Source organism: Crinia signifera, chromosome 4 (assembly GCF_055691185.1).
Source record: "Crinia signifera chromosome 4, ASM5569118v1, whole genome shotgun sequence".
NCBI lineage: Eukaryota > Metazoa > Chordata > Amphibia > Anura > Myobatrachidae > Crinia > Crinia signifera.
The window spans coordinates 213,447,698-213,736,055 of NC_139220.1; the positions used below are offsets into that span (position 1 = coordinate 213,447,698).

General features: G+C 42.9%; 1 protein-coding gene and 1 pseudogene across 1 annotated transcript; both read left to right on the top strand.

The window, feature by feature from the left end:
* Positions 1–8,897: 8,897 nt before the first annotated feature.
* On the top strand, positions 8,898–153,708 carry LOC146073029 (dual oxidase 1-like). The gene is made up of 33 exons (XM_083180204.1): positions 8,898–9,036; positions 14,833–14,913; positions 15,985–16,068; positions 16,976–17,140; positions 20,850–21,037; positions 24,458–24,659; positions 27,533–27,699; positions 29,061–29,121; positions 33,270–33,363; positions 43,707–43,797; positions 54,347–54,449; positions 55,445–55,617; positions 61,965–62,137; positions 86,810–86,928; positions 94,973–95,110; positions 97,406–97,522; positions 100,537–100,739; positions 104,963–105,136; positions 106,194–106,419; positions 114,508–114,601; positions 119,465–119,640; positions 120,513–120,585; positions 122,464–122,648; positions 128,403–128,633; positions 128,859–128,958; positions 130,563–130,612; positions 132,574–132,701; positions 134,107–134,260; positions 139,003–139,235; positions 140,567–140,725; positions 142,375–142,530; positions 146,166–146,294; positions 153,059–153,708. Exons 1-33 carry the CDS (start codon positions 8,898–8,900, stop codon positions 153,179–153,181), a joined length of 4,689 nt encoding a protein of 1,562 aa, XP_083036330.1. The 3' UTR covers positions 153,182–153,708.
* Positions 153,709–191,727: 38,019 nt separating this feature from the next.
* On the top strand, positions 191,728–191,876 carry LOC146076253 (U1 spliceosomal RNA; annotated as a pseudogene).
* Positions 191,877–288,358: the final 96,482 nt, after the last annotated feature.

The window sequence follows — 288,358 nt, forward strand, 5'->3', positions numbered from 1 at the left end:
CCTTGCATACAGTATATTAGTATCAAGAGTATGGACTGTTATATAATTATACACATATTCTACCCCCTTTCTCATGCATGTTTACAATAGGCAGCCTGAATTATTACTAATCTACTGTTTCTTATATAGCGCCAGGGCCGGCGCCACCACTAGGCAGCCTTAGGCATTTGTCTAGGGCGCCAGACACTGGATGGTGACATGGGAGCAACTCCTCCCCCCCTTACTTGGAGCCATGTGAGTGGTGCCCCACACCAATCCCCCCCCCCCCCATCTCAGCGGCGGTGGCCACTTCAAGCTCCCCTCCCCCTCTACTCAGCAGCGGCGGCCGCATCCCCCCTCCCTGACTCGGCAGCATTGTTGTTCCCTCCCCCCGGACTTTGCAGTGGCGGCCGCCGCTTCAAGCTCCCCCCCCCTACTCGGAATGGAGGCTCCCCCCCTCTGCTCGGCAGCAGCGGTCGCATCCCTCTCCCTGGACTCGGGGTTAGCAGGCAGTGAGATTATTTATAGACTGTGCATGCATACGGCCCATAGTACACATGTGCGAGGCTGTCCTGCAATGAAATACTGCTATTTTTTTTTCTTGCTGGCCAGGTGCAAGGTGATTGACAGGAAGCTTGAGTTTGTAGGGGGTAACCAATCATTTTCTAGGAGTGTCCGGGAAAACGCAGGTCTGCCAAGGCATTTTAGTGGATGTCATGTCACGCCAGCTCCGTCCCAGAACAGCCTGTTTCTGTCGCAGCAGTTGTGCATCCTGGGCTATGCACAGACTAAAGACATCTACATAAAATTCATTAGATAGTGAGCTGCTTGTGAATAGATTTGCAGCTATTTGCAGGCCAGTGATATTTTCGCAAGTCGTGCACCTCAATTCACAGGCTTCCATGGGGTGAGATTTCACTCTGGCAGGGTATTGAATACTTAATCGCAGGGCTCCAAAAATGAGCAGCCCAGCGATCAGGTCTGAATAAGACCCTATGTCCCTGTTCTTAAATTGCTGGGAAGAATGGCATCATATACCCCATTCACACCAGCCTTTTTTCCCTGATTGGCCCCGGAAACAACCCAGGTGTACTACTGGTGTGAATGGGTCCTGGGCCAAAATCCCAGGAGCAGTGCCCCAGCATTACAACCCTGCTAGCTACCAAGGTTGCTCCCGGGATCTTCCCAAGGCATGGGTAACCAGGTCCAGTGACCAGGGTCCCGTTCAAAGTTTGGAGGAGGCAGCACTGGAAGCTCCAAGCGCTGCCTCCTCCCCATCTGTTGGTGATGCACAATAATCCGCGTTACACGTTGAGCATGCACACGGCAAATGCCGGGGTCACTCCTGGAATGGACCGTCATTTGCGGTGTCAATAGGGTATTTGTAAAGCCTCCATGTTTGTCTATTTTCCAGTGAAATCACTGATTTACAATTTGCCAATTAAAAAAATATATATAACCAAAGTTATATCAATCTGTAGTTTGCAAAACTATGAGGTGGTTATATGACAGGAGATACAGCACAAACTGCATGCACATGGATCTGTCTGAGACAGTCATAATTACTAAGAATATAGTACTGTGTTTTCCTAGAATTCAGTTACTGAGGCACATCGTGTATTGAGATTAGTAGAAAATTAGAAATATATATTTATTGCTGCTTTACATTTGCCACCTCTAATAAAACCTTGGGTAGTACTGCACTGACAAGCTATAATTGCACAGACATTATCCCTGAAACCCTCTGTGATCAGCCGGTTCCCAGACACTTCAGTCTGTATGTAACTACAGTCAGTGACGTTTGTCAATCAGTCCACTTTATAGTTTTATTTTTTTAATACTTGATTAAAGTGCTATTCTGGTCTGCTGCACAATGAGTACACTTCCACAGTATCATTCCCCACTCCCAATTAATATTACAAGTCTGCCATCAATAAAGATGTTTCATGAATCTTGCATTCTACTAGGAAGCTATTCAGTTATCCCTACTACTATTACCCAAACAATAACCTAACACGTATATGTAGGGATTCAGTATGCTTGATCTGTGGGTGGGATGTTGGTGTTCTAAAGACAACGGGCATCCCATTAAACAATATCCCAACAGGGGCTGGGTAAGTATACTTCCCCTCTTCCCATAACCTCTATACCTGCAGCCTAACCCTTTCCATTATTGCTTAACCCTAATTCTCCAGCGGCAGCCTAACCCTCCCCACTGGTGCTTAAACTAAACTTCCCACCCTGGCCTCCTTACGATCGAGGTGCCGTCTGGTTTGAATGCCAGTTGTTGGGTGTCTGGTGTTAACATCTTCAGACTTCACTGATAACGGTGTTGTGGCTACCTACCGGATGGCATTTCTGCACTTGTATTTCGACTTCTGGCATCCCGATCGCCATCATAACTGTATTCCTTATGTTGAATGTACTGGCCAATCCACAGGATTATGTATCCATTTAAGAATCAACAGAGATCAAACTAATTTAAAAAATCAAATAAAATAGAGAAAAAAAACAAGATCACTTACATCTGTTTTGCTGCTGTCTCCAACCCTGTCCCTTCCCATGAATGCAATCCTATCCTATTGGGGGTGGGGTGATTTTTGTGTGGACACCTGATAGCAGCCCTACTTATAGTGAGTGCTAGGCTGATATAGCCAAGGCTGATCAGATTCTAAGTGATCAGTTCAAAGTGATATTACAATAGTTATATCGAAGCTGGAGTTATACAGGAGTTAAACAGAAGGGAAACATCAGACGAACAATGGAGACTATCCTGTCAGCTAACTCTTCTGCTAAGGACCGCATTCATCTACCTACTTGCTCTGTATACCCTTCTGACTATATCATCCACTCGCGCGTCTGGACCACCTTGCTCCATTATTGCTACAAAGATCATCTGCTGCTCCCTGAAACATGTGAAATATAATTTTATTGACCTTACCACTTTCTTAATACTGCCTTGTATGCCACTGTAGTATTCTCTTAAATTTTATTCCTGTTATCCCGCACCGCGTGTTGCGCCTCTGCTGTGCATAGCCTGACAGCAGCGGCCTACACTGTGTGCTCCATGTCCGTGTCCCCCATCAGGATACATCTAGCATATATCTGTACGTGTCCTATATCTGTACTGTTTTACCTGTTTACCTGTCTACCCATCTGGCTGGTGCAATCACCATGTGGCGCCGCTGAATGGCTGCCTGGGTGCTGCATAGCTCAGTAAATATATATTCCCCATGTCCATGTTCCCCATCAGGATACATCTAGTATATATATCAGTACTGTTACTGGCTACCTATCTGGCTGGTGCAATCACCACGTGGCGCCGCTGAATGGCTGCCTGGGTGCTGCATAGCTCAGTAAATATATGTTCCCCATGTCCATGTTCCCCATCAGGATACATCTAGTATATATATATCAGTACTGTTACTGGCTACCTATCTGGCTGGTGCAATCACCATGTGGCGCCGCTGATTGGCTGCCTGGGTGCTGCATAGCTCAGTAAATATATGTTCCCGTGTCTGTGTCGCTCAATAGAGTACATCTAGTATATATCTGTATGTGTCCTATATCTGTACTGTCTTACCTGTCTACCCTTCTGGCTGGTGCAATCACCATGTGGCGCCGACGAATGGCTGCCTGGGTGCTGTACAGCTCAGTAAATATGTTGTCCATGTCCCTCATTAGAATGCATCTAGTGCATATCTGTATGTGTGATGTATATCTGTACTGCCATTGTTGCCCGTTTTGACAACCCTTTGTATTACAGTATGTGCATTATTTTTAATGTCTGTAAAGCGCCTTGAGTCCTGTTGGAGAAAGTGCGCTATATAAATAAAACTTACTTACTTACAATGGTGGGATTGCAGGACCCATCCTGCACATGTGCAGAACAGGTCCTGGGCATGTGCAATTTGTCTGATTATCAGGAAAATGCCATTTGGAATTTTGGAATTTATGCCATTTAACTAAAGGTGCAATATAACTAAATAATATTATTAATAATAATAATAATAATAATAATAATAATAATATAATGACCCAGTTTTTGTTTAAAAATAACACAAAAAAAGGAAAATTATAAAAGGAGATCAAACTTTACATAAGCAGTACCCTAAGCTCTCTGTATTTATCACAAATACATTTTAACATGCCATAAAAAGAACCTGGATAAAACAAAAAGCTACTTGCAATATAAAAAATTCCACTACAGGCGCATTCCAAACTATGGCAGCAGCCTCTATAAAACACCTTGGGAACCTTCTATTATAATGGTAATCTGCTGGTTACTCACTTATATACAGTCTAGCATGCAATCAGGGCCGTCTTAATGGCATTGTAGGCCCTAGGAAAAAGCAATGCACTGGGGCCCCTACTTAAGGAAAATAATGATTACTTCCTGCGGTGTCTCTCTACCTGCTATCAGCCATCCAGCAATTAGCAGCTTACAGCTAGTAAATATTTGACTGCAGGCCATTAGAGAATGCTGCCCGGCAGTTCTGATTTTGTGTAATTCACAACCAAAGCAGCTAGGAAATAATCTCTAATAGCCTCACAAGAAACTCAGGAGGCACCAGCAAAGCCCTGCTCAAAGTCCCCTAGAATTGTGGGGCCATAGGGCAGCTGCCCAGTAAGCCCACGCGTTAAGATGGCCCTACATGGAACAAACAGAAAGTTTAACAGAACAGTGCCAATGTTTTTTATGCCTTAGAGGCAGTGCTCGAAGTGGAAATTTAAAGTGGGGGTATGGAAAAACAAAGGATCTAGTTATGCACTCCGGGAAAGTGGGTGTGGTCACTGAAAAGGGGGTGTGTCTTCAAGTGTAGCGTACCACACCACATACCCTTTATACACACTAGTAGGGCCCCTTATACTATCTAATACTAGTGCCCCTAACACATTGTGCTACACGGTATGAGCCAAAATCCAAGGACAAAGTGACAGGGAGAGTGACAGCAGAGATAGAGTGACAGTGGGAACACAGAGAGAGTGACAGCTGGGACACAGAGAGAGCCACATATGAATATTTGGCATCAGGGTGTGTGGCATAGGTATATTGAGCATCACGTTGTGTGGCAAATGTATAATGGGCATCACGGTGTGTGGCATATGTATAATGAGCCCATTATACATATGCCACACACCGTGATGCCCAATATACATATGCCATACACCGTGGTGCTCATTACACAAATGCCACACACCCTGATGGCCATTATACATATGCCTCACACCGTGATGCTCCATTATACATATGCCACACACCATGTTGCTCATTACACAAATGCCGCACACCGTGATGCTCCATTATACATATGCCGTACACCGTGATGCCCATTATACATATGCCATACACCGTGATGCTCCATTATACATATGCCGCACACAGTGATGCTCATTATAAATGTGCCGCACACCGTGATACTCATTACACATATGCCATATGAAGAACAACATTCTTTTGCCAATGCCATTTTATTATGCTGTACTTAGCCGAGAACACAGAATCCAAGCTCATTACCCATGCAGTGGAAATTAGGACATAAGTTGTATTACCTTGGAGATGCATAAACCCATTGAGCTTTGAAAAAAACATCTACTGTAAAGAGTATCAACATTACTACAATAAGAAGCATTATAAGAAGACATAACATACACGTTATTGGCATGTCACATGTCGCATGTGGCAGCTGGCTGGGCATAGGGGCAATGTAACCTGCCAATGCAGTAGCGCACGCAGGGGGGGTTCTGAGTACCCAGAAACCCCCCAGGAGTCTAAGGGTCTGAGGCTGAAAGCTGAAGGTCTCCTCTTTCCATGGGTATACGAATTTTAAAAATCGGCCCTTGGGAACCGGAGATATCTGACTTCAAATCAGTGGTCCCCATCCAAGCCTATTTATTGCTCTTCCCAGTCAGATATTTCAGGTTCTGTCTGACTTAGAGATTTTCTGAGGGTATATTCCAAAAGCTGGGACTCTCCCCCTTTGAGGGACATTAGTAGCTTGTCTCTAATTTTCCCAAAACCAGAGATATCGGCCTTCCAGCAGCTGGTTACTGCTCCAGCTCCACACACCTGGTATGTAGTTTTATATTCTCGTTGGCAGATTGCTCTGCCTCCTGAACTCTGATCCCCTAGTCCCCAATACCATTTGGTAAGTGGGATTCTCTAGTTTTTAATTCCATTAAAATCTAAGAAATCTATTTACGGAAACTGGAGATATCTGCAGTCAAGCAAGCTGTCCTCCCACCAGAAAATGATTAATAATAATAAACCCACTCCACTATACACCCCTCCTCTGCATATTAAACATCCTCTACCACCCTGGAAGTTATGTATCAGGGCCCATTCATTCAGTCCAATGCCCCCTTCTCCCACCTCATCTCCCACCATCTGTGCAGTAAAGGGGGAAATTAGTGGAAATTACTGATCCAGGCCCTACATGCTGAGCGGTTGATATAATACCCCCTACCACACGCGGGACATCAAAGCTTTCCCCACCCCTACCGCTGGAGGATCTGTAGGGGCCCCAATACATTGCTATGCCCAGGGGTCTACACTGCTGTTGACGCCCCTGTATGTATACATAGTGTTCCTTTTAGCACCCGCCATATTTGAAAACCCATGCAGTTCCTCTTCCCTGCCTGGGGTGTCGCTGTCTGCTGTAGTGCTTCTAGCACAGTGTGGTCTGTATATCAGCACTGATATGCAAACCAGACCTGTGCTAGAACACCAGAACAGACAGTGACACCCCAGGCAGGGAAGAGGAACTGCATGGGTTTTCAATTATAGCGGGTGCTAGAATGAACATTAATTATTATTATTATTATTATTATTATTATTATTATTATTATTATTATGTATATACATTTGGTCTATCTATAATACTTTAACTGACCCGGCATATACTGGATCACCTAAGTGTCCATCTCCGTGCTTTGCTCCGCCCCTCTGGAAACCCCCTGCAATGCATATAAATCATATCCATTGGCAGGTTACATTGCCCCTATGCGCAGCCAGCCAGCTGGCACATGCCATTCGCCCAGTGTTGCCTCCAGCTCCATCATATCATATGATGGAGCTGGTGGCAACACTGGGCGAATGGCATGTGCCAGCTGGCTGGCTGGGCATAGGGGCAGTGGTTACCTTGCTGATGATGGTGGTGGTTAGGTTGCAGTTCAGGCTCCGCTCTGGCCTGTGCAGGGCGTGGTTATGGCAGGCAAGGAGAGTGGGCCGCGGCTGGCTGCTGCTGGGGGTGAGGCGGCGGCGGAGGGGATGAGTGTCGGATGGCTGGACCAGCCAGGTGATGCCAAAGCCTGGCAGCAAAGAGTCTGGAGAGGAGCCGGGCTCCGGGGCTCGAGTCTGGCTGCTGCTAGACAACTCCGGGGATCAGGGGAAGGCTGCAGCTCTGACACGCGCTGGCTCAGGCTGCCAGATGCTGTGTGAAGCAGACCTGGCTCCCCCTTGTGGATGAGAGGAGAAGCCAGGTTCTGCACCGCAGCAAATATATATATTTTTTAAATCAGTGCTTGAAGGAAGTGCCGGTATGCTATACCGTTGCATACCGGCCCACTTTGAGCACTGCTTAGAAGTCTGTGCTCCTATTACAATACAACTTTTTATAGTCTGTGCCCCTATTGTAATAGGGGCACAGACTTCCAAGGTATAAAAACATTGGCACTGCATCACAGTTCTGTTAAACTTTTTGTTTGTTTTATGCAGGGCCATCTTAACGTGTGGGCTTACTGGGCATGAAGTGAATGTATATTCTATCTGGGATAAAACCTGGAGCGACTGCAATTGTACAGTATGTGTGGCAGGCTTGATGCATGAAGAAGTTTGGGATACACATATTGTGGTGTAGGTCCATCAGGGAAACCTACCATGTGCTGTCTAGTAAAAATGACAATCTTGATTACAGAACAAAATATTTATGAGAGCAGGAGGTATATATAGCACATGTAGAGACAGCATATGTATAGCGGCATATCTGAAAACACCTTACAATTCAAGACAGCTGATGACACACAGACACTGATACAAAGACAGTCACTGTCTTTGTCACATCCTGTGGTGCCAATTTACTACACCATTCCCAACATGTATAAAAATCTGGTGCTACCACCTGGCAGGCAAATCATATAGGACAGAAACTCTCTGTATTATAAAATTGCACAATTCCTAGATTATCATCTACAGCCACTCGTCCAATCCCCAGGACACCTATTTGAAAGGTACAGTACCACCTGAAAGGTACCACCAACTTCATCAATGTTCTATGTCAACATACAGACTTACTTAAGGATAGCCTACTCTGTACTATGGGGATGTGGTCATTTGATCTACAGCATGATGGTCGACAGTCACTAGATCAACGCCATTAGGGCGACATGGGAAAATGTCAACATGGGTCTAGGTCGATTTGGGAAAAGATCGACATGGTTCTAGGTTGAAACAACATTAGTTTGACAGGTCGTTAGTTCTACAAGTCATTAGTTCAACACTGTCTAGGTCAACAATCAAAAGGTCGACATGGGGTTTTTCACTGTTTTTTGAGCTGACATGTGCCGACAGGTGGTATTTCATGCCCTACCATCCACTAGTGCATGGTGGGAAAATAAAAGAGTGTGCCCAACACATTGCGAGTGCAACGAGCGATGCAAGGGGATGCGGCGCACTTTAAACTGTGTCCATGTCGACTGTGTTGACAATTAGGTAAAAAAACTGGGAAAAACCCCATGTCGACCTTTTTACTGATGACCTAAACACTGTCGAACTAATGACCTGTTGAACTAACAGCCTTTCCACCTAGAACCATGTCGACCTTTTCCCATGTCGACCTAGACCCATGTTGACCGTTTCCCATGTCGACATAATGACTGTCGACCATCATGCTGTGGACCAAATGATTCCAACCCGTACTATGGCTGTAACATCCTTATCCACTAATATCCTCCATGATGAAGGAATCAAGACCACTGAATCCCTGCTTAGGAGATCTGGAAACTATAAAGGACCGCACATTGACTTCTTCTTGTCTTTATTAAATCTCACATTAATAAGTAATTATTTCAAGTACGAGGGAAAATAGTTTTTGCAGCGCATGGGCTGTGCTATGGGCTCTTACATAGTCACAGCCTTCACCAATGCATACATGCACATTGGCAGGTATTCAATGCGGCCGGCGAGCGGGTTAAACAGCGAGGATTGCAGAAAACCAGCAATCCTCGCTGTTTAACCCCCTCGCCGGCCGCTCGCTCTATTTAATGTTCTGGGGAAATCCTCGCTGTCACAGGACAGCGAGAATTCCCCAAAACAGCGAGACCCGCGGCTTAAGCAGAAAACTCGCTGTATTTAGCTGCGAGTCTCGCTGGTTCAAGGGCCGTATACGCCAATTCTCCCTCACTCAAAAAACGGAGCGAGGGGAAATTGGCGTATGAGGGGGCTGTGTTGAATACTGACAGAGTGAGCGGTGACAGTGAGCAGGAATCTCTGCTCGCTGTCGCCGCTCGCCCACAGCATTGAATAACCCCCATAGTTGAAGATCAGATTTTCATCGCTGAACTAGCGTTCAAAGATAAATATACTGTAGGTCACCAGATACATCAATGACCTCTTCCTTCTATGGAGTGATATCTTGAAAGACCTAATTGCCAGAATAAGTGCTATGGACTCTACCATCAAGATTATGTTTGAAATCAGTCCTCTTCTTGCCAGCAGCCAACATCCAAAACGTTGTATAAAAGGCTTACGGTATTCACAATTCTGCAGGATACATAGAATTTAGATGACATTGAACAAACAAAGGAAGACATGGAAATCATGTTGCAACAGTTATATATGATATACAGGAACTATACAAAGCCAAACACAAAGCACTTGCTATCCCCAAAGAACAACTCCTTGCCAAAGTGGACAAACAAAAAAATATTAACAACAAAATTCGTACAACACTATAATCCTCAATCAGGGCACAATAACAGAACTGCAAAGGACCTTTTAAAAAATACTGCCCACAGATCCAGAACGCCCTTTCGCATCAACAACCTCAATACTGGCAAGTTTCTCGAGAGGTAAAAACCTCACAGACCTATTGGTCAAACAGGACATTACCAAAATAACCAAAATTGCACCACCTGCGGTTACTTGGAGACAGGCAGTGATTTTCTTCATCCACATACTGGCATCAATAAACCTATCAAACAATTCTAACCTGCAACAGTTGGTTCGTGGTATACTTCATCAAATGCCCCTGTGGTATCATGTACATAGGTAAAACCAATGTCACCATCAAAGAACGAATGACCATTGAACCTCCATCAGGCAGGGTTTAGATGGAAAGGTTCAGGACCAGCCTGTAGCGCTGCACTTCAAAACAGCTAGACACAATTTCGCATCCCTACAATACAAGATCATCGATCAGGTTGCCCCTGACATCCAGGGGCCGAATCTGGATAAACAACTTCTGCAAATAGAAGCAAGATCAATCCATCGGCTGAAAACCTTGCCCCCAATGGCCTCAATGAAAACTTTATTTTGCACTGTTACCTATACGTACCTCATGGTACTATTTCTACATGATTCCTTTACAAATGCCTTTCTTCAATTCGGATACTACCTGCAAGTAGTTGACCACTACACATTACCATATGATCACAGAGATGACAGGATCACATATATGCCTCATCTGTTTTGTCAAATTGGCATCTCAGACCTGATGATCCAGTATAACAATCTGTCAGACATCAAGACTTTATTACCTTATTTGGACTATATTAAACCAATGTATTCTATGACTGGAATGGTACTTGGATTTGTCCTGCATCATGAATGATACTTCTGGGTATACTGTACATAAGTTACAATATACAATATATAAGTTGCAATGTTTCTGTCTTCCACTTTGTGCAATTACTTTCTGTATTAACAGGACGTTTACGTTAACCATGTATCTACTAACTTATTATGCTTAGTTTCTGGTTGTATTAGATGTCTTCATGTCTTTTTCTCGCTATTGAAGCTAGTTCATTTACTTTTTACTGTTGTTGCCACTTGGATAATCACTGTTGCGGCACTGGTGATGATGTCATACCCCTCCCTGGGCAGCAAAACTGCACAAGGAGGACCTGCACTGAGTTACTTTATATGTGTGTACATGATCACTGTGGGTCATGCAGCCCCCCTGTGTGAACGCCTTCGGTGGGTATCACACTTGCAGAGGCGTTTGCAAGGGTATGGGAGTGAGGGAGCATGCAGGGGGTGGCATCAGGGGAACGTCCAGCATTTTATGGGTGTCCCATGATACTGGGAGTTCCCCTGGGAAGGCAGGTGGGCCGATTCCTGCCAGGGGCGGGCGACTAACATCACATGACATCAGCACCTGTCCCCTCTTATGTGGACATCGATGGGAATAAAAGTCCATTTAGACTGACTTTTATTTTCTAAGAGGAGAGAAATCATTCGATAGTCGACGACCATGAAATGATTTCTCTCCCCTTCGGCCGCATGCAAGGGGATATGTTTGCTCTCATCTCCTCAAATGATACTAAGGGGATTCGGTGGTGGGGGGTGGATATTCAGCCGGGAGGGTGGGCAGCGTTTCAGGGTTCTCTAATCAGCTGCCTAGCAAGCCTTGCTGGATTATATCCTGATGAAAGTTTAAAAATAAACTGAAACCTTGATAGATTTATGGGGTCCAGCGCCTAATTTTTATTTACTTAAAAGACCTTGTGAGTGCCGCTGTCTCCATTACATATAAATATATCTCTAATATATTATAACCATGTATGGTGCATCAGGGGGCTGTGGCAACTTACACTAAAATTGTTTACCTGGAACTTGAATTTTCACTCACAACAGGTGCCGAGGAATGATTCAGGCGTAGCTTTGTTTGGGGCGCCCCCCCTCCCCGTCCGTCCGGCCCCCCGTGCCCCCTCCCCCATTGCCGCATGCTTACCTGTCCGCGCGTACCAGCTCCCCTCCTGGCTTCAATAAATTCTATGCAGACGGACCATGATAAAATGGCCGCCCCCATACCGCAGACAGTTTCAGAGAACAGTCTGCTTTATGGGGCGGCCATTTTATCGTGGTCCGTCTCCATAGCATTGATTGAAGCCAGGAGGGGAGCTGGGACAAGCGGACAGGTAAGCATGCGGGGGATGGGGGGCGGGGGGATTACTATAGCACCGCAGCCCCCCCGGCACCCCCATATGCACAGCGCCCCCCCCCCGCGACCGCGAGGGCTGCGGTGCTATAGTTATGCCACTGCAGAGAGGTAAGGAAAGTGAGACCACACGGACGGTAGTTCAAAAGGTGCCTTTGTAGAAAGCTTGTTTACTGTATTTGAAAGAAGATGTTAACTTTTGACATTTTGGCAACTGCAGGTTACAATATATTATTGATGAATATGCAAAGATCAACAGTATTACAATTCACTTCAAGGAGTTTAGTACAAAAGCTCATAAAGGCTTCTATGCATCAGGAGTCAATTTTACATCATGAATAAGGCACTGCAATAAATCACAGTAATAACTACTTCGGCTCAGCATATCATCTCTTAGTACACTACACATCAGATATTTCTTCTCAATATCACTGGGCATCTAATAGTCACGTTGTCTAATAATATAATGACACCAATGCTCACATTTGCATACTTAATAGGTATGTTCCTAGTGAATGAATAGAGCTAAATGATTCCAAGAAAAGGATCCAGTGATAATAACAAGTCCTTTGAATCTTCACTGATCAGCACAAAAAAGGAAAAAGGGACCATCAATAAACTTGAAATACTGTATAACTGGTTCCTTGGGCACAATATAATTAGATATTAAAGCAATTTCTAGTTCCAACCAACATGGGGGGGGGGGGGGTGCAAGAATAATGTGCAAGCGCCCAAAAGGGACTGGGTGTGTTGAAGAGATACTTTTGAGGAAGGGGGCAAAACTCTACAGAACTACTTATCTCGATACCTGGAATTTACAGAAAAGAGCATCAAGAGTTTATGTCACAGAAATTCCAACATTAAACAAAAGTGCTCACATGCTAAACAAAAGCTTGCCCCCAGAGATAGTGAAAACTCCAGACTCCATTGAATGTAGCAATGTAGTATGTATGTCAGTTGTTAGTTGTATTTCTTGAGTTTCTTGGTAGTAGGTGAACCTTGTTAAAGACAATCAAGAGTATTCAATGATTTCTTTCTCCATAAGCAGCGAATCCTGTTTAGGATAATCCTGTAACGGAGGGCTGCAGCATTCACTGCCAGCCCTCCCTGTCATCCTATTCAATGCAGCAGGAGCTCGCTGCCCCTGCTGACGAATTTTAACCCCTGCGGCGAATGTCGCAGGAAGCCGGGGGATGGAGGCAGGCAGGGAGATGTAAGCCTCCATGCCTGCCCCAGAATATTTGTTGGGGAAAAGGAGGGCTTAAGGGGACTCAGGCAGCAGAAGCTGCCCCCCCCCCCCCCCCCCCCTGATAGCTGGCAGGGTACAGGGATAGGGAGCCTCTCCACTGTTCCCACTCTTAAGAAGCCAGGACTAGTGTGCAGTGAATAAATGAAAAATTTAATCTATACATGAATAAAAATAGCATGCCCCTTCACAGAAAAGAAAATCTGATTTTTTACACCCTTAAAAGATCACACTCCAGTTCTCCTAAAAAAAGATGACAAATGCAAAACGGTGAAACATGGCGTAAATCACTGGAGAAAGCAGTTCTCCATTTGAGCATTGAATACACTCTTGGCGAATTTGACAAAAAACCCCATTGAAAACCACCGGCGAATTGCGGCGAATCGCACACAGCGAATTGACAGATATTCACTGTTCATTTTCAGCGAATTGTCTCCATTGAATAGGGCGTATTGTTTTTTATGAGAGAAAATTCGCCGTTACCCCGGCGAATTGCCAGATTTGCTGTAAAATACGGCGAATCTGAGGCATTGAATACTGGCCAATAAATAGAAGGGAAATTTCTAAATAATAAATATACAGGCTGGGTATCCCTTATCCAAATATCCGTTATCCAAATTATTCCGAAAACCATAGTCTCCAAAATTTAATTACATTTTTTATTTTTTGCTAAAAACCTACTGGCTACATATGTAACTGGCACTACTGGGGAAATGATATGTAACTGGTACTGAATATGTACAAGGACATGATTGCTTGGCATTTAAATTCAGTGTCCTCGATTGTACACAAACTTTGTTTCATAGTTTAAAACATTGTTTCATGCACAAATAAAATATATTTATGTGTATTTCATGGGGTTGATGTGCTTATACAACGTAAATGCAAGATACAGGTTGAGTATCCCGTATCCGAGTAGCAATTATCCAAATTATTCCGAAAACCATACATTCCAGAAAGTGAAATTTTTTTTTTTTTTTTTTGCTAAAAACTCACTGAGGACATATGTAACAGCACTACTGGGGACATGATATGTAACTGGCACTATATATGTGCAAGAAAATGATTGCTTGGCCTTCAAAATCAATATCTGAGATAGTACACACATTTTGTTTCATGTTTTGAAACCTTGTTTTTTGAACAAATATAATATATTTGTGTGTATTTTATGTGGTAATAAAATATATGTGTGTGTATTTTATGTGTTTATACAGCAAACATGCAAGATACTTCAAAATACATCATTTAAATATTAAAATATTCCGAATTACGGAATAATCCGTTATCCAAAATTCTTCTGGTCCCGAGCATTTTGGATACGGGATACTCAACCTGTAATATAAAGAGTAAATGGAAGTTCATAGTTCATTTTCCATCAGATGTGCACTGCATTACTTGCATTACTGAACACATTTTTAAATCACATTTTATATTTCTTTTTATTTTCAGTTTATTTAAATATTGAAATGAAGCCAAAGCTTGAGCTGATATATATTTTGCTTGTTCATGCAGCATTTTGGACTCTTACATGTAAGTGTATAATTTCTAATGGATTCATAGATTTTATAAATATTGGAATAATTTATTGTAAATTAAACAATTACATTATGACCAGCCATGGTATGACACACTAACTACATCATACTGTAAGTAAAGTCTGTAGTCCACCCTCAAACTAAAGTTAGACTTATTGCCCAGAGATATGCCTTAGCGTTGGTAATATTGTTAGTATACAGAGACGTTACCAAATCTAGAATGTTGTAGCTTCCAAAAGGTTGATGATGAGCATGTCTCTATACTGTGCATATAAACTTTTATAAACTGTAATAGCATGTTAGGACCAGGCATCAGGCAGACCCTACAGGGCCATTCCAAACAGGTCCACCAGAAGCCAAAAAAGTTTCTTCCCTCAAGCGGTTCACCTGCTGACACCTGAACTCCTGAACATCTCACTGTCTAGTCACCCCATATCCCGCTGTGCAACCATGTAATATCTTTCTGTATGACCTGTCTATATTGTATACTGTTTACCTGTTTACTTGTTGCCCTCCTGCCTGTTGCACAGCAAACCTAAAATAAATTCCTATTATACGCAAGTATACCTGGCCAATAAATTCTGATTATACAAAATTTTAGACAGTTTTTCTCTGATGTTGGGCCTCGACTATACCTTCCAACTGACCCAATTATAGTGGGACAGTCCCACTATTTGGAAACTGTCCCGCTGTCCCTCCCGCAGTTGGCAATGTCCCACATGCAGGGGTGGGGGCAGTAGGTGTGAACCGGAGATCACAGAGCAGCACTGAAGCATTTTGGGGGTCGTGGCGCTAGCCAATTGCTCTTCTACCCAAAGCCCCACCCACATGATGGGAAACGACGCCCCCTTTCTGCCCAGCCCCCTTCGGCGCAGCAGGTCCAGATGTGTATGTTTCAAATGTCTTCTACAGTAACTGTGAAGATCAATGCTAAATTGTTTTACAGTAATGCAAATGTTGTGGTTTTAAAATTGTCATATAATGTTAATAAAGTTGATCTACTGTAGCAAACCAATGTTATTGATAATAACAATCAAGAAAATGCCTCTTTGTAATTTTTTTGTAGGTGCACAAAATAATATCAACTGGGAAATTCAGCGCTATGATGGGTGGTATAACAATCTTGTTCATCATAAAAGAGGATCGACAGGTACACCAAATTATTACAAAAACATGTGTACTGTACAATATTATTTAAAACATTTCAAAGTACTATATGTGTTGGGATGGGAAACCTTTGGAACTCCAGCTGTTGTTTAACCCCCTATACCAGCATGTCCTGCAACAGATTTAGCATGGCCAAATAGCAGTGGATGTGTAGTTCAACAACAGCTGTAGCGCTCCCTATCCCTAATCCAGTTTGGGGAAAAAGGTTTATTCATACCCAATATTTATTGTAAAAACCTATATTTGTCATTACCAGCATATATGATGAATAGAGAAAAATGTTAATATGTGAGAGCTGGGCCAGGACACCAGAGGTGGATTTAGACCTAATGGGGCACTGGTCAAAATTCCAGATTGCGGCCATCCTCCCTCCAACAATCCAGAGCACTACATTTTTTATGCTGAATGCAGCCAGCATGGATAGAGTATCTTGGCCTGTGCACAATCTACTGATAAATGCTCAACTGCATAAACATCAGCATTGTGTACAAATCTGAATCAGGCCCAAGTCTTTTTGAAGCTGGCATAATACCTGTATCACATTTAAAGTAAACTGATTGCATACAGTGGATGATTTTTTTATCCTATCAAAGAACATCAAAGGGGCTTTGAAAGTGTGGGCAGGTGCATGTGATGTCATAATATCATGTGATAGTCGCACAATGCTTCTCTGGAAAGATTTTGAAAGGCCAGGTTATCTTTATGGGGTCCCTTGGGAACTGCTGGGCCATAGGCAGGTGCCTAATTTGCCTTGTGGAAATACACCTCTGCATCACAGGGTACATTTTTTCCCTGCTCTGGCCTTGGCTATGTCTCACAGAGTGATTTCTCTGTGGACACAACACTTATTGTTCCATATTTATGTTTTGGATTATTATTTCTATTTTTAGGTTCTAGACTTCTGCGTCTCTTGCCGTGCGCTTATTCTGATGGGGTATATCAAGCGGTGCAGGAACCACACCTTCCCAACCCACGGAAAATCAGCAATGTTGCTATGAAAGGTGACTCAGGACAATCCTCACTACAGAATCGGACAGTCCTGGGTGTCTTTTTTGGTAGGAAAACCTGATTAAAACTGAAACTTGTACTACATATAACCATAAAGCAGTGTTCTCAGGAAGAACATTTCTATTTAAACACAAACATGCACACACACATGAACACATACACACACAGAGTGACATCACAAGGGGGTGACCGTGTAGCCCAGGTGTCATCTGCTGAGGGGGGGGCATAATAATGCCAGCTCCTGCTTAGTGACAGGAGCCAGGTGCTGTATGTAACATTACATGCAGCAGCCAGCTCCTGTCAAGGTGTAGGAGCCGAAACTGCATCCTACACTATCACGAGATGCATCGCCCGGATTGACAAACACAGGGGTGACAAACCCAGGGGTCAGCTGGAGTGACAAACACAGGGGTCAGGCTATGAGGCCATGCCCCTCCTGATGAGAACATGCATTTGGTATTTGGGGTTCTTTTAACCACCCAGACACCGAGCAGAGAGAACTGAAGTAGTGGTATATTTTTCACTGCACACAGGAATAGATAATACACAGCAACACAATTCATTTATTAGATGACATTTGTAAAATAACTCTCCCTTAAAGAGTACAACTGCATTACAGTTCTCTTTATATACCAACCCATCACCCATTTGCATAATGAAATGTATTAACAATTTGGTTCATATTAAGTTCGCCTCAGGATAATTTGGATTATGGGGCTGGTGTGTGTGTGTGTGGGGGGGGGGGTCACCCCTGTATATATATCTCTGCTCCCTACCATCTTTATTGACGCGCCCTGGTGAGCGGTAGGGTGCTAAAAACTCAGCAATATCATTCAGTGATGTCACCATGTCTTCCCTGCTGAACGCGCAGTCTTTTGACCATATGTTAAATTGAGCTCCATGTACAGATAAAGAGGGTCGTTAACAACCCATGGGAGCACGCGTCGTTCCTCATTTGTAGCACACATACGGGCCAATGTGTTCAAGGATATAGCCCAGAACGGCCAAAATTAGCAATATTGTTCAATAAACCTTTAAGGGCCAGATGTATCATTCTTCAAAAAATTATGAAGTGGAGAGTGATAAACAGCCAGCCAATCAGCTACTACCTGTCCCTTTTCAAACACATCCTGTAACATTGCAGTTAGGAGCTGATTGGCTGGTTGTTTATCACTCTCCATTTTATCACTTTTTAAAGCTTGATACATCTGGCCTTAAGAGAGTTTTTACCCATTCCTCTGATTGATCAGTTACATGCTTTCAGCTACAGTAGGCTGCTGGGGAAAAAATACACTGTAGGTAGGACACAAATTTTCTGTGTATAACACTGACCCTTTTGCCAGAGTTGGCCTGGAGGCTTACCATATGTTTGCTAATCTTTATATTTGACTGTGATTTGACTACTAGATATTGACTACATGTAGTCAAGATCTAGTCAAGTAATGGTGTTGCAACATCCTCACTCAGGGAACACACACGGAGCAATCCGTGCTTAACTTCTAAGCGACCTGGTGAGATTGTTTCGAAAATGGGCTAAAATCGCCCAGTGTGTTTGCTTCTAAAGATCTATGAATTATCTCCTCCCATGTACTTTTTCCAAATGTTATTGTTAATGGCCCTTGGTGTGCTAAGGAAAGTCCTCTTTTGTGTATCTTTCCAGTTACAACAGCCCCTCCCTTTCAGCACCTGAGGGGTATTACTAATTTGTATGTTAAAGCTGGTTGCACAAGAGTACATTAGTTCATTTGTATTCTTTAGTCACATTGCTATTGTCTAACATGACTATTTTAATTATTTTTTGGGTGTGTTTTTCTTATTGAAAATAATGATACAATCAAGAAAATATTTTATGATGTCTTCCAGCAACAAGTGAGGACAGAGATTAAATGAGAAGTAGAGCATAATAGCCTAAATGTCCTACAGTAACTCAATTTCAAGACCAAGCTCTAAAATAATTAAACCCCCAGAGAATTAATTAAACAGGGATATTTTCCTTCAGTTAGGTTTAACAGACTTATAACTGATTTTGTATAATTTGCCTACATTATGCCAATTTATATTTCTGTATAATTATTAATCTTACTGTGCTTATTAAACAGTAGTGACATAAAGTTACATAGTTACCGTATTTATCGGCGTATAACACGCACAGGCGTATAACACGCATCTTCATTTTAAAAGGGAAATTTCAGGAAAAAAAGTTAAATTTCTAAATAAAAACTTTGAAGCAAAATAAGGACCGGCAGCCATCTTTGACACTGGCAGCCAGCCTCCTCGCATAAGTACAGGCTGGACGCTGCACAGAATACCGGTAAATATGATAGTGTGGTAGCGCTGGAGCGGGTGCCTTCGGGGGGGCGGGCGGCAGGACTCTGCACATGATGTGCTGGTGTGGCGCTGGAGCGGGTGCCTTCGGAGGGGTGGGCGGCAGGACGCTGCACATGATGTGCTGGTGTGGCGCTGGAGCGGGTGCATGCGGCGGGACAGGCGGCTGGACGCTGCACAGCGTCCGGCTGCCTGTCCCTCTGCATGTGCCCGCTCCAGTGTTGCACCAGCGTATTTATTGTGTGCGGCGTCCTGCCGCCTGTCCCTCTGGGGATGCCCGCTCCGGCGCTCCCTCACGCTGCAGAGGCTCAGCATGGTTAACATGCTATATCGGCGTATAACACGCATATATCGGCGTATAACACGCATATATCATTTGCCCCCTATTTTCAGGGGGAAAAAGTGCGTGTTATACGCCGATAAATACGGTACATAGTTACATAGTAGGTAAGGCTGAAAAAAGACTTGCGTCCATCTAGTTCAACCTGGTATAGATATCCATTGCTGATTTGGTAGGTTCTGGTATTTTACAGACAAATTATATTTCTTATTTGTACCCATGGATGTTTTTCTCCAGTAAATGTTTGTCCAACTTTGCCTTGAACGCATTTAATGAGCCAGACGTTACCACCTCTCTGGGAAGAGAGTTCCAGAGTTTGACTGTTCTGACCGTAAAGAAATTCTTTCTACTAGCTGAATGAAATCTTTTTTCTTCTAATCTATACTCATGCCCTCGCGTCCTAGATTCCTTTCTAGTAGAAAAGAGGGTGCGTGACAGTTCCTTATATTGGCCCTTGATATACTTGTACATGTTGAGCATGTCCCCCCTTAAACGTCTCTTTTCTAATGTAAATAGTCCCAAATTGCTTAATCTCTCCCCATAGTTTAAATTCTCCATTCCCCTAATAAGCTTTGTTGCTCGCCTTTGGACTTTTTCTAATTCTATGATGTCCTTTTTATAGTGTGGGGCCCAGAACTGTACTCCGTACTCTAGGTGAGGTCTCACCAATGCTTTATATAGTGGCATAATTACCCTCGAGTCCCTAGTTTCCATTCCCCTCTTAATACTATGTTTGATCTATATAAATAATATTAATAATAAAAAACAGCCTGCATTGATATGCTGGCCATACATTAGGATGACCAGCATCCGAATTGTCTCACGTTTTCCCTTGAACTCCCTGGCAGTCCCGAATTTACTCCGGCAGCATAACCCTAACTGCCCCCCAGCCTAACTTTATTCTCCCCCTAGTGCCTAAAATTAACTTACTGTCCTTATTCTGACTGTGGGGATACCAATGGGAGTATTTTGACTGTTACATCCTGACCACTGGCATACTGAATTCATACTGTTTATATATTATACAAATACCGTATATAAACCAAAGAATATGTATATGTTGATACATCAGTAATATTCTTGTTTTACAGGGTATCATGTAATGTCTGAGATTTTTGACATAGAGGATCTGGGATGTCCAATTGAGTATTTAAATATTGAAGTACCAGCTGGAGATGAGATTTTTGATCCAGACAGCACTGGGAAATCAGTTCTTCCATACAGAAGAAGTAAATGGTATAAAAATAGTGGGAGTAGTCCAAATAATCCCCGGAACCAGGTAAAATGAATACACCAGGGTCTTGCTGAGAAACGGAAAATGTGGCTGTGTTTTCAATACAAGATATTCTTCAAAACTATTTTTTTTCAGTAAATATTGCAAATCCAGATTTAAAAAAGAATGCATTAAATGTTATGTACCCTTCAGCATAAGCATATTTCTGATGCTATTTTTCAAACTTTATGTCCTTTGGGTTTGATTCTGATTTGGGAATAAAGTAAGAAGGCACACTTAGGTATCTGCATCTCTGTGAAACCATGTTGCACTGCAGGTGCGTCAAATTGAAATTATGCTAAGAGATAAAGGGCAGTATTCAATGCTCCCGATTCACCGTTTTTTTGTTTGTTTTTTTCGGCGAATCGGGCTGTTTTCACTCCTTGCGGTGAATCTTTTTCACAGAAAATCTGATTCACCCTATTCAGTGTTCACTGTTCGCCGAAAGCAGACAGTGAATGCCAGCCAGTTCTCCGTTTCATGCTCGCTGCAATTCGCTGTTGTTTTTCAATGGGTTTTTCAATGTGATTCACTGTGATTCGCTGTGAATGTATTCAATGCTCTGATGGCGAATTTCTTTCAATATGATTTTCGCCGTGTGTCACCGTTTAGCAATCGACATCTTTTTAAGGTGAAAGAACCACAAATGCTGAGTAAGCAATGAGAGAGCATAAACCCCTGATGGGTTCCCCAGGTTACACTTGGAAGGTCAGCTGATATGTAAATAAGGATGGGCATAAGGCCTATCAGAGCAGTGGGAGGGTTATAGACGGGGTAAGAAAAGTCACATGCTATCATGTGAAGCTTCCTCCGTCCGGAAAGCCCCACCCACCCTTCCCTATTTTTCTTTCTCTTAGGCGGCGGTAAAGAACGGTCATCCTTGTAAGATCTTGATGTGTGTGTGTAGATAGTGGGGTGTCGCTCTCCCCTGACATCTATGGTCATCGGCCATGCTTCCGCCCGGGAAGTGGTCACCACTAGCACGAGTGGATGACCGGGGAGAGTGATCACCAGCGATGGTGTGTATGGTAACATCTTTAAACCCCACTTTCCTATAGTGACCGTTCTTTGGTGCCGCCACCATTATATATATAGTTTAGTTCATTGTCAAATAAATTTGACATTCTTATTAAAACGCCAGCACTTGTGTCTGTGTCTTTTTTATTAGATAAGTTAGTTGTTAAGGTTTAAGTTGAAGTTATGGTGAAGTTGAAAAGTGTGGACCTGGGAATACCCAATGCGGAGTTTACTGGAAAGTGATCTTTTAAAATAAAGGGGTTTTTTTGTGTGTCAAAAAATCAGTAATTTTATTCTGTGAAGGGGAATGCTATTTGGATTCATTTGCTTGCAGCAAATGAATATATATTTACATTTTTTTTTAATTTATTTTTTTACACAGTATGCCAGAAGGGGGCGGGGAGCCGCTCATTACATGTTCACTACACTCTGGTCCTGCTCATTACATATGCACGAGCGGGACCAGCATGGCGGCTCCCTCCACCATATCCCCTGCCAGCTCTCCGGGGGGGGGGGGGGCAGCTTCTTCTGCCTGTGTCCTTGGGAGCCCTCCTTCTCCCCCACAATGTCTGGCGCAGGCAGGGAGGCTTCCATCTCCCTGCCTTGTGCCGTCCCCTTGGCTCCCTGCGGCATTCGCCGGGAGGGTTCAAAATCACCATCAAGGCCCCTGCGGCGTTGAATGGGGGAGAGGGAGGGCTGGCAGCGAATGCTCCAGCCCTCCGGAATGCGGCGAATGTGCAGTGAATCCTAAACATAGCGATTAATATAATTGAATACTGCCCATAGAGGGATGTGTCATAACTCAATCTAAATGACAGTGTAAACATAAAGCATTACCCTGAATGCAAAGGAATGTATATATTTGTACCTTTGCATTGCAACATCGTTTGTACATATACATAGTTACTTGCACTTTCTCATCTATTACCAAATCAGAATCAGGCCCCTTTTTCTTAGAGGATCTATTCAAGCACTTCTAGCAGCTCAGGAAGGCACATTATAATAATTACCCCCTTCCTCTGATTGCATCTTGACCAGAGAAGTATGGTTAAAAAAACGAGTAGGTACAGTAGGTATGAATTAACTTTTTCTGCAGGTCTACATTGACTTTACATACCTCAGCGCAGACTTAGGATATTATTCTTTAATATATGATTACTTTACAGTATTTGTTACCTTGTTTTACAGTATACTAGTTTTTAGAGGAAGTCTAATTTTTACTGCAATTTGTTCATGTTGTATTTACTTTTGCTAATTGATATGTGCCAGTCAGCTCCTTTTTATTTTAAGTGTTGACACAGTCTATAATGTATATTGGGTTTGCCAACTGTTATCACAGGAAAATCTAAATACCTGTAGATATTATTTTCAAAACTGACACGAGTGACTGTATTGTAGAGAATTTATACTGTAACTTGTGTTCAATGTTATTGACTACATCTTAATAAATATAATAAACTATAATAAATAAGGCAAATAACACTGATTAGTTTACTGTATGCATAGATTTATTAAGAGGAGGAGCTCAGCATAAAAGGCTCAAACAAAGGTTCCATACACAACACACAATGCAACATCCACTTCAAATGAAAGTATTTCATATTTAATTAACCCTTTAAGTGCCAACGTTGCTGTGAGAGATGTGCAAAAACTTACTGGAAACTTACTGTTTCCAGTAAGTTTTTAACACATTCTTTAACATATCCATTATGCCCTATCTGCTAGATGTTATGCAGTGCTTCCATACACGCTGCTTTATCGTATTTACATGATGTTTGGTGTACTAATTATGCGTGTCAGCAAGCTGACCAATCATAGGCTGCATTACACAGCTGTACTAGCTAATGTGGCTGGGGGTGTATATAAGGGAGCTTGGCATTATGTGTCAGTGTTACTTTGTCTTCTCTGGTGTACCTTTGGATTTACCCTGTGTGTCTTGACAAAGGCCCCATGTGGGTCGAAACGTTGACTATCATGTGTGACTATTAAAATTGGCTGACTTTTGCTGCTATGGTGAGTGCCCTCGCTTTTTATTAAGCACTTGGAATATAATATGGTCCTGACATTTGGATGTGAGTGCGGAGCCTCCTGGCTATATATATATATATATATATATATATATATATATATATATATATATATACACACACATATATACAGGGAATCCAAGTATATGCGCAAAAGTCCAATTAGAACGATATCTGTCCGTGGAAAGATGAATCAACATGTAGTGCTGCTAGTTTTTTCGAAAAGGGGCTCACCAATGCCTCAGAATAGGATACATGCAGAAAAAGTACAAGAAAAGCGCATATATATATATATATATATATATATATATATATATATATATATATATATATATATACAAACTGTTATTGGTATTGTGCTCTTAGCCTTTGTGGTTTTCAGATAAACTCAGCAACAGCATGGATGGATGGCAGCTACATATACGGCCATTGCCACTCCTGGTGTGATGCTTTGAGAAGTTTCTCTGGTGGGAAATTGCAATCTGGCTCAGATCCATTATTTCCAAAAGAAGCAGATGACAGTGTCAATATGTGGAGACCACTTCACCATTCTCAAGAGAATAAAGGATATGGGGGCCTTTATGGTAAGTTGATGTTTACTTAAGATCTCTCTGGTTTAAATTGCATAGCATACCATTAAAGTACATTCTGATTGTTATCACTTCTTTATAAATTGGCATACCTTCATTACAGCCTTAAAAGAAGGCATGCATTGCCTGATGTTAAAATATTGTGCTGAGGGATCTCTCACTTTTTTTAAAGAAAGTCCATGGTGACAATTTACACAAGTCCTCTATCCAAATCAGCTTCTAATTCAGATACTGTATGTATAAACATCAGAGGTGGTAGACACAAATACAGTAGTACAATTTAAACATGCTTGGGATAAGCATATTGATATCCTTACAAAAAAATAAGGATCAAATTTGGTTTGAGGTAACATGTTTTAAAAAAGGGGCAGACTAGATGGGCCAAGTGGTTCTTATCTGCCATCAAATTCTACGTTTCTATGTTTCTACAGTAACTGTGACAGTTTGCATACAAGTCTGATGGTGTAGGGTTGTAGGGTCTGTGCAAATTCTATGCATGTACAAAATCTGTCTTGTGAAATCTCATGCAGCCATTTGTCAGCTGCAGCCATAGGTGCCGATTTATGTTTTTGCTGGAGGGTGCTCAAGCCAAAAATAGGAGGAGTGGCTTCATGGGGAAGGGGTGTGGCCACAAAATAATAACAATTTATATTACGGAGCACAGTTGTCTCCAATATTCAAATTACGACTACAGTTACAAATACATAAATGCCCCCACAGTGCAGGTACATAAATGCCCCCACAGTGCAGGTACATAAATGCCCCCACAATGCAGGTACATAAATGCCCCCACAGTGCAGGTACATAAATGACCCCACAGTGCAGGTACATAAATGCCCCCACAATGCAGGTACATAAATGCCCCCATAGTGCAGGTACATAAATGCCCCCACAGTGCAGGTACTCCGTGGACAGAATACACTCTTCCCGGCATACTGTTTCCCAGGTGGCGGGTCAGGCGATGTGAGTGCTGCAGCCGCAAACTAGCAAGTTAATATGGTGGCCCAACAGCGGGACTCGGGCCCGTGGGTGCTCATCAATTTCCGTGGGTGCTCGGGCCCTTGAGCACCCACAGAATCGGCACCGATGACTGCAGCATGATTGACGTACTGCAGCGTTAGAGACGTTGAGCAGCAGAGAGGTAGCATGGAGCCATGGCACCTGGAGAAAGCTCATGTCACAGCACCCCCCTTCTATGTGCCCTCCCTCATGGCATCTTAGTACCACTCAATGCCCCCAGGAGTGCCATTTATACACATTTATACAAAGATTTGGGTGAGTTATTTAGTTTCTGTGCAGGGAAAATACTGACTGCTTTATTTTTACACTGCAATATAGATATCAGTTTGAAGTAGAACCCCACCCAAATCTAACTCTCTCTGCACATGTTACATCTGCCCCCCTTGCACATGGCTTTTTCCATTTGAGAAGGAATTTGCCTTTGCAAGTGAACCAGAATAAGGGTCAATGCTGCTGATAGTGCTGCTTAGACACATAATGCCGCTGGTAGTGCAACTGACATACATAATGCCCCCAGTAGTGCCACTTGTTCCTAATGCCTCCAGTAGAGACCTGCACATAATGCCCCAATAGTGACAAGCACATAATGCCCCCAGTAATGCCGTGCACATAAGGCCCCCAGTAGTGACTTGCAAATAATGCCTGAAGTAGTGCCTCGCTCATACTGCCCCGAGTAGTGCCTCTCATATAATGCCACCAGTAATGCCTCACGCATTATGCCCCCAGTAATACCTCACACATTATGCTCACTGCCCACTAGCCAGCTCTGGCTGGGCTGCTGTGGTAGAGCGACAGGGAGAGACTTCTGCTCTGGTAGAGAGTGGAGACTAGAGGAACCAGCCGCTGATGCAGGGCACCCTCTACAGGTGTTTGCTCCTGGAGCTCGTGCTCCATTGGAACCACTCTCCCAACATCACCCTTCTAAACAAGGCCATCATCTCTATTCTGAAAGCATGTGGGGTCCCCAATCTGTGTCACGGATCTGACAGCCAGCCTGAGGCTTCAGCTGAGTCAGGCTAAACTGTGCTTAAAAGCATTTCAGCGCTGCGTCCCCAGACGCAGCCAATGAATCTTACAAATGCATGCAGGAGGTGTCTATCACTGACAGACATCTCTGACAGACACCTTTATACATATAGTGGTAGATGCTCAATTAGTTCAGTAATACCACTCAGGTGCATGAGAGAGGGGTTAATACTGAGTTACTAATATTTATTAACTCTATAGTATCTCACTGGTGTGCCGCACTGGGCTTTCCAGCTTATGATAGTTTTTGGGGTGCCGCATCCTGCACCTAGATATAGCGCGGGGGACCCCCAATATACAGAGAAGCCTTGACGATGGCTTGGGGGCATATCATACACCTGCGTAGGTATATGTAACCAATATCTCTGAATTCTATTATCATGTAGTGTTCAAGATTGGTTACTAATGCCATTCAGTGAGGTGAGGGAAACAATGTCTTTTTTTACTTACATTTGTAGCTATGCAATTCCATACAAACATGAATTGTGCATGTTTATGTGGATTGCACAATTACCCCAAAGGAAATATTACAAATATAGTCTGCATGCTTCCATTTTAGCCCCTCATTTCCTATTCCACCTCACTGCTTTTAGTAGGGCAGTAAAACTCTTGTCTCAAAAATCTTTGTATACTGTATGGGACTCAACTTGTATTAGAAATACCAGTGATGACTACTGTAGAATACAATTATTGGAGCACATAAAATTGACAAATCTTCAGTATAATAAGTTAATGAATACTGAAGACTAAATTCCTGTCAAATACAAAATGTATAATTCTAAAGAATAAACTTTTTCAATTGTAATTAATTAACTTTTTAGGATTTGGCCATTCTAGAGCCAATGAAAATCCATTTCTTCAAGCAGAGAGTATTGTTTGGTTTCGATACCATAATTACCTAGCTGATGAATTTGCCAGAAAGCATCCACAATGGTCAGATGAAGACTTGTTTCACCATGCTAGGAAATGGGTGATCGCCACATTCCAGGTAATCACACTAATAAATGGGCCTATTAGCGATCATATGAAGTTTGGGTGGTTTGTCCATTGCACTTGCCAGCAATCATGTGGGAATGGCAAGCTTTGGCATAACAATAGCAATATTTGCTGCCTTCTGTTAATGCAACCATCCATATGGCTTCATGCATGTGGCCTCTGCAGTGCCATTCGTACGGAGGCATTACCATAAAGCAAGTCTCGCAGAAAATGCCGTAAGCCTGACTTAGAATCAGTCTTATAATGAGATTAACAGTGATATCTAGCGTGCTACTGAAAATAATATAGTCTAGCTAAAACATATAGGGCAAGATTCACCAAACTGAAAATGCGGTAAAAACCCCGTGTTCGGGGTTTTTACCGCATTTTCATATGCAGCAAAGCCCCACCACCCGGGCTTCACTGCGGGGGGTTACGCCAGTCCTAGATGGTGTAACCCCATGGAAGCCTATGGGCTTCCCTTTGCGCCCCCCGCCGTCCCGCGCGCCCCCCGCCGATCTGCGACGCACCCCCCCTCACCTGTGTCCGGGCAGCCTCCTGCTGTGCTGCCCGGACCAGTGACCTCTCGGAAGAGGTGCAGGGAGGAGGAAACGGAGCCCTTACATCCGTGTAAGGGTGCAGGCAGGGAGGGGCAGGACATCGCCGGCCATCGCATTTGAGTTAATAATCGCATATGTTAGTGCATATGCGATTATTAACAATTTGAATGCCGGCTATGTGCAGCGGGGGCTATTAGTGAATCCCGCCCATAATCTTAATAATGATACTATATACTGTAACAACTGCATTCCATTTATTAACATCAGAAAAAAAGTTCCAGTAGATAAAATTAAAAAGTTGCTGAAAATGTATGATTAAAAAACACATACATATATTATATAACTGTGGGACTGGATATACTAAACCTTATTGAATGATAATCAATTATTTATTAACAGTTTCTTTTATAGCGCACATATACTCTACAGCACTTTACAGAAATTATTTGAACAGTCACATGAGTTAGTGCCCCAGTGGAGCTTACAATCTATATTCCCTACCACATGTACATGTGCACACATTCATGCTAGGGTTAATTTTGTTGGGATCCAAGTAAATCCAGTATATTTTGGATTGCAGGAGGAAACCGGAGTACCCGTAGTAAACCTCGGGGAAAATATACAAACTCCATCCATGCGGCCCATAATGTAGACTGATATAAAATACCAGTCAATCAGATCCTAGCTGCCATGTTACAGGCTGTGTTTGAAAAAATGGCAGGAACTGATTAGTTGCTTGGTTGGTTTAATACATCTGCCCTGTCTGTATATTTCTACTGTTATTTAACAGTTTTGTTTTTCTTTCTTTCTTTAGAATATTGTAATGTATGAATGGTTACCTGTGTTTTTCCAAAAAGAAGTACTTCATTATAAGGGTAAGTGATGGGGATGAATTGTAAAACAGGACTTACAGTAGGTGTCTCCAGGCCAGTGGTGTAACTATCTAAATTGCGCCCCCCCCCCCACCCCCCACCGAAAACTTAGGTAGTCCCCCAGTAAAGTTAGCAACCCCCCCCCCCCACTGCCCATGCCCCCCCCCCCCCCTGTGCCTTACCCTCCGCTCGCTGTGCCAGGGACCTGCAGATTTTGTCTGCAGTCAGTCCCGGCTCCACACCTGGTTTCTGCTGGTATGAAAACGGACCATCACTAAATGTCCGCTCCCATACAGCAGACAGTTTCAGAGAACTGTCTGCTGTATGGGGGCGGATCTTTTATGATGGACCATTTTCATTTCAGCAGAAGCCTGGAGAGGTGCCGGGACCGCTGCGCAGACGGGTAAACCTGCGGGTCCCGGCTGCAGCACAGCAGCATTACAATAGCCCCGCAGACCCCCGGCGCCCGCACTTACACAGCACCCCCGTGACCGCGGGGTCATCAGGACTATTGTTACCCCACCGCTCCAGGCACTCTTCCAGATCCTCCTGCACTGTAGGACTGCCTGCCAGCCGAATATAGGACCCTGACGCACACACAAGCCTGTCACCGTTCGTTTGCATCTGAAAACACTAATATTGTTTACTGATTCATATAGTATTGTTTTCTTGTTTTTCACTCTCTTAACCTGACCACTGGTCTGTGTGTACAGTATACAGCACAGTAAATTAACAGTTTTCTTAGTATACTGTTAGGGTACTTGGATGCACTTATACAGTACAGTGAGCCCAATTGAAGACAGCATCTGCGAATACAGCTGGATAACACTTGCTGGTTAAACACCAACCCACCCCAGAGAAGGAGGCTGGCGTGAATGTAAATGAAAGGCTGATACAGCAATTCAGTCACTTTGGCTGGGGGAAGTCACTACAGAAAAAGCACAAGTACAGGTTGAGTATCCCGTATCCGAATATCCGTTATCCAAATTATTCCGAAAACCATACATTCCAGAAAGTGAACAAAAAATTTTTTTTTTGCTAAAACCTTACTGGGGACATCTGTAACAGCACTAATGAGGGAATGATATGTAACTGGCACTATATATGTGCAAGACAGTGATTGCTTGGCATTTAAATTCAGTGCCTGAGATTGTACACAAACTTTGTTTCATGTTTTGAAACCTTGTTTTATGCACAAATAAAATATATATGTGTATATTTCATGTGTTTGATGTATATGTACAACATAAATGCAAGATACCTCAAGATACATCAATAAATACGAAGAAATAATCCGTTATCCAAAATTCTCCTGGTCCCGAGCATTTTGGATAAGGGATACTCAACCTGTACTGTACGTTAAAGAGTTCCGTACTACAGTATGCTGTAGATTGTGTGTATTGAGATGCTCAGAAAGTTAGTTATGGAAACAGTTTTTTTGTGTGTGCATAGTTATATCAAATATAAGTTTCATAAATATTTCATTAAAAAAACAACAATAAGAAACAATTTCACTCTAAGGTTAGTACAGGTCGAGTATCCCGTATCCGAATATCCGTTATCCGAATTATTCCGAAATACGGACATTCCAGAAAGTGAAAATTTTTTTTTTTTTTGCTAAAAACTCACTGGGGACATATGTAACAGCATCACTGGGGACATGATGTGTAACTGGCACTATATATGTGCAAGACAATGATTGCTTGGCATTCAAATTCAGTGCTGAGATAGTACACACATTTTGTTTCACGTTTTGAAACCTTGTTTTTTGAACAATTAAAATATGTTTGTGTGAATTTCATGTGGTAATAAAATATATTTGTGTGTATATTATGTGCTTATACAGCATAAATGCAAGATACTTCAAAATACATCATTGAAATATTAAAATATTCCGAAATACGGAATAATCCGTTATCCAAAATTCTCCTGGTCCCGAGCATTTTGGATACGGGATACTCAACCTGTATTCAATGCCGGGGGGGGGGCTGCCTGCTTGCTGTCACCGCTCACCCGGTCGGTATTCAACTGACCCCCTGCATATGCTGATTCCCCCTTGCTTTGTTTCTGGAGTGAGGGGGTATTGGCGTATGCGGCTGCAGAAGCAGCGAGACCCGCGGCTATATGCAGCAGGCTCCCTGCATAAGCCGTGGGTCTCGCTGTTTGGGGGAATCCTTGCTGACCTGTGACAGCGAGGATTACCCGGAACGTAGAATAAGGTGAGCGGCCAGTGAGGTGTTTAAACAGTGAGGATCGCTTGTTTTCTGCGATCCCTGCCGTTTAACTCGCTCGCCGTTCGCTCATCCCCGCATTGAATACTACCCCAAGAATCTAACCTGTGTATTTAAGCATGGAGAGCAGCACAGTTATCCACTAGCCTACGACATCTTGAAATTCTCATGAGTCAATGTTAGGAGTGATCCCTTGCCATCATTTAGTCTTATGCCAGGGCCGAAACTAGGTCTTTCGGTGCCCGGGGCAGGCAGTCATTTTGGTCGCCCCACTCCCCAGGTTTTGAAAAGACTTGCCGGACGCTGATTGGATCCGGCAAGTCTTTTCAAAATCATCAGCGCAGTATCAGCAGTATGCTGCTTATTAATAAGTTCAACTAGGGATTTCCCCAGTCCTCTCAGCTACATAGAGCCAGTGGGTAACAAAGGGGTTAAATAAACTCAGTCTGTCCCCTGCTGCCTTCCTCTTCTGTTTTCTCTTAGGTGATGGAATGTCTCCTAATTGGTCAAGTCTTGGCTACACTGTCCATATTGGGTGGATCTCCCTGTCCAGACAGGGAGAATAGAATGGCCTCCCGGAAGGGTCAAAGGGGGTTGAAAGGGACTCACCTTTAGGTCCCTCTGCTCCTCCAGGTTGCTGCCACTCTGCTGCCGCCTCACGGGACCACTGGCCCTCTGCCTCCTGCTGCCAGGCTCCCTCTCCTGGCTTGGGTGCTCCTGAAGGAAGGGAGCGCGACTCTCTGCCCCGTCACTGACCTCTCTTCCCCCGTGTGGCTGCTCCCGCTTCCCTTGGTGCTACCGCGAGGCTCCCTGACTCCTTCGCGTCCTGTCTCCTCTGCCAGCTATCACAGGCGCCCGGCTGTCACCCCCGGCGCGCCACTTCAACCTCCGGCTCCACCGCGTCAGGCTTCTTCTCCCCGGCTCTACTTGCTTCAAGTGCCGCCTCTGGTGCTTCGTGATCCCGCTCCACTATTCGGCCACCATCATTTCTCTCCTCCCCGGCGGTCACCTACTCCTTCCTCTCTCTCCCGCTCACACCGCGGCCAATCAGGGACGGGGGTCTCATGCTCCCTGAACATGTACAGGAGCTGGGTCCCCCGCTGAGGCTGTTAACCCCTGACTGCCCCAATCACAAGGGAGGGGTTTGGGCTCTCCTCTCTCAGTCCACATATATCACACCCACTGCTGCCGCTGCACAATAGCGCCCCCCCCAGCCCCCCCCCCCTAGTTACGGCCCTGCTTATGCTGTATCGGCTATGGGAAGATTGCTGCAACATGTTCGTTTGTGTTTACAGTATATACAGTATGCTATTTTTATTAACTGATTTGCCTAGGGGACCCAGACGTACACACAAGCCTAATGTCAATAGACTGTTGCTTTAAACTTTTCTTTTGCATCTGAATACACTCATTTTATTTAATGATTTAGAGTATTGATTTTTTTTATCCCTCCACCTGACCACTGGTCTGTGTGTACAGTCTACAGCATAGTAAAATTACAGTTGTCACGGTATACTGTTAGAGGACTTGGACACACACATACAGTACAGTAAGCCCAATGGAAGATAGCTGGTAAACGCCCACCTACCCCCTTTCCCCCTCCCCCCTCCACTGGGAGACTGCTATTTTCACAGAGAAGGAGGTATGTAAATGAAGGGCTGATACAGCACTTTTATCGCTTTGGCTGGGGCAAAGAGGACTTTGTTGTAAAATTTTACTACTGTATTTCATAGTCCTCCTTTGGGTTTGCATGCCTGTAGGGCATACATTCCGGGATGCACAACATTTTTTTTATTTTGGATCAAGTGTCCTTTAAAATTACCTTAATTATCTGTAGCAATCTTACCCATGATTCCCTTTGTTGACTTAACCCCCAAATATAAATGCATTTTTATCTACCTGCTAATTTCTTGTTCAAAGGATATAATCAACATGTGGACTCGAGTCTTACCAATGAATTTCAAGTTGTTCTACAATACATATCATCTTTAGTGCCATCAGGTATTTATGCCAGGTAATTAATTATATTTCTAAAATAATTATACTCAGGTTATATTTAAGGCCAATGTAGAATGGAATACAGCCTCACACTTCCACATAACAATAGGATCATAATCGTGAGGGTGATCATGCACTGAGCTGGCAAAGCGATTGGCCTTAAATTATAATTAATAAAATTATATAATATTTCTCACAAAACATGCAATTCTTCTACTTTTACATATACATAGGGAGATATTGGAGCTGATTGTGTAAGGAGTATATACAAGTGCGTGGCACTGGCCACACCCACATAGCACTCATTACACCCACATGGCACTGGCCACACCCATGTAGTGCTGGTCGCACTTCCTTTGCTTCTTATTATTGACCCTTGGTTGTTTTCATTCCCAGGCCCTTGTGTAATTTCTTTCTGATGCCTCTATTCCCCTCCTCACATCGTGTCAGTGCCCCTGTGAAATGGATCTATTTTTTTACAGTTTCTTATACAATGTATCTCCTGATATACTCTGTGCTGCTAGGGGACCTTGCTACTGCCACTATATAACTCTCAGTGTGTGGGTTTGTGCTGCCTCCATTCCCTCCTCACATCATGTCACTGTACCTGTCACACGCAGTCCTGTCCTCACTGACATACTGTATCATGCATCATACAGTACATCATATTATGGTGTAAATTGCTCCCGGCATTCCAGAGTTATGCTGTATTTTGAAATAATCTATGCTGATGCCTCACCCCTAGGGGTGCTAGGGGTGTCTTACCCCCACAATGTTTGTTCCTATATAGTAAGCAATATGTGTACCAAGTTAGGTGTAAATTGCTCCAGCCATTCCAGAGTTACGATGTTTGCTGGAATACTCTGTGCTACTGCTTCATTCCTAGGGGTGCGTTACCCCCAAAGTGTTTGTTCCCAGATTGTAAGTCAGATGTTTACCAAGTTTGTTGTAAATTTCACCAGCCATTCCAGAATTATGCTGTCTCCGGATATACTCTGTGCTACTGTCCCACCCCTCGGAGTGCTAGGGAGGTGTTACCCCCACAGTGTTTGTTCCCAGATTGTAAATCATATGTGTTTGATTGTATATATACATTCAGACATCCATTTTTTGGTACCTAAGGAGAAGCAACCTGCAATGTTTCAGCAATTCACAAATACAGTCTAGCAGGGAGAGCTGGCAACTTTTGGCCTGTGGCGTGGATAAACCTGGACAGGAGTGGTATAATTACAGTTAATCCCAATCCGATAATATCTTCTTAAACAAACCTTGTATAATTTATATGGGAGTTGCTACTCTGAAACCCATTAACAGAATAGTATTATGTTCTTATTGGGGCACTTCGTTTGGTACTTGTTTCCTAGCACGGCCACAATCGTGAGTAATCGTGTCCCTTACTTAAGGGACACGATTACCCACGATGGACCCGATTTCTTTTGAAATCAGGTCCATTTTGCCGGCTAGGATAAAATATCGGGGGCATCGCGTCGGTCGGGACCATTATCATTGGTCCCGACGCGACCGACGCGATGCCCCCGATATTTCCATAGACTTCAATGTTAAAAAATATTTTAACATTGAAATCTTGTCGGGAAAGGTAAAATATCGGGGGCATCGCGTCGGTCGGGACCATTAACATTGGTCCCGACGCGATGCGACGCGATGCCCCCGATTTTTGCATAGGATTCAATGTTAAAAAAATTTTTAACATTGAAATGGTGTAAAAATGTCAAAAAATGTGAAATGGGTCCATATGACCCATTTCACATTATAGATGTCCCCGTCGTCACCCCACGATAGACGCCAACCCGAAGCGTGGCCAGCGCAGCGAGCCCGCGAGGGGCGGCGGTACGCGTCCTCCGACCTTTTCATGCCCTACTATCCACTAGGGCGTGGAGTGAGAATAGAATAGTGTGGCGAGCGCAGCGAGCCACCGAGCCCGAAGCGTGGCGAGCGCAGCGAGCCCCGCGAGGGGACGCGGATACCTTCACAGTTATACGCGTCCCCTTGCGGGCTTCACAGGTGTCCGTGGCGACGCGGATACCTGTGAAGCCCGCGAAGGGACGCGTTTACCTGTGAAGGTATCCGCGTCCCCTCGCGGGGCTCGCTGCGCTCGCCACGCTTCGGGCTCGGTGGCTCGCTGCGCTCGCCACACTATTCTATTCTCACTCCACGCCCTAGTGGATAGTAGGGCATGAAAAGGTCGGAGGACGCGTACCGCCGCCCCTCGCGGGCTCGCTGCGCTCGCCACGCTTCGGGTATGCGTCTATCGTGGGCTGCTGTTTACGCGCTTCAATTTGGGGGGGTTGGGAATTTTTTTCATTGAATCCAATGTAAAATTGGGTCCCAGGGACCCAATTTACATTGGATTCAATGAAAAAAATCAGGTCAAAAATCGGTCGGTCGCGTCGATCGCATCGCATGCGACCAAATCGCATGCGATGCGATCGACCCGATTTTTTTCAGCACGACCACCCCGATCTTAATCGGTGTGGCCGTGCTAGGAAACAAGTACCCTTCGTTTCGGCAGCGATTTATAAAAGCATAACTTTTAGTCAGATAAATAAAATTACTAAAGATATTTTGGTACTTGTTTAGTTTCACGGCGGCAGCGCTTGTCGCTCTAGCTATGAATCTTGGCAGCTTGCCAAACTGCCTTACTTCTCTAAGCTACGTTATCAACGTAGCACCTGTTTGAATCCTGGCAGCTCGCCAGCTGCCTTACTTCTGTAATCTACATTATCAGCATCCTACGCTGACTCCACGGCAGCCCAGCGCTGCTATTCCTAAGCTACTGTCAAGCCTAGTGAGTGTCTCTCACAGGGGGCCAGATGTATCAAGCTTCAAAAAGTGATAAAATAGAGAGTGATAAACAGCCAGCCAATCTGCTCTCAACTGTCATGTCACAGACTGGGTTTGAAAAATAAAAGATAGGAGTTGATTGGCTGGTTGTTTATCACTCACCATTTTTATCACTTTCGAAGATTGATACATCTGGCCCACAGTGTTGGCGCCCGCATGATATCCTCTCTTCTGTGGAGAGGGGATCATGCTAGGCTGCCATGGAGTCAGCGTAGGACACTGATAACATAGATTACAGAAGAAAGGCAGCCGGCGAGCTGCCAGGATTCAAACAGGCGCTACGCTGATAACGAAGCTTAAGGCAGTCTGGCAAGCTGCCAAGATTCATAGCTAGAGCAGCACACGCTGCCGCCGTGAAACTAAACAAGTACCCTTATTTTTTATTCTTTAGTTAATATATGTAAACCAATGCACAGTATCAGAGTGAACATCAGAAATATTAATTGTTCCCATAGTGAAATACACATGTAGACCAATATATCCATTTCAGCTACAGTAGTAGAATATAACAGCTGTAACATGGAAAGGTCATAAGCTCAATAGCGTAGATCAGGGCTGGGCAACACCGGCCCTCCAGATGTTAATGAACTACACATCCCAGGATGCCTTGCATCAGTTTCAGCATGGCCACATAGCAAAACTAATGCAAAGCATCCTGGGATGTGTAGTTCATTAACATCTGGAGGGCCGGTGTTGCCCAGCCCTGGCGTAGATGTAGAGCATAGTGAGGCAGAATATAATAAATCTGTCACAAAATACCGGTTTACTGAGGAGAAATATTGTCCAAAACTTCTGTATCCCAAGTTAGAGTTAGCAGCTGTACTATAAACACTAGGGTTATAGCTAGCACTTAGTGCAGGGGTCGGGAACCAATGGCTCGCGAGCCAGGTGTGGCTCTTTTGATGATTGCATATGGCTCGCAGACTGCCTGATTTTTTATCCCCTTTCTATGAGGATACGCAGCTGACATCGGGGGAATGGATTGAGCCGTCAGCGCGGCGGGGGGGGGGGGGGGATGTGGGTGGAAGAGCTGATACGCCGCAGTGTGTACTGTAGGCTCTTCCAGCTACATCCCACACCCGCCGTGCTGACAGGCTGCCCGCCGCGCTGATAGGCTCCCCACCTCTGCTGACACGTGGGGAATCACTGCGCGCCACACGGGTGCTGGAGGCTTTTGGACACTGACGGTGAGTGTAACTTACAGCAGTAAGTTTGTGCTGGGGCATTCTGTGCACTTCTATTATACTGCTGGGGGCATTATGTGTGGTATACTGCTGGGGGCATTATGTGTGGTATACTGCTGGGGGCATTATGTGTGGTATACTGCTGGGGGCATCATGTGTGGTATACTGCTGGGGGCATTATGTGTGGTATATTGCTGGGGGCATTCTGTGCACTTCTATTATACTGCTGGGGGCATTATGTGTGTGTTATACTGCTGGGGGCATTATCTGTGGTATACTGCTGGGGGCATTATGTGTGTGTTATACTGCTGGGGGCATTATGTGTGGTATACTGCTGGGGGCATTATGTGTGGTATACTGCTGGGGGCATTATGTGGGGTATACTGCTGGAGGCATTATGTGTGTTATACTGCTGGGGGCATTATCTGTGTTCCTGCTGGGGGCATTATGTGTGGTATACTGCTGGGGGCATTATGTGTGGTATACTGCTGGGGGCATTATGTGGGGTATACTGCTGGAGGCATTATGTGTGTTATACTGCTGGGGGCATTATGTGTGGTATACTGCTGGGGGCATTATGTGTGGTATACTGCTGGGGGCATCATGTGTGGTATACTGCTGGGGGCATTATGTGTGGTATACTGCTGGGGGCATTCTGTGCACTTCTATTATACTGCTGGGGGCATTATGTGTGTGTTATACTGCTGGGGGCATTATGTGTGGTATACTGCTGGGGGCATTATGTGGGGTATACTGCTGGGGGCATTATGTGTGTTATACTGCTCGCATTAATGGTGAGTATTATAACAACATTATTTAAAAGAATAAATTCAGAGGCGTTTTATACTGACATTTAGTTGAATTCACTTTTAAAATATATTATATGGCTCTCACTGAAATAAATTTCCAAATATTTTGCTTTCATGGCTCTCTTAGTCAAAAAGGTTCCTGACCCCTGACTTAGTGGATCCCATAGAAAAATCTTAAAAGTCCCCCCATACACTGGTACTGACGGTAACAAAAAATCCACATTTTCCCCCACATGAAAAAGTCCCTCAGCAGCCAACTTTGATGCAGTGCAAATAATGTCTTACTGCTGCTCATCCTATCAGCACCACACAGTCCAACTCCAGTCATTAGATACCTTGGGCTAGAAGGAACAGTGGGGCCGATTCAGACCCATTTGCAGCCTGAGCGATTATTGAACAAACGTGCATGTGCAGGGGTCCTTTCGATGAAAGCCAGCAATGGCGTTTCATCATTGGCTGTTGGAAGAGAGGACTTCTGACCATAGGTGCCGATTTATGTTTTTGCTGGTGGGTGCTCAAGCCAAAAACATAGGGGAGTGGCTTCATGGTGAAGGGGCGTGGCCACAAAATAATACCAATTTATATTACGCAGCACAGTTGGCTCTTTGCTCAAATATTTAGATCTTTGCTAACGTGAATTACTATGAGGTAGATAGATAGATAGATAGATAGATAGATAGTGAAAATGCAATGTAACCCTCATAATGCAATAGGTAGCAAAGCAGCATTTATAGCATAAATGATGCAGACGAGGCAGAGGCAATGAGGTAGAGTCATGAGAATGGGATGAGGTAGCATGCATGAGACCCCATGTATAATGGAGGAAGGAGGGGGGAGGCATTATACATTGCATACAGTGATCATCTCATATGTAAAATAGTCACCTTGAAATCTTATCGCCGATCCCCGGGTTGCGGATGTCTTATCGTCCTGAGATGGAAGAAGTTGCTCGGCTGCCGCCCAGCATGATCTCCCCATTCAAGGTGCTGGGTCTGTGGGCAAGGGCTCCCTGCAGAGAGGGGGCTGCAGGTGCAGGGATGATCGCTAGGGCTCCAGGCAGAGCGCACACAGCAGCAAGGACGCAGGCTGCAGGATGCCTTTTAGTAGGGGCTGGGGTGGCTGTCATAGATGTGGCCACCGCTCAGCACTCTCGCCCAGCCCAACTCACGCACCTCCCGCCGCCGCTGCTAGCCCCTCCGCGGCCATTTGAAATATGGCTCCAGTTCATGAGCCAATCGGAGCACACGTCCCTGCAGCCAATCACAGTGGCTGCAGGAACACGAGTTCTGATTGGCTGGCGGCCGGAGCTACATTTCAATCAGTCGCTGACTAGGCTTGGGGAAGCTTGTGCTGCAGCACAGTGCGCTGAGCGCTCTGTATAACAATGAGCACCGGGGGCAAGGGCGTAACTACCATAGGTGCAAGGGGTGCAGCTGCTATGGGGCCCAGAGCTGAAGGGGGCCCTTCTTCACTGTCTAAGTAATATGTTTTACATACATGTATCACCATCAGTTGCTAAATAGGGGGCCCTTACAAACTTTTGCTATGGGGCCTACGAATATCTAGTTACGCCACTGACCGGGGGGAAGGGTGGCCAGCGGGTGCTCATGCATTTCCACAGGTGCTCCAGCCCTGGAGCATCCACAGAATTGGCGTATATGCTTCTGACATCAGCGTAGGCCCCAATCAGCCAGGATTCTCAGACAAAGCTCACACATCAAGGGGGGGGGGGGGGTTAATGATTCAACGGTGGCTGAATACAAGTGGATTTGCCAGTTTTTCACAGCTGCGATGCCATTCACAGCTGTGCAGAGGGTTGGGTTTTCACTCTGGTGGTGCTTTCACAGACTGCATCATTGCACATCCTGGAAAAGGGTGTGGAGACAGCAGAAACAGAGTGTGCAGCCAATGTACTGGAAGGGCCCAGTGGCCTCATGGAATTGATCATCTGCTCAGCATTCCATGTGTCAGTCGTGTTCCTTCTCTGGCCATCCAGGTCACTCGGGATTGGGCTGTTAGGTTACTCAAGAAATAACATGCAAATTAGAGCACTATTGGAAGCAGAACCCTCCTTGTGTGATAGACTGCTGCTACTGTAGGAACTAACCCTCCAAAACATTCAAAAGGCAAAACAAAAACAAAGAAGCACTGTTTACCTTGCAGGAAAATATATATTTTATTCATACATACCATTACAAAAAAAATATTGCAAAGACAGTGTAAAGGGGCCCATACACAGTGCGAGGGTGCCGCACTCATGCGGGCATCCCATCGCACAGCACATAAAGTCTGTGCAGCCCGTGCTTTTTGAACTAGCTTCAGAACACATTGCGTTGTATGCAAATCACATGCAAATTGCATGCAATGCTATCTGGTTCAAAATAAAGGGAAATATTGTACCGTGTATGGGCACCTTCACTCTGAAAATTACACTAATTACACTTCTAGTATATTTTAAAACATGCTTGATAGATATTTTTTTATAACTTTTTTTGTTGTAAAATTTCACATTATTTTAATATCACATAAATGTAATACAGGGCAATTGGAAGAAAATTTGTGACATTTTCATCCAAGCCCTCATATTCACATTCTAGATCGCATTTCCATACTGTGCGTAGACACACAGGCTGTGTGAAAAAAACAACAACAATACAAGCACCCAGCCACTGGTGATTCGTAATCTTGTGAGGGCAGCCGGTCATCGGATCCTGTTCTCCTCCTGTAATCTCCGGTGCAGTAAAGTGGTGCTAAAAACTCAATTTTCAGCAGCAGCGGTCAAAGCAGAGCACAGTATGTGATGACTTGCTGCCCTCCTAGATCACAAATACTGGCCTGCAGGTAAGAATAATCAAATGGGGAGTGTTGCTGGGGAAACCTAGTGGGGCATGTGCATAAATAAACTCAGATTTGCAGAGATAGAGCTTTCTTGTGAGTGCTGTAGCTGCATGCAATAATTGATACATCAGTGCAGTGTACTTAAATACTGCAGTACAGATTAGAGAATAGGTATCACATTGCATCACATTACATCCACATATAAGGTGTGAATTGTGATAAATATGCCTTATAGGGCGTATACACAGTTCGATCTTGTCTATTTTTCTATTCTTCTTATATAAGCAAAATCGAATCGAAACCAAACGGAACTGCTTTCAATTTTAATTTGATCCCAATGAGCAACCCCGCGCCATCTAAACCGCATAGAAAAATAAACTGTTTAGGCAAGACTATATACTGCAGATGTGTACTATATAGACTACATGGAATGTGTACACGGCACTGCGTGATTCAAATCCTATTCCATCAGGATCAAATCAGGATCGAATAGAAAATACATTGCACCTTGTGTACACCTCTTTACTGTTCAACCATAATGACTGCCTTTAGTATAAGTCATTAGTAAAGCAACTTAATCAGAAACTTTGTGCGTTATCCGAATGACTCACAAACAATGTCGAGGTCAACAGCCGATAGGTCAACGCTAAAAGGTCGACACACATTTTGTTGACATTGACAAAAGGTCTATATGCACTTGGTTGACATTGACATGTCGACACAAGCAATAGGTCGTTGTGGCAATGGTCAACAAATGAAAAGATTGACATGAGTTTTTCAAGATTTTTTCCATTTTTGGACTTTTTCATGCTTCAGTGTCGATTTTGTGTATGTTGACCTTTTGTCATCGTCAAAATAGTGCATTTCGAACTTGTGTCCATGTCGACCTTGGTTCTGGCTGACTTCAAGTCTACATTTCACCTGTTTTTAATCAGCCATAGAAACGATGTAATTCATGAGTGTCCTGGCTTAAAGGGATGGCATGGTAAGCCTAACTATTCATATAGTAGATCACATGGAATCAAAGTCCCTTATTTGTATAGGAAAATGTGATAATCATATAACAGTGGTAGATAATAACAGTTGTAGAGTCTTTGTTGACGGACAAAATGGGAATTTCCCTGATCAAACAATTTGTAAACTTGATCGGTAACTGTTCATTTGAAATCCCATATGTATCAGTAATATAGTATCTTTAGAATTGGTGCCTTAATGAAAATAAATCTACCCTAGCTTTTGACTAATTCCGTAAATTTTAAATAGTCTGGCAATATTTCACCAACCAGTATTCAATCATGGGCGCTTCCATCAATTTTTTAGTCCATTTTTGCCGATTCCATTTCCCTTTTTGGGACAAATCAAATGGGAGAAATCAGGTGCAAAAACAGACAAAAAACGTCCACGAATTCACCAAAATCACGTCTATTTGCTGCAAAATCGACAATCCACACGGTTTTGGTTGATGCTGGATTTTTCACCTGGGTGTAAAGTCAGCATTGGGATTAAATAGAGCAAGTCAAATCCCCTCCAAAGAAAAAAAAACGGGCAAGAAATTGTACATTTTTCACCTGGCAAAAATATCATCCTGGATTGAATACCCCCCTATGGCTCTCCAGCATAACCCCCCCCCCTGCAGCTGTACAGCCTGATACTCACCTTTGTGACTTCCTTCAGTACCAAACCCCTCTTCATCTCCACAGAACCAAACCCTCTGCATTTGACCAGCATAACATCCTCTGCATCTTTCCAGTGCGATCTTCCTTTATCTCTGAAGTGTCATCCTCCTTGTGTCTCTTCAACATTCCCTAGCACCTCTTCAGTTCCACCCCACTTGTCTCTACAGCCCAATCCACCCTTTGGATATGTAGTATAATAAAAAATGTACCAACCCAAGGGCAAATTCAACCCTATCTCCTAGCACAACACAGTCCATCTATGCAAACATAGAACAGAGATGATATTTTGCCTCTCTGAAGAACGCCCACCAGTATATTGTTCCTGATTTGCACAAAATTCTGCTACAACTTTTCTCTTTTATGGGGGTCATTCTGGTTGACTTGCGGGGCAACTAAAAGCCACCCACCACTCACACAAATGCCCACCCGCCACTCGCTCACCAACTTTACCCGCAAGCATGCAAATGGGTGTTTAGCATAAACATCCATTTGTAACCTTGTGTGCAGGGCCAAAATCATTCGATGGTCACTGACCATTGAATGATTTCTACAGACCACGCAAATATAAGTCAGTGGAGACTGACTTATATATGTGGCCATTTGGCCGAAGACAGTGCGAGCGTCTTACGTCAAGTGACCTCAGCCACCTACCCTCGGCATCACATCTGAATTACCATGGGAACGCCCAGCATTTTCATGGGGATGCCATAAAACGCTGGGCGTTTACATTGGTGCAACCCATGCCCGCCACCCCACAGCCCCCGCACTGCTCTGTGTGACCGGGTCAACAAATAATCAATTCCCCGCCTCCATTCACCCAAAGAGCCTGCACATGCGCGTAAATGTTTATACGCACACACACAAACATTGCTCACCTGTGCGAACGAACAGGGCAGCAAACGTGTATGTGTATGTCATATGAAATGAGATCAGTATTTTCAGTCTTACTAATCAGAATATTTTCATGTCATCCTTTTAATTTCCTTCTAGAAACAAAATGTGCCATTTTCAAAATGTTACTGACTCATTTGGTGGCTCATGGCCAGCCTACCGCTTGTGTGACAACTACTGGAGACGACAGGTAAGATGTAATGTTTACTTTTAGGTATGATTAATATGAATCTTGTTCTGTCTTGCAAGAATCAATGACAAGCTTGATTTTTGTTGAGACTTTACAGCTTTCATTACACAGCTGAAATATTATGGGAGGGTAGATAATGAGGAATAACTGTTGCATCATAGAGTGTAATGGTGTGTACACACTTGTACAATGTGCATGAGATTTTGACTATATAGTCAAAATTGCATCGGGACAATGTGCACTCCCGAATCGCAGGAAGAAAGTCTTGGCTGCATAGACTATATAGTGCAGATATGCACTATATAGTCAAAATTGTATGCAGATCGCATGCTGCCATGCGATGCGATCCTGATGCGATCTGATCGCATCGGGATCGCATCGCAAGCCAAATAGATAGTGTGTACACACCATAACACTTTATTATAGCTGTTGAGCAGCACCGTGCTTTTCCTAAGCATGAAAGACACAAATTACACTTGTGCTGGGCTTGCAACATTGTTAACCATTTTAATATTTTAATATTTTGAAATATCCACAAAATTGTTGATTTTTTTGTATTAGTAAACTATTTAAGTAATATAAATAAACACGATTCTATAATTTCCAAAATAAATATGTTGAGTTGTTAATAAAATGATACTTAATGAAGTGTAAATAGCTAATGTTTATGCAATTTACCAAAAAAAAAAAAAACTATTATTTTGAGGACATATTTTGTAAATTATTTTATTCAGTTTAAAAAAAAAAAAAGTGTTCATTTTTTTTTTGTTTTCAGATTGTATTATGTCTTCATGGGCCCAAGGTACTTAAGTCAGAGGGGGACCTCTTGTCAGCTCTGCTCACCTGGCTTTGCCTGCTATGTGCCCCCCCCCCCATTCCCCCACATCCATAAGGCAGTTGTAGTGTAGGTCCTAACGGCACTCCTGCACTTAGAGAGGAAAATAGATAATTCCCAGGTACCCTCTCTGCGGGACTGAGGCGGCAGTGAGGAAGTTGCATCTTATTATTATTATATGGCACCACAAGGATTTTATAGTGACTAATAATACATAAATGAGCAAAAACAATAGAACAAACAAATAACAAAATACATGATACAACCCCCCCCCCCCCCAAAAAAAAAAAACAACAACTAAGAAATAAGACCACCAAGTTTGAGGCAATTATATAAAAATTAAGGAGGGTAATCAATCCCGGGTCACGACTGTCGATCAGTCCCGACAGCTGTGACCCTGGCCCGTTTTCATTTTTCTCTAATGCATATCGCCAGGTGGGATTCAATGTCCCGCCTGCCGATCTGCGAAAATGGGGCGTGTCCGCGTAAACGGCCGTGGATTGTCGAGATTCGGCCGTGATCGCGACATTTCTGTATATTTACATATGTATTTCCCATAATTAATGTATATATATATAATTGGTCCAACCTTGTGGCCTTACTTCTTTTAATTTGCAAATAACAAAATACAGTACAATCCCACTTAAGACAAGTACATGGTAAATAAACACAGTGGCATTAGGGGACAGGACACTGAAGCACATGAGGAGAGAGGGCCCTGCTTGTTAGAGCTTACATTCTTAAGGGGAGAGGCAGACAGGAGTTCAAGACCCTTAAGAAAAATTAGTTTCCACAAGAAAGCTATGAAGGGATGACGAGAAGAAGCAATAAAAACTGATTGAGCGGTGACAGATAGAAAGAGAAATTCAGACAGTAGGAAAGGTTTGGCATGTGGAGAAGCTTAACCGGGATACATAGTAAGCAATAATGGGGCAGATGTATTAAGCACAGAGAAGAGATAAACTGGAGATAATGTGACGATAAAGTAAAAGGAGATAAAGCACAAGCCAATCAACTCTCAACTGTCATATTCAAACACAGTTCATTGGCTGGTGTTTTATCTATTTTCACTTTATCTCTTCTCTAGGCTTAATACATCTGCCTCAATTGGAATAATGCAAAGCACTTCAGCTACTTTAGTGGCCCAACAACAATAAAATAAGAGGGGCAGGACAGAGATGGGTAGAATGGTAGTACTTCACTAGATTGGGATATCTACAGGATGTCACTTTCAGAGTGACAGCGTTATAGAATCTGCATACTGACATCAGGGATCCTACCCACCTAAAGTCAGAATTACTTTTTTTGCAGGTGTTTAAGAGATTTAGGGACTGATTCAGACCTCATCTAAAAATGTGAAGATGACTGTGAGTGGTTAGCAGCTGCCTAGACAGACTGAAAACCCATCCGGTGTAAATCTGCAAGTGGATTGCGAAAATTTTGCAATCTCCTATCCTGTCACACATCTATGTGCAATTCACTCACTGCTGAATGATTTAGCCAGTCTGTTAAAATGTGAGAAAGTCTTTGCGACAGGGACATGCTGATCGAGGCCAGTGCTGATGTCACAGACCCTCCCTTAAAACACTGTCGGCATGCATGCGTTTTTTTCCACCCCCAAATGCCAACCTCCTGTCCGTCAAATTGCGAAGGATTGCGATTAGATATTTCACAATTTCTTTTTACTCAGTCATGCATGCTGCTGTCCGCATACATGCTAAGTCTTTCTAGAATTGGATGGATTGTGTGTATGCCCAACAGCAATCAGGTCTGAATTAGTCTTGGAAATCAAAACTTTGTGCATGGTCAAGAGATGATGCATTTAAACAAGTCTAAGGAGGTTTGCATTGCACAGTTGTGAGTACTTACCTAATTATGGGGGTGATTCAACAATGCTTGGTAAGCAGCTGACATTCGCTGCGCGCCGCTGAATCCTCTTGGTACTATGCAAAGGGATGTGTTCGCTAACAATTCCCTTGCATGCATTCGCTAGCAGGAGAAATCATTCAATGGTCGCCAACCATCAAATGGTTTCTCCTGCCTTTGCAATTGAAAATCTGTCTCAACTGACTTTTATTTAGGAGCACTAGACTGAAGACGGGTTGATGTCCTATGACGTCAGCCACCCATCCCCAGCAGGCATTGGCCCGCCTGCGTTCCCATGGGAATGCCGAGTGTTTTGATGGGGAGGCCCATAAAACACGGAGCATTTGCATAGGCGAGCCCCGGTTGCGTCGCAGTCCGTCCCTGTCCCTCCCCGTAACGAACGGCCTGGTGAGTGTGTTCCAAATGGTGTTAAATTAGACCTTATTCCCGTCCTCTTCTCCAGTAGATTCCGTGGAGAATGTATTGTTTACATTCTCGGCTCTTCCGCCAAACTTCTGGATTGGCCTGCCCCGGCTCCTGATTGGCTGGGGGTGGGACTAGGAATGTAGGCAATGTATACATTCTCTGTTGATTTCGGTCTGCTTGTACTCATGTCAGTTTTTTTTATCTGTCCTGGATGTAGTTCCACAACATTCCACAATAGTTTTTTCTATTCTTATAGTTCCACAACATTCCACAATAGTTTTTTTCTACTATTTTACACTTAAATCAACAGCCTGCTGCCCACTTACCTGGGGCATCGGGGACAGCTCTGGGCTTTAGCCCATGCTGGGGTAGTTCTCGAGGGTTCTCCCCCAGGGTTCCAGCCCAGGCTGAACAGTTCGGGGGGTTAATGCTTTGGCCACGGGAACTAGTGTAAATAGTTTCCCCTGGCTCTGGCATTATCCTGCTGACTGTTTGGGCCTGGTGCCAGTTCTAAAAATCATCCTTCTGACTGTTTGGGCCCGATGCCAGTTCTAAAAACGCCGTTCTTTAAAATTATTTATTTATTCTTTTTTTACACTTAACAGCATTGCACAGATCACACTGATAGCACCTGAGACACCGCCCTACCGAATACCCGCCCTCCCCCACCACCAATTCCCTTGGATACTCTGCAGGGGGAAATGTAAAAAAAATATATTCCCTCGCATGCCTCTATTGCAGGAGAAGTCATTCAATGGTTGCCGACCATCAAATGCTTTCTCCTGCTGCTTTCGCAACAAAAGTCAGTGAAAACTGACTTTTATTTGCGTGCGGGTGGCTGAAGACAGGGCAGGCAGCTGACGTACAGTGACATCAGCCGTCTGCCCCAGACAGGCATCGGTTTGCCCATATACCATGGGGACGCTCATAAAATGCTAGGCATTCCCATGGGTGAGCCCTATTCCCTACTCCTGCCGCTATCTGCCCTCGGCCTGCCCTGATGTTTGCGAACAGCTCAGCGACTATGCAAGTCTCAAAACCCATTCTGAAAGGGGGGCTGCACATGTACATAATACATCATGCACATGCACAGTCCTTGAAACATCGGGACAGGCTGAACTTGCATTATTGCTACAGAACCAAAATCATCCTATATTACCTAGGGGATTGAATGTATCACTTGCATATAGGCCAAGATGGCCAAGATGGTGATTTAAATGGTAAACATCATACTGTATATCATTATTCTTAATGAAGATAATTGAACTCCATATATTAAATTAACTATACAGTATACATACTGACTGAGAGCGCAATAAAGAATACCAATCACAATTATACATTTATACAAAAATACGTTTATTCAATCTATATAAGAGAGACACAATAGTGCACTGGCATCCAACACAAGCATTATTTTATCAAATAATTTCTTGACTATTTCACTTCCTTTCCTCTCATAGTTTTGCTGTTTGTATGAGCCTTTTAGAATAACTAATAAAAGTTCAGTTGTACATCTACTGTTTGGTGCACCACACTACAAATCTCTCTCATGCTACATTCACTCATTTATTTATGTGGTTGCACACCCCAGTTTATAACTATACTTCTTTGTATTGAGTTCATACAGTATAAGAAAAGATGAATAGGGGGTCTCTTTCTCATGATCTGTGCTATAGACAGTATCCTGTGCAATTGACATTCCCCACAACTTGCCACAGGCTATGTGGATGCTGAAGACAAGCGTTAGATTATTTTATAAGTCCCTTCGATATATATTCAGTCACCGCTGCTGGCCTTTTGACATTCGAGTGGGAGAACACAAGAACTAACACCAAGCAGTTTTGATGTAAACAGTATTCTAACTTTATTAAAGCTCTTTTGTCTTCTTATACATAAAACAACATACTTGCAACACACAAAGGTTGATGTATGGTGTGCAATTATCAGCAGCTGGCAAAGGGTGGTCAATCCCCTAAATAATGTAGAAGTAGAAGTAGATAGGTCAGAGCTGGCTGTATGACAAAGATCAGATGGTTCCCAATGACAAAATTATATTTATTAACTATAATCATATATAATATGAAAAGCAATAAAAATTACTGATAAAAATGTAAACGCAATTTATAAAAATCAGAGAAAATTGTTGCTAGTGTCACATCTGTGACTTCAGTTGTGATATATATGTATAATAAAAGTTACATACTGATAAAACTGGGTATAGATTGTGGACATACAATATTACTATTTGGGTGATCCACTGATGATTAGAAGTATTTTAGAAATAATGGTTTAGTACCTTTAATTTTTGCAGATGGGTCAGAGTGTTCCCAATCAGTTGGCTCTGTGCTGGCAAGAGCTCAAGGTCATCGACCATCGAAGGATTTCTTCAGCGCTCACAGATCAGAGACACCTCTATGCAGGGCCAGATTAACAATGGGCATGATGGAGCTACAGCTCCAGGCCCACTCTTCAAATAGGCCCATTTTGTAGCTGAGGGCCAGGGATTTCCAAGGAGCCCAGCCCCGCGCTGCTAGCCCCCCGTGAACCAGAGATACTGCCAGGCAAACCTGGAACATTTTCCCCATAGGATAACATGGGATCCAATAATTCTGACCTCCACCCGGTTCCAAGGGCTGCCAGTTCCCCCTCTGGCATCAAAAAAGCTCGAGGTTGATCTCAGTTAAACCCAAATCGCTGGGCCTTCAATCTGATACCTGGTCCATATGGGTTCATTGGTTGTAGAGATATTGCTGGTAAACCAATTTTTTTTTTTCATTTCTGAAATGTCATTTCATGGCTGTTAATGTTGTTTGAGGACAGATTTCTCTGGAACCAAATGGCCAGTTTCACGGGACCAAAATCACTCGAAGCCTACATGTAAATAGGTCATTTGGTTCCGAAGATATACTGTAGCTGGTTGTTTAAAGAGGGCGGGGGTTGTTTTCTCTCCCCCTCACACCAGAAAATGCAGAGACTAGGCTGGTGTAAAAGGGGCCAGTCTGGGAATGTCCCTGCATGATCCTGGGACCATATTCCTGGGTAAGTCCCTGCATTTTGTGGTATGAAAGGGGTATTATTTCAAATAGCCGGGACATGCAGTGCTCTAAATACAGCACGGCAGCCCCCTGCTCTCTGCCCGGCTGTCAATGGCTGTCATTTCTGCCCGGCGGCAGCTGTCCCCCAGTTACTGTGAGCATGTATTCCCCCTTGGCAATGAGCATGTAATCCCACATGGCAATGAGCATGGAACCCCTGGAAATGAGCATGGAACCCCTGGCAATGAACATGGAACCCCTGGCAATGAATTAAGCAACACTTATGTAGCATCATTTTAATAGGCATTATGGTGTTTGGCATTATACGTAATGGAGATTATGGTGTGAGGCTTAACATGTAATGGGCATTATGGTATAAATCTTTAATACGTGCCTTTGGTGCGCAATTCCCCTGTGTATGAAGCATATTGTGCATTATTGCTCAATACTATGGCCCTCCAGCTATTGTGAAACTACAAGTCCCATCATGCATTGCCACAGTTTTGCTATTATGGAATGCTAAAACTATGTCAAGGCATGCTGGGACGTGTAGTTTCACAACAGCTGGAGGGCCACTGTTTGGACATGCCTGGTATAGTGTGTATTTTGGCTCAATCCATGTGGAAAATGTGAATTTTGCCTTAATCTGTGTGGCATAACGTGAATTTGACTCAATCTGTCTGCCACAGTGTGAATTTTGGATCAATCAGTGTGAATTTTGGCTCATTCCATGTGGCATAATGTGTAAGAGGCAAGTACAGTATAAAGGGGGTTACTTTTGTAACCCTCTTATACGGAATGCCACCTCACCCCGCAAGTATCTAAGGACATCGGCATCCTGCGGGAGCACCTTTGGAGGGCACTCTCCATATATCTCCCTGCATTTTTCATATGCCAGCCCTCTGCCTTTTCCAGGCATATATAATTAGTTGAAAGTATTTACACATATACAGACACATTTATGAGCAGACCACCCAACCAGAACACTGGTCACGCTACATTATTAGGTGCTGGCCACAACCCCTATTATTGCGCATAATAGGCCCTTGATCATTTTCAGTTCCAGGCCCGTTTAGACCTTAATCTGGCTCTGCCTCTATGGTGTCTCAGACCTGCAAGCGCCCTCTGCCGGGAAGAAGATGGGCAGCTGACGTTAGCTGCCTGCCCTTGCACCCATGTCATCAGGGAATTACCATGGGAAAGCCCATGAAAGGCTGGGTGTTCCAATAGGCAAATTCCCCACCCCACGCCCCTGCCCAGACTTCTGTGTGTGAGTGCTGTGGGCACTCACATACAGTGGCTGCACATGCGCATAAAAACATATGCTGAAGACAAGCGTTATATTCTTTTATTAGTCCATTTGATATTTTCAGTCACCGCTGCTGGACTTTTGAGTCATGAACACAATAAGCCCCATTGTTATCTAAGACATTATAGTGTTATAGTGCTATTATGTGTTTTTCACTTTAAATTTATGGTTTTGTGGTTTATCTATTCTTCCTTCAATACTTAAACAAAGTAATACTTAAGTTCAGAGACATTACAAAAATAGACCGCAAACATATACACAAACACATACAGTACACTCAATCATTCATAGGCTGGTCCACAAGGTTGTAAAAATCTTTAAAATAATCACTATAAGGAAGTATTGTATACATTTTTCACCATCCAGTCAAGAATTAGATAATAATACTTATACTTTAACAGAAAATAATTATAGAAAATATAGTTATGTGTCTTAACAGCATGCAATGCTAGAACTTCCATCTCAAATCTCTCTTTAAGCCCACCAATATTTATGTATCAGATGATATCATTAAGACTCATTAGAAGATCTATTGAACAATAACCTTAACATAACACTTAACGTTATTGCCAGAAAAAAAGAAGCCCACCATTAGTAGAGTTGCACAAGATATAAATATGACTAATTATTGGTTAAGTGGTACGGGTGAAACTAAAGATTAACTGACTGTTACAGCCCATTGGGCAGATCGGGTGTATTTCCTTCAGTATCAGCGGCAGTATCTACTGCACAATACCAGCTCAAGTATTGTATCACTGGCTTCACTAATGAGCATTCTTTTGCAAATCTATTGAAAAAAACACTGGGATGTGACAATAAAATGTTTTCTCCACTTTGACTCTCCCTAGGATTTCTCACTTCCGATAATGCCAGTAACATTGTTTGAGTATTAGGAGAGAGTGAATTTGAACACATTCCATGTTTTGAACACACAAAAAACCGGATGGTTCAGAGTTTCCAAAAAAAAAATATATGAGAGGTGCATGCAGGGGATGGTGTTTGTATCCTAAAAACATTTCTAGACATTTTTGGAATTCAGCAACTATGTGTTAAAGATTATACTGCAATTGCCATGCCACCAACTGAAGCAATAGGCAGTAACCAGGTGGAATTTTATCCTCTATATGCTATATAGTCTGCAGATGGGACTAACAGCACAGGGCAAGCGGTCTATCTCACCGGGTCCCTCCCCGCAACATGCCTACAAAAATTGGCGGACTCATCACTAAAGTGCAAGTGAAGCACTCGTACATGACTGGCAGCCCCTGGTTGCGCAGCCTAGCTGTGAAGCCAGACACAGGCTGGCCTTGTTTAAAGTCAAAGCAACTGCATGTGTTGTTACTCAGCCACCGTGGCCCTCACCTGGAGTAGCTTGGACATACCTGCATTTTCTGGACCACTCCCACAGAACTATTCAGGCCCACCCCCGAACAGGCAAGGTCGACAGTCAAAAAGGGGGTTTTCACTTTTTGGTCCTGAATGTTGACACAGCTGACATAGACACTGCTGCACTCGCCATGCTTTGGGCACCGTGCCTGGCTACGTTCGGCACACTATTTATTCTCCCTCCATGCCTAATGGATGGTATGGCATGAAATACCGCCTGTTGGCACTTGTCGGCTAAAAGAATGTGAAAAACCCCATGTCGACCCTTTGTCTGACGACCTTGCCCATGTTGACCTAATGCTTGTGTCACCCTAATGACCCTGTCGACCTAAGCCCATGTCCACCTTCTGAGGTGTCAACCTTGGCTAATGTTGACCTTCAGTGGTTGACCCAATGCATGTCAACCTTAGTGATAATGACCGTATAGCCAGTAAGCCAGCCTCCTAATGTTCATCAGTGCAGGATGGCCTGATTGGTGTTTGCAGCCCTGCAGTGCAATGATTTTGTTTTCACAATTTCAAATAATTTTATGAGGTCAACAATTATTTTAGTTATTTAAAGAATGGTTCAGCATTGTCTCTTCCTTTTAAGAATAGTGAAAGTGGCTGGTGTGGGTAGAGACATTCTCATGAACTTTTATCGATGCACTATCGAGAGTGTTCTTATATTTGGAATCATTTCATGGTTTGGGAATTGTACTTCACGGGAGAAAGGGGGGGGGGGGTAGAACATCTTGTCAGGACTACAAGCAAAATTGTAGGGGTACTGTTACTTAGTGCGTGTCAACTGTGTGAGAACATAGTACTAAAGAAAGCCCACAGTATTATGCAAGACCCTAGTCACCTACATTGGGGGCTCTTTGTTAAATTACCATCTAATAAAAGGTTGAGAAAACTAATGTCTCACACTAATGGATTGCATGACTTTTTTTTCCCCATCAGCAATTCATATTTTGAACTATAATTAATGTCTTGGCTCATAGCAGAATAGATTTTTTTAGCAATATGGTGTTGTATCTGTATTTCATTTAACTTGTTTAATGAAAATAAAGCTCTTTGATTTAAATATATATTTTTTTGGCTTCCTTGCTACATTATTTGGCAGTTTTATTGCTCTGTATAGTCCAGTGATTGTCAGTATATCATTGCACATTTACTATAGTTTGCCATTTATCTATCATGTATTACTGTTATTTTTTATTTACCCTTTAATTACGGTGTTGTAGAAAGTTTGTGGTGGCATAAACATACAGGCAGATAACAATAATAATACTAATAATACTCATAATAATAATAATAATAATAATAATAATAATAATAATAATTAGAGACACAAAATGAAAATATTTGAAAACTACAATACTGTTTAAGGACATGTTTTATTATTGTATTTCACTCTGCAATAAAAACAACTTTGAAAAAAAAAAAAAAAATAAAAAAAAAAAAAATGAAATAGTTTATGTTTAAACTTTTGAAGATTAATTTGTTGCCATTATTTTGGATTATTTGGATTCCTTCATCTTATTTGAAAACAAAAAAATAATGAGTCTATAATACGAGCAATCACTTTTCTTGGATTACCTAATTACACTTATATATGTAATGATCCTGAATAACATACAGTATCTTTCAAAATATTGGGTTATCACGTACAGTAGATCAAAATCGATCTTTTTTCATTCTTTTGCAGAATCCAAACATAAAGACCCCAGAAGATGTTGATGCTTTGCTTCTTGGAATGGCTTCCCAAATTGCTGAGAAAGAAGATAATGTTGTGGTTGAAGATTTAAGAGGTACAACTCTGCATAATTCCTTTGTTGAGTTGAGTTTTCAGCCTTATTCGATTCCGATTCGATCCCACTGCACGTTTCCATTTGGTGTAAATTGAACAGTAAGACAAGACAAAATTTGACTAAAGTCAAATGCATTTTTCACAATGGCAACACACCTTAAGAGTCTTAAGGTGTGTACACACAATTTGATTTGCTTTAGATTACATTTTTCGATTTGATTTTCCATTAGATATGGCAAAAGATTTTTCCATTAAATTTGGCATTAGATCTGTACTTTTGTATTCGATTCAATATCGATCACAGTGTACACATTTGATCTACTAGATTGTATTTGATAGAGTCTTGCCTGCACAGTCTAATTTCCTGTTCAATTTAGACAAAGCGGGAGCACGCATCACATCAAATACAAATCGAACGCATCTAAAAACCATTCGATTTCGATTCGATTTTGATTCGAGAAGAAAAATGGAATTGAAAACATGTCAAAATCGAATTGTGTGTTTACACCCCATTACTGTATATTTACTTTACCTCTGGGAGATCTGAAAAAAGAAGGTCAAGATGGGAGGGGCAAGGATGTAACACCACACATTGTTATTCAATGAATTAAGCTGTGAAAGAAAGAGCCATGTTCACGATTCACAGAGAATCATGTCATGATATCTTGTACGCAAAATCTGAAAGCTTGGTCACTGAAGATCTACTCCAAATTTGTGAGTCTACCCAGAAATTAGCAGAGAGAAGGCAAGTATGTGTTACTGAGAGCCGCCTTACAGGAGTAAGGTGTCCTTCAGCACAAATTACTATACAATTTAAATGGCCTATTAGAAAAAATGTAATAAGCCCATTATAATTAAAGTCTAGAGGGATTCACAGTGATTTTAGTGTTATAAAAGTCTGGGTACAGTATGTCTACTAAAAAGTAAGAAAAAAATGACAGTCATTTTTAAATACATTTGGATGGCATTGTTTTCAATCATCATTTTAAATGGCAGATTATTGGTATGGATCCCTGAAATACTCCCTAGCTGACTACATTTCCTTCAGCATCCAACGAGGACGAGACTTTGGGCTTTGTAGCTATAACAATGCAAGGGAATACTTCGGATTTAAACCTTTTACAAGCTGGCATGACATTAATCCAGAGCTCTATCAGAAGAACACACAGGTCAGTCATTTCAAAGAATATCTCACACAATGTTAATGTCACGTATGACTTTATGATAGTCTGTCTTTATAAAATAAAACATAAATGTATTCTTTGATCTTCAGTAATATTCAATATGTTTTCATTTGAAAATGAGCTTTTTCTCTATTGAGAAAGCCGTATTAGCGAAAAACAAAGCCACAGATAAAAATTCTGTGTTTTTTTCCATGAAACAGGCATTCCGCGGCACTTCGGGGGTGATACAATCTCGCAATGGGAGATTATATTGGGGGAAATTACCGAATAGGATACCCCTATTAAAGTGATACAATTAACTTCAGTAATCTTTACTGTGGGCCTGATTCAGACCTGTTCACTAAGCTGCGTATGTTCACAGCCTAGCAAACAGGCCACCTACCAGTCAACATACTGCCTGCATTTGGATGCGAGGGGATGTGTATGCTTACACATCTTCTCGCAAGTGGCTGCACAGGCGAAAAATCATTTGATGGTCGTTGACCATAGAATACCTTTTTTTTCCTGTTCACAAATAAGTCAGTCTAGACCAGCAGTCCTCAAACTATTTTGCTCTGGGAACCCATCAGACAATAAAAATAATGACAGGACCCCAGCAAGTTACTGCAGAAGGTCATCACGTCACATGGGTATTCAGCAGACAGCCCATACATGGCAGCATTGTGGAGGCACAGAGTGATGGGAGGAGTCTAAATTGCAGACAATTCAGCAGATCTATCAGACTCCCTGAATCACTGCTTGAGATTAGAAAAGTCATCAGCCTGATGGTCAGCAACATGGAGTCGCGACCCCATGCTGAGAAGGTCGGGACCCACTTTGGGTTCAGGACCCACAGTTTGAGAACCGCTGGTCTAGACTGTCTTCTATTTCAGATGGAGATGAACGAAAAGTGGGCGGGCACTGACGTCAAGTGATGTCAGCTGCCCGCCCTGAGCAGGTATTAAACTGCCTGCATTTGCTGGGGAGCACCCAGCATTTTCATAGGACCACCCACCCATAAAATGATAGACATTTCCCTGCACCATTTAGATACTTAACATCATACTACATTGTCTACCTCATCCTCATAGGTGTGCGCACATTGAGTGTTAGAGGTGCACAGGCACCCCCTAATGCTGTGCCCCACCCTTATGAACACCTCTGCCACTAACAATACCAGCAATACACTTAACCAAAGACTTTTGCTTTTTAGAACTGTATTCCATTTAAAGAAGCGCCCATCAATCAATTATATGTGTGTTTTGCATTGTTAATTGTACTAGACCATTGTCATATAACTAAATACCTGCGTCATCCATATATGTTTATGACTATATTTGCATGTACTGTTACACAGAGTAATTAGAAGATTAAAACTGAAATAGGCAGGAGATTTGGGTGTGGCTGAGAGATTTTTTATATTGTAGTGCGTGCCAATAGATGATGGTAGACACGCCTGATTGGCGGTGTTAGACACGCCCAATAGGTGGAGCTATGCACACTCCTTTGATGGTGCACCCCCTAATAAAATGTGCTGCGCACGCCTATGCTCATCCTACTTCAAACTTTCACAGCCTTATGTATATTTTTATCATATTCCCTATTGGGGGGGTGATAGTGGCTGCCCATAAGAAAAATGGCCACTAAAAGGAGGGCTGCTGCGCATTTTTGAAGTGAACGCAGCAGCATCCATGTAGGTTTTAACTATTTAAAACAAACATTTGCATGATCTTTTACTGAGGGGCACTCTGGTGGCTTAACATTATGGGCCTGATTCTGATTGACACTCTCCCCTGCGCAGTCACACAGGGGAGCGATGTTTACCGACTGCACAACAATAATCTTGCCTAGGGCATGAAATTGGATAAGGCAGGCTCTGCATAAATATATAGATATCCCACATTAAAAGTATACTGAATTATGGCAATCCTTGTAAATATCCACTCACATTGTGAGTGGAAAATTAAGTGGCCACATGCTGGCTTAGTCACATGCACCAACAGTAAATGCAAACTCTCTGCCCATTGAAATTAAATTGTCATGCATTGTAAATTTGTATTTCAATTTGTATTTCCATAAATTACCTTAATTAATTCCTATTCATTAATTTTATTAATTTCTGACGTAATCCAGATCAGGTTATAGACAACATGTAAATTGTTTTATGTTGTAGATACACTGTAGTTAAGCAATTATGAACAACCACTCTGAAGATGGTTAAATCAAAAAGGTACCGTAATTATTATATTTCTTTATTTATAGTTTCTTATATAATGCAGCATATTTGCTTGTGCTTTACAATTGTAAACAGGGATAAAACAAACTGGGTAGTAACAAACTGAGGTAGGAGGGCCCTGCTTGCAATCTTTGGATAGTCCATTGATTGGCAAAGTTATAAATCATGATATTTCTTAGCTTTTAAATCACAGGGATGTATGGTATTGGTTTTGGAAGACTGATTTTTGGCATGCATAAGGTTGTTTTAAATATATATTTTTTAATAGTAACTAAATTCTAGTATCCTATTGTCTGCGTAATGGTTAAGGAGGTTGACCATAAAACAAAGCCATGAAACATTACCTGCATTAAGTTTCTCATGGCCTTGTTTTATGGTCATCTTCCTTTATTGTTCCCCAGGCAGGTACCATTTCAATTGTTGATACATTCTTTGACTGGGTTATTCTGTCTTAATATAGTCAAGGCCAATCAAGATCACATTGTCAGCTCAATTTGCCTCAGTTATTCTGTGACCAATGCTGAATAAAAATGTATGCAATCTCTATAAGAAATACTAATAGCAAAAAGTGCTGCAATAGCATATACTGTATGCTGCAGCTCATGGATAGTGGACAACGTGCAAACATACCGGAAAACTATGCTTAAAGAGCCTGTCTAGCTCCACATATAAGTATGTCTATGCTTAAATGCGTGTTATTGCAAGCTAATTCTACATAACATTAATAACAATATATTTTGGGAAGTTATGCAAGTATTGATACTGTCTGCAACCTGTGATTTTCTTAGTGGCACCACTGGCAGAATCTGTAGAATCCCTCATATTAGGAATATAATTGTTACCAACAGCCTGCACTCTAGTAGCCTGACTCCTTTGTGTTCTCTGTGTGCAGCCTCAGCTGCTGCATAATTAGCACTTTAGCTTTATGTGTCTGTCTTACCAGCTGCAGTGAGTCTGCTCTTTAGGAGGCTTGCCTCTCCTGGCTGTCATGATTGGGAGGCTCTTCCTTTATTACCAATCCTGCCCCTGTCCCGATGCTGGTTATACCCTGACTAACCCTATATACTGGTGAACTCCTGTCACTCCTGGTTCCTAGTGGTTATTTGTGATCATTCCTTAATACTTATGTATATGCCTGTTTGTTCCTGATAACCACTGAGGAGTCCTGTGTACCCACTGTTACTCTTTGCAGTAACCTAGCACAAGCCATGTGTCATGTTAGTCAGGGGCGGATTTAGGGATGAGGGCGCCCTTAGGCACAACAATAATGTTTACTAAGTAGGACAGTTTATAGGGGCAGTATCTGCATGTCCTATCCATTTACACTCTATTTAAGGTGGAATATGGTACAGTACAGTGGATATTTTGCAGTTATTGGTACATTTTGGGATGACAGTACTATCACAGGCATCCAAGTGCCGCCCCCAAACATGTGCCGCCCCTAGGCACGTGCCTCACGTGCCTAATGGGAAATTCGGCTCTGATGTTAGTATACAGCTAGTATCTACTCCATTAAAGCTTCTGTTTGGGTGCTTGTGTATATACTGTAGCCGTATCCTGTCTGTGCTTGCTCTTATAGAGCTTTCATTCTTTGTTAGTGTGTATATACTTGTGTTTTTGTGTCAGTTCTGTACCATCTACGTCACTATTAGCAACTGTTCCATTACTGGATCCTGCTGCCGGTCTGCCTGTGTGAGCCGGAGCTACAGAATACCATTTGTGTCACTATTAGCGACTACATCTGCATTAAAATTCTGTCTGTAACCAGCGCCGCTCAGCAGCCTCGTCCTGTCTATTTGTGTGTTTGCTTGTACCAGTGCGTTTCCACAATCCGGTCCTGTCTGTCCAATTGCACTGAAACATAGACTCTAGCAGCAACTGTGACGCTAATACCTCAGCCATTGCGGTTCGCTATCTAGTAAATCCTTCACTAACATCTCCAGTACAGTGTTGCTAGTGTGTCCCATCTGCCAGTTGTAAGAGTTCAGTTAAGCTGCCACCCCAGTAGAGTGAAATTAATGTGCTTGCAGTGTGAATATATATATATATATATATATATATATATATATATATATGTACAGCTACAAATCTATTTGCAGCCAAGACTATCGTAACAGGCTAATCAATGACTCTTTTTTACACTGGGCGCAAGTCATCGCAGGCTCAGAGTAGACAGACTTACTTGGTGGTGCAATAGAAAAAGGCATTTCTGGCCTGAAGCTTAAGTCACGCCCCCTCCGCTAAAATGCTCAGACACACCTAGCATTTTCATGGACACTTCCAGTGTTTTCCTAGGTGAGCCTGCATTTCCCTTAGCACTCCCACTAATCGACTGCTTTTGACCCCCAGACACCTACTTCCTTTCAATCACTTTGCGAATGGCTTACGAATAGAAGAAATATCAGGATTTCATTGCAGGACAGCTGAGCATATGAGTACTTTGGGCCATACCTACTGTATGTGCAGTCTGTCGATAATCGGCCGCCATGCGAATTTGTGGCTATGCCATAGGTTTGAAATGCCCCCAATGTCCTAATGTCATTTGCCAAGTCACACTCCATTGTATACTAATACATGTTTGCAACACAGGTTCCCCAAAAATTCCTATTTGCGCAGAAACGTTTTACCCAGTATGTGATGGAATGCACAATTACTTGCTGATTCAGTAGTGCTAACAATATGTGCATTAACAGCTGTTTATATCTAACCAGTATACATACTGTAATACAGGGTTAGCCAATAAGAAGTTACCCACTTCAGAGGGCACTGGAAGGCATTATATAGCTCCGAATGTGACATCATTTTAACCCCACGTTATTCTAATGAACCCTTATTGATTTGTTAAATTTACTGTGAATTTAAAAAAATGTTGTTTAACAAATCAAAAGGACATCATTTGAATGGTCTGTGGTTACAATTGTGTTGCGTTTGGAGCTAGAGGAGGTCAGCTTTGCATGTCATCTAAACACCGCCCGCATGAGCGCCCACCCACCGCCCGCACCCACATTTCACCCGCACGCATGCGAATGGTTGTTTTGCATAAACATTCATTCGCAGCGTGCGTGCGGGGCAGAAATAATTTGATGGTCGCAGACCATTGAATGATTTTTCTACTGCTCACAAATCTTAGACACTCCCACGTGGGTTATATCTGCGACGCCCCTGTACGGGAAGACATTTTATTGGGCATAATAGGATATCTCAGTTCAAATCTTATCTAAAAATTATTTGTACACATAATATTTGACTTTTTACTTGATGTTTTCACCATGATATTTTGTTTTTGGATTGCCCATGTTATTGGCATCATTGTGTGCAACAATTTAAGGGCCTGATTCAGACCTGCTCGCTAAGCAGCGTTCTTTCGCTGCTTATCGAGCGTGTAAACACCACCTGCGGAACCCCCGTCCCCTCAATGCCCGAATCCCCTCGGTAGTATGCGAGGGGATGTGTTCGCTAACCAAGCCCCTCACATGTGGTCCCCTGCAGGAGAAATCATTTGATGGTCACTCACCATCGAATGATTTCTCCGGCCTTCTGTAATAAAAGTCAGTCTCAACTGACTTTTATTACAGCCTCTATCCTCTGAAGACGGGTGGGTGCTGGCGTCATGTGGTGTCAGCTGCCCGCCCCGAGCAGGGAACGCCACACCTACGTTTCCAGGGGAACGTTCAGCATTTTCACATGGACACCCATAAAACGCTGGGCATTCCCTTCCAGCCAATCCCCCTGGGAACGCCTCAGCAATTGTGATACTCGCCAAAGGTGTTCACACAGGGGGTCCGCTCATGCGTAAATATGTGCATGGGCATGCACAGACCCCCCACCATCGGAACAGGGCCGAATTCAACCCCTTCTGAGTAAACCAGAATTAGGCCCTGTGACTCTTCTATATTATGTCATCTTAAACACTATTTCTTAAGCAACAGCACAAAGAACACACTTTGCACAATGCAGACACAGGCTTGTAAAATATCCCTGTCAGTGTTGGGCTTATATTTTATTCGTATAACTAATTATTTTTCTCAGTGCATGTTGATGGCAGCTTAAAAATAGTTTTGACCATATGAGAATTAAGTTGACATTGTTTCTAAATCATCTAAATCCTCTATTGCAGCTGTTTAATGATGTAGCCACATTGTATGGCAATGACATTAAAAAGCTTGAGCTTCTACCGGGTGTCATGTTGGAAAGTAGAGATCCTGGCAACCTTCTGACGGCCATTGCGTTGGACCAGTTCCAGCGGTTACGAGATGGAGACAGATTCTGGTTTGAAAATGCAAGAAATGGGTAAATATACAAAATATACAGAATGTTATTCTTTGTAACCACAGTTGTTTCATCGGTGCATATGTATATATTCTATCTTTTTCTTTCAATTTTTAGGGTTAAAACAAACAATTTAGGCAGAAATATATTTATACACTGTATATAAATATACATGCACTGTTTCTGTTTCAGTGCAGTAACAATAACGTAAATTAAATCATCAAAAGCATAACAAAAAGGTATCCCATATTTAACACATCAAATTCTTGGGTGTAGTATGGGGCTCCGACAGGGGGGATCCCGACAGTCAGTATCCCAACATCGGGATCCGACTGCTCGCTACGCTCAGCACAGGTTTTATTCTCCCTTCATGGGGGTCGTGGACCCCCGCAAGGGAGAATAGCCCCTGTGAATCGGGATTCCCCCTGTCGGATCACCGGCATTCGGAATCCCGACGTCGGGATACTGACTGTTGGGATCCCCACTGTCGGTGCGTCATCCGTCACCCAAATTCTTGTGGCTGTTTTTTGTCCCTTTTTCAAAGCCATTGTCTCAGGAAAGTTTCCTAGATTTCCCAGGGCCGGTGCAAGGCACCGGAGCGCCCCAGGCGAGTCGGGTGGGGGCGCCCCAGTGCCAGGGGGTGGGGGCGGGGTACCTCTTGCGCCGTCTGGGGAGCAGGCAGGGGGGTCAATGCTGGTGACTGACAGGAGCCTGCAGTGGTGTCCTTGCCGCGTGGGTACTATGTATAAAGCTGGCTGCGGCCAGGCTGAATCTCAGCCAATCAGCGTGAGGCCAGTGTTTTCAAACCCGGCAGCACTTCCCGCGCCGCAGCATAGCCCAGTGGATACCGCTAGTTCAGACTCCACTGCAGGCTCCTGTCAGAAGCCAGCATGGACCCCCCTGCCCACTCCCCAGATGGCGCAGCAGGTACCCCTTTTGCACGGGGACGAGGGGCGAACCGCCGGCCCTGAGTTTTCCACATAGAGATTAATAGAAGCAAATGTCATACTCCATTAATCCAGTCTACTCTGCTGCTAAACTATTCTAACACCATCCTATGAGAATTAATTACAGAAGATACAGTTTGCTCCAGTGCTAGGATAAATCAATCAATCAATCAATCAATGATTTAATACCAGATTCTCAACCCTGAGATCATATGGTTTCTAATGTCAACTCTATACTGTGTGTGTTTTTTCTAAATATGTTTCCATAAAAGGTTATAGGGGAAGTAAACCTCCTTAACCTATATTAGTAAGGAATTTCCATACGGTGACTACCTACTGTATCTAGCATAAAGTGTCTTTATTAGAAAAAAATGCAACAGTATATTAAGCCTATGGTAAGTGAGATGGAGATGCTTTATTTACATGCAGACAGCCACATCAGAAGTGTAGTATATGTGATTGTATGTAAAGCTTGGTTCATTTTCACCTGATGGTTTAATAGGCTGTGTCCTATTTTTAAACCTCAAGGATAAACAGATCTACAAGAGGAAGGTCTCTTGGAGTCAGGATGTCAGATCCCTCAACTGAAACTAGCTTCGTAAACCAGAGCCCTTATTCATATTTGATCGCAGTACAAATATGTTCTCAAAATGGAAAAAAAACATGTGCACTGCAGGTGGGGCAGATGTAACATGCAGAGAGAGTTAAATTTGGGTGGGGTGTGTTGAAACTGAAATCTAAATTGCAGTGTAAAAATAATACAGCCCATACAGGATCACACAAGCTGACACGGAAGGTGCAAAGCTGAATTTTTTGGAAAATGGGCTTTTATATTGGGAGGGAAACGGCCAAGGAGAGTTCCAGTGGGCAGTTGGTCGCGCCCCAAACCTACAGGGAGGGGTTGCTGAAGATGAGTTTGTTCGTTCGGTCACCTTCATTCACTAGTGATCTGATGGTGGGCGCATGGCCATGCACAGGCGCATTTCTGTGCATGTGCATACACCGGGTGCGTATGGGCACGGCAATCAGACTGTTCACCGGGTGCAAGCACCCAAGATAGCAGGCGAGGGACAGCGGCGGATAGGTGTGCCCATGGGAACGCCCATTTGTTTCATGGACGTTCTCATGAAAACACTGGCCATTCCCATGGTAATCTCCTGGTGACGTGGGTGCCGGGGGGGACGGGCAGCTGACATTATCGGATGTCAGCAGCCTGCCCACTTCCTCCCAAATGTCCACACACATCTAAGGTTACCTGAGATTCCTGTCTATTTGTAATATTTTTGCAATAATACTTTTAGGACTCTGGGAGGCACCACTAAACCTGACCCCTAAACTCTATTGCCTCTACCCGTGGCTTCACCTTTAACAGTGAAGGAGCATCGAACATAGAAGGAGCTGGTTATGCTGGTTTCAGCCCCGATGCCGCCAGGTCTTACGTGAGACAACGTGTCCACCGAGGTGGAGGCAATAACAAGAGCTATGATGCAATAATGCACAAGATGACACCGAGAAGATAATAAATGCAGGCAACCCCTGACTTATCTGGGTGATGGAAAATCCACAGGAAGTTCAGGAGTTATCAGGCTGACAGGCTGTAACTGGAACCTGGAACAAGCTGACTGCAGGGCAGCACTCGGCAGGCACATGAACACAGGGCTGTAGAGCCTGGGAACCAGGAACATTCTGCGGCACAAGACAGAACTATAACCTGTGTCTGTGCCCAACAGACGCCGGTCTTATATTTAACAACACCACCCCCTGCTTTGTGCGTCCGCTTGTCCAGGGCAGAAGTCTGGGCCGTTGCTTAGCAATGGACCCGACGCTTCCGCCCTGCCCATCCGGCAACCGAGGATGTCCACCCTCGTCTGAAAATGCGTGAATGAGGGAGAGGGTCATTAACAACACGCGGGAGCGCACATCCTTAGCGATGCAGAGTATACACATTGGATGATATTGTTCACAATATCATTCAGAAAGCCTTTTCTGAACGATATTGTGACCCAATGCAGTGGCCTATAGCTGCACAAGACAATCTGTTATCTCTCTCTCTCTCTCTCTCTCTCTCTTTCTCCTCTCTCTCTCTCTCTCTCTCTCTCTATATATATATATATATATATATATATATATATATAGACGCAGAATAAGGCGGCGGCACTCACTGGGGTTAAGGTGAAAAAAGTTGTATTCAAACACAAAAAAACAATGGTCACATCAGTTGCCCTGATGGGCAACTGATGTGACCATTGTTTGTTTGTGTTTGAATACAACTTTTTTTCACCTTAACCCCGTGAGTGCCGCCGCCTTATTCTGCGTCTATCTACAAAACTTGGAAGGCACCACGGAACTTTGCCTCAGCAAGCACGAGTGCCGACTGATACCTACATATATATATATATATATATATATATATATATATATATATATATAGAATCACACTCACCCCATCCACAGCAGCAAACGGAGCAAGATAAACGGATCAGCACTCAGTAATTGGTGAAGAAAGTAAAGTGTATTTACATTACACGCATGTTATAACAAACAGTGCAGACAGCTGTCCCAACAGCTGTTTCAACCAGGGTGTCCCGGTTTTCATCAGGGGTGACACTCAGTACATAGCAGGCAGTATATATACATGACAAAAGGGCACCAGTCCCTCCTTCAATTACCCTGTCAGCTGGTCCCAGGGGCAGGGTCAGCAGTGACTGACAGCTGTTCTCAGACAGCTGTGAGTTGTGAGTGTAACGACATGACTCTAACGCAGGTGTGGGTGTCAATTACTACTAATGTACTAAGTGAGCGGCTGCCAGTGCTCGTGAAAGTGAGGTGACACAGCTCCGATAGCAGCAACCTCAATAGATTGGATGGTGTGTGCGCTCAAGCGCACCAAATGTGTAGCACTCAAGCGTGTTGAATTGGGACCCTGTGTGAGAACTTGTACGAATATGCAGACAGTAACAACTGTGTGCAATAACCTTGAATCCCGGCAGATTGGTCAGGAGGTTAATTAGAGGGAGCAAATGCGGAGGGCACCATTAATTGCCTCTGTTGCTATGTGTGTTTGTTATTGCGTCCGTCAGTGATGCTGTAGGAACAACAAGAGCGAGATGGACGGGACTGGTCACCAAAATCGTGTCAGACAATAAATCTGTACAATATGGTGCATACACACCAGGCAATAAATGTATGCAATCTGTCAATAACATACTATTAACAACAAAAAAACATTGTGGTCAGCTACAAAGCATATGATGGCTAATGGCAGTGAATCAGCATGCGACCATGGCAGGTACATGCGGTGATGTATCCCTTAGGAGCACACTCTGGCGCCCAGAGCAACCAAATAGTATAACCACTGTACAGTAATTCTGTATGATTTGGTGCATACACACCAGGCAATAAATGTATGCAATCTGTCAATAACATACTGTAAACAACAGGAAAATCTTGTAGTCAGATACAAAGTGTATGACAGTGAGTTAGCATGCATCCAGGCAGGTGCATGCGGCGATGCATCCCATAGGAGCACACTCAGGCGCTGTTCGTGCGCCCAGAGCATCCAAATAGTATAACCACTGTACATTAATTCTATGTTACATCCGTCGCCCTCGGGCAGGTGCAGACAGCACTGCTCCCCATATATTAACACACTCAGGCGTTGTACGTTACAGAGAGAACTACAATGGATCCATCGTCTGAATTGCCTGGCTCCACTGGGACTCAATGAGGATTTTAAGATGGGATGCTTTCTTTGAACATCCCACGTCCCTTGAGTTACTATCTTTAAACCCCTGGGCGTACGTACAACGCCTGAGTGTGCTCCTATGGGATGCATCGCCGCATGCACCTGCCTGGATGCATGCTAACTCACTGTCATACACTTTGTATCTGACTACAAGATTTTCCTGTTGTTTACAGTATGTTATTGACAGATTGCATACATTTATTGCCTGGTGTGTATGCACCAAATCATACAGAATTACTGTACAGTGGTTATACTATTTGGTTGCTCTGGGCGCCAGAGTGTGCTCCTATGGGATACATCACCGCATGTACCTGCCATGGACGCATGCTGATTCACTGCCATTAGCCATCATATGCTTTGTAGCTGACCACAATGTTTTTTTGTTGTTAATAGTATGTTATTGACAGATTGCATACATTTATTGCCTGGTGTGTATGCACCATATTGTACAGATTTATTGTCTGACACGATTTTGGTGACCAGTCCCGTCCATCTCGCTCTTGTTGTTCCTACAGCATCACTGACGGCCGCAATAACAAACACACATAGCAACAGAGGCAATTAATGGTGCCCTCCGCATTTGCTCCCTCTAATTAACCTCCTGACCAATCTGCCGGGATTCAAGGTTATTGCACACAGTTGTTACTGTCTGCATATTCGTACAAGTTCTCACACAGGGTCCCAATTCAACACGCTTGAGTGCTACACATTTTGTGCGCTTGAGCGCACACACCCTCCAATCTATTGAGGTTGCTGCTATCGGAGCTGTGTCACCTCACTTTCACGAGCACTGGCAGCCGCTCACTTAGTACATTAGTAGTAATTGACACCCACACCTGCGTTAGAGTCATGTCGTTACACTCACAACTCACAGCTGTCTGAGAACAGCTGTCAGTCACTGCTGACCCTGCCCCTGGGACCAGCTGACAGGGTAATTGAAGGAGGGACTGGTGCCCTTTTGTCATGTATATATACTGCCTGCTATGTACTGAGTGTCACCCCTGATGAAAACCGGGACACCCTGGTTGAAACAGCTGTTGGGACAGCTGTCTGCACTGTTTGTTATAACATGCGTGTAATGTAAATACACTTTACTTTCTTCACCAATTACTGAGTGCTGATCCGTTTATCTTGCTCCGTTTGCTGCTGTGGATGGGGTGAGTGTGATTCTATAGTAACATTTCTGGACCCTGCACTGACTGAGCTCCCTACAAGTGAGTGCCATCTTGCCTTTTTTCATTATATATATATATATATATATATATATATATATACAGTGGTCGAAGTGGGGCGGTATACGGGGGTATGGCATACCCCCACTTTAATCTGAAGATAAAAAAAAAAGTTTTTTTTCCCCCTCAGGATGCTCTCTGATCACTCAGCAGCACATATTGTGCTTTTGTAATACCCCTGTACAACGGGGCAGTCTGGCAGGGGACGTTGATGGACAGTGGGGTGTCCGAAGGTGCGCACTATATTCACTCTTTACTTTTCCATACCCCCACTTCAAAATTTCCATACCCCCACTTCAAAATTTCCACTTCGACCACTGTATATATATATATATATATATATATATATACACACACACAGTATATATAATTCTAGGACACAGCATTGGATCACCTGCGACACCATCAACCGACTGCATGACACATAGGGGGTTATTCTGATTCATTCGGAAAGGCACAATAACTCTAATGTACAAAACCATATGCACTGCAGGTGGGGCTGATGTAACATGTGCAGACAGAGTTAGATTTGGGTGTGGGTGTACTTTTAACTGATATCTAAAAATTTACCAGTATTTACCCTGCACAGAAACAATAAATCACCCAAATCTAACTCTCTCTGCACATGTTACATCAGCCCCACCTGCAGTGCACATGGTTTTGTCCATTAGAGAGTGATTGTGCCTTTTTGAGTAAATCAGAATAACCCCCATAGGGTTGTGAAAGCTGACCACCACAAAGATCTGACAGAGATCCTGGCCTTGTCACTTTTCCATAATGGTGGCAGACTTACAATCATTGACAATCTGCGTCCAGTGTCACAGACCCGTATTGCACATGTGTAGTAAGCATAACTCCCAACATGACCCTCTCCAGGAGGGACACAATGCTCTGTTTCTGGACTTCCCTCTTATTTAATGATTGCTATCACCTGTGTTGAACATGTTAAATGATAAGAAAGGCGTTTCAACACAGGTGATGGCAATCATTAATGAAGAGGGAAATCCAGAAACAGAGCATTGTGTCTCTCCTGGAGAGGGTCATGTTGGGAGGTATGAGTAAGTATACTGTACTGTACATGCACAAAGCACTGGACATTTATACTTAGGGCTCAATTCAGACCTGATTGCATTGCTGTGAATTTGCATGGCAGCATCTATTAAGCCACCACTCTGCATCAGTGATATCCCATCTTGCGAATTGATCTGCTCGCTGTGAGAATGGATGTGAATGGGTGCCCATCTGTTCCCACTCTTGTAAATATGTCCAAAATCATTTGTAACATGCTCACCATCTAATTATTTTTATATAGGGCACAAGTCATCGTAGGCGCCATGTAGCCTGGGCTGAAGCTGACGTCACAAACCCTCCCCTAAGCTGGCTTGGCCCGCCTGCGCTTTCCCGACACTCCCAGCATTTTTCTAGGCTAACCTCGAGTTTTTCTTATCACTCTTACTAAACTGCCTGTTACACAACCCCCTCCCCATGCCCCCCCCCCCCCCCCACCCCGTATTGCCTACTTCCTGTCAATCACCTTGAGAATAGCTTACAAATAGAGAACATAGCTGGACTTGATTGCACTATGATGAATCTGGCCCTTAGGATTATGTGCAGCATCTCTTCCCACATCTGCATCAGACCTCAGCCTGCATGTCGCAATGCCTCATACACTATCAACAGGACATTGCTGTGGTAATGCAGGTCTCTAAAAATCAAATGAAGCCTGCTGTTTGCTCATATTACTAGAAAATGGATAGGATGCGAGAAAAAGGGGACCACAGTTGCTTAGTCTACTACTTAATACACATTTTTTACCAATTAATTTGTAGAAAAAGTAGTAACCTTTGGATTCATGCATTATAAAGGGACATCATATACCAGTATTTCAGTTCTTGCTTCACCTCTTCACCAAGGTGAAATGGAAGTAATGTATGAACATCTTGTTTGTGAGGGATGAAAACTCTCCGTACTTGTTTCCTATCTGGGCGCCCGCTAAGTTAATTGCGCACCATGCTATTCTCCGTAGAGAAATCGGATCGCATCGCATCGTACACATACACGATATTGAACGATGCGATGCGATCCGATTCGATTTCCCATAGGAAACAATGTGAAATGGATCAATTTACCCAAATCAGCATAGGGAAGAATGGTAAATGGCCCAGAAACCCCCAAAAAAACCACAGAGCAGTGGAATGTCCCCCCAAAAGTAGTTGACGCCACCCCGCCATCAACGTGAACCCGAAGCGTGGCGAGTGCAGCGAGCCCGCGAGGGGCGGCGGTACGCGTCCTCCGACCTTTTCATGCCCTACTATCCACTAGGGCGTGGAGTGAGAATAGAATAGTGTGGCGAGCGCAGCGAGCCACCGAGCCCGAAGCGTGGCGAGCGCAGCGGATACCTTCACAGGTAAACGCGTCCCTTCGCGGGCTTCCCAGGTGTCCGCGTCGCCATGGACACCTGGGAAGCCCACGAGGGGACGCGTATAACTGTGAAGGTATCCGCGTCCCCTCGCGGGGCTCGCTGCGCTCGCCACGCTTCGGGCTCGGTGGCTCGCTGCGCTCGCCACACTATTCTATTCTCACTCCATGCCCTAGTGGATAGTAGGGCATGAAAAGGTCGGAGGACGCGTACCGCTGCCCCTCGCGGGCTCGCTGCGCTCGCCACGCTTCGGGTTCACATTGATGGCGGGGTGGCGTCAACTACTTTTGGGGGGACATTTCAATGTTCAGGGGTGTTTTTGGCCCATTTACTATTGTTCCTATGATAATTTGGCTAAATTGAGCCATTTCACATTGTTTCCTATGGGAAATCGAATCGGATCGCATCGCATCGTTCAATATCGTGTATGTGTACGATGCGATGCGATCCGATTTCATTACGGTGCCGTACGTAGAAAACCTGGGCGCCCAGATAGGAAACAAGTACCAAACTCTCCCCTCTGGTGATCCCTGGCAGCCTGCGCAGTGCATTAGCCTAGTGCTGATCTACCATGTCTCTTCTACCTGCTGGCTCACTGGGAATGTGTGAGATTTTGCTAATATCACGAGATCTAACGTGCAGCCCATCCCTGCTGTTGTGAATGGTGAACGAAAATGCAGCTGTCGAAATCGATAGGAGGAGTTGAACAGTCAATGCATTCGATTGTTCATACATACCTATATGCCCTGCATATCACTGCGCCGTCTTGTAGATAGCAGCATGGATATAGGCACCTTGCACACAAAACATGGGGAGAAGAGGTATCAGCACACCTACTGCTTCTCCCCCATGAAAAGAATTCATACTTCTACCCCATAGTGTTCCCAGTACACTGAGAGTGGCAATGTATGCAGCTATGACTTGGCTAAGGTACAAATTTCGAAAAAAGCAAATATTACTACCTATGGCAGAGAGTCTAAAGCCTCATACACCCTTGGTGATGCCAGCAGGGAAGGGGGAGGGGAATGGGAGGAGCTGTAGCATGGCTTTCATTATGGAGGACCTCCATCATCAGTACAAGCAGGATGAAGGAGGAGGGTACTAACTATGCACGTTAACAATATTTAGTGTACACACTAGAAAATATAGTAAAAGAGTGATATATTTTACTACAGTATATCCTCTAGTGCAGTGTTTTTCAACCAGTGTGCCGTGGCACACTAGTGTGCCTTGAGCTGTTCTCAAGTGTGCCCCCACATCTAGAGATGCCCAAACCCATTTACAGCCACCACCAGTTCAAATGTCATTTACTGGTCTCTTCTTTTCATGTAAAGGGTCAATGTATTTATTTTTGTTATTTGTGGGGATCAGTGTGATTGTTTTTAATGTGGGGGCCAATAGGTTTTTTTTTTTTTCTGTGGTGGCCAATGTGTTTTGCCCTGTGGGGATCTTAGGGTGTGCCTTGGCAATTTTAAAGTCCTATTTAGTGTGCCGCGAGGTAAAAAGGTTGAAAATCACTGCTCTAGTGTGTATGGGGCTTTCCTCAGTCCAAGCATCTTGTTTGGCGACACAACTGTAGTTTAGTATTTTGAGTAGGACTCATCTGACAATTTTTGCAACCCAAAATTCAAGTTTCACACACACACACACACACACACACACACACATGGATTGTTATAATGACCCATTACAATGGGTCATTATAATCTGACCCATTGTCTCCTCATTAGTAATTAACCAATTAAGTCATAAAACAATTCAAAGGGTTTAAATTGTTCAATGTAATTAAATGTTATTAAACAATTAAGCCATCAAATTTATCAACACGGTTTATTTGATGTCCTAATTGCTCAATTAATTGAAATATTTGAAGACACACACACACACACACACACATATCAGGAGGAGGATATGGCATGCAATGTGGAGGGGGATGGAGGAGAAGAGGAGGATTGTGAGGGGGATGGAGGTTGTCACACATGCAAATCTAGGTATAGGCACATATGCAATCAATCACACTGAGCCACAGTTATATGAACAAACACACCCAATACTTAGGGGATCATGTGTAAATAGTGATAACATGGAGAGTAATAAAGTACCAGTCAATCAGCTTCTGTCATGTTATAGGCTGCGTCAAAATGACAGGAGCTGATTAGCTGGTACTCTCTCTCCACTTTATCACTCTCTGGATACATGCTAAATACACACACTTATACAAAAGTATGCATTACAGTGCAAATATCTACTTAGGGGTGCGTATACTCACATGCTCGTATACTTGCCAAACAATAAACAATAAAATACAATAAACACAAAGAGAGAACAATAAAGTATATAACATCAGATTTTTTTTCTTTAAACGATAGCCCCATAATCGGGGTTGATTTCTGCTTTACATCCATGCTGATCTGTGTAGGTTAGGTGATTCCTCTTGAGCTTCCCCTTGGCTAGATTGTGTATACACACAGAGGTTATTCTGTTTTACTCAGAAAGGCACAATCACTCTCTAATGGACAAAACCATGTGCACTACAGGTGGGGCTGATGTAACATGTGCAGAGAAAGTTAGATTTGGGTGGAGTTTTAGTTCAAACTGATTTCTATATTGCAGTATAAGAATAAAGCAGCCAGTATTTACCCTGCACAGAATCAATAAAACACCCAAATATAGCTCTCTTTGCACATATTACATCAGCCCTACCTGCAGTGCACATGGTTTTGTCCATCTAAGAAGGATTTTGAGAAATAGGGAAGGGGCAAAGGAAAAATGCCTAGGGCACAGGACTAATTTGACATTGGGTAAGAGGGCATTCTCCAGTCAACAGAATTAATTGTAAATATATATTATACAGTTGTGGAGGTGCTCCCAGGGAGTAGGTTAAGTATATGCAAAAAGAGGATATCCAAGAGAGGATATCAAAAAGTCTCCCGGGTGGGGCACAGCCCTCTACAAACAATATAATTACTATTAAGATTTAACTTTGTGATATCCTCTATATAAGCATGTTAGTACTGGTCCCCGATAAGGATGTATATATCTATGCATATGGTGGCTGGAGAGGAGAGCTTTTGTGAACAGTATTTGTGCGGACTGGGTATTGCCAGCCACAGCATGTGTCCCCTGCAATCACACAGAGACTGGCTGAGTGGCTGTAGCAGAGATTCTCTGGGTACACGGCATTAAGCACCCCCAGACTTAGACTGAACTGCTGTGCAGCCCCCTGGTACAATAAAGCTATCCGGAGCGTGGCAGGAGGGGAGGCCGGTAAAAGTCCACGAGCTGGAGGGCAGTTTACGGGGCACCTGGATAAAGAGGACAGTTAGATGTGTCGCAGAGATTATTGGAGCGGACAGGGAGAGTGACGGGGAGCAGAGAAGTACGGTCGGTAGAGAGGAGGAATCAGACTTACCCGGAATCCCGAAGCCTGGGCGGGTATAGCAGAGATTCACCGCGTCCCGACCGACAACAGCAGTGACGGAGCCAGCCTGAGTCAGACGGAGGCAACGAGGAAGTGCAAGGTGCATCATAGCGAAGGCGGAGCTGGAGGCGGTGCCGCCATAGCGCTCAGCCAGTAACGTGGTGAGTGTTCCACACACCCCCGGCCAGCCCGACTGTTCATATAGTGCATACGCGATGCCCTACACCCGCCTCCATATCAGTGACATCAGCTATAACACGGCTAAACCCGGCTTCATGGAAGTCAGGGGACGCCTGTAGAAATAATCCCAACACTAATTGTCATTGCTCCAGGAGTATACCGTGGAAATCCTCCCTATCATCCCCAATCAGCCTATAGTGTGTCTAGTGAAACAGTGGCTCCCTACACCTGCTGCTAACTTAACTACAGACCATATCACACGGCTAAACCCGGCTTTCTCGAAGTCAGGGGACGCCTTATAGCAACTCTGCAGCCCCAGCTGTCACGGAAGAATATAACTGTAACCAGTAGCCAGAGGCAAAACCCGGCAGTAACATTGCCAGGGGACTACTCTGTGAACCTAGCGGAATAGTGGAAAAGGAAGCTAGCGAAAGACTAGATAGTTAAAACCTACTGCCGTAGCAGAGAGAGAGACAGTGATAGACAATTTCCAGCTAATACTAAGGAAAGGAAATTACTTACCTGCAGGGATTTCCGGAATCTCAACTAAGACTTGTATTCATCAAGGACAGTGGCCACGGGGAGGGATACTGTATAGAGAGATAAAGCGCTTTTGGTTATATAGAGTAAGTGTTGAGTTATTGCGCAATAACATAAGAGTAATCAAATAAGTTTACTATTGTGCCTAGTACACTGTTGATAAATTAGAGTCATAGTAACAATTTAATAGGTCAGGAATTATTACATATTTAATGGTTCTAGGAAAATATTAGTATAGAATAAGAGTAAAGAATAGGAAAACAGGCACATATTGTTATCAAAACGGATGTTAATATTGTGTAACTGATATTGCGTTTATAGGAAAAGAAGCCAGAGATCGGAGAATTCAACTTATGTTCCAGTACAATAAAAGTGTTATTCTGGTGTTACTATTGTTATCCTAAATAAATGTTTAATGTTGATTACAATTCGGTTGTAATAAAACTGTTCGAATATATTGTGTGTTACGACCTTTCTACAGTGACTTATAGAGAAATAGTACTGATCGAAGTATAGAAAGGTCACATTTTGGCGTCACACGAACAGGATCGACAAGGAAAGGAAAGATGTCGGCTAGTGAACAAGAAGAAGGGACGGGAGTATCATCAAGCGCACAGACGGAGCCCATGGGGCCAGGAGCGAATCCCATCACCCTCCCATATTATTTCGGTGCTCCATGGCTCCCTATGTACTCTGGAGAGGAGGACGACAGAGATGGAAGTCTATTCCGAGATTTTAGAAAAAGGATAAAATCTACGTTCCAATTATACCGCCCAGGAGATCAACAACAGGTGGAAATCTTACTGGGGCAGTTGAAGGGGGCGGCGGAAAGAGAAGTTTCCGCTTGGCCGACCAAACAGAAACAAACCGCTGATCAAATCTTTGAGAAGTTGGCCGTAACTTTTGACACAAGTACCCCGCATGAACGCAAAAGCCGGTTCTATAATCGGAAGCAAAAAAAAGGAGAAACCCTAAGGGATTTTGCTCTCGCCTTACAGGAAGCATTGCGGGATGTCAAAGGGAAGAATTATGTAGAGGAAGATGAGGAAGATAATACAGCGCTAATAACTCAGTTCATTGAAGGAGTAAACAATGAGGGGATCAAAATCCAGCTGAAGATGCTGAGAATGCAGAACAATGAAAAGTCCTTTGAGGCCTTCAAGGGCATAGCCATCAAAGTATTGGGAAAAGTGCGACCGAAGGAAGTGGAGTTCCCCGAATTTCCAGGTTTCCAGGAAGTGGCGGGAGAAGAGGCTAGTCTTTTAGGGATGGAAACGGGGAAACGAAGACCCGCAGTGCCCCAAAGCGCTCAGGCCCCGTCTACCGATCCTACGCATATATTAAAGGGACAAGTCGAGGATCTTGCTGTAAGTGTGAATGAGATTAAGCGAGAGCTGCAGAAACTAAACCTGAGGAACAGTGGTCAGCTGTTTGAGCAAGAATGGCGTCCCAGTAATAGATCAGGACGAAATGATTGGAGGATGGCTCCATCGGGACGAGGGCGCCGTCCCACCGATCGATTCGACCCCCAAGGTCGTCCGATTTGCCGACGTTGTGGGCAGAGTGGCCATATCGAAAGAGTGTGTCGAAGTGAAGAAGGGTTAAACCCACAACCCCCGAGGATGGAGACCGATCCCCGGGGGCAGCAGTAACTCAAGGTCCTTCATCAGAAGAGTGGAGTGGCCACTACATTGGACATTGCCCGGTGGTACCCATCACTATCGGGGGGAAAGAAGTAGTGGCCTTATTAGATACAGGATCTCCTGTAACCACCATACAACGTGGGTTCTTCACACAACATTGAGGACCTACAGAAACTCTACCCACTCCTCCTACCTGGTTGCGACTTCTGGCCAGCAACGGACAAGATATTGACTGCATAGGTTATTGCGAAATGACTTTCCAAGTGGGCGTGGCTGCCATGCCCGCACAGGGGTGTATAATAACATCAGTTGAAGACCCACTGGTCCCGGCAATCATTGTGGGCATGAACATTCTGCATAATTGCCCAGAGGAGGTCATTACAGCTCTGAAATACGAAATCCCTCCCACTTCACCTTTAGTGCAGAGGGCCCTATATAAGACTATTAAGGTAATTCAAGGACAGCAGCGATTCGTAAATCCCAGTGGCCAAGCATCGAAGGTTAAGATTGCAGACCGGAAACCCATTGAATTACTCCCTAATTCGGAAATTATCATCTGGGGAAGAATAAAATGTGGAGTGCAAGGAAAACCCTATGATGCTTTAATAGAACCATGGGTGAAGACGTCAAGGCCGGATGTTGTCGTGGCCAGAGCATTGGTGACTGTGAGAGATGGCCGCGTACCAGTTCGGGTGATGAATCCCCATAATCACTCCATCACACTATATCGGAACCAAGCAATAGCGGTGCTGGTATGGACGCCGGGCACACATATACTGGATCCTTGTAAAGAAGAGTACCAAGGTTGCGCCATGGTGTCCGACGGGCGGGTAACTTCAACCGAACGAGAATGGTGGCAAGACATCAAGATCGGGGACGACGCGACGCCCGAAGAGCTGAAGCTGGGGGTCCTTTGAGTAGTATGCCAGCATGAGAAGACTTTTAGTCATAGTTCCTTAGATATCGGGAAAGTGGAAGACATTCAGCATAAGATCTTCACAGGGGATGCATTGCCCGTGAAACAAAGGTATAGACCACTGGCTCCTAGTCTGTATCAACCCGTGAGAGGGATGTTAGAAGAAATGGAAAACTCCGGGGTGATTCGCAAAAGTTACAGCCCCTGGGCATCGCCGATTGTACTAGTCAAGAAAAAGGATGGAACCCTCAGATTCTGCATAGATTATAGGAAATTAAATCAACTCACCCACCAGGATGCTTACCCCTTACCGAGGATAGAGGAGTCCCTCACGGCATTGAAACAAGCCACTTATTTCTCCACTTTAGACTTGACTAGTGGCTATTGGCAAGTTCAAGTCGACCCAGCCGATCAGGAAAAAAACGCATTCACCACACCCATGGGCCTCTACGAGTGGGAACGGATGCCGTTCGGACTCACTAACGCGCCTGCCACGTTTCAGCGAGTGATGGAGCACTGTCTGGGAGACAAAAATTTCCATATTGTTCTATTGTACCTTGATGACATCATAATCTACTCCCAGACATATCATGAACATTTAGAGCACCTGAGTGAGGTCTTTGAAAGATTAGCGACATATGGTCTAAAAGTGAAACCATCCAAATGCCATCTCTTAAAAACACAGGTGAAATATCTGGGACATATTGTCGGGTCGGAAGATGTCGGTGGTACAGGACTGGCCAATCCCTAAAAGCTTAACAGAAGTACGGCGGTTTTTAGGATTTGTCGGCTATTACCGCCGTTTTATCAAAGGATTCGCACAAATTGCTGCTCCACTCCACGAGACATTGAGAGGCGTCACTCGCCTAAACATGAGAAAGAATACGCCGGTTACGTGGACCGAATGCCAACAAAAGTCCTTTGAAACGCTAAAGAAACTGTTAATTGAAGCCCCGATCTTGTCATACCCGGATTATAGTCAGCCATTCCTGTTATACACCGATGCCAGTAATCAAGGGTTGGGTGCTGTCCTCGCTCAAAAGCAGCATGGAACCGAGAGGGTAATAGCATATGCGAGCCGCAGCCTCAAAAGGAGTGAGCGTAACGACACCAACTACAGTGCGTTTAAATTAGAGTTTCTCTCGTTGGTCTGGGCCGTGACCGAAAGGTTTAAACATTATTTGCTTGGACAGTCATTTATTGCATTTACGGACAACAACCCGTTAGCACATTTATCAAACGCCCAACTGGGAGCTGTAGAACAAAGGTGGGCCTCCCGGTTAGCTAACTTTGACTTTAAAATCAAGTATCGCAGTGGGCAGAGTAATCTGAACGCGGATGCCCTGTCTCGAATTCCATCCTCGACAATGGAGGAGGGGGTCAGCGACTAATGGGAAGAGGTGGAAATGCCCGCCTTTCAAGCCGCGTTTGATAGGACGGAAAATGAACGACCTATGACGCTAACTGGTAACCCAGCTCCACAATGCCTTATTTCGTCTGATAAGGAAGGGAACTGGCGCAAGATACAGACAAGTAACATGTTAATGTCCACCTTGAAACAGATACTACTTACCAACAAGGTGTTGAACAAGGAGGAAATACAGGCTTCCGATCCAGAACTGATTAAGCTACTTCGCCAACGGGAAAAATTGAGGATCCGGAAGGGACTCTTAATTAGGTGTGGCATACATCCGCGGACTCATTGTCCAGTCTCGCAAATTGTGGTACCTCGGGTGGAGACAGCTAGATTATTACAAGCGTATCACAACAACTCTGGCCATTTCGGAGTACAAAGAACCGAGAGCTTCGTGAGGAGATATTTCTATTGGGTTGGAATGAAAGCGGACATCGAGGCTTGGTGCGCCACATGTCCAAACTGTGCACAGAAGAATCCACCAACATCTCAGCAGAAGGCTCCACTGCACTCGATAGTCACCACCAGACCACTGGAGCTGGTGGCAATCGACCATGTGAAACTAGAACCCAGTAGATCAGGCTACCAGTATGCTATCACTATAATAGATCATTTTTCCAAGTTTGTGGTTGCGCTGCCTGTCAAGAATCTCACTGCTCAAGTAACTGCGGAAATCCTGTGGAGAGCATTCATCCGGCCTTACGGATTCCCAGACCAAATCTTAACTGACCAAGGGTCCGCCTTCGAGTCCGGAATATTCTATGAACTTTGTAAATTGTATGGCTGCAAGAAACTACGCACGATCGCTTATCACCCATAATGTAACGGACTCTGTGAACGAGCCAATCAGACCCTTATCCGAATGCTACGCGCAATCCCAACCCCTGAAAGGAAAGACTGGCCCACTCTATTACCCGAACTTACGTTTTTATATAATAACTCAGTGCATAGTTCCACGGTTTACACCCCCTTTTATTTACTCTTTGGAAGGGATGGGAGAGTACCCGCTGATTTGCAAATGGGCCTACCCACGGATGTGCTAACGGAAGAGGTCTTTCATAACTCATGGGTAGAGGAACATCGTCAAAGACTAGAACATGCTTATCAGATGGTGCAGCAAAACATGGATCACACTCGTCGGCGACAACAGGAGCATTATAATGAGTCGGCTAAAGCTGACATACTGCATGTCGGAGATTCAATCTGGAAGAGGAAGAATCAACGAGCATCCAAACTTGAACCCTTTTGGGAATCCGAAGTATACCGAATTGTGTCCATTCCATACCCGGACGTGGACACGTATGAAATTACCAAAGTGAATGGAGAAGGCTCCTGGCTAGTACACCGAAATCAATTTAAAAAATGTACGCCACCCCAAGTACCTGCAGACTTGTCGAAAGGAGAACAAAGGGTCACGTGCCATGCACCGGATTCTACATACGACCCTGCGAGTCAAGCCTGGAAATCTTTTGAGCAGATGCTGACTCTGTTTTGGCCTATGAATGGGACCCCGTCTCCCTACCAGGACTCCTCAGCCGGGGCTCAGGCCGGTTTGATTGAGGACGCTGTCTCTACTGGGCAGGATGCTAAGACGTCATACGTACTCGAAGAATGTGAAGAACCGCTCACGTCTGAGAACGCTATTTCGGAACTTAGGAGGTCTGTACGAAGCAACCGAGGAGTTACACCCCCTCGATACCGAGATTAAATTATAAGACTTCACTCCTGTTAGAGTGGTCGTTCAGTAATGTATATAAACTGTAATGTTGTTTGTTTTTAAGTGCATGAGGACATGCCAATTGTTAGAGGGGGAGAATGTGATATCCTCTATATAAGCATGTTAGTACTGGTCCCCGATAAGGATGTATATATCTATGCATATGGTGGCTGGAGAGGAGAGCTTTTGTGAACAGTATTTGTGCGGACTGGGTATTGCCAGCCACAGCATGTGTCCCCTGCAATCACACAGAGACTGGCTGAGTGGCTGTAGCAGAGATTCTCTGGGTACACGGCATTAAGCACCCCCAGACTTAGACTGAACTGCTGTGCAGCCCCCTGGTACAATAAAGCTATCCGGAGCGTGGCAGGAGAGGAGGCCGGTAAAAGTCCACGAGCTGGAGGGCAGTTTACGGGGCACCCGGATAAAGAGGACAGTTAGATGTGTCGCAGAGATTATTGGAGCGGACGGGGAGAGTGACGGGGAGCAGAGAGGTACGGTCGGTAGAGAGGAGGAATCAGACTTACCCGGAATCCCGAAGCCCGGGCGGGTATAGCAGAGATTCACCGCGTCCCGACCGACAACAGCAGTGACGGAGCCAGCCTGAGTCAGACGGAGGCAACGAGGAAGTGCAAGGTGCATCATAGCGAAGGCGGAGCTGGAGGCGGTGCCGCCATAGCGCTCAGCCAGTAACGTGGTGAGTGTTCCACACACCCCCGGCCAGCCCGACTGTTCATATAGTGCATACGCGATGCCCTACACCCGCCTCCATATCAGTGACATCAGCTATAACACGGCTAAACCCGGCTTCATGGAAGTCAGGGGACGCCTGTAGAAATAATCCCAACACTAATTGTCATTGCTCCAGGAGTATACCGTGGAAATCCTCCCTATCATCCCCAATCAGCCTATAGTGTGTCTAGTGAAACAGTGGCTCCCTACACCTGCTGCTAACTTAACTACAGACCATATCACACGGCTAAACCCGGCTTTCTCGAAGTCAGGGGACGCCTTATAGCAACTCTGCAGCCCCAGCTGTCACGGAAGAATATAACTGTAACCAGTAGCCAGAGGCAAAACCCGGCAGTAACATTGCCAGGGGACTCCTCTGTGAACCTAGCGGAATAGTGGAAAAGGAAGCTAGCGAAAGACTAGATAGTTAAAACCTACTGCCGTAGCAGAGAGAGAGACAGTGATAGACAATTTCCAGCTAATACTAAGGAAAGGAAATAACTTACCTGCAGGGATTTCCGGAATCTCAACTAAGACTTGTATTCATCAAGGACAGTGGCCACGGGGAGGGATACTGTATAGAGAGATAAAGCACTTTTGGTTATATAGAGTAAGTGTTGAGTTATTGCGCAATAACATAAGAGTAATCAAATAAGTATACTATTGTGCCTAGTACACTGTTGATAAATTAGAGTCATAGTAACAATTTAATAGGTCAGGAATTATTACATATTTAATGGTTCTAGGAAAATATTAGTATAGAATAAGAGTAAAGAATAGGAAAACAGGCACATATTGTTATCAAAACGGATGTTAATATTGTGTAACTGATATTGCGTTTATAGGAAAAGAAGCCAGAGATCGGAGAATTCAACTTATGTTCCAGTACAATAAAAGTGTTATTCTGGTGTTACTATTGTTATCCTAAATAAATGTTTAATGTTGATTACAATTCGGTTGTAATAAAACTGTTCGAATATATTGTGTGTTACGACCTTTCTACAGTGACTTATAGAGAAATAGTACTGATCGAAGTATAGAAAGGTCACAACTTTATTATTTAACAATTGATCCTTTGGGATCAAGACAAGACATTAAACAGAGACAAACAACATTTATACATAGATAGATTTGAGAAAGTGGTGAAATATAACTTTCTAAAGTGTCTGTGGATCTATAGAGGAACAATAATTGTAAATACTACCTCAAAAGATCCATAAAGAGTCTCTGAATTATATTCGAAATTATTTCAGACACAAAATGCCTTAAGTAGCCGTCAGATAATTAGTATCAAAGGAAAAAATAGCAAGTCACATAATATTGTTTCATAAATTACCCCTGTTAGTAGCAACAATGTCTTTCTCGCCTGCTACGTGTTAATGCTAGATTCAGCAAAAGGATAGTCTTCTATCTAGCTGCTTAGATGTTGGCTGAAGCTGTAAGTGTTTGACCAAAATAAAGGGATAGCAAGTGAGAGTTTAGTCTAATGGGCCCTACACACATAGCGATGTGTGCAGGGCTACCTAGCTATGCTAGGTCAGGCTGTGCTGCGCCGCTATCGCATAGCACACAGAGCTGACAGCCCACACACAGAGCGAGCTGTCAGCTCTGTGTGCTAAGCGAGCAGACAGCGCCAGTGTTCTCCAGTGGGAGAACCCTGCCAATGCCGAGATTGAGACACTGTCCATCAATCTCGGCCAGCGATAAAGACACGCGGGGACGCGCACTGCTGCCGATATAGCCCCCTCACATACACCGATGTGAGGGCATTTGCTAAGCGACTTTGCCAAACTAAGCAAAATCGCTTAGAAAATGCCTTAATATCGGCATGTGTGTAGGCCGTATAAGAATAAATTACTTGAGTTTGTAGTGCCAAGGGAGTGGCTGCTGCCTGTGCATGTGACAGAATTGTTAGTGAATGCACAGTTGAGCGGACCCCAAGAGCGTCACAAGTATGTAAATTAAAGATCCCCCAAAAATCTGAAGGCCTTCGGATTGGAACAATTACATCTGTGAATCCGGGGAGGAGACGCCACTAGAGAACTTCTGAAGAAGGAAAGTAACTGGACATTTAGGCTTTATTCAGTGACCCCCATGGGTCTCAACGAATTCATTAATTATGGAGTATTTCTAGAAACCTAACCATACATACCCATACATTCCATCAGGCTCCCCTTTGTGCATTCTATTTTATTCATTTCATCCTATTTATTTTACTTTATTTTATCACATTAGATTGAAGGAGTACATGCGTGTGTGGGTTCTTGTGCATACACATGCATGTGATCTCCTATCCCTCCTATCTGCCCCCGTCACTCCACCATAAATTATTACTTATCTAAAAATGTCTAACTACAGCGTTTGTAAATATAAAACATGCTAAGATCAGCCTTATAAATTGCTCAACTATTATCACTATAATTACTATCCACATTACTATTGTTACCATCATATTTATATTTATACCGCTTGTAATTCTTATTTGTATTTCCCAATTATTCATTCCCTAATATTCAGCGCTTTAACAAATCTCTTATTTTGTTACGTACCAAGCTATTTCATTCTGATAGATGTTACCTGTCTATGGACAGTTCCTCCCACTTCAACCATGCCCCCATTTAGGATTGGCCTGAGACCATTTAACAATGAGCGGCCAGGCACACCTGTACTCCGATTGAGAAAGCCCATTGTGAAACGTACGTCTCGGACTATAGGCCCCCGCTGTGCACAAATGGGCACCTACATGCCTCACCTGCCCGTCACCTAGGCTCCCAGCAACACGGTACCCTGCGATCCTGCTTATGCCCAGACCACAATCTGACTACAGGCTCCCGGCGCACTGGCTGATTACTCCCAGCGTCCACACAGCCAAATTGCTGACCCAGACCATATACATCTCAGACCGCACTGATTACAGACTCTCGCTCCCGGATTAGCTGATCGCTTACGGCGCACACACAGCCGGCTCCCGCTGACGCCTACCCTTTTATCGGGAAGCTCCACACTGGCGTCCGGCTTCCACGGAGCATAAGGCTGGTTTCACACACTCCGGCTGCTGCCGGACGGGAAATTACCGCACGGCTTAAAAGCCGTGCCGCCCCTACAGTGTGTGATGGACAGCTCTGTGTCCATTCACACTGGACGGTCACGGCGCGGCCGCCGGGTAGCAGCCGGATCTTACCACTGCAGTGTCTGGCTGCCGTGCCTTGGCCGTCCCGTTCTGCCCATTCAGTGTGGTGTGGAAGGCAATGGGCGCCTTCACACACCACGGAAATTACCGGATACTTATGCCCGCCCCCATGTGACGAGTAGGGCGGGCGTACACCCCGTCAGACTGGAAATGCCAGTCAAACTATTTGGACCCACCCCCATGTGACGAGGGGGCGGGGACACAGTATCTCCAAATCGGACCATGTGAAAGGTCCAGAAATCCGGCTAAAAGCCGGACAAAGTGGGTCCGGCTTTTTTCCGTCCGGTCAAAACCGGACTGTGTGAAACCAGCCTAAGACTTCAGTCCCTGAGATCTCTGGTCTGGCTATTTGCTGTCTCTCCTATCCCGACAGCCTGACCCTGCTGATGCCGACACGCTGACCGACAGTCCTGCATGACATACTGCCTGAGGTTCCAGTTAGTGAGTCCTTAAGCCCACTGTAGCATCTTTTTGACCATCCATTGCCATACTATCTAGCTAGTCTATTTATATCGTTAACACTATTCCTTTGAACTGTTTAACAGAAGCCTCCAAATTGACATACAACAATTTTTGTTTGGCACCATAGACCTAGCACTGATATATACTTCCGGTGAACTATTCAGCATATTGTTTAAAAACTTTTTTCTTACAGGACTATTTCAGTATTCTTGTTTGATCAGTAACTGGTACTACATATCACTGATATTACTATTACGTGTTTGAGCAATAAATGGTTCACTGCGATATATTCTAGGACATACCAATATATATTATATATATATAATATATAAATTGGGTACTACAGCCCTGCATTGATCTTATCACCTCTGTACATGAGCAAATGCTAGCTAAACGTGTACCAATCTATGCCACATCATTTACCAACTGAATATACATAAGGACCAGTAGCTTATTCTATTATTCTTTTATTGTCTGTTTGTTTATCTTATTCTTATCTTGGTATAAACTATCTCTGCACGGCATTCCAGGAGTGGATATCTGAATATCTGAACCAAACGTTTTCTTCCCTGCAATGCCATTTATTTGACAACAGGGATTAAACCAAGGAACTCTGATGACCACATGCCTCAGTGCATCTAATACTTCCTTCATTACCTCACTACCAGGGTGTTATCACTCAACCACTGTTCACTACAGTTGCCACTGTGCACAGCGGATAGCAGCATAAACCAGGGATTATAGTGAAGGAGTACTCTTTATCTATATCCATTCTGGGTTCTCTCATTCCCAGGGGCCCTTTAACTTGACTCTGCACTGTCCTACGTATAACAAAGCTAAATAGGTTACCCCTGGCAACAGCAGAAACCTCCTTTTCTCTAATTTACATCCTTGTGACGCTCTTGAGGTCTGCTCAACTGTGCATTCACTGACAATTCTGTCACATGCACAGGCAGCAGCCACTCCCTTGGCACTACAAACTCAAGCAATGTATTCTAAGACTAAACTCTCACTTGTTATCCCTTTATTTTGGTCAAACACTTACAGCTTCAGCCAACATCTAAGCAGCAAGATAGAAGACTATCCTTTTGCTGAATCTAGCATTAACACGTAGCAGGCGAGAAAGACTGTGTTGCTACTAACAGGGGTCATTTATGATACAATATTATGTGACTTGCTATTTTTTCCTTTGATACTAATTATCTGACGGCTACTTGAGGCATTTTGTGTCTGAAATAATTTTGAATATAATTCAGAGACTCTTTATGGATCTTTTGAGGTAGTACAGATGGGGCATAGCTCATCTTTGCAGGGGATGGCGATGGCGACGCCAGCCGCCATCCCACGCCAGCCGCCATCTGTATAGCGAGAAGGGGACGCGCGCACGAGAGGCGCGCGCGTCCAGCTTCCAGCGCTTCCCCCGGGTCACCGCCGGCTTGTCGGCGGTCACCCGGGGTCCCCGCCGCCTGCCCGCACCCCCCCTAATCCTGTCCGTCTCCCTGAAGCGGAGACGGACAGGGTTCCCGTCGCCCCGCCGACAGAGATTGAGACGCGCGTGAGACGCACGCGCGTCTCAGTCAGATGGCGAGCCGGGCTGCTGCGGCGGTGACGTTCTGGCAATTCGCCAGCAAGGAAGAGCGCTCGGCCCCATCTTATTGTTCCTCTATAGATCCACAGACACTTTAGAAAGTTATATTTCACCACTTTTTTAAATCTATCTATGTATAAATGTTGTTTGACTCTGTTTAATGTCTTGTCTTGATCCCAAAGGATCAATGTTTAAATAATAAAGTTAAATCTTAACAGTAATTATTTTGTTTATAGAGGGCTGTGCCCCACCCGGGAGACTTTTTGATATCCTCTCTTGGATATCCTCTAAGAAGGATTTTGTCAGAAAGAGTGAACTAGAATAACCCCCACAGTTTGGGAACCACTGCATTAGAGAGTGATTGTGGCTTTCCGAGTGAATCAGAATAATCCCCTTAGCGATTTGTGCTGAGCAATCTGTGCTAACCAGTACTCTTTATGCATGCCCATGGTACACAGACAGAATTACTAACATTTAGATGTTTCTGTAAATATTTTCTTTCAGACAATACAGAAGGTTAACATATAGTAATGTCTCTTTTTTATAGATTATTCAATGCAGACGAAATAGCAGAGATCAAGAATACTTCATTTCATGATGTCATTTTAGCAGTTACCTCTGCAGAAATTGGAAATATTCAACAGAAAGTATTCACTTTTCTTAACGGTGAGTCAGTACATAGAGTATAGTGAGAATTTGGAATAACACACCTACAGTATATACATACTTCCTACACATACTGTACTTTAAGTTTATGTATTATGTAACAGAGCCTGGCTCAAAATGAATGCCAATAGCATAGTTTCTAGCATTTTAAATACTAACAATAAATATTGTACCAGATTAAGGTGAAATAAAAATTACAGGGTCAGATCTTGAAAAACTGGCAGTGACCTTGGACACTAGGGAATGTTGCCTAAAGCACATGTGTTTATGTGATGTGGACATTGATTCAGATCTGATTGCTGCTGTGCACAGCTAGTGATTATTGATACACTGCGGATGGCCCATGGTACTCATGCGCAACACCCACACAAGGTGACTGACAGAAAGTAGGTGTCTGAGGGGTAGATTTATTAAGCTTGGTGAAGTGATAAAGTGTCTGGTTTTTATCACCAGCCAATCAGCTCCTACCTGTTATTTTTCAAACAAACCTGTAACTTCACAGATAGGAGCTGATTGGCTGCTGATAGAAACGAGCCACGTTATCACTTCACCGGGCTTAATAAATCTGCCCCTGAGGGTGGTAACTGGCCACTTAGTGGGAATGCTAAAAAAACAGCAGGCATGCCAGAAAAAATGCTAGGCATGCCTAGAAAAATGCAAGGATGCCAAAGCATTTTAGGCTTGGGTGTGTGACGTCAGCTCCAGGCCGTATATGCCGAGTAAGTCTCTGGCTATTCTTAGCTTGCAATGACTGGTGCACAGTGGGAAAAAAATCATTCCACTGTAAAGAAGCATTTTGGAATTTTTTTGCTTGCCTGCAAATTCTACGCTAGAATTTATTCGCAATGCAGGATTTCACTCTAGCGGGGTGGCTAATTCGATCAACAGCGATCAGGTCTGAATTACCCCTGGATCCTGGATATCCTGGATCTCTTGATAAGTAACAATGGGGACATTCTTACTAACATAACCATGAGGGAGACATTGGGGAACAGTGATCACAATATGATCACATTTGATTTAAATTTTAACAAAGATAATTATATTGTAGCAACGAGGTCCTTAATATTCAGAAAAACAAACTATGGTAAGTATATAAACTGGAATTATTTAGAGTTATGGATACTACTAAAAGGTGGCAAACTTTAAAAAAAATACTGCTGGAGGGCACTGGTAAATTTATTCCTAGGGTAAATAAAAGAACAAATATCAAAAGGAAACTGATGTGGCTAAACAGCAAAGTCAAATTTGAAATAGCTAAAAAAAGTAAGGCATTGAAAACATTTAAACAAGATGGGACACCCAAATCATTTCCGCATATAAAGAATGTAATAAGAAATGTAAAAATACTATCAAGATGGCTAAATTAGAGACTGAACATAAAATAGCCGCGGGTAGCAAATCTAATCCCAAAAAATTATAGTTATATAAACGGGAAATGGTTAAGGAAGGAAAATATTGGCCCACTAAAAAATAAGCAGGGTACCCTGGTAATAGAAGGAAAAGAGAAAGCAGAAATATTCAATTCATTTTTTGCTTCGGTATTTACAAGAAAGAATCTTCAGAAGATCTGTCACAGATTAAATGCTAGTCGCTAAACGACAGCCCCTGCATCCGGCAGTTACTGGTAACTGTACCCAGTGATGGAGGCACGGGCAGAGGCCCAGCACCCCACGGCACCCAGCAGCAGAGAAGAGGAGCAGCAGGATGATGGTGGTCAACAGAAGGAGTGGTGTGCAGTGCTACCAGTCCAATAGGGCACGTGAGTCGGCCAGTGTGGTCCTGTACAACAGTGCGACCTCTATAACCACAGAGGGCCGCAGCACCAACCACCTATACAGTAGATGGGCCACCAGCTCCCAGTCCAGGCAGCCATTTCCCCCTCCACAAGGCCCACAGAGTACATGTACCCAGTGGGGGAACAGCAGTGAGGGAAAGGTACCCCAACCCGGAAGTACAGTAAGCTTCTATACCAAAATAGACTACACAGTTACAGAGCACTCTCTTGTGGTCACAATTGAGATTGCATGTCATATGTTAGTTATTGAAAGGATTTATCTGGATACATCAGTGTCCGTTATCTCCCTCAGAGACCCCAACAACAGACCCATGACCCACACCAGAGAAACATTTGTTTTCAGACGCCCGTGCCTTGCCTGCAAGGACTAAAGTCCCAGCTAGACACCTTACCAAGGCACCTTTCCCTATACATTGTGTCACCACCCATTTGGGGGCCTCATCAAAATGGGCCCCACCGAACCCTGTGCACAGGTCAGACCATAGGGTCCGTATGCTCCAGGACTCTAAGTAGCCAGTGTATAGTTAGACCAGTTAATTTCATTAGGGTTACTGATACAGAATAGAAGGGGGGTTTTATACCTGCGCACTGAATCTATCTTCTTGATTTTTCTTATCTAGCAGCTGCACCTAAACGGGGGACTAATTCCGTTTGGTAAATGGACAAGGTACAAGGGTAGTTTGTGGTACTGCGCTCCGTTAATGAAAATTCTACAGGTTGTCTTAAAAGAATTGTAGTTCTTTATTTGTATACAATAGTAAAGTATATAGCAATTAACCTTTTCAATATAATTTCCTGACGCTGTAGACTGGAATATTGTATTCCTTCAAGGTTTACAATTGCTAATAGTGGATATGACACATGCATGATGTGTCTGAATCTCGTGTATTAATCTACAATGTAGGTAATTAATACATGAAAAAAGATGCAAGAAAAGAAGGAAACGAAAAGAATTGAAAAAAGCTAAAATTACACATCTAAATGGAAAAAAGGGGAAAAAAATCTACACAAGTGTGTCGTCAGTTATCTGTCCAATAAATTGGGCGGTATGTATACACTTATTGCATATGCATGCAATGGATTTCGGATTCCTCAAAGAAAATAAAATAAATGTTTGAACTCAGTCTGTGGCTGAGAAAACTGTCAAGCGGCGTCCCGCTATTTGTAATCCTCCTTCTGGTGTCAGTTTTTTAACGATCAATGCTGGTACCTGTATGGTCGGTTTTCGTGTTCGGTAGCGGCTTCTCGTCGGGAGGTGGCTTGGGATCACAGGGTCCCGGACTTGGGTGCTGCGCCCGTCTACTACGTGGCACCGGCAGATCCGTGTGTTACATGGCTGACCGGGCTGTAGTGAAGGCAGACGCTACTCCCTGTCTGGAGATGACGCGGCTCACCGTTGCTGGATGGGGATCCTTCACGGTGACCCCTCTGTCTCCTGTACAGGGCCCTGTATGACCGGCCTAGCTCCCCCTCCTCTATGATACTCACCACTGCCGGTACACTGGGTTCCCCTCAGTCTCACTCAGGTCTCCGTTGCGTAGCGGTGTGTGCACCCACCGGCCGCTTCGACGTGGGATTCTTCCAGGTGTTGCTCACTCAGCTCCTAGTAAGTATGGTTTTAACAATGGTGTGTACCCTCCAACGCGTTTCGGCTTATGCCTTCTTCTCCCTAGTAAACCTTGAAGGAATACAATATTCCAGTCCACAGCGTCAGGAAATTATATTGAAAAGGTTAATTGCTATAAACTTTACTCTTGTATACAAATAAAGAACTACAATTCTTTTAAGACTACCTGTAGAATTTTCATTAACGGAGCGCAGTACCACAAACTACCCTTGTACCTGGTACAGAATAGATCCTAGCTCATATATGCTTAATCGCCCAAGGTGCCTTATGAGTCAAAAGGTTTTTTAGCTTTAATGTGAGTTCCAATTGGGAAAATGAATTCTATAGTTTTATAATTGTCCTCCCACTTAAATAAAAGTGATGATGCTTTTTGTAATCAATTAGTATTACTCACACATCCGTCTCCAGAGTGGAAATGGGTAAAGAGATGAATGAAAGCATGAGCACGCAATGCAGATTCCATTGCAGACGATGATAAACCTATAGAATTAATTTTCCCATTTGGAACTCACATTAAAGCATAAAAACCTTTTGACATACGGCACCTTGGGCGATTAAGCATATATGAGCTAGGATCTATTCTGTACTTGTATCTTTTAAATAAGGCATTTTTATTTTTATTGATTTTATTAGTGTTTTGTGTTTATTGTGTATGTATATGTTTTATTGCATGCATGCAATTAATATTTAGTCTTTGAATATATTATTAAAGTGTTATTTTGTGTACATACAGCGCCTGACGGTTTTCTTCCTTTTGATCCCAAAATGAAGGTTTGCACCGGGACTGAGCATTTCAAAGTCCCGGTGCAAACCTTAATTTTGCAATGTGAAAGCAGCATTAGACCCATGCACAGTCAGACAGCAATCGCTTTACTGTGAAATACTCAAATTTGCATGCATCTCTGAATCCGGCCCAGATAACTTTGTGTTCAAAAATAAAAACTCAATGCTAACTTTAATACTGTGCTATTAAGCTCCACCTACTAAAAATATAAATTAAAGGATTACTCTGGGATTATGTTAGGTGTAGCTATAATCCTGGCTCCTCATGCTATGTAAACTTTGTGCATGTGATACATCTATAATAAAGGTGTCTTTTATCTTCAGTGTTACAAATCTTATTATCTAGGTTTTCAATCTAACTAACTCAGAAGTGCATATTGCTTGCTATATTATGTCTATTGTTACCTGATGTTGTTTATAGTCATGGAGGTGAATTACTATAGAAAGAAAAAAGAAAATATAATGGGGGAGTTGTGTAGGAAATGAAAAAAAAAACTGATTGCTGACAGGCCACACATAGAGGAGTGCCATGGTTAACCCTTTGAGAGCCAAGTGAATTTCTCAAAATAGGAGTGAAAGTTGCAGGGCAAGTGCTTTTATTCATCATAATGACCTGTAATGATTACCTTATATAGGAAATAGAATCTATTTTTCCGCAACATTTTTTATTTGAATTTATATAACAAATGTGAGCGGCGCTGGCATTTCTAGCAGATATTTTGCACATCTCTCAGAGAGATGTTGGCACTCAAAGGGTTAAATAAATGACGTTCCAGTGGGGATCCAAGTGCATCCTTTGGTATACGCAAAGTGCTTTGTTCGCACTTAAGAATCTATGCAACTAAAAAGTAATTGAAAAACAGAATTGAGGCACAGCCCCTTTTGTTGAATCATACAGCAATATTGCATTGTTTTGGAAAGTAGCTATGGTACTTGTGAGTTATCCGGGCGTCCGATTTTTTGATTGTATGCCTTAAGTTAAGGCATACAATCAGATGCGATGCGATGCGATATCGCATCGCATCGCATGCGACCATCGGATGCGATGACCCGGTTTTTCCATAGGAATCAATGTTAAAATGATTCCTATGGAAAAAGGGGTCCTTTTCATACCCCTACTATCCAAGTGGGCATGGAGTTGGATATAAACCTGTGGCGAGCGTAGCGAGCCACCGAGCCCGAAGCGTGGCGAGCGAAGCGAGCCCCGCGAGGGGACGGTATTCCGTGTCCCCTCGCGGGGCTCGCTACGCTCGCCACGCTTCGGGCTCGGTGGCTCGCTACGCTCGCCACAGGTTTATATCCAACTCCATGCCCACTTGGATAGTAGGGGTATGAAAAGGACCCTTTTTCCCATTGAATTCCATGTTAAAATGGACTCAGTCCATTTTAACATTGATTCCTATGGAAAAATCGGGTCATCGCATCGCATCGCATCGCATCGCATCCGATGGTCGCATGCGATGCGATGCGATGTCCCGATCCGACCCGATTTAAAAATCGGACGCCCGGATAACTCACAAGTACCGTAGCTATTACTAAAGAAACACACTGTACTGTAGAACGCTTAGTCATGACCCCACACCTACAGTGCGTGGGTAGTGCTCATTATCACAATCACCATATTTACAGGCATGTCAGGTGTTTTGTTGTTATGATGTATAACATATACAAAGGCAACCACACAGAAAGTTTTACTTACAAAGCTCTTTCTGCATTGATTAATGCATAAAAAAAATTGGTAAAAGTAGTCAGCAAGATTTAGCTCCTTCTGATAGGAAATACCCCTATGTGCTTCATAGTATGAAAACAAACATTGTTGACAGGGTTTCTAAATAAGCACTGAGAGTGTAGAGTCCTGGCACATTTTCTAATTGAGAATGGCATTTTACAATACACACATACCACTATAAAGAGAACATGTACCTCCGGGATGCATCCAAAGAGGAGGAGGCTCATGCGCAGTCTCTGTCTGGGCCCCATTCTTTTTTTTAGCTAGCAAGGCAATAGAGGCTGGGCACTAGGCAGGGCCAGCTCTACCATTAGGCAGCTTTAGGCAGCTGCCTAGGGCACCAGGATCTGGGGGGGGGGGGGGCACCACCAAGTCTGCAAATCAAAAAAATCAAGGATGTTTATGAGGATCCTTGTTGTACTTTATGCTGGTGGCGGCTGTGGAACTTCTAAGATCTCACCCCCATACTTTCCCTTGAGTCATACTTCCCTACTTTGCTGCCACCTCCTCCTTGTACTCTGTTGTGGGTGACAAAGGGAATCGTGCAGAGGGCCTCCAGGGAAATCAGGGGACTTTTGCCTAGGGTTCTGTGAAGCCTTACACTGGCCTTGGCACTAGGGTGCAGGGTGCCGGTCTCCTGGAAAATGGCACTGCAACCATTTTCACAGTGATTTTCCTATTGTGCATGATGCCAGAAAAATGGATGCATCACAGTGTTCCCGGTGTTTTCTGCTGCCGACATGGGACTCAAGTAATAAAAAATGTACAATGTGGGCCCTACTGTTCCCTAGGGGCCCATGTGCACCACACACACTGCACCCATTGTAGATTTGCCAGTGATCAACCTATAGATATTTCACTTATATTAAAAAAATGATGTCATATCGTGATGTCACATTACCCATAGATAGTTTTTTCTTTCTTTCCGGAACAAGCATTTTTGTGAGAATATTTAGTTTCTCTAACTTCAGATGTTGCCCATAGCAACCAATCAGATTCTCATAGAAAAATGATAGACCGATTCTGATCGATTCGTACGGCCAACATCGCTTAATTATAATCACTAAAATTCAAGGAATATATGTGCATATACAGTAAATCAGTAAAGCTCTTTAAATTTGACTTGGAAATCTGCCTCAAGACCAACTACAGTAGTGAATTGTGGAGAACCATAAAAAAAGTATAAATCACTTCTCTTGCATCCGAGAGGGATTACTTTGAGAGTAAACAATGAATGCCAATATTTGTCATGTCATGCAGAACCTCACAAAAATAGAACATAGTTAATGGTTTCTTTCCTAAGCAAAGAACAAAAACATGAGATAGATAAACTGATGAGTACAGTGGCGTAAGTTTGTCGCAGTTGCCCGGAGGCAAGATAAAAATTGGTGCCCCCCTCCCCTCCCAACACACACACACATCATCCTATATAAATATATGCATGTATGTATGTTATGGATATTATGTTTGGAATAAAGACATTTATGATCCTGCTATGAGGAGGAGACAGCCACAGAAGTGATATCAAAGGCTTTCAATTAACTTATTCAAACTCACAGGGGAGGAGAAGTGCCCCCTTGGGAGCAGGAGCCCGGCGGCAGTCGACTCCATTGCCTCCCAGAGTTCTGCCTCTGGATGAGTATATTCTTTCAATGCTGGACTCTTAACCTTTCAGTGCCAACATCTCTGTGAGAGATGTTCAAAATATCCAATGCCAGTGTCGCTCACATTTGGTATATATAAATTCAAATAAAAAAAATGTGGTGTAAAAAATATTAGATTTCCTATATAAGATAAACATTACAGGTCATTTTGATGAATAAATGTTTGCTTGGCAATATTTACCCCAATTTTGACAAATTCACTTGGCGCTCAAAGGGTTAAAAAGGCTGAGATTTTGTTAACTGTTTTGAAGTTTTGCATTTGCACAATACATAGAGCGTGATGTTTTAAACCTTGGCAACTCCTAACTGCCATGTTGCAGGCTGTGTGTTGGAAAATGTCAGGAGCTGATTGTTTCATGCTTTATCTCTCTCCAAACTTTGATACATCTCACCCATAGTAGCACACATTATATGTACATACTTGACTTCTGTTCCACTCGTAGGTGACCCGTGCCCTCAACCGGGACAAATCACTTCTGCGAATCTGCCTCCTTGTGTTCCTCTTGCTGTTATTGACTACTTTGAAGGCAGTCTGTTTGGATACAGTGCTATTATTGTGATTATTTGCTCTTTTCCACTAGGTTTGTATACTTTCCTTACAATAATTCTCCTCAAAAAAGTAATAACAATGTTGCCATATTTGTTACAAGGACAGTCACGTTCTTGCTTTACAGTATCTTTGTCCCAAAGATCTACCTGTGCATAGGTATGCAGTCAGTGGGTAGACTGCATACCTAAATGACGACACAAGCTTAAGATCAACATAGGCAACTACGACAGTCAAAAGGTTGAAATTAGTGGGCATAGAGTGGGGATTTAATAGTGTGCCGAGCACAGCGAGAGGACACGGTAGATATATACGGTGTCCATGTCCACGTAAGATTACATATACACCAAAGAATCATGAAAAAATCATGTCAACCTTTTGACTTTCGACCTTGCCTATGTCGGCCATAAGTGACCTTTTGGTAGTGTGGACCTAAGGTATGTCAACCTCTTTTCGGTGTCGACTTAGAAAGGTATTCAATGCCTTTAATATAGCAAGGGGGTTTGACAGCGAGGATCGTTTTTCCTTTACCGAAAAGAAGCCATCCTCACCGTAGAAAACTCCCTTCACCGTGGCATTGCATACCGCCCCTAGTCACTGTCGACCATTAGTGGTCGACCTACACATTGTCTATTATCTATAACGTAACCCTGTGAATAGAACCACATTAAAGTGCTACGTCTTAAATTATGTACAGTAGCAAACATTTCACCAATACCCCATTATGTATATAGAACTTTGCCCTTTTGTACTTCCTATTTCATTATGTATGGTTACTATTTTGTATTTTGCGGTAATTCATATGATGTTTTCTTTATGTGCATGTGCATTATTGCACATGTGCATACGCTTGGTGCGAGCGGGCATGGCGAATTGCTGGTTTGCCATCCCAATCGCACCTGGCAGTGGGGGCGGCGGCGACAGGCTGCACCCATGGGAATGCCCAGCATTTTATAGGTGTTCCCATGAAAACGCTGGGCGTTCCCATGGATATTAGGCCATGACATGGATGCCAGGGTGGGCAGCTGACATGTGGATGCCAGTCACCTGCCCACTTCCCGTACAGGGAGCACGCAAAGCTAAGACACCAGAGTGTATCCTACTTTTGCACGCTCCTTCCAAATCATTAAATGGTCAGAAACCCTCAAATGATTTGGCCCCTGCACCCAAGGCTGTGAATGGATGTTTATGCAGAACATCCATTCACAGCCGTGTGGGGGAATTCAACGAACAAGGGTGGTTGTGCGAGCTGTGTTTTATTCACACGCAACGCTGTGAATTTCGCAGTGTTGTGTGTGGATCTATTATCATAGTGCATTTTGTGCCTGTAAGAGAAAACTTTTATACATTGGGTTCATGGACATTGTAAGAATAGGCATTTTATGGTTGGACCGTGCTGTTTAATGCTGCTAGGTAAAGGATTTTAATACTAAACCCTTGTTTTCCTGGTCTGAAAGGTACATTAAAAAGAACTGCTTACTGTCAGTGGCGTAACTACTATAAGGCAGTCCCAGCTGTCGCTTGGGGGAGCAAGTCACATGCTGCTGCCTGCCACTGCCCACTGACTGAGCACCGGAGGCGAGTCAGCCGCAGCGTGGCAGAGACGACAAATCCCCCGACTGATTCAATTGACTGTACACAGAGCCGGCTATTGGCTACTGTGTACAGGATGGGTGGGCTGATGGGCGTCCTCTATACTGCTTCAGCTTCTCCATTATGCATGTGACGCCATCATGTCACACGCTGGGGAAACACGCTGGAGAGGATCCCAGGGGGCGCCACAAACTTTTTGGCAGGGGGGAGCAAAATGTATAGTTATGCCACTGCTTACTGTACAAGGGAAATTTCATTACCTCCAGAAGGGGCAAAAGATGAATGTATCTAGCTCTCTGTAATCACTGACTCTGAAACCTAAGGATATATCACAGTAGATTTGCATTTGACAGTATTTACTAAATGTAACAGCTTTGGCTTCCAAAATAGTCATTAGCAGAACATGTTTGTGCAGATATAAGTTTTTGAATATTAAAAACATGGGTTTATGCTTCTTAATGATATTTTAATGTCTTTAGATAAAGTTTAAAATCCAGTTCTGCCATTCATTTGGGGATGTTTTGCTTTATAGCTTTAGTACTATTAGAATCATTTATAATTACAAAAATGTAATTATTTGTATTTTATTTACTCAAAATGGGTAAAAGTGCCATTTTCTATAATGCTGTAGATAAATGTTCTGTAGAAACATGAATTAGAACTATTGCATCTTGGCATTAAGGGAGCGTGTTTCTTATTAAATCTCATACTATTTGTTTTATCCTTTCTCCCTTAGTTAGTTTTTTCATCGCTTTGACTGTTGCTCAATTACGTAAAAGGAAATTAAAAAAAATTCAGAGTACACAGTCTCTATCCAACTTCAAAAAGGTATTATCTGCAGAAGGAATTGAAGGTAAATGAGTTCCTCTCAACATAAACTGCTGTACAAATATTTAAATTAGATTAACTTTTTCATCATGATGATAATGATGCCCTTTTTTAACCATTTTGTTTTTCATGTTATGTTGCGTGACACAGATTTAAGCAGTTACACTTGAAATAGCTCTTTCTCATTATTGATCTGATTACCTATAGCAGGTATGTCCAAACTGTTGCTCTCCAGCTTTTGTGAAATTACACATCCCATCATGCCTTGCCATAGTTTTAGCATTCCCCAATAGCAAAACTGTGGCAATGCATGATGGAACTTGTAGTTTTACAACAGCTGGATTGCCATAGTTTGGACATGCCTGACCTACAGTATAGAGTATTTGATAAGATAATAAATATGATTGAAAGGGTTCTGTGCTACTGTATTACTTTTTATCATGCTTATTTAATTTTTTAACAAGGAAAACAAAATATTTATCATTTAAGAGAGCGCACTGAGTTGATTAAATAATTATTTAATGTATATTAAAAATGTATTACCATTTCACATGTATATTTGCACACATAGATAACAATTTATTATAAAGATAAAAAAATATTAATAGTAAATATCAATATTCAATTTAAATATAAACGCATAACATATGTCCAGCAGCATCCACAGTTAACCTATAAATGTATCCACTTTAGGTTGGCTCTTACCCACTTTATATAGCGTCACAGTCTCCTTTAGGAGGGGAGCCTCTAGTGTCCTAATCTCTGAAGTTTTTGAACGGAGCCAAAGATAGGCACCGGGGGACAAGCTTCTTAATGTTTGTTATATAGGAGAATTCCTTTAAATGTTTGGGGATCCCAATATGGAAAGAGAAAGTCTCCTTTATCTATACGGTGTCCACTGTATAATGGGTGTAATGAAGTGAGCAAAGTTAGGGCTGTGTAGTGGGGGTGATTTGATGTTGGCGGTCCGCTACAACCAGCGTGGCTCTGTTGGAATATGAGCCTGCTCCGGGAGCAGATCCACACACCCCACCTCTCGCTTCCTTCTCTGATGGCAAAGAGAGGCATCACACTCACCCGGCCAGGTGTCAGCACTGACGAGATCGCTGCAGGTCACTCCTTGACCATGCACACTGGCACCACTAACACTACACGCTCCCCCTCCCATCTCCTCTCCTTTCTTGGTGCCCCCCTGTCATTTTCTACTGGATCCGTCCCTGGCTGTCGCCTATTGTTAGCCTCTCTTACGTTCTATACCAAGAGGACCATGGGCCGCAATAACACATTTTTTATCTTACTAGACCTTGTGATATTAGATATACTAGACTTTGTGGTATTTGCTACATGCATGCTGATATAAGCAATGCGGTTGCAAATATACAATTTTAGCTCCAATCAGGTGAGCAGTTCCATAGTCTGATGACTTATAAAGCCACGAATATGGACATAGCGAGTAAAGCTGATCAAAGTACTTTGGAGACAGCAATCTCATAGTCAGTAAACCAAGCTAACCCCTATCTGAAGACTGGGCTCACTGAGGGCGACATTGAAAATTGCTAAGCATTGAATCCTGCCGTCAAGGATAGTACTCAATAGGAGTTAAGGTTTCTACAAAATGCAACATTAGTGTTGGTGTTTGGAAAAGTACAGTTTGCATGAAGCCTTCTCAATTATGTATGTGTTAAAAAAGTTCCTGTTTATTCCATATATTATGTGGGAGGGCAGGGAGCAGAAACAAACATCCAAAATTTTATTGCGAACACAGGCGTAGCGATGCCTGCTCACGGCTGGTGGCTGACTTCACATGACACCGACCATCAAATTATTTCTCCTGCTGTGGGCACATGCGAGGGGATGTGTCTGCACCCCCCCCCCCCCCACGCCATCACCATATTACCATATCCCCTCACAACCATGCGAGGGGATATGGTGATGGCAGGGGGGGGGGGGCTTTGATTCGGCATGGCAGCTAGGCTGGCCCTCTGGGACTCGGTAGGGACTTGCAGCTTACCAAGGCAATCAGAATTAGGGCCTTACTTTTCAGAGTGAGGGCTGAAGAAATCCTTTGATAGTCAGCGGCCATGGAATGATTTCTCCTCCGTGTGTCCACATGCTAATGATGGGATTTGGGGAGGGGGAATGTTCCGTCTGGTGGCATTTATCTGGTAGGCTAGCTAGCTAGCAGAAAAGAACAAAGGTTTGGTGGGCATTGTGTGGGAGTGTCCACCTGAGGGCGCAGAATATGAGTTGGTGAATCACAGCAGCTGCACTGTCGGGTTAGTCGTACCCGATAGAAAGGTGAAGAAGGGTGAAATGGATAGAACATGTTCTAACCCTTTCACCCTTCTAGCTAGCTAGCAGGTCTGAATCATGCTTTGTATGGCACAGACTATATACGAATGCTGAATAAATGACAATGCAGTAAGGTGGCAATTCAGACCTAATCGCTCAAGTCTGAAGTCACCCCCCCCCAGTCCTAATGAAACCCCGGAGGTGAACGCCTTTGGCGAGTTTCACACTCACTGGGGCGTTCGCTCAATGGTGGGCAGGCATGCGGCGGATGCTGGGGACCACCCAGCATTTTATGGCCATGCATCCTCGGGGTGGGCAGCTGATGTTAGAGCCCGCCCCCCAATTCGGCAGATAGCGGGCATCTGAAAAGTAAGTATAGACTTATTTTCCAGAGTGAGGGCTGGAGAATCATTCGATGGTGAGCAACCATCGAATGGTTTCTCCTCCGAGTGTCCACATACGAACGGATGTGTAAATGTACATATCCACTAGCATGATAGTGCTGGGATTGGCTTGGCGGGGTGTGCTGTCAATACTGTATATTAAAAATGCTAGAACATTACAAATGTCATCTTCTTATAGTGAATATCCACATGTATTTATCTAATTGTACAAATATATTATATGATTAGATATTTCTTTTAACCACGGTCGGTTGTTTTTTCGTACCTGTGCATTTTATTATTACGATAATATTAATGTAATAACGTGCTGTTGTTTGATTACTGCAATATTACCTTGTTACAGCTGAAGAGTGGCAAGGACGGAATGAACCATTGAATGCCGTTCTCTTACAAATCCATCAGCAACAAGTGATCAAACTTTTGGACAGTCGTTGCACAGTAATCCGAACCATCAGTCTGCAGAACCATAGAACATTTACTGTAATTCAGTCTAATAACCATGGTTGCAGAACATTGCTGTTCAAGGTGCCCAAGGAATATGATATGGTATGACCTGGAAAAAATGACCAATACTATATATTGTACATGTCTTTATATTGACATTCCTTGGCACAACTACATAATATTCTAGTGTCATCACAAATGTTTGACGAAGATGGCAATGAGGTTTGTAGGACACAGAGCTTAACTAGAATGTAGCCATCTCCTGCAGTACAGGTGGAAAATTGGAAAAATGTCAGTTAGAGGTAATGTACTACTGACTTAATCAGAATCAGAAGGTTTGTGGTTATCACGGTTCTCTACCTGCCTATATATTTAAGGTAGAATTAAACCTTTTATATTGTTAGAATATCTAACAAGCAAAACTGGTTATTTTACTTGGTTTTGATGGCATATGTTACAGTAGCTAAAGTAATGACGGATGCAAAAAGTGCATTCAGGCAGAAGTTTTAGATGTACTTTCACTATGATCAACCGGCCAACCATTACTGTATGTATTTTTCAACAATGTTGTATAGTTCATGGAATGTCTGATTCTGCAATACCACTGTGCCAGGAAAACTTGTAATTCTGTTACATTTCATGCTGGGGGAAAGGTTCTGCTAGGCTTACGCAAGGAAGAACATAATGGGTACTAAATTATTGCTTTGACACATTGCCACATGGGATCTGGCCTTGAGTTACTTTGTGGATAGGACAGGCAAGCCCTTATCAGCAATAATGTGATTTACGCCCATGCCAGTTTCCATACATCTTATGCACAAAAAACAAAGCAAACTGTAGATTAAAGCAGAGTCTCTCTATTACTTCCCTGAAGGGACACAGCTGGGTTTATTTAGTGTGCGTTTTTAGTAGTGGAGATGTTGCCTAAAGTAACCAACCAGATTCGAGGTATTATCTTCTAGAAGGTGGTAGATAAATAAGTAGCATGTAAATGGTTTCTACGGGCAACATCCCTATCTATAAACTCACTCTACTAAATACACTCCATGGATTATTTTTCACAGCCCCATAGGGCTGCATACAAAAATTAGTGAACATGGAGCAGGAAGGGGGAGAGTTCTGTCACATTTGTAGGAGTTCCTTCAGCATCTCACAGTCCTCACCTGTGAGGAGCACGTTAATTGAATCGACCCTGCAGTTTTGGAGTCATTTAGTTACCAATATTGTCCTTTTTCATCTCTGCTGTCTTTTTAATATGGCTGAATTCCAGACAAGAATTCCACTGTGTTGCTATTTGGAAGGAACTAATGGTTTATTCTGAAAATAACGTGCGTGCATGTATAATTGAGGGCAGAGAAGATAACAAGTATCTAGTGGGGCTCCAGATAATAAGCTGCTTTGCCAAGCTGCAGTACAATAAACGGGGTTGTCACTCCCATATAATGGTTAACTGGTCAGGGGTAGGTGGTGTGACTGCGCTAAATTGATGGGTATCAATGTATTGGCACAAATGATGTATTAAGAACACAATATTTAATGATATATATTTTTTTTTTAAAGGTGGACATACAACATATATGTGAATTAAGAGCAATATATATATATATAAAATAAGTTGCTGTAGCTCAGGTGATCTTGGGATGCGGTCATTTGGTCTACTGCATTATGGTCGACAGTCATTAGGTTGAATCCATTAGGTCGACATGCTAAAAGGTCGACATGACTCTAGGTCGACATGGGAAAAGGTCGACATGATTCTAGTTCGAAAGGTCATTAGTTCGACAGGTCATTAGTTCGACAAGGTCATTAGTTCGACATTGTCTATGTCGACATTCACAAGGTCGACATGGAGTTTTTCACTGTTTTTTGAGCCAACATGTGCCGACAGGCGGTATTTCATGCCCTACCATCCACTAGGGCGTGGTGGGAGAATAAAATAGTGTGCCGAGCGTAGCGAGGCACCGTGCCCGACGCATAGCGAGCGCAGCGAGCGATGCGAGGGGATGCAGTGCACTTTAAACTGTGTCCATGTCGACTGTGTTGACATTCAGGTAAAAAAACAGTGAAAAACCCCATGTCGACCTTGTGAATGTCGACATAGACAATGTCGAACTAATGACCTTGTCGAACTAATGACCTGTCGAACTAATGACCTTTCGACCTAGAATCATGTCGACCTTTTCCCATGTCGACCTAGAGTCATGTCGACCTTTTAGCATGTCGACCTAATGGATTCGACCTAATGACTTTCGACCATAATGCAATAGACCAAATGATCCCAACCCGTGATCTTTATGAGTTTATATAGTCACCATTAGGTCACATAGATCATAAGACCTGTTGTAGGTAGGTGTCTGTTCCTAGTGATGCCTCATTGGTATAGCAGTTCTCTGGGAGCAGGTGAAGGTGCTTATCCTGTGGCTTTATGAAGGATGCAACCTCCTGTGCCTGTTGTAGCCTGGGTTGTGTACGGCACTTCCCCTTAGAGGTTGGTAGAGGTCTCAACCAGGTCATCACCCGGGAGAACCTAAAGCTGGAAAGCAGAGGCTGATCTGGACAATTAGGTAAAAGTACTGTAATACTGCTGAGCTGTATTTTTGGGTCACTGCAGAGTTCACCAATGTATGTAGTACTCTATGGAGTGTAAATAATCCCCTGGTATATCTCAGTCAAATTCAAGATAAAACAGCTAACCCTTAATACTGATTCATAAAGTACAACATTGGGGGAAAATATGGTAGTTATATTTCACATGGGATGTTGCAATGGGTAACCAATTATAATCTACATTTTATTTATTTAGTACCTTCTAAAAGATAATAGATAGTGGAGGTCATTCTGGTTGACACGCCAAGCTGCAAATTTTGCAGGTTGGCGCGTCATTTTAATACTGCCCACTGCCCACATGAACTCCCCCGCACACGCAAGCTGAACATCCTCGTCGACCATCGAATGATTTGGCAGGTGCTTTCAGATGTAAGACACCTCTCTGGTGTCATACATCTGTGGACGCCCTGTACATCCGCTGATGTAAGCTACGCGCCCCCCGCACCCGTGCCACTGGCACATTTACATGGGAACGCACAACATTTTCATGCAGATGCCCATGAAACAGTGGGCGTTCCCATGGGCGCAGCCCCTCACTGTTGCCTCATGCCTCCCCGCCCACACTGCTAGGTGTGAATGTGGTGGCAAACAAGCACTTCACCATGCCCACTTGCACCAAGCAGGTGCACATGCTCATAATAGTGTATGCGCAGTCAGGGCCGTCTTTTCATATGGGCTTAATGGGAACTTGCCCAGGGGCCCCAGGTGTATAAGGGGACTACCCTGATAGCTGAGGATCCCCTTTTTCCTGGGATACCAGAATTTAGAAAATCGGCCCTGGGGAACTGGAGATATCGAACTTCAAAGTAGCAGTCCACATCTGACCTGTTAATTGCAATTCCCAGTCATATTTCTCAGGTTCTCTCTGACTTAGTTTTTCTGAGAGTAAATTCCAAAAGCTGTGACTCTCCCCTTTCTGACGACACTAGCAGCTTGTCTCTATCATGCCCATAACCAGAGATATCAGCCTTCCAGCAGCCGGTCCCCGCTCCAGCTCCAAACGTCTGATGTACAGTTGTATATTTTTGTCAAGGGATTGCTCTGGCTCCTGATCTCTGATCCCCAAGTCCCTAGCACCTCCTGAAAGTTGGGACTCTAGGTTTTTATACTATTGAAGGCTAAGAAATCTATTTCCAGATAATGGCGATATCTGCAGTCAAACAAGCTGCCCTTCCACTGGAAAATGCAGAATATTAAGCCCACTCCATTATCCAAACCTCCACTGCGTATAAAACACCCCCTACCTCCCTGGAAGTCATTTACAAGGGACCCTTCATTCAGCTCAGTGCCCCCTTCCACACATTAGTGTTCTCCCTCCCACCACCTGTGCAGTAAAGGAGTAATTAGCAGAAGTTACTGCTCCAGGTCCTACATATTGAGTGGAAGATAGAGCACCCCCTGCCACCCGTGGGACATCAAAGCTGCTGCTGATACCACCCCCCACCCCTAGGAGGAGAGAATTGGTAAGGGCCCCAGTGCATTGCTTAGCCCAGGGGCCCACACTGCTGTTAAGATGGCCCTGTGCACAGTCGCTCAACATCGCTGCCCTGCACAAACATGCAGGGAAGCATTGTAATCAGAATGAGGGCCAGTATCTCATGTGAAATAGAACTCACACCTTAGTAAATTTCCCCCATTGTTTTAAGTAATACTTTGTTGTAGCTGCAAATTCTCATTCTTCAGATTAACATTGCATTTCCTTGTCATTGTTGCTCTAGGTGTTGTATTTCCATAGTGAGGAGGAATGTACAAGTTTTATAAATCAGCTAGAAGAAAATGGATTTCCCCTAACTGAATGCAGAATGGATGAAGAAAGCCTGCTTAATCAAGCTGTTACTAAAAAACAGAGAAGCCAGATACTGGAAACCTTTTTCAGACATTCATTTGCTCAAGTAATGTATACATTGATTATAATTAGTACTGACAGGTACTGTAATACAAACATGCATGCTACATTATGCCAGTTGTTCCCAAACATTTTTGAATCATGGTTCCCTAGAATATCAGAATATTATTCGTGGCACCCCTAGGCCAAATGTTTCTCTTTGAAAAAATTAAGAAAAAATATGGAATTAAGTCAATTCTGTTTGATATCATCCCTAGGTTCAGTTATCTGGTGAGGGACAGGAGTTGCTTCTGTTTGTCCACATATATTATGATTGGCTGCCACAAAAACTGGTTTTGCCTACTGTACATTAAATAAATAATAAATAATTTGAATCTGTCCTAGCCCACCAGTCCAAGGCACCCCTGCTATTACCTCGAGGCACACAGTCTGGGAAGCGTAGAATGACTATTATTTGCGAAGGCTGGAAAAATCATTTGATGGTCCGTGACCATCAAATTATCTCCTCTGCTGGCAGATGCATGCGAGGGGATGTGTTCTCGTACACACCCCCTTGCATGGTACCGAAGGGGATGCGGGGGAAGTTTTTCGACGGGCAGCATCTTGGGCGCTCGATAAGATGCGATGTTGACAGCTTCTCGAGCCAACCTGAATTTGGACCTATATTAGATACAGGAGCCAAGAAATTTCAGGGTGGCTTTTGCAGTCAAAAATGGAAGACTGCAACAAATATCTCTGTGGTCCCGGTACATACTCGACATCCCAGTATCCCACCAAAAGAAGTTAATATCATGCAAATATTAAGATAAATAGGCTCCATGGTGAGAAAAACCTTTATAAATCGGATATCAATAATTGCAACCCGACAAAATAAATCCAAAAATGTTCATCTGTTTGTTCTGCTACCAGCAAAATCGACTAACTTGTACAGCAAAAGTTCGCACTCAGTAGTACTCTTGCAGCAGGTTCCTCAACAGAGCTTTGTTTCTTTGCAGATGTGACTGATTTTAGTCAATTATTATGTTTTCATATGTTGTTTCACACATTGATATCAGGTCTATATGAATCCTATTACATTGTATACCTTTTTGTGAACACTGCAGGTTCTTAACATTGATCAGTCAGGCATTGAAGGCTATACAGCAGGAAGCTCAGAGAAAGTGAGAGAGGCACTTAAATGTGAACTGAGCAGGACAGAGTTTGCAGACTCTCTGGGACTCAAACCTCATTCTATGTTTGTGGAGTCGATGTTTTCTCTTGCAGATGAAGATAGAAATGGATATCTGTCTTTCAGAGAGTTCCTAAACATATTATTGACTTTAATGAAAGGTTAGTCTCCGCAACTAACAGTTATGTATACAGGTAACTGTACATTTCTGGCATCAGACATGACTGAATAAACTGGCTATAAACTGGACCATTACTTTTGTGCATTCCTGTTTAAGAAATCATTAACCATTTTTTTTGTGATATAATGTTTAATATAGTAACCCAACTATACTTGGCTTTTCTGCAGGAAAAATAGTAAATGATTACAGTATGGCATATTTCATATAAGAAGATATAACATTAAATAAGTGTGACTCAATTAAATTGCAGTTATGCATCCTGCCAATACAATTTTGTATCATCGAAAATATACAAAGTGCACTTTCTATATACCCGTATATGGTGCCCTGATGTGATGTAAATGTGTCAGTTAAAGTAAAATACTTGTAAAAATATATATTTTTAATTGCATACTATAGCATGAACTACCCACTACATTAAAGGCCCATACACACTTGACGATTTTCAGCTGAAAATTGGTCAAAACAGCCGTTTTGAGCGATTTTCGGCCGAAAATCGCCCAGTGTGTATGCCCCGGAGATTGCCGACTAGCGATGATGCGCGCTCCCGCATCATCGCTAGGAAAGTGGTTCATCTGCTGGTTTTACCAGCAGATGTGGCGATGATGGATGGTTTTTCATCCATCATCGCCATGTGTGTACGCCTGCCGGGCTGAAAGCTTAACCACTTTCAGCCCGGCGGACCGCCCCCCCCGCCCCCTCGCCCCCTCGCCCGTCATACTCACCCCTGTGCTCCGTCTGGCTGGCCGGCTGGATGCTGCTGCTGCTGCTGCTGCAGAGACCTGCTCCCCGGCCAGGCTAGCCCCGCCCCCAGCCTAAACACACGGAGCAGACAGCACTGCTCCCTGCTAACACCTGCTGGGCACCAATAGTTATATTATTCTGCCCACTGCCACCAATGTATTCATTAAATGCACCAATATATATATATATATATATATATATATATATATATATATATATATATATATATATATAAATATATATATATATATATATTATATATATATAATATATATATATATATAATATATATATATATATTAGGGCGGAGTGAAAAAACTGAAATTGAGAAATTCAAAATCGGCTAGTGTGGAAAAGTTGTGACTTGACTTGAATAAGAAACGTGCAAAAGCATTTTGATCTGAGTCAACATCTTCTGTTCTGGCAAGAGGCCTGAAGTTTCACTTTTTTGGTGAAAATGACGAAAACTATGAAGATGCTCCGATCTAGTTATAATTATGTCAGGATGTCTTAGAGTGGTTTATTAATATACTTTAGCATAGTAAAAGAGAGTACGAGCTTGTCCTAGTGCAAAGTGACTGACTGGCGGGAGAAAAAATCCCTAATAATTGACCCATTTTCATGGTCACAATTGTGAATATTGTGTGTTTTCTCCTGAACGTGTTTATAATAGTAGAAGCACAAATACTCTAAATGGAATTTCGGTGACACTGTGTGAAATATAACACTGCATAATAGCCCTTAATCAGACCTAATCCCAGTACAAATTTGTTCTCAAAATGGGCAAAACAAATGCTGCATTGCAGGTGGGGCAGATGTAACGTGCTGAGAGAGTTAAATTTGGGTGGGGTGTGTTGAAACTGAAATCTAAATTACAGTGTAAAAATAATGCAGCCGGTATTTACCTTGCATAGAAACAAAATAACTCACACAAATCTAAAGGTGGCCATACATCTACAGATCGATTGTCAGATTGGGCCGGTTGGAACAAACAGCTGGTAATATCTGAATGACAGTTTTTCAGCATTTCAAAGCAAATGGTCAACTGTCATTTGCTCTCATCTTTTAGCAGGATTTTGTTCTAACCAGACAGATCGGACAATTAATCTGTAGATGTATGGCCACCTTAAATCTCTCTGCACATGTTACATCTGCCCCACCTGCAGTCCAGCATTTTTTTCCCATTTTGAGAACAAATTTGTACTGCGATCAGGTCTGATTAAGGGCCATTATGCAGTGTTATATTTCACACAGTGTCACTGAAATACATGAAATTGGATTTATGCTGCTCTCTTTGCAGTGCATATACAAAGATAGACAATCCTGTGTATATAAATAAGAAATAACTGTTGCAGTCTGTTATTGAAAAACAGTAACTGTTACAATAAGTATTACAAGTAAGTGTAAACTGTCTAATGTATCATTTTACATATCACTTCTGTTTATTGACAGAAAAACAGTGTTGCATCCCCTATACTGGGAACATGATTGGGCTGCATTACAGCATATAATTATGCCAAAGATAAGCCAATATATTAACTGTTAAATACGTTGAAGTGTATTATGATGTAATAAATTGTAAGCTTGCAGCAGGGCCCTCTAACCCCCAAGTCTGTCTGTCATTACCCAGTTTGTTTTATCACTGTCTACTATTGTAAAGCGCAATGTAATCTGCTGCGCTATATAAGAAACTGTAAATAAATAAATAAACAAATTCATCTAATGTTTAGGGGAAAAAAAACAAGAACATTGATTCAAAAAATAACAGGTTAAACATTCTATGAGTGGTGTCCAGCAGTACATATATGCCAATCACTGTGTTCATTTCTAGGCAGCAGGGCCGTCTTAACAGCAGTGTGGGCACCTGGGCAAAGCAATGCACTGGGGCCCTTACCCATTCTCCCCTCCTAGGGGTGGGGGGTGGTATCAGCAGCAGCTTTGATGTCCCACGGGTGGCAGGGGGTGCTCTATCTTCCATTCAACATGCAGGACCTGGAGCAGTAACTTCTGCTAATTACTCCTGGTACTTGTTTCCTATCTGGGCGCCCAGGTTTTCTACGTACGGCACCGTAATGAAATCTGATCGCATCGCATCGTACACATACACGATATTGAACGATGCGATGTGATCCGATTCGATTTCCCATAGGAAACAATGTGAAATGGCTCAATTTAGCCAAATTATCATAGGAACAATAGTAAATGGGCCAAAATCACCCCTGAACATTGAAATGTCCCCTCAAAAGTAGTTGACGCCACCCCGCCATCAACGTGAACCCGAAGCGTGGCGAGCGCAGCGAGACCGCGAGGGGCGGCGGTACGCGTCCTCCGACCTTTTCATGCCCTACTATCCACTAGGGCGTGGAGTGAGAATAGAATAGTGTGGCGAGCGCAGCGAGCCACCGAGCCCGAAGCGTGGCGAGCGCAGCGTGCCCCGCGAGGGGACGCGGATCCCTTACAGTTATACGCGTCCCCTTGCGGGCTTCCCAGGTGTCCATGGCGACGCGGACACCTGGGAAGCCCGCAAAGGGACGCGTTTACCTGTGAAGGTATCCGCGTCCCCTCGCGGGGCTCGCTGCGCTCGCCACGCTTCGGGCTCGGTGGCTCGCTGCGCTCGCCACACTATTCTATTCTCACTCCACGCCCTAGTGGATAGTAGGGCATGAAAAGGTCGGAGGACGCGTACCGCCGCCCCTCGCGGGCTCGCTGCGCTCGCCACGCTTCGGGTTCACGTTGATGGCGGGGTGGCTTCAACTACTTTTGGGGGGACATTCCACTGCTCTGTCGGTTTTTTGGGGGTTTCTGGCCCATTTACCATTCTTCCCTATGCTGATTTGGGTAAATTGATCCATTTAACATTGTTTCCTATGGGAAATCGAATCGGATCGCATCGCATCGCATCGTTCAATATCGTGTATGTGTACGATGCGATGCGATCAGATTTCTCTACGGAGAATAGCATGGTGCGCAATTAACTTAGCGGGCGCCCAGATAGGAAACAAGTACCTTACTCCTTTACAGCACAGGTGGTGGGAGGGTGAACACTAACGTGTGGAAGGGGGCACTGAGCTGTATGAAGGGTCCCTTGTAAATGACTTCCAGGGAGGTAGGGGGTGTTTTATACACAGGGGACGGTTGGATAAAGGAGTGGGCTTAATATTCGTCATTTTCCGGGGGAAGGGCAGCTTGTTTGACTGCAGATATCACCATTATCTGGAAATAGATTTCTTAGCCTAGTATAAAAACCTAGAGTCCCAACTTTCAGGAGGTGCTGGGAACTTGGGTATCAGAGATCAGGAGCCAGAGCAATCCATTGACAAAAATATAAAACTACACCAGACGTTTGGAGCTGGAGCAGGGACCGGCTGCTTGAAGGCTGATATCTCTGGTTCTGGGCGTGATAGAGACAAGCCGCTATTGTCAGAGAGAACCTGAGAAATATGACTGGAAATTGTAATTAACAGGTCGGATGTGGACTGCTGCTTTGAAGTTGGATATCTGCAGTTCCCCAGGGCCGATTTTCAAAATTTTGGTATCCCTGGAAAAAGGGGATCCTCAGCTATCAACATACAGCCCTTATACGCCGGGGCCCCTGGCCAAGTGCCCATTAAGCCCATACAAAAAGACAGCCCTGCTAGGCAGGATTGATCAGCAATACTTATTACAGCATAATGCACTTTAATGTATTTAACTGTTAATATATTGGCTTATCTTTGGCATAATTATATGCTGTAATGCAGCCGCAGGTGGGGCAGATGTAACATGTGCAGAGGGAGTTAATGTGGCCATACATCTACAGATTTATTGTCCGATCTGTCTGTTTGGAACAAAATACTGGTAATGGATGAGAGCACTTTGCTTTGAAATGCTGGAAAACTGCCAAAAACTGTCATTCAGATATTACCAGGTATTTGTTCCAACCAGCCAGATCTGACAATCGATCTGTAGATGTATGGCCACCTTTAGATTTGTGTTGAGTTATTTTGTTTCTGTGCAGGGTAAATACCTGCTGCAATTTAGATTTCAGTTTCAACACACCCCACCCAAATTTAACTCTCTCAGCACGTTACATCTGCCCCACCTGCAATGCAGCATTTGTTTTGCCCATTTTGAGAACAAATTTGTACTGCGATCAGGTCTGATTAAGGGCTATTATGCAGTGTTATATTTCACACAGTGTCAATGAAATTCCATTTAGAGTATTTGTGCTTCTTCTATTATAAACACGTTCAGGAGAAAACACACAATATTCACAATTGTGACCATGAAAATGGGTCAATTATTAGGGATTTTTTCTCCCGCCAGTCAGTCACTTTGCACTAGGACAAGCTCGTACTGTTTTTTACTATGCTAAAGTATATTAATGAACCACTCTAAGACATCCTGACATAATTATAACTAGATTGGAGCATCTTCATAGGTTTCGTCATTTTCACCAAAAAAGTGAAACTTCAGGCCTCTTGCCAGAACAGAAGATGTCGACTCAGATCAAAATGCTTTTGCACGTTTCTTATTCAGGTCAAGTCACAACTTTCCCACACTAGCCGATTTTGAATTTCTCAATTTCAGTTTTTTCACTCCGCCCTAATATATATTATATATATATATATATATATTATATATATAATATATATATATAATATATATATATATATATATTATATATATATATTATATATATAATATATATATATATATATATATATATATATTATATATATATTATATATGTTATATAATATATATATAATATATATTTATATTATATATATATATATATATATATATATTAATTTATATTATAATATATTATAATATATTGTTGGTGCATTTAAATGAATACATTGGTGGCAGTGGGCATATAAAATATAAACATTGGTGGGCAGCTGTGTGCGTCGCTATCTGCTGGGGACGGCTATGGATAGTGTAGGGCACGGGGCGCCCCAGGCGGGGAGGGAGGGCGCTTTGATGCTTACCCGCTTTGCTCCACAGGGGAACTCTGCGGCCACATCTCACCGAGGGAGGGAAGGGGCTGGAGGGGGATGTGGTGACGGCCGCCGAGTCACTCCAGGGGCACATGGGGGGGGGGGGGGGTTGCATTTAAATAAATATACATTTGTGGCAGTGGGCATATAAATATATAAACATTGGTGGGCAGTGTTGGCAGTAACGTATACATTGCTGGTCTGTGCCAGCAATGCATAAATCATAAATTAGCATCAACACTGCCCACCAATGTTTATATATTTATATGCCCACTGCCACCAATGCACTGTATATATGGAACCCTTGGAATTCAAACCCAGCCCATTTATAATGAAAGATTTTCAGCAAAGTCTTTCGCCTCCTGAAAATCTCTTGCTCTTTGGGGAAAATAGCTCAGTGTGTACGCACTACTTTGGTGAAAAATATAGCTATCAATGATTTTGGCAAAGTCTTTTGATATGAAAATCTTCAAGTGTGTATGGGCCTTAAAATAAAAATCTAAATGCTCACAGACAGTAAATAGTAAACTCACTCACCTTATTACATTAATAATTAAATAAATAATGGTGTTTTGGTTCATGGATTCACCTCCTGTGGAGGTTGTATAGTGTGCACTACCCGGGAGGTATTTCTTTTTCACTCTATAGTGCACATCATTTTCACAGGATGTACTGGTTCAAGTGGGATAAGGTACCAAAGTGTCGTCCTACAATTGAATATGCAGACATTTTGAATGATCACATATTATGGGTATCTCCATTAGGATCTTTTGTACTGAGTTGTTGATTTCCCCTCTTATTGGACTTCAAGTCCTCTTGCATTTAAATTATATGTATCACATCATGTATCTAATCAAATTATGCCCCTGATGAAGTCTCTATGAGACGAAATGCGTTGGTTACTTGTACAACTGTGATTTGAATCAAGTAACTGTGAAGATTCTGTGAAATTTATGCAAAACAATTTTATGCTTTTTATGGACTTTTTAATAAACTGTAAAGGAATTGTGTCAACAGACACTGGCCCTTATTCTAAATCGGACGGTACGGCCCGCGTGCGGCCGTACCGCCGATGTTTTTAGTCTGCACATGCGCAGAGGTCATTCTGCGCATGTGCAGCCCCATTCGCCGCAGACGTATTTCGTCCGCCGCAAAGGGGGCGTATAGGGGCGTGAGGGGCTTCATACCCTCATTTCCCTATGTATACGCCCCGCGTTTCATGGGCGTTCCCATGCAAACGCGGGGCGTATGCATGCTAATCAGGGCATGACGCCACTGATGGGGGCGGAAAGCTGACGTCGCCGGATGTCAGCTCTCAGCCCCCATACAAGCTATCACACGGACGATTGTCCGTGTGGTCTCAGCTTGCGGGAGCTGCTGTGGCGTGCGGCCCTGCCTTCGATGGTCGACGACCATCGAATGCAGGGGGCAGCTCCCACCATGGTGGAGGCGTACGCCCCACCATTTTTATGCGGATCGCCAGCCGTCCGTGTACGGACGGCCGTGGCGATCCGTCTCGTGGGCGGGGACTGGTTTGTGCGGCCGGAGCACCGTGTGCGGCTCCGGCCGCACCAACCAGAATAAGGGCCACTGTCGGGACAAATCCTCACACCAGCGCTTAAATGGGGTAAAAGATACCGTACGCCCCTTAATAGGATACAAAGCTTCTCTTCTCCAATATAGATAGCATAAATAAGGGAACACTCCAAATTCAGGATTTCACTCTTATCTCCATATATCATTCACTTCAAAGTGTATGAATGGTGAACTCGAGAAAAGGAGAGAAGATGTATAGCGCAACACCATTTATTCTACAAAACAATATATTAAATAAAACATGGAATCCCATGGGGAGGTAAAGGATGGAATCTACCGGAGGGGATGGAGAACCAGACGGGCTCTCAAACAGGCATGAAGTGGGGAAAGATGGTATACCCGGGTAAACGTCCCACACCATAAGCTGAATCGAGTGTCCACTCCTTTCACTCCTCCTGGGTTCAAAGAAGGCCACACCAATGCATTTCAGACACTCCTGTGTCCTTTGATAAAGGACACAGGAGTGTCCGAAATGCATTGGAGTGACCATCTGGGAACCCAGGAGGAGTCCTCCAGTGTGTATGTATTTGTGTTTTGATCCCTGCCAACAGGGGATTTGGAGGTCATGGGTGGACTACTAAACTGATTTCTTTAAAATCTTTAAAATTAGCGCAAAACTAGGATATTGTTACTACATATATATAAAAGTGATTTCTAAGTTGTTGTTATATTTATATCTATCCAGTATTTTGTTTTATAATATTTCATTATATTTTCTATACATTTTCATCTATTTATTTCAGGCTCACCTGAGGAAAAATCAAAATTAATGTTTACTATGTATGATATTGATGGAAATGGTTTTCTTTCGAAGGAAGAGTTTTTTACAATGCTAAAGTAAGTATATCTTATCATTTCTCTAATTGTAATAATTGCAATTAGCATTCCTACCTGTAAAGCACTGGTAGAATTGCAATATCTTATTGCTTGCATATACAAGTAGGTTGAAATATCATTCTCACTGGTCATATCACAGCTGCGCCTGCAAAGCGGTTACTGTATGGACCAATCAAAGCACTATAAACAGTTCCTGTGTCTTCCTATTGGTTCTTATATTGCAATAGCAAGCAAGCAGTTAAATTCAATTCAGAAGCCAGACAAGAATGTTTAATAAAAGCTGCGCATGATACACATAATAAATGTATTGGTTTTCAGTTATAATTTGTTGCAGACAGTCAAAGTAGGTTTTCACTCGTGTAACATTTTTAAATATAATACAGTTTGAGTATCCCATATCCATATATCTATTATCCGAATTATTCCAAAAACCGTGGTTTTTTTTAGGAACAATTAAATTTTTTTTCCCCTGACCCTTTTTTATTACTTACCACATCCCCCGGCGTCCACAGCAGGCCTTCAGCATTCTCCCCAGTGTCTCCAGCTGCCCCAGGAGTGCATTGCGCAAGTGGGAACTCGCGCAATGCACTCCTGGGACCGCTGGATATGCCAGAGACGTGCTGAAGGCCTGCCATGGACGCCGGTGGACAACGTGGATGCAGAGGGACCATCGGGGCACTACCAGGGGAAGGTAAGTATGTTTAAAAAACATTTATTCCAAAAACCGTAAAATTCCTTATCCGGAATGCTCGTGGTCCCGAGCATTTCGGATAAGGGATACTTCACCTGTACTTAAAAAGTTAAGGGATAATATATAACAAGATCTTAATTTAGATTTGTTTTCAGGATTATTCTTATGAGATATGTGAATGTCATTTTACCCATCAAATAATAGATCATTATAAACTCTATAAATATTAGAGGTGTGCTACAGTATCTTTTTTTTTAATGAATGTAGGAGAGCTAAGGGTTTCCACGTTCCAGCTTGGGTCTTCAAGCCACATTTGTATCCCAGAATGGGGCAGGGCTGTATTTTGAGAGCATTGTCTCCTGCAAGGCCATATTAATCTCTTGTATTGTCCTGACTCCTGATGCTTGTGATTTCCTGAATAGATCCATTTTTATTTTCATTAGAATTGAATGATTAGATATCACCTTTTTAGGATGTTTGTTTTTTGTGCTTTGGTTTTTTTTTTTTGTTACTTTTTTTTTCAGACACAGCGCCAGGAATTTTGCCCAATCGCTTTTATTTATTTGGTACTGTACCCCAATAAATTAACAAGTTCCTAAGTTTATCAGATAGAGAGGTTCACAGTTACATAGGTCAAGAAACATCCAAATGAATGGAAATCAGATGTTCAATAATAGCCTAGTATGGCACAAATGTAAGCTTGCAAAAACAGGTACACTATTGAGAGCTGTGAGGTGGTCAAAATTGACTGGAATTAAGTGGAAATTAATTTTTCCAATATATTAATAGCATAAAGGTGATTTTTATAAGTGACTTATATCTAATATGTCATTGCCTGAGCATGGCACCGCCTATACCAAATTAAAGCTCTTGAATTATAGATGTCCAGAATTAAATTGCTGCTGTAAACAGTTGCTTAATTTTGGAGTTATAAATCAAAATGTCTGCCAGCCAATCACAATGCATTACCATTAAGTTGTGACAGTTGGTCAGCTTTGCATGTGCATCTATCAAGTAAGTTGGAACATATGACTTGCTGGATGGGGTGGGGGGCTGTAAACTGTCACAGATAAAGTAATTTCTGGAAGAGAGCAAATGCAATACCACTTAACAAAAGTTGAAGAAAAGAAGAGCCTTTAATCAAAAGGGAAAACAATGGCATCACTGTTAAAATAAATATTAAAGATATGTTGCATATCTCCAATTGTACTAGCTCATCTAGACTGTAGTAAGGCTTTTCACACATTATATTTGTCACCGTTGATTCTAAAAGACTGGAAAGCTAAGCATTGGATTGAAAGATAGATAGTTGAATGGATAAGATATTGGTTGCCTTATAGGAAATAGGGGGATGTAGTAAATAAAGTGCATTCACAGGAAGCAAAGGTTACCAGTGGAGTATCCTAGGGATATGTAGGCAAAAAGATAGTCAGACCAGGAGTCATAAAACAGATGCATCTAGTACTGTAGACTAGATTAATTAGCAAAAGTGCAGCAAGTAGTGTTTAATTAAAACAATTCAAAATCCGGCACATGAGTCCATTGGCGGATTCAGGGGGGTGCACCTGGGCATGTGCCCCCTGTCATTTATTTTGTAGCTGAGGACCGGGGCTTTCCAACGAGCCCAGACCCGTGTCTCTAGCCCCCTGAGAACCAGAGATATTGCCTGGAAAACCTGTAACGTTTTTCCCTATAGGATACTATGGGACCCGTTAATTCCACCCCCCACCTGGTTCTGAAGGCTGTCAGTTCCTCCCCTGGCATCACAGAAGCTTGTGGTTGATCTCATTCAATTCCAAATCGCTGGTCCATATCAGTCAATCGGTTCTAGAGATATTGCGGATAAACCATTTTTTTTTTATTTTTGAAATGTAATTTCATAGCTGTTCATGTTCTTTGAGGGCAGATTACTCTGGAACCAAACATTCCAGTTTCACTGGACCAAAATCATTCAAAGCCTACTCAAAAGTTCTTCAATATGATACTTGTCTCATGTAATTGGGTCATTTGGTTCCGAAGATATAACCGGTTAAATGAGATAACTGGTTAAAGGGGGGGAGGGGTGGTTTTCTCTCCCCCTCACACCAGAAAAGGCAGGGACTAGGCTGGTGTAAAAGGGGCCAACCTGGGAATGCATTTTCTGGTGTGAACGGGGTATTATTTCAAATAGCCGGGACCTGAATACAGTGTCAGTGGCTATCACTTCTGCCTGGCGGCGGCTGTCCCCCATTTACCGTGAGCATGTATTCCCCCTTGGCAATGAGCATGTAATCCCACATGGCAATGAGCATGGAACCTCTGGCAATAAGCATGGAACCCTTGGCAATGAGCATGTAGATAAGCAGCACTTATGTAGCATAATTTTTAATAGGCATTATGGTGTTTGGCATAATACATAATGGACATAATGGCGTGTAACTTAACGTGTAATGGACATTATGGTGTAAATGTTTAATGCGCGTCTTTGGCAGACAATGTCCCTGTTTATGAAGCGTATTGTGAATTCTGGCTCAATCCGTGTGGCATTATGTGAATTTTGGCTCAATCCGTGTGGCATTATGTGAATTTTGGCTCAATCCGTGTTGCATTATGTGAATTTTGGCTCCCTCCGTGTGGCATTATGTGAATTTTGGCTCAATCCGTGTGGCATTATGTGAATTTTGACACAATCCATGTGGCATTATGTGAATTTTGGCTCAATCCATGTGGCATTATATGAATTTTGGCTCAATCCATGTGGCATTATGTGTAAGGGGCAAGTATAATGGGGTCTAGTATTTTGTTGCATAATGTGTAGAAGTTGTATATGGTGTGTTACACTACACTCAAGGACATGCCCCCTATTGAGTGGCCACACCCCCTTTTCCAGAGCGCACCTCCGGCGCGTGCACAACTACATCCTTCACTTTTGTCGCCATGGTGGGCCTGCATACTTTAAACATCAGGGCCTATTTTTAATCCCATTCCCACCCTCTCTCTGCCGCTCTCTTAGCATGTACACTGGCACCACTAACCCTGCCCCTCCCCAACCCAAACCCTCTTTTATCATAGTGCCCCCCCTGTCATTTTATCCTGGATCCACCCCTGCATGGGTCCCATATACTCAAAGGCTTAATATAGTATCAATAGCACTTTAATGGAAACTATAGAGGAAGAAAGGGATTTAGGAGTCACCATTTAAGATGACTTGAAGGCAATTAAGTAATGTAACAATGCAATGAGGAAACCAGAAGCTTGGATGCAGATGGAGAGGGATCAATAAAAGGAAAAAATAAGTCATAATGTAATAGTATCAGTCAGTGGTTACCAAACCTTTTCCCATGGGGGACTTGCAGGGGTGCCCTGGATTGGTGGTCTATGTAATATGTAATAGGCAAATTATGAAAAACAGAAGTGAATTATTTTCCCCTAAGGAATAGATATAAACACAATTGACTTGAATATTTATTTCGGATTTTTTGTTTGAGCTAGGGGTGCCGTGAAAAAAATTCTGATACTTAGGGGTGCTGTGATTGAAAACCATTGGTATAAGTCATTGGTAAGCCTTCCTTCAGAATTCTAGAATACTTTGTTCAGTTCTGGTAGCCATACCTCCAGAAGGATAAAAAATATTATACACTGTACAAAAAAGGGCAACTAAAATGGTGCATAACCTACAGTCCAAAACATACCAGGACAGATTAGAACATATTAATATGTATAATTTGGAGTAGAGAATAAAAACAAGGGACATAATAGAAATTTTCCAATATATTATTAATTTTAATAAGGTACAGAAGGGAAAAAAATTTAAATGTACCAAAGCTGTAGGATGGTATGTTTGTAGGAAATTTGATGAAAAATTACTTCACAGAAAGGGTAGTGGATAAGTGGAATACACTCCAATCAGAGGTGGTAGAGGATAAGACAGTAGAGCAATTTAAAAATACTTGGGATATGCACTAGAATATCATTACTAAGACCTAAGGAACAAATAGGGTTGAAATTGTGAAAAGGAAAAAAAGAAAAATGGGCCCATTAGATGCCCCGAGAGGTTCTTATTTGCCATCAAATCCTATGTTTCTTTGACAAGTCTATGCCATTTTTCATTTTGGAGTCATTGAAGACCAACTGAAATTGTAAAAATCAATGACATTAAGCAGATCTATGTCTTATAAGTAATTTTATTGTAGGTCTTTCATTGAAATCTCTAACAACTGCCTCTCTAAAGACCAAGCTGAGCATGTGATAGAAGTTATGTTTGAGGAGGCAGGATTCCAGAATAAGATGGAGCTGACTTGGGAAGATTTCCATTATCTCCTCAGAGACCACGACAAAGAACTACGTTTTACAAAGCTACGTTTTAAGGGTATGAACCCCCTCACACCACCACCACCACAAAAAGACACAAACACACTAATCTGCAAACACAATAATCCTGTACTATAGTAGTTAAAACTAGAAATAAAATATACTTAACCTTTTGTTGGCTTTGTTCATGGTCATAAAGTTTTGTATATCCTTGATCTAGATGTTTAGTGCAGAGTGCAATAAACATGTCCCAGAGTTGTTGTGGACCAGGCCATAATTAAGGCAAGAGGGACACTTAAGCATGGGGCAAATTTGAAAAAAGATTCAGACAATTAAAATTTCTTACTTGGTACTAAAATATCTATGATCTTATGATTTTGATAATGGGAGATGGACATTTTTGTAGTTATAAATAGTAAAAAAAATATAAATTGATTTAGGCAAACAAACAAACAACTGTAAGAAATGTGATATAAGAAAAGATCCTAATAGTGGAATGAGAGAGGAACATTTACTTCTATCCAGTTGTGGCTATTACATTAGGTGCTGTTATTCAGAAATCTATTTTAATGTTGTAATTCTTTTCTCTCTCTCTCTCTCTCTCTCTCTCTCTCTCTCTCTCTCTCTCTCTCTCTCTCTCTCTCTATATATATATATATATATATATATATATATATATATATGAATGTATGTATGTATGTATGTATGTATGTGTGTATGTATGTATGTATATATATATATATATAATGCTTTTTTTGCCTTTTTTTACCTTAGTCACATACTTCTATTATACTGTATGTTTGGTCCACTCCAATTAAATTTGGCTGGACATTGTTTACATTGTGTATTGTATATTACAATATCAACGATTTTGCCATTTATTGAAAGTTTTGTTTTTAATATGATGTTTGAAACATGTTTATCACACAGGTATGGATGGCTCAGAGGTCTTCAATCATATGTGCAGGAGAGTGTCTTTTATTGAAAGGCAAAAAGAGAAACAGTATGTACAGTATATTGTAATAAATACAATCACTACTTCTTGGCCGGATGCTCCGGAGACTCCTTTAGCTTCTTTTGCCACAGTCACATCTGTGACTATATGCTGATGCCAGTATGATCCTTTCCCCTGATGTAAAAATGGGCCTCCTACTGCACAAGGGGTGGGCCATGCACAGTGAGTGGCTGCAAACACAACTATAAGAATGCGCACTGGGCCTTGCACCAGCCCCATGCTACTGTAGGTGCAGAATTTCCTTAAATGTACATGAGTTCACAAACAACATTCCTGCAACACTACAACAATTTAATTGTGAATATATTTGTGTATATGTTAAGCCAACTAGTAGTCATTTCCCATACATATATGAGCCAGGCAGTCAGGATGCCAACAGTAAGAAACAATAAAAAAGTATCCTGGTGATCAGAGTCCCAACAGAGGCTAAATAAGTACACTACGTCTTATTGGAGAAAGAGTGCTATATAAATAATATTATTATAATTATTATTATAACTAATTATTACTTTTTTTACCCTATCCCCCTACATCCGTAATCCTCCCTACCTGATTCCAAACCCACCAAAACAGAAAAAAAAAAAAACAGTGAAGAAAATTAATTCAGAAAATACAAGGATTTAAGCTCTTTATTGAGAACTACCAACATCATATTGTCTGTGTGGTCATCCTAACCCCCTCTGTTAAAGCCTAACCCTAACCTCCCTTCTGTAGTGCCTAACCCTCCCTAGCCACACCTACCCACCCCCCATGTGCCTAAACCTAACAGCCCCCCTTTCAAGTCCTTTACACTCACCCATTATAGTTAACAATTAGGTCTCCAGCTGTTGGGATTCTAGCAACCACATCTCCTGTGATGTCGGGATTCTAGTGCCACTGTTGTGGCTGCAAGTTGGTATTCCAATTATCAGCATGCCAAATGCTTCCCCCCAGGAATGCTCCATAAATGCTAGAGTTACTTACTGCGGCTCAATCAGTCCTGTGACTCTGTATACAAACACCTTGTGATGAGTGAGCTATGTATGTGACTTTGAAGGGATTTAAATGCATTCGTAGTCAAACCAAAAAATATCAATTATCTATGCAAATACAGTATAAGGATTGCTCACATAATGGGCAAGATGTACAGATGTAGCGCCTTTCAGCTAGCTCACGGAATCGCCAGATTCCCTGAGCTGGTGCAGGTTGGTGGAGAGGTGCTGCATCTGACAAGGATGTGCGAGTGTCTCACACATTTGCGCGTCCCAGTCACTTGGCGGTGGGGAGCGTATTCCGTCAGAGAGGGGCACGCGTCGTCTTATGCGTGTTCCCTCTTCTGGCGGATGGTGAGCCGTGGCGGATAGCGATAGAATCGACAGGAGCAGCTCTGATGATACCTGCTTCATCTGTACTAAACTTTGAAAAGTAATAAAATGAGTGATAAACCTCAAACCAATCAGCTCCAGGCAGTATCATGGCAGTTATGAGCTGATTGGCTGGCACTTTATCACTCTTCATTTTATCACTTTACAAGCTTAGTACATCTGACCCAATGTATAAATACAGATGACTTGCTCGGAAATATTTCCATTTCATTGTGTATTTATCATGCTTCAAGTCATATGCCACAGTGTCACAAATGTGTTTTAAACCAACACCAACAGTGCAGGTTTTGTAGATATCCAGGCTTGAGTACAGGTGACTTAATTAGTATCTGAGGGATTCTGATTAAATCATCTGTGCTGAAGCCTGGATATCTCTAAAACCTGCACTGTTGGTGTGCCTTGAGGATCGTGGTTGGGAATGCCTGCTTTAAATGAATACAAATTTATAGAACAAGGCTTTAAATAGACTTAAGTTACTAACAAAACAAATTTTTCCCATTAGTTCTAGCAATACGTTAAAAGAAAAGAACTTATACACAGAGGCCAAAAAAGAAAAATACCAGAGAAGCAAATTTAATCAGAAAATACAGGAATTTAAGAGATTTATTGAGAACTATCGACGTCATATTGTCTGTGTGGTGATATTCTATGGAATATCTGCTTGGCTGTTCCTTGAGCGAGCTTACCGTAAGTTGATTAATAAGTAGATTAATAAAAAGAGTTACAGTTATAGATATATACCAGTAAATAAACAATGGACAATAGATAATTGTGGTACATTAGATAAACCTTTGCCCTTCCCCTTGAGCCCACTATTCCCTATTTTCCAAATACTGTCCCTTTTTTTATTCCTGATTTTATTATTTATTTTATTTATTTATTAACAGTTTCTTATATAGCGCAGCATATTCTGTTGCGCTTTTCAAAAGTAGACAGTGATACAACAGACAGGGTATTTACAGACAGTCAAAAGGTAGGAGGGCCCTGCTCGCAAGCTTACAATCTATAGGGAAATAGGCATTGATACATAAGGATAGATACTCTGTAACTCTCTAAGCCATACTCTAGAGGACAATGATCAGTGGGTCTGGTACAATCCTGTATTTGTAAAGAAATAACTGTAAATACTGTATGGCACAAAGAGCCTTCAGGTAAGATTGGGTGCATTGGATGCAGAGTGGGTGACATCCCTTTATTTTGAGTCAGAGTCCCGTGTGCACCACACAACGTGGACTTATTATAGATATGCAAACAAATATAACATAATTCAATTCTCTCTTTCCACTGCTCTGCAGGAGATTTGCAAGTATGTGGTGGATTAGTGCTGAATTTATCACTTAGAGCAAAGACATTAATATTGAAGGAACAATGAAAACCATAGGGCAGCAGAAATTTACTAACAATGATGTGAACATCATTTATTGTCAGCTGCAGGATATGAGTTAAAAAATAGGTGGAGATGCCCTTTAGCTGAATTGAATCAAAGAACATTTTCACCAGATTTGTGATGATTTAATAATCCCCACAGTCATTTACAATACTGTAAAGGACATAGTTTTAAACAAGATGTGCTGTTCAAGTGTTTCAATGGAAAAGAACATTTGGTACTTGTTTCATAGCACGGCGCCCGTTGGGGTTAATTGCATACCTTAAGTTAAGGTACTTAAGGTATGTGATCAACGCGATGGACGCGATTTTCTGTCAATTACCAGCCTTTATTGCCAGTAAAGAGAAAATTGCGTTGATCGCGTCCATCGCATTCCATTATAATGGCATGCGATGCGACCGACGCGATCAACGCGATTTTACATAGGAATCAATGTTAAATTACCTGTCAATGTTAAAATCGCGTTGATCGCGTCCATCGCATGCCATTATACAGGCATGCGATGCGACCGAAGCGATCAACGCGATTTTACATAGGAATCAATGTTAAATTACCTGTCAATGTTAAAATCGCGTTGATCGCGTCCATCGCATGCCATTATAATGGCATGTGATGCGATCGACGCGATCAACGCGATTTTACATAGGGTACAATGTTAAATGGCACCCAGACCCCATTTCTCATTGTATGCCCCCCCTTTGTTAACGCCACCCCACTATTGACGCCAACCCGAAGCGTGGCGAGCGCAGCGAGCCCGCGAGGGGCGGCGGTACGCGTCCTCCGACCTTTGCATACCCCCACTATCCACGTCGGCGTGGAGTTGATTGTATATAGTGTGGCGAGCGCAGCGAGGCAAGAATAGCGAGCTCCGCGAGGGGACGCGTAATACCTGTGAAGTAATGTGCCTTCCCTCGCCACGCTTTTTAGCTCTATATAAAATCAACTCCACGCCGATGTGGATAGTGGGGGTATGAAAAGGTCGGAGGACGCGTACCGCCGCCCCTCACGGGCTCGCTACGCTTGCCACGATTCGGGTTGGCATTCATCGTGGGGTAGCGTTAACAATGGGGGACCATTTCACCCATGAGGGGGCTATGCAATTAAAATTGGGGTTTCGGGGTCTTTTGACATTGGGCCCAATGGTAAAATGGTCTCAGGGACCATTTAACATTGATTCCAATGTAAAAATCGGATCGATTGCGTCAATCGCATCGCTTGCGATTTGGTTGCATGCGATGCGATCAACGCGATTTTTTTGATCCCGATGCTTAAGATAAAAATCACTGGCGCCGTGCTAGGAAACAAGTACCAAACATTTAGTACAAGCAATGTGTCAATTTGACATTCTCTAAGCTTTGCTAGTGGATTTATATCAATTCTATCCTGATAGATTTAAAATGGTTACACGTTTTCAGAATAGGCCAATCTATGGTTTCTTTTCTTTATGCATAACTGTTTTACGACATTTCCAACAAAAATCTACAATCAATTTGAATCATTATAAGAAAAATGCATAAAAGGCATTATAACACAATATACAAATTATTAATAAGATATTGAAATAGAAACTGAAAATGCAATAAAAAAAACAGAATTAGGAAAAAAAGGAAAATCTTATAGTAAACAGCAATTTTTTAAAAAATAAATCAAGATAGAAATAGATTAGAGTAAGGAAAAAAGGGAGGCAAGGAAAAAATATATACACTGATCTGCAAGTTGTTGTTTTCAATAGTGTCTTTAGAAATATAGGACCCTTAATCCAAATTGCTCATAATTAAAAAACAAATAGAATTAAATTAAAAGAGACAAACTCATTATGGAATGTCAAGAAAGAGAGAGGAGAAAAAACGTAGGCATCACTTAATTTATTATAAACCTATAATAAAGAAGAAAATACTGGGCAGTACGGGTGATGTAATGGTTAGCATTACTGCCTCACAGCACTGAGGTCATGGGTTCGATTCCCACCATGGTCCTAACTGTGCGGAGTTTGTATATTCTCCCCGTACTTGCGTGGGTTTCCTCCGGGTACTCCGGTTTCCTCCCACAATCCAAAAATATACTGGTAGGTTATTTGGCTCCTAACAAAATTAACCCTAGAATGAATGTGTGTGTGCGTGTGTGTACAAGTGGTAGGGAATACAGATTGTAAGCTCCACCGGGGCAGGGTGTTTGAATTTTACTATTTGAAGGGGCAGTTTTTTCAAACCATTTACACAATGGGTGAAATTTAATTGGATGAGAGATTCAGAAAGGGAGAGCTTTGGTAAGAAATTTAAAAAACTGGAGATTTCTTACCAAATCTCTCACCTTCTGAATCTCTCATCCTATTAAATTTCCCCCAATATTTTTTTTTTTATGGCTATGCTAACAATAAGAGTAATACAGTAACTGGTGTTAAAGCAGAGTTATTAAAGTTAGCTTTCCAAATAGCTAAATGTGCAAACAATAATGGTCGAAGCTAGAAAGGTAAATGAAGATTAAACAATTGATTAATAAAATTGAGAACCTTTTTCAAAATTCAGCATATCTTTGGACATTACAGTATACTATGGATAACATTCACACAAGTAGCATTACACTTAGGTCAGTGAGCATCCTTCCTATGACTCATGTGCTGCCATTTCACCAGGGGGACATACTGTAGGCTCTAGGTAAATTAGGTAAGATTAAGATGAACCTCTTTGAACGCAGATTTTAATACATTGGAAATACTGTACAAAAGAACTTGTTTTCGAATTTAAAAAAAATTAGGTAATTCTTTAGACCAAGTCAAATATAAAGAATTCCACAATTTATCTGGATCTTGCACACCAATGTGTGTTAATTCTAAAAAATAGTATTAAAAAAAATGTAACAAAGTTGGATACATAAGTTTGAGGAGGAGTAGGGAAGAAATTTGGAAAACACAAACTTGCATATCTGTAGATACATAAAATAAGTGAGACTGAGACCTATTATGCTTGATCTTTAATTTTGAGAAATAAAGAATATGGACCCAGGTCAGTCACATAAAAAAATGCTTTCATTCCTTTACACGTTTACCTAAGAAACCATGCATTATGTAGGTACAAAAGGAAGTCAGGGTTCCCCATATATATCTTGCTACTTGGTTTATTTTATTAAACCTTGCATTTATTTCATTTTATATATGGTACATGTTTTATTATCAATAAATTGTATATTTCTTTAATTTGCTATGCTAGCGCCACTTTCTGTATAGTTTCCCCATATAGGAATGTAATGTGCCAAGAACTAATATAATGTCCTCCTAAATCTTTATTGATTATTACCCATGTTTCATAAGTGTACTTAAAAAAATAATACATGTGGTGGAATAAGAGCTCTTTAGGTACAAAGCAATGCAATCAGGGCATAAGGGGCAAATAGTGCTTCATCTAAAGAAATAATAATAAAATGGCTTTAATTAAATAATAAATTACTATACTGTATATTAAAAAAAGCTGCAAAGATAAATCCTATACCACCCAATGTGTTTCAGTATGTAGCATAACACAAAAATTTGACATTTCTATTTTTTTTTCAATTGCCATACAAATTAATAAATGCCATAGAGCAGGTTAAAACTTCAGCTTTCAAAATGGCTATAGCATTACAATATGGAGTCTTTGGAAGATTACACTCTTAATGCCATTCTGCCCAATACCGAAAGTGACAGCTTCATCCAGTTTGTCAACTTAGACAAAGCCTTCCGAATAATCGGTGTAAATGAGAATTATACAGGTTATGTATATGGGCAGGTCTTTCATATACCTGCCCATACACATAACCTGTATAATATTCATTTCATAATTCTGTATAATTCAGATTTTGAATATAAATTTCAGACAATTTGAAACTGTGAGAGTATAATTTAAAAAAGAATCAAATATACTGAGAAGCCTATGACTGTATTGTGGTTTATTTACAAATATGCATATGCGATCTCTGTATTCATGCACAGAATGTGAAAAATTATAGGATGAGACCACATGGTGATTTAATTGCATTGTATGGCACACATGATAGCATAGTATTAATATGCACTATAAATATAAGACATAAAGAATATCATTTAACTATTAGAACCTTTAGTTTAGATGACATAGGGAAACATGAACAGTAGGTAGACATTCCCATAGAGTAGATATCATACATCTGAGCTATTGGATGTCAGGTTGCCAGCTCTTGGCTGGACACTTCATTGGAATAGAAGCATTTTGGGAAGATATTCTGTACAGGAGAGTACTCAGTTTAAAAAAACAAACTTAAATGATGAATACAATTTCAGATGTACAATAAACAGTTACATGAGAATTTGTATGATAGGGCAGGGAATTATAGTTATCATAATGGAAATCTCATACTTACATTGATTTACTAAATTAAATATAAAATACTTGATGCTTACTCAAAAGGCTATCAGGCAAAGAATATAAACATACATCACTTATCTCAAGCTTTTTCCTAATACTCACCACTTCTGACAGGCTTATAACATTCTAGAAGCACCCACTTTACCTACATAAGCTGTTCTACCAACTACCTCTTCTTTACACAGCCCACACATAACTTTACATACAGTACAGTATGTTCTTTTCTAACACTCACACTACCTGCGGACTCTAGACCATCATCAATGTTTAATAGTCTCAACAGCTGCGTGAATGAATAATTAAGCCTACCAAGAACCTCTGCAATCTAGCTGGAGCAGTTTGCAATTGGTAGCACTTATCCACATGTATCAAATTCCTATTTCTCTATAGAATGCAAGTTTGCATGCAGAGCCCTCCTAGAGGATACAGATAATCCAGGCTGTCTGAGGTGTCGGGGGCAGCTGGGGGAAGCAAAGCAATGTCAGCACATATATTCAGATAAATGGCAGACAGTATGTAGAGTGGAGTATAGAGCCATGCTCAAAGATTGGCCACACATCATATCATCATTAGAGACTGCAAGATATTTCTGCAGTTCTTTCACACAACGTATTAACATATTCATATTTTACACCTCTATTAATTTGTGTTAATACAACTTCTCCAATTTGCCTACAGATTATGCTTTTGAGTCCCAGCACATAGGCATTGCTGAAGTAACTCTACCAGCTATCATTATATCCCGAGGTACAGCTGCAAGTATTTCTTTTATGTATTCATACATCCTGCTCACGATGTGCCGTAACCTTATTACTTTTCTGAGGGAGACCTTCCTAAATCAGTACATCCCCTTTGATGCTGCAGTGGAATTTCATCGACTAATTGCTAAATCTGCTCTTATATTAACAGGTTAGTATTGCAATGCTGGGGAAGTTTTTCATTAATTGAGCAAGTAATAGTAGCGATAATCAATGACTAAGGAATAAAAGATTGTATACTGTTTGTATCTTTGTTTATATTAGCATTTCTCCACTGAGATATCTGTTTATGAAACTGTGACATACTGTATTCTTCCTTCTAGACAATGTTATATAAATCGCCAAGTACTATTCATATTTTTTCTTTGTCTTGCAGTTTTCCACAGTGTGGGTCATGCAGTAAACATTTATATGTTTTCCATCACTCCTCTTAGTACCCTATCCTGTATATTTCCTAAAGTTTTCCTAAATGATGGGTAAGCATTGTTAATCATTTCCATTTCAGCCTACAATGCACTTTTTAACATAGTCAAGCTAAGAGAAATACCAAAACTAGAAGAATAGTAAATATGTTTTTGAGCAATTTAATTATACTTCTCAAAGTATCCACACTGCATTGCTTCTTATAGGGATCCAGGTTAAACTGATACAACCTCCCTGGTGGTTTTTGGTGGATTTGACTATCAACTGTCCCCATTTGATGTTATTGTCCCCTAGTTACATTGCACCAAAGGTTCTTATATAAACATAGAATCTGACGGAAGTTAAGAACCATTTATTCTTTACTAAACACATGTATACACCAGAGATCATTTCTTTGTTGGGTGAACCTACTAGTATTTTTGGACTGTGAGTGGAAAGCAGAGTATCTGGATAATACCCATGCAGGCTTTTCTGCTGTCCTCCCTGAGCTCACCTTAGGACAACTGCATTACAGTTCGACAGTAAAATTCCCCACTCCTGCCATTGTCCCCAATGAGGGTGGAGAATATACAAACGCCACACTGTAAATGGTGGGAGCATATGTAGCACCCCAGAAAGAAATACTGGGACTGTTTTTTTTGAAGCAATATACAGGAATGTGTATGAATATTTGTTGTTTTGTTATGGAAAACATCCATGTGCTTTATTTATTCTGCTGCCTCATTTCAGGGACACTCAGTACTGCAGAGGTTAACTTAACTGTATAGCATGCACTTCCTAGTGCACGGATTGGCTCAGAGTCAGGAAGCTGGCTACACATGCACAGGATGAGGTGAGGAGGTTTTTAGAAAGTGAAAGTAAAGAGAGGACAGAGTCAGCCAGCATATGGAGAGAGCATGGTTGCAGAGTGATAGCTGCTGGAGCATTACAAGGAGCAAGGGCACTGACCTCTCATGAAGATAGCCAGCTAAGCTGCAGAGAAAGACTTTGGGAGGCCCTGGAGTTTATGTGATCCCTCCATAGCCACAGTGAGTGAAGCTATAAGGTAGTGCTGAGAGGAGATGAGCACCCTGGCTGCTGTGAGTAACCAGTGATAGACAGGCATTTGTTTGTGATACAGACCCAGCAAGTAAAGACATTCCCAGTAAAGCAGCTGAAGCAGAACTTATATATGACTAGTCTGTGTTTGTCACCCAGCATTTGCAAGTTTCAGCTACTGCTGTTTGCGTTATAGTGCTACAAAGTTTAGTCCTAATACTGCAAAAGCAAGGATTCAGAGCCTTAATGACAAAGAGACTGTTTAACTGTCCAAGAGCTTCTTTAAAGAGACATACAGACTAATGCAGACCTCAGAACCTGTATTCTAAGTAAATGGTGACAATTGCTATTATTTATTGAAGAAGCTGAAATTGTAATAAAACCCCCTTTATTTTACTGTCACCTGTTTAACTCCTGCCTCTCTGTGAATAATTCTGAGTTGCCACTGAAGATGTTCCTGAAAGGTAAATCTCTGTAACCTCAGGCCCGAGTGTTACACATACCTGTATCTCTTGAATAATCACCTTCTCACAACTCTGTTTTCTTCTTTTCTTTTTAGGATTAATCTACAATACATTGCTTTTACTGGTAATTATACATGCCATTTTTGTCATTGTAGGTCTGAAATCCCACAAAAATATTACTGGTGGTTTTTCCAGACAATACCTGGTAAGTTTATACAAATTTGGAATTATTATTAAAGCACTGAAGTTATTTCCATCCTGACTTATCCTAAACGAAATTGCAGTGGCTGCTCATAGTAATGAATGGCGTACTCATGCATACACACGGGCGTGTCTCATTTGTAGACACTAGTCAAGCCAACCGTGCCATTGTGCAGATGCATTGTAGTATGGATAAGCATGGCTAAATCTTTAAATGCATTCTGTGTTTAGACCTGGTTCCCATTTCCAAAATATCTTCTTATTGTTTGCAAATATTCCAAAACTACCGCTAGCACCAAGTATTTAGGATATGGGATACTCAATCTGTAGTTGTCCATGAGGGCATATGTTTTCTATATGTTCTGCTTCAGGATCTCAGGGGGAAATGTATCAAGCAATAGAGAAGTTGCCTATGGTATCAAATCAGCTTTAACTTACTGTATCATTTTGCAGAATGTATAAGATACATGATTCTGTACATTAAAGCTGACTGGTAGCTGTGAACAATTTCTCCACTGGTCCATATCTCTTTTTTTTTCACTGCTTGATAGATCTCCCCATAGTTACTGTATATCACATTTCTCATCTCCCTTTTACTGGACCAGTGCTACCTTTAGATTAATCTGCACATCGCCAAAGGTGACTTAAGTGTTAACTAAAGCACTGAATGAGAGGCATAATGGTGCTAACAGACAACCCTTACCTCTCTTTCTTGCTGTTTCTAATTGTCTTTTTGTATTCACCAACAGCACCCCCCCCCCACCCAAATAAATAAATAAATTAATTGAATAAAACAATGTGGGGTCTTATCAAATATATTAATTTAATGATATACAAGTGCATAAGTGTCCTGCTCCATTTACTGGACATAAAAATATTCAGTACTCACAGCGGAATATGTTGAATTCATTGCTAAATACTAAAGTGTGTAATAAAATGCAGTATTGCTTTGCGCACACTACATTATTGCAGGATCAGATGTTAACTTGATTATTAGAAAGTGATGATATTACAAGTTGGGCTTTGGTATTCGCACAGCTCACACCAGTGTTTTCATTTCTCCCTGCAAAAAAACCCCCAAACTTTTTTGCATTGGAGGCTCTTGCGAGTGATGAGGGTTATACCTTGACGTGCAGAACACAGTACTTAGATGTGCATCAGGGCACTTCATAAATGATGTACACGTGGGTTGAATTTGCTTTATTAGGTGTAACACATAAAACAACCTATCTTTACATGACATCAAATATTGTATGTTGTAAAGATTTTAATGGTTCCTATAGATCAAGTTGGGCTGAGTACAAAATACCAGCTGTAGAGATTCTGACAGTTAGAAGACTGACAGAAGGATCCTGACAGTCCGAATTACTCTACCTCTACCCCTAATTCTAACTGTAACTTCCCCCTCCTGCAGCCTAGCCCTAACAACCTAACTCTAACCCTCCCCCTGCAGCCTAACCATAAACTTCCTCACCCATAACCTATCCCTAACATCACCCTCCTTCAGCCTATCCATAAACATCCTCCTCAAAGCCTAGCCCTAACCTCCTCTTCCCACAGCCTACCCACAACTGCCACCCCTCCCCTCGCTGCAGCCTAATCCCAAACCTTCCCCTAATCTAATCTAAATCTCAGTACTTACCTCCAGTATATGTTGGAATTCTGGCTGTCTGGATCCAGCTATTGGTCTCCCTACTGTCGGGATCCTGATTGCCAGTATTTTGTCTGTATCTATTCCAATCCTCTTTTATTATGAAATGTAAAGGTTGCGTGTACTAGAGATTTATGTAGACATCTCAGCTGGTTTTGTAAAATACTACAAAAACTTTTTATTTCATTTGATACATTAACTCATTTAAATTGAAGCAAATGACATCTGTTAATTATAAGCCAAAAATAAGAATTAGACAAGAATTGTACAGTATCTGATTAGTTCTGACCTAAGTAACAATGTTTTGCTTGCAGGTATCACTGGTATTATTCTTCTGGCAATCCTTGCTTTGATATATGTTTTTTCTTCCCACCGCTTCCGACGCATGAGCTTTCGTGGATTTTGGTTGACTCATCATTTGTATATATTCATGTATCTATTGGTAAGAAAAATATTGCAAAACAAATTCTGTTTTACAGTCCAAGGATATCAAATTGATACTTTTTTCTTACATCAAACTACTATTCGGTATCACTTCATCTTGCAAAAATAGTTGTTTTGTTGATGCGCATGCTGTCGTCAGTCAATACAGTATGTTGATAGCATGATATCATCTTATCCATGCTAACATTGTTTTATGGCACTGTATTTAAAGAATTGTAACCATAGACCGGTGCAGCACATTTTATTAGGGGGAGCACTGTCAAAGGGGTGTGCGTAGAACCACCTATTGGGTGTGTCTAATACTGCCAATCAGGCGTGTCTACCATCATCTATTGGCACTCACTACAATATAAAACATCTCTCAGCCACACCATAATTTTCTGCCTATTCCAGTTTTAGTTTTCTAATTACTCTGTGTTCATGCAAATAAAGTAAAAGAATATATAGATGACGCAGGTATGTATTGATATGACAATGATATGACAATGGTCTAGTACAATTAACAATGCAAAACACACATAATTGATTGATGGATGCTTTTTTAACGGAATACAGTTCTAGAAAGCAATAGTCTTTGGTATTGCTAGCAGCAAAGAGGTGTTCATAAGGGTGGGCACAACATAAGTATAATGACTTTAACCATGATCATGGTTAAATGTATAATGTTATCACTTCTATGATGCTTTAAATAATATTAAAACAGTTTCAGCATGGTCCCATAAATAATATGCAGTCAACATATTCACTTTCAACAGCATGTACATAAACAAAATGTACAATATGAATACTGCTACTAGTATAGACATGAACCCTAACAATCTTAGACTATGCTGCTGTCTTTCCAATCAAGGGGTCTATGAACTACCAATACAGCTATAATGTATATAGTATTGTTCCTCCTTCACCTGTTATCAGTGTGGAGTCAGCTTACATGATTGTTACTAACGATAGCCTCGGTGTGGAGTATGAAAAATAATACACCCGCACATCGGTGGCTGCACTTACTGCACATCAGATGTGATGATGTAATAAACGATGGGATGCATCTACATGCATGCACTAACAACGTACCTTTGCTGTTTTCCACTGGATTGCTCACTGTGTATGGAGTGTGCAATGTATCATTACATTATGTCGCACCATTGGCTCGGACACACATCTCATAGTGTGTACCCAATTTAAGAATTTTAATTTAAAAGAAGTTTGACTAACTTTCTTATAGTGTTTTCAATCAGAGCAGGGAAAGATAGCTGTACAGTAGGTGTCCCAACCTCCACACACAATGATGCTAAAGTAACTATGATTATCTATTTCATACAAATGTAGAGTATTGAGATTTAGATAACAACTGTTCATTCTTCTTCATATATGAATGCAAATAAAAATATTTATTTCACTCATAGACTATCCTCCATGGCAGCTTTGGACTTTTGCAGCATCCTACATTTCATGTCTATCTCTCAGTTCCTGGCATACTTTTTATTGGAGATAGTTTAATAAGTCTGAGCAGGAAGAAGAGAGAAATCAGTGTAATAAAAGCGGAACTTCTTCCATCAGGTAAGTTAACACTGTTATCATTTTTGTTGTTCTTAGTGCCCCATATTCCAATGTATTAAGAGGAAGAAAATGTTCCTTCAAATTATAAACAGCAAAAGAATTATATTGTAGATCACAAATTTGAGAATGTTTCCTTTCGCTGTGTTTCCCTTTCCCCTCCCGTTACCCCTTTCTTTGCGTTACATCCCCCTTCCAACCCTGTCTATTGTACTATACAGAAAAAGAAGCAGTGCTAGTGCAAGTGATAACAAAGAAAATGTGTGGTATGGACCAAATCCCACTTAGTGAGATTGGACCAAGGGCGCCTGACAAGAGTGGTCTTTACCTTGCTGCTGCTCTAAAACAGGATACTCAGTCCTGCATAATGCAAAACAAGAAAGAAGAAGGTTGAGCAGCGCTGTTCGTCTTTAGATAAAAATAATATTGGTAGATCTATCACAATGATTTATTAATACACACTAAAAAAAAGAATGGTATACCAGCAATAATAAAAACTGAGGTAATTAATGCAATTTTCTGTTAAAAATATTCAGAGTCCTCAACAACCATGCAACTTAGTTGTCCTGGAGAGTCCCACATTTATAGATCCATTTGGAATAACATTAGTCCCCAAACCAATAATCCAGAGAGAGAAGCAATGAAGAGCAGATTTTTGCAAGGAGTGGCCCAAGTTGGCACAAATATCCAACTCCTACCGCAGGTTTATTGAAGCGGGATCTTGTTTCAACCTCCTGGTATGCTGATTGAATGAAGAATTGTATCCAAATTGAGAAATATGGGGAGAGTCCAAATAAAGATGATTGGGTCTACAATCCAAGGGCACTTGGTTGGGAGAGTCAGCAGAGTTCTCCTTATGCGTTTTGCTACGCTTGGTAGCTTTATCAAATTATAATTTCTGCTTGGGTATGGCTGGCTTTATATACCCTAACTACATGGGTCATGTGACCAATCAGATCTAATTAGACAAGTTATAATGAAGTTAAGATAATAAGAGCTCATCCAGTATCAGGCTTATCAAACTGAATTAGAATTAAAACATTGTAGTGGATGGTTTCAGAATTATGGGGCCCACACATGTGGTGATGTCAGGCTTTTTACTGAGCATATGTTACTTAATTTAACTACATCACTCAAAAAATGCCCCTACATTGCTCTGTGTGTAGGGGCAATAACAATAGTATTGCAAGGCTATTGCCGCGGTCAGGGCTGAGAACACTCGCCCTGACAAATAGGTCAGTGGCACATCACTGCGCAGTGTGCTGAGTGAACTGAGCGTTCTGAGGGATCTAGCATTGCTATGTGTGTAGCCCCTTTAGTCATGCAATAAGGTGCAAATGCCATTTAGTATGAATATTATGTAAATATAATACACGTAATCAAAAAGGCCAGAGTTTGCACTTTGGTTTAATTTCCAGTCGATTCACTTTTCCCCTTCAGAATATACATTGCAGGTAAATAAACCCGTAAAGTACAGTAACAGATAAGAACCCCATGATATATACAGTATAATTGATGATAAATGTGGTCTGTTATATACAGCATACACTACCATACATTATGTTTGGTTCTTTTATTAGTATTCTTAATAGACAAAACCAAAAGTGAAAAATTAGCTTTAAGAACAATGCACTTATTAAAAGGTGTTGGGAATGTTGGACTAGGTAAGTAACATTTGGGCACAAGATTTCTCTTAGTATTTTTCATTAAATAAAAAATTGTGCCTGCTCATTGCTGATTAGAATTTGCCTTTGAAACTTTGTCATTTCTAATAAGTATTTGTATTAAGTTACAGTCACATAAATATTGGTTCAGCCCACAAAGTGACTGCCGTGAATAATGACAGATACACAATTGAGAATTAAGGAATAAAGGTGCCCATACACTCCTGCAATTTGGTCTGATTTGATCCAAAAGGCACCCATGATGTATTGGTTCCAATTCCATAGGTATGTGCCAGCAGTGAAGCACTGCTAGCACACACCTATGTGCAGGTTCAGGTGGTGGGGCAGGCAGCAGCTGCTGAGGTCCAGGCGGTGGAGTTCCGGGTGGCGAGTTGGGCTTCAGAAGTCAGAGGTCCAGATGGCGGATGGCAGAGGTCCAGGCGATGAGGTTGGCAGCGGATGGAAGCCAGGAAGCGGTGGGGAGGGCAGCAGAATTTAAAATAAAAACCTGTCAAAAATTGTCTCCCCTTTGATTGGCTGAGAGGACTCTCTCAGCCAAACGGCAATTCTTTTGCAATTTTTTTTTAATTCTCCTGTTCCCAGCCGCTACTGCAGCTCCCCAGGAGTCTTAAATACGCTAAATTACTATCTATATATAGCGTTGGCTTCTTATCACTAATCCTTATTAACACTATAGTATTTTTACTTGTGAGCTGCTCTGGGCTTTCTGGTTTTTGCGGTGCCACACCCTGCACATAGATATAGCGTTAAGGACTCCCAATATACAGAGAAGACTTGATGACGGCTTGGGGGCTTGCACATAATTGTGCGCACATATATGTAACCAATATCTCTGAATTCTATTATCATGTAGTGTTCTAGACTGGTTACTAATACCATTCAGTGAGCTGGGAGAAACCATGTATTGTTACTTACTCAGTTTTACCCTTCCTCCCATGCACCTGAATGGTATTACTAAACTAATTGAGCACCTGCCACTAACTATGTGTATGCGCTAAATTGCACCTGATTTATCACATGTAAAAATGGCACATCAATGCCAAATCATAAGTGAGCCCTCCCAGGGAAATAGGCTGACTTGTACTCTGGACAAGTCCGCCTAATGTATGGGGGCCTTTAGTTAATTCAAACAATAATGCAAATACAACAATTGTGCAACCCTGGCGAAAAACACAATGAACTTACACAATAGTTCTGAAAGTTATATTCAATACCAAGTCGCCCTAAAAACTTGGAAAAAAGAAACAGACCATTGTGCAAATATTGCAGTTCACAGTAACCAATTTATTTGGTATTTATTTACACTCACATGGAGCTGTAATTTTGATAGTATATAAAAGTGTCTTTTGAAGTCAAAACGAAATCCAGAGGGATCCTGGAAGAACTTTAAAAAACAGACTCTAGTGCAACATTGTAATTAAAAGATGAATAAGATTATGCTTCTGATGACAGGCCACTTGAGTCCGAAAGCGCGCTAAAGCTCAAACCATTGCTGCCGTCCGGACTCCTTAAGGACAGGATGGGGATTTGATGTTTCTCCTGCAACCATCGATGGTCCTCTGAGAGTCTTTTTACCCTTGTGTGGGTTACATGCGATTTTATCTTCTACAAATGTGAGTTTGTCCAATAAATTGTATATTCATCTTTTAATTACAATGTTGGGTACTTGTGTATTTTGGCGGCGCCCATCGCATACCATAACACATACGATGGTATGCGATGCGACGCGATATCGTACGATAGTGCACGATGGCATACAATTTTGAAATTGTATGGCATTGTACATGGCATACGATGCCATACGATGCGATGCGATGCGATTAAACATTGTATAAGCACCCTAATGGGTGCTTATACAATGTTAAGCACCCAAATGGGTGCTTACAATGTTAAATGCACCCCCACGCCACCCCCCACTATAAACGTGAACCCGAAGCGTGGCGAGCGCAGCGAGCCCGCGAGGGGCGGCGGTACGCGTCCTACGACCTTTTCATACCCCCACTATCCACGTCGGCGTGGAGTTGAGAATAGAATAGTGTGGCGAGCGCAGCGAGCCACCGAGCCCGAAGCGTGGCGAGCGCAGCGAGCCCCGCGAGGGGACGCGGATACCTTCACAGGTAAATGCGTCCCCTCGCGGGCTTCACAGGTGTCCGCGTCGCCACGGACACCTGTGAAGCCCGCGAGGGGACGCGTATAACTGTGAAGGTATCCGCGTCCCCTCGCGGGGCTCGCTGCGCTCGCCACGCTTCGGGCTCGGTGGCTCGCTGCGCTCGCCACACTATTCTATTCTCAACTCCACGCCGACGTGGATAGTGGGGGTATGAAAAGGTCGTAGGACGCGTACCGACGCCCCTCGCGGGCTCGCTGCGCTCGCCACGCTTCGGGTTCACGTTTATAGTGGGGGGTGGCGTGGGGGTGCATTTAACATTGTAAGCACCCATTTGGGTGCTCAAAAGCACCCTTTAGGGTGCTTATACGATTTTTGGTCGTATAGGGGGTCAAAATCGCGTTGCATCGCATCGCATGCCATCGGGTGCATGGCATGCGATGCGATGCGATCTGTTCGTCGAACGACGGACATCGGGGGCGCCGCCAAAATACACAAGTACCCAATGTTGCACTAGAGTCTATTGTGTAAGATCATTGTGTTTTTTGCCAGGGCTGCACAATTTTATTGTTTGTATTTTGTATTCCACAAACCCATGTGGTGAGGGTTCAATTTGTGATAGTCTGGGCTGAAATCACTGGTGCGCCAGAGACATACAACTTTTATTTCTGCATTTCGGCCTTTAGTTACTTGTAAATAGACACTGATGTCTGATATTCTGAAATTTGGGGCTAAAATTTGTTGATAAACACTTCTTTCAAATACACTGTTAGACATTGTTGATGGGATTTTTACAATGGCACTGTCATTTTATGTATCTGCTGACACCATACTCATTTTACCTGGTTAAGCATTGAAGACTTGGAATGCATTCTGGGTCTTAGTGTAGTAAAACAAGTGCAAAATGTAAACAATGTGTTAAACCTACTTAAAGTGATATCTTTCTTGTGCAGATGTGACTTTCCTCCGGTTTCAGCGTCCTCATGATTTTGAATACAAATCTGGACAGTGGGTGAGAATTGCCTGCTTGGCATTAGGGACACATGAATACCATCCATTCACATTAACCACTGCCCCACATGAGGACACTCTAAGCTTGCACATCAGAGCTGCAGGGCCCTGGACCACTCGTCTTCGAGAGTTGTACTCTGAGCAGAGTGTCGCTGATCTCAATGGGTATCCAAAGGTAAATCCAAACTTTTCCTTCTGCATTTATGATTATGTGAATTAAATAATTATTTAACTGATCCATAATCTACAACGGATTTGTGATGCACATTTATTGATGTCTTTACTTTGTGTGACAGTAGGATATCCAGTTAGTTGGCAGGTTAGAACAATTATGAAAATGGAACAATGGGATTATACAAAGTAAAAAAAGGCGCTCACAGAAAAGTTGTTAGAGGAGTTCTTCTGTATCCCAATTAGATCAAATGGTGTGATGATATTCATCCAGTATATACATGTGGGGTAAACAAACAGGAATATGGTGTAGATAGTTTTTATACAGTCTTTATCATATATATACATCTAGGTTTGTTATCCTCATACTGTACTCACACCAGTCGGGAGTGTTCTACATTCATAAAGGTATCTTTATGTGATGGACCAATCACATCGGGCCATAACCTTTTGCCGATATGTGTTCAGAACACCATAGGGACATAAAGAATGTTCATACCTTACTTAAAAGGTTCATTGCGATTTCATACACATTCTTTTCTTTTTCTCTGTTTCTTCCCACTTTTTCTTTTCTGATTAGAAACTGAGATGTACATGGACGTAGAAAAAGAGGAAACGGAGGACCATATCAGAACTTATACTAAAAGTAGTTTATAGTTAATAAAATTGATAGAATAAAAATTTCTTATTGTGTGGTTTTTCTGCTTTCTCAAGACAGATAGGCTGATCTTAAGAGCCCATAGGTGTGTAGGGTGAAAAAAAGGTCCGGACTCTTAACCCACATACACCTTATATATATATGGAGAGTCAACAGGTTATACCACACATCTGCCAACGCGTTTCAATTTAAGTCTTCCTCAGGGCATCATCACACCATTTGAAGATAGCATCCGCTAATTGGTATACAGAAGAACTCCTCTAAAGACTTTTCTGTGAGCGATTTTTTTCACTTTGTATAATCCCATTGTTCCATTTATTGATCTTTTAGCGTGTTTGGTGACACGCCATACTTAGTGGAAAATGCAGCTCCTAGCGTGTGCAGAGTATCAACCTCACCCCTTTTTTTTAGTGAATTATGAAAATGGACAATTACATTAATTATAACAATCAGATTTGGGTCCATAACGCTTTTACTACTACTGTGTGCTTAGTACCAATCTTGTACCTCATTGGCAGCCCCATTTTTTCCAATTTTCTCCCAGATTCATGAATAGATTTTTATTGTTTTACTCTTCTCCATGGAAACATATATTAGGACCATTATGAAATAACCAACAATATAGACCCATTGACATGCAGTGAATACAGATTGAGTAAAATCAAACTTCTTCTTAGATATATTTAGATGGACCCTTTGGTGAAGGGCACCAAGAATGGAACAAATTTCAAGTTTCAGTCCTGGTTGGAGGAGGAATTGGAGTCACCCCCTTTGCATCTATTCTTAAAGATTTGGTGTTTAAATCATCTGTGAATTCTAAGATAATGTGCAAAAAGGTAAGATTGGGCTACACTATACTACACTGACATTCTTCATAATTATAAGTTTCTAAAGACGAGAGAGAAATCAAGCAAAGCTTTAATATTATGACAGAACAGATAAATGAAGTCACGCACAATATACTGTACAGTTGAAAAACTCAATGGCAAAAAACAGCACCTCTTGCAATGTACATAATCAATTTATAGATTGTATGTAGTGTACATATGCTAATATACAATGTATGGACCTTTTGCAGCTACGGTATAACAGCTTCCTCTCTTGAAAGGCTTTCCACAAGAGATTTCTGTTGGAATGTGTGCCCCTTTATGCTGAAGAACATTTATAAAGTCAGTCACTGATGTTGGATGAGAAGGCATGGCTTTCAATCTCCCATGGTGCTTGATGAGGTGGAGTTCAGGGCTTTTTGCGGGCCAGTTAAGTTCTTCCTCACTGAACTCATAGTTTTTCAACACAAACTATGCTTTGTTCGTGGGTTTTGGTATGCTATCACATTGGCTTTAAGAGAGATAACAGACCAAAATCCATTGTAGTCAGAAGGCAAGACTTTGATGTTAATTGGCCAGCTTCACAAATTATTGCACAGGAATTATAAGCTGCCTGAGTCCCAGACAGAGATGTGTCAAGTGTAAATATTGCACAAAGCAATCAGACAATTTATAGCAATCCCTTATCTAGAACCTACCATAAACTAACAGTTAAACCCTGAGTGGATGCTTCTAGTCTGCCCCTTTTAAGAGTCAGAACAAAAACTAGCACAATAAAACCTAGTCTGCACTGCCAACTGGTTACCATGAGACTGATTAGAGCTCACACCTGACCATGATCTAATAATCTATGTTTATTATACTGTATACTGTCAGAAACTGAAATGTGAAGCATACAGTATATGGTTCTTCCTATTACATAGTTACATAGATACATAGTTACATAGTAGTTAAGGCTAAAAAAGACGTAAGTCCATCAAGTTCCACCTATTGCTAGAGTGTATGATCCATTTGCTACATCCCTTAATATACGTTATGTATTGTGATTTCATTTTAGACAGATTATGATTATTGCTTGTACCCCTGGATGTTATTACCCAATAAATGTATGTCCAACCGTATTTTAAATGTATTTAATATGTCTGCCGACACCACCTATCCAGGAAGAGAGTTCCACAATTTAACTGCTCTGACCATAAAAAAAGTTTTTCCTTCTAAGGGTACAAACACTTCTTTTCTTCCCCAAAGCAACAAAAAGGTGCCTGACAGTTCCTTATATTGGCCCCTGATATATTTGTACATGTTAAGCATGCCTCACTTTAAATGTCTCTTTTACAGCGTAAACAACCCCAGTTTGTCTTCATAGCTTAATTTCTCCAACCCTTTTATTAGCTTTGTTGCTCTTCATTGTACTTTTTCCAGTTCTATGAACTTCTGCGCATACCGACCCCAATATAATTTATTGAATACGTTAAATAAAAGAGGCCCTAGCACCAAACCCTATGGCACTCCTCTTAGTACTGGTATCCAACTCAATACTGCACCGTTCACAGCGACTCTTTGTTCTCTATTCCTCAGCTAGTTTCCTACATATCAACAAACTTTACCCCTAGTCCTAAATCCTCCTATTACTTTTAAAATACTATTTATTCCATCAGGTTTACTTTATCTGGGTTACTCGTACACAGCGGCAATTTGAGTGGCTGGCAGACATCATAAGAGAAGTAGAGGAAAATGATAAAACTAATATGGTGTCTGTCCACATCTACATAACTCAATTTGCTGAAAAATTTGACCTTCGTACAACCATGCTGGTAAGAAACATTTTTAATATGCAACATAATCTTTTTACAAATTACAGATGGACTAAAAGATTTTGATATGAATAGAATGGCAAGGGCAATGCAATGGTATAGAGTTTTCTTTGTTATTCAATCAAACTTTTAAAACCAGTTTGATCTGTTTTGAAAGGTACTATTTTCATTCTAGATGCTCAACTTGCACAATTTGCAGGATGAGCCATGCAGTGATTACTGATATTTACATTAAGTAAATTATATTATACAATATAGCTGGTCTACCTTTTGAAATATATAGTTTCAAAAATCCCATGTATTTTAACTGTGATCCTCATACTTCTAAAAAATAAATCCACTCTATATTGTAAGCCAACTCACTTTGCAGATTTGATGAGGCACTGTATCGATGAACGCCATGTTCTGCCCCTAATTAGATCCTACTGGAACTGAAAATGAAGCGCTAGAACAAAAAGTAAAGATGAGGACATTAGCATAAATTATGGTGGCCCCGTATTGTCAATTTTCCTGCACACAGAGTTCAAGACACAATCAGTATTGTTGGTGGTTGCAATATGTCATTCCATGGTGCAAATTGTGACCATCATGCAAAAATAAATTGCTCCTCAGTATGGTTATTTATGGCTCCACACAGTATCTGTAATGTCATACATAAGGTATAGTATGCAATAAAATTATATTGGTGTTCAATATATTGAATTCACATAGAGTACTGTACATACAGTATTAAAATAATTACATAATTATAAATAGCAGGTTAGGCTAGACAGACAGAAGGAAAAAGGGCTCTGCTCGTTAGGTGCTTGCATTTGAATTCACCTGTTGGGCCTGATTCAGATCCCAAAGGTTCTCTAGCACTTGCAGCAAAGTATCAATGTTTGGAAATTTGTGTGTGCGCTGGTCTGATTCTGCATATGTGCAGTATAGGTATGCAACAATGGATTCAGTAGAGCATCAGACTATCAGTGATTGACAGTCTGATGCAGGCAGTTTGTGAATGTACAGGAAACAGTAACCTCCATTTCTCAAAATGGAAGCGTGCTACCACCATTACAGAGAAGGGATAAGGCCATAATCTCCTTCACCGAATGGAGATTTCTTGGCCCCTTGCAGTGGCTGACTTTCATGACTCCATGGGTGATGCAGCTGTCAATGTGAACAGCACTAAAGCATTCATGTAGAAATAATACATTAATTTAGACCTCATTGCAGGACACATTTGTTCTCAAAATGGGCAAAACCATGTTGCACTGCAGGTGGGGCAAATGTAAAATATACAAATTGAGTTATCATGCCCAAACACTAGGACGATATTGCAGACAATCCTTCAACTTCAATCACGTCTGTGATAAATGGAAGGATTGAATGTATCACCCAACGAAATGCACGGCCAACTGGTCCAATGTTGGGTCGATAGATATGTGCTGCACATAATATTTATCGAATTGCATGAGCAATTGGATGTGTTTTTTAACCACATGTGAGCGATCACAATGTGTTCGGTGGGTGGCAAGAGCCCTGGCAGTGGGCAGTGGTGTAGCAGAGTGGGCGGCAGGAGGGCTGGCATGCGGCGGCAGTCAGCAGTGGGTGGCAGAATTTGAGAGAAAAAAAAAACATTTCAAAAGACTGGGCAGCCCTCTGATTAGCTGAGAGAGCCAAGCAGAGGGCCGCCTAGTGTTTTGAAATGCTTTTTAAAATTCTGCTGCCCATCGTTGACTACCGCTGCACACAAGCACTCCTGCTGGCCGCTCCGCTACACCGCTACCCACCCTCTTCTAGCAGGCATCGCAGGGGGCTGGCGACATCGGGTGTTGGAAAAAAAGCTCTCGGGCACCATAAGATTTGATTGGATGCAATGTGAAATCACATTGAGATGTCCCATCGCATCTGATTGCACAAGTGTATGTGCACCATTACATTGGGTGAGTTACTATATTTTGTTTCTGTGAGGGGTAAATACTGGTTGCTTTTTTTTTTACAATGCTATTTAGATTTTAGTTTCAACAACCTAAATCTAACCTTCTCTGGACATATTAGATCTGCCTCACCTGCAGTGCAAACAATTTGCCCATTTTGAGAATAAATTTGTCCTCAATCAGGCCTGAATTAGGCCCATAGTCCATTGGCATAAAAAAAAAACACAAAAGTGAAGTCACTTATTTTTCCCCAATCAAAGCAACAAAATACAAATCTGCCTGTTTAAGTAGATAGTTAATGCATTTGGTTTATGTTTGACCTGGTGTGGACATGCAGTATGTTTTCTTACATTGTGCAAAGTGCAAGATATTTAAGTGCAGATCCATTATTTTCTTTTTGCTATTGGCATAAGACCCTCACACTTTTGATGGATGAAAGTAATTTTCACAGCATAGATTTGCCTGAACTATTTTAAGCATCTGTATTACGTGTCATAAGATAAATGAAGTGAAATTTACAACCCCTAATGACATGTTCATCCCAAACCGAATCATCCTGAAGTAAAATAGTTTTACTTTACCAATAGAAAGACTCCATTATTTATGGTTTATCAAGGGCTTACTAGTATGATATATTGCCAGTTTTATGTAGTAAAGTAATTTAAATGTCATGCTGTACTTGCTCACTCTTCCAGAATGACCTTGAGGCTCCCGAAAATCAAATAGCCTTCTAGCCCTTCTGGGAGAGTGGGCAAGTCTCATAGATCCTGCCCCACCATCTGCAACCCCCTGCATCACCATGCAGCTGTCCCCAAATTTGAGCAGTTCTGTGTCCCCACTCCCGCTTTACAATGGTAATCTTGGCATTGTAAATAATGCAATGTGGCCTCGATGACACAAATAAGCAACCACACCCTTGCACTGCCTTCATGTAATATCACAGAGTGTTCCACCCCCTATATTGCGCCATACCCCCCCCCCCCACATACAACTACACTGACCATAAATATCTATTTACATGTCTTGCAGAAATCTTATCTTGTAGAACTCTATACATATCCAGTATGTTTAATAATAGTGCAAAAGCCTATTTATTAGCATTTTTACCATTGGGACTAATTCATGTTTGTATGCAAATGCAATGGCAATTATGATATTGTATGCTATGGAGCTGCTAATGTTAGCGAGTGAGGCTGCCGCCCCCAGCATTGATAAGAGACGCCCACCAAACTCATGCACCATTGTGTACACATTCACAGCCTTAATGTACTGTATTAATGAGAAACATTGAGGAAAAGAATTGCCCTGTGGCTACACAGACCTGATATGACAGTATCAATGCAGGCGCCATGTTTTTTTTGCTCACAGGTGATGGCAGAAACATGCCCCGTAAAACAGCTATGACACATCTGTGTTTTTGCAACCACTCTCCATAAACTCACTATTAACAAATCCAAACAGTCACTTTCTGTCAATCACTTTCAATGAAAACTTAACTGCAAGCGTGATTGCAGCAGCACCTTGACACATGCGCATTGCATTCGCAGCACATGTGCTCCCTGGTGATAATCAATATGTTGTATGAACATCGGTCACTGTGTACAAACATCTATTAAGCCCATACAACAAGGACAAAAAGGATGTCCATCATCATTTGTAATAGGAAAATGATGTCCATAGTCATTTGTAATAATAGCATTTTTTTATTTATTTTAGTATATATGCGAGCGACACTTTCAGAAAGTTCTGAATCGCAGTTTATTTACCGGTTTACGATCTATCACCCATTTTGGAAGACCACAATTTGAGCCATTTTTCGTCTCTCTACAGGAGGTTCACCCAGAGGTGAGAGATTTTAGTGTTTACATTTTACGGATAAAATTGAAATGTATTGTATCATTACAGTCATCACCAGACATTAACATCCTTTACTGTTTAAAAGTAACACATTATTGCAAGTGATATTAAAAATGAGAGCTAATGAACTCTCAGCGTGTTTATTGTTTTATTTTAACAACCAGTAAGGTCATAAAATATAATATGATTCAACAGAATTGCTGTTGATAAGCTTTTCTTTATTACAGCTGATTATAGAGAACTAAGAGCTTTCTTTTTAAAATAATTAACTGATGTAACTAATCCTTTTATGGTATTTCTGAATAATGTAAGGTTATACAGAGGTCAGATAAATGGAGCCATAGTAAATAATGCAATAAGAACCTTGTTATTTATGGCAATTTTGGACATGCTTTTTAGAATACTATGGTTTTCTGACAAGCGAAAAGCACTATTGTGAAATAATGGAGTACTCAGTAAGCACATAATGAAGGTAAATGGGAAACCCATGAACACCGAACCTACTTCATTATGTGCTTACTGAGTACTCCATTATTTCACAATAGTGCTTTTCACTTGTCAGAGAATCATAGTATTCTAAAAAGCATGTCCAAAATGGCAATAAATAACAAGGTTCTTATTGTATTACTTACTATGGCTCAAACCTACTTCACTAAGAATTCTCTGCATGCAGTGTAGTGTGACAGGGAAAAAGTGTTGCCTGTTTACTTCCTGGTCTGCTGTACTGACAACTATATAATCACTTTACAATGAAGGCATGCCTGCCAACTTTGTGGAGGCTGCAGGAGGGATGTTTGCATGTTCCCAAAGAACACATTCAGAATTTGGGGGCGTAGCCTTGTGGTTATGGAGCATAGCCCCGCTGTTAGGGGGCAAGGCTTCATGGGAAGTGCCAAGATTGTAAGCCACACCTCCATTTTCATCACAAGGGGGCATGAGCTGCTGGCATGCCTCCTAGTACTCTTTTCAGGTGAGTAGGCAGTTGAGGGTCTTCCAACTGCCTGCCCCACACCACAGGGCAGTGTGGCCCACATTTCGGACAGTGGTAACATTACTGGAAAATGGAACTGTCAAAATTGGACAGTTGGGAGCAGTGGCGGAACTCGGTTGGCCCAGGTACAAATATGTAATTTGGGCCCCCTCCTCCACTCCAACCCAACACAATATTCCACATAAAAGTGGCTGGCAGTAATTGGCCCCTTAGTCCTCAGGGTCCCCGGTACAATGCACCGACTGCACAAATAGTAGTTCTGCCTAGGTATGTGTAGGAATTTCCTGGTCAGAAAATTACCTCATTCTAAATTGCCCATTTTACATTTTTATGGAACAAAACTGATTTTTTTTTTCACAATTTTAACCAAATATATTAACTATTATCAGGGTCTGAATTATTATAAACTAATTTATGACTGTCTTCAGTGTATCTACAACAGTGATCTGAACATGCTGTAAGAAGAGAAATGGGAAAGGGAAACAGGAAGCTATCTTTATCGCTTGAACATACTGTAGTACTCAATTTCACACTTCTAGAATTTCTTCAGATGTGGGAGGTTCCTTCGGGAAGTGTAGGAATGATCACCCTAGCATTAACAGTATTATTTTTACGTTATATCTACAGGGGCATAAGTTCATAGCTGGCACCTAGAAGAAGAATAGACAGGAGTAACCCTTCTCAGTACAAGCACAGTAGCAATGGGGGGAGTATTGTGCCTGTAATCTTGCCAGCTGTTTAGAATCACCAGCCAATTTCCCCCCAGTTTTTCTTCAACATTTGTCTCTCCAGCTTCATTCCCCCATGTTTCTGCAACTCCAACCCTGTCTCTCTAGCCCCCCCAGTGTCTCCAGTTTCCTAGAGTTTTTACAGCTCCAGCTAGCCTAAAGTGTCTCTCCAGCTTCCCAGTGTCTTTACAGATCCAGCCATTCCCCTTCTGTATCCTCCAGCCACTGATTGTGATTGTGTACAGCCCCAGCCAGACCCATTCTTTCTCTCCAGCTACAGCCCCCACATACCTCCGGCTGTAGAGTTCAGAGACTGGTCAGCATATACCAAGCCTTTGCAGTACATTCCGACACTTACCACATTGATACTAAATCGCTTATATACTGTACTAACATAGTTGGCCCATACATTTGCAGCTTCAGCTTTTGAAAGTGCAAAGATGGCTGCATTGCTGACTGATGCTGATTTGGGGAAACTTGACATTTGGGAACTTGTTTTTTATGAAGATGTTGTTTTCTGAGACATAATGATGAGGTGTAAAAGCTTGACTGTGCAGAAACTGATGTATTTCCATGTGCAGGTAACTGTGCTGACGGTGTAGCAGGGCTCTGTGAAGTCAGGAATTTAACTGTTATTAAGCTGTTTGACTGCGCAGGGACTGCTGTATTGCCATATGCAGGTGGCTGCACTGACAGTACAAGATTGAAGTCAAATGGTGGTACTGTACTCTTATTGCTAAGTTGACACAATTAGTAGACAGTATAGAAACTTGCTGTGCGTTCATATGCAGATGGCTGTGGCTGGCAGTGTAATAGATCTGTAAGTCAGTACATGTGTTCCACTTGCTGATAGACAACCCCATGACCATTTAAATTGGAATCCACAGCTACTGAAAAGATAATCATCAAGTTAAATCATCCCATTCTAGAATGAAAATCAAACACCACCATGGAAATTTCTATAACCATGAAAACATGCCCATTCCCAATATCCAAATCAATCCCCTCCCACATATGTCAATCCAAGTGCATTACAGATGACGAACACGCCCACCAGTCATATTATGCAACGTAAATTGTTCACAAGCTACAATAGAACATTATCCTTGACAAAGACTGCTAAGCCAAAACGCCTTGGAGACAAGCACATTACTACGCCAAGAGACCAGCCAGTGTACAACAGCATCCACTACAAACTGTGAGGTGTCAGATACGCTGAGTGACCGTGATCTGGGAGAGCTCGACCTCGCAATACCCTCCCCGAGATCCCACAGACCCGGAAGTGTGGCAACACAGACTGGACGGATGGACTGGACAAGCGGCGGCAGTAAGATCACACACACCGCTTTCCCCTGAAAACGGAGGAAAGCGTTGGCACACCCACCTGCTCCTCTGTACCACCAACAAAATGGACACCTTTAGCTGACAGTAAGAGGAGACTGTCATCACACCAGAAAGGTAAGCATATGCAAATGGGACACCTTTCAGCATATATGTGCCCATAAAGTACTTGAAATGAACATTTGTTCACCCAAGAGATATTAATCCTTTGATAGTACCTACATAGCCCCTCTAAGAGGTTACCAGAAAATCACCATGGGGGACATAGGATCCAGGCAAGGACCCTATGATAAAGGGTTCCCTAAATGAATCTCTTTCCCCTCTCCTAGGCCCCTCAAGTGTGACACTGCGGCTGCTAAATTCAAGTGTAGTATCTGTTCTCATCAGTGGGTATGGACTGGCCTCTGGCAGAGCATAGAGAAAGGCTGGACTGAGTATCTGCTCTGATGGGCGGAGGGTGTGGGACCCCTCATGCTTGGGAGTGGTGAAAAGTCTGGCTGATTACCTTCACCCCTGCCATGTGGTAGGAGGTTTTGTTTCCATAAACCCACTGGTAGTAGGGGGGGAGAAACACTGGGCCTAGTAGTTTGGCTCTCTTGACAGGGTTCATAGCCCCCGAAGGATGAGACAGGGAAAGGCTGAGTCTAGTATCCATTCCCAAAGAGTGGAGAAAGGCTGGGGCTGAGTAGATTGCTCTCTGTTCCAGGGGTAGGGCCCCTCGGACGGAGAGACAGTGAAAAGCCTAGCTTAGTACCTTGACCTTGGGATCAGAGAAACACTGAGACTGAGTAGATTGCTCTTCCGAGGGGGCCTCAACCCCTAAGGGAGTCATTCAAAAAGCCCAGTGGAGTACCCATTCCCATGCTAGGGGCTGGAAAGTGCCCTATGATGGGAGCAGAGAAACACTTGGTCGGATGCTGACTGGCCAGCTGCCTGGAGTCTGAGTCTGCACTGTGCCCCCGGGGAAACTCGGGGGTGCCGAACATGCACGGGTGATCCCAAAATCACCATGCACTAGTAAGCACTAGCACTGTGCACTTCCCCTCTAGGTTAGGCTGCATGTCCTTACCTCGTCCTTTTGGATGGGGTAGGACAATTTTTCACACCCCCACCCTGGCCTTCTGGCTGGGTTCTCTTTATTATTTATTTCTCTTCTTCACACATTCGTGCACTTTTCACATTTTCTGTTTTCTGTAGTGTGTCACTTGTTTTTTTTGGGTTGTGTGTTTGACCCTTATGGGCCATTCACTCCCCAATGTACCAAAGCTCTCATCCTTTTGGGGAGAGCTTAGGTCCCCTTGAGGGTGACCCCGAGCCGCAAGGCGGAGGGAAGCCTAATGACCACTGTCCTAACTCTTCTGGGGGTTGAGGAAAGAGGGTCCCTCTGACCTCTGGCAAAGAGGACCCACTGATCCCTTTTTTCCCCTCTTCGGACTTATGGCTGAGAGGGTTTAGGGGAGTAATGGGGCCCTTCTCCTTTGGGAGAGGGTCCATTCGAACGCACGACCCCCTATGCACGTGTTTAGTCACAGCACTGGTGGTGGGAGCACACCTTGGGCTCCCTGAGTTTCTTCAAACTGCGGCAGCCCTCCTGTGTGTCTAATGAGTAGTCCCAGGACTTCTGCCCCCAGATACACCCTGACTAATGAAAATAAAGCACCCTGATTCTTCATTCACATTTGTTCAGTCCTCATTTACATCCATTCCCCCTCCCATTCACCTTTCCCTCCCCAACATGTCCTACCCTGAGTGCGCTGTTCCCACAACCAGACAATACTGCTGGCAAATTCAGGATGTATAGTTTATGATTAATTAGCTGAAAGCCCAATATCTTATTGATGGAGTCAGTGGAAGTCATTCTGGTTTATTCGCTCCCCCAAATAATTGCACTGGGGGGCAATGTTTTGCTACTGCACATACACATGTGCAGGCTCTGTTTGCGAACGGACGTGACGACTTGTATAGTCACCGGCTCGTACCCATGGAGCAGTGTGGGCAGGGGGCGGTGGGCAGTATGTGTATGTAATATGTATGTAAATAGTATGTAATAAAGTTTTACTGTTCGTATGTGTCCATGTATTTATTTGACTATTTGTACTGTTGTGGAACTACAAGTCCCAGTGGGACCTTTAATTCCCCGCATGCTGGGACTTGTAGTTCCACAGCAATACATAATAATTTTTTTCTATTTTTTACACAGACATCAGCCCGGTGCCTACCTCACAGGGGCACCAGGGACAGCCCCGGGCTTCGACCTGGGCAGTTAAATTCTGGAGGCTGACTGGTCAGGGGGTGAATGCTTTGGCCGGTGGGGCTTGTATAAAAAGTCTCCCACGGGCTGCGGCAATACCCTGATGGCTGGTTGGACACGGTGCTGGTTCATGAAAAACAGGGCAACCCCTACTCATTTTGTCCCCCGTATTTTGGGAACCAGGCCCTCGAGCCTGGTGTTGGTTTTTAAAAATCCAGGAGACCTATTTGGTTTGCTCCCGTGATTTTTTTAAGCCAGGACGGGTTTTTTTTACACATTTTTATGGACTGAACCATGCACAGATCACACTGGTCTGTGCATGGTTCTGTCAAACTCGTATGCCAGAGCCTGGTCTATTTGTGTTGCGATTTTTGGTAAAGTTTTTCCCAAATCCCATCCTATTAAATTTGCGAGTTGTATACTTTTTAATGGGAAAACATCTGGATGTGAATTGAAGTGTGTTGAAAAATTGACTGGTTTAGAATGTGTGATTGTCGCGGCAAAAAGTGTGCGATTTTTACCGCAATTCGCATCCTATTAAGTTGTTGATTTTGGAAAAACGTGTGAATTTGGACATTTTTTGAGTAAACATCGCAAAAGTCAAGATATCGCATCCCATTAAATGTCACCCCCTCTCTCTCTATAAACATACCCTCAATACTCTCTCTCCCCTCTTCAGTGTTCATTTCTGACATTGGGCCTAAACTTGTTCGCATAGCTCATCTTACCTCTAATGATCAGCACTATGTTGTGCTTCAGGTGAAGCAAATGTAACATGTGCAGAGAGGGTAAGTTGTGGGTGAGGTGTGAGCAAACTGAAGTCTAAATTGCACTGTAAACATAACGCAGCCAGTATTCACCCTGCAGTCAAAGAAAGTAACTCACCCAAATCTAACTCTCTCTGCCCATGTTACAATTGCACCCCCTACTGTGCAGCATGATTTTGTCCATTAGAGAAAAAAATTGCTTTGAGATCCAGTCTGAATTAGGCCCATGTTGGAAGTGTCAGAATTCATGCCAACTGTTAATGCATTCTAAAGAGATCACATAATGGTCAGTATCCATGTATTTTATTATATAGAGGCACTGTGTCAGCCATGGTCTTGCTACTGATAAACAATTTAAGGGGGATATTCAATCTCCCGCAGCCATCTCCCGACGGGGGGGAATTGACGATCTCCCAGCTGCAGCTTGCCAGCTCGACAGCTTTGACCCAACATTGAATACCCCCCTTAATGGTATAAATCCACTCAGGTATAGTATATACTGTACCTCTGATAAAAGATGTATGTAAGGTATTCAGAATTGTTTTCTTTTTTTACTTTCCAGTGTATGTGGTTCTTTTAATAACTAAAATAAAGATATAAAGTATCTTATTACAGATCATTTGTCGGATATTTGTTGAATAAACTACATATGATCCTTATGTTTTCCTTTTAAGGTAAAAAAAATTGGAGTTTTCAGTTGTGGGCCTCCAGGAATGACAAAAAATGTGGACAAAGCCTGCCAGATCCTCAACAAAAGGGACCAGACTCAGTTCACCCACCATTTCGAAAATTTCTAGACAGAAGTATCAAAGTAAAATACTGTACTTCCGCAAGTAAAAATGACCTTACATGATATGATAGAATGTTTAAATAGGTTGGGTACAATATCCCAACAGTGATCACCCAATGGTCACAATGCTGGCAGTAACATCCCGACTCTAAAATCCCAATGATTTTTGTGAGCATTGTATTTCCACAACCATTCCCCCCCCCCCACCCCTTCCCACCTAACTGCCCCCTTTTAGTAGCCTATGGGCGAGATGTTGTAACATCCGCAACCCCCCTTCGCCAGGCATCGCATTATTAATAACGGCATATGCTGTTATTATCGCAAGGGACAGCTCTTGCGATAAGAGCTGTCCCTTGCAATGCGGTGCCGGCACTGGACTTCCGGGTCTGTGACCCGGGAGTCCATCTGTGCATGCGCAGAGTGACGTGCTGGCCGCAGGGCATGCTGGATCCCTCAAACAGCACTGCGATAAGAAGCCCATAGGCTTCTGCAGGGAATGGCCAGCTTTTGCTGGCGATTCCCCCCGCAGCGCTGCCACTGCAGAGGCACAATACAGCATACAGAAATGCGGTAAAAACCCTGATAACGGGGTTTTTACCGCATTTCTGTGATAGAGAATCGCCCCCTAGATCTTACCATCCCCTCCCACAGCCTTTCCCGAACCATCGATTTCCTTTGGCACTCTGACACTAACCATCCCCTACTGCAGCCTAACACTAATCCTTACCCTAGTGACTAACCCTAACCCTACAGTTGACTCTGACCCTATTACTCATTGTTGGTATTTTGTCCATTTGGATTTTTCTGCTGAGATTGTGTCTGTCAGGATGGTGCCTGGGATCCTGACTACATCCTGTTTAAATGTGTACTATCAAATAGCAGATTGTGTACTTTCTAAAATAAAATTCTGCTGATGCTGATATGTTTTTTCTTCAGAATACATTTATTCACAAAAGTAGCAAGTACACTTTCACTCAATTCTTAAATTCACATACTGTTAAAATGTTACAAATACCAATAACCAGAAGATACAGATATTGCTCCTCCAATCACCACGTGTGAAAATGCTTGTGTGCAGAATTCTCACACACAGCTCATATGAAAGCATTGGGCAGCGATGGCGCAGGTTTGCAATTCCGTGTCACTGGTGCATCTTTCCTGCGACAAACAGGCACTAGCAGCCATATGAGAGCAAAGATGAGTGCCGCTATATATTTATATGATATATTTCATGTATAGAAATAAGGAATTTACCTTATTGTAATCATGTACAGAAAATATTTAAAAGTATAATCTAGTTAAGTTAGAAATTTAAAGGTGGAAATTTCAATTGAATGTGATTTTGCAACATTGATCACATTGCAAACCTGTGACTACAAAATGAAAAATCTGTCTAAATCAGTGCTGCAATGCTAGTTGTGTACTTACTGTGTGTCCTAACAGCATATGGTCTGGCATTAAGGGGGTGATTCTGGTTGGCACGCCCCCACTTCCATGCCCGAATATCCCAGACTGATGTGCGAAACGGCTACCTGATTTTCCCGGGTATACTACTGGCAAGCTGTTAATAAAATAAAATTAAATTGTAATTTAATTGTACGTGAGCTTTTTTATTATATAAAGTATTCTTGAATTTATGCTCATTGTGTGCCGTCTTCATATTCTTTGTATGTACTCTGGGATCGGCTTGTCAGAGGGGAGCTGCACCGTACTCTTATATGAACCCCCTTACATGAGGACTAACGCAGCCTATATATATATATATATATATATATATATATATATATATAGTTGCGCTTGGTCCGGCACTCCCTGTAACATTCAGTACACTTGGCCCAGGTGCCCATCCAAGAAAAAACGATCACTCGTCTCCACATGCACGGTATACAAAAAAAGATGTCACTCCGGGTCTTGATTGAAAAAAGTGCAAAACTTTACTGGCAAATGTCTACGCCGTTTCGGGACTAGCCCGTCTGTGCATGTCCTGAAGACGGGCTAGTCCCGAAACGGCGTAGACATTTGCCAGTAAAGTTTTGCACTTTTTTCAATCAAGACCCGGAGTGACATATTTTTTTGTATACCGTATATATATATATATATATATATATATATATATATCTGCACACATGGGTTTGGCACTCCATTAAAAACACTCAGCACACAGACATAGTGGACCGATGTTTCAAATGTATTTCAACATTTTTCATCAGGGTGTCTGATAAAATACATTATTCCACTATGTCTGTGTGCTGAGTTTTTTTTTCGGAGTGCCACCCCACGTGTGCAACTGTATTGGAGTGAGTCCTTCATCTCCCGGAAGGGCACCCAGACTTTTTACAGTATTCAGCGGAGTGCCGGCCATCCACATCATTGACTATTTATATATATATATATATATATATACACTAGGTGATTTATCGCGCCCTACGGTCGCTCTTCACACCGTCGTAAGGGGCTTAATTTGTCTTAATTTGTGAACGTTTGTATTGTGAGAAATATGGTTAGAATTGTATGAAAGATGCCCTGTATTGCAACTTGAGTTATAGGTGAAATGTGTTAAATAGAGAGTGTATGATTTGGAAGGGGGTGTGTATTGTTTTGTTTAATTAAAAAGCGGTTACAGAGTAAAATGTACATTGATAGTGTGGATGGTACAGTGACATTTGTGGGTGTGGGGGGGTGTGCGTGTTGTTTAGGTGTGTGTGTGTGTGCAATAGTATAGTAGGGTGTTTTTGAGTCAGCGGCTCCCCACTGGCAGAGGTCACGACACAGGAAAACAGGAGGCTGGGTAGTGATAGGGGTGTGTGGGCATACAGGGGACTAAAGAGGAGGGTGGGGGACACTGTGCAGCTTCTGCCAGTGGGTGAGGGTCCAGCGTGGCAGCACAGGAGTACAGGATGGTGGCCCTGAGTCAGTGTCTCTTCCTATTGGGTGGGAGTTAGGGTGCATGAGAGCAGGAGGCTGGGCTATGAGGCATGATAGGGGTATGTGGGCAACACAGCGTCAGCGACTCCCCAGTGGTGGAAGTTACGGTTCAGGAGAGCAGGAGGCTGTATAATAGTGGTATGTGGGCAAGACATTAATAAAAGTTGTGGCGCTGGTGCAGAGGACTGTGGGGACACTTCTGGCAGTGGGGGAACCTGCAGCGCGGCAGCTAGGGTCGGATTTCCCACCTAGGGGCGGCACCTGCTTGTAGTGGTACAGGATCCCCCATTCTCACGGGGGTATGTGAAATGCGGGGTCGCGGGGGTCCATTGGGGGGGGGGAATTGCTTGAAGGGGGTCTGCAAATTGCGGGAGGGGGGTGCTGGGATCTGCGATAAGCGGGAGGGGGTCCGCAATTCGCAGGAGGGGGCGGGGGGCTTGAATCGCCGGAAGGGGGGGTCCGCAAATTGCGGGAGGGGGGTTGTGGGGGTCAGTGAATTGCGGGAGGGGGGATTGTGGGGGTCCGTGAATCGCAGGAGGGGCGCAGGGTGTGCCGTGAATCAAAGGAGGGGGCGCAGGAGGGGTTGCGGGGGTCCGCAAATCGCACGGGGGGGGGGGGGCGGGGGGTAATGAATCACGAGAGGGGGGGTCGTGGGGTGCCACGAATCACAAGAGGGGGGGTGCTGGGGGTCCCGTGAATCACGAGAGGGGGGGCATGAATCGTGGGAGGGGGGTCCGCAAATCGCAGGAGGGGGTCTGAAAATCGCGGAAGGGGGCGCGGGAGGGGGTGTGTAAATCGCGGGGGGGTCGCAAATCGAGGGAGGGGGGTGCGGGAGGTGCCGTGGGGGTCCGTGAATCGCGGGAGGGGGTCCGCAAATTGTGGGGGGGGGGGTGCGGGGGGTGCCGTGAATCGCAGGAAGGGGCGGGGGTCCGCAAATCTCGGGGGGCGCGAATCACGGGAGGGGGGGTGCAGGGGGGGGCTATAATCGCATGAGGGGGTGAAAATCACGGGGGGGCACAAATCGCAGGAGGGGGTGCCGTGAATCTCGGGAGGGGACGGGGGTTCGCGAATCGCTGGAGGGGGGCGCTGCGAATCGCGGGAGGGGGGCACCATGCTGTGTCACTGGGCCGGTCATCACCACTGAGCACTATGCCTGCCACTGCCCAGACCTGCCCCCTGGCAACCCAGCATGATGTCGCGCGTCTCACACTGTCACACAGATGTGGAAGGAGGGGACGGAGGTGGGGGGGTGGTCGGGGATGCACTGCCAAGCAGCATTGAAGCTGATTTCAGCCCTCAGCTTAGCAGCGCTGCCTAGCGCTAAGCAGTGCCAATCCCAAGAATTTTCTGGGCTTGCCAGTGTGGGCACTGGAGCATAGCCTGAAAAATTATCGGGATTACCACTGAAGGGGTTAATATATTACCATTCTCCATGGTGATGCGATGTGATGGAGTCTGAAGAGATATAAGGCATGAAGCTGTTATCCCATATAGCTGTGCTTACTGGCAAACCTCAAATCCTCAAATGGTGCTCTATACAGTACTTTCAAGAACTCAATATTGTTATGTCTGTTTGCCTTTTCATGTGTACTACCACTAGGGGGCACCAGGCACCTGTTGGACTTGTCTCTCTTGACTCTGAGGGATCAGGTGCCTGGTGTTAGAGACAATTGCTCATGTGAGACACCTGTTATTGGCCTATATATTCTCTCTGAGACCAGTACTCAGGGCTGGTCATTCCCTATTTGCCTTGTCTAAGTATTGGAAGGAGATTACAGCCGTTGCCTTGTGTCCTGTGCCTCGTATCCTGTGCCTCGTGTCTTGTGCCCCAGCCTCAGCCTTCTACAGCCGTTGCCTCGTGTCCTGTGTCTTGTGCCTCAGCCTTCTACAGCTGTTGCCTTGTGTCCTGTGCCTCGTGTATTGTGCCTTAGCTTCCTACAGCCATTGCCTCGTGTCCTGTGCCTCGTGTCCTGTGTCTCATGTCTTGTGCCTCGTGCCTCAGCCTAAGCCTCAGCCAACTGCCGGACCACCTGCATCTGTACCCGGTACCTCTGTGTTTATTCTGCTATCCAGCCACTTCGTATTTAGTTTCATAAAGTTTGTTCCTGTTTTCTGCATCAGTTCCTGTGTTATTCGGTTTTTCAATAAAACACCCCGCATTCCCCTGCATCAGTTTGTTCGTTGGTTTTGTTTTTCCTGGAGCACCAAGGGTTAACTTAACATAATGACCAGCCAAAACAGACAAGAGAATACTAAGGATCATGTCAGTCTGGATTCTCTAATTAAAACCTTGTGTGCAGAGCTCCCAGGTGTTTGCAGGATTGCTGATGACTCCTGTGAAAAAACTGCAATTAACCCTTTGCATGCAGACATCATTTTATTGCGTATTCAATTGGCTCAAATCTGTGTCTTTTTTTCCTGACTTTCTGAAGAAAATGTCTGCATTGCTACAAGTTTATTCTGCTTCTGGTATTCCTGGACATGTGACCATTTATTCCTGTCCTCAAGATACTCTTTTACCATCTGTCGATGTGGTTACTAATATAGTCCATACACTAACTGGTGGTCCTCGTGCTCCGCTATCGGTTACAGAACGTGCCTTTCGCAGGAATAACTTTTTGTGTTTATATTGTGCCAGCCCTGAACATTTTTTGAACTCCTGTCCCAATCGCAAGCCTAAAATTGGGGAACTTCTGGCCAAGTCCCAGCCAGAGTGTCTACCCAGAGCTGCCCAGCCAGAGTGTCTACCCAGAGCTGCCCAGCCAGAGTGTCTACCCAGAGCTGCCCAGCCAGAGTGTCTACCCAGAGCTGCCCAGCCAGAGTGTCTACCCAGAGCTGCCCAGCCAGAGTGTCTACCCAGAGCTGCCCAGCCAGAGTGTCTACCCAGAGCTGCCCAGCCAGAGTGTCTACCCAGAGCTGCCCAGCCAGAGTGTCTACCCAGAGCTGCCCAGCCAGAGTGTCTACAGTCTGAGGAATTTCTTGGGGGTAGGCCAACGTCCGATGTCCCGGTCTCCGCCAGAGGGTCCGATGTCCCGGTCTCCGCCAGAGGGTCCGATGTCCCGGTCTCCGCCAGAGGGTCCGATGTCCCGGTCTCCGCCAGAGGGTCCGATGTCCCGGTCTCCGCCAGAGGGTCCGATGTCCCGGTCTCCGCCAGAGGGTCCGATGTCCCGGTCTCCGCCAGAGGGTCCGATGTCCCGGTCTCCGCCAGAGGGTCCGATGTCCCGGTCTCCGCCAGAGGGTCCGATGTCCCGGTCTCCGCCAGAGGGTCCGATGTCCCGGTCTCCGCCAGAGGGTCCGATGTCCCGGTCTCCGCCAAGGAGCCCGATGATCCGGTCCCCGCCAAGGAGCCCGATGATCCGGTCCCCGCCAAGGAGCCCGATGATCCGGTCCCCGCCAAGGAGCCCGATGATCCGGTCCCCGCCAAGGAGCCCGATGATCCGGTCCCCGCCAAGGAGCCCGATGATCCGGTCCCCGCCAAGGAGCCCGATGATCCGGTCCCCGCCAAGGAGCCCGATGATCCGGTCCCCGCCAAGGAGCCCGATGTTCTAGCCCCAGGAGGGGGTTCCGTCTGTCTAGCCCCAGGAGGGGGTTCCGTCTGTCTAGCCCCAGGAGGGGGTTCCGTCTGTCTAGCCCCAGGAGGGGGTTCCGTCTGTCTAGCCCCAGGAGGGGGTTCCGTCTGTCTAGCCCCAGGAGGGGGTTCCGTCTGTCTAGCCCCAGGAGGGGGTTCCGTCTGTCTAGCCCCAGGAGGGGGTTCCGTCTGTCTAGCCCCAGGAGGGGGTTCCGTCTGTTTAGCCCCAGGAGGGGGTTCCGTCTCTCTAGCCCCAGGATGGAGTCCTATCCAGCCCCAGGAGGGGGTTGCTATTGCCCTGGCCTCCGGGTCAGAGGACTCTATTGCCCTGACCTCCGGGTCAGAGGACTCTATTGCCCTGACCTCCGGGTCAGAGGACTCTATTGCCCTGACCTCCGGGTCAGAGGACTCTATTGCCCTGGCCTCCGGGTCAGAGGACTCTATTGCCCTGGCCTCCGGGTCAGAGGACGCTATTGCCCTGGCCTCCGGGCCTGAGGACGCTATTGCCCTGGCCTCCGGGCCTGAGGACGCTATTGCCCTGGCCTCCGGGCCTGAGGACGCTATTGCCCTGGCCTCCGGGCCTGAGGACGCTATTGCCCTGGCCTCCGGGCCTGAGGACGCTATTGCCCTGGCCTCCGGGCCTGAGGACGCTATTGCCTCGTGTATTGTGCCTTAGCTATTGCCTCTGTGACTCCTGCGCCCCCTGGTCTTGAGTCCGCTCCTGCTGATTCCGTTGGGCATAATTTGAGGGCCGCCGTGTCGGCCATCAGTTGCAATGTTTTTTCTTTCAGAGCATTTCCACCCGATGTGCCAGAGGTCCGTGAGGGTCCACCCGATGTGCCAGAGGTCCGTGAGGGTCCACCCGATGTGCCAGAGGTCCGTGAGGGTCCACCCGATGTGCCAGAGGTCCGTGAGGGTCCACCCGATGTGCCAGAGGTCCGTGAGGGTCCACCCGATGTGCCAGAGGTCCGTGAGGGTCCACCCGATGTGCCAGAGGTCCGTGAGGGTCCACCCGATGTGCCAGAGGTCCGAGAGGTCCTGCCTGACGTGCCAGAGGTCCGAGAGGTCCTGCCTGACGTGCCAGAGGTCCGAGAGGTCCTGCCTGACGTGCCAGAGGTCCGAGAGGTCCTGCCTGACGTGCCAGAGGTCCGAGAGGTCCTGCCTGACGTGCCAGAGGTCCGAGAGGTACCGCCTGACGTGCCATAGGTCCAAGAGGTACCGCCTGACGTGCCAGAGATCCGAGTGGTTCCGCCTGACGTGCCAGGGGTCCGAGAAGGGGACACCAGTACCACAACCCCAGGCATAGTCTTCGATGACACAGGGTATATCTTTTTTGATGGGAGTATTTCCACGCTTAATGCCTTTTTCTGCCAGCCTTGGGAAGGTACAAATATGGAGGAATTGATTGGTCATATGTTGATGAGGTTTAGAGGGGAGGCACTGGCATGGGCGAATTTTTTGGTGGAGTCTAAAGATCCAGCATTGCACGATTTGGCTGCCTTCACTGAAGCAATTACCAAAAGGTTCGGTCCACCGGAGGTTTGGGATATTCTAAAGGACTCCCTCTGGGCTCTGTAAGGCTACCTCGTCTGATACTAAGAGAAAGAAGAAGAACAGGAGGAGAAGATGACTCTTAAGGCGTCTGGAATCCGCCTTCTTCAGGGGGGCATAATGTTATGTCTGTTTGCCTTTTTTATGTGTACTACCACTAGGGGGCACCAGGCACCTGTTGGACTTGTCTCTCTTGACTCTGAGGGATCAGGTGCCTGGTGTTAGAGACAATTGCTCATGTGAGACACCTGTTATTGGCCTATATATTCTCTCTGAGACCAGTACTCAGGGCTGGTCATTCCCTATCTGCCTTGTCTGAGTATTGGAAGGAGATTACAGCCGTTACCTTGTGTCCTGTGCCTTGTATCCTGTGCCTCGTGTCTTGTGCCCCAGCCTCAGCCTTCTACAGCCGTTGCCTCGTGTCTTGTGCCTCAGCCTCAGCCTTCTACAGCCGTTGCCTTGTGTCCTGTGCCTCGTGTATTGTGCCTTAGCTTCCTACAGCCATTGTCTCGTGTCCTGTGTCTCATGTCTTGTGCCTCGTGCCTAAGCCTCAGCCAACTGCCGGACCACCTGCATCTGTACCCGGTACCTCTGTGTTTATTCTGCTATCCAGCCACTTCGTATTTAGTTTCATAAAGTTTGTTCCTGTTTTCTGCATCCGTTCCTGTGTTATTCGGTTTTTCAATAAAACACCCCGTATTCCCCTGCATCAGTTTGTTCGTTGGTTTTGTTTTTCCTGGAGCACCAAGGGTTAACTTAACAAATATCCTGATGGCAATCCACTTATTCACGGTCTAGAAATAATTAGGGATATAGCAGAGTCCCCTACAATTGTGTTCATATAATACAGTACAATTACTTCTCGTGGTACGCTATAGTATTAAGAATAATACTGCAAATCAGATGTCGGTCCCATATATGTCCTGCTTGGTAGCAATCAATCTCAATTTCACGTTCAAATGAATTCCCTTCCCAAATCTCTTACAATGGATGAAGTAAAAGTTTGTTTTTCCATTTTGAAAATATATTTCAACATTCACAAAGGTATAACATATACAATATCCCAACATTACAGGAGGAAAGAGAGAAGACAAATTAAATTAGTACGGTATGGAAGATATTAATTATGCCTTGAATACACTTTAATTGTTTCTTAGTGAAATTTACATAGCCTCCAACATGACCCATTCCATTAGGTACAAAATGCTCTGTTCCTAGACTTCACTGCCAGTGGCAGTTACATATGTGAGCCTGCAGGTCAGTCCAATATTCAAAAAGGGGAGCCACACCTACAGCCACCCCAATCATCGCTGTCCTGGACTCACACAGTTGATGTGACCCCCCTCTTTGAATATTGGACTATGCAGGAGCCCCACCTCTGTAACTGCCACTGGCAGAGAAGTCCAGGAACAGAGCATTTTGTACCTAATGGAATGGGTCATGTTGGAGGGTATGAATTTACATACCCTCCAACAGTTGAAGGGCAGAAATTGGTACACATTAAGAAAGGGGGCGTGACCACATGGAAGGGGGCATGGCACCACACAAAAGGGGCGTGTCATTACATGACACATCGTAATGCCCGTTACACATTTTAGTAAACGCTGTAATGCCAATTACACATAAGGCCACACACCGTAATGCCCATTACACATTGTGCCACACATCATGATGCCCATTATTTACTAAATAACAAACCATAATGCCCATTACATATTATGTAATAAATGCACATAAATGCTGCTTACCTACATGATCATTACTAGAGGGTTCTTTCTTGATGCCAGGGGCTTCATGTTTGATGCCAAGGATGCTTTGGCTTCATGCTTGTTGCCAAGAGGGAGTGCATGGCATGTTGCCAAGGGGGAATTAAATGCTGATTGCAAAGGGTGGGGGAATTGCTCGTTGACAAGGGGGTAGAAAATGCTGTTGTCAAGGGGGGAATTGCTCGTTGTCAAGGGGGAGCCGCCGGATGCACACAATTTAATAAAATGACAGCCGGGCAGAGAGAGCAGTCTGTGCGCTGCCCGGCTGTATAGTGTAAGCAGCGGCAGCATCCTCGTCCCTCACTATTTTCAATTCTCCCGCTAGGCGGCCACAAGCCAATAGGAGGTCGCGGTCAGGCAGCCAATCATGAGCGGCTGCTAGACCGCAAGCTCCTATATGCTCGCGGCTGTCCACACCAGACTAGGGAGAAATGCCTTGATACCAGCACAGCGAGAGACATATGCTGCCGCTGCTTTGAGTGTAGGCAGAGGGCAGAAATTTTACTAGATCCAGCCGGGCAGCACACAGACAGCTCACTGCTGTCTGTGCGCTGCCCGGCTCTCAATTCGGTACATTCGGTACATGTTTAATTTGCCGGTACAGACCATAAAAAAACGGTACTGTACCGGTAAATTCGGTACTGTTGGAGGCTATTAATTTATAGTGTTTTAAAGTAATATTTCAGGCACTATTACAAGCCGCTGATGCGGCTTGTCTCCTTGCCAGGTCTCAGTTGTTGCTAGGCAACTGGAGCACTGCAACTTCCAGCCGCAGGGGCCGATGTCTTGCTGGTTGCTAGGCAGCCGGGATGCAGGACAAGGACTGTTACCAGGGGTGTAAAGAGATGGGGTGGGCCCAGATATTTCAGAAGTGTGACCTTATCACTGGAGGTGTAACCATGCCCTAATGCAAATTTTTTGGGAAATTATTTTTTGGCATTACAAAGTGGTGCTAAGCACAGGTTTGGGGGTGCTATTTCAGCCAGGGACAATTCCACAGGGGGAACAATAAAGGTGCCCATACACTAGTAAGATTTATCTGCAGATCTGGCTGGTTGGAACAAAAACATGGTTATGGATGAGTGACAGCTTGTTAGTTTTCCAGCATTTCCAAGCAAATGGTCAACTGTCATTTGCTATCATCCATAACCAGGTTTTTGTTCCAACCTGACAGATCTGCAGACAAATCTGCGTGTGTGTGGCGATCTTAAGTGTGAATGCGTCCTATTAACCGCCCCCTCTCCCTGCTGCTGATAGGTAAGGAGGGTGGAGGGCAGGAGTATTGCAGACCTACCTGCCCGTTATAGCTTATACCCTGTGTGTAAGTCACTGGTACTTGTCCTAGATTCCTGTGGATACTATAGAAACGACAAGAAAAAATGGGGGTAAACTTGCGCTTCCTATTGGGATCTTAAACTTAAAAATGATGTTTTTCCTTTATATAAATGTCCTTTTCTTCAGAATATTCAGTCCATAATGTAATACCTCAAAGATAAAACAAACAAAATTTCATGGTGTAGATTTCCCAATATAATTTAAAAGAATGAGATTTTCTAAAAGGCTGTGCCCGTACCGTATTTTGGCCTATCGCCAGGCCAGGGATTAGCGCGTAGAAAGGGGGTCACTTCCAACAATTCAAGGATGTGTAAAACCCCACTGGCACTAGGTATGGCATACCTGCAGTCACTGGCTATGGTGCATCACACTTACTTTCCTCCGGCTGGTCATGGGTAAGGTACAGGTACCAGGGGGTCCCCTGAATAATCAGGAGTTTAATTACGGTTGCATTGTGGGAGTAAACTACAGGTGTCAGTGCAGCGCAGAAAGAATTGGGCAATAAACGGTTTATTTAACATATAGCAGGGATGAAGCAGGGAAACTCCTGAACACAGCAGAAAAAGGAAAAGAGGAATGTCCTTTTTGGTTGGGTGCACCTATTAACATTTAAACTATAACTTTTAATGAGAATGTATATAAAAAAAAAAAATTTTTTGCGAAGTGTTAAAATTAATACACACAAAGGTTAGACATACAAAGATTAAAGTCAGAAATAACAATTAATAAAAATAAGGTGGCAGACAGAAAGCTCTCTCTTAAAATTCTTCTCTAGATTGTGGATGGATTGGTGTAAGGGCACCTTGTTTTTAATTCATACATGTAAGGCACTTGAATTGTGATCCAAATATATGCAGACCTTTTATATATACAGTATGCTGCTAATTGGTTGTGCCCGCTCTGCGGGTACCCACAGTGTCTCTGCTAATAATCCTCACCCACCAGGTCAATGGCCCGTTTACCCAGATTATGACTGGGACAGAAAGTGGGCTGTTACCATGTGTGGTATGAGATTTTAATGCGTAAGGTTAATTATTATCCACTGCGATCCCGCATGTGGAGATTATATATATCCCGTGGATGATGAACCTGGCGATGGGTCTCAAAGAATATATATCAATACACAGGATTTGCTGCCAGGATCTATCAGACTACCGCGTTATAGTACTGGTCTGAGATCACTGATAACAAATGAGTGGTGTGTGTAGATTGGCTCACCCCGTGTCCCTTGAAGAAGCGGCTAACTGTCCCTTTTACTGTGTCATAGATACAAGCTCATTGGCTGGGCACATAGGGATAGAAGGCACCAGTAAATACACCGTTGGTGCTCCGCTGTTTATTAAAGGGACTGCTCAGGATTAAATGTTGATACACATATATTACAGAGCATTCATATGACCTGTTCATAGATATGCCCACACACCTAGTACATGCAGACTCTCTCTATGCCAAGAATTGATTAGCGTTGAGTCAATGCCCATTTACCCTGCATATAGCAGGGACAATTCGTATGGGTTGGTAATTATACACATAAAAGGTCACAGATAATTAGGGCTGACGTTATTCCACTGCGAGCCCGCAAGTGGAAATTAAAGTCTCCAGTGATTCAGAGCCACAAATATGGTCACAGTCTGCGCTGTCAGTATATACCGACGTAGCAGCGGTTCAGTGTGGGCAAAGTGATTTGAGACATATACGTTTGGGATTACACAAGATCACTATGGTATAGTATCCACACAGTGCTGCAGGACCTGGATATCAGATCTAATCAACCGGTTCGTCACTCCCACAGACCCACAATGTACGCTCAGTGGCTGGGTGCAAGAGGGTTGGAGACGCCGGTATGAATGTCTGTCTGGCCCCGCTACCCTTACAAGGGCTGTGGGGTGACACTGGGTGTTACACACAATCAAAATACATCCTAATAATGAAAATAATAAAGAGGAGAGAGAGCTGGTTCTGTCTGCGCACCGCTAGCCGGCACGCGCTTCGCAGAACAGCTTTTTCAAGGCCTTGAAAAAGCTGTTATTTCTGACTTTAATCTTTGTATGTCTAACCTTTGTGTGTATTAATTTTAACACTTCGCAAAAAAATTTTTTTTTTTATATACATTCTCATTAAAAGTTATAGTTTAAATGTTAATAGGTGCACCCAACCAAAAAGGACATTCCTCTTTTCCTTTTTCTGCTGTGATATTTCTCACTGTCCTGGGGTAGCACACCTCCGCCATCACCACAACCGGACGGTAGTGATTGTATCTAGGGGGTCCTACAAACACACATTGTATGGTCTTGTGCGACCAATTTCTTCTGCCCCTTTCTACAAACTCCTGAACACTCTCCTCCAGCACAAAGCATAATGGTTACATCAGGTCACTTATCATTCCATCTCCTCCAGCACATTAATCATATCGGTTACATCAGTTCCATCAAGGCACCTCCTCCAGCACGTCACTTAATTGCAGCGGCATAAATATGGCAAACAGCAGTCCATACCAGGGCATCCTGGGACCAGTAGTGCTACACATCACAGGTTACTGTCTCTCTCATACATAACAAGGACTCTTGTCAATGGGGGGCTACTCAGCATGCCACATGGCTTCGACCACTCACCCAGATACGTCCTCTCCTGAGACTCACACCTGGCACTCTTCTAGGGCACCTCTACAGGTGGGCATCAACCTCTCACTGGACTCTGTGTACTGCTGCTCTCACACTGCGATCTCTCTCTGTCAGGTGCCTTGCTGGTACTGGCAGCACTCCCCACATGTGCTGTGAGGGGCTGCATTCTCCTCATGTTACTCTGCAGGAAAGCACCCACAGGTGCTGCTGCTCTCTCCATAGAAGGGGTGCAACTCATGACTGCTGTTTCCAAAGCTGGGGACCATGGAAATGACAGTTAGCCATTCCATGGCCCCAGCAAGCATCCATGCACCTTCACTGTTCACTCCAAACTTGTGCTGAATCTGCTACTTTCTAACTACACTTCCTGTCTTCCCCCTCTGCAGGAGGCTTGCATGTGATCACTGCCTGATCCCCAAACTTCTCCCAATCAGTGCACAGGAAATAGACCTAGCTATGCATGATAAAACTAAGTGGTATTAACTCTTGCAGTACCAGGGTATTACAGATGTACGCTTTAAAATTCCTCCTGAATTTAAAAACCTTTGCTCCTTTGGATACTATGTCTATTTAGATAATTCTCTAACAAGTTCCTGTGAATACTCTGCCTAGTTACACATAGGCAGTCTGCATACCCTCCAACTGTACCGCTTTTCCCGGTACAGTACCGTTTTTTAGCGGTCTGTACCGGCTAAAATAAGCTGTACCGAATGTACCGCTTTTATCACAGAAGCTCAGGGTGATTGAGGGACTCTGGGAGTTGTAGTTTAAAACACTGACGACGAGAGCGTGGGGGAGCTGCCTGCTAAGACTATATCTCCCAGGGTGCACGGCGGGGGGGAACGCAGCGGGCCTGCCTCTCCCTGCTAGGGGATAGCCTGTGGGTGGAGGATGGCATGGCTGCGGGGAGACTACAAGTCCCAGCATGCTGTGTGCGGCCCTTCAGCCGTGCCAGAGTGACTGCACCCAGCCACTAGAGCGCAAGCCGGCGCTGGGATAAAAGAATGGGCGGCGTGACGTCACTAGTGGGCGGCCTAAAGTGCCACAGCACGGAGAACCCGGCTGTGGCGACTAACAGCGGCCGAAGTTTCAAGTCATCTTCCAGCCAGAACCCACACAGCCGATGGGGACTGAGGTAGGGACAGCTAGCACAGCTGTCTCTTTTTTTAAATGGGATGCTATAATTTTGGGATTTTTGGAAGTGCAAAGTAAAAGGGTCGTGGCCACGCCCCTTTACACGTTGCCACGACCCTCCATCTATGGCCACACCCCCGTACCGATTTTTGAGTCCAATATGTTGGAGGGTATGAGTCTGTAGTGAATGTACTCCGCCACCCCTGGCTATTTGTTTACTTTAGTACTCCTTTCTCATAATGATGTGCATTCTGCCTAGCAGTGTAGTTGCTCCAATGTACTATATTTTATCATTCAAGACAGTACAGGAGGGTAGGCAAGTATGGGTAGGGGTTAGGTTAAAATACTAACCAGGATTTGCAAGGATGCTGCTGTCATCATTATGATAGTGGGGTTGGTGACTGCAGGGGTTTCCAAATAGGCAGTGGAGGGAGAAAATAATGTAAGTGAGATTTCTGTATATGTTACAACTGAGGTGCAGACTTATTAAGCCCGGTTAAGTGATAAAGTGACTGGTGATTACACGCCAGCTAATCAGCTCCTAGCTGTCATTTTTCAAACCCAGCCTTGACAGTAAGGAGCTGATTGGCTGGTTTGTTATCACTGGGCATTTTATCACTTCACCAAACTTATTACATCTGTACCTGACATCAGAGGCGTAACTAGAACTCTTTGGGCCCCATAGCAAACTTTTGCTATGGGGCCCCCCATCCCACTTCCTCATTCCACTGGGAGACAAAAGTTATGCTGGTGGGAGATGGGTGGTCAGGAAAAGAGAAGGGATGTGAGAATAGAAGGAGAGGAGCAAGAGAGAAAGGGAGGGGAATGAGCAGGAGTGCATACCTCCTAACTTTTGAAGTTGGGAGGTCGGGACGTTCGCGCGGAAAGGGGGCGTGGCCTCAAGAAAAGGGGGCATGGCCTCACGGGGTGATGCAAACTCCGGCCACGCCCCGTTTTCGCCGCTCGTCGGCGCTGAATAGACGCTGTGCGCATGCGCACAGCATCTATTCTCGGCAAGCTGGGGGGCTCCCAACTGTCCCCCCCACCGCGGGACAATGGCGGCCCCGGGCGGGACGCGGGAATGTCCCCGAATATCGGGACGTTCCCGCGGAAAGCGTGACAGTTGGGAGGTATGGGAGTGAGAGATAATGTTGGAGGGAGGGAGAGATTCTGGGAGAGACAGTACCAGGTAGAGTGACAGGATGGGGAGAGAAAGAGGGGGGGGGAATGGCGGAGAGAGGGGGGAAGGAAGGAGAGGGAGGGGAAAGGGTGGAAAGAGATAGATGGGGGAAAAGAATGGGAGGAGAAAGAATAGGGGCAGAGCAATGGAGGGTGAGAATAATGGAGGGAGAGAGAGAGACAGACAGACAGAGAGAGACAGACAGACAGAGAAAGACAGAGAGACAGACAGAGAGACAGGCAGAGAGACAGACAGAGAGACAGACAGAGAGACAGACAGAGAGACAGACAGAGATAGAGAGCTTGTTACCTTCACATAAGCGCCGGGATCTCAGCATATCTCTTCAGTGGCGTCCCCTCAGCAGCGCGGATATCTGGCTTCCAGCACTATGCCAGCAGTAGCAGCAGTATTTATTTTGCGCGGTGGGGCTGGTCACCAGATAGTGAGGTTGAGCCCCGGCAGCGTTGGAGAGACAGGGGGGAGTCTGGGAGAGCAGAGGCTGGATAAGCCAGCTCCTCCCCTTCATTGACCAGGTGATGGTCCATACCAAAGGTGCAGCCAGCGAAGGGGGGAAGATGAGGCACGGGGAAGAAAGACGGACGGGGTCACGGGACGGCGCTGCGGCTGCGGCTGCTGAAGCACAACGTGAACGTAATAAAAAAAGGTCTAATGGGTGCAGGGGGTGCCTGCTTAGCCCCCGGGCCCCTGGAAGGCCCAGGCCCCATAGCAGTTGCACCCCCTGCACCCTCCATAGTTACGCCACTGCCTGACATCTATATTGCAGTGTAAAAATTAAGCAGTCAGTATTTTACCCGAACAGAAGTGTTGCAAGTAAGGGGTACGGTGTGGTACGGAGTACCTGTAAGAAATATGTTGCAGGTACGCAGTACCACTTACCCCCTGACCCACTGTCAATTCTATTTTTATTTTAAGTCTAAATATAATGCATCCGCAGCCCACCCACCCAGCGTTATGATTGGTGCTGTATGCAGCTACCGGCTACTGCTGATTTAGCCTGTCACACTGAAGAGCAGGCTGCACAATTGTAAGCACAAGCTGCCCGGCTCTCCCCCAAGAGCCAACCCACCCCCAGTTATTCCCTGTTTCTCATTTCCTGTCTCCTGATGCCACGCCACTATTGTCATTTAGTCACTCCTCTAGCTTTGTGTGGCCACGCCCCCTCATGACACATGGCCACGCCCATTTTTGGTGGAGGCCATCAGTACCACCAAGAAAAAAATTCTACTTGCACCACTGCTGAACAGAAACAAAATAACTCACCCAAATCTAATTCTCTCTGCACATGTTAAATCCCCCCCCCCCCCTGCATTGCACATCATTTTGTCCATTTCAGAAGGAATTTGCCTCAGAATAAGGACCAGAACCCGAGTTGCTGAGTGAGTGGAGACAGACTGAATAAAAGTGATAGTTGTTGTAACAAGATAATTATGGCCTTGTCCATGAGAGCTTACAATGCTGTATGCTAATACTCTCTCCTACTTATCCCATCTGATTTTGTGGTGTATTATTTATTATTTGTTGTGGCCACACTTTTTTTTTAATTTTTGTATTGCACCGTCCTTTTGTTTATTTCCACCACACAATTCATTAAATAGCAGCTGTCTCACACGTGTAATTTATTTTAATCTCCTACTCACAATATAACATATCATTTTAGAGATTCTTAATCAGAACTTTATAATGACTTTAATGTAAGTATTGCACTGCATTAACTGTTAATAAATTATTTAATCTAATATAATGATTGCAGTGTTTTCAAATGTCCACTAGATGGCAGCAAAGGATTAATTTGTGTTGCACACTATGCTGTACTGTATATTGGTTTAATAAAGATCATTTACAAAGAGAGATGGACAAAGTGGCTCACTACAAAGAGCTGTTCTGCATTTGATCACTCTGAACTAGTTCACTAACTCACTTTGAATAAAAAGAATAGTTATTTCTGTTTTGAGTGGTTTCGGAATGTAAAGCGAATTTCGTACATTAATCTCTACTCTCTAAGGTCTGTTAGATTGGGGCAAAGGATGTTTTTCTTCTAATAACTGTATTTTAAAAGCAGAAAAAAGGGACCTATTAAATTATTCTGAATTTAGGTCTTTTACTGCATATTATGGAAGTAAAAATTAGTAAGAACAATGGGATTAATATTGCAGAGCTAAATAGGTCACTAAAAGGTTGTTGGATAGGTTACTGCTTTACTAAAATATAAAATAATCTGATTTATAAAAACATATCTGATCATTGTAACACAACTATAACTCCTACAATGAGCTAGTATTAGAAATGCCTTATCTATGTGTAATAATCTAGACTAGTTATTCTAGCTCCATTCACTCCTCTCGGTCTCAGTAGTTCAGTAGTTCACTAATTCAGACAGTTTACTAATCAGTTCACTGACACAATCTAATGAGACAGTACAGAACCTCTAAACTACCATGTGTGGCGCTGCAGTGCTCAGGCAAATGCATTGTATGAAAAGGAAACAGAAGAACATATCATAGCCCAATAGGCCTCCAAAAAGAACTACCGTTCACCTTTTAGTGAGCAATAGGTCACTCACTCTTTCAAAAGAATTGTTCAAAAGAACTATTTCACTCACACACGACACATCTCTATTTACAATAGTTTCTTATATAGCGCACAAAGATTCTGCAGCACTTTACAGAGTATAGTTGAACATTCACATCAGTCCCTGCCCCAGTGGAGCTTACAATCTATATTCCCATATAACCCTATCATATTTAAGTTCCACACGTATAACCTTTTGAGGCACTTATGTATTATATAGCTCCCCTTCTGGACTTGCAACTTGGTGGGACTGCTATGCTATTACTGGTGCCTGTCCTTGTATTTCCCTCCTATATCCCTATAGATTGTAAGCTTGCAGCAGGGCCCTCCTACCTCCAAGTCTGTCTGTTGTTACCCAGTTTGTCCTATCACTGTCTACTATTGTAAAGTACAACGGAATCTGCTGCGCTATACAAGAAACTGTAAAAAAAAAAAATCTCTACCACACATACAGACATTCTAGGGTTAATATTTTTGGATTGTGGGAGGAAACCAGAGTACCCGGAGGAAACCCATGCAAGTACGGGGAGAATATACAAACTCCGCACAGTTAGGGTCATGGTGGGAATCGAACCCATGGCCTCAGTGCTGTGAGGCAGTAATGCTAACCATTACACCATCCGAATATCATATCTTCTAGTGCCGTAGATGGAGCGAGACAGTGTGAGTTTCTTCTGGACCCACATGCAAATGTAAGATTTTGGGAAAGATTATTTAATTGAGATTCAAACTGTATAAAATCCTATATTTTGATAAAGCTGGCGTAGCCCAGTGAAACGCGTTGGTGGTACTGTGTTGCTACAGATCTGGGGAGACATCTGAATTCACACCTGCTTATTACTCTGACCACCGGGTCACCAAAATTCGGAAGTCATCGGCTCATCTTCCTGTCCATTTGGATACAAACTTACCACGAGTAGGTCAGGCTTACAACAAACAGCCACTCCCTCCATTGGTACACAGGAGTACTTATTGCCACATCATTTGGACTCCACTCACCTTCTGGGACTATCATAGTGTGGACAGTGCAGGTTACATTGAAACCCTGGACTCATCTCCCCACATGAGATCTGGCTATAAAGCCAATTTATTGGTACAACTTTTTTATTGTTCTGAGTTTTTTATGTCATTGTGCACTTTTTATATGTATATTTTGTCATCTTGCACTAAGGTGCATTCTAAGTATTCAATGAGTATCAACTTTTATCATTAAAATATATAAATTTTAAGTGGTATTCACTCATCATTAAATAAGAGCGCTGCTAATTCTCTGTGTATAAACTTAGTTCTTTGTTCGTGGGGACTGACCATCCTCACCCCAGCAGCTGCTCCATTAAGTAAAGCAACACTAATTAAGCGCTCTAGAAGGGCAACACCTAGTGCTGACCCTTTAAATTTCTTTCCATATTTTAGGATGTTACCTGGGTACTTTAGTAATATCTGGGCTCCCGTTTTTCTTATGAGACCGCGTCCGCTCGCCACGCTTCAGGCACGGTGGCTCGCTGCGCTCGCCACACTATATAAAATCAACTCCATGCGTAGTTGGATAGTAGGGGTATGAAAAAATGGGGTGCATTTAACATGGGAGCCCAGATAATACATAAGTACCGTTACCTGTTTAGCGAAGTTGCACAAAGCTTTTTATCCAAGCAAGAGCATTGAAAGCTAAATGTGATATAGATTTTTTTAATTCCCCCTCACCATCATGATTAATGATTGCTTTTAGACCTAAAACTTAAAAAATGTTAACAGTAGTAGTACCAGCTCTGCACCAGTTACTTACACTACAATACAGTGTTCTAATTGTACTAAATCTATTATATACTAATGTTTGTTGTTTGCACTGTTTGCTGACCTTTGCAGTGTAAGGTTATTTTGGGTTTTATTCAATCATTCAATCACTGATAACATCCTGTATTTAACTATTGAATCTGCAGGAACATGCAGACAGGGAAGGCAGTGCCTCCCCTGTCATAAAAAAATTAAAAAATACAAAGATGATATTTATTAAACATTTTGGGGTGAGTTTACTTAGCTATATATGCCTATTTAAGGCATATTCGTAGGTAGTCGTATGCAAATACTACTGCCTAGACTTATTTTCGGCATTTACTATGCCGAAAATACATCCATTCGTATTAGTTTTCATGGTACATTCGTATTCGTATTTACGAATACGAATTTATACGCCATCTGAAGAATACGAGTAGAAATCACCATTCAGTAGGCCTAGTGGCTCCTGATTGGCCGCTAGGCGTCATGAGGTGGCCAATAGCAGCATTAGGGAGGAGGAGCTGCACCATGTCAACACAGACACCGTGCGGCTTCTTTTGACAGTCTGGCTTGGTTCCGGTTATCGGTTAATTTTTTTTGCCAAGACATGGATTCCTACTTGGAAGCAAGAGGATCGATCTATGCCGGAGGACCCCCGTGAATATAATTTCCTTCCACAGGTACCCCCTGGATTTCTTCAGGAATGATGTTTCCTAATTGTATTCTGTTGATGACGTATACATTTGTATTTGTAAATACAAATACGAATGTGCCACGAATACGAATTGCCATATTTTCAGGATAGTAAATCCCGAAAATACAAATTTGCAAAAAATAGGTGTATTTCTGTATATGAATACACCTATTTTTTACGAATAGAGCTTAGTAAATTTCCCCCTCTGAGTTGAAACAGCAACTTGATATAAACTTGTAAAGTTTACAGACAGCTGTGCATAGAAATTCCATGAGATCTGTAGTTTCTGAAATACTCAGACCACCCCATCTGCCATAAACAATCCTGTGGGTTAAGCCCACATACTGTGGATCACTTTTCCTTTCCAATCTGGTATTTGTTCTGAACAACAACTGAACCTTTCAAACATGTCTGGAAATCCTGTACCAACTGCACTGTTCTAGTTCTGTCCACAAGATGGCCATACTCAACCTTAATGTCATTATTATCAACATTTATTTATAAGATGCCAGTGTACGGTACTCTAAAGCGCTTTACACGTGGGAATAAACATAGTAATAAAACACCATTGGATATCAATAATGAGCTGACCTGCCCAGTCCTAGGGATGTAGAATTTTTTAAATTTATATAGAGAATTAATAATATTCCAAAACTCAAGTGATTTTTAATTATTATATTTTTCTATGCAAAGATATTTGATAATGTTGTTAAATAGTTTATATAGATAGCAATCATCAGACCACAACCACTAATTTAGAGGCAGATGTATCACGCTTTAAAAAGTGAGAGTGAGGACTTCCGGTAGGTGGCGCATCCAAGATGGCCACGTTTTAATGGAGCTCCGCTCAACCAGGCTACATCCATCCCCATCCACCCGGATCACGGCCACATATCGCCCCACCAGCCACACGCCTGTCTACCTGACCCTCTTGGGAACAGAAGCAGCGTTGGGGCGGCGGGATTGGATCAAGGGGAGAGCCTATATCCCTACCGGAGTCTGACCCATGCTTGGGCCTTGCAACAGGACACCACCCCCGGCCGGAGAGGGGACAAGCCTCCCGTGACGACCCCTCGGGTAACCCCGGCAACTCACCGGCTAGAGACAGCCTAGCCACAGACGGCCTGAGGAACGGCGGAGTGCCCGAGACATCCGGCAAATCCACCCAGAGAACAGCCGCGGAGAAGAGGAGTGACGCGGCAGACGAAGACGACGCCGGCGGCGACTCGTACTTGACGGCTGAGAAAGGCGGACTCAACGCGGAAGACCCTCGGGCAGCACGATCCAGACGCCGCTGCCCCGGAGCAGACGGGGTCGAGGTGCGGCGGAGGTGGGGACGGACAGACCCCCCCTGGGTCGGATCGCCGCGCTCCACGCCCCAGACACCGGTGACTCACGCGGCAGAGGTGTGGGCTACCCGCACACGCCGCAGACGCCCTTGCCACCGGGAGGTGGACGACGCACCGAGCCAGGGGACGGAGTGAGTAAATACACCCCCACACATCCCATGCTCCAGACTGAACTCTTCTTGCGGGCCGCAGACCTCTCCCCTCCCCCCCCCCCCCCCGGCCGGCCTAAGGTCAAACCCGACTCAGCACCACACTAAGTGAGGGTCAAGGTGGTGATCGTTCGGGCTCCCCGCGTGTTGGGCCTCGGCCCCCCCCCGGGACAGAGGCGGGAGACACCCGCAAGGGCCGCGGACCCCCCTCCCATACCTCTTGAAAAGCCGGCCACAGATTCCTGAGGGTTAAAGTGGGAGCACAAGCCTTATACCCCACCCTCACAACAGATATCCCTCTGTCTAGGAACTGAGAAACGCTATTTGACTGCACTAAACGGCCAAGGTCACAGCTCATTATAGGGAGAGACCCCACCAGGCATTAACAGTTACACCCCCACTCCACCTCCCTTTACCTAAACTCCAGAGCATTCTTGCCCTGCCTGGTATACAACATAGGACACCTTCCCTTGAGGAATCACAAGAGACTACCGAGTTGATTCTTTTGAATAAAACCCGGGAAACCCAAGAACTATTTGTCCCCCTCTCCTATACTGAGGTCCGTCATGTGACAGCGACACAGCAGCGATTCCCTTGACCAAATTATTGCGTTCAGCGGGAGAAAAGTGGGACTCTAATCTTATTTGTGCCCTATATTACAACCCACCACAGACAGTCCCAAAGAGCTATAACTAAACAGCTCAACCATCTCTGGGACCCCCTCTGAGGTGAGATCTGCCACATAAACTGTTTGAGGACACTTGGACAATATATCTGGACAACCAGCACATACACCTATAGGTTTATAGGTGGCAGGTACCTTGGGTCGGTGAGTCCACTGACCCGCCGGGGAAGTTCTGTCAATTGATGTGACTGTGTTCAATATTTGTTATCTTTGCTTAATAAGTTGGTGACTAGCGGTCTATAGCACGACATGCAATAGTTGACATATAGTCAAGAAAACTTAGTTAGACAATACCGATCAACACTAGTGTTAGCCCTATACCAATAACATATTTAACGTTGCTACTTGGTGACGGGTGCTGAAACAGTTCCCTCTGTAAACCTTTATCTGTATCAACCTGGTTAAATAGTCTCTGGGAAAGACCCAGGCCAATAACTCCTTTATATTTCCGCTCACCTTTTGACCCCTCCCTCTCTGGGAGGAATAGAACGCTACCCTACCTGATAGGGGACTCCATACTATAGGCACAGATTGGCCACACCAGGAACCCCACACCAGGCGGGTGGGCAGACGGTAGGGCCAGGAATTTACTGTACGTTCAACTTTTTGATAACAGCCCACTTTTAGGGATAAGGTCAATATTTTCCTCTCTAGCTCTATTTTACCCTTTCCATCTTTAAGGCTTTTTAGTTAATGGACAAATTTTTGTCCACACCCCGCCCACATCCTGACCCATCATTAAACTCCAATAGGATGGGCCGCAACAATAAAACAAAACAAATAACTCCAACCCCACAATCATCGCAAACACCCATGGAGACTAGCACCCCACATGACCCAGAACCTCCTTCGAGTCAAATTGGGCTGTCTTCCACAGCACAAGAAATTCTATCTGTTTTGATGCCACACATAGATAAAAAGTTAGACGAGTTCAAAATTTCATTTCAGGCCACTGTGAAAGAGGTCGCCTCTAACACATCCCGAATTGCGGAGCTTGAACAGAGGGTGAGCGATTTGGAAGATACAATGGTAAACACTCAATCTGCCTCTGATTCATCCGACGCAATGATCAGGGAACTCCAGGACAAATTAGAGGACCTGGAAAATAGAAACCGAAGAAACAATCTCCGCTTTATAGGAATTCCTGAAAGCATCAAGCCAAACTCCTTGGCTGATTACCTCACGTCCAAATTACTGTTAGCCTTAGATGTTATTGACACAATAGAGCTTCCGCAAATAGAAAGAGCACACAGAATAGGCCCAGAGAGATCTGACACCAATTCTCGTCCCAGACCAGTTATCGCAAGATATCTGGACTTTAGAGCTAAAGAAACAGTTTTACGAGCATACAAAAAAATGGGACACCTCACAATAGACGGAAACCGTATCCTTATTTTCCAAGACTTCTCAGTAGCAGTGGCCCAGAAACGCAAAGCATTCTCGCCGATATGCAAATTTCTAGCAGAATCTAATAAGAGATTCGCACTTCTCTACCCGGCCAAACTTAGAGTCACAGATGGAGGTCATACACACATGTTCGACGACCCGGAAGCAGCAAGGGCACACCTGATGCCTCCTTCCGCCACCCTTAACCCACCAATCATCACGTAAGAGACACATATAAAACTGAACACTACTTACGTATCCCCCTCACTTGGGATGATGCAATCCTGTATTTACTCTAGTATGTTTTATTTACAATTGTTCAACTTGTTGTTTGTTATGCATGACTTACCCACGGCCGGCCCCAATAACCCAATTGGGACCCGCCGTAGCAATTTGGTTTGGAAAAATTGGAAAATTTTGTCAAAGCTTTACTTAGATATAATTATTGATTGTTTACACATCACTGTCCTGATTACAATGTTTCTTTTTTACATGCCCATAATGTGTATTGGTAACTACACACAACACAGACCACACAAAATGGAGGAGCCCTCTACTTGCTGGGATGGAGGGCTCTCTTATATGGTAAATGCTTGTCTTTGGGACCTCGCCAGGGCTGGAGTGGGATGACACCAACCAACCCACCTAACCTCCCGTACTCCCCTCCCCCATACTCGATCAAAATAATTTCATGGAACGTACACGGTCTAAACTCCCCAATTAAGAGATGCAGGATAGTGACCCATATGAAACGCTATAAACCTGACGTTATGTTACTGCAGGAGACTCATTGGAAGGCAGGGGAAAACTCAACCTTGAAAGCACCCTGGATAGCAGAATGTATATCTGCCTCACACTCTACTAAAACCAGAGGGGTGGCAGTACTACTCTCAAAAAATATCACGTACTCTATTTTGGACTCAGTCTCAGACCCGGAGGGCAGATTCCTACTCTTAGACGTCAAAATAGGGGACTCAAAATACACCATCCTCAACATATACGCCCCAAACAACCACACTCCAGCCTTCCTCTGTCAAATCTCCCAATTACTAGCGCAGAGAACGCTCTTCCCATTAATCCTGGGTGGAGATTTCAACATAGTTAATGACCCCATCATAGACAAATTCCCCTCCCCAAGAGAACCCAATTCCCAAACGTGGAAAACTCTTGATACCTTTTTAACACAGAATCAGTTAGCGGATGTATGGAGACTGTTCCATCCAACAGACAAATCATTCACTTTCCAATCGGGAGTTCACCGCTCCCTCTCTCGTATAGATTATATATTAGTGTCGAACCATCTAGTTACATCCGTCACTTCGGCTAATATAGGCAACATTATAATCTCAGACCATGCCCCCGTAACGCTCTCATTGCATATACCCACCACAAACCCCCTCCATAAAACATGGAGATTTCCCTCATATCTTCTACATTCAGAACACTTCTGCCAATACATAAAACACCATTGGAGAGAATACGTAGAAACCAATATTGCACATTGGGACACACCAGTACTGTTCTGGGAAACAGCTAAGGCTGTCATGAGAGGACATATAACATCCTATATGGCTAGACGTACCCAGGAATTCAAAAAACAGTATACCTCCCTCCAATCCACTATATCCGCATGTCTTGCCACGTACACCTCTAATCCAACAGACGAGAATTACGTTGCACTTCAACAGGCGAAACACCTCCTCGAAGATCTATTACTTGTCCAGGCGCAGAAAAATCTAGAATATACAAAAAACAGATACTACAGGTGGGGTAACCGTACGGGACGCTTACTGGCATACCTAACGAAACCCCCTTACCGAAAAAACCACATCACATCTATTAAAACGCCGACCAGCCCCACACCTCTGACAAAAACACATGAAATAGCCAAAGCATTCCAGGAGTTCTACACCGCTTTATACTCAGCAGAGACCCCGGACCACACAAAAATAGATCAAATGCTTCAAAATGCCAACTTGCCCTCATTATCCCAGAACCAAATCGAAAAACTAGACGCAGATATCACAGCTGAGGAAGTGTCACTAGCCATATCCTCACTCCATACAGGTAAATCCCCGGGCCCGGACGGCTTCTCGGGGGAATTTTACAAAATCCTACAGGTCGATATTACCCCAACTTTATTAGAACTCTACAGAAACATTCATAAGACCCAACCCATATACAAAACATTTAATGAGGCCTTCACCACATTGATCCCTAAGCCAGGGAGGGACCCCACGAAGTTAGACTCCTATCGTCCTATCACACTATTAAATGTAGATTTCAAAATTCTCTCGAAAATCATGGCAACGCGAGTCCAATCCTTCCTATTCGAAATAATATCACCTGTCCAGCTGGGGTTTGTATCAGGCAGGCAGTCAGTAAAGGGCATACGTGCGGCAATAGCTTCAGTAGTAAGCTCCAATCTAAGTCCCAACGCCCCCAACATGTTACTGAGTTTGGACGCCCATAAAGCTTTTGACACTGTCTCATGGCCTTTTCTTTTTCAAGCTTTATCCGCATACTCATTTGGGCCGCACTTCATTAACCTGATCAAATTCTTCTATAGTTCACCACAAACCTCTTTACTCATAAACGGAACTAAAAGCTCCCCCCTACAGATGCATAGAGGGACGAGGCAAGGCTGTCCTCTCTCCCCGATTTTATTCAACCTCTCGCTGGACCCCCTACTAAGAACAATTGAATCCTGGCCAGTACTGCAGGGCATAAAGGTAGGCAACTTAGAGACTAAAATTACGGCATTCGCAGATGATGTCCTTATACACTTAGCGAACCCAAAAAACTCCCTTCGCCCCTTACTAGAATTACTACACAACATGGGCCAATTATCTGGCTTCCAGATAAATCTGGAAAAATCGGAAATTTTATATTTAAAACAAAGATTTACACGCCCTAGGTGGGCAGCGCAACTACCTTTGAAATGGGCGAAAGGTCGCCTGACATACTTGGGTATTGTCCTTCCTAAAAATATCCACAATCTGTACAACCTCAACATTAGTAAAACCATCAAAAACCTCAAAAACGACCTGAATGGCCTGAAACACCTAAACCTGTCGTACTTAGGTAGGGCAAACCTCCTTAGAATGATACATTTTCCCAAACTGCTATATCAGCTTCAGGTACTGCCCCTATTACTTACCAATACAGACATAGCAGCCATCACGAAATTATTCCGCACATTCATATGGAATGACGGAAGGGCAAGAATTGGGATGATAAAGCTTATTCAGCCAAAATGGAATGGAGGTATAAATTTCCCAGACATTCAGACATACAACCGGGCAGCAATATTTAGAAATCTGAAAGACTGGATACTCCTGGATCAAATATACACTAACACTACCTTGGACCAAGGCTTCCTCCCAAATGTCTCCCTAACTGCCTTCCTACACTTGGAAGACAAAGATGTCCAGGGGCTGGCTGGCAACTTTTAGCCTGGGGGGCAAGTCAAGAGCACTGGCCCATAAGTAGCGCATAAGTGGCCCATAAGTGGCCCATAAGTAGCGCATTGTTAAATGCAGGTTTTTAATTAAATAAATAAATAAAGAACAAGACACCACAGGCTGCACCCCTGCGTAAAAGACAGGACACCACAGGCTGCTCTCCTGCATAAATAAAGAACAGGACACCACAGGCTGCTCTCCTGCATAAATAAAGAACAAGACACCACAGGCTGCAACCCTGCATAAAAGACAGGACACCACAGGCTGCACCCCTGCGTAAAAGACAGGACACCACAGGCTGCTCCCTCTGTATAATAATAATGCCATGATGCCACAGGCTGCTCCCCCCTGTATAATAATTTGTGTCATGGCATTACTATTATTATATTATACAGAGGGAGCAGCCTGTGGTGTCATGGCATTATTATTATACAGAGGGAGCAGCCTGTGGTGTCATGGCATTACTTTTATATTATACAGGGGGAGCAGCCTGTGGTGTCATGGCATTATTATTATGCAGAGGGAGCAGCCTGTGGGGTCATGGCATAATGCCATGACCCCACAGGCTGCTCCCCCTGTACAATAATAATTATGACACCACAGGTTGCTCCCCCTGTATAATATAAAAGTAATGCTATGACACCACTGGCTGCTCCTTCTGTATAATAATAATGCCATGACACCACAGGCTGCTCCCGCTGTATAATAATAATGCAATGACACCACAGGCTGCTCCCGCTGTACAATAATAATGCAAAGACACCACAGGCTGCTCCCGCTGTATAATATAACAATTGTAATGCCATGACACAAATTATTATACAGGGGGAGCAGCCTGTGGCGTCATTGCATTATTATTATTATACAGAGGGAGCAGCCTGTGGTGTCATGGCATTACTTTTATATTATACAGGGGGAGCAGCCTGTGGTGTCATGGCATTATTATTATGCAGAGGGAGCAGCCTGTGGTGTCATGGCATAATGCCATGACACCACAGGCTGATCCCCCTGTACAATAATAATTATGACACCACAGGTTGCTCCCCCTGTATAATATAAAAGTAATGCTATGACACCACTGGCTGCTCCCTCTGTATAATAATAATGCAATGACACCACATGCTGCTCCCGCTGTATAATAATAATGCAATGACACCACAGGCTGCTCCCGCTGTATAATAATAATGCAATGACACCACAGGCTGCTCCCGCTGTATAATATAATAATAGTAATGCCATGACACAAATTATTATACAGGGGGAGCAGCCTGTGGTGTCATTGCATTATTATTATACAGAGGGAGGAGCAGCCTGTGGTGTCATGGCATTACTTTTATATTATACAGGGGGAGCAGCCTGTGGTGTCATGGTGTTATTATTATACAGAGGGAGCAGCCTGTGGTGTCATGGCATAATGCAATGACACCACAGGCTGCTCCCGCTGTATAATAATAATGCAATGATACCACAGGCTGCTCCAGCTGTATAATAATAATGCAATGACACCACAGGCTGCTCCCGCTGTATAATATAATAATAGTAATGCCATGACACAAATTATTATACGGGGGAGCAGCCTGTGGCGTCATTGCATTATTATTATACAGAGGGAGCAGCCTGTGGTGTCATGGTATTTTTATTATGCAGAGGGAGCAGCCTGTGGTGTCATGGCATAATGCCATGACACCACAGGCTGCTCCCCCTGTACAATAATAATGACACCACAGGCTGCTCCCCCAGTATAATATAAAAGTAATGCCATGACACCACAGGCTGCTCCCCCTGTATAATAATTTGTGTCATGGCATTACTATTATTAATAGTAATGCCATGACACAAATTATTATACAGGTGGAGCAGCCTGTGGTGTCATGGCATTATTATTAATATACATGAAACTGAACAGCACAGCAGATATGTAGTTTTTTATGATAACTTACTACTGTGTCTGTCACTGTCAAATTTCAGTTCCCCTCTCTCTGCGTCTCTGCGGCGGCGGCTTCCTGAAGTGTCCCCCACGCCACGAGTAGTTTAACGCGCGGCCCCCCAGCCTTCCTCCAGTCCAGTCACAGTGCAGACGCGTGGGTGGGAGGCGTCAACGTCATGACGTCCCCACCGCACCCAGCGTCTGCCGACTGACTGCCACTGCCGCCCGCCGGGGACAAGAGGGAACAGGCTGCCGGCCGGAGCCCTCCTCCACGTAGTCGTGGAGGCCGGCGGCCATGTTCCTGTGGCCGCAGCCCGCAGATATCATATAAAAAAACCACAGGAACATGGCCGCCGGCAGAAAAAAAAAAAAAAAAAAGCAAAGCGGCCGCGAACACGGCCGCGGCGGCGCGGCCCGCAGCACAGCAGCCAGAGCGGCCTGGGGGGCAGATGGCACCCTGCCCCCCGGCCCAGCCCGCCCCTGAAGATGTCCCCTCAGAATCACTACTCAATCCCCTTCTAACATCAGTTCGCAAACTTTGGCTCTTACTACGCCATTCTTACAAGCTAAATCCTCAACACACTATACATCTACCTTTTTCAAGGAATCCTCAGTTTCAGGACGGTGCGGCCCCCCCCATTTTCTCAAACTGGAATGATGCAGGCCTCAGGAGGGTAGGACAACTGATAGACACTCAAACACATAAGCCACTCACTTTTGAGGAGGCTTCTAAGACATTCCCGATAATAACTACTTTCAATTTACACTTTATGCAAGCCCAATCATACGTAGATAAAACTTGCAAACTTATACCTGAAAGGGACTGGGTCAATGACCTGGATAATGTATTATTAGCCCCCACTCTTCCCAAAAGAGCAATAGCTACTTACTACAGATTCCTCAGGAAACCTCTTGATTATACATCACAGAAAACGGGCCTCAATCAGTGGTTGGAGCATTTCCCATCCCTGACCATTGACACGCTTTTAAAAACCCTGCAGACTTCTATCACTACATTTCCCATGGCCAGGTTCACTGAAATGTACCTCAATATCTTCCACCGCTCTTACATCTCCCCCCTCAGAGGCTTCCACATGAAATTATTCGAGACTCCAAAATGCCCCAAGTGCAATCATCATCAGGCAGACTTATATCACTGTTTCTGGTCCTGTCCTATGATAATGCAATTCTGGGCAAGAGTTAGAGACTTTGCCAATGAACACTTGGTGAATTATGCCCCATTCAGCCCAGAATGGGCCATCTTCGGCATTCTCCCTGAGGGAATAAGGGTCCCTAAACCGGTGCGGAAATTAATGTTAGCCGTCTCCTCTGCCGCCCGCAAGTCAATTTTACAGGTGTGGATCCAGGGCTCACCCCCGGCCCTGGCGATGTTCAGGGATAAGTTATTTTTTATATTTCACATGGACTGGCTGGAGGCTTCTCTACAGAAAGATTCTCGCACTAAACACTTCTTCTCCACATGGAGTAGCTATATAGATACCTTGCCCTTAGCTACTAAACAGGCCATACACCAAGGTTTCCGAAACACGAAATGGTATGAAGAGCAATTGATACTTAATGATCCTCCAGTGGTGCTGGAATAGCCAAAAGGGTTATATAACTTTGATGAGCCACCCAAACCTCTGACAATTGTGTACTTGGTACGACATGATATAATATAATGTAGATGTTATAGCAAATGTTGGAAAACCCATTGTCTGTGTTTACACGAAATGTTTAACGAATGAAACAGTGATGTAAAATGTAATGTTCTTTATTGAAAGCTTTGCAATAATAAAAAGTTGTATAAAAAAAAAAAAAAAAAAAAAGTGAGAGTGAGAAGCAACCAGTCAATCAGCTGCTAACTGTCATGTTACAGGCTGGGTGTAAAAAATGATAGGTAGGAGCTGATTGGCTGGTTGTTTATCACTCTCCACATAATCACTTTTGAAGCTTGATACATCTGGCTGATACATCTGTTCAATAGTGTAATAATTCTTAATATGTGAAACACTAGCAAACAGTTATATGCCTTTCTGTCACTACACAGAAGTGCTATTACACTAAATATTTATTGGTAGGATACATATACTGTAACTTACATATATCTGTAACTTTAATACAGTATGTCACCTCATTCATGTGCATTTAACATGCCAGCAATAGGTTAGGGATTGGCTAAACAGTGGAGGGTTAAGGTTCTGCACTAACGAAGAGGGTTAGGTTGTGGATGGTAGGGTTAGGCTTCAGGTAGGGAGGGTTATGGTCATAAGGGTATAAGAAGAGAGGGGTAGTAAACGTATCCAGCAACTTTCGGGATTCTGATCAGCGGGATGCTGCAGTTGGTCTGACCACCAGATCCGGGGATTTTTGGGACGTTCCTGCATCCGGCCCGGCACCGGTATTGTCCCGCGGTGGGGGGGTCAGTTAGGGGTCCCCCAGTCACCTAGACACACAGCGTCTATTCCGGTACTAGAGAGGCTGGGGGCTGACCAGCAGCTTACATAGCTGTGGACCCCCATGAAGGAGAATAGCCGGTGGCCGTTGGGACCCCAAGTCGGGGTAATGACTTTCGGGATCCCGACTATCGGGAAACTGTCTGGCACCCGGCAAATTTATCTGCTAAGAGTCCAAATTTTTCTGTTAAATATACAGATTTCCCTGTATGAATTGAAACTCTATAGATAGATAGATAGATAGATAGATAGATAGATAGATAGATAGATAATGTTCAATAGCAGTAGCTACATTGCATTTCAATCATCTATTTAGGATCACGTCACATGACGTCAGACGCCCCCCAACCTGTCTTCTGCCGGAAGTCTACACTGACATATTTGCAAGCCCTGGAGAAATCATTCGATGTTTGCTGACCACTGAATGATTTCTCTAGCATCGGGCACATGCGAGAGGATGTATTTTCATAACACATCCCCTCTCATGGTTGTAACGGTATACGGCAGCGGGTGATTTGGCGGGTGGCACAACAAATATGAATTTGGGGGTCATTGTGTTCTGCTCTGAGCTTACAGAGCAGATCACAATGACCCCCAAAGTCCCATTATTTCCTGCCGGCTACTGGTGTTGGTAGCACAGTTGATTTTGGGGCCTCATAGGGCTCCCACACTTGTGGGAGCTACTCAGGGGCATGGTTGTATATTCCAGGTGAAGAGGAAGGCAGATGCCAGAGATCATGCCTCAGTCGAGAACCGCTGGTTCCTATGTGTGGTAACAGAGCATAAAAGAAGAGGGTGGGTACAGTGCTACACAGTGTTGTGTACAAATGTATGTTTTACAGTGGTGGGTATATTGTCTTAGGCATTAATATATTAATTTGAATTAGAAAAAAAAATGTGGTAAAAAAATGTATTGCAGCAGGCAATGCCAAACATATAATTGCAGATGTGTTCAGAAGCAATTGGTATAAAAATAAGTTACCAGATGGGTAAGGAAAATATAGGTAAAATAGTAAAGAAAAAAAAACAGAGGGAAGGTTGGTGGTGAGTCTCTAGGGGAACAAAAATCCAATCAATACAACAGTTTATGATGAGTTCCTGTTGCACAGTTCTGTTACAACTTGTGGAAACTCTGTATTTTTATAAAGGTGTAACACCCAAATAAATGGCAACGATGACTTGAAGGATGCGCCTGCGTCTCTAACTTCAATATAGGCAGAAGGTACAGTATGGTTGATACCAAGCTGTGGTTTTGATCCCAATGTTGCCCAGGTTTCATCATGACTTGTGGTCTTAAGAACTATTCTAGTGTGCCATAGTTGTAAAACTGAAACCATTAGAGGTAAGGTATTCCTCTCTGCAGGGGTTAAAAGTTTTGTTAAGCTGGAGTTAGCAGAACTGCATAGGTGTTTCTAGAGGCCTCTCTCACTGGGAGATCTAGGTTTCTGTTACTTAAAGTTCTTCTGCTTCTTGACTGTTATGTGAATATGCCAGGGGCATCAGGGAATAATTCTGGTCTCTCTGTAAGGGTAGATTGCAATAAAATAGTAAGGTATCATTTAATCTGCACAAAAAGCAGCCTTTGAGCCTTTGAGGGCCCTATTGGAAATGGGGTAGACACCTAAAACCCCTACAATTTGTTGGATGTTGCATTATATAGGTTGTCAGTGCGGGGATTAGCAGGAGTTGAGCCAAGATGGAGGTGATTTCCCTGCAGTATAAGTCTGGGATGGAAGCTGCAGTACTGGCTTAAGTTAATGTGTGCGAGATCTTACTGCACACAGAGTCGGGTTGGTGGTCTGTGATACTAATGCCGTTGATATCTGGATGGTCAGTATGCAGGGTCTTTTTTTAGCAGTTGTAGCATGCAGACTCACTGCTGATCTTCTACCTTACTTTAGAGGGTGCAGATGTGCTTCTGCGGCTGCAGATTTGTCAGGATCGTCATTGTTACGAGCCGCCTCTGGTGGGTCTGTGTAAATGCAGCCTGACTCTTGTATTTGTTCTGTCTGTAGTTCACCTGTCACATAATTAGACAATTAGCACTCTGCCTTGTATGTCAGGCTGCTCACCTGCAGTGCAGGTTCTGATTTGATATTGCTCCCTATATTACCAAGTCTGCCTTAAGCTCTGTGCTGGTTATACTGCTTGTTACTAGCTATTGCAAGGGATTATACTCAGTCTTTCCTGCTATTTCCCTGCAAGTGTCTGGTACTGGGTGTTACAGCTTATACTGGCTGTGTTTATATACCTGTGTTTTCACTCATTTGTCTCTCTGTAACAAGAACTGCCGCAATGCCTGGTCATGCTGAATGTCTGTCCATGTTGCTAGTAGCTTATACTCTATGTAATATATATGTACTTTCTGTGTTGCTACTAGGGATCTCTTTCTTATACTGGCCCTGCTTGTCTGTATCTGCCCGCCTGTGCCGGCTCTGCTTAGCAATCCTGTCCCTTTTCTGCCTGTAGTATATTGTATTTAGACACTGCCTGGGACTTAAACTTTAGCACCATTGTGGTTCAGTACTTTGAGCTTGGTAATTCCATCTCCAGTGCTATGGTGCTCTTGAATCTGCCGCAGTGATCCAGTGCTAGTCACAAACTGTAGTGTGCTAAAGATAGTATTTGTCTTGTGTGTCTGGTCCTTACATTTTGTGTCCCAGTCTGACTCCAGTCCTGTATTTGCCTTGCCCAGCCTCTTGTAGCAGCCTTGTCCACCTTAAGTGAAGCATTAGCCTGCAGGAGGCTTTAAGGACTGCTGGGAATGTGCAACAGTGCCACCTACTGTATATCTCCCTGATTGCATCGGTAACAGTCATAGAGAATTAGCAGTGCAGAGAAAAAAGCGTCAACTCAGCAAAGAGCAGTATGGTCTGACTTTAATCCAAAATCCCTGTTCTGGGGTTTCCCGTGTAGAAGGGCAATACTAATACCCATTGGGATTCGGATCCATAAGAAAGAGGTTTTAATTTGAAATATAACTTACAGTTTAAAATAGTTAACAAAGAAGTGGCTCTTTAATGATGAAAAAACAATGAGTTTATTAACACTAAACATAAATATAAACATAATCTTATGGTTTTGGGTGTGAACCCACAGCCGGGATGCACCCTACACTACCTCTATTGACCTCCTCAGACAGATGGCTGGGTAATTGTGTAATATCATGGCGCCCGGCTACGCGAATTACTTTACATGTATTCAGCGTCCACTCGCCATGCTTCGGGCTCGGTGGCTCGCTGTGCTCGCCACACTTTAAAAAATCAACTCCATGCCAACATGGATAGTGGGGGTATGAACATGTCGGGAGAATGCGTAACGTGTCCCCTTGTGTGTTCAGGCTGGCGTAGATAGTTGGGGTGTTTCATAAACACATTCACACCTGCCATATCATACATCTGAGACAGCCATTACACAGTCATTTCACCTTCACCTCTGACTGACTTCGATAACTGCGTAAAGCTGACTGACTAAGCTGGCCACGGGAACACTATGCCGAATCTGACAGAGACGCTGACTATACACTGGTTTGCGGGAACACTATGCCGAATCGGACAGGGATGCTGACTATGCTGGCCTTGGGAATACTACACCGAATCTGACAGATATGCTGACTATGCTGGCCGCAGGAACACTATGCCTATTCTCATACGCTATTCTAACTATGTAACGGGCGCCATAATATTACACAAGTACCGATGACTGAAACCTGTGGAAACTAGGCTTCACATTTAGTCGACACGTCTGGAGGGGCAAAATAATTCAGCCTCAACTCCGGTGCAACCAGGGCTTAGGAGGTAACAAAGTGACAGCGATCATCAGAGGTAGTGTCAAGAGGAGATCTAACTACAAGGGCCTACCTGGGAAAACAACTTGATTGACGGCACCAGGCCAAGGACAGGGAATGCGACCTAGTCACAGACACTTCAGACAAGAAACTTGGGTACCTCCAGCAATACCTATGCCGGAGATACTAACCAATAATGTGAACAATAGTACAATAAACCGGTACCCCAAAATGACCAAACCAAGGAGAATAACGCACCTTGCAATGCCGGGGAGGACTGAAAAGAGATAATCCCAAATTAATAAGAACAACAAAAGGGAATTGTCTTCTTGCCAGACAACAAGAATAAAGAAAAAGAACCAGGCTCCAGTGGAGCACTTATATGACCTCACACAGGCACAGGCGGACCAGAAAACTTCCAGCAGCTGTAGATGGGAAAAAGCAAGCTGGGACAGAATGGAGCAGACTGACAGGATTCCAGAACAGAATGGAAGCAGGCTGAAACTGCAGAAGGCCAGGAAAGGCTGCAATGGGCTATGACCCGGGAGAAACAGACTGAGGACCAGCAGATGGCTGGTGAGCTCCTAACAGAGCAGTAACCTGACAGGTGACCAGCAGGAAACAGGAAACTATCAACGGTGGGGCAATGCCTTAAGAAAGGTTTAAGTTATAAATCACCTGGGAAAGATCCAGACCAGCTCCCCAGTACTAATGCTGCCAGGTGAAGCTTGGATAATGAGGTCATTATACCATAGCCTTGTGCATAGAGCAACTCACAGAAGATTGAGCTGCAAAGGCACAGACTCACCATCGGAGGCCGCCAGAGAGTACATTACCAGAAACAGACTGGAAAGACCACAGAACTGATAAAAAAGTTATGACCCATAATAATGGCTCATGACACATTAGCCAAATAACATAATCGATGCCAATTTAAAGCATGGTATAGTTGTTAATGATTGTGTTTTCACATGGCTGGCTGTAAAATCGTACTCATCTCTTTATTTCTATAATCTACATTTGATCATTCCTATTCTACCAGGGGTCTCTCTTTCTTTCCACTTGGTAGGATAAAACAATAACACTAATGATTGTGAAGGGCACTTGGAACAGGCATTTAGTTAGTTACCAGGCATGGGAAACCACAATAATTGGGTGGACACTGATATGATTAGCACTTGTTCTATAATACTAGAACAGGGAACTAGAGCAATACCTGGAGCAGTTGCAGGATGATCAAAAATAACAAATGAGTAAAACTAAACAGAATATACTACTCAGGACTGACAAGAGTAACTGACAGTAACCAGGAGCATAGAGGTGAGAATGCAGATCACATGACCAGGATGTATGAATGGCATATGGGAATAACAAAAACCAAGCTGTGACCAATATTAGGATAAGGTCCCAGCAAAATACTCTAACACTCTAACAGTCTCCCCTAGTAACCACTGGATACCTGCAGTGCTAAAGCTTCACCTTTTGGGGCAAATTAGGTCTGCCCCAACTCCGGTGCCACCAGGTCTTACAGGAAAACAAAGCAACAGTGAAATCTAAGGGAAGACAAAAGGAAAACTAACTAAATAAAACTATAAGGCTACCTGAAAAACTAAGAAAAAGTGAGCAATAGCAATGCACACAAAAACCAGAAGTGACCTCGTCGCACACAAAAGAACAGTAGTGATCTCGTCAACTAATAATTGAACACGAGACGCAACCACCTCACTAAGCAGATACTGTACCTAATAATGAACAAACATAAAATAAACAACCAGACACAAAATATACATAGAACAACAGTATATAAATAGAAGACCTAGCTGCAATGTGCAGAAGGCCCACAGGACTCACAACACCCAGAGTAAGTGACTCGTATACCTGAGGTACAGACGACCAGGAGATGCAGCTTGCTGTAGTGGATACCAACTGCAGATGAAAAAACTCCAGACTGGAAACTCAGACAGTGAGGCTGGGCCACAGACACACAGCTTGGAGCTCAGGCTGGGAAATGCACTAGGTAGCTGAACTGTGTGTACCACTTAATGCTGAACACTCACTAGGAGCTCAACTGGAAAGTATAACTGGCGGGGATGAGCTGATCAGAATCCCAACTGAAGGGTAACCAGCTAATGAGATATCCAGTGCAGGTGGACTGCTGCACTGAGAACCCAGTCCAGGTTGCTGAGCAACAGCTTCATAAAATAAGTCACCAGCATACTTACCTGGCAAGGGAGATATCATGATCACCAAGTTGGTTCTCCCATGGCAAGGCTCATCCATTGCTCCGGGTGATTTCCCCCAAATGCAGGAAACTCGATTGCATAATTTTTGGTAGTTGGGGACTGCATTCGTGCTTTCCCCTGAAAAAGAAGAAGGAAATAAAACAGCTGCAGCAGCACAACTGACAGGTGCAGCATAATTATGTACAGTATATAATTCAATGCAGAAGAGGTTCTTAAACAACTCTGCAAAATAATAAATCAAACAGGCCAGATGGAATTCATCCAAGAGTTCTGATGGAACTAAGGGTGGAGTTAGCGATAAATCATTCTCATCAGGTTACGTACATAGGGACAAGATTAGTGGAAGTGATACCAATGTTTAGGTAAAAGGGAAGACCCAGCTAATTACAGACCAGAGCGCCTAACATCGATTGTATGAAAAATATTTGAGGAAATAGTAAGAGATGGTATCCAGAAATATTTTGTCCAAAAAAATATAATTAGCAAGAACCAACATGGGTTTGTAAGGGATCGCTCATGTCAAACTAACCTGATTAGCTTATGTGAGGAATTTAATATAAACCTAGACAAGCAATGTGTTGCACGCAGCGGGCGTGCAGCGGCGGTGACGGGGCGGCGGCATCTCACGGCCGCACGTCCTCCCCGTCACAACGCCAGGCGGCCAGGTTGCCTAGCAACCGCAGACGCTCTGGCGGCCGGGCGCAGGGATAATGCGTCAGCCCGGCGCCTAGCAACCCGGGACGCCGGGGAGCTCAGGCAGCCGGAGGCTGCAGGTCCGTTGCCCAGCAACGGTGGACGCCGCCGGGGACAGCTACGGAAGCCTCCTGATTAGGAGACACAGGGGAGGAAGTCCTCCTGTCATCACAGCTGCCTCTCGTTCGGCTGGGCGGGCTGGGCTGTAGGTACTCCTTTATAAGGAGGCCAGCCCAGCATACCCCTGCCGGTTATAGCACCTGTCACAGTGGTTTCCGGTCTCCTTGCTGCTCAGCATTTGCAGTGTCCTGTCCTGTCTGTTCCCAGTCTGGGACCCCCCTCCGGTCCGCGTGAGTACCCCTTTTTTGGGGGCCTGCTTTATTCTTTTACATTCGCTTCCCAGCCCTGGGATTATCCTTAGTTTTGGGGGCACCCTCTGTAGTTCTTAAGAGGTGCCCTGGGCCTTCGTCCCAGTTCAGTTCTCCTTGTAGGTGTCGTTCTATCGTCACCCCTTTTTTATCTTTCGTGTTGTGTGCCTTTTTTGTGTGGTGTATTTTTTGTGTATGCGACTCGGTCGCTGGTGGTTAGCGACTAGGTCGCTGGCGCTTAGCAGCGTAGCCAGGTTGGCAAGTTGCCTTTTGTTAAAATACCAGTTAGGTCCCGTAGCTAGATCTCCTTTTGGCTGTACCCTTAGGAGGTCCCGGTTCCTTGTACCATCATAACTCCTGGCTGCACCGGAGCCAGGGCGGGCTTAACTCGCCCTTCCAAACGTGGCGGCTACAGGCGAAGCCTAGCTCCTGCAGGAACCGGTTACCTGGCTTTGGGGGTCAACAAAGGTAGAGTAGGGTTTCGCTGTGGCTGTCCTAAACAGCAGTCACGGCTGCGGGTTAACTCCCGAAACCATAACATTATAACCGGCCATAAAAACATAGTCAAAGAGGGAGGGTTTAGTATTAGGGGATTGATTCTGTTAGAATTGTCCGCCTCGTGCCTCTCTGCTTTGGCTTCTTATCATGAATCCTACTCCATCTAATCCAGCCCAGGCCTTCGCCAACCAGCTACAGAACCTTACCCAGATGGTGCAGGATCTGTCCTTACGGGTAAAATCCCAAGAAGAGCTGGCTCAGGGTCCCTCAGTTCCGGCTCCCGAGCCTAAGATGAGCCTCCCGGACCGATTTTCCGGTAATCGGAAAGATTTCTTTAATTTTAAAGAAAGCTGTAAGCTTTATTTTCGTCTCAGGCCTAGGTCATCAGGTTCCGTGCAGCAACAGGTGGGATTGATCATATCATTGCTGCAGGGGGATCCACAAACCTGGGCCTTCGGGCTTAAACCTGACGATCCGGCCCTTCGATCAGTAGATGCCTTTTTTAAATCCTTAGGGTTACTATACGACGACCCTGATAGAGAGGCCTCAGCAGAAAGTCACCTGCGGGCCTTAAAACAAGGAAGGAATCCGGCGGAGGCATATTGCACGGAATTCCGCCGATGGTCCAACGACTGCGGTTGGAACGACCCGGCCTTGCGCAGTCAGTTCAGGCAGGGATTGTCGGAGGTAATCAAGGATAGCCTGATTCAATACCCCTCTCCCGACACTCTTGATAAGCTTATGGAACTTTCCATAAAGATTGACCGTCGCCTTCGGGAACGAAAGTCAGAGAGAAATTCTACTCTCCGACCCACCTCTCTCGGTTACGTGCCATCCGAAGAGGAAGAAGAGCCCATGCAGATAGGGGCCTTCCGAATTACTCCAGACGAGAGAGCCCGCAGGATGTCAGCAGGGCTTTGTCTCTATTGCGGCAGCAAAGGACATGTCTTGCGTACTTGCCCGAACAAACCGGGAAACGCACGGACCAAGTGAATTATGAGAGGGTTCATCTTGGTCTCCAGCTTATTTCCTCTCGTAATGCATTATTGGTACCAGCTTGTCTTAAGATAGATAACATTGAACACCCCGTATCCATTTTTATTGATAGCGGGGCGGCTGGAAATTTTTTGGATATTTCTTTTGCCTCTAGGCTGGGAATTCCCCAGTTAGAGCTGGATAGAATGCTCATTATGCGGGGTCTGGATGGCGGCCCTCTTCCCAGTGGAACTATCACAAGCCAGACTCCACCATTGCTACTTCGTGTGGGAATTTTTCATGAGGAGACTATCTCCTTTTTCCTAACCTCTTGTTCCCTGGTCCCGGTGGTTCTGGGATACCCCTGGCTCAAGAACCACAATCCACATATTGATTGGCAAACAGGAGAGATTATACGTTGGGGCGATCAGTGTTTTGGGTCCTGCGTTAACTGCCCCATTCGGGCGGCGGCAGTTACCTTGGAGGGGATTCCCCCCAGTTATTTAGATTTTGCCGACGTATTCTCCAAAGGACAGGCAGAGGTATTACCTCCTCACCGTCCGTACGACTGTGCCATCGAACTTCTGCCAGAGGTACAATACCCGAAAGCCAGACTCTACTCATTGTCTGGTCCCGAGACTCGTTCCATGAACGAGTACATTCAAGAGAATCTGGATAGAGGGTTTATCAGACCATCTAAATCCCCTCTAAGCGCGGGGTTCTTCTTTGTTTCCAAAAAAGATGGGTCTTTAAGGCCCTGTATTGATTACAGGGCCCTCAATAAAATCACCGTAAAAAACACTTATCCCTTACCATTGATCTCGGTTCTCTTTGATCAGTTGCGCTCCGCCAAGATATTTTCCAAGATTGATCTTCGGGGAGCATACAACCTCATACGTATTAGAGCCGGGGACGAGTGGAAGACAGCCTTTAGTACCCAAACAGGGCACTACGAGTATCTTGTGATGCCCTTTGGGTTATCCAATGCACCTGCTGTCTTTCAGGACTTTATCAACGATGTCCTCAGGGACTTTTTAGGGAGGTTTGCGGTCGTCTACTTGGACGATATTATGATTTATTCTAGTACCCTGGAAGAACATCGCGCCCAGGTACGTCAAGTCCTGCAAAAACTCCGCGAAAATCATCTTTTCGCCAAACTGGAGAAATGTGAATTCGAAGTGCCCGAGATATCCTTTTTAGGGTATATTATTTCTTCAGATGGTTTTCGCATGGAACCCAAAAAATTGCAGGCAGTCTTGGAATGGGTTCGTCCCTCCAATTTAAAGGCCATCCAGCGATTCTTAGGATTCGCAAATTATTACAGACGATTTATCCGGTCTTTTTCCGATGTAGTCGCTCCCATCGTGGCCCTCACAAAGAAGGGAGCGGATCCTTCCAATTGGACCCCGCAAGCGGAGCGGGCGTTTGTAGCACTGAAAGATGCTTTTGTGACAGCTCCCATCCTCAGACACCCAGATCCAGAGCAACCCTTTATCATTGAGGTTGACGCATCGGAGGTAGGAGCAGGTGCTGTGCTATCTCAGAAGGGTTCCAATTCCTCATTCCTCTTCCCATGTGCCTACATGTCCAGAAAATTCTCATCGGCAGAGGCCAACTACGATGTGGGTAATCGGGAGTTGCTGGCCATTAAGTGGGCCTTTGAGGAGTGGAGACACTGGTTGGAGGGAGCTAGCCACCAGACATTGGTCATTACTGACCATAAAAACCTGCAATATCTGGAGTCTGCCAAGCGTTTAAATGCCCGACAAGCCCGGTGGGCATTATTTTTCACACGCTTTAATTTTCTTATCTCTTATAGACCGGGATCAAAGAACATTCGCGCGGATGCTCTTTCCCGCAGTTTTATACCCAGACAAGAATCAAGGGTTTCCCCAGTGCCTATCCTTCCACCATCTGTTATCCATTCTGGTCTTACCCAGACCTTGAAGGATTCACTTTTCAGGGTTCAAGATGGGGCGCCCAGTCAGAAACCCGATGGGTGTCTGTTTGTTCCACAGGCCTTGAGAAGAGAAGTGTTGGCAGAATTTCATGAGAGTAGGATTGCAGGACATCAGGGGGTCAAAAAGACTTCGGAACTCCTCTCTCGCAGCGTTTGGTGGCCCGACATGGCTAGTGACACGAGGGACTTTGTTTTGTCATGCCCGGTATGTGCGAGGCATAAAATTCCCAGGATAACTCCGACGGGGCAATTGGTTCCATTGGCCATTCCGTCCAGACCATGGTCACATATTGCCATGGATTTTGTGGTTGATTTGCCCATGTCTCACGGGTTCCAGGTTATCTGGGTAGTCATTGACCGCTTCAGTAAAATGGCTCACTTTGTCCCATTGCCACAATTACCAACAGCTAGTGGTTTGGCCAAATTGTTCCTTCTCCATATCTTTAGGCTCCATGGTTTGCCTTCTGACATCGTGTCGGATCGAGGCCCTCAGTTTATTGCACGTTTTTGGAAGCACTTTTGTGCGGCACTTAAGATTAAACTGAGTCTAACCTCAGCCTACCATCCCCAATCCAATGGGGTAACGGAACGACTTAATCAGTCCTTGAAGCAGTATCTGCGCATGTTTGTTTCTAAGACTCAGAATGATTGGGCAGACTTTCTTCCCGTCGCGGAGTTTTCCTATAACAACGCGTATCATTCCTCTTCAAAGATGTCTCCGTTCTTTACTGTCTATGGGGTTCATCCCAAGGCTAATGCACTGGGCCCAGAGGGTCGTGTTGTCGCTTCTTCAACCACGGCCCGGCTCAGAGAGATATGGAGGCAAGTTCACTTAGCCCTCAAAGGAGCTGCCTTTCGGGAAAAAGTCTTTTCCGATCGTTCGAGACGGCCGTGCAATTTTAAGGTGGGTGATAGGGTGTGGTTATCGACCCGTAACATTAAACTTCGACAAGTGTCCGCCAAGTTTGGCCCGAAGTTTATTGGTCCATACACCATTATAAGGAGGGTCAACCCAGTAGCCTTTCGACTTCTTATCCCCAAATCTCTTAAAATTGCCAATACCTTCCATTCCTCGTTACTCAAACCAGCCATCTGCTCCAAGAAGTTTCCTCGGAGGATGGTGCAGGGTAGATCACCAGTGGATGTCCATGGTCACTCTGAATTTTTGGTGGAAAAAATCTTGGACTGCAAAGTGGTACGCGGGTCTCTCCGCTTTCTAGTCCATTGGAAAGGATATGGGCCGGAAGAAAGGTCCTGGGTCTCGGACAGAGATCTGCACGCCCCAAGACTCAAAGCAGAGTTCTTTCGGGAATTTCCCGATAAAGCTGCTTATAGGGGTTTGTTAACCCCTCCTCGAGGGGGGGGTACTGTTGCACGCAGCGGGCGTGCAGCGGCGGTGACGGGGCGGCGGCATCTCACGGCCGCACGTCCTCCCCGTCACAACGCCAGGCGGCCAGGTTGCCTAGCAACCGCAGACGCTCTGGCGGCCGGGCGCAGGGATAATGCGTCAGCCCGGCGCCTAGCAACCCGGGACGCCGGGGAGCTCAGGCAGCCGGAGGCTGCAGGTCCGTTGCCCAGCAACGGTGGACGCCGCCGGGGACAGCTACGGAAGCCTCCTGATTAGGAGACACAGGGGAGGAAGTCCTCCTGTCATCACAGCTGCCTCTCGTTCGGCTGGGCGGGCTGGGCTGTAGGTACTCCTTTATAAGGAGGCCAGCCCAGCATACCCCTGCCGGTTATAGCACCTGTCACAGTGGTTTCCGGTCTCCTTGCTGCTCAGCATTTGCAGTGTCCTGTCCTGTCTGTTCCCAGTCTGGGACCCCCCTCCGGTCCGCGTGAGTACCCCTTTTTTGGGGGCCTGCTTTATTCTTTTACATTCGCTTCCCAGCCCTGGGATTATCCTTAGTTTTGGGGGCACCCTCTGTAGTTCTTAAGAGGTGCCCTGGGCCTTCGTCCCAGTTCAGTTCTCCTTGTAGGTGTCGTTCTATCGTCACCCCTTTTTTATCTTTCGTGTTGTGTGCCTTTTTTGTGTGGTGTATTTTTTGTGTATGCGACTCGGTCGCTGGTGGTTAGCGACTAGGTCGCTGGCGCTTAGCAGCGTAGCCAGGTTGGCAAGTTGCCTTTTGTTAAAATACCAGTTAGGTCCCGTAGCTAGATCTCCTTTTGGCTGTACCCTTAGGAGGTCCCGGTTCCTTGTACCATCATAACTCCTGGCTGCACCGGAGCCAGGGCGGGCTTAACTCGCCCTTCCAAACGTGGCGGCTACAGGCGAAGCCTAGCTCCTGCAGGAACCGGTTACCTGGCTTTGGGGGTCAACAGAGGTAGAGTAGGGTTTCGCTGTGGCTGTCCTAAACAGCAGTCACGGCTGCGGGTTAACTCCCGAAACCATAACACAATGCAGTAGACATGGAATACCTGGATTTTGAGAAGGCCTTTGACACAGTGCCTCACAAAAAGCTGATCCACAAAATAAAAATATTGGGACTAGGGGAAGAATTTGTATATGGGTTAAAAATTGGCTGATTGACAGTGAACAGAGAATGGTAATAAATGGTGCCTTTTCCAACTGGATACCAGTACTAAGTGGGGTACGATGTCAGGACCACTTTTATTTAACTTATTTATTTATTAATGACATAGAGGGTGGGATATTAAGCAAAGTGTCCATCTTCATGGATAATACTAAAATATTCAGAGTGATTAAAACAGGATAGGATGTATCCTTGCTAAAGAGGGATTTAAACAAACTGGAGGAGTCAGCAGATTAACCCCTTACCGCCGCAGCCTGTTTTTGCCTTCCTGACAGAGCCCTTTTTTTCAAATCTGACATGTATCACTTAAGTGGGGATAACTTTTTTTTGCTTTTACTTATCCCAGTGATTTTGAGATTATTTTCTCGTGACACATTGTACTTTAAGTTAGTGGTAAATTTTGGTCGATACAGTCTGTGTTTTTTTGTGGAAAATACCAAAATGTCGTAAAAAAATTGAAAATTTAGCAATTTTCAAAATGTTAAATTTTCTGCTTGTGAGACAAATAATCATACCACTCAAAATAGTTAATAACTAACATAGACCATATGTCTACTTTATGTTTCCATCATTATTTCAACCTCCTTTTAATTTTTTTGGACACTAGGAGGCTTAAAATATGAATAGCAAATTCTCAAATTTTCAAGAAAATTTCAAACACTGATTTTTTTAGGGACCAGTTCAGTTCTGATGTGACTTTGAGGGACTTGTATGTGAGACACCCCCATAAATGATGCCATTTCAAAAACTGCACCCCTCACAGTATTCAAAACAGCATTTTGGAAGTTTGTTAACCCTTTAGGTGTTTCACAGGAATTAAAACAAAGTGTAGGTGAAATTTCAAAATTTCATTTTTTTAGCAGATTTTCAATTTTAATACATTTTTCTAAGGAACACAGTATATTTTACTAGAGAAATGTGACTAAAAATTGATTCCCCCAATTCTTTTGTTTTCATAAATATCCTATATGTGGCCCTAGTGTGCACGTTGACCAAACCACAGGCTTCATAATAGAAGGAGCACCTACTTGATTTTGGAGCCTCCTTTTTATGAGATTATTTTTTAGGCACCATGTAGGTTTCTAGGCACCATAAGATGCTAAAAGTTAGGAACCCCCCCCACAAGTGACCCCATTTTGCAAACTACACCCCTCAGGGAATTCATCTAGGGGTATAGTGTACATTTCAAACCCCCAGGGGTTTCACCAATTGTGGTACAACTGGGCTGTGAAAATGAAAAATTAAATTTTTTTACACAAAAATGCAGTTCTGGCTCAAAATTTTTCATTTTCACAAGTAATGAAGGAGACAAAGCACCCCAAAATCTGTTCCCTCAATTTCTCCCGAGTACGGCAATGCCTCATATGTGACCAAAAAATTTCATTTGGGTGCATGGCAGGACTCAGAAGGGAAGGAGTGATATTTGGATTTTGCAGCACACATTCTGGTGGAATGAATGGTGGGTGCTATGTTGCATTAGCAAGACCCCCGAAGCACCAATACAGTGGAACCCCCCCACAAGTGACCCCATTTTGCAAACTACACCCCTCAGGGAATTCATCTAGGGGTATAGTGTACATTTCAAACCCCCAGGGGTTTCACCAATTGTGGTACAACTGGGCTGTGAAAATGAAAAATTACATTTTTTTACACAAAAATGCAGTTCTGGCTCAAAATTTTTCATTTTCACAAGGAATGAAGGAGATAAAGCACCCCAAAATCTGTGCCCCAATTTCTCCCGAGTACGGCAATGCCTCATATGTGACCAAAAAATACCATTTGGGTGCATGGCAGGACTCAGAAGGGAAGGAGTGATTTTTGGATTTTGCAGCACAGATTCTGGTGAAATGAATGGTGGGTGCTATGTCGCATTAGCAAGACCCCCGAAGCACCAATACAGTGGAACCCCCCCACAAGTGACCCCATTTTGCAAACTACACCCCTCAGGGAATTCATCTAGGGGTATAGTGTACATTTCAAACCCCCAGGGGTTTCACCAATTGTGGTACAACTGGGCTGTGAAAATGAAAAATTACATTTTTTTACACAAAAATGCAGTTCTGGCTCAAAATTTTTCATTTTCACAAGGAATGAAGGAGACAAAGCACCCCAAAATCTGTGCCCCAATTTCTCCCGAGTACGGCAATGCCTCATATGTGACCAAAAATGGCAGGACTCAGAAGGGAAGGAGTGATATTTGGATTTTGCAGCACACATTCTGGTGGAATGAATGGTGGGTGCTATGTTGCATTAGCAAGACCCCCGAAGCACCAATACAGTGGAACCCCCCCACAAGTGACCCCATTTTGCAAACTACACCCCTCAGGGAATTCATCTAGGGGTATAGTGTACATTTCTAACCCCCAGGGGTTTCACCAATTGTGGTACAACTGGGCTGTGAAAATGAAAAATTACATTTTTTTACACAAAAATGCAGTTCTGGCTCAAAATTTTTCATTTTCACAAGGAATGAAGGAGACATAGCACCCCAAAATCTGTGCCCCAATTTCTCCCGAGTACGGCAATGCCTCATATGTGACCAAAAAATACCATTTGGGTGCATGGCAGGACTCAGAAGGGAAGGAGTGATATTTGGATTTTGCAGCATAGATTCTGGTGGAATGAATGGTGGGTGCTATATCGCATTAGCAAGACCCCCGAAGCACGGTGAAATGATTAACCTAATAATCCATAGATGTGTGGTATATTTTAAAGCACTCCTTCATACATAGGCCGGGTTTGTCGGGGTTGGGATCATTTGGTCTATTGCATTATGGTAGAAAGTCATTAGGTCGAATCCATTAGGTCGACATGCTAAAAGGTCGACATGATTCTAGGTCGACATGGGAAAAGGTCGACATGATTCTAGGTCGAAAGGTCATTAGTTCGACAGGTCATTAGTTCGGCATTGTCTATGTCGACATTCACAAGGTCGACATGGGGTTTTTCACTGTTTTTTTACCTGAATGTCAACACAGTCGACATGGACACAGTTTAAAGTGCACTGCATCCCCTCGCATCGCTCGCTGCGCTCGCAATGCGTCGGGCACGGTGCCTCGCTACGCTCGGCACACTATTTTATTCTCCCACCACGCCCTAGTGGATGGTAGGGCATGAAATACCGCCTGTCGGCACATGTTGGCTCAAAAAACAGTGAAAAACTCCATGTCGACCTTGTGAATGTCGACATAGACAATGTCGAACTAATGACCTTGTCGAACTAATGACCTGTCGAACTAATGACCTTTTGAACTAGAATCATGTCGACCTAGAGTCATGTCGACCTTTTAGCATGTCGACCTAATGGATTCGACCTAATGACTTTCTACCATAATGCAGTAGACCAAATGACCGCATCCCGTCGGGGCAAGTTTCACAGTGGAAAATAGTTTGCTTTCGTATTCCCTTTTTATAGCAAACTTTGCACCTTTTTTGTGTCCTGCCCTTTTTTCCAGTGGAGGGGATTTCGTTTGGAAAATGCTGCCCTGATACAATACGGGGGCCAGTACTAGAAGTACTGGGGCCAGTACTAGAAGTACTGGGGCCCTCTGCCTGCTGGTTCCCAAATATTAGGCCCTTTATGACTTCCTCTTGAAAGTGCATAAATATCCCCGTCTGGCTGGTTGAACGGAATAGTACGTAAGCGTTATACAGTGCCATCTGGATGATATACACGGCCAGCTTCTTGTACCATATTTTTGTTTTCCGCAGGGCACTGTATGGCTTCAGTACCTCATCTCTACTGCATCTACAGGGGTCCACCTAGCAAATGATGACGTGGGGTTTTGGGCAATAAACTGCTGGGCATATAAATTACTTTGGTCCACCATTAAATTTATAAAATCATCAGAGAAAAAGACTTTGAAAAAGTCAATTTCTTTGAGGCCTGTACTATCAAATTGGATTCCTGGGTTGGCCAAAAACTCAGGAACCTGGGGCTCAAAATTGTCTGGTGGTGGAGTCCATACGAGATCAATCATTGGGGGGGGGGTCTCAGCTGCTCTACGGGGGCGTCTTTGAGGGGGTCCCTCATCACTAGAGGAGGAAGAGGAGCTTAAGACAAATGCCAATTCATCGCTTACTTCACTGGCTGTGTCAGTGTCAGAGGCAAGAAGGGCATATGCCTCCTCCGCTGAAAACAGTCTTTGCGATGATTGGGACATTTTTATTTATTATGTAGTGTTTCAACACGTGTATAGTGTAGGGGGGGGTACAAACTTTATTTCAACACGGGGGGTATGTAGTGTGTATGTAGTGCTTTAACACGTGTACGTTTAAAAGAAAAAAAAAAGCTCCTGCGCCAAAAATTGAGCACAGATGTTGGTCAGTAACGTCCGTCACTGATCAGCGCTCAGCGGGCACAGGACACCCACAAAAGCACCGTGGGTGTAAAAACAATTTAAAAAAAAAAACCACAGCACTCTCCAAAAAAAAAAACAATTAAAAAAAACTGCAGAAAAAAAATTATATCAACCCTGTGCCAAAAATGCTGTTCAGTGATGTACGTCACTGATCAGCGCTCAGCGGCTACAGGACACCCACAAAAGCAACGTGGGTGTAAAAACAATAAAAAAAAAAAAAAACCACAGCACTCTCCAAAAAAAAAACAATAAAAAAAAAACTGCTGAAAAAAATTATATCAACCCTGTGCCAAAAATGCTGTTCAGTGATGTACGTCACTGATCAGCGCTCAGCGGCCACAGGACACCCACAAAAGCACCGTGGGTGTAAAAACAATTTAAAAAAAACAAAACCACAGCACTCTCCAAAAAAAAAACAATTAAAAAAAACTGCTGAAAAAAAATTATATCAACCCTGAGCCAAAAATGCTGTTCAGTGATGTACGTCACTGATAGGCGCTCAGCGGCCACAGGACACCCACAAAAGCACCGTGGGTGTAAAAACAATTTAAAAAAAAAAAAAACCACAGCACTCTCCAAAAAAAAAAAAAAAAAAAAAAACTGCTGATGACTCAAAGGCAACAGAAATTTGATCAAAAAAAAAAAATTAGATCAACCCTGTGCCAAAAATGCTGATCAGTGATGTACGTCACTGATCAGCGCTCAGCAGCCACAGGACACCCACAAAAGCACCGTGGGTGTAAAAACAAAACCCCACAGCACTCTCCAAAAAAAAACAACTGCTGATCAGTGATGCAACACTGTGATGCAACACAGTGATGCAACACTGATTAGCAGTGAGGGGCAGCAGGCACACAACTGTGGGTGCAACCTGACAGGGTATATATAAAAAAAAAAACCTGCACACCAAAAAAAGGTGCTGATCACTTAGTTTATAGTGATCAGCACAAAAGGGGGGCAGCAGGGGGGAGCAGATACAAAATTATAGCACAAAATAATAGCACACAATTTAAATCTCTGCCACAATGACGCTGCTGCAGCAGCAGCAGCAGCAACACAAGGAAGTCACAAGGAAGTCACACCAGGAGCTGGCAGCACGGATGCCACCAACGATCAGGTCAGTATAGGGCACAGATGGGCACGGAGACCGCTCTGCACGCTGTTCCTGACCGGAATGGCGGCTGCAGGGCTGTCTCCGTTATTTCATCTGAGGTGAAATGGCTGTGATTGGTCCGTCGGTCCGACGGACCAATTACAGCCTTTTGGGGGCAGGTGGGGTGAGGTGGGGTGAGGTGGGGTGACACCAGTGTCACCCTTACACCCGGTGGTGATTGGTGCTGTACTTTACAGCACCAATCACCACCGATCCCTGTGTCACCGGCGAACGTTATTCGCCGGTACACAGAAAACGCTGTAATTGGCTGTTCACATTGAACAGCCAATCACAGCGATCGCCGAACGGGGGGGTATCGCTGCCCCCCCCTGGGCAATGAGGGAAGATGTCTGCTGTCAGGGACAGCAGACATCGTCCCTCTGTCACCGCGTCTCTAGACGCGGTGGCACTTTAAAGCCATGACGTACATTTACGCCATGTGTCGGGAAGTACATCCCGGCCATGACGTAAATGTACGTCAAATGTCGGGAAGGGGTTAATGGAAAATGCAATCCAGTGTTGACAAATGTAAGATTATACATCTTGGGAGAAATCATCAGTTTGCTAGCTACAATCTTAATGGGGTAGAGTTAGGCGCATCAGAAATGGAAAACCTAGGAGGGCAAATTTTTAAATTGATTATAAGCTTGGGAGCAATACTCAATGCCAAGCAGCTGCAAATAAGACCAATAGGATACTAGCATGTATAAAAAGGGGTATAGAAACAACAGGCTTCGAAAGTGTGGTCTGCGGTTGCAAAACAGTGGACAGTCCAAAATATTGATCCATGCTCCCCCATCTGAAATAATTTGCAGTTTTCTAAAATTCGGCTGCTGGAGGTTTGTGCGGGCTGGATTTCTTATGGGGTCTCTGCGATGGGCCATCTCTATCAGGAGGGAGTTATTTATTCCTCTGACTATTTGGCCTACATGTATGATATACAGTACCGAGTCATTATTTATTCCATTACATTCAGCTCTTTCATGCCTTGTAAGGGGTACGGTTCCATCATTCATGGAATCCCCAGTCCATACCTTGGTTCAGAATATGCCAAGTAATAAGACTGTTCTGGTGCTGTATTCCTCCCTTCTCTCCCTTTTTAGCCTGGATTGTTTAGGTGCACTGTGTACTAAGTGGGTGGTTGATTTGGGTGAATTGGAGGATGAGGATTGGGACTATATTCTTGGTTAACCAAGGTCTGCGACGGTCTATGCCAGATCCCAGCAGATCCAGTTGTATCTCTTACATAGGGACTATAGGACCTTGGGCAAGCTCTTCAGAAATGGAGGATCAGTGTAGGAGGTCTTTCCTAAATGTCCCACTTTTGCTGCTGGTTTTTGCCATCTGCTGTGGCTTTGCCCTAGAGTAGCGTCATTCTGGAAGGCAGTAGTCAATAGTATTTGTATTATGGGGATTCAAATCTCTTTTTTGAACCCTGCATGTTTTTGGATTGGATTTAGAGATCTCTTTGTCTGTGCATCTTAGGGTATATGTTAATATTCTTTTCACTTTGTCCCATGTGTGCATAGCTTGCACTTTGATGGGTGGTGACCCACCCTCTCATGTGGCTTGGGTAGCGCTGGTTAATACCACACCATTACATTGCCAAATGTAAATATCCTGGGAAAAATGATAAGATTTGGGGTCTTTGACAGAACTATTGATTCACCTGCCTAACCCAAACTTTATACTTGAATTTATGTTGATAAATCTTGCGTCTTTTGCTGGTGCTCTCCTCCCTCCTTGTATTTATACCCATTAACAGTTCTCTAATTGACACTGCTATTGTCACAAACTGTAGTATCAGTCTAGCAACTCTGGGATTGACTTGATCTGACACAGGGGCGTGGAGTTTCGCCATGCCGGGGGTTTTCTGCAAGTGACCCCTCCAATTGGGATTTGGGCTTCTGCGGCACCCGACATGCTGGTTCTTGCCCCCCTGGTCAGGTTCCCCTTTAGAGCTGATATATATATATACTAGGGGAATGGAATATGGAAAAGCGTAGACGTCTAGCTGGGTCAGAAACAAGTGGGCAAAGCAGGGACAGAAGGATTAAGCAAAGAGAAGTCCAATGTCAGATCGGGTCATACACTGGGAAACATGGTTTGCAGTCCAAAAGAATAAGGCTGAATAATGGTCGGGAACAATCTGAAGTTAAAAAAGATATTATGGATACAGTAACAAAAGGAATGCTGGAGCAGAATGGTAACCTATATTCTGGCAGGAAATACCTGCCAGAAACCTTGTTAAATAGCAGAGGGACTTCCTGTAGACGCTTGATGATGTCTGCTAATTTTGCCTGTAGCAAGTGGGCTCCTATGGAGGCGTGCGCCGGCAAAACCTCCGTCTCCCACGCCGAGACCCCAACAATGCAGCCGCCTGGGGTCTCCCTGTCACCACGCTGCCCAGACCTCTGCCACCACTGTCCGGATGTCTTCCACTGTTGCCTACACTACCAGCGCCCCCGGACCTGGTAAGAACCCCGTGATCCAGGGGATGTGACAGCTATACTTTTATGTAACCACTGGAAATGCATATACTTTGTTTTTGTTTGTGTTTGTTGGTTTTATACAATGAGAAATTCAATAAAATACACTTGAATTTAGCCCGACACTACAAAAAAGACATTATTAAACTGGAGAAGGCTCAGCATAGGGCAACTAAGCTAATTAAATTGATGTAGAACGTGGGTAACAAAGACATATTAGCCAAATTAGGAATGTTTATACTTGAAAAAAGCCGTTTAATAGGAGACAAGCTCAACATGTATAAATATGTTAAGGGGAATAATAAGGAACTATCAAGGTCAGTGACCAAGACAAGAGGGCATCCACTTAAACTAGAGAAGAGGAGATTTCGTACCGTTAGAAGGAATGGATTTTTCATAGTGAGGGCAGTAAAGATGTGGGACTCACTTCCAAAGGAGGTGATGAAGGCAGATACCTTATCTACTATTTTACTACAGTATGTGTATGTTAGGTATGTAGTCACAGCACATACTGGGGCAGATGTATTAAGCCTTAACAAGAGATAAATGCAAGGGTGATAAAGAGAGATAAACGTCCAGCCAATCACCTATTAACTGCCATGTTACAGGCTGTGTTTGAAAAAAGTCAGTAAGGAGCTGATTGGCTGGACATTGATCTCTCTTTATCACCCTTGCATTTATCTCTTGTTAAGGCTTAATACATCTGCCCCAATGCGGTGAGTAGACTTTTGCTGCGACAGTCATGGATGATTGATAGTTACATTCACTTATTTTACAAAGTAATGTGACAGCCTGCCTTCTGGTAAAAACAGTTCAGAAAGTTGCTTTATCAGTTTGCATAGTAAGCATACTAGATGTTAAGCATCTGACTTTGCTCTCTCATTATCATATTGCTGAAAATGCTGTCATATGTATTTTGATGTTAAGGAAGTTAGGTTTTACTACACTATCAAGGGATTTCAAGGTCCTGCATAGTAATTAATTAACTGTCATTGTTGATTATACTCATCCTTATTATCATACCACAGTAATTTCCAAAGACATTGTGTAGATCTGAGTCACCTTGCTTATTAACTAAATAGCAGTCTTTTATGTTTTCTTATATGCTTTTTAGAATCAGTATGTTTTCTAAATAGAACCATTCACTTAATAAAGGTCAAATAAAAATGGTATGCTTATACACTCTGCAACAGCTAGCCATTGTACCAGGGACACTAAACGAGTACTCATGTCACAAAGAAAGTGGTATAAAACAATATATTGCAGGCAGAGGCATGGCATGGCTGAATTGCATTGGAACTCTGGCCCTGATTCTGGTTGACTTGCAAAGCAGTGGTTTTTAGCTGCTTTGCAAGCCATGTAACGTCGCCCATCCATTCGCAGGCCTGCGTGTGAGCCCAAAATCAATTGGATGTTCAACGACCATTGAATTATTTCTAACGTGGTCGAAAATCTAAGTTGGTCTATGCTGACTTAGATTTGCAGCACCCAGCTCCGTGAACTGGGTGGGCAGCTGACATCTGGTTACGTCAGCCAACCGCCCTGGCAGCCAGGTGCCTGCCCGTGTTTACATGGGGACACCCAGCATTTTCCTGGCTGCACCCAGCGTTTTCATAATAGATCGAATTTTCCAGAATTGGAAAACTTGTGATGAAATGCGCTCAGCAAATGGTCTATATTATACAAAAATAAAATATACATAACCAATATGAAGACATTTTTCATTTATTTCTACATGTTGATTTTTTAAATGAAAACAAATTATATATGATTTCGTAATTGGGGGTAAAGCAATTGATGTCCAATCATTACTAAAGAGAAGTGATGGCATTATAGAAAAAAAGAATAAGGGGGTTGATCTTGCCTATTGCTAAAAGTGAGCGATTCCATTAGGGCAGGGGTGGCCGGACTTTTGTAACCCGGGATCTTCTTTTTGTAAACTTACTTACCGGTGATCTACCGGCATTTCCCCATGTGCAAAAAATATTCCCAGTGCCCCTTACACATTATGCCACATGGAATATGCCAAAATTCACATTAGCACACACGGTATGAGTCAAAATTCACATCAGGATACAGGGTATGAGCCAAAATAAACAATAGGACACAGTTTTGAGCCAAAATTCAAGTTAGGACACATGGTAGGAGCAAAAATTCATATTTTGCCACACGGTATAAGCCAAAATTCATAATAGGAGACAGGTATTGAGCCGAAATTTACATTAGGACACAGGGTATGAGCCAAAATTCACATTAGAACACAGGTTATGAGTCAAAATTCACATTTTGACAAATGGTGTGAGACAAAATTCACTTTGGGAGACAGGTATTGAGCCAAAACTCACATTAGGACACACTTTATAAAGCCAAAATTCACATTAGGACACACATTAGAAAACAAGTGTAAACTTGTACTGGTCAGGATCTACCACTTAATCTCCTGTTCAGGCACCATTTCCATCCGGGACATTGTTTTTATGTTGTCACCATACAAGTTGTTTGTGACGTAGACTTCTGCCTTTAAGCATTAAACCATTGACGAGCCAGTAGCAGTCTATCATCTAAAAACCCCTATGAGTTAGATCACCTTGTGACAGCTGCCACCCGTACTCCATAAAAAGTTTCAAAATCTTATGAGACACGTCGTCTCATTATCGCTTAACCCCTGATGAAGTCTGTATAAGACAAAACGAGTAGGGTTGGATTGATTGTGGATCGTCATGAATCAACAGATTTAAAAATTTTAGGTATTTTTAATTAAAAAAAAACAAATTTTATGTCTAAGAATTGTGTATATCTCTTCATACTTGTACAAACTTATGGAAAACCTACAAGGTGGTGGATTGTATTAAACACTCTCTATTTACCCCATTTTCTCCTGCTTTCTATCCCCCACTAACAGGGGGGAATTATAGAGTACAGATGTAGCGGGAGACATCTTTGCAGGGGATCGTGGAAGAGTCGCCATCCGGCATCCCCCGCCAGCCGCCGTAAGGGGATAAGCGCGCACGAGATGCGCTCGCGTCCCTTTACAACGGGGCTCCCCCCGGGTCCCCGCCGCCTCGCCAACGGTCGCCCCGGGTCCCCGCCGCCTTGCCGCAACCCCCCCCCAACCCTGTCAATATCCCTGAAGCAGAGACGGACAGGGTTCCTGTCCCCCCGCCGATGGGAAACGGGGATGCACGTGCGTGTGAGACCCATGCGCATCCCAGTCTCTATCGCTGGCGCTCGCCAGTGCAAGGGATCTGGCGAGCGCCAGCCAAAGATGTCTCCCGCTCCATCTGTAGCTGCTTGACCGTTTGGGGCGCACTTGGTGTCACCCTGTTGTATGTATGTATATATATATATATATATATATATATATATATACACACACACTATTATATATATAAATATATATATGCAGGGGGTGGGTACTGTCCTGCGCTGCAACCCCAATGTAGATCTGGATTCACAATTAGTTATTTTCTTGAAGGATCGTTCCTTCCTCTAGAACACAGTCCTGAATGACAGGCGGCCGCCGATAATTCTCCTAATGGGACATTGTTGATCCGTCTCAATGTGGGTAATATCTAAAAAGTGATGAGAATGGCGCTCTATAGTGTAATAGATTAGTGTATTCACTGTGGCTTATATTTAGGTTGTGCGTACCATATACTGAAGAAAATAGTGCTCATCAAATTACTGTTATCCCTCCTTGGTTGAGCTGGTTACCAGGATCTTCCCGGCTATTATCCAGATTGGACCTTTTGTTTTGGGTCCATTTTTTGTGCAGTGGTGATAATCATAAAGTGATTAAAGATGTGCAAATGAAGATTGGGTATATTTAATATTTAATATTTATTTTAAGAGGGCACACAAATCCATCCCATTTATCAGAGATGAACTACAGTGCCTTTGAAGAGACCCCCTCCCCCTTCCCCTCCTGCTGCTCCCCTTGAGCTGACCTAACTACTTTTGGACCCATCCATCCATCCATCTAAAGTGACCTGTCCAGTCTCCCACCAACGTTCTCCACTCCTGCAATACTGGACTCTTGCCACTTTTGCAGTGGGTTCACAAGTTTGGTGGGGTTTAGCGACAATGTGCAGCTAAACCCAACCTTAATGAGTGTAAATATCAATTGCAATTGCATATTGCCCCACATATTCTCCCATCTCCCATTGAAAATGGCCCATACAACCGAAATGCTGACTGAATGGTGGTCATTGTTTGGAATGCCATATCCTTGGATCTTTATGTTACGCTGTTTGTTCTGGCACCCAACACAGAAAGTTTCAGCCAGTGCAGTGCTGGGCCTCGAAGACATATATATATATATATATATATATATATATATATATATATATATATATATAGCGTTTGGTGCGCGGCGGCACTCGAATAAATGAGACAGACTGCAGGGGTAATCCCAACGTTTCAAGACCTTTTGGTCCCTTTATCAAGGTGCAGAAGACCTTCTGCACCTTGATAAAGGGACCGAAAGGTCTTGAAACATTGGGATTACCCCTGCAGTCTGTCTCATTTATTCGAGTGCCGCCGCGCACCAAACGCTGTCTACAAGTATCCTTGGATACATCTGTCGGTGGGCACCGGTTTGTCGCTATCGCAGTTGGTCAGTGGAGTGCCGCATCCAACAAATTACTATATATATATATATATATATATATATATATATATATATATATATATACACTGATATTTTTATCTTACGATCTAGAACTTTAAAGTTTAAAGAATCACTGTAAACTAACTATGATATGTGTTGCAGAATTTGAAGTTGTCAAAATAATCTAGAACATTCCATCCATCTAGTGATTGCATGAATATTTCAAGAGTTTTATGGTTCCAAATATAGCTGACATAACAGCACTGCATTTCTGGTGGTTTGAAGGCTTGTCTAATACTACTGAAATGTTATTTTAGCTTTGACTGTTATGAAAAATAGATACATATTTCATCTAGTCAAAGTCAATTAAAAAGTAGTGTTTCTGTGTAGCATATACAAAGTTCTTGACCTTTGTCTTCAGATCGCTCTAAAAGAATTAAAATAAAAGTAACACCTTTACAATTCAGCAGAGCTGCACATTTCTATTTGGTTTCCTCTGTCAGATCAATTGCAGATGTTAGCAAGGTCAAGAAGACAGATTCAAATTAGTATTCAGTATCAGTTTGCAATTGTCACTCTCAACTTCATTCAGCAGTGATACAGGTTGGTAAGCGGTACCTGTATGTATAGTAGGTCAGGTTCCTAACATTCCATTTATGTGTAGCTATTACCATATTTACTGTATATTACCAGTGTTACCAGTGAATTATACACTAAGTTATGTTAGACAATGTCGGATATTTCCAGTTGGATTTAAGATTTAAGATTGAATGTCAACTAACAAGTGTTTTATATAAATAAAGACCATTGTATAGAAAATAGTTACTGCTACATTGAAAAAAAAATAGTTATTTGAAACAATTGGCGCCCAAATTTCCTACATACGCAAACGTAGTGAGATCGCATCGAATCGCATGGGCCATTATAGCGGCATGCGATCCAATTTTTTAATGTCATTTTTTTCAATGCTCTGTGTGCCCCACTGTATTGCATCGCATTGCATGCACCTCCCGCAAAATCGCATGCGATCGCATGCGATTTTATAGGGTGTGCGATGCCATTACATTAGGTATACAAAAATATGATTGTATGTCCTAAAAATAGGTTTTACGCACCCCCCCCCCCACACTATCCGCACCACCCCGAAACGTGGCTAGAGGCGGCGGAACGCGTCCTCTGACTTTTTTATACCCCCACTATCCACGTCGGCTTGGAGTTGTTTTTATATAGTGTGGTAAGCCCGAAGCGTGGTGAGCGCAGCGGATAACTTTACATGTATTCCGCGTCCCCTAACCACGCTTCGTGCTCGTTGGCTCACTGCGCTTGCCCCACTATATAAAATCAACTCCACGCCGACGTGGATAGTGGGGGTATGAAAAATCGGAGGATGCGTTCTGCCACCCCTCGCCACGCTTTGGGGTGGGGTGGATAGTGGTGGTGCGATTTTGCGATTTTGCGGCACGTGCGATGCGATCGCATGCGATACCCTCGGGCACACAGAGCAGTGAATAAATTACATGAAAAAATCGCATCACACATCGATAGCACTAAAATGGCCCATGCGATGCAATTTCCCTATGCAGAATAGCCCACTAAGCAAATAGCTTAGTGGGCGCCGTTCTAGGAAACAAGTACCACTGAATTAATCGAATAGGACAAATATAACATTTGTTAATATCTGTGTGAGGCAAATTGTTGTATTGGTAGTTCTAATGATAGTACAGATGCCTAACTATTGTGCAAGTTCATGAATAAAGTCAGAACAATCTGTGTAACCATAGTAAAATGAATTATTTTGTCCAGCTGACTCCAATCAGAGAACATTACTATAAAATCTGGAAATTTGGAAACATGATCTCTTTAATTTGTAATGTGACTGTATGTAATAATACTAGTATGTTCGATCAAAGCAAAAGCTTCAAAAGCTAGTCTGCTATCTTCTGTGTTTTTGCATGTGTGAGAAAGAGATGTAATTTCACTCTCTGCAAGCAGATGGCAGTGTTTCAGAGACTCTTGGACACTAGACATATATCTTGATGATGCGCCTTATGTGTAACAATGACATCAAAAGTACTCTTAATACAAAAACTATTGCTGGTCCACTGAGCCCAACAAAATGAGCCTGTGAAATCAATTAAGGGAATTCATTACATGTGGAACATGGACTTTAGATGTTTTGATCTAATCCCATTCCTCTGGACCAAATCCTTTCCAATCAACAAGGAAGTAATGAACAACTTGGAATCAATTATCTCATTTATTTTATACTGCATTCTTATTGATAGACCAAAACTGGAGGCATCTAAAAGTCACTGGATTGATTATTTGATGTCTTTTTTGCAGGGTCTCCGGAAATGCGCTGGCTGCACCGGAATCTTGTAATTTGTAAATGCACAGTGCATGAGCATTGACCAGAATTGCAGCTTTAATGCCATACTATAACAAACTGTACTCCACTACATGTGACCTCCTATATACATATCACATAAGTATATAATTGTTTTTACACATATTGTAGTTACATAGGGCCTTATTCTATTTCACTCTTTCTGACAAAATCCTTCTTAGATAGACAAAACCATGTGCATTGCAGGTGGGGCAGATGTTACTTGTGCAGAGAGAATTAGATTTGGGTGGGATTTTACTTCCAAGTGAGATCTATATTGCAGTATAAAAATAAAGCAGCCAGTATTTACCCTGCACAGAAACAAAATAACTCTCCCAAATCTGCCCCCCTGCAGTTCACATGGTTTTGTCCATCTAAGAAGGAATTTGTCAGAAAGAGTGAACTAGAATAAGGCCCATGGTTACAGAGTTTGTGAGGTTGAAAATAGATAAAAGTCCTTCGACTTCAACATATATTTAAAATTGTACTAAAATGTCCCTTAGAAGAAACGCTCCTACATACCCTAAACAATATATGGTAAGAATACCTGTGTTCTTTGGTTGTTAATTACCTTACCGGATCTTCAAGTAACATTGCTATTAACAGTTGTATCCCTGGATATTTTTCTCTGATAAAAAGATGTCTAGCCCTTTCCTAAATGTATTCATTGAATCAGCCATCACAGCCATCACCGCCTTTACTGGAAGGGAATTCCAAATCTTGACTGCTCCTGTGAAGAATCCTTTCCTTCTATGGGTACAAAATCTCCTTTGATCTAACCTTAGGGGAAGGCCTTGTGTTCTGTCCAATGACCGCTTGGTAAACAGAGCACCTGACAGTTCTCTGTATTATCCCTTGAGGTATTTGAAGATATTTATCATATCCCCTACTACTCTTTTCCGTAGTAAACATTCCTAATCTGGTTAACTGTTCTTCGTAGTCTAATGATTCTACACCCTTGACAAATGTAGTTGCCTTTCTTGCACCTTCTCTAGCTCCATAATGTCCTTTTTAAGATGTTGTGCCCTGAACTAGACACTAAATTCTAGGTATCACTAGCCTCTATACCTCTTTTTAGTATTGTTCATTTTATATTAAAGCTAAAATTGTTGTCCTTGATGCTCTAAGAAGATTCACATGATTTTTTCAAAGAATTACTATTTCTTTTCAAGATTAACTGTTTATCTTAAGGGCATATTTATCCATTTGTTCTGCTAATATGATGTGTATTTCCACCTCATTTTCAAAAATTTTTAGTATCACATAAATGTTTGATATGGCTTTTGGAGAAGATTTGGTAAAATTTGCATCAGTTCCACATGCAAACTGGAGCTCATGGAAAATGAGCTCCAACACCTCTCAAGGACAAAATAGGATCTATTTCCCATTTTATTTTGCATATTTTTTACTTTGCACAGGGACTCTTGTGGCTATATGCCAACTTGGAACAGTTACCTGCATGATGTTTTTCCTTAGTGGAAACAGAGCCAGCACACCTGAAGGAATAGGGATTGCCACATAGCTTTGATTTGAGACCAATGACTGTAAAACTCACTAGTTCCAACAGCTGAACTGAGTAGGTAATCAAAAGATCTTCTAAAATGTTTAATGCCCATCTTTATATTTGAAATGCTGGGGGAGATAGAGGTGTTTCAAAACGCTCCATTCACCTTTTCCATTCTTTTTATTTAAATATATTATGGTGTGAGTAGCCCTTATGCCCACACTGATCATTGGGACCAGTGAGGAAAATGTATATATATATTTTTATTGCAATTATTTATAAGGTACCAGAAGTTGTATGCAGTGCCATACATATGGCATACATTAGAACAATAAACATATCAGAAACTGAAAAATTAGAACAGAGCACAGGTAACATTTAGTAGCACAAGTCGTAGTACACAATAAAGCTGAGATGCATAAAAGCAAAGAAGTTGTATGTGTACTACCAGGGGCTGGGAGATTTCGGAATATATCAGCAATTACAAGTGAGAAGAGCTGCAGTTATATATGGTAGTTTAGTAGGAGAGAGCTGTAACTGACGTGCGAAAGAAGAGGGCTGTGAGAACCGGAGGAAAGAGGGCCTCAAGAAGCTTACAGACTAGAATGAGGGTGAGACAGACAGGTGTCATGAGGTGTAGACGAGGACTCCTTAAGGCAATAAGTTAACATGGCCGGGAAGGCCAATCATGAGGCAGCAGGTATCGAGAGTGGCCTCAATACTAGGTTTTATGGAAGTTTTGGGTTTTGATAAACAGGAGGGTTTTCGATGCAAGGTTGGGAGAGTTTAATAAAGAGAAAGATGAGACAATTTTTTTTAACATCCCTCATAGCAGTTAAGTTGATAGTTTTAAACTACATGTGGATGATAAGTGGTGCTCATCTTCTGTACTGAAGGATGTGGCGGCGGGCGAGTTTATGCAGCCTAGCGAACAGGTCCGGATCAGGCCCTTTATGAGGAAACTTTCACATGATAAATGTTTATTTGTACAGGTCACCTTACAGTTCCAATACACTTTCTTTTTGTGTCACTAGTACTTTAAGTACACATTTTAAACTAGCAAGCGGTATTAGTAAAACAGTTAAGTCTTTTTTTAATGATTGCCATAATTCAGAGTTCTATGGAAATGCAATTGCATTTGCAGTCTTTTAGGCTAAGGAATGGTCAATGTTAGCAAGTGAAGCTGCTGCCCAGGAATGAGAAGAGATGCCCAGTGGAGCTGTTGCAACTCATTCGCAATACACATACATATTTGCAGTCTCTACGCAACAATGGGGGACATTGACTGCTTGAATAGGCCTATGGCTATGCAGATGTGGCAGTAGTGATGCAGTAAAATGTTTCTCTGTGCATATGATTGCAGCTAATCAGTGGTGTAACTATAGAGGGTGCAAGGGATGCAGCTGCTATGGAACCCGGCAGCTTGGGGGGCCCAAGGCAATCCCCTGCACCCTCTACATTGTTGTATTACATTTTTATAAATGTATCATTGTTACCGCAGGTCAGGTGAAGAGGGTGGAGAGCAGGAAAGCAGAGGATGGATTCACATTCTGGAACCGGAAGAGCTGGCATGCCACTGGTCTGTCAGAGAAGCTGCTGCAAGGTGGACCAGTCTGGAGGAGGGGAAGATGTCCGGCCTGTAGGAGTGACGAGGGCTGCAGGTGAGGATGCAATAATGATAAGTATCTGCTGGGTCCTCTAGCAGCTCCATCCACATCATAGCCAAATTCCTGTTACAGTCTGGAGTCTCTGCAGAAACGGCCTGGTGAATTGCTGTGTAAACTATAGAGCTATGTCTATTTGTTTGTCCATCTGTACTCCATCCTGCCATTCCATCCATATATGTCCCCTCTCATCCATCCACCCACCCATCTATGTCTTCTCCCATCCATCCAACCACCCATCTATGCCCCTCCCATCCATCTGTCTATGCTCCTTTCATCTGTCTGTCATCTGTCTCTCTCCTGTTCCTACGTCTTTGTCCTGTCCACTTTTCTATGCTCCATCCATCCATCTATGCCCCCTCTAATCTGTCCATCTATGCTCCCTCCCATCCATCCATCTATACGCCTTCCATTCCTCTATGCTCCCTCCCATCCATCCGTCTATGCTCCTTCCATCCATCTATGCTCCCTCCCATCCATCCGTCTATGCTCCTTCCATCAGTCCATGCCCCTCTCATCTGTCTATGTATGCTCCTTCCATCCATCTGTCTGTCTATGCCTGCCCTTTTTTGTCTGTTTATCTGTCTATGCCCCACCAGTCTGTCTGTCAATGCCTCCATATGGTACTTTGACCATACATATACAGTATCTGTCCATACCTCCCTCGTCTTTCTGTCCATTTATGCCTCTACCCCCTGCTCGCTCTTTCTCCCTCTCTCTTGTTATTGTATTTTTCTCTCTCTATCACTGTCTCTCTTTCTCTCATTTCATCTTTTTCTACACACTATCTTTTACTCTCTATTACTCACTCCTCTTTCTCTCTTTTTCTTGTAGTGAGAAAGGTTGAGGGGCCTTTTAAAATGTTGCTATGGGCCCCTCAAAGTTCTAGTTACGCCCTTGCAGCTAATGACAGACACAGTGTTTGAAATGGCCATAAGGTGCCTATGCTTTTACTCCACTCCTCATTACCTTAAAGTAATGGACACCCTCTATCACTATGAATATACCCTCACTGTGATTACAGTAACAAAGGAACCTTGCAATAAGTGCAGTGCAATCGCAACACTTGCACAGTCTGGCAGTAAACACTCAATTGCAAAAAAAAATTGACATAGCATACAACCCTGTATTAGTCCCCATGCTAGGTGCAAATATATGTATATGTTGTCATAAACTGAAGGATGGCACTACCAACTCGGGAATTGGCTCGACCTGACACAGGGGCATGGAGTCTAACCGTGACGGGGGTTTTCTGCCAGTGACCACTCCAAGTGGTATATGGGCCTCGGCAGTGCCCGACACATCAGTCGTGGCCCCCTGGTCAGGTTTCCCGTGTGAGTTGGAAGTAGTGCAGGAACATGGAAGAGTGGTCGTCTAGCCGGGTCAGCAACAATTGAGCAGATGAGGTACCAAAGGACGGAGCAATCAGAGAGTCAAGTTCAGGCCGGGTCAAATACTCAAGGAAGCATGGTGGAGGTACAGAGGGGGTTAAACTTAAGAGTGGTCAGTAACTAGCACAAGTCAGCAACCATAATACATCAAATAACTCTAGGAACGCTGGAGAAGGCAATGGGAATCTATACTCTTGCAGGGATTGCCTGCCAGAGACTTCCTTTTATACTTGCAGGGTGACTGTGTCACATCCTGCATAGCCCTTTAAATTCTTAACAGTGCGGTGCGCGCGACCCTATGGAAGCGTGCGCCTGCTGACCTGGATGCCGCATGCCTGTCTGCCCTGCCTGCCGGCACTGCAGGGAGACTCGCTGCCCGGAGCCCTGGTGCCGCTCGGACTGAGCCGCTAGACGGGGAACCTGCTGCCTGGACCCCAGTGCTGCCGCCCGCACACTCCACGTCCCCGGACCGGTAAGAGACTCCCGTGGTCCGGGAGGTTGTGACGTATGTATTGGGTGAGCAATATAAACTTTGTTTATGGTTTTATTAAAGGTAAACAGGAACAAAATTTTATGACTATCTGTATGAGCTCTAAGCTTGCTTTTGTACATGTCTACTAATAATCGGCATCCAGTGTCAGACCTCTTTTTTATTGCTTTAATATTACATTGTTTCAGTCAGATCTAAGGCTTTGTACTCCTATGCCTTTTCCTATGATGTAGCCTTTTATTTGTCTTTGATTAAAAAGAGAGTAAATATAAAAGCCGCAGGGATATAGCCTTTAGAGGAGTCTGATTGTTTAGTGATATGGTTAGTTGGTTATAGCTTCTCCTGTCTTCCCAGGCAGTCATACATTACTGGAATGCTGTGGCAGGATATGAAGAGAAATGCATTCAAGTATAGAGTGTTGAGCTGAGAATGTAATTGAAATTTCGTCAGTAGAGTTTTGTATAAAACAAATTTATTTTTAAAGCAGACTTCTCTTGCGTTTAATATAAACAAGTTATTCTTATTGTTTGATGCATTGTTGGTGATCATTTGATTATAAAATGGCACTTAGAGAGACCCCCCCCTCCCCCCACCATTTCCTTTTGCAACCATGTGAGGAGATGTTTAAAGAAAATACATCCCCTTGCATGCCACCACTGGCCGGAGAAATCATTTGATGGTCAGAGACCATTTAATGATTTCTCCTGCCATCGCAAATAAAAGTCAGTCGGGACAATGACAGGTAGGTATTGGCCCACGTACCCATGCGTTACATACAGCATTTTCCTGGGGAACACACATAAAATGCTGGCCATTTTAGTTGCCCAGCACTGACACTGCCCCATATGCTCCCATCCCTCCCTCCCCAATGCGAATGAGCGAGTGAGTAACTGGCGTCGGCCATTCGCAGTCAGGGTCTGCACATGCAAAGAAGAAAACCTGACCATTGGGGCAGAGTCCGAATTCGAATCACTGCATGTGATCCAGATTTTTTTATATTTTGTTACATACAGTACTATTTAAATTAAAAGGTATTCAGAGTGCACCAGTTTCCATTTGCTACTATTAAAGATCATCAATCCTCACATATCACTGTTTGGGCCTAATTCAGGTTGGCTCACTAAGCAGCGGTCATTAGCTGCCCAATGAGCCCAAAAATGCTGCCCCCCAACCCAGTGTAATGCTCCCCACCCTCCACCGCCATATCCTCCTATGTGGGGGGACGTGGAGGCGAAGACATCTCCTTGCATGTCACTGAAGGGGAGATATCACCGACCATCAAATGATTTCTCTTCTCTTCGATAATAAAAGTCAGTCTTAACTGACTTTTACCTGCATTGGAGTCATTTGATGTCAGCCACCTGCATCGGCTGGCCTGCGTTCCCAGGGGGAACCATAAAATTCTGGGCATTCCCCTGCTGCCGCTCCCTACACACCCCCGGTCCTCCCTCTCTACAGCAGGGTTTACACATGTGCAAACGGTACCGCATTCCACCTGGGGCAGACAGTGTCCTGTAGTTGTGGTGGAGATGGGGGGGGGGGGGGCAGTTGGGAGTCCTCCTTACCCGGCGCTGCAGAGAGATGCTGTGCATATGGATGAGCTCCGGAGGATGCATCAGATGCACAATAAAATTGTAAGTAAATGAAAAAGGGGGCATAATTATGAGCTAATGTATGGAAATCAAAGTGGACAAGGCAATCGCTCCAAACCTTGAGAAGGTGAGAATGGTGGTCATGCAGTATACTGATGATATTCTCATAAGTATATACTGTATTTGTACATTTTATTGAGCAGAGTACGGAGGGCTGGTGGATCTAAGTCTTTCCAGTTGACTCCTATAGGATATATGGCTGTGATTAGGATATGATTAGTACGTTTCTAGGTGGCTTTGCGACAAGACAATTGATTTCATAAACTATTAACTATTTCCCTTGGATGTGTACACTCTCATGAGTACTTCTGGGCACAGGTGACTTAATTAGTACCTCAGTCAATTTGATTTAACTGTCTTGGCTCAAGCATGGATATCCTTAATATCTGGACTGTAATGCTGAGATTTGACAGCCTACAATATGCACTACAGTCCTTTTTTTGCCTCTTTTGCCTACTGGGTACATGGCTTTTTATTATGCCATTATACTGTACTAGTTTCAAAGTTCTAATATTCAACATCATGATTCTTGGTCACTTCGTAAAATATGCTGCTCTTTATAGTGCGTTAAATGCTGAATAGTCAAAGCTGTATTATAATCTGTAAACTGCCAGAAAAAAACGTCTAATTAAAATAAACCAGCAGTGATTACTTGCGATGCTACCCTGAAGGCGCTGTTGCAGGTAAGGTGTTTATGTTCCACAAACTGTCTGTTTGAGGATTAATAGTCTGTATAGATGTGTGCTCTAATTACGTTCTGATGACTGGACAAGAACATTAAGATTGCTTCACCAGCAGTAAGACAACAGGCAATACCCAGAAGAGTCATAATTATTTTTTACAGGTACAGCTGCACTAGCAAGAGTACATAAGCAATCACCATTCTGACTGAAGAAATGTATAGATTTCTGGATTGATATAGTCATACAACTCCTCACAGGACCGTAGAGGAGGGGGGGGTGTCCTGCACCCCTTCCCCTGCTGCAAAGAATGGGTAGTGAGAGTATAGAGAGCAGAGGCTGCCGCAGCAGCATGGCCTCTCTCCCCCGCTCAGCGCATTCTGCTCAGTGCAGTGTGCTAGATAGAGGCAGATGCAGCACACAGCCCGCACTCCATGCATTTTTTTACAGGGATGTGGCCACACCCCTACCACTGACCACATCCCTCCCATTGACCATGCCCCCTTTTTAAGGTGGCCCTGCCTGCTCAGCATGACAGAGCTCCGGCTCCCAGCAGCAGCTATACTCCCAGCTATACTCCCTGGTGTTCATTATTTGGACAGGCTTTTCACTAGTACAGCGATATATTAGCAGATTGTAGTAACAGAAACAGTTTTGTTGTTTTTGCATAAAGCTTTCATAGTCCAAACAAGTGTCGCAAATTTAAATTCTTTATTTTTGGAAGTAATTAACAAATCTTCCCATACCTGTACAATATGATAATATTACAGAGACATAAAGGAATATTCATTGCTCAACCAACTGGGGAATTCAAATGTAACCTACTGAGTGCATATTGTACTTTGGCCTTATTACCAGACGTCAACACATACAGTACAATTACAGTATTACTTGTTTTGCTTTCCACTGAACAGATGGAACATCTCATTAGACTGAAGATTCAAGCCAGTTTGTCCAGTCGGCTTGTCTACAATATTTAGAGCTACCATCATTTGGAGAAACAAACCTGTAAGACCTACCTAAAATAATGTTTCATTAGGTAGATTGTCTATAATAAGTATCTGTCCAAAATCATATGAAGACAAAATCCACTAGGAAAACACAGCTTATGTTCCGCTCAGAAGTGGAATTAAATTCTACATACATTACTCAAAAGAAATCTGCATGGAAAAATAGTATGTTCTTGGCCTTATACAGATCTACAAATTGTGCATGGTGAGAAATGTGCCAGGATTAATGTCATCATAGTCAACATTTATTTTTGTCTACGTATCCTAAACTAGGTGAAAAAGATTGACTACATTTACTGTTATGTGGTGGCCCTTAGCATTGATTTGCTTGCTCACAATTTCTGTGCACTGTAAACTGACACAAAATACACCATTTCAACTGTTTCTAAAACACGGTACACTTTAAAATAAATATTCTATACAAAATTAAAGACTTCCTAATGTCCTCTAATACATTGCCAAATGTGAACACAGAGGATTAATTCCAGTTTGTTTACAGAAAAGATAATGAACCTGCAAATGAATTAAGCATTTGGGAATTATCTTTCTATACAGTTGTGCTTGTAAGTTTACATACCCTAGCATATTTTGTGATTTTCTGGCCATTTGTCAGGGAATATAAATTATAACTCACAAACTTTTCCTTTTACTCATGGTTAATGGTTGGGGTGAAGCCATTTATTGTCAAAAAACTGTGTTTACTCTTTTTAAATCATAATGACAACAGAAACTACCCAAACGATCCTGATCAAAAGTTTGCATACCATGGACATTTTGGCCTGATAACATGCACACAAGTTGACACAAATAGTCTTGAATGGCTACTAAAGGTAACCATCCTCACCTGTGATCTGTTTGCTTGTAATCAGTGTGTGTGTTTAAAAGGTCAGTGAGTTTCTGGTCTCCTGAAAGACCCTTGCATCTTTAATCCAGTACTGCACTGACGTGTCTGAATCAGAGTTTCTGGTCTCCTGAAAGTCATGGTCATGGGGAAAGCAAAAGAATTGTCAAACGATCTGCGGGAAAAGGTAATTGAACTGTATAAAACAGGAAAGGGATATAAAAAGATATCCAAGCAACTGAGAATGCCAATCAGCAGTGTTCAAACTCTAATTAAGAAGTGGAAAATAAGGAATTCTGTGGAAACCAAATCACTTTCAGGTAGACCAACAAAAAATTCAGCTACAACTGCCAGGTAAAATGTTCGGGATGCAAAGAAAAAGGGGGGTGCGCGGCGGCAGCCGCTGACTTCCTTTTGCAGCACCGATGCCCTGCTCCATTCTGTAATGGCCAGGCCTCCTGCACCATACATGTCCTCAATGCAGGAGGCCGGTGGCCATGTTTCTGTAGCCCCGGCCATCTTCCCTAAGCTGCGGCTACAGTATTAAAGCCACTGACTCGAGCTGAAAAACTCGGCTTATACTCGAGTATGTATTATTCAATGGAAAACATTTTCATCCAAGTCAGGCAAGGAGAAGGGAACTGAGACACACTTTTAAGCAGGCAGCACTGATATGGCTCCTGGAAATTATGTATGGGCAGGTTTGGATAGCAGGTACAACTTTGCTCACTGTTATGTTAAATAAACACTGGTGGATGGAGCATACAAACGTAGATTAAGCAAAGCTGGGTTAAATAGATTTCATCAGCAAGTGAGTGTGTCTTGTAAATGGGTAGATGTCAGGTCCTGATTAACCAATAGGCTTATGAGGCTGCAGTAAACATACAGACAAATAAAAACTGGGCTGAAAACAACATTATAATTACTTGAATTTAGTCATGTCTGGCCAGACAGAAAAAAGGTCCCTTTCTCCGGATCCTGCAGTGTGGCATTCCCTGTGTATTAAGGTTAGTATTTAGCTGTAACTCAATGGTAATGATGCTGGGGGTATATGCCTTTAGTGCAGGTTCCTGGCAGAGCTTCCTTGTATTTCAGTCAGGTGTAGGTGATGGCGCGTTTCCCCACCTCCTCTACGGTGACAGCGGCTTCTTCAGATCAGAGGTGCAGCCTGGAGTGCTGAGTCCTGGGGTGGCATTGCCAGCATAATAGATTGCGCTGGGATGGGAGTGCATCCTGGTGACGCTGGAGTTGGGGCCAAGCAAGATCTTGTGAGATCTCCTTTGGGAACTGTGGAAGCAGTGGTGCCTGCTGAGATTGCCAGCATGACTGAGGCAGGCAGGTAGAGGAGATCCTGTGAGAGCCACAACTGTCTCTGCCACAGAGGCTGTGATTGATGCCACTTTCGCCATTGCCAACACTGCTAGAGTGGTAAGAGGCAACATGAATGAAGCTGAGACAAGAAGCTGAGTCAAGAAGCTGTGGTTGAGCAAATTTCCGATGCCAGGGCAGAGATGGAGTCACAAAGATGTCTAACTGGAAGCTATGTCCTGATCTGGGCCAAACAAGAAATAAAAGTCCCATTTGTGGTGGGTAAACATGTGCACCTAACTCCTTTTCATGTAGCTGGTACAACTTTTTCAAATGTGAAAAAAAGAGTTTGTAACAGGAAATAGACGACAGAACAGGTAAGACATTTGACAAGAAACTGTAAACCAGGACAGGCCAACCTGTGGCTCTCCAGATGTTGTGAAACTACAATTCCCAGCATACCTTGCCACAGTTTTAACACTCCCTTATAGCAAAACTGTGGAAAGGCATGATGGGAATTGTAGTTTGACAACATCTGGAGAGCTACAGGTTGGCCAGGCCTGCTGTATACCTCTATATAATAATCCAACTATATGTCATCATACATTGTACTATATATGTGTTTATTAAATATATCATGGTCATTAGGAAATGATTTCAGTTACATTACTGAAAGTCCATCAACTTCTTTACCCATAAATGATCTACATCCATAAAAGTAGTAGTAAAGCAATAGTCTCTTTGACTATCAGCACGAGACACAATCAGTGAAGTGGGAAACTGATGATAACTTTCTCAAACACAACTGTACTCATTCAAATTGAAATCAGAATAAGTTTAGTCTGACAAATATGAAGACATCTGACGAGAGAGAGAGAGAGACAGAGAGACAGAGAGAGAGAGAATAAAAATGGGTCAACTTAATATCTTTGAGCAAATAGAAAATGTAGTGTGCTTTGTTAAACCCATGGATTTACTATACACAAGGAGACAAAGTCTTCTCCAAGGTCACACAAAATGAAGCACTAAGCTTTTCCTTCACACTAAAAAAAAAAAGAAAAAAAGCAGTTAATGTAATTTTCTAACCCCACTACAGAAGCCATTCAGTCAGTTTGATTGTAATGCTACTCACAAAGTCTCAAAGGTATTATGGAAGCTAAAGTGTAATGTGCTCAAGCGCTGATGCCAAAAATGTCTTTGATGTGTCGGTTACTGCATTTTATTTTACAAAGAGTTCTTTGCAATTCCTTTGGACCTGGTGAAACTTTTGCTTGTGTGCTGATTATTAAACGTGGCTCCAGCTCATGAACAGATTTGGATTATTAAAAAAAAGAAACAATATTGCAGTACAAGTAATATACTGCATTAGAAAGAGGAATAAATAATAGTATGATGAATATAAATTTAATGTATACTACTAAAATTAATAATTTATATTAATTGAATCAATATGGGCTACTGTTTTTTTCAATTTCTAAAAAAGCATGCTTTAACTCATAGCCCATTCTGACTTTATCAAAACAGTTACAGAAATAATTTCTGCCATCTATCAATTGTCAATACTGTTACACTCATATTTACAGATTACAAATTTAAGAAATCAGAAAATTTACACAATCATCTAACAAGTAAATGTGAAGGAAATATTCAAGTGTAAGTAATTATATTAATAAATAAGAAAAATACATGACAACAGGCAAATAATGATTTAAAAGTTGAGCAAATAACATTTTAAAAAACGGCAACCTTTTTTTATTCTGTTTTCCACTTAAAAAAAAAAAATTAGAATTTATATCTGGACCATTAGGACCTGTATTGTATCTGATCTACACAAAACAAAAACCTGGTTGTTCTCAGCCTAATGTGATGTCACCCCAGAAAGAACAGGTCCTAATACTGTACTTCTGTTTATGAGTGCAAGGACCAAACGTAATAAGGTGCGAGAATCAGAAAGTGAGAAATTTTGGGATATTTTTCATGAAAAATCAACCCGGTTTCTCAGTGTAAATGATTGCTGCTTTGCAAAAATGGGAAAACTCTCCCAAAATCTCTAAATTTTTGATTCTCACACCCTATTACATTTACATCCATAAGGCCCTACTGTTAGTACTCAAGCATTGAAAATAAGCAGTAGTACCAGCGCGCCTAATTGGGAGTCCCAGTTTTCACACTTATTATATAGTAATCAAGTTAGTGTCTCTTTCAATGAATATGTTTTCTGATCCTCAGAGTAACTAAAAAAAGAAAACGTATTCATTGAAGAAGACACTAACGTGATTACTAAATAGTAAGTGTGAACACTGTGACTCCCAATTAGGCAAAACGGTGCTACTGCTTATTTTCATTTATGTTAATCTTGTGGCATTTGGTTATTGTCTCGGGCACTTAGCTGCACCTGTCTTGAAGTGCAGGATTCTCTTGTTATTCTTTGTTCATATACAGTAGTAATCAAGCATTGCCTGCATGCTTGAAAATATACACACTCAAAGGGAGTGATACACCTCAGATGGTGTATCATTTAGAAAAATATGTAATCAAATGTATCGAATGAGGAGAATCCTGTGTATATTGATGACAGGTTGTGGGGTATATAGACACTAGAACTGTTCCCCCGTATCTCTGGACTTTCTTTAGCATAGGGCAGGGGTGGCCAAACCAGTCCTTGAGATCTACCAACAGTTCATGTTTTCCACCTAGTTGGAGGACAGATGCAGTCATTACTAAACTCACATTTACAAACGTGCTGCATTTATTCTTAACTAACACATTCTACAGATCCACAGGTGGCCTGAAAAACTGGAACGGTTGTAAATCTCAAGGACTGGTTTGGACACCGCTGTGTATTTAGGGTTACCACCTAGTCCCTTTAATTCCGGACACATATTAATTACACAGGTTCTGTGGCTGGCTGACTTCAAGACTCTACTTCACCTGATTTTAAACTGCCACAGAACCTGTGTAATTAACATGTGTCCGGAATTAAAGGGACTAGGTGGTAACCCTATGTGTATTATCGGGTGAGCGGCAGAAAATTACAACTATTGTAAGAAGGAAAATTGTCTGTGTTTGAAAAGTCTCCCTCTTGAGGTACTGTTAGTGGTTGTCTGTCCGGCTCACTCACCTGATTATGGGCCTTATTCTAGTTAAATACTGACTGCTTTATTTTTACACTGCAATATAGATCTCACTTTGAAGAAAAACCCCACCCAAATCTAATTCTCCCTGCACATGTTACATTTGCCCCACCTGCAGTGCACATGGTTTTGTCCAGCTAAGAAGGAATTTGCCTCTAAGAGTGAACTAGAATAAGGCCCAATGTCACTGTGTGCTTCCCCAATGACTGTTCCATTTTATAAAATGCTGTACTTTTAATGTAAAATGTGTAATGTAACTTTATATAGTATGTTATTATCTATTATGGAAACATGTAAAGATCATATCACCTGCAATTTATTTTGAGATAATAAACTGGTTTATTAGCATATATAACTTATTTATCATTAACTTAATGTGAAGTATATAAATTATACAGTTTCTTTCTTTGTGTTGACCTTTTCTCTTGTCTTGAGTAAGCAGTTATACTTTCCTCTTTCCTTTGCCAATCAATACTTTGCTGTGTTTATCGGCAGGGGCGGATTGGGTTGGAAAACCAGCCCGGGAAATTTTTGGAAGCAGCCCTATTAGGGGGCGGGGTCTGCTGAGGGGCGGGGTCTGTTGATAGGGAATGATGCTTTCATTTGGTGACGTCATCAGACCTCACCAAAAGTAGACGGCAACACAGACTGTTGCTTGGCAACCACCAGATACACAGCATGACAGAATAAACAGCTACATTGCACTAATACAGTGGTCTCCAACCTTAATTGAGCGTGAGCTACTCGAGACTAAAAAAGAAAATAAAAACTACCAGAGAGCTACTAAAATATGTCCAATGCCCCTGATACTATGCCGCACACCGTAATGCCCCTGCACAATATGCTGCACACTGTAATGACGGACACATTATGCCACAGACCGCAATTCCTCTGACCTAATGCCTACCTCACAAGTTTGGCAGGGGACAAAGGAATAATTTTGTAGGCACAATTTCTGTCGGTGTGAGGGCATGGCCTTCAATTTTCCAGGGAAATCCTCGCTATCAGAGCACGGCAATGATTCCCCGGAATGGCGAAGTTCACCGCAAATGCAGCAAGTCCACTGCATTTTGTGGTGAGCTCCGCCGTTTTGATGGCCGCACTCACCGTTTTCACCTCACTGAAAAGAACCAGCGAGGTGGAAACGTAGTGAAGGGTGGTTGGTTGAATACTGAGGGTGATCCTGAGCCATGACGGTGAGCTATCGGCACTGCTCTCTGTCATAGTTCGCCCTCAGGGCATTGAGTACACTGCATAAGAACACTTGTTGTAAAGCACACATATAATCCTCACCTGCGACATGGCCTTATTACCATGAAACATTGGGCGTTCGCATATAGTAATGGGGCTGTCCGGCACTTCCTGCCCTTCTCCGCCCCGCCCCCTGTACAGGGTGTGTGCACCTGGCAAACAGAATATCCGCTGTTGGTGTACACAGCCTGTACACGCGCAAACGCACACCATCGGTCCCCCGTGCGAACACGGTGTACCGAATCAATCAAGAAAAGGTCCTATATCAAAGGCATACTGTAAATCAGCAGTTCTCAAACTGTGGGTCCCGACCTTCTCAGCATGGGGTCGCGACTCCATTTTGCTGACTATCAGGCTGATGACTTTTCTAATCTCATTCAGTGATTCAAGGAGTCTGAAAAATCTTTTTAGTTGTTTGTTATGTTAGACTCCTCCCATCATTTTGTGCCTGCACAATGCTACCATGTATGTGCGGTCTGCTGACCACACATGTGATGACCTTCTGCAGTAAATTGATGGGGTCCTGTAACGATGATCCGGCACTCTAGCAGAATAAACAGCAACTTGGGTGTCCCTCAATCCTCACGGAAAAGTACAGAGCAAATGTAGAGGGCACTCACAAGATTTACTAAGACTGCACGGCGGCAGTCTCTAATCAATAAACACTGTTTAGGTGCAAATCAAAGTTTCGGGCGGGTAGCCCTTTATCAAGACATAAAAAAAGGTGATAAATATCATATATAGAGGCACTGGCAAAGTCACTCTGTGTTCCCACCACCTTTGCAGCTCCCATAGCAGGGTACTGATGACATCATCGGCGCAACGGTGTCGGCAGGTACCTAGTCACCAGGGTCAATCACTGTGAGCAGGGTTACATGGTAACAAATAAACAGTGTGGTGATCGTGAGAAACCCACATATGTGTGTGTGTGTGTGTGTGTGTGTGTGTGTGTGTGTATGTATGTATGTATGTATGTATGTATGTATATATATATATATATATATATATATATATATATATATATATAAAATATAGCAGTACAAGGGTGCAGCACTAGAATAATAAGCTCCACTCTGGGGGACGCTTAACAACATTTCAGTTTATTTGATAAACTGTTTTCAAGTTACAAAAAAATCAATGCAAACAATTTATACTTACATCCGCCATCTGCATCGTGGAGCCAACTGCCGCTGGGGTACGCCCATCCGTCCTGCTCCGGCCAGTAAAAATGTCGTCGCTCCCATTAGCCGGCCAGCTTCACTCTGCATAGCGTATATGTTGCCTAGGCAACCCGGACGCTACAGAATACAAATATAAATATATATATATAGACTTCATTGAGTAAGCCTGTATTATTTATTATTATTATTTCTGCCAGTGCATTTACCCGCCTCCTGTGGCCGCCCTCAGTCAGACCTGTTTAGGTGCTGGCTGCCTGCTGCTACACAAAAAAATCTCTATCTATCTATCTATCTATCTACTGTATCTATCTATCTATATTAATCTAGTAAAAGAGCACTCACCAGTCTCACCATGGTTTTGCTGAGTAGAAAAAGTTTAATACATCACCAAATCTCTGCTAATCATTATGTCTGTCAACGTTTCGGGCTACTGGGAGCCCTTTGTCAAGACCACAAGTTAGATGGAACAAAGGCAACAGCAGAATGATCACAAGTAGAGTCCCCTAAATACCCCAGAGCCCGGATGCCGCTGTCAGCACACTAATTAAGGCCGGAAGTGTATTAAAAATCAAAATCCACTTATCCAAATGCTATACCAAGATAATCCACAATAAGTCCATATAATGTATAGGTATAGCATTTGAATATGTGGCCAGTAGCCCGAAACGTAGACAGACAAAAGGATTAGCAGAGATTTGGTGATGTATTAAACCTTTTCTACTCAGCAAAACTATGGTGAGACTGGTGAGTGCTTTTTTACTGGATTAATACGGATATATGGCTATACCCCCTGGAAATTTGCCTAAGGACTTGCACCCCAGCAGATGTGACTAATACCCCTTTCACACCAGAAATGCAGGGACCAACCCGGGAATTACATTCCCGGGACAAGCAGGGGCATTCCCGGGTTGGGACCCATTCACATCAGAAAAGTCCCTGCATTTTCTGGTGTGTGAAGGGGACGGGAAGGAGTCCGGCAGGAGGTGGGGAGAAGGTGGGCAGTCGGGCGGGATGGCGTAGGGCAGTCGGCGGGATGGTGGCGGAGGTGGGCAGGAAGTGGTGAGAATACTCACCCTGGTTGTTTGTCCTATGTGGGGATCCACACAGGCGGCGCAAATGACGGGACAGACGGCGGATGAAGATGACTTCATCATCATCCACCGCCTGTACCGTCATTTGCGCCTGCCGCATGCGTGAATTCCTGGCCAGACAGAACACTGAGGACTGGCAACCCAGGTAAATATACCCTACCCCATTCACACCAGCCAGGTCCCTGGGTCGAACCCGGGAACAACCCTGCTACCTAGCAGGGTTGAATTGCCGGCAAATTAGCCCAGTAATGTGTCCCGGGAGCCTTTCACACCAGCGCTAGTACCGGGTTGTTCCAGGACTCCAGGGAATTTAGGCAGGTGTGAATGGGGTATATGTGGATTGAGAGTGCCTTTTCTACCAAGTATGTGTATATATATATATATATATATATATATATATATATATATATATATATATATTTGAACAGGGTAGGTTTGAGGTGAAGGTGATGGGGCTAGGGCTGATGGCAGGGCAGGTGAGCTGATGGGCAGTAGTGAAAGTCACTGGGAATAAATTAAGCCCTAGCCCCATCTGTATATATATATATATATATATATATATATATATATACCTGTGTATATATATATATATATATATATATATATATATATACATATTTACATATATACATATTTATATGCATATATATATATTATACATAATACGTATATATATATATATATATATATAAATATATATGTATATATACACTTCACGGAGGCCACGAGTTATTACTGCTGCCAGTGCCACCCACTGCCATTTACCCGCCTCCTGTAGCCGCCGGGCACCGTCAGTCAGTCAGACCTGTCACAAGCTGGCTGCTGGCTGCTGTTTATTCTGCCGCCGCAATTTGGATCCGGCTCCCTAGCGCTGCTGCTGGGGAGGATCACGCTGGCAGCGCAGGCAATCTTCTGAAGTCGGCTGTGTGCACCCGCGCATGCGCACCAGCCCTCCCCCGGCCATTTTATCTTTGGGAAACGCGAGGCTGGCCGCGGCCATCTTCAATGAGGGCACAGTGCCGCGGCCCAGCACAGCGATGCCGCAGCAGGGTAGGCGGCCACTTAAGCAATAAAATGTGCCGGCCCACCGGGAAACGGCCCGGTTTCCCGGTGGGCCAATCCGCCCCTGTTTATCGGTTGACTGAACTTACGATTTTAGCATTTCATGTAATAAAACAAAAAAGCTGCTTTGGAGGCTCTGTAGAAAGTTTTAAATGAGGTAGAATATTTCTCAACTAGTCCAAGCTTCTTACATATATACTGTATGATAGTTTCAAAATAAATTCCTAAGAAAATAAAAAATGCATCTCCACAAAATGTTTTATTTCGTATTTTTCAGGGCAATTTATCCGAAAAGGTTACTTTGAAAAATATATAGCAAAAGCAACAAAAGGCATTTAGAAAATGGGAAATTCCTTCTGATAAAGTAGAAATAAAATGTAAACAACCAGAAAAAATGGATTAGGGGCCTGATTCAAGTTTGTTAACAAAGCAGAAGAAAACACAACTGGGCAAAACCATGTTGCACTGCAAGTGTGGCAGATGTAACATGTGAAGGAAGACTTAATTTTGGATGGGGTGTGTTAAAACTGAAATCTAAATTGCAGTCTAAACATAAAGCAGTCAATATTTACCCTGCACAGAAATAATACAAAGAAACCAAATGTAAATCTCTCTGCACATGTTACCTATCAGCCCAAATTGCAGTACCAGGGCCGGATTAAGGGTGGTGGGGGTGTCAGTACCCATGGGCCCCCTCTATCTAGGGGCCCCCTGTGGTTGGCATGTTTTCTAGTATTTTTTTAGATAAAGGTTTTGTGCATGGGAGTGGGGTAGTGCTGCAGCTTTGCCTATCTGCCAATGTGACAATGATTAATAGTGCTAAGCATCGGGAGCCATGTGTGCAGTACATTACTGGGAGGTGACTAAGTCCCATGAGACTTTGCACAAGAGGTCAGTGGCTGAGAGCTTTGCTTGGAGGAGCTCATCATATTTTTCTCAGGCCCATGGAGGAAAGCAGCAGCGGTGGCCTCATAATGGGAGGGTTTTTAATTAGAGGCAGCGCTGAGCCTTTCTGGACTCCTTCAGAGTAAGGTACAGAGGGACAAACACAGGCTTGACCCTGGGCACACCAAAGTCTTAATCCGGCCCTGTGCAGTGCAACATGGTTTTGCCCATTTGCATGCTTTTTTACTTTGCAAACAAAGCGGAGTCAGACTCTAGATTCCAAAATAGTTCACAGAGCAGCAGGATGAAATGGATTCTCAAAAACAATGGAAAACTCATAGAAAAAGATCCTACTGTATGTTAGCACAATCCATTCTCAATAAATTAAAATTCCATTTATTTCTAGGAAGGTAACCACCTTAAAGACTTCTTTACCGAACAACAACAACAAGAGGACAACTAAAGCGTTTCACAGATTTATTTATTAAATTACAGTTTCTTATATAGCGCAGCACTGATTTCATCAACGGTTTATTACCTGTCATAGCAGAAATATACTGAGAATGTGAAAATTGATGTTATCCTCATATCCCATTTTTTTAAATCTGCTGGTCGGAAATCTCATAAATATCGGGTGAAGAGTAGAGAAATCACTATTTGTGACTTTTTAGAAGTCACTTCATTGAATTGAAGAAGGACACTACCAATATAAGAAAAAAATATATACTTTAAGAGAAAGATCAGCTACTGTAAATGGAAATGAGATGGTTGCAGAGGTTTGGATTCTCTCTTCTAATGTACTTCATTTGGACTAAGAAACAAAGTCTTTTTTGTATGTGCATAGATAATAAAAACACTAGAATGTTCTAATCAGAGGCGGATAAAGTGTCTGATTCAGACCTGTTCACTGGGCTGTGAATCTTTGGATGGCATTGATCAGGTAAATGCCACTCACCAGTTTCCCCCACACCCCCCCACCCCTGTGCACAGTTGTGAATATGTTAGCAGCTGTGCACACAGGGGAAAACCATTAGCACCCACCCACCATAGAATATTTTTTTTCCCCTAGACTTTTTTTTTTCCCCTGTAGTGGCCAATGTCTGGGCATGCAGTGCAAAATTGAGGTGTAAAGTAGTCTTTTTCCGCAAGACCAAACCCCCTCCCCAAAAGCCATGCCCTTTTTTATGAGGCCACACCTTTGTTCTGACATGCTAAAAAGGGGGAATATTTTTAATTGTTAACATTGGGAGCCAAATAGTCTACATAATGCCCTGGTATCCCCCAAGGTTCTGCCCTTGGTCCTTTCCTTCTCTCTCTATACGTCTACTTTAGGTGAACGCATTAGTAAGATATAGAAAGTTGGAGGTGCCTCCTGCATAGATCCAGGGGACCCACAACACATAGGCCACCTCAGATTGTAATACATTTTTGGCTGTATGCTACTGTGCAGTGTGTACACACTAGCACATTAGCGAGTCTATGTCCAGAATTAGGTAACTCAGATGGACGGTAGAGAAATGTTTGATTGCTAAGAATAAAAGAGTAAACTATTCTCCTCAATGCCATCTCTTTATTGGGGGTTTGGTTACTACTGTCTCAGGTAAGTGAAGCCAAATCCACGATAAGCAGCATTTATTCAATGATCGTAGATGCGAAAATACATAGGTCTGCAGCTTTTTATTCATGATAATAGGATAGATCAGTAAGTTGGTGTTTTTCCCTGACACATTGGATTGGATACCATTGTTAATCTTCCGTCACTGATGAACAATGGAGGCCATTCTCTGATAGACCATCTCCACCTAGCATGGGGCCAGCAATGGTGCATCCAATGCATCCAATTCAAATGGTGCATTCAATGGTTGCGTCCAGTGGATGCACCAAGTAGTATTTCAGTCTCTATTGACAGAAAGAGGTAGAATAGGCAACATATGTACACATTAAATGACTTTGATTTTAACTAAGATGTTAATGAGATGCAAAATTCAGTATAAAATAATATGATTCTCTAACTGTGGCAAAGTAACTAAGTCATGCTATTGGGCCATATGACACAATACTGCTAGGTGAAAGAGGACACACTGCCCTAACACTATCAAGGGGCATCTCCTGCAGTAAACCCTACAATAACTGTATGCATCTTGAGATGTGTCCGGCTTGGAATATTGCTTAACATGTATTTTGCATCTCAACAAAATAATTCTGAGTTTCGATAAAAGGAAGTTTCTGTGTAAGTTAATGTCTCCTGTATAATCATCTGTTTTATTGTTATAGCCATCATTACGTAGAAAGGTAGAAGGACCAAATGAAATAGGTTGTGAGAATCAGAAAGTGCTAGATTTTGGAAGATTTTTTTCATTGTTTTAAAGTGGCAATCAATTACATGGCAAAATCAACCATTTTTTTTTCATGTATATAAATGATTACCAAAAATGGGAAAAAATGGGAAAACTTAAAAAAAATTGGAAAAGTTTCTCAAAATCTCTCACTTTCTGATTTTCACACCAAATTACATCTGACCTTAAATGTGTTTGATAGATTTTCCTTAATTATTCAATGATATACAGTGGTTTTAGTTTTCAGAGTTCTTAGTTAAAAACATGCTAGAATATACAGTATTCCCACTGCAGTATGTGCGTTTTTTTTTTATCATGAAGCAAAGAATGTGATAATATAATCTTAAAATAATAATAATAATATTTATCTAACCATTTTGTGTATTTTAATACTGAATTTTCTGCAATGTACTTTACACCATAAATTAGGTGCAAATCTAAATAATTTAAATACTCAGAATATTGCACACTGGCAATTTTATATTATGCATAGAAGCATAAGAAATGTCATTAAGATTCTAATCTGCATTCATAAAGTAATAAAGTGGCTTCTTATAGAAAGATCTTGCGATAGTTACATAGAATCTAAAAGAGATAGATGTCTCTTCTTCTACTCTGACCTAAGAGTGCACACACCATTAATTCTGAAATAGAAGCAATCAATCAACAACATTCAAATTCTTCTCACCTTGACAATGTGTCTTGTGTATTTTATACCCCACGGAAAATCCTCTCCTACCAAAGAGACAACCTTTAATTATTGCCAGAGTGAGTTTGCTAAACTATGCGTTATCAACATGGCTTTCCTTGCTTAAGAACAATTGAGGAGTCAATGTCAAGGTCATTAGTGCCAAGAACAAAACAATAGTTTGCAGATGTAAAAGATTACTAAAGTCTGTTCTTTCTACAATTATTTGATAAGAGGCCACTATTTTAAAAAAAAAATCTATAAAGGTTCCTTTTTTGTTTACGTATTTCTTTCTTGGAAAATTGGGAAAAGACCATACAGTAGCTCAGCAAATATGTACTCATGGCATTTCGTTGCATAGCACACAACAGTCCTGCTTCATGTGCTCGATCAATAGTGTAATAGAACATTGAAAAATTTGTCATGTTTACTGCTGCTCCCCAAGCGTGTCCCACATTGAAGACCTGCAATGTACAGTAGGTGTAGTTAACAAAACTCTTGGAAGAGAAAATAAGGGATGATGGCAGCGATCAATATCCTTGTACACATTCAATTTTAACATTGTATGGACACTCGTGTTTGGCTGATCAGCAATACTGATATCTTAAAAAAAAAATGAATATCTATACCCATCTTTACTTCAATGGAGGGATGTATATCGATATTCATTCACTTAAACATATTTACTTCAGTCCAATATGATGCAATTGTGTTACACACTAGTCACATAATACATTTTGCCTTTAAGATACTGTATATCTTCCATCAAACTCCTGCAGGCATTTAGGTCTGTCCGTGCAGCATGTTGAGTTCTTTGAGAGGCTGAGAGAGCCTACCAGAAGATATCAATAACTGCTTGGTGTCTCAGAGTACAGTATCTCAGATCAGCATTACTGCCCCTAAGACTGCACTGTACTGTATATAGGGCCCAATTCAGCAGCAGTGGCAGATTTGCTAAAAAAAAAAAAAAAAAAAAAAACATGCTGTGATCGCAATAAAATTGTGATCGCATTGCAGGAATTACCGCAATCTTCAGATGGCATTAGCCATTGTAGCCTATGGGCAATAGTCCACAATCAGTTCCAATTGGAGCCCATGTTCCTGTGTTTGATTATTAAATCATACTAGATTCTCAGCAATACTCAATTTCTTAAGCAGTGATAAAAATTATAATTGTTGTGTCTAAAACTTGGGAATTCATAAATATGCACTAAAATCACTAGAGCATACAGTACAATAAAATATTTACAAATGGTCAAACAAAGTGAAGCCTATATCTATTATAAATATAATGCCTATTTTTAGGCAAATAGTAACAAACCTTGAAGAAAAATATTAAGAAAGATAAATGAAGCCTAGAGGGATTCAGTTATAGAGGTAATGATTATAATAAATGTACTGTACATTTATTTTTTAATTTAATGCAACCTCTTCTGCATTTCTTACAAGGACGCTATGCAGATATAATTCATTCTGACAAGGATTCAAATGGCTTTTGCTTCTATGGAGGGAAATATTTTTAACTAAATTGGTAAAAGAAAAGAAAATGGATTTTCTTCTTGCAATAAATATAGTAAAGGAAGCTCACAATGAGTGTGTAAATATATATATATATATATATATATATATATATACAAAGAATCAGGGTGCGCTAAGGTAAATTAATACAACTGGTAACGATTCAAAAGTACAAATATTTAATACAAACAGTGCCAATCAATGGCTAAAAACCGCTATCATACAAAGATACACTGTGATATCATCATTAGTTGACAATCCAAGAAAAAGGGCCCAACGCGTTTCGTCACTAGCGTGACTTCATCAGGGGCATTTTGATGTCTTGATTGAAAACTGTGCAGACAGCACTTCTTAGGAGCGATAAATGTTAGGGTATCCCCAAACAACGATATTTGTCAGAACTTCACAAAGTAAGAATAGTGCAGATGTATATATATCACAAAAACATTCAAAGAATGTCGATGGAAATGGATATAAAATAGCAAATCTCCAGAAAATTCTGTATCTCCACACCAAATGAAGTGGTGTTAACATCAAGGGTTAACCAAACAAATAGTCCCAAATGGCCAAGGTGCTCACTCCAGTGTATCCAAAAGCTTTTGGATACACTGGAGTGAGCACCTTGGCCATTTGGGACTATTTGTTTGGTTAACCCTTGATGTTAACACCACTTCATTTGGTGTGGAGATACAGAATTTTCTGGAGATTTGCTATTTTATATCCATTTCCATCGACATTCTTTGAATGTTTTTGTGATATATATACATCTGCACTATTCTTACTTTGTGAAGTTCTGACAAATATCGTTGTTTGGGGATACCCTAACATTTATCGCTCCTAATAAGTGCTGTCTGCACAGTTTTCAATCAAGACATCAAAACGCCCCTGATGAAGTCACGCTAGTGACGAAACGCGTTGGGCCCTTTTTCTTGGATTGTCAACTAATGATGATATCACAGTGTATCTTTGTATGATAGCGGTTTTTAGCCATTGATTGGCACTGTTTGTATTAAATATTTGTACTTTTGAATCGTTACCAGTTGTATTAATTTACCTTAGCGCACCCTGATTCTTTGTATTTCTATCTGTTTTGGGTTCCAGCTAACAGGGGACCTTCAGGGGTGCAGCTTTGGGCTATTAGGGCGCGGTATTGGGTACTTTCTATTTTCATATATATATATATATATACATATTATTATTAAAGTTCTATATTTCCAAAATCCTACACTGTATGCTTAATTACAATTAAATGTGTTTGAACACTAAGAATTCTCAAACAGTGGTTCTCACACTGTCAGTCCTGACTCCAGAGTGGGTCCCGACCGTCTCAGCATGGGGTCATGACTCCATGTTACTGAACATCAGGCTGATGACTTTCCTAAACTCCGTTAGTGATTCAAGGAGTCTATTGAATTGTCTGTTATTTTAGAATCCTCACATCATTTAGTGCCTCCACAATGCTGCCATGTATGTGCCATCTGCTGACTACACATGTGGCGTGATTGCCTTCTTCAGTAACTTGCTGGGGTCCTGTAATTATTTTTGTTGTCTGATGGGGTCCCATAGAAAAGTAGTTTGAGGACCCCTGCTCTAGTCTAAAGGGCTTATGTGAGCAGTGTTACTTTGTTAATGAATGTGATACGTTATAGTAAATATTATATGCTTTTTTTGAATGGCATATGGAAGTTCCTAAAAAGCTGTATTTTCTGCTTCGTCTCAGCATGAAATAATGTAGTCAGCTAAATCAAATGCTACTATTGAGAGCGAATAGAACCTGATTCTGAGTTGGACTCCGATTCATGCAAACAGCTGATGTCTTATGGTTTTATGGAAATTTCTTAACTATTGTATTACTAGATGTAGATAATATGTAAATATAAAACTCAAGATGATTGACAGGTGCCTGTACTTTATATTGAAGCATGAAGTAGGCCTACGTATGTGCAGTGGCACTTCTAGAGAGGAGGAGGCTCATGTGCAACCTTTGTCTGGGCCTCCTCTCTAGCCAGGGTATTGGGTCACTAGGAGACCCTAATGCTGTCCCACTGCACCCTACTGCCTACTGCACATGTGCAAAACACCAGGAAAATGGTGCATTGACTTTCTGCAATGCGGGGTGATTTCTGTTGCTACCGACCTGGGACTCTAAAGTGTCATTATTGAAACAAATTATAAATACGCGAGTGCCTATGTAAATTTTTACACACTGGAGGCAAATATACAGTAAGTGTATTGTCTTCCATGAAATGACTAATAGATAGTTTCTGACTATCACACAGGAGGTCATGTGTTTGAATACTCCTATATCCTACCACTATGTTGGTCTGTGACTAACCAGTTTTATCACTGTTGTTTCCAATTGTAAAGCATAACAGAATATGCTGCACTCTATAAAAAAACTATTGCTAAATAAGAAGTGGAAAGTGAACAAAGGGATGTTTGATGTTTTGTACTTTATCGTTTAATTATATGTTCACAATATTACTGGTGTGGTTACAGGTGGAAATTTTCTAAATGTTGAGACTGAAATTGCAGTATTTCAATGTGGGATTGCAATCTATAGGTTTTCTAAACTCAAAACCACTGCCCGGAAACTACAATTTAGAATAAAAAATACGATCATGATGTTATCCCAAAGATTTACTAGGGGGTGTCCAAAAGAAATTATGTGTGTCTATAATGCAGATTGCACACAGATCCATAGGTTAGAAGATAGTAGAATCAAGAGAAAAAATCCTGTGGGGTCCCCAACCAATAAAAAAAACTAGGCTTTACAGAGGGACACTTGCATTGTACTAGTGGGGTCTGTAAATACGTCACTACTTTTATCTATACCTTGAAAGCCATGTATTCATTTTCAGGTGTTAGACCCAATCATTAGATTTTTATCACCACTATTCATGGCTATTATATTTTTTTACCACCAAGATTTTATAAAAACTCATATATAGGGGGGACTCTGATAAGAGTTGTCCCTGGGATGTGGTGTGTAAAGTAAAGCGATAACATCAGTGATAACTTTACTTTATGCTATTTGGCCCAGTGCACATGCAAGTCATCAGACAGCACAGAAGCCAGTGTCTATGACCGTAGGTGGATCTGGAGAATCCCTCTCCCTAGCTTTGCAAATTTGGTTTAATAAATATGCTGCTTAGTTTTCTAAATTTGTATAGTTTAATGCCTCTGTGAATATTAAAACCGTGACATTATTATAATGTCCTGTTTAAATTCCGTATTCTAGACTACCACTTTAAGAATACATTATAATAGTAGCAAAATTTCAAAATATACAGGAGTCAGTTAAGATGACTTCATGTAGAGTAGCCTTTTCTGTCAATTATCTTCTCTAATATATATTTATATGGAATGTAACCGTTCGAGCTACAGTTGACCGACTTTAACCCTACTCTATCCAAAGGGTTCAGTATCCTGTGGTGAGACTATTCTTGCTATACCTCTTCCTTTAATCTTTTGTAAAAATTCAATTACTTGAATAAAAGCCTACATGTCTGCATAGTCTGATATCTACCTTCTGTGATGAAGCTGAAAATAGCTGTAGAATTGTATCACACAGTTCATTGAAAATGAACAATTCATTAAATCTGCCTGTTGCGCAGATGTCTATGGGAATAACTTTAAGCACATAAGAAGCAGATGGATCTTGGGAGAGGAAAATGAAGTGTCTCTGTAGCTGTTTAATAAAGACTGTTTACCTACTGCACTGATAATTCCGTAAATAGCAAACATTCACCATATGTCTACCCTTGCAAGGTATATTTCTACTACAGTAACTTATTACTTAAATGTTTTGATCATATTTTATTTTTTTCCACTATGAATTTGTTTATGAACAGTGCATGTTTTCTTAGTTTTTTTCTTTTAGTAATGCATTTGTAAGGGCTAAAGGTAGCCTTAAGTTTATGAAGAATGATTGTAATTATACCTGTACACCATAGTTGTCTACCATCCTGTATCCTGTGGGAGACGTTCGATACACTGCAATAAAGGAGGGGTGATGCAGGGAAATGTACAGTGGGGGCTCAATGATCTTACAACACTGCTATGAGGGAGGGGGAAGACATTCACTAAGTCAACAATTTAGTGTTGGCTGGTGCACCCCCGCTCCATGGGACGTGACATAGGAGTAATAGGACGTGGTCCAGCTGGGGGAGCAGGAGGTAGAAAAAGGGCAGAAATGTCTCATCTCTCTATGACTGCTCCTCTCTGCCACCTGTGTTCCTGGGTCCTGAGGAGGAGGTGGTGTTGCCAGGGTCACATCATGAACTCAGCAGGGCAGACTCAATAGAGTGCCTGCAGTTCCTGTACCCTGGCTTCTGACAGACTGTTAAAGCCAGGCTGCTCTGCTGTGGACTCAGCCACCATATACAAAGTATTAAGTGGATGGTATGTCTGCCAGCAGCCACCTCACAGCTTTCATACTGTATACAGCCTCCCCAGTCACCCACACTCCTTGCTACCCACTATCTCCCTGTCACTTCTGCCTCACCCTATCTCACTGACTATTCCCATCACCTAATGCCTTTACTTGCCACCTCTACCTCTTTCTCCTGTGACACCTCTCCCTGGCACCACCCTCTTCTTCCCCCTGTTACCCACTGCCTCTCCATGTCATCCTCTACATCACTGACTGCTTTTCCCAGCATTGTCAACTTCATACTGTCAACCATTCCCTGGTTTTACTCACTATCCTCCCCCTGCCAACCGTTCCTTGGGTCCTCTCACTGTTATTTTTTCACTCTGTGTCACCCACTGCCTCTCCATCTCCCACTATCTTTCCCTGTCACCCACACCCTAACCATCTGCAACACTATCTCCCAATTACGCTCTCCACTATCTCCCCATCAACCTCTGTCTCTACAAGACATCACCCTATCCCCATCACATGTATAAGGCATTCCCTTTGGGGCCACTTCCCTGATTAAACTGGAATGTTTGGGAAGAGCCCCCTGCTAAAGAAGAGGCTGAAAAGCAGAGATCATATAGCAGCCGGAGGAATGAAAAGACTTCCATTTGATGAGGAGAATTGGAGGACATGTGCCAGCCAAGCTCCTGGAATCCCAAGTACAGTGCAGTACAACTGCCCACCCATCTCTGAGGAACCAAAAAGGACCTCAATTGGAGTTTAGAAGGTGGTTCTTTCAGGTAGCAGAGGACATCCCGGCACTAGTGGAGCTCCAGACACCAGACACCACCAAGTGCAGCACCCAGTAACCTTGGTGGTGCTGGAAGATTATAGTCCATAAGAAGTCCATAAGATGTCACAATGGCAAAAGTGCCACATTTCAGGGTAAGACTCCAGTGAACATAGAAGGTATTTTGAGCAAAGCCAAAACATGTAAATGGTTTTAATGCCAAAACCATTAACACAAACAAAACACTGATCACCAGGCTGAAAATTCTATGGATTCATAATGGGGGAGATGGGTCACTTAAAATAAAACTTGATTTCTACACCTGTAATCAATACATGGATGAAAAGTAAGTTTCTTTAAAAACGCTCGTCCTCTACTGTCTGATGGTAAATTCAGAAGATTAACCCCACATGTTCTCTGCTGCACAAGGGTTATGTTTGTTTGATCCGTTCTAAACATCTGTGGATTAGACCTGCCAATTACAAGTATGTCATATATTGATAAATTTGAATTGTATATATTATTTTATTTCCTAATTGCAAACAGCATATTTTAAGTGGTTTAATAAATGGTTTCATTATTTTTGAATATCAATATCTGCATAGTTTTAAAAACAGAGATTCTTTTTATTTTTACTAGTGTAAATCTCTTCTTTATACTGAGTGACAGGTTTCTGAATGACTGGATCTCAGATTGGGGCTCAGTGTTATAGAAAATCTGATCTGCCAATCCAACATTTCTCATGAGATTCAGCTTTGGTGTCCAGCACAAACACTATGCTCTTTCAGAATCTTGATAGGAAAGAATGATACAGTGGAGAAATATTGTCCTAACTTGACAACGTCCCAGCCTGACAGTAGAATAATGCTCTGCTACTATTCCTTACAACTCAATTTACCAGGCAGAAATAACTGGCATTGAATGTGCATAATGTATCTTTAATGTTACCCAATTTAATTGGAAACTCTGTATTAAGTAATAAGTCACCCAATCTATCATATGTAAATGTTTACCATTATACAGTTTTATAGTATCAGTGGATGGCTTTAGTTTAGCCATCCCTCTTCAATTTTCTTACACTAACTGCGTGATTAGCTTTCAAGAAAGATTAATGTTTACCCTTTAAGTGCCAACAGCTCTTTGAGAGATGTGCAAAATATCCACTAAAAATGCCAGCGTCGCTCACGTTTGTTATATAAATTGAAATAAAAAATGTTGTGTTAAAAAACATTATATTTCCTATATAAGGTAAACATTATAGGATATTATGATGAATAAAAATGTTTGCTTGGGCAATATTCACACCTACATTATTTTGACAAATTCACTTGGTCCTCTAAGGAAGGGGCGGATTGGGATGTAAAACCAGCCCAGGAAATTTCTGGAAGCAGCCCTTTCGGAGGCAGAGTTTGTTGAGGGGGTGGGATCCGTTGATGGCGTGGGATCCTTCCTCATCGGGTCTGATTCTTCTTTGGACACATTAGTAGCTATCCTTGTGTCTTTTTCTGCATTTGTTTCTCACCTTTATGCTAATTACAATATTAGGTCTTTCCCTGGTGTCATGGGTGGATTGTGAATTTAACTTGGTCCTGGAAAAATTTCAAAAGTGGCCCCCTTACATGCTCACATCCCAGCCTGCCACTTTCTACCATTGAATGTACTTTGGCCCACCTGGAATTTTCCCTGTGGCTTCTACTGCCAATCTGTCCTTGCTCAAAGGGATAACGGTGTACCAGCTGTACCAGTTAGATAGCAAGGATTCCACTCCAACTCTGTTAATTACTCCAGCATCCACATTCCAAAGAGCCTGGATAAGTCACTATGACATGAAAACCTTATGCCGTATTTACCTAGTGATCAGTCACTTTAATTATGGCTAAAATGTATCTGGTTGATAAAATGCATGAATCACTAGTTGCTAGTGAATTGGTACTAAGTACTAAGGCCCTTATTCAGATCTGATCGCAGTAAAAATGTAATCTCTAAATGGGCAAAACCATGTGCACTGCAGGTGGGGCAGATGTAACATGTGCAGAGAGAGTTACATTTGGGTGAGTTATTTTGTTTCTGTGCAGGGTAAATACTGGCTGCTTTATTTTACTCTGCAATTTAGATTTCAGTTTCAACACACTCCACCCAAACTTAAATCTCTCTGCACATGTTAATCTTCCCCACCTGCAGTGCACATGGTTTTGCCCATTTTGAGCTGCGATCAAATCTAAATAAGGGCCTAAGTACTTGTTAAGCCCACAAATAGATTTTTTTTCTATGTACTGGAGAGATCCACTATAGCTGTATTTTGATTAGGCATTCCATTCTTTTAGCATAATATTAAAATAAACCATATTGCATATTGCATTAAGTGCATATAAATAAAATCGGATTCATTTAATTTAATTTAGGTTATTTTACTGAGGTTTATCCCTGTCATTTTTTTCCCATAAAAGTATTTTCATGTTAATTCTGCAAGGCAATACTTAGCGCTACTGCAGAGGCTACTTACATTCATTTTAAATTAACTCTTAAATACAAACCTCCCCTAAATACATTTCTCACAGTAGGAACTCCAAGGGATTATAACATCTAAGAAGTCTACTAGTGCACAAAACACATAATGTATAAATGAATGCCTTGAAGAATAAATGTCTATAAAAAAAATTGATTTAAAGTGAAGTAGTTTACATTATACCCCAAAACAGATTTATGGATATTTTCTAACATGCCAGTCAGGTTTAATTAAATATAATGCACTTAAACGTAAAATATATATTCTTTTCTGCGATATCTATTTTTGAGCAAACAAAGAATAAACAGTAAAAATACAAACATTCAATTCAGACTTACAGATGAAGCCCCTGTCATCCAGCGCCAGCTCACGCCAGATCCCCTGCACTGGCAAGAGCTGGCAGAGAGGTGCTCCATCTCACATGCACACGCATCCCCGTCAACACATGGCAGATAGCGCTTTCCCTGTCTATCTCCGATTCAGGGAGACAGGCAGGGTTGGGGGGGGGGGGTGTGGTGAGGGGAGCCACGGGGGAGTGGAGTGGAAGCAACAGGAGTGGCGGATGGACCAGACAAAAGGGGTCCTGTGCCCCCCCCCCTTTCCGTCTGATGGAGGGTCCTGGTGGTTGGCGATAGAATCGCCAGGATTCGCAACAAAGAGAGGCACTCCATCTGTATGTACATTTTTGCTCATATTTTTGGGCAACAGGTATCTCTTGGTGTTAAACAAACACGGAGGGAGATGTAATAAGGTGCAATTTTTAGACTTGAGATTTTTAGTTAAAAAAGTTTGAATTCTCACATTTTTCGAAAATCGCTCATGTAATAGGATGCAGTAATTTAATTTATTTTTTGGCAGCAGAATTCACACATTTTGACCTGTGAGTTTTTGGTACTTCTTTACTTTCACGGCGCCAGCATGGCGCCGCGCGTCAGAGTCCCCTTGCAGGGCTCGCTTCGCTCGCCCACGCTGCGGGCTCGGTGGCTCGCTACGCTCGCCACGCTATTTAAAATCAACTCCATGCCAACTTGGATAGTGGAGGTATAAACTATCCATGTTGGCATGGCGTTAACTTCCTTTATTTTACATAGTTTGTGGCGAGCGTAGAAGGCGGAAGTAGCACGGCGCCATGCTGGCGCCGTGAAATTAAAGAAGTACCGAGTTTTTTCTAACACTTCAATTTGCATCCAGATGTTTTTCCATTGTAAAGTATGCAACTCACAAATGTAAAATTGTGTTAAAATAAAATTTTAAAAAAAATGGTGTGGGGTCCCCTTCCCCCAAGCATAACCAGCTCCGGGCTCATTGAACTGTTCTTGGTTTTAGAAATTCAGGGGACAAAAAAAAACATAGGAAATGGCCAGAAACCATCACCAGGCTCAAGGGCTGGTCCTGGTTTTCAAAATATAGGGAACAAAATGAGAAGTGGTCCCCCGTATTTTGACAACCAGCACTGGGCCCAAACAGCTAACAGAGTAATGCCACAGCCAGGGGAATTTTTTTATTCAAATTCCGGTACTTGTTTCCTAACACGGCCACAAATCTTGGCCATCGGGGGTAATTTGAGTGGCCTGCGACGCGACCGACGCCATGCCCCCGATTTTTCCATTGAAATGCATTGAAAACAGTGAAAAATCGGGTCGGTCGCGTCGTGTGCACCTAAAAATGCTTAAATGGTCCAGACGCGATGCCCCCGATTTCCCCATAGGGAACAATGTTAAATGCTTCAATTTACCCGCGATGACCACGATTTCCCATAGGAAACAATGTTAAATGGATCAATTTACCCAAATCAGCATAGGAACAATAGTAAATGGGCCAAAAACACCCCTGAACATTGAAATGTCCCCCCAAAAGTAGTTGACGCCACCCCGCCATCAACGTGAACCCGAAGCATGGCGATCGCAGCGAGCCCGCGAGGGGCGGCGGTACGCGTCCTCCGACCTTTTCATGCCCTACTATCCACTAGGGCGTGGAGTGAGAATAGAATAGTGTGGCGAGCGCAGCGAGCCACCGAGCCCGAAGCGTGGCGAGCGCAGCGAGCCCCGTGAGGGGACGCGGATACCTTCACAGGTAAACGCGTCCCTTTGCGGGCTTCCCAGGTGTCCGCGTCGCCATGGACACCTGGGAAGCCCGCGAGGGGACGCGTATAACTGTGAAGGTATCCGCGTCCCCTCGCGGGGCTCGCTGCGCTCGCCACGCTTCGGGCTCGGTGGCTCGCCACACTATTCTATTCTCACTCCACGCCCTAGTGGATAGTAGGGCATGAAAAGGTCGGAGGACGCGTACCGCCGCCCCTCGCGGGCTCGCTGCGCTCGCCACGCTTCGGGTTCACGTTGATGGCGGGGTGGCGTCAACTACTTTTGGGGGGACATTTCAATGTTCAGGGGTGTTTTTGGACCATTTACTATTGTTCCTATGATAATTTGGCTAAATTGATTCATTTCACATTGTTTCCTATGGGAAATCGTGGTCATCGCGGGTAAATTGAGGCATTTAACATTGTTCTCTATGGGGAAATCGCGGGCATCGCGTCTGGCCCATCGCACCCGATTTTTTAGCGGCCGCGATGGCCCAGATTTTACCCCCGATGACCGCGATTAAGATCGGTGTGGCCGTGCTAGGAAACAAGTACCCAAATTCCCCTGGTCAAAGCTTTCATCCATCTGGCTGTAAACCCAGGCAGGTACTCTGGGGGAGTGGGGACCCCCTCAATAATGGAGTCCCCCCCTCTAGAGTTTAACCCTGCCTGGGCTGAAGCCAAGGGCTGTCCCTAGTGCTCCAGGGCAGTGGGCACTGGGCCGATGAAAGAGTTAATATTAGAATAAAAATATTGTGTACTTGTGGAACTACAAGTCCCAGCAAGCCTGCACTGCACTGGAATCACAAATCCCTGCATGTGGGGCATTAAAGGGCCAGCTGGTACTTTTGGTTCCACAACATGACAAATAGTGAAATAATACATACACACACACCAGAATAGTATAACTTTCACACTACATTAATTCACTCATACATTACTTACGGATTACCTTGATGACTTGTTCTCTTCTCCATATAGAATCAAAGAGGGGTACTTGTTAAGGGAAATTATACTCACCCACCACCTTCAGTGAAGAACGGCCTGCTTTGAAGCAGGTATGCACACCCGAGACTGGTTGTGTACAATCTTGGCTCTTTCCCAGAAACAGGGTATAGTTCTGCCCACCAGCCAATCAGGAGCGGAGATTTTCCCCAAAAATAAATTTGCTAAGAAAACTTTACCAGCACTGAGCACTGCAGAGGTTTCTGCACAATATGTCAAAGACAGCAGAGTAGGTAAAAAATAATTCAGGCAAAATAATATTTAGGGCATAATGGGCCTTATTCTAGTTCACTCTTTCTGACAAAATCCTTCTTAGATGGACAAAACCATGTGCACTGCAAGGGGGCAGATGTTACTTGTGCAGAGAGAATTAGATTTGGGTGAGTTATTTTGTTTCTGTGCAGGGAAAATACTGGCTGCTTTATTTTTACACTGCAATATAGATCTCACTTTGAAGTAAAACCCCACCCAAATCTAATTCTCTCAAGTAACACCTGCCCCACCTGCAGTGCACATGGTTTTGTCCATCTAAGAAGGATTTTGTCAGAAAGAGTGAACTAGAATAAGGCCCAATATGACAGATGTTTACATCAAAATGTTTTTTGTTTTTATTTTAGATTTAATGAAATATACTATGTCCACTTCAACTACTGTATATGTATAATCGTACATTATCTTATGTTTTTAAATGGTAAATTAGTAGCAATTGTGGTACTAAGGATGAATGCTTTATTATTAGTATTGTTTTATTTTCTACAGATATCAACAGCTTCTAGCAACAGGGTTAGGTACACAGTAGTTTTACACAGGCATGTGGGGATTGGATCTCATGGATCATGGAGCAGTGTGTGGCAATGTATCCACACAGATGCAAAAACAGGAGATGGTACATCTTTCACTTTCTTGGTGCATAAATGCCTGGCTCTTGTATTGAATGTCTATATTCAATTACAAGAATAAGTTGGATTACAAAGCATCCAATGCTTTAGCATTGATAAATGCTGGCTCTGTGGAGCAACGCAGAAAAGGATGAAGAAAATGCGAAACCACTTTAGGTGAAGAATATAGGCACCCCTTTGTTTCCAGAATACATGTCAAACTTTCACACCAACAGACAAATGTTATAGCCTGCCTTGTAAATGATTACCACTTAAAAAAAACCTCAGACTTTGGCCAGGATTTGTCTAACTAGTTAGGTCATATCTCTGTGTCCGTTGCCGGGGTGATGCTTCCATACGTTGCCATGGTGTCGGACGGGATGTGTCTCGCTGTGATGACGTGGTTATCCGCCACCGCGAAATACGTGGCCAGCGTGCACGTCGGTTTTTGGGAAATCAGGTGAGCTCTGTTTAATTGTATTTTATGCCTGATGACGATTAAAGAATCAAAACGTTGCAGAACCTGCTGAGTTTGTGACATTACTCTACCGTGTGCTGCTGCTGCATCATTGCAGAGTGAGTATATGTATTTGAACCACCGCAGTGTGGATTCAAGGCTGGCACCGGGACATTGCACTTTTATTTGGTGTGTCACCCCACTGACGAAGTCGAGTGATGAAACGCGTAGGTAGCGTGGCTTGACAGACGAAATCTTAAACTCCTGCTGTGGAGACGGCTGCAAACTCAGAGCCGCGTGTACCAGGATGCCGACCAGGCAGCTACAACCTGAAGGAGACATGAGTGTACTGGGAGGCCGGTGGCCCTGTTGGTGATTTGCCTGTGTGGATAACTTTTATGTCTTGTGGTAATCAGCCCACTGCTGATGAAATTTGTGGTACGCACATTTTATGGAGGAACTTCCATTTTAGCTTGTGATATTTATACGAATAAATCTCTGGTAATGCACTATTAGGGGCCCCTGCCTGTTTTTCTTGTAGTACTGTATATATATGCAAGCACTTGCTTGTAGGACTCTGATGAGAACACATGCACCTATACCACAGGAATCTTTTAAAACATTTATTCTGAAAAAATATCTGTTAGGAGACAAGTTCCCTACTATGAGTTAGAGGATATACAGAGGCCATTACCTGATTCAATCAGAATTTGGATTGCCCTTTGAACCTTGTACGGGGGAATAACCCAGTCGAACAGGGGAACATCTCATCCCCCATGTAAAGGATTTGTTTAAATACTAATACCCCTGATGAAGTCTCACTAAACGAGACGAAACGCGTTGGGTTACATTTCATCCACAATCTTGTGAAAAATACCTCTGTGAAAAGAACTTCACTCGTAAAAGTGTTTTAAAAGCTTTTTTAATAAATGCTATATGTTTTAAAAACTGTTATTTGTGTGTATATTATAAAGTGAAAGAGAGACAGCAGAAATCACCATTTATTATAAGGGTGTCAAGTAACACTATTGTGGGTATATATATATATTCTGGATGAAAAGGGATGGACTTTTAATTATGCTAAGGATTTTTGCGCATCAATTTACTATTGTATATATATATATATATATATATATATATATATATATATATATATATACTGTATTCAATTTTATATATATTTTTTTGTATAAATATATATATATATATATATATATATGTAACAAAACAAAGGAGGAGCGTACAAATGAGCATAATTCATGGTGTCAAGCAACAAATCGAGAAATTCTATTTTATTTTTGTCCGATTTTGATGTAAACCGAAGGTATGACACCACGAATTGGTCCGAAGATAATAGAATAATAGAGACCATTACATTCATTAAACTAGTTGATAGTAACAGCTACGTTCACTATAATAGTTGTCATCTAAAAAAGTGGATTAATAATATTCCTTATTCGCAATTTGTACATGTGCGTAGCACTTGTGCTAATGTAATCAAGTTTGAAGAACAAGCGAATATATACAGTGAAAGGTTTCTTGAAAAGGAATATCCTTGTGAACTGGTTCATAGCTGCAAAGAGAGAGCACTTAAGCGTGATAGAAAATAATTACTCAAATATAAAAAAAGATCATGTGACCAAGGTGCCATGGTTCCCTTTGTCACTAAATTCAATAGTGATAGCAACAAAATCAGACAAATTTTAACCCAACATTGGGATGTTTTGTTACTAGACGCTGTGTTGAGACCGTTACTCCCTGAAAGACCACAGGTGATTTTTAAAAAAGCCACCTCTTTGAAAAATTCTCTAGCACCAAGTATGTTAAGGAATGTTGAAGATAGGAAAGAAGGCTGGTTAAAAACCTGTAATGGATTTTACCCTTGCAACAAATGCAAGGTGTGCAAATATGCCGATAGAGAGAGACTCCTTTTCTGGAACTCCGATCACACTAAATCCTGGCAAATAAAAAGCAGGATGTCTTGCCTGACTACACATGTTATATACATGCTTATGTGTAGATGCGGTAAAAAGTATGTCGGCAAGACAAAAAGAATTCTCAAATTACGTGTGTTAGAACATACGAGAAATATTACCAACAAGGTTTTAACACATAGTGTCCCGAGACACTTTGCCACATGCTGCGCTTCTGATCTTCAGCATTTCTCATTTAAGGCGCTTGAACATATTACTCTCGATGAGAGAGATGGTTACATTTTAATGAAACTGAGCAAAAGGGAGACATATTGGATATATACCCTGAATACGATGTCTCCTATGGGTCTTAACGAGGGTGTGGACATTGTACCTTTCTTGCACTAAATGTCTCCGTGTGTGGGCTCTTGCGCTGGTCCCGTGTTGTTGTTGAGTTTTTGCTCCTTCACGGTGCCTATAGTGTGGGCGTCCTAACATGTAGTCTGAGCAGAGCAGTGTACACTTCCCTCGTTATTTTGTGATATTTTATTTATATTTTACGGGATATTAATCTCTGTTATTGTATTTGTTTATTTATACATTATGGGCTATCAAATATTAACCGCTATGTGCTTGATATGAATATCGGAATCTATATGATTATTGTTATACTAATACTGTTCTCTTTCCTTCCTTTTTAACACATTTTTTCATCTCCCTATGTATGAGGACATTGATGTATTTTAGTATCTTATATGTTTCATTAGTTATATATTTTTAATTATTGTTATGCTATTTTTATTCATTATATATTTTCTATATTGTTACAAATACTGTATTAAATATGGTCTACATTGTATTGATTGATTCATGTAATTTCGACTGGGGCTTATTTTGTGCTACCAGTTTGAATTTGTTAATTACTTCTTCTCTGTGACTTGTATGTGCAATTATGTATAATTAGCAAAGGCTGTTTACTGATTGAGCTTAATGAATAGGCTTTTAAATACCCTGCCATACTTACCTCTGACACGCCTCCTGACGAAGTCGTGTGACAAAACGCGTTGGGGCGTGGTCACCTGACGTATCGGATCCTCATTCCTGTGTATCCTGTCCGTCTGTGGTTGATGCGTGGAGACACCGCCGCTGCCGCCGTTCCATCTTTGCCGGTCCGCTGGATGTCCTCTGGTGCCCGTGCTACAGGCTGTTGAGCTAGCGGTGATTGCTACGCATGCTGACTACAGTAAATTGAATTGTATGTGAGCCTACACATTTTCAGTAAAACTGGTTATTATTATGCTCATTTGTGCGCTCCTCCTTTCTTTTGTTACATGTTCCATATACTGAGGCCGTGACAAAGCCTTGTGGAAGTGAGCAGCACCTTACTTGAAGAGACGGATTCACTTTTTATAGTGTAACTTTGCGCAGATCCTCACCCTGTATGTATATATATATATATATATATATATATATATATATATATATATATACTGTATATATATGTATATATATACATATATATACATACAGTATACAGTTGGAATACTGTTCTATGATAATAGCACATCTTTTATTTGCAGATACATGTTGTCCACTCAAGTTAACAACTCCTTTCCTTTCAAATTTACTCGACTCTCAAAGCAGAGGCGGGACGGTGGCATTGTTAAACCGCTCGTTAAGCAGTGAACGACCGCTGCTTAACAAGCGGTGTTGAATCACCCCCCATGTGCAAATTCCCGCCAACTTCAGTTGTGGCTTTTCCACAAATATGGTAGAAAAGAGGTATGCCTGTGCTGGCTTAAATTTTTTACCTTTGTACTCTTAGTGGAGGGACTACCCCTTGCCAGCTGCTGATAAATGCACACCACACCATACTCTTGCTCTTGTCTCCACAAATATAGACCTGTCTTCAGAGTTTTTAGCAGTGTCTAGTACAGTACATGCCAATTTTGTTAATAGCAGGCTACTGACTATGCTGCATACCGTATGATATGTGTGGGAAATTTAATAGAACATGTGTCTGAACATTTATATGTACCGTGATTGCACTGAGCACTTTCTACTGACTTGCTTTGGCCATCTAACATTTCAATGTCTAATTTCTTCTAGTGCTTAGCTGATGAAATAAATGCAAATCCGGACTTGCACTCAATGCTTATTGAATTACCCTAATGGGATTGATTTAAGTCTACAGAGACTCTCAAGCTGGGAAAATGAATGCAGTCGTGAGGATTACAAAAATCCATTTAGTCAGTAAAATCACTGTACAAACAGGTCCTCTGCACTTCTACATTTCTCAACATATTTTCATCTTTCTTCAAACATTAAACGAGACCCTTCTCAAGGTTAGCTGTAGTGATTTACTGATATGGCAGTTAGCCACCAAGAGAAGAGCACAGCTTTTATTTTTTACATTGCATTGACTGATAGGAAAACAGTATTTTAAAGCCTGCAGATGTTCCATTTGCAGCTATTACCTAATATATTTTCTCCTGACACATTAAAGCTCTCTTATCTTTCACAAATTCTTTCTGTGAACAATCTCTGCGCCTAGCTCTTTACCTGTACATTATCCTTATAGTGATATCAGGACGAAATGTACCACAGAACACTTTACAGTAGATGCTTTTGTTTACAAAAGGAGTTTTATTTCAAATTAGGCAAAAATGCAAACGACAGTACTTTCTACATATACTGAATTGTAGGCATTATCATTATTATCATTATGGCCTTTTTCAGATCTGATCGCAGTATAAATTTGTTCTAAAATTGGGCAAAACCATGTACACTGCAGGTGGGGCAGATGTAACATGTGCAGAGAGAGTTAGATTTGGGTTTAGTGTGTTGAAACTGAAATCTAAATTGCAGAGTTAAAATAATGCAGCCAGTATTTACCCTGCACAGCAACAAAATAACTCACACAAATCTAGCTCTCTCTGCACATGTTACATCTGCCCCACCTGCAGTGCACATGGTTTTGCCCATTTTGAGAACAAATTTGTACTGCGATCAGATCTGAATAAGGGCCTATATGCTGTATGAGCAAAGAATCTTCTGCAGACCTGCATTTTCACATCTATTCTGAGATGCATTATTCTAATCTTATTATGTGCAATGTTGAATACAGTGTATAGATGTAACCATGGCAAATATGCAGCTACTTCATCATCAACAACATCATATGCTCCAATGAGTGAAACTGGCTTATTTTTGTGCACAATGTATATCTTGCATGTCAAGTATTTAAAGATCTTAAAGTGCATACTTAACTTCTATTTGAAAAATTGTATAAAGGAATAAACTGCGCTTTTGAGGAAATGTATCAAAATTATCACACAGCATGTAAATAAATTATTACATTTAATAATAAATGATTATGCAAATTTATTGAAATAAATTTCAAAATTAAAAAGTGTCACATACTGTAGAACCATTTGTATAGGTTTTCTCCTTCACATAGGATTCTGTTCCTATAGTATATTGGACTTTCCAATGTTGTTTTGGAAATGCATGGTAAAAGTTCAAAAGGACAGTTTTGGCATAACCACTTTAACAATTCAAGGGGGTCCTGCAACAACGGTGCTAGGATAATACCCTGTGGAGTGGTGCTAGCTTGATAGATGTCATTTGGTGGTGCTCCTCTGACAGAATCAGTATCAAAATCAGAATCAGCTTTATTGGCAAGGTATACTTGGGGATTGATAGTGCCAAATGCAGTCCTGGTTCAGGTATCCAAATTTCAATTTGTTTTGGGTCAACAATAGCCACAATGATGGAGTGAGACAGCCTGTAAATCATGAATGGTTATACCAAGACTGTCCTTTTGAACTTACACCTCAGTGCAAACTCCTAGGATCCTGCCAAACCTGATACCGAGATTGGGTTCCCTAGTGCTGTATGACTGGTGTCACTGCCAAGGCAACAAGTCAGAGGAGAAGGCACTGTTGCTGCCCCACAATGGTACATATTTGCATTTTGCATGATGCCTTGTAAGGTACATAAAAAAACTAGAGGATGTGTCCTTCTGATTAGCTTTCTGCTCCCTCAGTGCTTTGTATGACATTATAACTTTATGTGGGATGTGGTTTAGTAGCACAGTGTGACTATGAGCCCTGCTATGGTGAAGATACATACAGTGCTACACAGATTTATGTTACACACAATAACAATGCACAAAACACATTTGAACCAAGATGCACTCTACTGTTAGACAAATAAACTTGCAGAAAACTCAAACTCAGGCCCTTTATGTAATGATTTACAGAATTAGTCTGTGAAAACAACTGCAGTGCAGACAAATAGAATATGTAATTACAGTAAGCCGCATTTTGGCTAATAAGCTCTCAACAGTTATATAGTCACATAATTAGTAAAATCTGACATTCCTATTTGTTATCCTAACTAAACTCTGGACTAATAGTAAAAGTTTATGAATTTATTAATGACAATGAAGTAATGCAGGGTAGCTGAAGAAGCATTGCAAACCGTCACTATGGCAGAAAGTAAGAGGTACAGTATTCAAGGGGCATACTGATACCATACTTCTGAGAGATTAGTAAGAAAACCATCTAATCTTACTGGACCCTATTGATTGTTCTACATAATTAGTCCCAGTTTTCTTCATAACAGTCGATTCAATGCCTTACTTCTAAGTTGGATCTTCCAAATATAACCATTGATAGCAATGTTTTCCCACCAATAGCCAGGTTGAAATAACTATAGCCCATCCCCCAAATACAGTAACTTACACCTGCCAGTCCTCCCCAAAGAAAACAAAATACAGTAGCAACAAATCATATAGCAGCACCATGGCAAGGAAACCCAAAGACCTCAAACAATCAAATAACAGCAGAAACTTTCAATTTGTTTTGCTTTTCTCCCTTTCTTATCTAGGCATCAGAATGAAGATTAGTTGAGTAAAATCTCTTTTAATATACAAACATTATAATATAAAAAGATTTTCAATACTGTACAGTATAGATCTACTTTTTACAGCAGTTGTTGGTCAGTTTCTATTGGCTCTATACTTATTGGTTCTATACTTCTATTGGTTCTATACTCTTTATTAAACCCAGGGTTTCTATACATCTAATGGGCTAAACATTGATTGGTGATACAATGGTATTTTAGCTTTAGTAAATCAGCAGATTGAAAATCCATTTGGAATGTGCTGGAAAAAAACCCCAAAATAAATACTTACTAAATATACCCCAATGATTCTCAAATACTTGGTATATAGCATGTGCTTTATAATTTACTATATTTACATAATTAAAGGAAACATTTTTTTACTGCAAAAGTAATTGGGCAAATTCACAGTTGCAGCCAAATTCATCATAAAAGCCAAAATACCATATGTCAAATAAAGATTTGGTGTACCATCATGGAATTTTCATACATTTAACTGACTAATTTAAAGCAACATATACATGTAAATGTAAGGTTCACATAAAATATTCAAGATTTATCAGTTATAAAAATGCAAAATAATGGAAGTTATTAATACTATATTTATTATTATTATTATTGGTACTTGATTCCTAGCATGGTGCCCGTTGGGTTGATCGCATGCCTTAAGTTTAAGGTACTTGAGGCATGCGATCAACGCGATGGACCCGATTTTCTGTCAATCACCAGTTTATTTGGCGGTAAAAGAGAAAAGCGTGTTGATCACGTCCATCACGGGCCATTATAATGGGCCGCGATGCGACCAACGCGATCAACGCGATTTTCCCATAGAGAATAATGTTAAATGATTTTTAACGTTAAAATCGCGTTGATCGCGTCGGTCGCGGGCCATTATAATGGGCACGATGCGATCGACGCGATCAACACGATTTTACATAGTGAACAATGGGAAATGGGCCAATATGGCCAATTTCTCATTGTATATGGTTATAAAGTATGGTTAATGCCCCCCCATTGTTAATGCCACCCCACTACTGATGCCAACCCGAAGCGTGGCGAACGCAGCGAGCCCGCGAGGGGCGGCGGTACGCGTCCTCCAACCTTTTCATACCCCCACTATCCACGTCGGCATGGAGTTGATTTTATAAAGTGTGGCGAGCGCAGCGAGCCACCGAGCCCGAAGCTTGGGGAGCACAGCGAGCCCCGTGAGGTGACGCATATACCTGTGAAGTTATGCGCATCCCCTCGCGGGGCCCCTTGCGCTCGCCACGCTTCGGGCTCAGTGGCTTACTCGCCACACTTTATAAAATCAACTCCACTCCTACGTGGATAGTGGGGGTATGAAAAGGTCGGAGGATGCGTACCGCCGCCCCTCGCGGGCTCTCTGCGCTCGCCACGCTTCGGGTTGGCATCAATAGTGGGGTGGCGTTAACAATGGAGGGCCATTTCACCCATCAGGGGGGGTTTGCTATTAAAATGGGGGGTTTGGGGGCTTTTTACATTGAAATCAATGTAAAATTGGGTCAGTTTCTATTGGCTCTATACTTATTGGTTCTATACTTCTATTGGTTCTATACTCTTTATTAAACCCAGGGTTTCTATACATCTAATGGGCTAAACATTGATTGGTGATACAATGGTATTTTAGCTTTAGTAAATCAGCAGATTGAAAATCCATTTGGAATGTGCTGGAAAAAAAACCCAAAATAAATACTTACTAAATATACCCCAATGATTCTCAAATACTTGGTATATAGCATGTGCTTTATAATTTACTATATTTACATAATTAAAGGAAACATTTTTTTACTGCAAAAGTAATTGGGCAAATTCACAGTTGCAGCCAAATTCATCATAAAAGCCAAAATACCATATGTCAAATAAAGATTTGGTGTACCATCATGGAATTTTCATACATTTAACTGACTAATTTAAAGCAACATATACATGTAAATGTAAGGTTCACATAACATATTCAAGATTTATCAGTTATAAAAATGCAAAATAATGGAAGTTATTAATACTATATTTATTATTATTATTATTGGTACTTGATTCCTAGCATGGTGCCCATTGGGTTGATCGCATGCCTTAAGTTTAAGGTACTTGAGGCATGCGATCAACGCGATGGACCCGATTTTCTGTCAATCACCAGTTTATTTGGCGGTAAAAGAGAAAAGCGTGTTGATCACGTCCATCACGGGCCATTATAATGGGCCGCGATGCGAACAACGCGATCAACGCGATTTTCCCATAGAGAATAATGTTAAATGATTTTTAACGTTAAAATCGCGTTGATCGCGTCGGTCGCGGGCCATTATAATGGGCACGATGCGATCGACGCGATCAACACGATTTTACATAGTGAACAATGGGAAATGGGCCAATATGGCCAATTTCTCATTGTATATGGTTATAAAGTATGGTTAATGCCCCCCCATTGTTAACGCCACCCCACTACTGATGCCAACCCGAAGCGTGGCGAACGCAGCGAGCCCGTGAGGGGCGGCGGTACGCGTCCTCCAACCTTTTCATACCCCCACTATCCACGTCGGCATGGAGTTGATTTTATAAAGTGTGGCGAGCGCAGCGAGCCACCGAGCCCGAAGCTTGGGGAGCACAGCGAGCCCCGTGAGGTGACGCATATACCTGTGAAGTTATGCGCATCCCCTCGCGGGGCCCCCTGCGCTCGCCACGCTTCGGGCTCAGTGGCTTACTCGCCACACTTTATAAAATCAACTCCACTCCTACGTGGATAGTGGGGGTATGAAAAGGTCGGAGGATGCGTACCGCCGCCCCTCGCGGGCTCTCTGCGCTCGCCACGCTTCGGGTTGGCATCAATAGTGGGGTGGCGTTAACAATGAAGGGCCATTTCACCCATCAGGGGGGGTTTGCTATTAAAATGGGGGGTTTGGGGGCTTTTTACATTGAAATCAATGTAAAATTGGGTATCGGGGACCATTTTACATTGATTCCAAGGTAAAAATTGCGTCAATCGCGTCGATCGCATGCAATTTGGTTGGCATGCGATGCGATTGACGCGTTTTTTTTCCGACCCGATCAATACAATCAAAATCGTGGGCGCCGTGCTAGGAAACAAGTACCTTATTATTATTATTATTATTATTATTAATATTATTATTATTATTATTATTATTAATAATAATAAGAAGAATAAGAATGAGAAGTAGAAGGTTAACTCATTTCAAAATCATAAATAAAAACATGTAGATGAAATATATCACTGGGTCAGTGAAAATATAACTTTAATCAAGGGAATTTGCTTACAGCGATTGTACTCGCAGCACTGTAGAAAAGATTTCTCTCTACAATTTTATCCACAAGAACCTACAGTATACTAAGACTGTGGCAAAAAGCTCCCTTTAGCTCTTCATACTGTAGTGCAGGTTACACACTTGAACATTTCTGAAACTTAGTACAAACTTAGATCCCAAGACAAACATGTTGTACAGTACAGTATTGCCATGCAGTAAAATTCATGCACAGATCCCTTGAATTCACATAAACTTGACATTTTTTAAGAGAAAATATAAAAGAATATAAAAGAGGACACGTAGATCATGGTGATGCATGATTTTAACTCACAAGTACAATGTTTTGCAGCAGTAGAATTTGTATTAAGTAATAGATTAGAGGTGAACATTTTTAGAAAAATCCCAAAGTCCTAGGTGTGCCAAATTGTGCCATACATTGCGCAGTAAAACCAAGATGTATGTGGACACATCTGGTAATAATCTTTAAATCATCACAAAACTGGAATATCTAGGGAAGCGTGTCTTTAAAAAGAAGCACACCTACTACTAGAGAACTAGATCCATTCTCCACAACCATTTGGTTGTTAATCTAACAAATCTGTTTAAATTAAATATAAATGGCTGTATGAGTATCCTGGCACTTTAGAATCCCAAGCACCAGCATGCTATGCCAGAAAGGACCTGAAATTATTATAAAAAATTCAAGAAATGGCCACAATAGACAATTGTAGGCGATTGTATCAATCACCTAACTGGCAAATGCCTTCTTTATTTTATATTTTTAGAAAAATTTTGCCAAGCGGGGTCTAGCAGTATCATTATTCTCTTCTATGTATTATATTTAAATCATTAATCTTGTAGATCTGCCTGAAGCAATTTGTCCTTTGTACTGTAGCATACCACGTACAGTTGCTGCCACTTGTAGTATAAATGCTACAACCCTGTAGGGTTTTATTCTTCCCCGTAGCATTTTCCCAGCCTACTGACGTCAGTCATGCATCCATATAGTACGTGCCATTATGCCTCCAACCCACTGGTCATTAACCCCTTCCCGACATTTGACGTACATTTACGTCATGGTCGGGATGTACTTCCCGACGCATGGCATAAATGTACGTCATGACTTTAAAGTGTCACCGCGTCTATAGACGCGGTGACAGAGGGACGATGGCTGCTGTCCCTGACAGCAGACATCTTCCCTCGTGGCCCAGGGGGGCAGCGATGCCCCCCCCATCGGCGATCACTGTGATTGGCTGTTTAAATGTGAACAGCCAATTGCAGCGTTTTCTGTGTACCGGCGAATAACGGCGCTCAGTAACACAGGGATCGGTGGTGATTGGTGCTGTTAAGTACAGCACCAATCACCACCGGGTGTAAAGGGGTCACTGGTGGTCACCCCACCTCACCCCACCTGCCCCCAAGGCTGTGATTGGTCCGTCGGACCGACGGACCAATCACAGCCATTATACCTCAGAGGAAATAATGGAGACAGCCCTGCAGCTGCCATTCCGGTCAGGAACAGCGTGCAAAGCGATCTCCGTGCCCATCTGTCCTCTTATACTGACCTGATCAGCGTTGTGGTGTGGTGGCATCCGTGCTGCCTGCTGCTGGTGCTTCCTGGTTGTTGGTGCTTCCTGCTTGTTGTGCTGCTGCTGCTGCTGCTTGTTGTGCTGCTGCTGCTGCGGCGTCATTGTGTCATATAATATAATATTGTATAATATAATTTTGTCTCTGCTGCCCCCTGCTGCCCCCCTTTTGTGCTGATCAGTATAAATTAACTGATCAGCAACTTTTTTGGGGTGCAGGTTTTTTTTTATATATATACCCCGTCAGGTTGCACCAAAAGTTGTGTGCCTGCTGCCCCTCACTGCTAATCAGTGTTGCATCACTGATCAGCATTTTTTTTTTTTTTTGAGGGTGCTGTGGGGTCTTTTTTTTATTTTTTTTTACACCCACAGTGATTTTGTGGGTGTTCTGTGGCCACTGATCAGTGACGTACATCACTGATCAGCAATTTTGGCACAGTGTTGATCTATTTTTTTTTTTTTTTATGAAATTCCTGTTGCCTTTGACTCATCAGCAGTTTTTTGTAATTTTTTTTTTTTTGGAGGGTGCGGTGGGGTCTTTTTTTAAAAAATTTTTTACACCCTTGGTGATTTTGTGGGTGTCCTGTGGCCGCTGAGCGCTGATCAGTGACGTACATCACTGATCAGCATTTTTGGCACAGGGTTGATCTAATTTTTTTGGGATCAAATTCTTGTTGCCTTTGACTCATCAGCAGTTTTTTTTTATTTATTTTTTGGAGGGTGCTGTGGGGTCTTTTTTTTTATTTTTTTTACACCCACGGTGATTTTGTGGGTGTCCTGTGGCCGCTGAGCGCTGATCAGTGACGGACGTTACTGACCAGCATCTGTGCTCAATTTTTGGCGCAGGAGCTTTTTTTTTTTCTTTTAACCCCTTCAAGGTTGTACCAAAAGCTGCCTTGAAGCTGCTGCCCCTTAAGTGCACTTACACGTGTTAAAGCACTACATACACACTACATACCCCCCGTGTTGAAATAAAGTTTGTACCCCCCCTACACTATACACGTGTTGAAACACTACACTTACACAAACACAAAAATTATAAAAATGTCCCAATCATCCCAAAGACTGTTTTCAGCGGAGGAGGCATATGCCCTTATTGCCTCTGACACTGACACAGCCAGTGAAGTAAGCGATGAATTTGCATTCGTCTTAAGCTCCTCTTCCTCCTCTAATGATGAGGGACCCCCTCAAAGACGCCCCAGTAGAGCAGCTGAGACCCCCCCCAAATGATTGATCCCGTATGGACCCCACCACCAGACAATTTTGAGCCCCAGGTTCCTGAGTTTTTGGCCAACCCAGGAATCCAATTTGATACTACAGGCCTCAAAGAAATTGACTTTTTCAAAGTCTTTTTCTCTGATGATTTTATAAATTTAATGGTGGACCAAAGTAATTTATATGCCCAGCAGTTTATTGCCCAAAACCCCACGTCATCATTTGCTAGGTGGACCCCTGTAGATGCAGTAGAGATGATGACGTTTTGGGATCTGGTGTTACATATGGGCATAGTTAAAAAGCAGATGTTCTGTACAGCACCCCACTTCATCGTATGGCCATGACCCGGACTCGTTTTTGAGACGATCCTTAAATTTTTGCATTACAACGATAATGCACAGTGCCCACCCAGAGATGATCCCACCTTTGACCGGCTATTCAAAGTCAGGCCGGTCATTGATCATTTCAGCGCCAAATTTGCTGAGATGTACATCCCCGAAAAATTCATTTGTGTAGACGAGTCACTTATACATTTTAAAGGAAGGGTTAAATTCCGCCAGTACCTTCCCAATAAAAAATGTATAAGCTGTGCGAAAGTACCTCAGGGTACACCCACAGGGTTAGGGTATATGAAGGGAAGGACACAAGAATTGAACCGCCAGAATGCCCCCCCTCCCTCGTAGGTGTTAGTGGAAAGATTGTCTGGGATTTAGTGCACCCCTTCCTGGATAAGGGTTATCACCTCTATGTGGATAACTTTTACACCAGCATCCCCCTGTTTAAGGCCCTTGGTTCAAGAGGTACAGCAGCTTGCGGTACTGTGCGCAAGAACCAAAGAGGCCTCCCAAAAACGCACGTTGCCCAATTACTGAGAAAGGGTGAAAGCAGGGCACAATCCACCGAAAATATGTTGTTGGTCAAATATAAGGACAAGAGGGATGTCCTTATACTGACAACAATTCACGGAGACAGTACCACCTCCGTCCCTGTACGAGGTACCAGTACCCACACCTCAAAACCTATTTGTATCCTAGATTACAATAAGTACATGGGCGGAGTGGATCTTTCAGATCAGGTACTGAAGCCGTACCTGAAAACAAAAATATGGTATAAGAAGCTGGCCGTGTATATCATCCAGATGGCACTGTATAACGCTTACGTACTATTCCGTTCTACCAGCCAGACATTTATGCACTTTCAAGAGGAAGTCATAAAGGGCCTAATATTTGGGAACCAGCAGGCAGAGGGCCCCAGTACTTCTAGTACTGGCCCCAGTACTTCTAGTACTGGCCCCCGTATTGTATCAGGGCAGCATTTTCCTAACGAAATCCCCTCCACTGGAAAAAAGGGCAGGACACAAAAAAGGTGCAAAGTTTGCTATAAAAAGGGAATAAGAAAGCAAACTATTTTCCACTGTGAAACTTGCCCCGACAAACCCGGCCTATGTATGAAGGAGTGTTTTAAAATATACCACACATCTATGGATTATTAGGTTAATCATTTCACCGTGCTTCGGGGGTCTTGCTAATGTGACATAGCACCCACCATTCATTCCACCAGAATCTGTGCTGCAAAATCCAAATATCACTCCTTCCCTTCGGAGTCCTGCCATGCACCCAAATGGTATTTTTTGGTCACATATGAGGCATTGCCGTACTCGGGAGAAATTGCGGCACAGATTTTGGGGTGCTTTGTCTCCTTCATTCCTTGTGAAAATGAAAAATTTTGAGCCAGAGCTGCATTTTTGTGTAAAAAAATGTAATTTTTCATTTTCACAGCCCAGTTGTACCAAAATTGGTGAAACCCCTGGGGGTTTGAAATGTACACTATACCCCTAGATGAATTCCCTGAGGGGTGTAATTTGCAAAATGGGGTCACTTGTGGGGGGGTTCCACTGTATTGGTGCTTCGGGGGTCTTGCTAATGCGACATAGCACCCACCATTCATTCCACCAGAATCTGTGCTGCAAAATCCAAATATCACTCCTTCCCTTCGGAGTCCTGCCATGCACCCAAATGGTATTTTTTGGTCACATATGAGGCATTGCCGTACTCGGGAGAAATTGCGGCACAGATTTTGGGTGCTTTGTCTCCTTCATTCCTTGTGAAAATGAAAAGTTTTGAGCCAGAACTGCATTTTTGTGTAAAAAAATGTAATTTTTCATTTTCACAGCCCAGTTGTACCAAAATTGGTGAAACCCCTGGGGGTTTGAAATGTACACTATACCCCTAGATGAATTCCCTGAGGGGTGTAGTTTGCAAAATGGGGTCACTTGTGGGGGGGTTCCACTGTATTGGTGCTTCGGGGGTCTTGCTAATGCGACATAGCACCCACCATTCATTCCACCAGAATGTGTGCTGCAAAATCCAAATATCACTCCTTCCCTTCTGAGTCCTGCCATGCACCCAAATGGTATTTTTTGGTCACATATGAGGCATTGCCGTACTCGGGAGAAATTGCGGCACAGATTTTGGGGTGCTTTGTCTCCTTCATTCCTTGTGAAAATGAAAAATTTTGAGCCAGAACTGCATTTTTGTGTAAAAAAATTTAATTTTTCATTTTTACAGCCCAGTTGTACCAAAATTGGTGAAACCCCTGGGGGTTTGAAATGTACACTATACCCCTAGATGAATTCCCTGAGGGGTGTAGTTTGCAAAATGGGGTCATTTGTGGGGGAGTTTCCTAACTTTTAGCATCTTATGGTGCCTAGAAACCTACATGGTGCCTAAAAAATAATCTCATAAAAAGGAGGCTCCAAAATCAAGTAGGTGCTCCTATTATGAAGCCTGGGCCACACTAGTTGCACACTAGGGCCACATATAGGATATTTATGAAAACAAAAGAATTGGGGGAATCAATTTTTAGTCACATTTCTTTAGTAAAATCTACTGTGTTCCTTAGAAAAATGTATTAAAATTGAAAATCTGCTAAAAAAAAATTAAAATTTCACCTACACTTTGTTTTAATTCCTGTGAAACACCTAAAGGGTTAACAAACTTCCAAAATGCTGTTTTGAATACTGTGAGGGGTGCAGTTTTTGAAATGGCATCATTTATGGGGGTGCCTCACATACAAGTCCCTCAAAGTCACATCAGAACTGAACTGGTCCCTAAAAAAATCAGTGTTTGAAATTTTCTTGAAAATTTGAGAATTTGCTATTCATATTTTAAGCCTCCTAGTGTCCAAAAAAATTAAAAGGAGGTTGAAATAATGATGGCAACATAAAGTAGACATATGGTCTTTGTTAGTTATTAACTATTTTGAGTGGTATGATTATTTGTCTAACAAATTGCAAAATTTTCATTTTTTTTACGACATTTTGGTATTTTTCACAAAAAAAAACAGACTGTATCGACCAAAATTTACCACTAACTTAAAGTACAATGTGTCACGAGAAAACAATCTCAAAATCACTGGGATAAGTAAAAGCAATAAAAAGTTATCCCCACATAAAGTGATACATGTCAGATTTGAAAAAAAGGGCTCTGTCAGGAAGGCAAAAACAGGCTGCGGCGGTAAGGGGTTAATACTCCATTTGCTGTCTCATACACACATCTGCCTACTCAAGTGCACTGCCAATAGAACCTGCAATATTAATATTTTTTTTATTAACATGTACTTATACTGTCTATTGCACTTTTTAATTAGTAACAAAGCAGTACTAAAACAAGGCTGTGTTAAAAAATACAGATACAATTCTCAATTTCCCCCAACGCAGCTTGTATTTGTAGCACTGCCTCTAGAATACTAATATTTCTGGGATGTACATGATGTGCAGCTGTATGATGTCAGGGGTCAAAAAGTTCCAATTTTCTGGCCCTTTCCTCTGATGGGTTTAGAGATTGTAAAAAATGCTAGGAGATGCAACTGCATCAGGAAAATCTTACTTAAAGCTTACTTAACTGTAGTGGCGGCATCCCATGTTACCATGCCATGTAGATTGTTAAAAGAGACTTACCCACTTCCTTCTATCACCACTTTAAAATTTACTCAGATCTTTTGTGAAAGTATCCAGTCATTAGATCTACAGTGTCTAGGCCGACAGTCAATAGATTGACATCTATTGATCAACAGTCAAAAGGTCGACATGGTCAAAAGGTCAACTAGGCTCACTAGGAGACAGGTACTTTTCCTCCCACCCTGACATTTCCTGAACAGGGTGTTTCCTCATCGTGTCAGAGATTCAGTAATTAACCTTTTGGTGACCTTAATGGGGGCAGGTGTGGTTGCATTGTGATAGTATCTACACAGCAAAAACTTATACTGAATCAGAATAATACCTGATAAAACACACTCACTTTCATTTCTGGCCACTGCCTCTATACACTACTCTTATATGCTGTCCACTTGGTCATATTGCTCATTCCCCACCAATACAAATATTTGCAAGTGGGAACAGCAGCATATTCACCAGACAGACATAAGCCGTATCTCTGATACTTACCTTCTAGACACCAACACTATTTACTTTTTCGGAGTAGTCTCATCTCTGCAATAAAGAGATTTTGGCAGGACCCTGCTCTGATTATATTTATCAACAGGGCACCAGTAACCTTATAAAAGAGACAGCAGATGCTCCATTCTAAAATCAACGCAGTTTCTCGGTGAGTAAGGCTCACTCCCCACCAATGCATGGGCAAATGGGGAACAGCAGCATACTAACCTGTTAAACCTAAGTCGTCCTCCTTTGCTTCTCCCCATACTTTAGAACTCTCCAATTTCTTATTTTTCGCCTTTTTATTTCCAAGAACACTCTCATCTCCTCACCAAAGGATTCGGCTAGACCCTGCACTGACCTAGTGTGAACAGGGCACCCTATTCCCAATGAGCAGAAAGCAGATGTTATAACTTTACCTCTCTCCCATTTCCTATAGTCCAGTAGACAACTATTTTTACCCATTGTCTTATTAGAGGGTCACTACAACCCGAGCAAATACAACTGGGCTTTTTCTACTTGCTTTCAAATTTCATAATTTCCTCTAAAATCCACATAGGCTGCCACTGCTACATTTTGTCTGCATTGTGTAACGCCGACCTCCACAATAGGTGTTGAGGTCTAAACCACATACCATTATAAGAATTTCTGATGGGATCGTATTACAAATTTAACGGTTTGCTAATGTTTTGAGACTTAACATTGTTCAATCTGCTATCACCAACTGAGAAGACCTCTTTACCAATACCCAAATTTACGGGCTAAATTTATACAGTACTCACTATCTCAGATTTGAGGTGGTAGCAGGGTGCAACTCTAACTGCTATCAGATACCCAATGCTGGATGAACTCATTTGAGTTTTGTCTTTGCTGCACTCCACTTATTATTATTATTATTATTATTATTATTATTATTATTATTATTATTATTATTTGTTTTTGTGTTGTTTGTTTTTTTATAGATAAATAATAAAATTTATGTTTTAAATATTGTAACCATTACATAAATATAATAAATCTTTTTCTCTAAGCGTGCCCCCAAACAAAGGAGAGTACTTTTTTCCCCCCTTTCATTAATTCTATGGTCAAAAGGTCGACAGTCAAAATTTGACATGTCAAAAGTTTTTTTCATGATTTTTTTTGTAAAATACTGAATTGTTAATATTTTACCATCCACGTGGGTATAGAGTTAGATCATAAGCACAGCGAGGCACCATGCCCAATGCAAGCCATGTGAGGTTACGTGGTACACTTATACCGTGTCCAAGTCAACCTATACCGACATAGACACAAAAAAATGAAAAACTCCTCGATCCTTTGTCAACATTTTTCATGTCTACCATTTGAATGTCGATCTTTTGACCATATTGACCTTTTGACATGTTGATCTTTTTTTACCATGTCTTCCTTTTGACTGTCGACCAATAGTTGTTGACCTTTTGACTTCAGACCTAGACACTGTAGATCTAATATACCATAGCTATTTGTGAAATGGTCTCCTGTTCCATGTAGGCATACAAAGATCTACTGAAGGCAAAATAACTAATATAAATGGTTCCCAACAGTAATGTCAAGTCATTTGTGTATCCTGCTATAGGAGTGAATTGGGGTGCTTTGATTGTATGTGGGAGCTATTGTGACAGTGCTAGCTGGGAATCTTAAGGTCCATACACACTGGGCGACTATGCCCAGCGTGTATGGACAGCGATGATGTCAATCATCGCTGCGGGGAAAGCCGCTCAGTGCATACACACTGAGCGGCTTTCTCCCTGCCCGGCGCTGACGGAGGGGGGAAGACGGCATTGCATAGTGCAGCGCTATGCAAAGCCGTCCTCAATGCCGCTCATCTGCTGGTATTACCAGCAGATGATCGGCTTTCCCGGTGATGATGCGGGAGTGCGTAGCAGCGCTCATTGCTGGGCCATAAACACTGGGCGGCTTTGAGCTGAAAGCAGCTAAAACAGGCAGTTTTGAGCGTCTTTCAGCTCAAAGTCACCCAGTGTGTATGGGCCTTTAGTAACCAAGAAATGTGTTAAAGATTTTAAATGCAAGAATATATTTATTATCACCTGCCCCTACCGCCTCTCCCTGGTGGGTCTCCTGTCTCTCTAAACTCTAGATTGACACTTTAGTAAATCAATAAAAAACTTCTTCCATCTTTATCCAATAGTCCAACTAGAAATAACAATATCCCATTAAAAAGATGCACTGTGGATCAGCATTAAATTGTAAATTTGGATTCCTCTGCTGGCAATAAAAAAGAAGTAACACATCTTAAAAATGGGTTAAACTATTCGATAAATCCTGTACTAAAATCAGCCAATGTTTAATATAATACATTCATCTTTTCTGGGAAATGGAGCTTTTACAAAAACCTTCCAGACTATAGATTTAAAATATATTCATTTGGTTGAGGGATGTAACATTGTCGACTAAAAGTTTCAAAGGTTTTTCTTAAAGCTTTTTAATGCTTTTGCTTGAAGAAGCAAAACAGTGACTCACTTTTATGTCTACTGATGTGATTCGATTGATGCTCAGTCTAAACTATTCACATGGGGCATGAGACCCATTGTGAGGAGCAAGGAGCAAGGAAAGCTTAGCTTTGTTTCTATTTATAGATTACAGTACAAAATTCATATTACCTTAAGTATCCAAAGTGTCTACCTCAAGGCTCTAAAGATACCCTGAAGAGATTATTTTACTGACGCATTTGAAAAGTTAATATGTTTGTAGTTTTATAAATGTTTTTCAAAACAAATAGAGTAACACTTGCTTGAATAAGGAAAGAAGCAATAAAACGATAATGTGTATACAACTGTCTGTGGCGTCTATTTTTATTAGATATCGAGTGAGCTTTTAAAGCTTGAACATCCCTGATTTAAGACACAAAGTACACACATTAAAACGTAGACACATAAGAGCATCCACATCTCGATATTTTTAATCACCTTTTCTGACTTTTTGCACATCTATATTATTGTTTCATTAAAAAGGTGTAAATAGTAATTATTATAAAATTAAAAGTTACATTTTAAACATGTAAGTATCAGTTGGATGCCCTATACAACTATCTGCAGTGTGCACCCACTTTTACTCTACTGCTTTCTCTTTCCTCACATATATTATGCAAACCCTGATAAGATTTTTAAAAACATCTGCTAAATTTTTAAGGCCACAGTTAGTAGAATTAGGGAAAATAACCATCTGTTAACCTCCTCAATGTTACATCATTTGTTACAAGTTTATCAAATATTTTACAAAATTATAATAACTTGCATTTAAAAACACTAATCAATCTTCTCGTAAGTGTTTGGAGATAGTCCTTAAAAATGGTTTGTGGGGGCCCACAAACCCCTTTAAAGAATAGTGACAAAAAATTGTAACAATTCTGTCAATTTAATAATATACTATACAATATAACTATTTTATAAACAGTATACTTTGGTTTTCTCACATTTTTATTAGCATTTCTCCTCTTTCGCAAATATGCTGGCACACAGGCTGCTGCTGCCCTGCTCAGCACATGGCACTGAGCAGCATCTGCTGTGTGGAGGAGAAAAGCTGTGCTGCTGTGGCAGCCTCTGCCCCCTACTCCTATTTCCTGGTCTCTGCATCGGGGTAGAGGGGTGCTGGACCCTCCAACAGACCCGGGTCCGGGTAAAAAGTACCCCCCCCCTCTTCTTGATGGCATTGAATACAACACAATAAACAGACTCTCTTAAGTGAACCATTAACCCATTGAGTGGTGGATTTTCCTTGGGCAGGACAAACCTACCACAAGAGGTTTGTCCTGCCCCAGAAATGCTCACCACAGAAGGGCAGCAAGAGCTGTTGCAGCCGCTTCGGCTGTTTGCGGATGCTTGGAGTTCAGGGCCTCTTGAGGGGGTTCGGGAGCGCTCGGGTGTTCGGGCACTCAGCCGTTCATCTGTTTGGGCATTCCTATGTTTGGACTCCCAAACACACGAATGGCTGAGCATGACCGAACCTCCATGAGCAGCTCTGATCCTCCCTGCGTGTCCCTGATCCTCCACGAGTGGCTCTGATCCTTTACGAGCGGCGATGGGGAGGATTGGCGATGGGTGCAGTGATGGGACGAATCAGCAAGGGGGAAATTTCTCGGGAGAGCCCGTTTCTGTAGCGCAAGCCTGAGAATTTTCCAGCCATACCACTGAATGGGTTGAAGGCCTATATTGTTCCATTAATTGAAAAAAAATCCTTACTTTACAAAACTTTTGATATTTGTATAAGCATAAACTTTCACCTGTCCATCGGATGGGCCTTAAGACTAGTCTCGGTACTTATGTATTATCTGGGCTCCCATGTTAAATGCACCCCATTTTTTCATACCCCTACTATCCAACTACGCATGGAGTTGATTTTATATAGTGTGGCGAGCGCAGCGAGCCACCGTGCCCGAAGCGTGGTGAGCGCAGCGAACCCCGCGAGGGGACGCGGTCTCATAAGAAAAACGGGAGCCCAGATATTACATAAGTACCCTAGTCTCTAATATTGATAAACATTGGTAGATCCTTAATATTTCAAGTAGAAAAGTAATTTCTGTAATAATTCAGTACTAAAATATAATTGATTATTATGGATTGACTCTATATTTGCTCTAGAAATTCAGATGAGCGAGCAGGGATATCTTACTCTTTATAGATCAGGGATCTCTATGTGAATATTTGTCTGTTTATATTTGCGAAAGAGGAGAAATGCTAATAAAAATGTGAGAAAACCAAAGTATACTGTTTATAAAATAGTTATATTGTATAGTATATTATTAAATTGACAGAATTGTTACAATTTTTTGTCACTATTCTTTAAAGGAATAAAAATATTACTCTATCATTATTTATGTACTTACAAAACACACATCTTCTACTCTACTTTTATAAACCAATTTCCTTGTATATAATTGGAAATTGAAAAGAAACGTCTGCAGGGAAGATATTCGGTGAATCGTCAGGAAATGAAAACTGAATATACATAAAACCGAATAGCATAATACATCAGTGTTTTACTACGTATAATCCAATCTAAGTTAGATCTACAGGAGACATTGTTTAGCAGATGTTATATAATGCTACAAGCCTGATTATAATGAACCCGCTCTGAGGAAATATTATTTGCGGTCATAAAATGTAATTCTACGGCATAGATTATTTATCACTTGCATTATAATTAGTTCATGTTATTTATAATTATATACATATACTAATTCAAAAATGTTTAATTGTTGCATACAGTGTATTATGCAAATTAGCTAATGGATTGTGATTGATGTTTTGTTATGGCATTGCAAATTATAATAATGTTTGTAAAAAAATAAAGACCAAAAACTAGAGGAGATGGAGAGCGTTGGAAATCATTTATTTATACACAGTTAAAACATTAAACTTCTAGTATTTAGGATTGCAGTCACATAAGAGAAATGCAGTAATAGAACTCATCAGCACAGCAGAGACACCCCTGACCATTTGGTGCACTAGGCAAGATTTTGTTCATAGAGCAACTACTGCAACTACTTTGAGATTTTATCATTTTTAAGGAACCAGTGCTAAATGCACAAAAGACAGAAAGTTATCTATAAAATAAATACATAAATAAATAAATCTTATTGAAATGACTGCTTGCTCTTCACATGAATATGCTACACACTTATACCACCCATCTTCCTATTGGGAGCTGGCACTGACATGGTCATACATCTGGCAGAGGTCACATGATCTGCTGGCAGACCTGAAGCCGGTTGGTAGGCAAATATTTCGGTACTCTTTACCTAGAACGGTGACCATCGCGACCATCGCGACCATCGAATGCACTAAAAATCGGGTGCGATGCGATGGCCGCGATTTCCCATAGGGACCAATGTTAAAAATGAGATTGGACGCGATTTTAGTGTTCAATGCCTCAATGCCCGCGATTTTTACATAGGAAACAATGTTAAATGGGCCACAGAGCCCAAATAGTCTCCTTGAAGTCTGAAATGGCCCCCACAATTGTTAACGCCACCCCACGATCAACGTCAACCCGAGGGGCGGCGGTACGCGTCCTCCGACCTTTTCATACCCTACTATCCACGTCGGCGTGGAGTTGAGAATAGAATAGTGTGGCGAGCGCTGCGGGCCACCGAGCCCGAAGCGTGGCGAGCGCAGCGAGCCCCGCGAGGGGACGCGGATACCTTCAAAGTTATACGCGTCCCCTCGCGGGCTTCACAGGTGTCCGTGGCGACGCGGACACCTGTGAAGCCCGCGAAGGGACGCGTTTACCTGTGAAGGTATCCGCGTCCCCTCGCGGCGCTCGCTGCGCTCGCCACGCTTCGGGCTCGGTGGCTCGCTGCGCGCGCAACACTATTCTATTCTCAACTCCACGCCGACGGGGATAGTAGGGTATGAAAAAGTTGGAGGACGCGTACCGCCGCCCCTCGCTGGCTCACTGCGCTCGCCACGCTTCGGGTTGACGTTAATCGTGGGGTGGCGTTAACAATTGTGGGGGCCATTTCAGAGTTCAAGGGCACTATTAGGGCTCTGCGGCCCATTTAACATTGTTTCCTATGGCCAAATCGCGGGCATTGAGGCATTTAACAGTCAAATCGCGTCCAATCACCGTTTTAACATTGATCCCTATGGAAAAATCACGGGCATCGCGGGCATCGCGTCGCACCCGTTTTTTATGGACCCGCGATGGCCGTGATTTTTTACCCCCGCGATTTTTACAATCGCGGGCGCCGTTCTAGGTAAAGAGTACCAATATTTCTTGGCCAATGAATATACCACAAACCTCTATTATTGATTAATACTATGGAGTGTGCGTCTGCACCATGTATTTTTCTTTGCATAAAAATAAAAAAAATACATTTTTCATAGCCACCCTCCCATTAGCATTTAATCCTGTTGTTACTATAAACTGATATGCTAGTACTTGAAATGGATTGACACTGTAAAAAAAAAACCCATACATGTTAACCAGAAAGCAAGATTACTGTATATATGCATAGACACCAGTGGTCTGTGGATCCTTCAAAAATTACTTTCAACTGCTGATTTTCATATAAATTGAATCTTGGGCTTAATGTAGTGAGAAGCAGAGATATTCAACATACAGTTCTCTGCTTTAAGTAATGTATAAATTCAGAAGAAAAAAAACACTACATCCAAAGACATACAAAACATATGGCTAAAGACATTGGAGGTCCCCGTTCTCAGTCTGCTTGACTGAGAATTTGCAGGCAGGATTGAATGTCCCGCTTGAAGCGGGACGAGAAGGGGGCATGGCCTCGAGCTGCCGCCGGGAATCGACGGACTGCAGCCGGGAGCTCATCAATTCCCGCTCATTCTCGGCAGAATGAGCCCAACTTCTTGTGAAGTCGGGCTCATTCTGCCGAGATCCCCTGTTCAATGCTGTCGGGGAAGACAGCATTGAATAGGGCCCCGCAGCCATCTGCCTCATCAGGAGATTGCTGCAGGAGATTGAATATCCCCCATTGGCTTCTTCTTATAGGAAATTATTTAAGTTTGCAATTTTATTTGGTGCTGCCAAAATCTTGGTCTGCTTCCAAAAATGTAAGTAAGTAATGGTGTGTACACACGGGTGCGAGATGGCTTCCGATGTTGTCGATATAGTGCACATCGGAAGCCATATCGCATACCGATTGTATACTTTTCAGGGTTTGCGCAAATCGGTGTGACATAGTGAGGGCAGGAAAGACTATATAGTGCAGATCTGCACTATATAGTCTTTGTGCCTGAATACTCACTATTGCTTCGGCGGCCAGAGGGAGAGGGGCTTCTCCTGGGGCTGTGCTGCAGGGCTGATGACCCGGAAGTCCGCCTAAAGAGGATGGCGGGGGGTGTGGCCTGATGTCTGCACGGCGGGGGGAGCTGTTTGATGTGCCGCGGCCCCAGGTGTCGCAGCACGCTGACATCTGTGCCCCTGACAGGTACTGTCCTCTGCTCTCCTTCATGCTCCCACACGGTCGACATGCTGCCGTGCGATGCGAGTCCCGATGCCATCAGATCGCATCGGGACTGGCATCGCACGGCAGCATGTTGACCTTGTGTACACACCATAAGTTTTATTTATATAGCACACTTTCTCCAACAGGACTCAAGATGCTGGTGTGAAAAGAGCTGTCCAGGATTAGGGAGTTACTGTAAGGTGTGGCACCTATTACATTGGTAAGATTCCTTTGCATGAGAGGTGCACAGGACAATTAATGATGTTTGGCCAGAACAATGGGCCTAATTCATGTTTGTATGCAATCACCAATGTTTAGCGATTATTTGCAGACTGTGTATGTGTATTGATCATGCTGTGCATGTATCAAGGTGCTTTTGTGATCACTCTTGCATGGTAGAATAACTGACATGAAAGGCAGTAACAGAGTTGCCATTTTTGTGGTAAGTATATGCCATCAACTGGGATCATGTATGTAAAGAACATGGCACAAGTGTTTTTACTGCTGCGACAGTCTGTGTGACCCTATACATCTATAATCCTCATTCTTGTGTATAGTCTGCATTCAGTATGTGTAAGAATGTGTGAATGAGTTTGTGAACGATCTGGGAAGGTGTCTACCATCTTTTTTTGGGTGTCAACTTCACTTGGTAAGATTAGCCGTTCCAAAGTCTGCAAAAAAAATTGCTGTTGTGTACAAACTTGAATTAGGCCCGATGTGCATAGTTGAACAGCCAGAAGTACCTCACCCTGGAATGACTTTACTTTTTGGGCTAAAAAAACTGTGGGAGGGAGAAGAAAAAGGATTGAGAATAACAGAGGATTTAAAATGAATGTAAAATATATGCCAACCTACTGTATCTAGAAAATCTACTAAGATTAGGAACAGCTGATCAAATATTGGATTGGGTGAGAGAGATGTAGCACACAGCAATTAGCAGGGTGCTTTGTGAGACAGCCAGTAGAGAAGATGATGGGTAAAGGCAAAAATTAAGATTTTTCTCTTGCAGGATTTAACTTTAAAGGATTCATTTTTTAAATACTTAACAAATTAGGTTGGGTTATTTGGTGAGTCACTGGTTGTATCCTGTACTAAGAAAATGACACAGGATGCCAAATCTATGATCTGTTGATAGGTAACAGATACTGGTTGCCATGGTTACAACCTAATTGCTATGAAAATGTCACAGGTTGCCCTGGTTATTGCCATTGCTAGACAACACTGGTTGCCAAAATTATAGCCCATTGCTAGGAAAATGGCACTTATCCTTGTTGCAACTTGTTGCTAGGCAACAGTTACTAGTTGCCATGGGTACAGCCCATGGCTATACAAATGGCACAGGTTGCAATAGTTACATTGCTAGACAAATTAACAATATCAAACTGCGAATCTGTGCGTACTGCATCTAGCAAATAATAACATAAGGATTTTGTTCATGTTTTGACATTTTACATTCAGGGGGGAATTCAATCCTGGGTCCCAACTGTCAGGACATCCCAACAGTTGTGATGGCCCAACAGTCATGACACTGGTCCATTTTCGGCCCGCTCGCCTGTTATTCGGCAGGCGGGATTAAATGCCCCGCCTGGCGAACGGCGAAAAGGCGGCGCGTCCATGGAAACAGCTGTGGATCATCGTGATATGGCCATGATTTTGACAATCCACGGCCATTCTCGCAAAATGGGCCCAACTGATTTTAAATTTGGGTCCATTCTGCTGAGATGCCTCTTCAATGCTGTTGGGAAAGACAGCATGAATAGGCACCCGCCGCTATTTCCCCTGTCAGAAATAGTGGCAGAGAATTGATTCTCACCCTTAAGCTTACAGCTCATAATGAAGGTACTAAAAACCTAGATTATATGCCAAAATAGAATATTCGCCAAACACACCATTAAATTGAATTTAAATGCTTTAATTAATAAGATTCAGAAGGTAACATCCAGAAAAAGGTTTACTTGTGATCCACACCAAAATAGTTCTTTCTCTCAAACTAATTTTAACCTCTAGTTACGGGAGCACTCCCCAACTTCACACTAACTAGTTATAGGCACCGGCAGCATAATGCTGTAAATACACCAGGGGGAATGGGGGCATAGACAGCTACAAAGACAATAGGGACAAAAATGCCCAGTGTGACAAAAATGCTAGTTTTGAACCTCCTTTAATTAATATTCTGTTTTTATATCCAGTGGCATGCTCTATGAGGATTTATACCTGATACAATGAACAAGGCTGCTTAAGACAGACAACACGTTTGGACCTCTGCTTCATTTATTTCTGCCATTATTCCTGGATGGGACTCTACAAAGCTGCATATACAAATCTATCTGCATTTTTAATAATGTATTGGCTACTAATAACTCACCCTATTCATCTCAAAAATGATCAAGGTTATCAACCCCATCAATGTTTATGGAACTTACCTTGAAGTTGTTACATTAGGATTTATCATAGCTTATGCAGGTTGTACTCATAAATTATGCGTTTTTATTGTAACTTTTTATTTTTGTTTCTATTTTATCTATATATTCGTGTTTTTTTATCATTATACCTCTCAGTAGGTTATATTAAGCCTTTACAATTGTTCTCTAATGCAGCCATTGTACTATTATTACTGCATACAGTATGTATTTTTGTTCTCATTAGAATTATTCATTAAAAATAATTACTATGGTATCTCCATTATGCACAACTTTAAGCGGTTGTGGATGGGGTGCCTCTGTGATGGTATTAATTGTTGTATATCCGTGAGGGTGTGGATGGGGTGCCTCTGTGAGGGTATCAATGGCTGTAGATCTGTGAGGGTGTGGATGGAGTGTCTCTGTGAGAATATCAATCAGTTGTGCAATTGTGAGGAGGTGAAGGTGGTGCCTCTTCGGAGGTATGGTTTGGTAGTGTCTCTGCAAAGGTGTGGATGTGGTGTCTCTGTGAGAGTGTGGATGGTTGTGCATATGTGAGGGTGTGAATGTGGTGCCTCTGTGGAGGTATGGTTTTTTAGTGTCTCTGCAAAGGTGTGGATGTGGTGTCCCTGTGAAAGTGTGATGGTTGTGCATACAGCATGTAAGGGTGTAAATGTGGTGCCTCTGCGGAGGTATGGTTGGCAGTGTCTCCATGAGGGAGTGATTGTGGTGTTTCTGTGCTGGTGTGGATGGAAGTGCATCTGTGAGGGTGTGAATATGATGCCTCTGTAAGGACACACTTGGTAGTGTATCTGTGAGGGAGTGGATGTGATGCCTGAGTGAGTGTGTGAATGTGGTGCCACTCTGAGGGAATGCATATGGTGTCTTTATAAGGGTGTGTGTGTGTATGTGTGTGTGTGTGTGTGTGTGTATAATAGTGTCCCTGTAAGGGTGTGGATGCTGTTTCTCTGTAAGGATGTAGTTGGTTGTGCCTCATGGAGGGTGTGACTATAATGCTTCTGTTGGGTTAGGTTAGTAGTGTCTCTGTGAGGGAGTGGATGTCATGGCCCTGTGAGGGTGTGAATGTGGTGTCTCTGTAAGGGAGTGGATGTGGTGTTTCTGCGAGGTTGCAGATTGAGTCTCGAGTGTCATTGGGGGAAATTTACTAAGCTGTGTATTCTACTTCACATGTGATGTTGCTATGGGCAACCAATCAGAATCTACAGTACTTCTTATTTATTTAGCACTCTCTAGAAAATAGTAGACAGGATCTGATTGGTTGCCCATAGCAACATCACATGTGAAGTAGAATACACATCTTAGTAAATTTCCCCCATTGTGTTTTAAATGTTAAAGGGGTAGATGTATTAAGCCTGGTAAAGTAATAAAGTGGTGATAAAGGGAAAGGTGAGAGGCTGGAGTACTCCATCACTGCTTTATCACTACTTTGTCACTTTACTAGGCTTAATACATCTGCCCTAGTGTTTTTAAATACGTGAAAATATTGTAATATTTATGTTATTTGGTTTTCCCTGAATTCAAAGGTTAATTCTGTATTTAATATAGCAGTAAATATGCCATCTTTCACTTATGCAATTATATAAATATGCATACATAATATTCCCTATTCAGTATAATTAATGCCTGTGGGCTTTTTCTGAACATTTATAGACAAATAAAGAGTATATAAAAACTATTCATGAATAGAGTGAATTTTAACTATATGCATTTATTGCAGCCCCAATCCATATACTGTTTTCATTTTCGACTGATTCTCATTGTGCATTTATGTCAATTATAACTTTATTAGATTTTTCAATGTATCTATTTTTTGTTTCCACTTTAATATTTATACTGTATCTGCTCTGCTCGTTCCATGGTGTCATAAATACAATGCCAAATGACATCCAAGACATAAATACTCTAAACACACTTAAACTTGACAGCGCAGCAAATCAAAGGTGGCCTGTAGCAGTTGAAGTGAAAAGGTTACAAATAAAATAGGAAATATGATTAAGAAGCATGTATTTTATATCTGCTTACACAGTGTTTAAGCTGTTTTTATTCTTTTAGGGGTGAAAGGGTAAATATGGGCATCAGATCAGCTCTTTTTAAAAAAAATATTTAAAATCCATTCAGTTTTTTAAGATTATGGGGGTATTCAATCCCCTCTGCTATTTCTGACTGGGGAAATAGCGGCAGGTGCCTATTCAATGTTGTCTTGATCTACAGTATTGAAGAGGCAGAACTACACAACGGGTCCGACTTTAAAAGCTGTCGGGCCCGTTTTGCAGAGAACGGCATTGAATTGTCGCGATCACGGCAGGATCTAAACAATCCACGGCTGTTTACGTGGACACGACCCCTGGCGATTTGCAGTTGAGAAAAATAAAAACGGGCCAGGGTCACGGCTGTCGGAACGTGACCCCAGATTGAATACCCCCCTATGAGGGTTGGGATCATTTGTTCTACAACAAGTTGTTCGACAAGCGTTAGGTCGACACCGTTAGATTGACATGGGGAAAGGTCGATATGATTCTAGGTCGATGTCGACATGGGTCTAGGTCGACATGAGCTTAGGTCGACAGGTCAATAGGTCGGCACCAGCATTAGGTCGACAGGGTCTAGGTCGACAGTCAAAAGGTCAACATGGGTTTTTCACTGCCTTTTGACCCGAATGTCGACACAGTGGCCATGGACACTGTTTCCAATGTACCGCATCCTTGCTTCACTCGCGATGCTTCGGGCATGGTGCCTGGCTGCGCTCGGCACACTATTTTATTCTCCCAACATGCCCTAGTGGATGGTAGGGCATGAAATACTGGAAAAAGACTTGTGATGTGATTCTAGTAGCGCTCAGTATAATACAAATAGTTATATGTTCTTTGCTCTGTATGGCCAAAATGTGGAGAATATCACATCAGGCCCGTTTTGCAGAGAACAGCATTGAATTGTCGCGATCACGGCCGGATCTAAACAATCCACGGCTGTTTACGCGGACACGACCCCTGTCGATTTGCAGTTGAGAAAAATAAAAACGGGCCAGGGTCACGGCTGTCGGAACGTGACCCCAGATTGAATACCCCCCTATGAGGGTTGGGATCATTTGTTCTACAACAAGTTGTTCGACAAGCGTTAGGTCGACACCGTTAGATTGACATGGGGAAAGGTCGATATGATTCTAGGTCGATGTCGACATGGGCTTAGGTCGACAGGTCAATAGGTCGGCACCAGCATTAGGTCGACAGGGTCTAGGTCGACAGTCAAAAGGTCAACATGGGTTTTTCACTGCCTTTTGACCCGAATGTCGACACAGTGGCCATGGACACTGTTTCCAATGTACTGCATCCTCTCGCATCGCTTGCTTCACTCGCGATGCTTCGGGGATGGTGCCTGGCTACGCTCGGCACACTATTTTATTCTCCCAACATGCCCTAGTGGATGGTAGGGCATGAAATACTGGAAAAAGACATGTGATGTGATTCTAGTAGCGCTCAGTATAATACAAATAGTTATGTGTTCTTTGCTCTGTATGGCCAAAATGTGGAGAATATCACATCAGGTTTCTCATGGGCAATTCATACATAAAAAACAAATAAACAAAGACATATATAGTGTAGTATGTTTTCAAAAGTTCATATTGGGGCTATCTTCCCAAAGATGATAAATTGAGTCTTCCACTATGCGATGGCGGTTCTATTCTTTATAGGTTCACCCTTTGTGCAGGCAATAATGAACGGTGCTTACAATAAGCTTACAATCATAAATGTGGTAGAAAACATATCAAGGTATCTTTTAAGTGCTCACTTGTATGCTTACATTAGCCTCGCAGTGGATCCTCATATAGTGGTTTCTTTTTCAATGAGATGACGTCCAGGCAGATGTTAAAAAATAGTAGAATTTATTAAAAAAGTAAATCTAAAAGGAGGGGCATTTGTAATAACAGGTATAATTCATGCAGCCTTCTCCAACATTAAAACACCAACGCGGTTCAACCGTGTCTGTCTTTATCAAGGTGCAATGTCCTTCTGCCTGGAGCTCCTATTTATACCTAAGGGATATGGGACCACCCTCTTGGGGGAGTGGTTACATTCTTCACTATAACATACATATCTAGGTTGTTTGTACAGGTTATACGACTAGAGCAAACAATATATAGTAGATAACATTCCAATATATAATCCCAACGATGTATACACAATAAAATATGCTGGGAAATGGCTGGAATTGATTAAATGTTGGTGTGCGTTCCACTTGGGTGGAACGCACTTCACTTCTGCCGGAAGTGTGTTCCGGGGGTTATAAGACATAATATACAGATTTAAGCTGATAGTCAACCAATAATAGATACTCGGCTGTTTGAAGAAGCCGGTATATACACCTCCTATACCAGCTGAGAAGTATACAATAAGCAGACTTAACTGCTACATAGTGCTGGCGCCGGACCGGGCATGAAATACTGCCTTTCGGCACATGTCGGCTCAAAAAACAGTGAAAAACCCATGTCAAAATTGTCGACCTAGACCCTATCGACCTAATGCTTGTGACGACCTAATGACCTGTCAACCTTGACCCATGTCGACCTAGAACCATGTCGACCTAACAGTGTTGACCCAACGCTTGTCGACCAACTTGCTGTAGACCCAATGACGGTATCCCCCCTATGAATGGCAATAAAACTTCTTTTTTTAAATATTCTGTCTATCATTTTCTAAGATGCAATAGAGAAATGATAGACAGAATCTGATTGGTTCATCTCTTTTCCTTTTTAGAAGCTTGACACAACCCCCCTCCTCCTGCAATATGAACACTGTTCATTCACTGCATCTCATTCAATGTTTTCTAAGCTCTACTCTCTGCTGTTACACTTGGAAATTACAGTAATTTAGCAATTTTAGGCACAGTTTATTATCGGCACCATAATATCTTCAAATGCATTCAGTGATTTCTGGATCTCCCCTCAGTTTTATCGAAAATTCTGAGCTTTGACAAGAAGGTATTTTAAATGTATTTGGATTATACTGTAATCCAATTCATCACCACATTAGGGGGTTATTCAGTAATGATCTCAAAAACAAAATGCTGTATTCAAAATAAATTCTAAATTTCACTGTAAAAATAAAGCAGCCAGTATTTACCCTGTAAAGAAACAAAATAACTCACCAAAATCTAAAGGCCCATACACACTAGGAGATTTTGAGCTAAAAGTAGCTCACTTTTGATGTCTTCAACTACTTTCAGCTCAAAATCCTGCAGTGTGTATGGCCCAGTGACAAGCGTTCAGTGGTGCTCGTGCATCTAGCAGGACGCCATGTTGTTTTACCACCCATGTAAATCGCTTTCCATAGACTCTTACTATGGAAAGTGGTTCACCCCCTGTGCAATTTGCTGGTCCAGGTAAAAATCGATTTTACGCCCAGCGATTTTCACATCATCACTCCTCATACACGCTGTGTAAAAACGTAGTGTGTGTATGAGGCTTAACTCTCTCTGCACTTAAATTTTTCCTACCTGCAGTGCACATAGATTTGTCCATTAGAATAAGATTTTGCTTTTGAGATCCTTAATTAATAGCCCCACAATCCTCTAATGGATGCATCCGTAGTCAGGATCCAGATTAAAAGTCGTTTACATACAAAGACTGAGCACATTTTTTGAGACATTTCAAAGGCACTCACAAAAGCGCCAATAAAATATAGGAAATCATCTATAAAAGTACAGGAGCAGATTACTGTATGTTAATTAGAGATGAGCGGTTCGGATTCCGTGGAATCCAAACCGCTCTGAACATCAGCGGTCCAACGGCCCACGTGTCGCGTTCGTGAGTTTCCAGGTTTTGTTCGGAAACCCGATCGTGCCCGAATGAGGGAATCTGGCATCGGATTTGAGTGAGATGCCAATCTATAAAAGCTCGCCATCCTGAGAATTTGGCGCCATTTATTTATTTATTATTTTATTTATTTAGTTACAGTTTCTTATATAGCGCAGCAGATTCCATTGCGCTTTCACAGTCACGCATCCAGCTACACAAAGCTCTGCTCCTGGAGGGTCTGGGGCTGGCATTGTGCACTTGGGTGTTGAACTTGAACTGTCATCAATCACTTGTCACATCAATCATCATTACTGTGCAGAGGGGTGTTGTGCAGAGGGGTGCAATGCAGAGTGCAGACTCTTTGTCAGTGCAGGGATTTGTTCTGTGCAGACTTAGAGGGGTGTTGTGCAGTGCAGACTAGAGGGGTTTTTGCAGTGTGTAGAGGGTGTTGTGCAGTGCAGAGGGGATTAAATAAATATATATATATATATATATATATATATTATATTTAAATATATATATATATTAATATAATAAATAAATATAATATACTTATATTGTATTAATTGTACTGGCCGTGTGTTAGGCAGGCTGTCAGTCCTTGTAGTGGTGTACACAGGCAGGCTGTCAGTCAGCTTTTCACTGTTCATTTTTTTCCATTGTGGTGTGTGGTCACTGTGGTGTGCTGGACTGCAATCCAATACACCATACATAATATATATATACTACTGTCAGAAGCAGAACAAGTTCCGTGTGTGATAGTTCTGCCTCCACGGTCCACGCAGTTTTATCCAAGGCCTGTCTTTTCTATTTTTTTTGCTGAACACTGCACCCCAGTAATATACACCACAAGTTCTGTGTGTGATTGTTCTGAGTCCACGCAGCGTTTTACATTAAAAACAAATTGTATTTAAAAAATTCTAATCAATTTTTCTCATCTTTAATTATTCATTCTTTGTGTGTACTGCACCCATAGTATATACTGTCAGAAGTTGGGTGTGTGATTGTTCGGCCTCCAAGCAGCGTTATACAAGCTGCACATTAAAAATTAATGAAATTAATTAAAGTAAAACAATCCTAATCAATTTTCTCTTCTTTATTCATTATTTGTGTGTACTGCACCCCAATAACACACCATACTGATACTGTCAGAAGTTCCGTGTGTTAATAATCATCCAGCTTGCTGCAGACCTTGGCCTAAATTGAATGAAAGCAACATTTTGAGCTATAAAGTGGTCAAAATTGTCTGGAAGGGGCTGGAAAGTAATGTTATTGAGGTCAATATTACCATAGGGACAAAAACACGCAAAAAAATTAGGTACTCTTTACCTAGAACGGCGCCCGCGATCAGAATCGCGGGCGTCGGGGGTAAAAAATCGCGGTCATCGCGGGCATCGCGGGCATCGCGGGTAAATCGCGGGTACATCAAAATCGGGTACCCGCGATTACCGCGATTTTCCCATAGGGAACAATGTTAAAAAGCCTGATTGGCCGCGATTTTACTTTAAAATGCCTCAATGCCCGCGATTTTCACATAGGAATCAATGTTAAATGGGCTACAGAGCCCAAATAGCCCCAATTAACCCTTAAATGTCACCCCAATTTTTGTACGCCACCCCACGATCCACGCCAACCCGAAGCGTGGCGAGCGTAGCGAGCCCGCGAGGGGCGGCGGTACGCGTCCTCCGACCTTTTCATGCCCTACTATCCACGTCGGCGTGGAGTTGAGAATAGAATAGTGTGGCGAGCGCAGCGAGCCACCGAGCCCGAAGCGTGGCGAGCGCAGCGTGCCCCGCGAGGGGACGCGGATACCTTCACAGGTAAACGCGTCCCTTCGCGGGCTTCACAGGTGTCCGCGTCGCCACGGACACCTGTGAAGTCCGCGAGGGGACGCGTATAACTGTGAAGGTATCCGCGTCCCCTCGCGGGGCTCGCTGCGCTCGCCACGCTTCGGGCTCGGTGGCTCGCTGCGCTCGCCACACTATTCTATTCTCAACTCCACGCCGACGTGGATAGTAGGGCATGAAAAGGTCGGAGGACGCGTACCGCCGCCCCTCGCGGGCTCGCTGCGCTCGCCACGCTTCGGGTTGGCGTGGATCGTGGGGTGGCGTACAAAAATTGGGGTGACATTTAAGGGTTAATTGGGGCTATTTGGGCTCTGTAGCCCATTTAACATTGATTCCTATGGTAAAATCGCGGGCATTGAGGCATTGAATGCAAAATCGCGGTCAATTATGCTTTTTAACATTGTTCCCTATGGGAAAATCGGGTGATCGCGGGCATCGCGTCGCGGCCGTTTATGTACTGCCCGCGATGTCGCGATCACCGCGATGGGCGCCGTTCTAGGTAAAGAGTACCAAAAATTACACTATTAGGGCGTTTTTGACCATTTTTGGAAAAAATCTAAATCATATCCATATCCCAAATCTTTGACCGCTGTTTGACAAAGCCAAATCCAAATCTCGGTGACGAATCCAAATCCAAGCCATAGTAAACAGGGACATTCATTTATGGAGAACATATTTTTTCGATACCGTAATAATAAACATGAGAATGAGAGGCAACATATTAATTTTAGAACCTGCTTTCAATATGGTAATATTTGCAAATAATAGCTGTATATAATGGAAGTGTAAGCAGAGCTTAAATAAGTAGTTGATAAAGGTCAGAACTGTTATTTCTATAGGGGTGGATCTTCCGACACAACCACAAAAAAAAGAAAAAAGAAAATGTTCTATGAAGAAATTTAAGGTGAACCTCCCTCAGGGCCAGATGTACTAAGCTTCAAAAGTGATAAAATGAAGAGTGATAAACAGCCAGCCACTCAGCTCCTGTCTGACATGTCACAAACTGTGTTTGAAAAATGTCAGGCAGGAGCTTATTGGTTGGTTGTTTATCACTCTCCATTTTATCACTTTTGAAGCTTAGTACATCTGGTCCTCTGTGTTGATGAATACCTTCAGATTCTTAGTAGCAGGGGGGGGTTATTTCTTGATAATCAGTGACCTTTGGCAAATCTTTGTTTCCAATATTTTTTGTCAAGTCTGGGTAAAGATATTTAATTTGAAATGTATTTCTGGTTTCAAAATGTAATAGGCAGCTAAATACTGTATGTGAGTAAACGGAGGATTCCATTTGCAGCATCATTTTCATCTCATAACAGGTGCAGTTTCTCCATATGAGTATGGCCTTGTGTGTAAGCAGTTCAGCATCTTTGGATGCAGCTGTTTTAGTGACACACCAGCTACATGCCAGCTACTGCCACTGTGCGCCAACTGACAGTAGGGGACACATGCAGGAGACGCTCACGTGTCCAGTTCTGTCTGAGACGGCCCCTGTTGGCTCCCCGCTGCTCCCCCGTCTCCCCCCTCGCAGCCCCCACTCACCCTGCACATCTCCCTGAAGCGGAGATGGGCACCGCAGTACTGACTGGGATGCACGAGCGTGTGAGGCGCTCGCACGTCCCAGTCAGATGGAGCTCCTGCCCACCAGCCTGCACCTGCTCAGGAGATCTGGCAATAGTTCAGGCTGGCTGACAGGTGCTCCATCTGTACCTATCAAGAACTCCCACAAAAATTACAGACCATTTATCCAATCTGTACTGTGTCTCAGAGGAACTGACAGTTGGTACTCGTTATGTGTGAAAGATGCATTCTCAGACTTTAAGCAAGCGGATTGCATGTCCTTATATTAAGGTGCGGTTAGGAATCGGTTTACTCTCGCCGCTGTCGTACTGTCTCTGATGCCCGTAGAATTAATGCCGCTGCTTTCTCTATTCATGTCAGCATGGGGCAGATGAATGCTGGTGTCTAAGGACAGCATGGGTAGCTCCCAGTGGATTTCTAGTCAGGCAAGAGCATGAGGAGATGCTGATGATGTAGCAGATGGTGAAAATCACCACAGTGTTCATTGGGGCTAATTCAGGTACAGAAATATTGCTATATAGGAAAAATGCAATAGACTGCAAACAAAAAGCCACAGCAAAACTGCAAATGCATCGCTAATTGGAACCACTGTGCATTCACAGATCAATTAGCAATTCCTGCAACATCGAGCAGTACAGGTGGAGCTACACTCATTCATGTGGCTCTCTGCATGCCCAATGGGGAGCTGCTGTGCGAATGAGGCAGTCGTGCGTGTGAGATGCTAACACACCCTATTCTCAGCAATGGGCATGCGAGCATGTGAGATGCTCGTACGTCTCAGCAAGCGGTGCGCTGAGGGAGATCATGTCGGGCCACCGGCAACTACAGATGAGCGGGGCTCCCCCTGAACTTGCTGTCTGATCAAATGTGAGTAAGTCCAAGGCTTCATCTAATCACCGACTGAGACAGGAAGTGGTCAGCGATGACGTCAGATACCCACCCTAAAATGCCTAGAAATGCCTGCATTTTTTCAAAACATCCAGAAAACTCCATGTTTCTGGCCCCAAACTCCAGCTTCCTATCAATCAAACAGCAAACATACTGTGATTTGCATTTTCATTCGCTATTTGAGGTTGCATACACGCAATGCGAATGCCGAACACCTGCAGTTGGCTCACTTTGCCATTCTCAAATCATCGATCCATGCTGAATAAGCACAATTGTTTGAATTATAGAAATGCTAAAATATTTTAAAAAGATCATTCAAATACATAACTTGAGTAGTAGTATATAAATATTAAAATATTAACAATGGAAGTATTAACATAGATGGCTAACACGAACAAATGCATATTTCAAATTACAAGCAACAAATGTCTCATGCAAACTATAAATCATGGCCCGCAAATTTCAAACTTAATATCAAATAAGGTTTTTTTGCAGCGTGTACAGTACTGAAAACATATTCCATGTTATTGAAATGGTGAAATTCAACCAAATTGTAAACCATTTTAACATTTTTGGGTATCTTTAACCATTAATAAAGTATTTTAGTTTGGATTTGCTGTTTTTTATTTAGTAAAAGAAGTGAATCTGTAAGTGGTGAGCCATATATTCTGCCACAGCCAGCAAATTCACACTTTCAAATGTGAATGTCTCACAGTATCGAGAATGTGTCTAAGACCTATGCATATGACCACGTATTGAGGGGTTGTGTCTGCATCGTTGAGATTGCATGGTCAAACACTAGGGGGCTGTGCATATCTCTAGGGTGTCTGTTGTCTGCTGATGGTCTTTTATAACCATAATACGTGCAGGTGGCACATATCACCCCAATACAAACAATATACTGTATAAAGCAGCGCTGATAAATTTACACAGATACATGGGATTGCCTGTATATTACATAAAATTTATTAAACACACATAAATAAACAATTGTTCAATGA

Coding starts and splice junctions, on each gene's coding strand:
- LOC146073029 (XM_083180204.1), top strand. CDS start 8,898: ATGGCTGTAACATCCTTATCCACTAATATCCTCCATGATGAAGGAATC. Junction 105,137..106,193: donor TCAGACATTCATTTGCTCAA/GTAATGTATACA, acceptor TGAACACTGCAG/GTTCTTAACATTGATCAGTC. Junction 146,295..153,058: donor TACAGGAGGTTCACCCAGAG/GTGAGAGATTTT, acceptor TTTCCTTTTAAG/GTAAAAAAAATTGGAGTTTT.